Below are 288,358 nucleotides of genomic sequence, written 5' to 3'. Positions count from 1 at the left end.
AGAGATAAGTGTTTCTGGTGCTGCCTTGCAGGAGAGTATAATTAAAAGTTCTGCTGCAGTTACCAACTACTAGTGAAAAGGGCATTTCTGTGTTGCTGCTTCTTGGTAAGTCCCATTTTAAAGACAAATACAGGTCTGACCATTTCTGTTTCAGGAGGATCCACAGCTGAGACTCATCAGTCTAGCAACAACCTTGACATCATGTTTGAATATATAACCTTTCCTCTCCCCAAGTAACTTATCTCTCACTAAGAAAAGACTTTCAGAGAGAAATAAACAAGTGTCTGCCTGTATGAACCAGTAAAGGGAAAATATAATGAAAAATGAACCTGTATTATTTAAACAGTGTGACATGACAAACTGCAAGTGCTGCTCACACCTAGCCCTCTGAGAGCAGCTTGCTTTGTTGATAAGCTTTGATTGAACCTGAACCTTTAGTTGCTGAACCTGGGTTTGTGAATATATTACATTTTGCAATGACACAATAGATACTACAATCCTCCAGATTCTCTTCAGACCACTTGTTGCAATGAAATCATACAAATATCTGAACACAAATTTGGAGGTGAGTTGGGCATCAAAGTTATGTGTGATCTGACTCTCAGTCCTCTGGGAATATTCAAGTTTGGTGCAGAGGCTGAGGAAGTTAAATCACCCTAGTACCTAGCAAGACTGTGTGTATGTGGGTCGGGGTCTGTAGCATGACATCCAGGGTAACAGCTGCAGACCAGTTCTTCAGGTTGCGTGACCTGGGAGTGGTGCAGGTTAGTTAACTAAATGAGGTTAAGGAAGCTCATCATTGGCTATGTGCTATGCTCTAACCCTTTCTGCAGTGCAAACAGGGTGCACAGCTATTTTTGTACATTCTAAGAATCTCTGTAGGTTATGGGCCTAGCGTCCTACAGCAAAGAGATAACTGCCATTCAGACCCAGATTTCCATGTTGTTATCAGATTGAGATGCTGTTGGTAAATAACAGATGTCACAAATAGCCAAGGTAGTCATGTGTGCTTGGTCTGATTTGTTGGAGGAGCAAGAGTTGGCAGCATCCTTCTTGATAGTTCGAAAAGAACAGCACTCTCCAGAAGAGGCAGAAGTCTGCAAAACAAACATACAGTTACAAAACGAACATAAGCCTAATGTAACATGGGAATTCTTAATCTATTTAGCTGTTCTCATCGACATAATTGTACTTACTCTGGGGGGTCTCGACCTCACATTCAGTTTAATAACATAAGCTTGGGAATAATAGCAATGCAGTGCTTCAGACGTGGCACAAGCTCTGTACATTTTGTACATTTAAACAGATCTATTATCTTCTCTGTGGCTGAAACATCAAGAAAGGAAGAGGGAGAGTAAGTGTGCTGTACAACCTGCATCTAAATTTTGAATGCATCTGATGTGGTTTTTCCCTTTTTCAAATTTTCCACAACTGCATCTTGCCCTACCTTAGCAGGGTTAGTAAAGCAAGTGCTGGTAAATAAGATTGTAAAGTAGGCACCAAAAGAATGTTCTCTAGCTGTTGGGGAAGAATATTGGAACATTAACCAAAATAGGGCAGGGAATGTAGCGTTGTTTTATGGGAAAATAGGAAAGACAGCAGGGAAAAACAATAGAAGGAAAAAAGAGAAAGTCAAATAACTTATTTTTCACAGAAGTATCTTTTCTATATAAAGACAACAAGAGGAAAAAAGAGGAAGAATTTAAAAAAACACAACAAAAAAAAAAAAAACCAACTCAAACCTGAAACAAAACAAAAAAAACCCCAAATCCTGACAAACTATTTAAAAAGCAGCAATAGGAGACTTAACAGGGGAAGAAGAGAAAAGGAATAAAGAAACAGGGCCAAGGAAGAAAATGAGATAGTAATCTCTTTCCAAGGGTCAAGTATATCCTTCTAGCAGTTAGCATGGGTAGAATTTTGCTTCTGCTTTTTGCTTCTGAGTGCTTCTGTAAAGCAAATAGCTAACCAGGCACCAGGCTGTTTAGATGAGTTGATTGTCATTTGAGCAATGGGTATTATCCTTTTTCCTGGGCAAAAACTCTTCATATGCATGATCAGGCTATGGCTGTGTTAAGGACATGGAGAAAAGAGACAATCTGAGATAATTTATTAGTACAGTCTTATTTTTTGTATATTTTAGAAGACATATTGCAGTAAGCATTGCAAAGACTACTGAGGCAAACTAGAGCAAAAGGCAAGTTCAAAAAGCTGTTTTATTGATTGAAGGGCTTGATGATGAAGGGCATGAAGAGGGATTGGAATTTGTACAACTCTGTTAACAGTCTGGCTGCATTCTTTCGTCAGTATTTTTATTGACTTGCACTTCCATAAAAACAGTGATACTTCAAGCTGTTGTCTGAAGTCTGGGTATACCTTGCTGAGCTACTGAGACAGAATCACAGCTGTTAGCAAGGGCTGCATGAGTGTTACATTTAAACTAGAACAAAAGAGTCGTGATCATACTTTTCTCACTCTGAAGTACAACTGTTTCCATGCCTTTTAAGTTTTGAATACGAGTACTTCACACATCAGAAGAGCCATCATGAAATTTATTATCCCTGGCTTTGAAATAATTTATTGTTGTTTAGACATTCTTCTCTTTTACCATTTTATCTTTTCTCAGGCTAGGAACAGAGAACTAGGAGTCAGGCTTCCTGATTTTGATATGTGCAGTTTTGCAAGCAAAGATTGACCTACTGTCTATACCAGCTAACGTTAGACTGGTAGTGACTATCTGTTGTGATGACATGTAGCTGCAGAGGACATAGGACTTGTATAATTAGTTTAGTGGTGATTCAGAATCTGGGAACAAGAATTTTTTATGTCCATCATTGTCAGAATAATGACGGGCAGAAATTCAGTCTTACTATAAGGCAGCTGCAAAAAGGATTATTATGGGTTTCAGTTAAATAGTGCAAAGTATGAACTGAGTAATGGCTGTCAGTTTTTCACTGATTTAATATCTGTCTGATCAGACAGAGATCCATTCAGACAGATTTATTTACTTTTAGTTACTCTTTGGAAAGAAACATGATTTATTAATAAGTTGTAACTAGCTATTGCTTTAATGTGTTTGCTTCCAAAGGTTTCTAACTGGGGTTCTGAAAACACACGGGGACCTTAAAACTTGCAGAATATAATAGGAATGCTGAAAAAGAGTTGGCATTGAGAGTAAGGAGATGTGAGCAAGGAAAGATAATCATACTGCTGGAAACTGGCCACCCAAGAAGATCTGGCAGAGAAAGGAAAATATTAATAGCATTATTAATCTGCTGAGTTTTACTGCCAGTAAAATCAGTAGAGAAAGCAAGATCAAGGAGAAGAAGTTATGAGGCAGCAACATAAATAATGTAGCAAATTTACAGTTGTCAGAGGTATTATGTTTGTGGTTCCTCTTACCAAATTGTGAGTACACACAGGGACAGCAGCTATGCCAAATGTCCACATATTGCCATTTGCAGTGGGATAAAGGGCATAAAACCATTTAAACTTAGTATGCTTTTCCTGTGTAGTCAGTCCTCTATGATTATTTATTACAACTATCAGAAGCCATATTTGATGGGTTTGAAGGGGAGGAGTTTGAATGCTGAGTTAATGGAATGCTTTTCTCTTACTCTGCAGAGTTCCAGTACCATGGCACTGGGCTTTTGTCACTTCTTGTGTAGTTTTCCAAAAGTCAAAAGCTGTTTTCCTGAGATTCTAGATAGATTTTTCAATCATACAGTTCCTGTAATTTCAGAGTGTCCCTACCCATTGAGACTATTTGCAAAAAGGTTGGGTTACAGTTCAAATAATTTCTAAAAAACCCACTTTTTTCATATCCAGCACCACTCATGGCAGTGCCACAGCAGGCAATGGAAGTCTCCATTGTCCTTTCTGCATGTATTCACATCAGTGCTTTGGCAGAAGCATGTTAAGCTTTAATTAAGGGGTATGTTTTATTTCTGATGTATAAAGAAACTTCAGCTCTAAGTCTGTGGTTTCTAGTTAAGGTTCATGTTTATTTACCAGTTTTCAATGAACAGTTTTCTTTTATTCTCTGTTTTATTTTGTTGTTCTTGCCCTGCTAACACTCTCTGTGACTTCACAGCTAAATAGGCATCAGTATACATTTTTCAGTATATGCTTTTCAGCATTAAAGAACAGTCTGTAAGAGCATTCAGCTACACAGGTCTCTCTGAAAATGACATGACTTTTTCCTTTTTTTTTAATGTTCGGTTTGTACCATCAATTTAAAGGGTGAAAGCAGGAGAATGTGTTTGCTAGATATGCTGCATCTGCATAAGAATCAGTTCTACCTCTTCTATTCTGTTTGTTCCTGGTCAGGAGATTAGGTTTGCACAGCTGGAAGACTGAAGACAATGATAGGTCAGACAATTTAGAAAAACTTGACTAAAAAAGGGAATTGCTGTGAAACACCTTTGCCTGACATCAGATAAGATAAATACCTTTTTAAAAATACAGAACATGTTTGATGTGAGCAGTTTCTAGCAGTCCCTCTTCCTAACACAAAGCATGATGAACTCAAGTGCAATTAAATCCAGAGACTGATGTATCCAGTAAAAACACAGTTTTTCTGGGATATAGCCCAGGTTATTCCACATTACATGGTCTAGGAGAAGAGAAAGAAAGAAGATTTTCACACATTGGCGATTTCAGATCCTACTATAGATATGGTAGAGCTCCTATACATGGGTTAAGGAGGGATGCATATTCCCAGACGAAAGGCTCATGTAAAGACAGTATCTGTGACAACAACTTCAACACAGAAGATTGTAATACAAAATCGTATTTGTGGGGAAATACAAATGCATATATTTGTTAAAGAAACAGATGAGACCTATCAACAAAGTCACATGTAGCTAGACTTTCCTAGGAATAATTTGTTTGGATAAATGTAATAAAACCAGATTATCAGGAAAATTGAATCATAGTACATTAGCTGTCAGAGAACCATCATTAGCTTTTTGATTCCCCAGAAGTAGAGGAGGACACAGTGCTCTCCTCTATTGCTTCAGCTTCTTTCCTCTTAGTACAAATCTGTTGTTTAGTTTGAAAATTCACATCTGTTTTATACAAACTACAAGAGCATTTTAAACGTTAGCTATAAATGCTGTTAAGACATCCTTTGCTGCTCACAGTATGGTTTATAATTGGGATCACGTACTCCCTTCTCGAATCAGGAACTGGAGCCAGCATTCCCCATCTTGATCATTATCTCAGAAATCAGTGACAAACTAAGCCTCATCATCTGTGAGCTGGGCTTTGTCAAGGGTAAGACTGTTGGTCACTGGCAGTTACTACATTGGCTCAGAAGGATGAGGAATGTGCTGGAAATCCAAAGTTGCCAGCCTTTAGACAGAAGGAAAGCTGTGGCATACCAGATTTTTATTTTTTTGTTTCACTTGTCTGTATGTAAGTAACTTGTTTGTTTTCAAAATCTTTCTTACTTCCCTTTCTCCAAACTAAATTAAACCCAAGTAAGCATCCTGTTTAAAAGTAAATAAATAAACAGAAAATCTAGCAATGTAATCAGATCTCAAGTGTGTTGCTTATGCAACTTATCCAAACTGAGTCAGGATGAGAAATCCAGAGTTCTGGTGTTTTATTCTCTTAAGCTATAATTTGGGGTTTTAAAAGATTATTTTTTGGTCTTTTTTACTGTTTCAGACACCTCTGAAAATCACTGACTTTACAGACATGGTGCCTTTGGAAGTTTATTTTCTGACCTCTCCTTCTGTCTTTGGGATGTGTATCTATCCATTTGCTTTTATCTCCTGTCTGTTTCTCAGGATTACTCATAAGCTCTTGGATCTATACAGTATGTCCAGGTCATTCTACCATCCAAAAACTAAAGTTACAGCATTACAGGCTGCTGAAACAAACCTTTTAGGTTTAATTCTGAGAGAAATTTTCCATTCTGATTTAGGAAGGCACCATATTTTTCTGGTAGAGATCTTACAAGGTGGGCATTTGGTCTTCTTCAGGTCTGTCTACATAGGTTAAGCCGTTTGAGACAAATTCTCCTTGTCTGTGCGAATTCTGCTTTGGTGTTTGCATTTTGACTCTAAGTACTACTGAAATATAAAACATGTAACAGTAGGTCTCTCTAGTAAGCTCTAGATTTGATTCATAACTACCACTGAAGATATTGATTATTCCCTGTCTTAAGGAGCTATATCTTCAGTAAGCTAAAAGAGTTGAAAGAAGTTGCGCCTTACATAAGCTTTAGTATTCTGCTTCAGTGATATTTTTGAACACTGAATGTTTTGTTTGAGGCGGATGTTTGGAGTCAAAATCCAGTGGTCTTACAGAATAAAGGCTCTGTATCTGGGGCATTTGAAATGTGTGGTTGGTTTTATTTTCATTTTAATTTTTGTATGCTGCCTGTATTTACATTTTATGCCCAGATGGTTTTCTTTAACGTCTTAGTATAACTTACATGTAACATCTTGCACCAGTGTTGTTTTCTTGATTTATGTCTCCATGTTTGAATAGTTTGAAAACTTTGTTAGGGCACCTAATGGGGAAACTGCTTTTCTAACACTGTGGATGGCTGTTCTCTGTCAACAGAAAACTGGAAACTTGTGGTTTGTGTGTGAACTGTCGGACAGTATTATAGTCATGTCATGCTGGGTTTTTTTATTTCATCTTTTAAAGAAGCCTAAACCTTTATCTCAGTTTGAAAGATCCTTGCTTCTTAACACCTCTGGGATTGAGGATTAAGTAATTTATATTTTCCATAAGCAAACTAAGTAATTTATATTTCCATAAAGCAAACACGTTCTTCTCATATGATAAGATGCCATGTAAGATGCTAAGGCTTATTTGTCTAAGACGAAGGTGAAACTTATGAGCTGATGCATTTGACATGAAGTATTCATGGAAGGAAGATCCAGTGTTAGAATTAGAAAAGCTCACTGAGCAGATAAAAAACCTGCAAATGCTACTAGCTATAACCACTGTGTACACAGCATTAACTGAAAGAAAATGTTGTATGACAAAGACATATTTATAGAAAATGCAAGAACTGCTGTATAACCCAATGTGCAAGTCAAATGTCCTGCATTGTGGTAGATAATTTTGTTCTGTGACTAAAAGTACCTACTTTGAAATGGCAGGCTGACAAAAGAGGATGCATGGAAATCCATACTGTGTGAAATTGAAGTAGCAATTGAGGGGATTCTCAGCACGAAATAATGCAGGCTTCCTTCTATCTGTGTCTGGGGAGGGCCTAAGGGCTTTTGAGATTACTCAAAAGATTAAGTAGAATTGTTAATTAAATTATGCAGCTGGCACAAGGCATTGATTTCTTATCAATTTTGACTAGGCCAGGTATAAAGCAGTTTGGCTGTAATTACTAACAAGTATTTCTGCTCCACCGTTGAACAAAATGGGCTAATAACATGCACGAACAATGGAGCTTACATTTTCTCTTGAATTGTGCTGTTGCTGAAGTTCCATTTCATTCTCCTTTAGGGGAAAGAGTAGGAATACATTTTTGTATGAAGCGAAGGTGACAGAAATCAGGCAGAGTGCATTGGATTTATTATAAGTGTGTCACCTATACTGCCAAAGCCAGGGAAGCTAGTTGCATGTTGCTAACACATTGAGATCTCTTCAGGAAGGCAGGACTTCTGTGCAGCCCTAAAGGGATGAGATTTACTGAAGTAGTTATTGGTTGAACAGGAGAGTAGCCAAGTCCTGCCTGAAAATCTTTCCATATACTTTTGTATTCATCTCATACTCTCGACGTCCAGTGCTAGAGGAAAAGATTGTACTAAATCCACTGTTGGCAAAATTTGATAAGAAAATTGGTAAAGAGCAGTTTTCACTAAATCACGATTTGCAAGTAATGTTTGGTTTTGTCAGCCTGCGCTCTGCATTCAGAGTCACTTTCGCTAAAGCATACCAGAACATATCAACTCTACAAACAACCTGAAACATGATCAGATCTGTATCTCTGAGTGTCAGAGCAAGTCTCATTGTCATTGACTACACCATTTATATTTGCCAAGATCATACAACTCTGCAGACAATCACTGGTAAAGCATAATTCTTTTCTGAATTAATCTTATGACTTGATAGATTCAGTGGGAGAAATTAAGTCCTTTTAGTTTGCTAAAGGACTACTAAGAATCCACTGGTTTTAGAACTTCTTTATATTCCTGCCTTTTTTGCACCATTCTCCCACACTCCCTGGAGTTGAGTGTGTTTAATGCAGGCTTGTGGTCTGTTTTAAGTTGTGCTCTTTATGAAGTCCTTTTCTCACAAATGATGTTAATTCTCCTGACATTGCATAATTTTGATTTCTCATTTGGTGGAGGAAGGGAAAGTACCTTTGAGTACTTTTCTGTAAGTTTCAGCTTAGATGCTGCGTGCAAATGCCTCCAATATGCCACTCAGTCCTCTGGGAGACAGAGGAAGCTCTTACCTTGTTGATCTGATATCACTGTAGTGCTCTGAGGCTACTTTTGCTGCCACTGAGAGAGAAGTTTCACAAACTTACACTTCCCTATGTGTCTGGGCAATGTTCTTCCTAATTGGTGTTCATGGCTTTCCTTTATTTGCTGCTGATCTTGCCCCTATGCCCATTTCTCAGGCTATTATCTCTGTTAGTTTCAACACCTGCTCATCAGCTAATCCCCACCCCGAGACTGCTGTCTTTCAGAGCAAGACAAAGCATCAGAGGTCCCTGATGTTCTCTGCTCTAGAAATGTAACTCTTCAGCATTAACTCCCTAAGCTATGTCCATGGCTGAGTAAGAAGTCTTTCTGTCTGAATTTTGCTCTGCAGCTACATCCAGCCTCCCTGCAGCATCCCACTGCTGTTGCATTTTCATGCTTCATTTCCTGCCCTGTTCTTGCACTCCAGAATGGCACTTCCTCTCTTTGGCTGCTTGAACAAGAGAGCTGTCTTCTGGTAGAGAGCTAGAGCTATCCTTTCTCTAGTATTTTTTCCACAACGACCTGCAGCATAGCCACTTCCTTTATTACCCATCTGAATTTGGAAATAAAGAACTTCCAAATTAATGAAATCTCTACCTCAATGGGTTCTCTTGCTGCTTTTTCTTCAGTTCTCTCAAGCATGTTAATTTGGCAAAAGACTTGGTGAATTAGAGATTTTCTGAGTAGAGTGGAAATGTACTCACGCCTGAAATACTGCATTGAAACTGGTCTTCAATAATATGTTGGAAGTAGTCTGATAGCACAGCTACTCATTTAATGCTTTAATATTTTTAATTTGGTTTTAGTCACTTGTGAAAGTTCCAGGGCTTCTCAACAGAGCTTATTGGCTTAAGTCCAGTTCCACATACACTTGATTAGACTCCAAATCAGTTCACTTCAAGCCAACTTGATGTGTCTGTTCTGATCTTCCATGTTTCCAGTATTAACTCAAGAGAGTTTGGATAGAGCCAGCTTGCCTCTTGCTGAGACCAGAAACATGTAGGGATGCCCACCCAGCATGTATGGAATAAATGGAGTAGACCAGCATGTAAGTGAAGCCAAGGGAAGTGAGAACAATGGAAGTAAAAAGACATGTGGTAGTGAGCAGTCAACACGTTCCTGAAAAGCTTATGCAGAAGACACACTGCTTGCTGTGAACAGACCACTTGGGAAGAACTTGCTAACTTTCATGCTTGTTTTTGACAATGAATGTTTTATCTGTCTCTGATGAAAGCACTTTATTAAAATATAACATGCAGATTTTTAAGTAGTAGAATGTATACAGCGAAGCAAAAGAAGAGCAAGCTATAAACATATTCTGCCACTGGTGCACATTATGATTTTTTAAAGCAAAAGTTAAATAATGATTGCATGAAACCGCTGGTTTTGCCTTTAATTTTAGAAGATGTTTGAAACAAAACATGTAGCTTGCTACTGTGTTATCATTTATGAGATTATGGGGAGTAACCCAAAGATCTATTAATGAGTAGTTTAAACACATTCATTTTTTTTCTAATAAAATTATCTGACACACTTAAAATGTAAAGATTCAACATCCAGCCTGTTGGAACGTGAGTCCTCAGTCTTCCCACAAGAATGTGGAATGAATTTAACTTTTGAGGGGACAAAGATATTTAAAGCAGGACAAGCTATGTAAAGAGCTTAGGGATAGTCAACTAAATAACTTTCTGTTGACTCAAGCACTTTTTTTTATTGTCACGCAGCATGGGATCAGGGGTGGTGGAAATAATGCGTGTGAGGAAGCGTGAAGAAATGGCTCTCTCTCTTTGTATATCTTAGTGGCTTTTTTAGACTTGGCCTTACTGCAACATAGTTACTGTTGCTACAGTCCAATCTGGAATCTTTCCATCAGAAATGCTATTTTGGGTGCTGACTTCTAAATGTTTCATATCTCATTGTTCTGAAATTTGTTACATCTAAAGCTCAGGGGGCAAATAAAACCCCATTTAACTTTAGATGGATTCTTTACTATGCTAAAAAGCAGATTTGGTTTTGCTACTTTTTGGATTAGGTTTTCTATTGATTTCTGAAGCCAGAAACTTCATGGAGTAGCAGAAGAGGGTAGCAGAGTCATCTGAATGGCTCAGGTAACTTGGCCTGGGATGGGACAGGATGTGTGCTTTGTGTGTAGACAAAGGCATGTATTTATTTTTTTTAATTTGGTATTAATCTAACTTCATTTCAGCCAAGCTGAGTTAAAAGTACAGTGCTTCTGAGACTTCTGTTTGTGCAGTGTGGATACTCATATATAGATAGCCTCAAGCTAACTTGCTACCTGTTTTCTTTGTTCCACTTAATATCAGAACTACATCTTTCAAGTTTTTTGCAAGATGATTAAAGCCATAGAAATGACCATAGAGAAGTCAAGAACCTCAGCCATACCCTGATGAAACTCCTGATCACATAAGGAGAATCACGATGGGGAATAGTCAGCATGGATTCATTGCCATCTCTGATAGCATCTATGGATGAGTGGACTGCAGTGGATATTGACTGCATTAACTTTCACAAGACTTTGACATTGTCTCTTGTGGCACCCTTGTGTCCAGCTTGGGATGTCAGAGTAGACAGGTAAATGCAGAAAAAGGCTGGACTGTGGGCTTGGAGGGTACCAGTTAATAGTTGATTCTGTACCTGAAGTCCAGTTACCCATGTTGTTCCTGGCAGTCTATTTTGGATCTATATGTGTAATATCCTAGACATCCTATTTAACATCTTTTTAATGACTTGGAGAAGGAAATGGAATTGAGCTTCATTAGATTTGCTTGGCACCAATCTGGAGGCAGCAGTCAATGCACATGAGGGCAGTGACCTAGATAGCCTAAAGGAGTGGACCAACTGCAACCTGATGAAATTCAGCAAGGAAAATTAAAAGTCCTGCACCTGGAATAGACTGACCTTGTTCAGTGGATGACTGTCTGGGTAGCACCTCTTCCAAATAGGACTGGGAGCTCTGTTGGGCTAAACACAAGGCAACCATATCCTGGCCTATGTCAACAGGAGCATAACCAGTAGATTGAGGGAAGTGACTATCCTATCCCCTTTATTTAGTCCTCATTAGACTCTGTCTTGATGACTGTGTCCAGTTTTAGGTGTCCCAGTATAAGAGATATGGTAAACTTGAGAAAGTTTAGTGGAGGGCCACCAAGATGACGTGGAGCCTGTAATCAGTGAGGTGAGGCTTAGACAGTGTTCAACCTGGAGAAGAGAAGATGTCTTTGAGTTTGAATACCAGCATGCCAATAGTTCCGAGGCAGTTAGCAACTAGATGGAACCAGACTCTTTACTGAGCGGCATGTTGGGACAATGAGACACACTACTTAGAAGCTGAAACAGGAAATTCCAGCTGCATATCAAAGTGGAGGGGAATCATTCTCAAGATAATTATGCTTTGGAACAAGTTTTCAGAATGATTCCTGAACCTCAGTTCATAGAGGTTTTCAAAATCTGACTGGGCAAAGCCTTTGGGTGTTTTCCAATCTGAATGATTTAATGAAATAAAAAACATCTAAGTGAAGAAAAATAATCTAATCCACTTGTCTCCTCATGGAGAAGCTACTACCAGAACATGGATCTTGAATGTCTGTCTACTGAAAACATAGTAACATAGTTACATTTCATTTATGAATGTAGGTTTGACTTAATCACTCTATCAACTTTTATCCCTATGTAGAGATTATAGGAAGAGAAAAAACAGTCAGGAACTTAGTCACACCTCTGAATTATGATTGACTGATTTCAAGTTTAAGTGATAGCAGTCAGGATACTTTTCACAATGAGACTTTAATTTCCTTTTGTTAGCTCTGAATACAATAATAACATGAATGTGTGCAAACATTTTTTTCTGCCTTCTGTCTTTCTGTCTGGATTCTCACTTGCAGAATTTCCATGCATTTTGGGCATGAGTGCTCTGAATCTTTGTGTAGTGGTTACTAAACTAGAATGCTGGTGAGCATTGCTTCCAAAAGCAAAATACCAGCAAATGTGTGCAATTTGTGTCTACCTTAGAAACTGTCTCTTGAAAGTGTTCTCCAGCAGGCAGGGATAGGTTGTAAGACTGCTCTCCTTCTGGCCCCATTTTTTTGCAGTGTTGTTGTAATTAAACCAAGAATGGTAATCAATCTTTCTCTCTTTCTCTCTTTCTCTTTCTTTCTCTTTCTCTCTCTCTCTCTCTCTCTCTCTCTTTTTCAGCTCTCCTTACAAGGCATGTTCTTGATGAATACAAGATGGAACATCTGGTAGATTTAGCACAGAAGGGCAATGTAATTACATTTTACTAACTGATCCAGCTTGCATACATTTTTATAATGTGTTAGTCACTACTATGTGAATGAAGGTGGAGAAAATAATGGATGTAGGCATAGAGACAGTGAATGTAGGCATTGTGTCTCATTCTATTAATGACAGGGATATCTAAGAGAAGAACTGCTTGATCATGGTGCTCTGGTGACCTCCTGTCTCTATTTATTTTGAGTGGTGATTGGCAGTGTTCTACCTTTCCGTTAAATATCTCAGAGGAAGCATTTAGTAGATGTAATTGCAGTGGACCTTTCTCTCTCTGTCTGTGCACTCTTTTCAGTTCAAATCTTACTACAGGATCTCTCACTTCCCTAAAGGGAATTCTTCCTTTGAGCACTTCTAAAGAAAATCTTTGTGCCATGTTTCAGTCCAGCTTGTCTCCTGGTTATATTGGTGCATCATCACTGAATTTAATTGGACCACATTGGTGTAATTGAGAGCAGAAGATTGGTTCCTTTAATCTTTCTGCATAAGTAATCTATTTCTCCAATCAGTTTGGGTTTTGTTTTGTTGGTTTTGGTTTTTTGTTTTTTTTTTTAATCTCCTCCTTGGAATTTCTTCAAATTTGTCAACATCTTCAGGGTAAGGACGCTCTCCCAGTTCTAATAGCACCTGAATTCTTTTTGAAGCACAAGACATGTTTCTGCAGGCATGTTATTAATTATGGATATTTCCCTAACTCCACTTCTCTGACTATTGTCCAACAGTTCACATCTGCCTATCCACATCTGGTACAAATTAAAAAAAAAAAGGTTTTGTGTTTTTCATATCAAACATGTAATAATGACCATTTTGCTTAAGTCCTTATTTTTAAACCAAAGTTTGTAAATCCTTTTGATATAATCTCTTAAGCTGTATAATATTGCACCGGATGAAGTAGCTTTTTGGTGCTTTAGTTAGCCATATTTACTTTCATTCTTCTGGAAAAACAGAGATTTGATGGCTGAGACCTTTGTATCATTTCCCTTTTGAGTATTTACTCCATTTGGAACTAGCACAACCCATAACTAGAATCAACAATGTTATGCAAAACTTCTTCATAAGAGGGATGAGTTGGAATAAAAACCACTTGTGGGCAGCAGAGGCTGTAATGATGTTTTATGGTTGTCCTGCCTTCCATTTGGGGAGCTCAATGCAAACTATTTTCTGTAAGTAATGGGAATAGTAAGAGGCATTGTGCAGTTAGTGGTCGAATTATAAGAGGTGTAATTTTCCCTGTTCCTGCTTCCAGCCAAGATGCATGAACATGTATGTGCACATAGCTATCTAAATTGCTAGTTGTGCCAATCTTGTAATTGCATTTATACATACAGGTTTTGAGAATCTAGCTATCATAGCCCTTAGCCTCCCAGTGAAATATTCCTCTCTCAGACTGTGGTTTCCTAACACAGGTAGGAACAACCTTGGCTCCCTTTCCCCTATTAAGTTGCTAACCTAGGTTGCTGCCAAGGCATGCTACGGAAATTATTTTTTTCTTTTCTTTTTTTCTGCATTAACCATTTTGATTGAGAGGGGGAAGTTTCTGCAATGGCTCCTTTTTGCAGAGGAGAAAAGATTAGAGCACTTTATCTGAGGCACCCTATCTTACTCACAGCTGTGCGCTGAGACAAAATGTTTAATTTGGGAATGTACAATGAAGTGACAAGGAAGTTTTCAAGAAAATTCTGAATATTATATGTACAATAAAGAATGATAAATCCTAGAAAGATTTTTGTTTTTCATATAATCACTGGCTGTAGCTCTTTTGTTTGTAAAAAGAATAGGGAGGGCTGATGATGTGACCTTAATTTTGCCCCGTGAATACACCTGTAATGTGTGACAGGCTTTGCTTTGGAGAGGTTAAGTGTAATTCAGAAAGATACGTTGCAGCCCAAGTCTCTAAAGGCTTAGCTGCCTACATTTGTCTGGCATGATTGACATCGTCAGCAGTACGGCTGAACCAAAGGAGTGTTCAAAGACATCTGGAAAACAAAACCACAGTAGCTTATGAAACACAGCTCTCATGGCTTTCATCCAATTCTCACTTTGTTAATAGCTTAAGATTCTTTAAAAAGAATCAGAGTCTGATACATCTGAACAAACTCGCTCTGAGACACTGCCAGTCACTGCTGGAGTACACACTCTAATATTGTATCCAGTGCTGGACTTTGAATTGCTTGTTTGGTCAGTCGATGGAACAAAAACATGCTACAAATGCACATACACAAAACTTGAGATACTTAAACTTGATTATGGATTAATTGATTGACTGTATTAGAATCATCTTGTTTGGATTTGTTTCTTAAACCCTAACAATCTCTAGAGACCGATAATGATACATATATAGTGATGTTTTTATGGCCTATTACATATACACCCATGGCACAAGAATTCTTCTGACTACTTTACAAAGCACCCACAAATATGAAAATGGTTTAACTGACTCTTGCAGTTGTTCTAAAGTCAAGAATTACACAATAGGTACATTGGCTTTGTAAGAAACAAAACCACTTTTTTATATTTGTCTTCAACCTAAGAGAATGTTATATAACCAAATGGTGGTAACTTTACAGTTTCCTGGAAGACTCAGCTTTTAAGTGATGTACTTTTATGTGACATTTATCCAGTTCCACTAGGACACTTTAAGTGTGCTGTTAATTTCTCACAGTATTTTCAAGTCCAAAAAAACAATACTGACCTTTTCATCCTTGAGACTTGTGTGGAATGCTGATAGTTACTGAAAAATACAGGCCAGGAGTCTTAATCCACAGCCATAATTCCACATAAATCTTTAGGGTAAAACAAATGGTTTAACAAAGCTACTTAACTACATGAAAATGATTACAATATAAATGCTCATGAATGGGAACAAATTTGGTTGTGTAAATAAAACATAGGCAAGGTGCAAAAGCAGACATACACTGTGAGTAATGCAAAACAAGCCTACTCAGGTGCAGCTCTCTGTGAGTATCAGCAGTGCTTATACAACCACAGGAACACTCATTATTTTAGACATTGTTTTGGGGAAGCTATTGACCAACAAGAATTTATGAATCATGAATAGGACTGGAAAGAAAGTCTGCTCCAGCTCTAAATTATATTATACCTATGACAGGAAATACTTGCCTTAGCTGCTACTGAATTTCCTCAGTGATGAAGAGTTTGTCGTCTCCCTGGGGTATTTGTTGCATGCTTAGTTGCTCCTTAAATGGGAAACTTTTCTTAGTATCTAGTTTATACGCTGCAAATTGAGCCCATCATTTCATATCTACCCAATGGATTTGGAAGATAGATGATTGTGATAATCTTCCCACACTCTTTTACTGAGCCTCTCGGTGCATATTCCCTTAATTTTCTTTTCTGATAGCTAGCCAACTCCTGTTATCTTTTCTCAGAAACAAGGTATTCAAAGCATATCTCTGGAGTTGTTGGTGATCTCTGGACTTGCTCCAGTTGGTTTGCATCCCTCTCATCCACACTTGTGAACAAGTTTGGGTTAGCCAGGCAGATCAGTAATGTATCAATAATGAGATCTAATGTAAAGGTTTGGAAAATTCTTCATATCTAAAGGGGGAAGGTCTGAAAAATGTTTCTTTACGGCCTATTTGAGAAGATGTAGGTGTTTAATACACACCTTATCAGTGATCAGCATTTCTTATTAATTTACTTCCTTCAACAGAAGGAGTAAAAAGTTGATGAGATGCATTCACGTGCAAAGGAATTCCACACTTGCTCCTAGCAAAGCAATGATCCATCAGAACCGCTCCCGACTTTGAAAGATAAAGAAACAGAGATTTTTTTTTCCCCCTGTGCCTAGTGCCCTCATGTGGCTTTGATGTTCAGCTTCTTGCAGATTAAATAAATCCTTCACTGCATGGCTGACACTTTTGCTGTGTAAAAGGCAGTGAATAATTTGCCCATATATCCTTGTATGTTTTTCTGTGGATACCCATGTTTGGTCTGGGTATGCACTCTTTGAGTGCCCTAACTTAAACCAAGAACGTTTCTCACAGTCCTCACTGAGTGATGTGTGTGATTCAGACCTCACTGCTCCAAGAGCTATTGTGGCTAAAAAGAATTGTGCTAGAGTCACTACCTTCCTTACTGATAATCTTAAAAATGCCTGATGTTTTTAAGGAAGTAAAATATTTTGGAGCTTAATGTTAGGTCATATCTTTATATTGCATACTGAGTTCCTTAAACTAATATTTCTTAGATTTTTTTTTGTCCTTGCAGTTTTGACACCATTATTGGTGTAATTAATGCAATGTTGTAGCATTTTTAGAAAGGGGAAAATTATTTTTTGTGGTTCCTCCTGAAAAAGATGTTTTTTTCTTAACAAAAAAAAAAAACCGTGGAATTAGGAACTGGTGTGATAATTTGATCATTACTTTTTTTTCCTGTACCAATAAATAGATTAACATACTTTCAGGCTAAAGGTAAAGCTCTGTATGGATGACCTCAAGCCTTGCCATGTTTGTAAGACATCTGAAATCACAGGAATTTCCTGGGAATTATCATTTGTTCTATCTGTTAGCTGCTTTGGCATCTTCTTGCACAGAGAACTTTCTTTTTCTTGTGTAGCAAACCAGATTTTTCTGTGAATCTGATCTAACCTGGTTGATCCTGTGATTCTATATAAGCTTACCTGTGCATGATTAAAGTAAAAGCAAATCCAAATATCCCAGATATATTAGTCCACAAAACTCTCTGTATGATTCATGATATAAGAGCAGTAGAAGTTTAAATATAAAATTAAGCTATGATGTAGAAGTTAAATGCTTTTTAATGTTTATCAGTTTAATCAAGGATGAGGAAGGGAATAAATACACTCAGTCAAATTAAAATATCTGTTTATTCACCTAGAAACCAGTAAGTTTTGGGGCTCATGGCACATAACTTCTTTTTAAAAACGAAAACAAGCTATGCCATATAGCTTCTTTACTCTCAGTAAAATAGCTTAATTGCAGTTAAATTTAGTATTACAATAAAAGAGTAGCATTCCAGATTACATTGTTTGGAGCACAATGTGATGAATATAAGGAGAAAATCCTTGTCAGAAACTTTACCACAAGGATATATCAACAGATAACATCCATATTCTCCACCTAAAAATCAAGAATATTTAAGTAGATCTTGGGATAAAAGGCACAAAACACAAAGCAGAGCATGCTTGTGTGATTTGCCACAAAGAAGCATTGACGTTTGTGCAACATGGAAAAAGATAGGCATTTTCCCAGACACTTCCAAGATCACAAATACTTGGGGAACAGATCTTCACCTTAATGCCAGTGTATCACTTCCAGTACGAATGGCAGTAACTACAAGAAGAGAGGAGAATACAGAAGATAATGCATCCATCTCCTCCCAGGAGATCTGAGCTGATATATTGAAGGAGCTGCTGCTGTTGTATTATTAGTCATAAATAATAACACTGCAGCCTTTTAATAGCACAGCCAGCGGCAGCTAGCACTTGTGGGGGCTGTGTGGGTAAGAGTGGTGACAGTGCTGGAAACCCTCATAAACACAGGTTTACCACTCGCATTTTAATGTGTGGGGCCAGCTCCCTCTTTGCTTCAAACAAGAATTTTTCGAGACTCTGAGTCCTTGAAAGAAAATACCCTTCAGAAGACAATGCTGCCTATTGCACAGAGGAATGGCTTTTCTGGTGTTAAGGTGCTTCAGACATCCATGGTATTTTCTTCTGTAACAGACCATCAGGTGGGCCTCTTGTTAGCAGCCTGTCTGCTATATTTCTATCACAAGCCTATCTTCATCATCGCTGCTCGTGTCATCGTACTCCACTCTGGTTTGCTTCCTCATCATCTCTAAGCTTCGCTTTTTGTATGTCTTTGAAGGTGTTTCAGGGTAGGTGTTGAACTCGGGAGATCTAAGAGTAATTGGGGGCTTTTTAAAGGTAGTAGTAGCTGTTTTGTGTGGCCTTCCATAGCTATTGGACTGCTGGTGGGTTCTGTTCTTGTCTGCACTCCCCTGAAGATCAGGGGCCATCTGAGAGAAGCTTGCTTGATCTGCGTGTTCTACACTGGGTAATTTATCCCTCATGACTGGTTCAGGAAGATACTCTGCCTTTGACCCAAACAAATGTGAACATCCAGGCTGGGAACAGGGAGTGAAGTTTTCTTTTGGAGACAAAGATGTGTTTTCTTCAGTTGGAGGTTTCTCCCTTTCTGAGGCCTGGAGCACTGGGTCTAATGTAGCAAATCTTTGACTCTTGGACTGCACATTTTCCTGGCTTGATCCGAGTTGTAAGGAAAGAGAACCTGTAGTCTCTGAGTTTGTGATGTCAAATCGGTCAGCTGTGCCTGTCTTTGTAAAATCAGAAGGGCAAGACCAAAAAGATGTCATTGAGTCACCCTGAACATTTGGCTGTGACTCCCCTGGGACTGACTGATGAAGCACAAATGGTTGTGTTACTAAACAGCAGATTTCCACATCACTGCTGACTTGCTGCATGGCTGCATTAACTGTGGATGAAAAGGAATGAGCTGTCATCGATATTTCCAGAGGAGCTGTGATGTTCTGAAAAGAGAACTTTGTTCTTGTGCGTTCCCTGATTTGCCCAGATATGTCCTGTGGAAATTAATGGGGGATGGGAAAAAGGGGAGAAATCTTTTAAAATCTTCAATCCAGGGCAGTCCCATCCTTTATAAAAGTGCAAAGATAACTAAGCTGACTGCATCAGTAGAAAACATGTGCCTCTGTTATCACTCCTATCAACTGAGTAATTAGGCATAATGTTGCTCTTTATTTATACAACTGTGATTGTATTTGCACTTTCTTTTTTTTCATTTTGTCTTTCCATTACTGCAGACCAAGTGACTCATCCCTCATTTGATAAGAAAATGATTTTTTTCCTCCCAGTATGTGGGAGAGGTGTAGTAAAGGATTTAATTTTTTTCTCCCTTGGGTAGGTGACAGACCATGCTAATAACTTATGGATGATGGGGGTTAGGGAATTCAAGCTGCATTCTAGGTACTATCTAGGATGATGTTCTTGTCATTATGATATTTTAATATAAATATTACAACAATGTTTGTGCAGTGCAGGGGAAAAGGTTTGTAATGAATCTGTAAGACATTTTTGTAATGTCCAAGGTGGTGAGATATGTCTAGGAAATAAAATTACTTAAAAAAGCATCTTAAGGATTGGACTCCTAAAAAAAAAAGTGCTGATGCTATATGAAGACCAAATGACCATGCTGCACAACAGCAGTCTGGTTCAGTAGCTTTTGTTCTCAAGTGTGGCCAGAGGAGGTCTGGGCAAAAAGTGTCATTTGGATAAGCACAGAAACCTCTCCAAAGCTGTGCTGACCCTGCACACCACAGCACTGTCTGCAGCATGTGCAGCATGAGTCAGGCCCCATCAGTTATCGGTAGCACTGAAATCACAGCAACGCTGGCATCTACAAGTGAGTAAAGGAATTCAGTGTTGTCACAGGATACACATTCTTCCCCCTGCTGCCTGGCCATTACTACCCTCCCCACTCTTATAATTTCAAGCTTTCTGTCTCAGGATACTCTGGTGCTACATCTACTGACACCTCTGACATCAGTGCTGATTGATCCTCTAACAGCAAGCATGCAAAATAATCCTTTTCAATTGATGCAAGTTTGATTTTTCTTCTAAAAGAGCTAATTCTAACACTAGACAACCTTCATCATATTTTAACCCTCAAGAATACCTTTAACACATTGTAAAACAAAATCTGCAATACAAAGTCTCAAGCTTTAAAAGAGCTTAATATAATTCAAATTTAAATTAACAATATATATTTTTTCTTTAATAAAAAGGAATGCAATACCTACTTTTTTATCCATTCTGTCTTTTTGTTTAGCAGGGTTTAAATCTTCAGTATGAGAAGATATTCCTGAGTTATTCTTTCCTTCTTTTTTCCTTCTACAAAGTGGCTTGTCTGAGGTGGAACAAGATGTGTCTTTTTGCTGGTGTAGGTAAATTTCTATTGAAAAGAGGTTGAAGAAATGTTTCTTTTTATTCCCCCACATGCTAGACCTTAGTACATTTCTCAGTATATCACTGACCTGACTTTTGTTTTCACTCTTTTCTGCACATTTTTATTCTAAGCCTGATATATTTTCTCATTTAATTATATGTGTTTGGGGTGTTTTTTATTGGCCTGCAGCTCCTGCAGAATAGCAGATGTTCATATCTGCTATGAATGAACTCAAGGTATTGTTCCTGCTTCCCAAATGGTTGTGGCATAAACATCATTTGCATTAATAGTGCTAAGGAATGATGGTGGCAGTGGTCATTGAAACACAGAAAGCAAGTTAACCCACCAAACTCATTCTCACACTTCAAACATGCAACCTTGTTTCAGAAACTGGTAAAGACCCATCTTACAACTGTTTAGGCTTCTAGTGGAAGGTTGAGTTATTACCTTCTAAAATGCCCTCCCAATTGCCAGGTTCACATGTGTAAATATCCATATGAACATCAATGTGTGTTCAGTTCTGAAAAGGTGCAAGATGTTTGTAGCTTTACTCACAAAACACACTGAAGGACAAAAGAGTCATGGCAGCTCTGTGTGGAACAGGTGCAGAGCAGAGATTCTGCTGGCGTTTATTCTCTTTAAAAGTGCACATCCAATACAGTAAAAAAATATTCTAAATACTTACCTTGTACCTTTGACTGAGGGGAATGGCACTTCTTGTGCTTATTAAATCTACAGGGTGGTGATGAATAGCCCTTTTTCAAAGCATCCAGTGTTCTAGTTGGACAAGAGTGCCTCTTGCTTAGTCGGTTAATTTTCAACTGAGCATATCCATGTATGTGCCTCCCTCTGTACCTGCATCACCAATGCCATGTGAAAGGTAAACAAATACATGTGATTTAAAAGCAGCCAGGGCAGAATAAAAACATGTCATCAGATAAACTGAAGTCTAACTGCAAGATACTGCTGTTAAGGAGGCATTTGTTTATGTCAACCCAGCAACAACCACAAAAAATCAGAATTCTAGGCAAAAGATGGGTAATTATTTTGTTGTTTTTTTTCCTCAGCCTGATACAGTAAGACAAAAGTATTCAGGAATAACAGATCCTTTTTCCTATACCTGGAATTTTAAAACAACCATATTTCATAAAAGCTTGCTTTGCACAGGAATCACCTGAGACTGCCTAGTTAATGGCATTTTTCACTTCCTACATACTACCTATTCATCATCACTAATGACCAACATAAGTATTTCACTTCTTTAGAAAGCTCACACTGGTATGCTGCTGGTATGTATGGCCTGAGCTTTTAGGACCCCGTACTTAATTCAGCCTCTGTACTTATTTGATAGAGCCAAATAAATAAATTCTGAGGCCATAAGGAAAAAGGAAACAAAACTCAAACAAACATGCACCCCAAAAAAAACCCCAAATAATCAAGCAATTAACAAAACCTCCAGCAAACAACCAAAAAGCCCCAAACAAACAAAATTACCAGACCAAACAACAGCAAAACAAAACACAGAAGAAGCCAAACCAAAGGAAAACACACCTCAAAAACCAAACCAGAAATGCATCCTAGAACAATGTGACTAGACTGGATAACATAGACTGGAGTCCTCTATTTTTGTTGTTATGGTCTTCCAAAATTGCAGTACTGCTTGCCAGAGTAGACAAGGTGATTGAGTTACTGACACTGGTTTGTCACAAAGGAGTCACTCTGGTTTTAGTCAAGAAATAAAGAGGGATGTATGCACACAATATGTGTCTCTTATTAAAGCAATTCATCAGACATTTTGCTACCCCACACCTTTGAAAGATTACAGGCTAAATCTTGCACTATGAGCTCCCATGAAACATGGAGAAATTTCACTGATGGAAGGAGTGTGTCTTTGATAGTTTTATACTCAAATTCTGTCTGTTTTTTATTTAAACTGAGCAATCCTTTAAGCCACAGATTATTTTGTTAGTTTGTATTAGAATTGGACACATATTCTTCTGTATTCCCTCGTGAATGCAAGTTCAAGAAATAGACCTGAGAACAAAGGGGTATCATACACTGCTTTTAGCTGTAACAGGATTAAAAACTGAAGTATATTGGTTGCCTTCAAACAAAAGTAAATGCTGACAATTTTGACAGACAAGAATAATGCCTAAAGCATAGTGAGAGTCACTGACCAGTTGTCATCTTTCTTTGGCATATATCTCCTTTACTTAGGTATGTCTGTAAACAACATATTGATACAGTTACAGTTTACCGTTGTGAAACCACTGCAGTGTGGGAATAGCTTTCTCTGAGAGATTTAGTTTTCCCCCTGCTTTTTATAAGGTTCAATTTTGGGAATGGCTTTTTTCATTTCTCTGGACTTTTTGCACCCATTTTAGCAAAATTATGTCTGTACCTAGGGAAGCTGAAAACCATATTCCTTACCATTTTGGGGTGACTTTAATCTTCTGTTTGTGAGTCCTCTTGAGTTTATTTGCTGAGAGTTTTTCCTTTTTGCAAGCCACTTTTTTCTTCTTTTGATCTGGTATATTTTTGAAAGCACCACCAGGAGCTGCTGAGCTTGACTGTGAAGAATATTGGGGAAAAAACAAAGTACTCATTGACATTTCAGTGCATCTAAACAACAAGAGGTCCAGTACACACTGTCACTGACTCCAAGTATCTCCAAATATAATAAACTCTTGATGTTAATGGTCTGCTTACATCCTACTCTAATGAAAATATGGGGGGGGTGGGGGGAAGGAATCAAGAATCAGAATATACTCTTCTCACTAGTCAGCATTCTCAGTGAACTTCTGGGGGGAAAGAAGCTTCAACAGTTCACACTGATGTATTTTTCATGCATCAAGTGAATATGTGATTTATCTTATAAAACCTGCACTGACAAATGCCTGTGAATTTCCATAAATATATTTTTATAATTATTTTATTTTTCCAGTAAGGGGGGTGGGGGGGAAGGGGGAGTGTCAGCCAATTACATCCTCCTGAGAAAGAAAACAGGTTTATTAATATTACCTCCTGCATCTGTTCTCCTTTAGAAAAGGATGAAACCCATGTTTTTAAGCTCCTGTTTGTTAAGCCATATGCCACAGTCTTGCTAATATTTTTCATTTTGAAAATAGAAATGTCATATTTTGACAGTGAGCATTCACTGCTAGATTCCTTGTCAGATGTGTACATGGAGGAGTAAGCAGAGTCTGCATTCCCCTTCTGCTCAGCAGGCAAAGGGAGGCTTCTTGCTAAACAACACCAGGTTAATCGAGGTTCAGCATTTAGTGACGGGAAGGTGCTCTTTGTACTTGATATTGTTAAACTTCCCAAGCAGCCAGTCAGATTATTATGGGGTAGTGCTGGGAATTCTTTACAGTGGGTGGTGAGAGTGTGACAATACAAAGTGCCCAAAGAATGACAAAAATAAGTGGTGGTGTTTGCAGAGCTCTGAGAGTGCTGTGCATCCTGCAGTGTCGGTGAAACGTCCTGAAGCACACGTGGACTTCCACTCCTGTCCCATCCCACAACTGTTTGCTCTGCTTCCTTGCTAGAAGCTGTTGTCATTATCAAAGAGTCACTTCCTGAGCAAAGATGATGTAAAACCTTCCTCTCTTCTTTGATGTCAGCTGATATGAAAAGTCCATTTGTATACATAGAAGTAAAACATATTTTCCTCTTTGGGGTCTGTGCAGAGGAAGTAGTTATGCTCATCCACTTCTCTTCTGTTTGCTTTTGATAATTCAGTTTAATTTTGTCCTGTTTGTTTTTCCAAGCATCGTGTACAGTATACTGCTGCCTGAAGTTTTGATTATAAAATGTGTTATCTGCTGTGGTTAAGATACCTGTTGTTTCTGAAGCAACTGGTGAACAAAACACTGGAGTTTTCCAGTTTGCTTGTACGTTCCATTGTAGCTCCCCTTTGCAGGCCTTTTGTCTCATTTCGAATTTTAAAGGGGACCAAAGCACATCATTAGAACATGAACCAAGCAATCCACTGCTAGAAGAGCAGAGGGGGGTGGTTAAAGTGTCTGCCACAGATGTGCAAGGTGACATCTGCTGTTCTGACCTAAGCAAACTTGACAAATCAGGGCCTCTCTTGTCTTGAGGCAATTCAAGGATATATTTGGGAGAAAAAGCATTTTGTTGTGGGCTCAGAGTTAAATGACCAGATTGCAGGTGATGAATTTTAGAAGACACATCACCAGCACTGCCACCGAAAAGTGAAACTTTTGTTTCTCTTTTCACAAGACATGTTTTGACATCTCTACGTGTTACATTATGCAAGGGAAAAGAGTTGCAATCATTTCCTCTTATCTCAGGCCTTAAGCATCCCACAAATGAAGTTTCTGAGATACCTGCTGAATATGAAAGGTTGACATCACTACAGTGAAGAGCTTTTGTGGGGAGCTTAGCTGTTTTGATAAACTCTTCATACTCAGTTCCTCCAGAGGATTCTATGCTTAATTTTTGCTCCTCTGCCTTACTGGCTAATTTCACTGGTGCTGTGGAGAGACACTGAGCACTAGTGCAACAGACTCCCTCTCCTTTGTTTACTGCATTGTTTTCAGTACTGGGGCTAGGGCAGGACTTTGAAATAATGTTTTGAGTCTTATCCGCTTCAAATTTTAGCTTTTTTCTTTCTGATGGTAAATTCTGGGATTTCCCTGCAGCTTCTCTGTTGTTACAATGGACCCACAGGGGTGTCAGGGCGTGCTGGTCGGCTTCCTTATCCCTGCTATGGTTTCCTTCGTTGTTTGAAGTGCTTTTATGATCTGATTCAAATGTACTGGAATCTTTCCCAGGGCTTGGGTTTTTGCATTTGCTGCTCTGTACTGGCAAGCAGTCATCATTCCTTCTGGTAGTGTTCAACTGACACTGAGTGTTTTGAAGCTGGACCTCACACCTGCTTGGAGCTAGTACAGTGCTGTGGCCAGCTGTGTGTTTCTCTGTGTCACTGCCACTGGGGCCTAGGGAAGTTTCACTCACTACAGTGTGTGCACTGGCTGTTCCTGAACATGATGTCTGCATTTGGTGAGTTACTCTGTCTGCAGTTTCCTCTGAGGACACTTTCTGTGGAGTATGAGTACAGCTTTCTGATTTACTGGTCTGTAAAACTGTTGTCATAAGGGAGGAAAGACTGTCTCTTTCCTCAGTAATTTCAGTGGTGCTAACTGGTTCCTTTGAATCAGGAGTGAAGCTTGTGATATCTGTAATCTTATTCTCCCTCTGTTTCATTTTCTTGGCATTTTGACTGCTTTTCATTTTTTGGTAGATTTTCTTAAATGTTTCATCTCCGTACATTTGCCATTTTTCTTGGGAGAACATCTTTAATTTCCTTTGACTGTGTTTCTTATTTTTAGCACTGATTATTTCTCCAGCCCCAAGCTTTTTACTCGCTTGCAACTCCTCTGATGGAAGAGGGTGATCAGCCACATTACTTAGTGGCAAATCATCCACTGCTGTTTGTCTGACTAGAGCTCGGGGATGACTGTTAGGAAAATCCACTGAATTTGCAGCAAGATTGTTGCTAGGCAGCAAACCAGTAGATCCTGTATTTACAGACTGCTTGCTAAGAGAAAGTGGTTTTGAGCCACCTGCTTTGTCATGTCCCATCCTTGTGCCCTCCACAAATGGCAAAGAGTTGCTCCGTGTAACAGGCACAGTGTCAATTGTTGTGGAGAACTGGGTGGGGACTGAATGAAAAAACATTGGCTTGGATTTCTCTAAGAGTGCAAAGGTAGATTTTGCTGTACAAAGGGAAAGATTCTTTTTCCTATTTATATCACAAGTCCTGATGTCAAAATGGAACGAGTCTTTGTATGTGTAAGGCATTGGCAGATCAATGCTACCCTGTTTAGAAAGGACAGTTTTTCTGGGTCTGACATTGTCTAACTGAGTATCATCCACCACACTTTTGTTATGAGATATAAGCTTTGAAATGTGTTCTTCCAGCCTCTTTTTCTCTAGCATTAAGGCTGTAGCTTTGTCAGCTGCATCCAGCTTTGCACTGTTTCTGAAAGTACACCTTAAGCTGCTGAAGGCAGTTTCATTTTCCAGTTCTGTGCTGTGTTCATGGAGGCTATGCAACGGGCTGGATGATGCCATCTGTTGTTCTGTGCTGTCAGAGCGTGACAGATACCCTGAGTCAGTGCTCTCACACTTCTTCAGCTTGCAGTCAAATGGCTTATAATCCCACTGTTTCTCCAGAGAGGTTGCTTGCTGCCTTTGCAACTGAGTATGCTTATTGGCAGTTGGAGTTCTTTGCTCCTGCATCTTCTTTCTCTGGCACTGACCATTTGACAAAGCTCCTGGAGATGATAAACTTTGAGGCTCTCCTTCAGGACCCCCCTGATTAGCCTTTAAACTAAATGACTGATTGGTTGTTTCTTGATTTTCTGAAGCAAAGGGTGAATTGCTTGTTGCTGGCAATGGAAGGTCATTAAGAAGTTTATTCGTGTCTGTTCCAGCACTGGTCCCTGAACTCATGTGTTTCATCTCTATTCCCTTGTCTTCACAGGTGCTACTAAGTTGTTTGCTGCCTTGATGTGAGGTGGTGCTGTCTGTCGATTTCTCATTTTGCTCCAATCCACTGCTATTGTCAGAGTCTGAGGGCAGTCTGGTATTGTTGACGTGTGTTTGAGTTCTCTTGTGTTTATACAAATTGCTTTGAGTTTTAAATGCAATACCACAAGTGGTGCATGGGAAGGGCCTCTCTCCAGTGTGAGAGCGAATATGTTTCTCAAGGACACTAGGCTTCAAACAATCCCGCCCACAGTGTTTGCAGATATACTTGCCAGCTTTTCTTGATTTGCCTGGGCTTCCAATAGATGCATTTACACAGGAATTTGGTGATGATAAAACTGGTAAAGTGCTCACTATGTTCAGCATTAGAGTTTGTCCAAGCTGTCTCTGAAAAACTGACTGAGGCTGATCTGTGCCTTTTGAAGGAATGAGTGGGTTCAGGATGAGAGGAATGTTACTGCTGTCTAGATTTATACAGCTCCTGCCAGTCACTAACTGGGTTTGTGGTTGAAAGCATCCTGCCTGGACAGGCTGATAGAGTGGTATGGAAAGAGCTTTCAGGTACACGGGCTGGGACAGAGCTTGTTCCTGTTGAGGGATCACACTGCCTTGGCTGGCATCTGAAGAACCCTGTGCAGGCTGAAGAGGAGAGGTTGGAACTGGTTGGTCTGCTGGTGCTACTGTAAAACCAGGCTGCTTCTGTGCCTCCATTTCAAAGATTATCTGCCATATGCTCATGCATCTGTGAGGGAGGGGAAACAAAACAAGTAGGAATCTTCAGACAGAAAAAACCCACAACACTTTCAGCCACCAGACTGGAAAAGTTAGCAGTTAAGACTATAACAGATCGCATATACAGGCTTTTTACAGACAACAGTTAATCAGTTTTTTCAATTATATTGATTCATCTTTCATAAGTAGGAATTAAAGTTTGGCATGGTGTAAACAACATTGGACCTTAAACTTAAAACCTACAATAGGTACCTAAAGTATTAGAAATAAATCTGAGTATCAGATTTGCAAGTGGAGGCTCCCAGGAAATAATTTTGGTTTAATTTTCTGGAGCCATAGTCTCATTACATATTTATACCATCTCTTATTATTTAATAATTTACACTAATAAATGTTAATATGGAAACACAGAACAACTAAGGTTAGAAGGGACATCCAAACACCTCAAAAGAAAGTTAGCACTGCGGTCAGATGAGGTTGTTCAGGGTGTTGTTCAGTCTGGTTTTAAAAGCCTTTGAGGATAAAAACTGCACATCTTCTTTAGACATCCTATACAAACACAAGACATCAAGCATGGCTGCATATTATTTCTGTTTACTCAGTTTAAGTGAGCTAAGGCTAAACACACTGCAACAAGTGATGTGACATGAAAATGTGTGAGCAATATGCAACCTATCTCCTGTTTCGCAAGTGGCATTTGCATGAATATGTACAAGGCTGAAAAGACAGTATCACAGCAAAACAGGGGTAAATTAAAGCTCTTGTGTAGACCAAGTTGATTTTGTCTCATTAAAGGCAGTAGTATTGCATATTGATTATTTTTAGATGCTTTCATTGACAGAGTAAAACATTTTGTAGCACAGTTTTTGGTAAAGGTGATTGTATTCTTATGAAATCTGTCCAAACATATTCATGGGAGGTGTTGGTGCTGACTACTTATTATTTCAATGAAAAATTGTCTTGTCTTTTTCTTAGGAACAAACCAGGGAACTATTGAAACAAGCTGGTTGAAAATTATCTGTGGAAAAGCTGATGAGAGGCATCAGCATAACCTCTTGTAATTATAGCCTGAGTGAAAATTAGAAGGTGCTGAATGCTTATTCCAATTCTTGCTCAGCTGTACTCACAGCCCTGTAGCTATTGGCTGTTAGGAACAATAGTCTGTCCTTGTGCAGTCAGTCATTAAAACTCCATTTGAAATAACAGAATCATTGGCTAAATGTGAAATCTGTTGCCTTACTTCATAATCCATAGTGGTGTTGCTGTACCTTCCTTGGATCATTTTATTAGCTAGTCATTCCTGGGCAACAGTAAAAACAAATACTCTGAAATGATGTTTGCAACTTAGACCAGTTTCATCCGACACACCCTGTGTTACCGTTATTCAGAGCAAGATCTCTGTGGCACCTAGTTACTGAGGATTTTGCATATAATTCACATAAAGGAGAAATGGCAAACTCAATGTAATTGGTTTTGAGTATTCCTTGGCTACTATTAGAGCAGTTAATAAAGCAGGTGATTAAGAGCAGTTAATTAGAACTGGTAAGTGAATATAAAGTTGGATAGAGATCCAAGAGAAGTTGTTACTTCACAACTGAAAAAGACAGCCTATCACTCACATCACGTGAAAAAATGAGTGTTGTTAGGAGCTATTGCTTTGTGCTCCTCAGTCTGCACCACTCCTGGAAGTTCTGCTGCTGGCTGGCAACTTGTGTTTCACAGCCAAGGCTACTCTGCAGGTTCTCTCTGAATTGTTTTGCCTGTGGCAAGAACTAGAAAAGTGGAGCAAAACCCAGAAATGCAGTCTCAGTCAGGTGTTCTCTGACAAGAGCAAGGGCATTAGTGTCTCTGCCTTACAGACATCAACAAGACTGCTCATGAGCCACTGAAGTAACTGAGAAGTTTGCTACCAACTGCATGGAGCTCAGGGTTAGACCGCTTAGGGGAAAGCTATCAGTACCTGATGGGATCCTTTGTCTTCACCCAAATATTTTTGTGTGATAAAAATTCCAGAAAACAACTTGTAAAATGAACTGATCTGTCCACAGCAATGTGCTAGATTTTGCCTTTCCTCCTTTCTGGTGAATTTTATAAATCAAAGCCAGTTATCGAGCAGGACTTTTCTTGTCTGCTTCAGAGATTTCTACATGGAACAATCACTTACGTGGCTTCGTATGATGGGTATTGACTAGGAGAGGTGTCATGGTAGGCCTGGATAGATCAAAATAGGCTTATTTTGACTTGCCCAGACATGTTTTTCTGCTCCCCCTCCTGCTATGGGGAGAAGGAACTGCAGGAAAGAGGACAAAGACCCTGGAACCACTGAGTCTAAGGACTCTGGCTTGCCCAGACATGTTCCCCTGCTCTCCCTCCTTCTGTGATGGGGGAAGCAACCACAGGAAATGAAGACAAAAGCCCTGACTTCACCTGATATGGTCAAGCTTGGTAAAGTGCCATTTTGATTGGCCATTCTAGGTCCGTGATTGGCTACTCTATGTCCAAAGGCCCATTAGTCTCGGGCTGCATTGATAAAAAGAGATAAGCAGGTAACACAATGTGCTCTGCCATCGTATTCACTCTTGCTTGCTGCTTGCTACTGCCCACTGCAATTGTTCACAGCCTCAGTGCATCCTGAACTGCCTGGAAATTCCACCACCTCATGTTTACCAGAAACAGGTTCTAAATGCCTCCACACAATAGGCCTGCATAGCCAGAGTGACATTGTGCTGAGACTGCACATTGCAAGACATCCTGCCTACAACTGCCAACACAAGGAGTCCTGGAGACACACAGATCATCTAGAGGCCAGAGATTGTCTGTCTCCTTTCCCCAGAAGCCTGGGAAGAATCAGAAGTCTCAGTGACTGACAAGACAGTAAGAGAATTCCCTGAACGTGTTTGGGTACTGTCTGAATCTGTAGCTAGCCCCACGAGTCAGGAGACTAATATTTTGTGAGCAATTACTTAAAGCCTCTTGTAATTCACTAACTGCCTTCTGCAATAAACAGAAAGGAGCTTCCTGAGTCCATGTAGTGGATAAGCAGTATAATTAACCACAAGTGGTATATATTGACTGCAAGAACCTTCTCTTCCAGTATCATGTTTTCATTTGCCAGTTATTTCTTAGTGTTCTCATTTTGCCTGTTCCTTGTGTGCTTAAATATCCAAACCATGCACTTCAAACCTTGTAAATAAGTTTTCTGGTGAGATCTAATGTTAATAAACTGTGCTCACAGTTATTTTATATATATATATATATATATATCTTTGCCTGGATATCAAAATTAATAGAGATTATTCATTTTGCATAATTCTATCACAAGGAGAAAGAATGGTAAAACAATATGGCTAGTTAAAGGAGAAGTTATTATCTGTGTTCTGTGGTGTGATTAATACTATGGGGAAAGAGCAGAATTTTCTAAGTTGCAAAGTGAGGCTGTAGACATTTCAAGTCCATTTAAGAAGGCTCTTAAGCTATACAGTAACTTTCATATAGAGCAATTTAAACACAGCATACAATAAAAACAGCAGCAAGTGATAAAACGTGAGCCAACAATAGTCATGAACTAAGCATGCAGTAGTTTTCCAAAGATGTGAAAATAAAGAGGAGTTGAGGGGACAAAATATGCTGTAGAGACAAGACTTGAAGAAGGGTGAAGGTAGAATATCTAACAAGTACCACATTAGACAAAACGCACCAGAGTGCCTGTGCTCTCCTTTCCCTGGAGAGAAGTGTGGAAATGCAGAATTTACATTTCCAGCCCAGTCAGCCTGCTCCAGTGTCACAAAAGCTCTTTGAATACCCTCAAATGCATGCAGAGTTGATGCTGCTCAAGGCCAGGCTGTAAGTCAGTAGTGAGCAGGTGTTTTTAATCTGCATCATGTAGTACCAAAGCTCTGTGTAATGCCACTTACTCTGTTAAATTTCTGGGGCCTAAAATGCAGCGTGATTTTCTGAATCATTTATGCAGTGTTCTACCCTGAAAACAACTTAAGTGACTGAAGAAAATGTAAAGTTTTAGCTGATGCTAAACACGCTAAATGGTGGTACAGAATCTTAACGACTTTTAAGAGCTTAATAATACATTTCTGTCAGCTGTGGTAGGTTGTTGCTCTCCACAGCAAACAAGAGGTACTTTCTTCCTAAGAAGAGCTTCTGTGGCTTGTGCTCTACTGTGGTGAGTACTTTTCACATCTGTCACTTATATCCAGAGCAAGCCACCCCATTTTTTGTACATTGACCAATAGAGTTTATCTCAAACTAATTCTGCCCCAAAGCTAATTCTGGGTAGTCCTTAGCCAAAACACAAAAACTTCTGGTGTTGATCACTCCCTGGGCTCTGTTATTGAACTTCTACCTGATGTTACGGGCTGAATTTTTAACCTGTAGCATCAAACTACCAGGACAAAAACTAAACTTCATCCTAGTTAGGTAAGAAAAAAATTTCCAAAGCCAACACTAACAGCAGGACTTGCCAGTCCAAAATGTTCTAAATCAGTCTCTTAAGCTATCAAAACTGATGAATAAAATTCTATTTAAAGAGCTTGGCTTTTTTGTTCCTAGTTTTACCTTCAGGTACACGCTGTTAGTAGGCCTGTGGAACACTGAAAAGTCAAAAGTGGTTTCAGGCAACAAAGCAGTGTAGCAGAAACTGCCTTATTCTGTATATAAAGTATTTTGATAAGGGAAATGATACAAAAATTCCTTTTAAATCCAGTGCATTCCCCTATTCTATATATTTTTTCCCTGAATTAGAAATACATTTTATAAAACTTGCTTTGCTTTATCAGCCCTGCTGTAATCATCTGGGTTATCCCCTCCCTGGAAGTGTTCAGGGACAGGTTGGACAGGAGCTTGGGCAACTTAGTCTAGTGGAAGGTGTTCCTGCTCATGGCAGGGGGAGTGTTTGGAACTAGACGATCCTTAAGGTCACTTCCAACCCAAACCTTTCTATGATTCTATGATTACAAGCAAAAGACTTTTATGTTTTGCATGAGACCTGAAAATACACTTTCAAACTGCCTATCATTATTAATAAAATCATTAAATAAACATCCAACTACCTAGTTCTTGCACTTAGATGTAATTTTTTGAATCATCACTGAAAGGAGGATCATTTCTTAAAGTTTATGCAGTACTCAATCCCCTGTCTTGGTCTACAAGACATGCAGACATGACAGAGTTAGTTTATTTTTGTAGACACTTAGAAACAGCTTTTCAACATTCTGAACACACAAATACACTGAAGGCTTTGCCTTTTTAAAAAGCTTTTTGTGATCCCTACCTAAAATACCATACCAGAGAGCACACAGAAATGGAATCCTCTTTAGTCTGTAAATAATTTTAGTTCACATACCTTTTATTGAACCAGGCATTTCAGCAAAAGAAGTCTCATTTCTGTCAATACTTGATGCAAGCAAAGGGAAATGAGGACAAAGACTTGAAACAGATCAGAAGTAGGAAGTTGCCTTTTCTGTTTTTTTTTTTTAACTTTGGTGTCACAGTAACAACCTCCAGAAAACAGGAAGAGACGAAACAGAAAATAAAGTAGCATTTCAATCTCTTTGTATCTCTTTCTATCCCATATCATTATTCATGTAAGAATCTATAAGCGGAATTGGCTGGCTTCAAAATGTAGGCTTTTTGTACTCTGTCCTCAATTGTAAGATTTAGTGCAATACACTGACACAAAGGAAGAATTATTTCTTTACACCCCTGAAGGTTAATTTGCTTATAACTTTACAGTAAAGATCTCTCTTAAAATGGCTTGGAAAAAAGAACAATTGTGGAGAGAAGCCACTTGCTACGTATCAAATGCTAAACTTAACCAGTATAGGTGTTATCCACCAGCTTCTAATGGGGGTAGAAAGCAGTAACAAGGAGGGAAAATACTTGAAGAATGTTAAAAGGTGTTTATGTCATGCAAGATGTAGGGGAACAGGATAGAGGACAGTCAAGAGAAGTGAAAAGGCAATTTTCGGAGTTTAGGTTTCATTTGTGGGCTAACTTCATACAGAGTTCTCAGCTAAAGAACTCATCAGAATGCAGATGTCCAGTTAGGGGACAGATGCACTTTATGCAAGCACCTGTTTAAAATGTGGGCTGGAATGGCTGCTTCCTCCACTGCTTTTAGGCTAAGTTCCCTAAATGTGCCTTCTCTATAAAGTTACAAAATTCACGTATCTGGCCTGTGAAAATTCCTTAGGAACACTGTATCCTGGGAAATGTAGCTTTAACTCTTACCACAATGAGCATCTGCCCTATTTACGTAGCTGCAGTCTGCATCTCATAAGCTGGATAGCACTGAACCTGTAATGTTGGGATTGTCCAATGTCCACTTTAGGGCAAGCTCTTCCTTTCAGGAATACAGATAACAGACTTGCTAGATGTGTCAATGGATTCACATTCTACACAGGTTTATCAGTCTAGGAAAGTTTTGTCTGTGGTTTGGATTGCTTTTGGTTTGTTTTTGGACCCAGTTTTTAGGAAGCAGAGAAATATTTCTATATTTCTTCCTATCTTTCTTGCCTGTCATTTAGTTAAGTAAAAATAAAAACCAAACTCTTATCAGGGCCTAGTCTTGCTGCTTACAATCCCTCTAGTGTCTGTAATACTCTGAAATGCTCCCAGTAATTGGTAATGGCACTGCAAATGCTTCAAATCTGTGAATCTAGAAATCTACTTGACATTGTGAACTGCTTTACAGTGACTCATGCTTCTCATCTAGAGACTCCTTCTGTCCATATGGATAAAACTACATGCAGTAGCTAGTTACAGCTCTCCTGGGAAATACTTTCCTAAGGGAATGGATTCTCACATGTAAGTGAGAGCTGGAGGATTATTGCATGCTACAGTCAACAAATGGAGGAAAAAAAGAAGATGCACATCTTAGAATAGAATACTGGCATGAATCAAATCACAAACAGATGATGATGGGCACTTTACATAACCAGTCAAATTTAGTTTCTCTTCAGTTTTATCACATATCTGAAATCCATTGTATTTTATTCTGCTTTGAAACTTACTATTATTATTTAACATTAAGATAAAGTTACTTCAAAGAAACACTTGTTTTGCATGGTATGCTCAAACTAGTAACAACTTATATGAGCTTTTGCAGTTACTTATATGGAAAGCTCAGTAACATATAAAATCCTAAATGCTAAAGCAGCAAGCTTCTTGTCCTGAGAGGCTTAAAGAAGCAGTAATTAAACATAGCAAGTTACAACTAAAGCAAGTGACTGCATAATTGTTTGCCCCTATCACACATTCCAGGGATTAGGAGAACCTTTTCAAGCTTGTTCTAAAAATCTTGAATAAGTGACTCTGAAATCAGACTGACTCCTCATCCTATGAACCTTCCCAGTTGTATGGATGAACAGGTTGTTGTAATGGCTAGGAGTAATCTGAGCAGTACAGAAGGACCTGTATTAGTTCAATGAGAAATTCAGTGGGCTTTGTTTTCCTGTATTTATCCAATATCTTTTTGAGTGTTGCTTCCTAAGATGGAATCTTTATGCAAGATTGCTTGCATTCATTTAAGTTCAAGATATTACCCTGCTCAGAGAACCCCAGTTAACTTCAGCTGCCTCAAGACATAGCAAAATCTCTATTTTAACTATGTATAATGAAAAGGCAACTGTCAGGTACTACACAGAAGGGTGTATGTGGTGCTATATTGCACCTAGTTCATGTCTTAACCAGGATTTGAGAAGGTAAAGCCACATACCATGGGTATATATTTCTAGGTATCAAGAATCTGCAGAAAGGGCTCCTTCCCAGGTGTCTAAAGCCCTACAGCCCTCAGAGATCCCTACAGGGTTCTAGCCAAAGGTGTGATTGGGTGAAAGCAGCCGTAAGCATGTGTCCTGTACTAATAAAGAAATAGATTTCAAAGATTCTATAGACTAAATTTTAAAGTACTTTACAAACTTAAGTGAAAAGTACCTTATAGGACTGTTAGCTATCTTTCTGGTTTGTTGGTTTGGTTTTGGTTCTGTTTTTTGGGGGACTTTTGGGTTTTTTAAGGGGACAGTGATGCCGAGAAGAGCACATGCTATCTTACTGTCACTAGGAGAGACACACACAGGAGTAATAATTTCCAGTTGCTAGTCTATCACTGACAGATAGCACAAGGTGCCAGTGTTTATGAAGAACTCTTTTGACTGGCTAGACAAAACTCCCACTGAAATATTAGCATAATAAAGTAATAGCGAAGCATAAAGTCTGGAATAAATCCTGTGCGAGGACTTTAAATACTACTTGTTTAATGGAGAAGTTTATGAGCGTGCCCTAATTCTGGTGCTTTCTAGTCCTCAACTCAGACTAGCAAGGAACTGATACATTTCCTGATTAGCTCAGAAATGACTGTTAGTCTTGATTTACTTAAAAACTATTTCTGCCTTTGCTCTTTTCTCGGTCTGACTTCATACCTTGAAGGTCTCACAACAGAAGTACTGACTTCACCTTTTCACTTGTTCTTAAAGGATGTATCTGATCTTACAAAACTGCAAGTTCCACTGGCAGTGTGCAGACCACTTCATACCTCATTAACAAAGCTGAAAGCCTCAGTGCCTTGAACAATTAGCATGAAAACATGCAATTCCCTAATCTTCTAAAACCCTCTTAGTCTTTCAGTGATAATATCATCTCTTGCTCAAATTCTGACTTGGGGAACCTTGCCACTTATTAGGAAGTAATTGTTCCTGAAGTTTTACCCTGCTTCTTATGTTACAGAAGTACAAAGCATCTAGCAAACATGCTGATCAAACTTTTGAATTCTTGTGCTACATCCTGAAGAGAAATATTTTTGACACCGCACTTCCAGAATTGTGTACTATCAGCCAAATTATTTTTGTAAATGCTGTACCAGAATACAGTATGAAAACCTCTTCAGAATGTGATCCATAACCACTTTCCTTCATTCTAGAACAGCACCAACTGTTTAGAGCATTATTACACAGTTTGCTGTCTTTTTTAGTCTCCTTTTCTTGAATATCCATAAAGGAACACATTCCAAACACTTAATGAGAACATTTCTAACAAATATGTATTTTAGTGTGTTAGTAAACACTGTGTGGTCCATTTTGATCTCATCGTGCAATTTACATCAGAATACTTCTTCTTAGGCTGTTACTTTTCTCAGCTCCAGCCGTGAGAAATGCTTTCTAGTTTATTATCTGTCTTTATTTTAAATTTGCATCACTTCCATATAAAAAGAAACATGTCTAACACAACTGTTGGTTTTGTAACACTGTTGGTGGCTTCACAATGAAAAATAAATTATATATATATATATATGTTTAAATATATATTATAACTTCTGCTTCTAAACATCTAAAACCCTCAATGTATTTCCCTTCTTTTCTCCCTTCATCAAATTGTCTCCTGTGCATTTCCCTTGTTAGGAAAGAGTTAACAACCTCCAGCCAGCAGTCTGTAATCAACAGGTTGCGCTAACAGAAAAATAATAACCCTAATCCATCTTTTAAAGTTTAGGAGCCTGGGCTAAATGATAAAAACAATCTGATTAAAGCCCTCTTAGATACAGAAGTGGGGCCAAGACTAAAATGCCTTGTGTTTTAGAGAAAAAAAAATCTTTCTCATTGCTAAGTGAAAGAATCATCACATTAAAAAAAAAAACAACTTTAACATTTCTGTCTCACCATCTAGAATTTAATTACATCTCTGTCCCTACAAAATGATAACAAAACACTTGCTAACCTTTAGGTGGCCAATTCACAGGCAGGTGGAGAGGTTCAGATCTGTGGAACAGCGTTGAAAGAAAAGAAGCATCCTGTTTTCTCTTTTCAATGTCATTTTCTTCTCTGTTTTTTTAAGCATTTGAAAATTGAAGTGTGGGTGGTGGGGTGTGTGCGAAGAGAGGAGGGGGTAAAGTCAGCCCACGCCTGGTGTAGGAAGAGTTTTAATGGCCGATGCTGGTAATATGGTTTGCCTGCTACAGTGTCTGCACTACTGCAGCTCTGTGTGTGGGCGTAAAGAAATGACACGACTGGGTTTCAAACCATTACACTGAAGATTTGCAAACAGTTAAAAAAAAAAACCCCAACACATAACCCCATCAGGCACAAATGAAAAATTATTACTTTTTTTTTCTTTGTTTCTAAGCTTTATTTGCTGTTTTGTTTTTATTTTAACTTGACAGATGTAATGCAGTCAAGTTTCTTCCTCAGCATCTAAATTTAAAAAAATAAGTAAATGAAGCATTTAGGAAAGTTTTGGATTTTACATGGTGTGAAAATTTTGTTATGGTTTTTGCTATTATTTTTTAGTTAACCTACAGAGCTTGTGTTCCAAAAGGCATCCAGATTTCCACAGTAAAAATCTTCAAAGGACACCTATATACCTGTCACTGAACATGTTAAATAGTTACCCAAATCTTGGTAGCACCAAGTAGTGTGGTACAATAGAGTATCTACTCCACAACTGGCCAAGCAGGAAATCTTAGACCTTATTATTCCCTTGAATATTCCACAAGAAAACACAGGGCATTCTGGCAGCCCATTTTTGTTCAGTAGCCTATCAGTGTGTCAGATTTACTGATAAACGATCACACAGAAAAGACCTGAATGTTTGTTGTAACCACTGGGTATAAAGGAGACCAAAAGGAGTGACACAATGGGGCTATTCTCCATATCATGGGGAATGAGAGGAAAATGCTATTTAAGCTGAAATAAAATAGCTGGAAGCATTCAAGATCAGGTTGGACAAGGCTCTGAGAGATTTTATCTAGTTGAAGATGTCCCTCCCTGTTTGCTGTAGGGAGCTGGACTAGATGACCTTTGGAGGTCCTTTCCAACTCAAACCATTCTATGAGTCTATGATTGCTGTCACAAGAGAAAATAAATGCAAATGGTTCTGAATACACTGTTGTTGGGAGGGACAGCTGGAAGTTTTTTGTCAGACAAGCAAAAACACACCTTATAGACATTTTGGACCACAGAGTGAAATGGAAACAAAACAGTCTTAGAAAGGAGCTTTGAAACTTCAAGGAACCTTTATGACTTGGCTGCACCATGATAGTAAGGGAGTAGCACTTGTTGTATGCCTATCTTCCTGTAAGCGTGAGAGAAAACGTGCAGCTTGAAAATGAACATATCTGGGAGAAGGCATATGCATTCCTAAGGCTAATGGTTCTAGACTGCATTTTTTCCAAGCATTCAAATGAACTCCAAACAGGATTTCTGTGGCATCTGGTATTCTACTGACAATAAACAGCAGGGTTACTGGATACATAGGCAAAGGGGGATGGAAAAGAGAGGAGACACTGCATGATGCCCACACTGCTGTTTAGTGCACAGTATAACCGGCAGTTCTTCACCCCATCTCCTGCCACAGTGCGAGGCAAGAAGCTGAGAGGTCCCAGCCTCACACATACAGAGCTGAATTACCAAATCGGCAGAGTTCAGTGCGTGAGTAAAAACAAGAACGCTGGACTGGAAGATTTAAGATTACTAATCCCAAACTTGAACAAAGAATCTAATAAAGGTAATTAAACAATGAATCACACTCCAGAGAGCCAGAAATGATCTTCAGTTCTATATCTACCTGGTAAAACTGTCAAAGAGATGTTACTGCCAATACCCAGAGGTACAGGCTGACTTGGTATTAAGTGGGGTCTGACTACTAGCCACAGCACAAGTTTAAATTCTGCTTTCATGCATAAGCTCATAGCTGAGGTCAGCTCCAGGAACTTTTTTTCCAGAGAACTGTCTGTGCCTCAGCAGATACAGAGAAGTGCATGCTTGGAGAGAAAGAAATATGGCTCCCAGCACAGCTGCATTCGGGCAGACCGAGTGCATTGTACAGCATCACATAGACTGCAAACTGAAATTGCTTAAGTCAGTTCAGTAAAACTGATCATTTTCCCAGCATTGTAGGTTTTTTGTGTGTATAGAAATAAAAAAGACAGATTTTTGCCTTTATTACTTCATCTTTTTCTAAACTCTAAATTACTTTTTTTGCACTGTCTGCTCAGTGAAGACACTTTTTGCCCAGTTAAACACTGTGATATTAATGAGTAGTATCATTTGAATCTTTATATATATATTTATAAATATTTACAATTCTTGACACAGTTTGAAAAGGCTGAAGTAGTGACTCTGACAGGTACACAATGCTCATTTTTCCCTCAGTGTGTGATGGACAGCTGTGTGTTGTGACTCTGTAGTAGCTGTATTTCCAAAACACTGCAGTGCTCATAATTTCTGCCACAATATTGGCCACTTGGTTGCAGACAACGTATTATTTGGAATGTCTAAATGCACCTAGTTCTCCTCTGAGGACTAATCCCCCATGAAGAAAGTGTACACTGCACTCAGTTACCACAAGTAGCAGTATTTCTTTTCCGGATGTGAACTCTCACATTTGAATACACAGAAATGATGGTTGTCTGCACAACTTTTATTTGACCATTTCCACCATGGTGCTTAACATGATTTTTTTCCCTCAAAGATCACTGCTCTGTCAATTGACAGACTATTTTAAAGCAAGTATTAAAAATCTGAGTATTAAAAAAATATTCAAGCAGGAGGAAAGAAAGAATTCCAGTCAATTGGACAGCCAACTGCCTCTGTATAATCAGTACTGCATAGCATCTACTAGGATTCATAACAGCACTTTTGTCTGCTTGTCAAGACACCAGGAACCACCACTCCAAAGTGGAGTGCAAAACTCATATGTTGGTAAGGCCACTGAAAAAAAAGAAGTCCAAGAGAAAAGAGCATAAAGACAAAAATGTGCTTGAACAGCAAAAGGGAGAGACACCGCTTCACTAGAAGCAAAGACAGCTCTACTTGCCAAAGAAAAGCCAGTAGAAAGAGAAAAACTAAAACACAAGGCAAAAGTAATGGATCCCATTGGGAAAATACTCCAGAGCTGCTGAGAAAATGCAAAGGCAGTCACAAAAATGAAAAGGTTCAGCTGTCTGTGCATACTACCAAAGCATTTCACCAAGAACTGAATTTCTTCTTTAAAGTGCTTGTGTTATTTTCACACCCCAACAGCAGAGCTGTACATATAGACAATTGCCTGAAGTAGTGGGGGGCAAAAAAGGTTCTCAAACTGTCTTCCATTCAATGCCACAGACCTTTTTTCCAGACACTGATACCATCATACAAAGTTGATTTTTTATTTGGTTTGGGTTTTTACTGCTAATTAAACATAAGCAGGTCTGGTGAAGGACAATGTTATGGATTAATTCACAAGAATAGCCTACAACCCAAGGGAAAACTTAGACATCTGAGAGAATAAGCAGATGTGTGAGTCTAGCTGTGCTGCTAATGAAGAATGCTCCAATTACTCCTCCTTGCTTACGTCACCCTGAGCTGACAGTTAAAAGGTTAAAAAGTGGAGGATGTTATGGTGCCTGTTCTGCAAAATGTTTTGCAGAAGGACTATGAAGGGTCTTTCCAACTCTCTGAGGTTGCTGAAGTAACGAGCAATAGTATTGCTAGACACATCACACCACAAATATGAGTAATTACAATTATGATGCACTTAAAAGCAAAGTAGCTGTCAGAGGAGCATGCTTCAGCTCAAAATGTCAGCAAGGTTAGCTGGTTTTTACACATGCACAAACTAGAGTGCAGTCATACAAATGTTTGCATCTGTTTCTCCTTTGTCATAGAAAGAGATAAACCTCAGAACTTCCTATAGTGTTAGGAAACGTTCTAAACCACACCAGCTATACTAACTTAAATGTACTTCACAGAAAAAGAAACTAGAATTTGACAGGGTCATCGATCATTTGAACCAACTTCCAGATCAATGTCACAAACAGTAGAAGGAAGCATCAGTAACTAGAACTGCAGGACCACAGTATTCCCATCACCCTGACCCAGAGCAGTACCAGCCACAGCGGTAAACCCACATTCCACACCACTCAGCCAACTCAACCATGTATTTATTTTTTCCACAAGTTTTTAGGTAGTTGTGTTCTTCAATCAACATGTTGTCAAGAAACCCCTACATTCTTGTACCTTGGTATCCACTTCTTTATTGCTATAGACACAAAACAATTTAAGATTATAAACTAATTCATTTACTTTCCTTCCCACTATGAAAGGATGCTCTTAGTGCCTCAAACTGCATAAAGCTGAAGAGCTGAAGGAAGACCTTTTTTTCCAAGGCTCACTTCTTCCAAAATGCCTATGGGAAACTTGACAATTTTCTATTTATTATTGTTATTATTTTCATATCAATATTGTATTGTGCTGTATGCTGTCCACTGAAAAATAGCCTGTAATCTTACTGGTGCCCTCTTATTTACCACTACCACAATTCTTCTCTTATTTTCTTGCCTTTGAACAGAGTTGAGTTCCTCTGACAATTTTTTTTATTGTATGAGAGCTGCCAGGTAAACTTCAAGTGATAACAATGCACTCTTCTTGTATCCCTTTCTGTGCCATAATCTTAACTAATATTTATACAATTTTTCACTGGGAATAGAGGAACTATACATATATGTACACAGAATTTATAGTGCAGTCCAGAAAACAACTGCTTTTAACACCTGGCTGTGAAATAGTCATGTCCACTCTGCCCATGGCTTGCTGTAGAGCACACTCACTAGTCACATCCAGAATGCAAAGCATGAGGTCAGTCTCAGGGCTGGCACTTTGCTGTTTACATCTCATGCCTGTTGTCTGAAAAGTTCCTTCAGCATGCCATATACAACACTCATCTGCTCCATGCATGCCACAAACACGTTTCAGTTCTTATCACAGGCTTTAACATGCCATTTTAATCCTTACCCTCATGAAGATGATCAGTGAAGCATACAGAATGCCTCATGCTACTGCATAACTTCAAAATTAAGATGGGAAGTGGTCGTGTGAAAAGAGGACTTGTAGCTTCCTGGCAGAGTATATTATTGCACTGGACTTGTGTTTCGGTTATGTGTCATGGTAAGAGGTATTTCTGTCATTCTCTCCTTTGGGTTTCATGGAGCTGTGCTTTTATCTGTTGTCAAGGAAACACCAGGGTTTTTTTTTTTTCCTCCTTTGCTCATTAATGTCTGCATTTTTGTTTCCATAGCTACAAAGGAACCTTAGTGTTTTAAAATAGCAGTAATTGGATTACCACGAATTTTGTAATTTATTGACACCATTAATGGCTCTGATTTTCAGAGGCAGACACTGAAATTGTATCAGCAGTTTTTCAGCTATTAACATTTCTTATCTCCTTCTCCTGAAACACCAAGTACATGCTAAGAAAAGGCTTCAGCATCCAAACACTCACTGCTCCCAGACTCAGACTCTACCCAGGGTATTGTAACTTAGGTCACCTAGTTCTTAACAGGAGTGGACAATCTGTTGTTCTGTCTAAATGTTTTCTGTCCATGCTAGTAAGTTCTATGCAAAACTGTGGAGATTCAGCCTGTTTGTTCTTCTGTTAAAAGTTACCAATCATTCCTTAAATCACCACAATGAAATGTGACAGCTTTTAATAGGAAGTTTCCCTGACCATGCTTTGCTTCCAAAGTGCCATGTAATAGAGAGGTAATGAAGAGAGCTCCAATTCCACTGTACCAAATGAGCACCTGTTTGACACGAGCTGTATTCCCAAACACCGGTCCCAAAATGCCTTCACCTCAGCACATAACCTGAGATTACTGAGATTACTGAAAATAGTCTGCTTTTCAATTGTACTAGTTTTAATTTTTGCAGTCAAATATCTGGCCAATTCAGGATACAGGAGTATGTTAAGAGCACAAAGAATCGAGAGCACCAGCGTTGCTAAGAACTGCTGTTACCTAGTCAGGGGCATAACTCATGTTTTCTTCAGACAAAAACTCCTAGAGAGGCTGATCTGTGGCTGTCTGTGCCTGCACACACACTCCAACTGTGCTGAAATGGTTACTGTACTATCTTCCAACACTACTACAATTTACTTGCCTATTCCAAGTGTGTACAAAGCACCAGAAACACATATTCTATACTCTTACTCTCTCTTCCCAGTATCTCCAATTTCTCCTGTTCCCAGCAACAGCAGGGTTTGTACCTTACCCCCTAATTAGAAGGCATCTCTACTTATGGCTGCCAGGCCAAGCTGCAGGCTAACAGAGTCACTGAATTCTCTATATCCATTTACCACCAGGGGTGCCACCACTCTGGGTTTTTGCACTCTTTCTACTGAGTCCCAGTCAGTAGGACACAGACAAGTTCCACAGCCTAACTTGATTAAAATTAACCAACAGTTTAAAAGCCATAAGAAGAGGACAGACAGAAGACTAGCCTGGAGAAGAGGAGGCTCAGGGGTGATCTTATTACTGTCTACAACTACCTGAAGGGACATTGTAGCCAGGTGGGGGGTGGCCTCTTCTCCCAGGTAACCAGCAATAGAACAAGGGGACACAGTCTCAAGTTGTGCTGGGGTAGGTATAGGCTGGATGTTAGGGGAAAGTTCTTCACAGAGAGAGTGATTGGCATTGGAATGGGCTGCCCAGGGAGGTGGTAGAGGCACCGTCCCTGGAGGTCTTCAAGTAAAGACTGGATGTGGCACTTAGTGCCATGGTCTAGTTGACTGGATAGGTCTGGGTGATAGGTTGGACTGGATGATCTTGGAAGTCTCTTCTAACCTGGTTGATTCTATGATTCTATGATTCTATATCACCTACTGCTTTAGAAAAACAAACTCAAGAGAGTCACCAACCTGAGAAGTTCACAATCTAGGTGTAAGAAAAAGGTGACAAGTAGCTAGAGACAGGTAAGTGTAAACAAGGAAGTACCTTGGATCCCTTTTCATAAGGGATTTCTGTGCATCCTCAAGGCTAAGACATTCTATTACCATAGAAACAGTATCCTGTGTCATTGTGGACCTTACTGTAAATGTGTGCTGTTATGGAAACAGTCATCTTAACAGCTGTCCTCATATTGTATTTTTCAATTACTGTGTTGGTAAAAATCTGCTACCTAACCATCCTGTCAGGATTCATTTTAATGAAAAATAAGTCTCTGGAGTATTTAACAATTCAGTAAACACCTCAAGGCTGCTCCACATTAGAAATACAGCATTAGAACAAATTACAGTGCCCTTTCACTAATTAACTACCTTACCAAATCTTAGACTCTACAGAGTTCTGGGTGAAAGGATGGTCTATCTACCCCAAAAATCATGAATAAAACTACTTCAGGAAGTCTTTAAGCCATGTGTTCTGTGCAAGGACTCCTTTGCACACACCCTCTATGTGCATGCCTGCATAGAAGAACACGAGGACACGTAGTGAGAAGACTGGGGACTGAGAACTCCTAAATTTTAATCTAAAGTGAAGCATTCTTTTGTCTTAGAAAAGCCACTGAAGGCAGATCTTGAATAAGAGACATGGAAGTTGGAAGCTTGACTCCCACTAATTTTTCCCTGGGAATTGAGTCTTTAGCTGATCCTGGAGATCTGAGAAAATTTCCTCAATATTTTCCTATTTGTAACATCTGAGATAGTACTACCTACTTATTTCACTAGAGTTCTGTAGGCATAAGTATTTCTTCATTTTCTATAGCAAAGCCAGTGAAGAATCTGTGACCCAGTTTTCAGTTCTTATTCCATTTAGTGGCCATTCATCACTAAACTTGTCAGACATAAATGGCTTCCTGGCTAATGATATTGATTATATGATTTAGTACTGCAGTTCAAGACTGTAAATGCACACTTTTTGCCTTTATCTTTTTTCTCTTTATCTTTATATAAATATATATCAAAATCCTCTGTACCAAGAAGGCTGTGCCCTACCTCTTTATTCCTATTGATTATATGATTTAGTACTGCAGTTTAAGACTGTGAATGCACACTTTCTGCCTTTATCTTTTATCTCTTTATCTTTATCAGTACCAAGAAGGCTGTGCCCTACCTCTTTATTCCCACACAAAGCACTACTTATTACAGCTTCTAACGGGAACATTTCCTAACACTGGAAATCCAAAACCCCATGAGCTACAGAGAGCATTTTAACATGTATAATGAAAAAAATCCAAACATAATGAATTCATTTGTAAAATTCAAGTACCTCACTGAGCTTAAATGAAGCAGGGAAGCAAAAACTCCTCAGAAACAGGTCCATTTTGAAATGTGGCTAATTCCCCTCCCAAGGCCAGTGGTGCAATATTCTTACCATCTTTTCAATGCAGTAATGCTTGTGTTATGTCCTTCTAATTTAGCCTTGAATTTGACTCCTTAGACACTTTTTCTTTCTTAAATCCAACCACTAAAGACCACGGTTTTTAATGCAACTTAAAGATCATTAAGAAATCAGTCTATTGAATCTCCACTCCCAAGATAGGTTTCCAACTGAGAGCTCTGGGCATAGAGGCGACTGGCTGCAGCCTGAGAGTGCAGGCACAGGAATGAGGAGCTGGCAGGGTGATGCAGCTTGTAGGCCAGTGCTGAACTTGCAGGAAAACTCTCAGTTTGTGGGAAGCTTGTTGGCATTCCAGTGTTGGGATATGTAACAGGCCAGTTAAGATGTCAACACACAAAGTGATTTTTTTTCCTTCAAAATATTTACAGCCTCTCAAATTAGTAAAAAAATGTGCCAAAACCTAGACATAAGTTTATGTAAATTTAAGTCAAGTGAAAAGGAGTATCAGTTATTTCCAGCAATTGCTAGGTACTTTGACATTTTCACCTTGGAAAATCATTACAGCAAAAATAAAGTAGTAGATTCTGCAAGCTTTGTTGTCTGGGGTATGTGGCACAATTTATATTGTTCTGAAAACCACAACTGCTAAAGAGAAGAGTTTGTTCTCCAGACTGTTACCTGTGAAAAGTTCCATCTTGGCAGTGCTGGTATTCCCCATTGACTTAGTAAGTAGCCTCCATGAACTGTCAGAGCTCTCAGTGCTTTCTCATGTTATTTCTGAAGAGACAGAATAAATTGGATGTGCTTATAACAGATATAATCCCATTTTGTTCATCTTCTAAAAGTTGTGGTTTAGTGAGGCTAGCAGTTGTTCTCCTCCTCTCCTTTTATAGCCATCTTTTTCAGAAACCAGATTCTATTTATTTCAGGTTTTACAATGCATGCTAATGCTGAGAAGGTTCTCTGAGGGGCAAAAACCAAACAGCAGTTTAAAAAAGACAGCATACCATACCCTCAGTGTGGCCCTTTAAAATAAACCTCCAAGCAGATGAGGTAGGAATTACTTTTTGAAGCAAGCCTTATCTAAGTGAGCAAAGAAGAGATTCAGCATCCAAGGTTCGCCCAAGTTCTAATTCTGCAGATGATTTTTACATGGTTTTGATCACAAAGAAGGATTTGGACTCTAAAGAAGGATCTTTCTTACAGGTTTTTTAAATCTATACTTAAGTCCATGTTTAAACCCACGCAAGTCCCTTGATGAGTGCTCAGATGATTTTGAAAGTGCAGCTCTAATTTTAAGTGTATCAGCAAGGATTAAGATATATGTGACACACTGAAATACTTATTTGTAAAAGAAACAAACACTGATTTTGGAGGAACTGAATTAAATAAGTTTTATTTGCTTCTGATACTTGGTGGTCTTCAAGTTCTCTTTTTAGTGAAGCTTGTGGAGGCTTTATTTAGAGCTTGCCTTGCTTGCTGCTTTTGTTGCTAATGTATCTGGCAGCACCAGTCCCTGCTTGAGTCCATATGCTCAGGGGAGTGCTCAGCTGTTCAGGCAGTATTTGTTTTTTCAGTTCCTATGACACTCATACCACTGTACATTTGGGAGGCTCTTACTTAGAAGACACATAGTTTGCATATCTTGATTAAAAAGAAAAGCTGCTATAGCTCCTGTACTTCCCATCTTACCTTCCTTTAGACCTTGATTTTTAATAATTACTGATTTACATATTTTGTGTATTTCAAAGAGCTGCTGTATGCTCAGAATTTGTCACCAGTAGGAAGTGTCTATCCAAAGTCTTCTTAGTTCTGAGTATGAAAACCATACAGTGACACTGACCGAGAAAGTCAAACTTTTGCTGTCCTATTAATCGTGAACCTGCTGGGAGAACAATGCATATTGCATTGACTGGTACAAATACTATTTACTTGTGCAGCAAGTAGAAGCAGTCCTTATATGACTCACATTTAGAGAAAAAACAAACTGAGGCACTGTATTTGCATACTCACATTGTTTTCATCTTAAACTCTCCTCTTTGACTAATATTTTCAAATTTGTTTTTTCTTTCATACATTGGTCCCTTAGGTTGGATGAAATAACCTCATGAAAAACCCTCAGATGACAACTCGAAAAGGTAATGTATTTTCGGTGAAGCTACAAACAGGAAACTATCGCTGGCCTGATAAGATACTAGCACTTTTCAGCTGTAGGAGTGCCTCATCCCCAGAGGACCATTTCCCGGTGCAGATTTTGACATTCAGGTGAGCTGCTTCTCTTTGGATTGTAAGTTCCATCCAAACACCTCATGTCTTCAGGGTTTGGAGCTGCAAATTCCTGCTGTCAAGCACAGCTGAAAGTGTTGAGACTGAGCATTCAAAGTTGCCCTATTATTAAAGATCCAAGGACTGTAGTCCTAGACTTGAGGTCTCGTGCTCTTGGTTGCTGAGATCGGAACCTTCTGCTCCCAAAGGGGTGGTAAATGCAATCCCAGCATTAAGGATGGTATAAATAGACTTCAGTCCAGGATTTGCCTGTTCCCTGGCCCACAAAACTTTGAACAAAACCAATTTAAGGGATTGCCTTCATCATAGCATTGTGGTCAGACACAGATATAAGCTAGAGGTGTCTCAAGACTGATTTATAATTGACCTGATAATTGTCTCTGTGGTAGATAAGATGTCAGCACTGATGACTAAGTGGCCACTCTCAAGCAGTAGTTTATGTATGAAGAATTCTCAGTTTTTATTTCCAGGTTACGGTTTCTTAAAGCCATGTCAAAAGAAAGTTGATTGAGTACAATCTGCTTTATACTATTGAGTACAAACTGATTTATATACATTTTGAGTACAGAAGCAAGGTCTGGAGACCATGAGTTAGTGATTTAACATGAAATCCTGTCATCACTGGTTCTGCCTTGAAGAAACTGTCATCACTGGTTCTTCACAGCTTTGCATTAGAAAGTTGCATTCAGCAAATGTTTGATAGTATGGGATGTTTTTAGAACCAAGAGTTACCATCTTTAGAATTAAAGAAGGATCAGATGTAGGGGAGCAGCATGGTTATTTCCAAACAACACTAAACCATCAGCAAATTCAAAGTACTTTAAAATATGTGGGTTTGTCTTTAATTGCACTGTTACTGTGCTTGCTCATGAGTTGTGGGTGATAACATGTGATTATCATCTGCCTACTTCATCACATGCACATTTGTGATGCTTGCAAGAAAAAACATTATCTGGCTGGTGGCTGTCATTATGCAGAGTTGAAGAGACTGTTTCCCAGACAACAGCATAGTCATATTGCATCCATGAACTGTACACCATTGTGTATCCACACTGAATTCAAACACCCAGTGGCAGCTGCTGCTCCCACTAATGACACAGACAAGATGAAACTGTTTGCCCAGCCATAAGCAAAGTCCCTGGACTATGGAAGTCAAGAAAATTGCACTATTAAAAAAATGAAAGCTCCAAATTTGTGGTTCTAACCAGTCATACAGCACATATCTTGTTACAGATGGTGAGTCAGTTTTTAAATTGAAGCCAAATCATTCACTTAGCCAGAAGCCATTTAAGGGCCATGTACTACCTGCTGAAGAAATCCACCGCAAAACATAAGCACAAGTGCAGCTGGGCAACACAGAGCAGCATTTCACCATGGCAATGTGAGTGTGTTCAAACTAAACACCACAGACAGCAGGTGGAAGAACCAACCTTAAGATAAGCCAGCGTGCAAATGATGAGGAAATGAGATGGCAGCTGGGTGGTGCTGTGTGCATTTCATTTTTACCCTTGGTATGTTGTCAGGTGAGGGAGTAAGCTCATAACAAAAATAATTATTTGCATTCAAATGCTATAAACAGTATTAGAGCCTAATTCTCTGGGGCAAGGTCAGGCAGTATGCTTCACAACTGCACTGTGCTTTATAGAGAAAGCATTTGGCCGGTTTTGTGTATGAGGCAACAGTACTCTGAGGATGTGCAGCATTAAGCCTCTTAGGACAATTTATGGCAGAGTAATAAAAAGGATCTGAAAAATCCAATGTTTGCTCCAGAGCTAGTGCGAGACTACTAAGTGCACATTTTTAATATACCCTAACTTTAAATGTTCTGAGGCAAAGATAATATCTAGGGTTTAACTTTCTCTTTTCTTTCCTTTCTTCTTCTTATTATTTTTTTCCTGGGTGGAGGGAGGATGTTGTTGAGTATGTGAGGCATCATGTCTAGGAGTGGAATGCATAGACAACAGAGGTAACACAGCATATTTCACTGACTGTATGTGGAGTTTATTTAATCTTAAAACAGTCCTTTACTGCAGAAATCAGATACAAGTGAATAGAACAAAATGCCAGCTCGTCTTTAAAAACTATTATCAAACAAAGCATCCAAGTTGGCTGCTTCAGAAACGGTGTTTTAAAAGTACAACATTGATAGCATCAGCTCTCTATCAACCGAAAAGATTTGGGTATCTGTTTCAAATGAAAAAGCAAAATGTCCTTTAGCAGTGGATGAGGTCAGCCTCATGCTAAACAAAGATAAACATGAGATTTGCTTTATGATTACAAAGAACAAAACCTTCGGACAATGCAGTGTTCAGCTCTGCGTTTTTTCAGCTATGATTACAAGCATAAAATGTTCTGAGTGCTTCATAGCGTGGATAGTGAAGGAACACGGACGCTACTCATTTACTGCAGCAACTTCAGCTCTGCAACAGCAAGCAACAGGTCTTCACGTGGAGAACCTCACGGAAATGTAGCCCCCTCTTGTGGTTTTTCCACACAGAAGGCAAGGAACCATTCAGCTGCATTTCTGGCTATACCTGCAGCTTTCCTCTGAAATCGGTACGGTTACTGCTCCTTCATCTCCTCTTAGAGGATGACAAGTGTTCGTCTAAGGATGGAAGATGATAATCCACAAAACTTTGTGTTTGTATTTCATACACAACGTGACTGCCATTTTCACCAGAACACTGGGGATTAGGGGAAAGAGATTTGTTGCCTATAACCTGATTTTTCTTCAAACTGAGAGAGGAAGAGCCTACTTTTGAAACTCATTAGAAAACTGAAAGTATCAAAATTACTTAAAACTCCTTCTAAAGTCTGAGCAAACACTAGAGGATTTGGTAATATCCTACTTGGAGACACTGCTGTGCTTTCTTTCTAAAAAGAAGGGTATTTGCTTATTGGGAATAGTATTTGAGGTGACCTTTTCATCCAGAGCTGTATAATTACTTGCAAGGCATTAAAGAGCTGATTCTGGAAGCACCGAAGAGAGCTCTGCTATCCAGCAAAGCTTTTTCAAGAAGTGCATGCAGGAAAATACAGCAAAGCACTAACGGCTTCACAATATTAAATTGACTGCTGATGGGAGAGTGTTTATAGATGAGGTAGTCACTAGGAATTGTATAATGGAAGTCATTCAAGAGGTATGTCTGGAAAAGAAAACACTGATAACATCAGTTTGCTGCCAGTACAACTGCCAGACTGACAAAGGGAGTGAGAACTTGTTTTTTGAGCTCAAAAAAAAGAGCAAGACCTTTGAATGGTTTTCATTAATACTGCAAGTGAATACCAATATCTCGTACACATCAAACGTTTTCATTTCAGGCCAAGGAACTGGTGCAGCATTATTGCAGCGTTAGGTGTGTTTCAGAATACGATAGAGGGCAAAGTACACAACCAGATACATTTTTCTGAAGTGACTTGCTTCATTGGAATTTGAAAACTGCTGAGTGTGGTGGTAACATAAAGCAAGGTGAGCAACCAGAGCCCATGTTCTGCCCACTGCAAGGAAATGCAACAGTTAAATGCAGAACTTCCTCACTTACTCTGCACTGCAACAGTCATCTGCCATCTTACCACAGTAACATCCGGTGGTGATCCATTATGAATGCCACTGCTGATTTGCATTCAATCCATTCACAAGTGCAGCTTGAATCACTGCCATTGTCACAAAATCTGCTTCAGTTTAGAATTGCCATTTTGTACTGCAGAATGGCCTAGTTGATCTCTGGAATCAGAGCTGTGAGCCAGGATGGTGTTTGCTTTTCTCAGTGTGGCACAATACCTTCATGTTTCTGCAAAAAGTGAAAACCGTAATTGTCTAAGCCTCATGGGTTTCAGTCTGGGTGTTTGGTAGCCATTGTGGAGTGCATGAATGGTCAAGGCCTAATGCTGGAGTTAAAAGTGACTTTTGGTTTGTGAGTTGTTTCCTGGCATTAATGTTTTTCAGTTGAAAATATGGGTATTTTGTGAAGCTGCTTAAAAGGGACAACTCACACCTCCCTGTTGGCAAACATGGTGTTGAAAACACAAAGCCGTCATTTTCTGCAAGCAAATCCTTGGGATCTTAAAGCACGTCTGTGCAAAATTCCAAGAGTGACTTCAATTCTTTCTTCATCATGCTAAGGAGGATGCCCTGCCAAAATCTGTATGAAGCACATCATCATAAGGCACATTTCATGTATCAGTTGCATCTAGCAGGGTCATAAGCAAACAGCCCCTGGAAGATAGGTAAGAAGTAATCTCACCATGGGCTTCCATAAAAGCCTGTAGTCTTCTGTAGACATCCACTAGGGTCTTTAACGATGATCTTGGCAGCACCTGGGACTGGCCAGACTTAACTGAAAGAATGTTTTCTTTGATTTAAATTATTAGATAGATACTGTCAACAAACAGGGGAAAAGATACCAAATTTTACAGTAGTAAATTCTTGGCACTAAAAATGGACACAAAATTCTCAAGATGCAACACCACCGGTGTAAAGAATTCTAACGATTAGGATGTGCACCTTTTTCTTCTGCCTTTACAAATGAGGAGTCTGGTTTTCTTATTTAGAATGTTATTATTCCTTTTGAAAGTCAGGTTTATAAGTAGTTCAGTCTGTGATATCACTCGAATAGAGAAACTTGAACAAAACTCCTGTTAAAATAAACTTAAGTTTATGTGAGGGAGAACTGTTAAGATCTAGCTCCTAATCAGCACCACATGTTGGCACACACCCCTTTTTTGGATATATCCTTTTGCTTTGATTCCAGTAGTTAATGTTTCTTTTACAGAAGAAAAATGATGAGTGGCTACGGATAGGAGATGGGTATCTGCTGAACTGCCAATGTCTATTTAAGGGCCACCACCTTCCACAACTACCTACTGCATTCTGAGACCTCTCTGCTTAGCATTAACATCCTTTTCAAAATTATCCAGTTGCAAAAATGACTTAGTGGATATTAAAATTACAGTGGCTCTAGATACAAGTCACAATCTTCCAGAAGTAACTGTACCCTACAGTAGATTACTGACATGTTCCAGTGTATTGGAGTAGTGCCATGAGGTGGAAAAGTTAGAAAAATAAGATCAAGATAGGTCTCACCAGCTAAATTTTTTTCTCTTAACAGCTCTCAAGTATTTGCTACTAACTGAATCTGGTAGTTTATCACTAAATAGTAGTTTCTGTGTGTAATGGCTTCTGTATTTGATATTCAACGTAAAGAACAAGGCATGGGAATAATCTCTAAGTCAGAGTCTTCTCCCAGCCTGGCACTGCAAAATGATGCTAGGAATTTCTCTATGGGAAGTAATCTGTTTCTGGGAAATTTCCCTGTCGAGTTTTCCCAGACAGGCCATTGCTCTGCAGTTAGGAATATGTAGCAGCCACTCACTGGTTGAGATTTGTGTCTGTGAAATGCTGTCCTGCCATCTCCCTGTTTGAAAAATCACGATTTGCACACAAGTCAAGGCACTTGCAACATCGTTACCCTGAGAATTTTCGAAGAAAGTGCTTGATGATGTACCACCGAATGCATTTGGCTTTGTTTGGTGCTGTAACTGCTTTCCTACTGCTTTATGTATCTTGTAAATCACTTCTGTTTTACTCTAAGGATGAGCAAGAGAAACAGTTCAGTACAGTTAGTTGAAACCCTTCCATTCTGGAACAGGCTGCCTGTTACAGAAGGTGCTTCTTAACATAATATAATAAAAAGGCTGTTTTGTAACTGTTGGTTATAAAATAGCTTCCAGGCAGTGTCCTTACAAAACAAGTTGGCTAAGGACACCAGTGAGCTGCCCTGGGTGGGGCATTGGTATGACTGCTCATTCATCAGTTAAATAACGTCCTGTCTTTCAGTCCAGCACATGCCCCTCTGACACCAGCAAGACTCGGAGGACCTCTGCGCCCCCTCCCGACCGGCAGCCGAGTAACGCTTTATCCCGAGAAAGAGGCAGTGGGGTAGCACTGGCCCGTTTCATGCAACGCTGTAAGAGAAGGGCACCTTAAGACTGGAGCTTGTATAAAACGTGTATTAATTCCCACTTCAGCTGGTTAAGCCTTGCAAAAGCTAAGTGGTTTTGTTTATGAAATGAACATCTTATAAATACATCTGCATAACTTGAAACTTGTTCAGGTTATCAAATCATAAAGGGACTGAATCTGCAACTATTTTTGGAGTGACAGGAGGCTGGAGTGAGCCCGGTAGGAAGTGGGGAAAACATCCTATCGTGACTGGTCCAGATGCCCTATGCATTGTTGGCATAGACTGCCTCAGGAAAGGGTATTACACAGGATCCAAGAGGGTATGGTAAGTCTTTGGTGCAGCAGCTGTGGAGACTGGAGATACTGAACAGCAGACTGTCTTGCCTGAACTCAGAACAGGCTACTGCCATAGGGTGGATGAAGGCTGAAGATCAAAAGATGACAATTGCTACTAAAATGGTGCATTGATGACAATGTTGTACCAAACAACATCCTGTGGTTCCAATCCAGAAGCCAACCTATCAACTAGAGGCCCAAAGAGTACTTATGGCCTCCTCACCCTTTAGCAGTCCTAAATAGCCAATGTGAATAGAATCTAGTGAGGAGCGGAGATTAACAGTGGACCACGATGGCCTGAGCAAAGTTACACCAGCAATGGGTGCTGCTGTGCCAGACATACTAGAAGTCCAGTACCAATGGGAGTCAATGACAGCTAAGTGGTACACCACAACAGACTTTGCTGATGTGTTTTTCTCTACTCCTATAGCACCAGTGTGCAGTCCACACTTTGCTTTCACTCTGTTAACACTAGAGCAGCCTTCAGCTGAGTCAGTCCTGCTCAGTCAGACCCTGTACATCCAGTAGAAGGGGATAAAGACACCGTGGTATATTAAAAGGACGTTAGGAAAACTGTGTGGGTAAGCCCTATGGCAAGCCAAGGCAAACTCGTGCATGGGACTGCTTTCACTCAAGGGCCTGGTGGCTGGGTGACAGTACTGGATTTAGAGCGTGTTATGTAGACCGATACATAATATAAACAGTGATGACTCTAGAATCACGTTTCAAGGTAACAGTGATGATTACAGGAGCTAACTTTGAGTGGTGTCCAGCAACCTCCTGAGCTGAACCTGCAGGAGATATGCTTACTACAGCTGAGTTTCCAGTTGTCAGTAGCTACCCAGTTGCACTCTGCATCCGCGCCTCAAATCACAGGGGGTAGAACTCCAGACCTTTTGTCCTAAGGTCACCCGCCCCGCCCCGCTTGGCGGCACAAAGCAAGCAAGCCCAGGCGGCGGCAGCCGGAACGCAGGCGCTGTGAGCGCGGCGGGACAGCGTGTGGCGCCTGCGTGACTCTCACGTGTGCGTGACCTCTGACGTCGGCGCGGCGCCGCGCGGCGGTTGGAGTGCGGTGCCCCACGGCTCGGGTGCCGCTCGCTGCCGGCTGCGCAGGCGCAGCAGTTGCCGGCGGTGAGTCCTGGCCCCCGGGCGCTGTAGCGGCGGGGGTACGAGGCGAGCGTGGCGGCGGGCTCGGCCCGCTCCCTGCCCGCTGCCGCCATGAAGATCTGGACGTCGGAGCACGTTTTCGAGTAAGTGCATTGCGGGGGCAGCGTGAGGACGAGAGGCAGGGCTGGCCTCCGGTGGGTCGAGGGGGGGCTTCGCTGCCTCTAGGTCGTATGCTCCCTGGGCCGGCTTGACACCACAGCTCTGCCTCAGCTGCCGTGGCTCGCTCGCCTGCGCTGACCTTCCGCTTGGGCGTCCTTGCCGCCGCGGGGTCACGCCCCGTGGGGAGCCTCTCGCCCGGCGGCCGGGGCAGCTGCGAGCCGGTTGTGGGCCTTGGAGTCGTCCTCCTCGGGAGGGCAGCCCGGGCGGCTTCTGGAACGTGGCCACTGCTGTCTGCGGGAAGCTGCCGTCAGTGGGGGACTTCTAAGGGGACGCAGTCGGTGAAGTCGTGGAAAACGCTCACAAACCAAACCTGGAGGTAGTATTTGTGTATCGCGAGTCCGGCTGCGGTGTCGGCCGTATAAGGGTCATCTCTCTGCTGCCTCCGCCTTCGAGGTGTAAGACTGACTAAAGCGTTATGAGTAGCTTCGTGTTAACAAGGGCTCAAGTGCCCCAAGACTCCTATGCTGAGAAACGATCCGAAGGAAACACTTGTTAGTGGAAAGTCACAACTTGATAAATTAATCTCGCAGTATTACTTAACCCGAAGAAATTGCAATCTTTCAGCATTACATCACAGTAAAATCTTGCTTACCAAGTTAGAAGGCAGAAGGTAACTGAACTCGGCAAACCTGGTTCATCAGGTGTGCTGAATGCTTAAATCGCACGTACCACTGTGTAGTCCACAAAATTTCCTCTGGGGAAGGGTATCCGTAGGATACCTGGAAATTGAGCTGCTTTCAAAATAGGAATCAGTTGATGGCTTGTGTTCATTTTTAACAGAAATCTTGTTTAAAAAGATGTACAGCTTTGTGTCTTGATTCTGTTTTGGCAGTCACCCCTGGGAAATGGTAACAACAGCTGCCATGCAGAAATACCCAAATCCCATGAACCCCAGCGTGGTTGGAGTCGATGTTCTGGACAGACATGTAGACACGAGTGGGAAGTTGCACAGCCACAGGCTCCTCAGTACAGAATGGGGAATACCTTCCATTGTGAAATCCGTGCGTATGGTATTGCAGAGCTCAGAAAGGATGCTGGAGGGGATGAAAGCTGCTAAACCATATGTTGCAATAGACGTGTATCATTTCATAATTTTAGTGGCTTAAAAATAGAAGCATTTATGTTTCATGAACTCTGAACAGCAGTATACGTAGTTACCAATAGCCAAAAATTGCCTAGATCTTAGATCACTTCTATCTGAAAAATGATATCTACCTCAATGGTTTTATTTTGAGCTAAATCCTAATTTTCTTGTCTCAGTGCCTGTTCAATACAATAACCACCAGTTATGCATTTAAAGGCACTAAAACAATTGCAATTGGTTAACATTTTTTTCCATATATGTTTGCCTGTCTTCTAGCTCATTGGTACATGCAGGACAAAGACATATGTTCAAGAGCACTCTGTTGTTGACCCAGTGAAAAAAACAATGGAGCTTAAATCCAGTAATGTAAGTAGCTGTGTTTGTGCAATTGAATAATTTACAGTTCCTTGTAAATTTGAAAATCATTTGAAAATTGTTTTAGAACAATACAAGTTAAAGGTTTAAGTAATGTGTTTATAGTTGGCCAGTTCTGCTTTTCAGAGAAGAGCTATTAAGTTTTTGTAACTTGTCAGAACTGAAGCATCAGAACAGACTGCTAAGAAAAACTGCTTTTGAGAGAGCAGGAAAGAGTGTTAAAAAAAAATAAATCAAAAGCCTTTTGGTGTCCCCTGCCACCATTTCTTAGTCATGTAACATTTTGTTCTTTGTAGTGTTCCATCTGTCTGATCCCAACGAAATGTTCTTAAACACGTGGTAGAAAATGCTAAATGCAAACTCTCAGGTAAAAGAGAACTAAATAGGCAAGAGAACACTGAACTTGTAGAACAAGATGCAGAAATCTCCAACTCTAATAGTTGCAGGGAAAGTATTGTGTTTAAATCAGATATAAGCATTAGTTTTGAGTATGCACCTTTATTTACTACATTCCTTTAATATTTTTATCAAAGATTACTGTTCTCTTTTATTCTGCAGATTTCATTTACAAACCTAGTGTCAGTAGATGAGAGGCTTGTCTATAAACCCCACCCTCACAAACCAGACAAGTAAGTACTACCTCTTTGTTCACAGATTGCCCTGAAGTACTAGTGCAGACTTCAGCTCTGAAAAGCTGCATAGTTTCCCTCGAACAGAAGACGAGCTTTACATCGTCTCTGTTATTGGTTACTTGTCTAGAATGCCAATTCAGTGGATTGTCATTTTTTCTAATGACCTTGGTTCTGCAGAGTTCTACTGGGAAACATAGTGTTGTGCTATGATGGAGTCCAGGTCAGCTTCCTGGGGAGCTGTTCTGTGTCCTGTCTATAACTGAGTTCGTATACACCTGCAGTTATCAGTTCCTTATTTCTGATCTCTACGTAAGGCTGAGCATAGAACCTGCACTAGAAGTCACATTTATCCACCTTTAGTCTGTAATTCTTGAGGTTTCAATTCTGGTGTTTATTTTTGGGGGGTTGGGAGTTGTCTTTTAAGGGAAGTTCAGAGCATACTGAGTCTATACTGCTGGAATTAGTGCTAATTCTGAACGATCTTTCTCAGTACTCTAACATAAGAGGTTTTTTTTCTGTCATGACTCAGAAATGTTATATCCCTGTTGTTGACGGGGATTTCTCACTCCTGTTTTCTCAGTATTACCTTAACCCCAAATCTGTTGTTTCCACTCTCAGATTCTTGTTGCTAAAGAACTAAATAGTTGAGGGCCCCAAAGGGACACTTGGACTTAGTGGAGTCTCTTGGAGTTTAATTTATGAGCAGAAGTATAAAGCAGTTAATCACTCTGGAAGTGGATTGTGTTTATGGAGCTCAAAGTTCTGTGTTATAAAAGGAAGCTGATGAAGGATTGTACTTTTTGGGGGGGGGGAAGGGCAAGTTTCTTTCAGCAATGCATTCTTTTTAAAACTACTCAGAATAATTGTTTCCTGCTCTCCATTTCAGAACTATTCTGACACAAGAAGCAATAATATCTGTAAAAGGTGTCAGTCTCAGCAGTTACCTAGAAGGGCTAATGGCAAACACTATTTCTTCCAATGCCAATAAAGTAAGTATGACCCTTGTGTAAATGTGTGGTTCACTAGCTAAACAACAAAAACAATAAAACTATTTTACTGTTTGGGTTTGTGTCCACATAGTTCAGCTGCCCTTACTATAGAGACTGAAAGTTCAGCTTGATTAACTTTCTTTTTCTTTTTTTTCCCTTTTGTGAGTGGAGATAACAAATTGTTATTGACAGAGATCTCTGAATCTTCACTTGAAAAATAACATCTCCATTCTATCAGCAATCTGGCACTGTCACTTTTTAGCAGCCCTCTTGATGCCGTCTATTGGTTTCTGCTATTCCAAAAGGATATACATCTTAAGTAGTTAATGTGGGAGTAATCAAGTGGTGTTTTAGTTGAGAGTCTGTCCTCTGGTATTCCAAAGATGTCTTGAATTCAGTCTCAAGAATGATAAAACAATCTGGATTAAAAGCCTTCTGTGGCTCATAATATGAATATTGCTGACATAAGGAATTCTTGCATGAAGCATAAGACAATTCATGTTCCTGCAGTGCTCCAGTTATTGAGGTAAAAAACACACAGAGGCTTGTATTCCTTTCTTTTGCAGCTATTGTATCTTGACTCGTTTTCAGTAAGACAGTATTTAACCTACTCGTTACTACGATTTATACAGTGATAAACTTTTCTTTAACTGTAGGGCCGTGAAGCATTGGAATGGGTAATTAATAGACTGAATGCTGAAATTGAAGAGTTCACAGCCTCAGCAAGAGGAACCATGAGGAATTCAATGGCAGCAGCAGCATTTGTAGAGAAATAATTTTAAGTATACCTGTATTACTAATAAGGTTTAACAATCAGAAGCTTCTCTCCAAACCTAAATGCAAGTATCCTTTGTTACTTAAAGGCATACCTGCATAATTGGCCTGTTTCAAATTTAATCTGGAGAAAAGCTGAATTCATGCTAATGAGGCTGATGCACAAAGCCTAGTTAACATGTTGGTTCAGCTGAACCGAATTTCGGTTACAGATGAAGAAATTATTTTTACATATAGTTCCTGTATTTACATGAACACTAACTTCTAATGTTGGCAGACATGAAATAACCTCATTTAGCGATGAGGCTGCATATGGTGGAGGAGACTGGCATGCTTGGTTAACTTCTGTGGGATTTTTATTTCAGTGTGACTTACGGACTACCTCTTTTGGGACCAAGCCCAAAACTAAGCAGAATGGTTTGTTCCAGCATTATTCTATCTGTTAAGTTTTGATAGTTGTGTGAAACAACTTGTTTTAGTAGAAAGTTTATTACTTGATGCTTGAAATACAAAAGAATGTATGAAATAATTTTTGATAAGCTTTTTAACTTGACTGGTTGAGCTAACATGGTACTCAAATTGGTTTTCAGCCAATACAGAGAAAACATATAAAGTGTCTCTTATGTACTAAGATCTAAATTCTGCCTCTAAAACTGGTATTAATGAGCTGGGTCTGCAGTAACTTAAAATTTTATTTTGCACTTCTGTACATATTTCAGTTTCAAAATAAAGGGGTACACCAAGTGTAGGGCCTTAAATCTTGCCAGCTTCTAAGGCATCTAAGAATAGTGGGCATTCAGAATTTCAGAGAACCACTTTCAGGACTAAAAACAAAGAGGTTGGCTGAAGAGATAGTCAAACATAAGAGGAACTAATATTAAGGAATATTAACTTGGTCATGCTCCAAAAATAACCTCTTTTGTCCTTCAATTGAAACAGTGTTCTGAAGTTCCTTTACCTTTTGAACTAAACTGCTCACAATACAGGGCTCTTTAAATTAAAACCTTGAGAATAAATAGTTTTCTACACCTGATGTTTTGTTTCTTGGTACTTGCTGTAGATTCTTGGTACTGTCACCAGTCATTAGCTATGGGAATGTAAAGGTCAGACCTTGACACCCTACCTTTCATAGTACACCAGTCTGCTGGTAGTCCTGCTGACTTCAGCAGGGACTATCTGTCCCATGAGCCTCCTCAGTCTGATGGAAAAATGGAATGGCACAGCCCTGAATTAACTGGTGCTTGTACTTTGGTGCCAGCAGGGGCTTTTCCTGGAATTTTAATTCTAAACTTACAAGTAATTTCAGGCTGCTCAGTTAGCCATTAAGAACTGTAATGTCACCTGTTGCCAGCACATTTTACGTTGCATGCCATTTCTCTTCTGTCAGAATTGCCTATCGAATAGTGTCTGCTGTATAGAGAGCCAGAGCTTATTTGAAGTGGTAAACACATGGAACACAACCTTTAGTAAGATTTGTATAGGGAAAAAAAAACGTATATATGTGTGTGTATGTGTGTATATATATATATACACACATATATATAAAAAACTTCTAAAAATGTAACTATTCTAATTATTTTTCTAAAAAAACCTTTGGTTTGAGACTACCTTACTAAATTGAAATCATCAAGGTTTGTTATGCTTTTATAGGGGACTATTATAAATTAATTATCATTTCAACTTTAAAAGTGTATGTGGAACTATTCCAGCATTTCTGATTAAAAAAATGCAATGCTTGAAACTGATTTTAAAGACTTGTTTAGCCATTAGCATCACTTGGCATTTTAAAGTTGGGAGGGTTTAAGTATTTTTTTCTTGTACTAAGGACAGCTTAGTATGAACTCATAGTTTGCACTTGCACTGAGAAAACCTTACTGTGCAAGCATATGTGAAAGATCATGGTTTTCTCTCTTCTGGTTTATTTATATGCCTGCATTGCCAGTCTGTCAGGGAATATGGCTTTCTGTATGCAGCACTTTTGAAATAAAATTTTACCTGAGTTCTGTCCAGTTCCTGAAGCTTTCTCATTTATGTGGGGTTTTAACTCTAGGTGAGCAACCTAGAATGAGGAAGATGAAGAAATACTCTACAGTTATTAGCTTCTTTTTGAAATGTATATCCTAAAATGAACATTTACAGCTGCTGTGGTCTTCTTTGCTTCTTAATAACTGCCTTTCTGCATATCTGACATATTTACTAGGGACCAGATTTCGAAGTTTGCGAGACCATGTGGAAATAGAATCACAGAATGGTTTGGGTTGGAAGGAACTTGTAAAGGACATCTAGTCCAACCTCCCTGCCATGCACAGGGACACCCTCCGCTACATCAGGTTGCTCAGAGCCTGATCTTGAATGTCTCCAGAGATGAGGCCTCAACTACTTCTTGCACCATTCCACCATCCTCGTGGTAAAGAACTTGTTCTTAACATCTAATCTAAATCTCCCTTAATTTCAAACCATTGCCTCTTGTCCTATCACTGCAGGCCTTTGTAAACAGTCCCTCTCCAGCCTTCTTGTAGGTTTCCTTCAGGTACTGAAAGACTGCTGTTAGGTCTCTCTAGACTGTTCTCTTCTTTAGGCTGAACAACCTAAGCTCTCTTAGCCTTTCCTTGTGGGCCCTCGATCACCTTTGTGGCCCTACTCTGGCCCTGCTCCATAAGGCTGGGGGTCTTCAAGAAAAGACTGGATGAGGCACTCAGTGCCATGGTCTAGTTGACTGGCTAGGGCTGGGTGATAGGTTGGACTCGATGATCTTGGAGGTCTCTTCCAACCTGGTTGATTCTATGGTTCTATGATTTTCAAGGCAAGGTATTATCAGAACAGAGTTGTAGCAGAATTTCCTCTTGATCTGTTGGTCATGCTTCTTTTGATGCAGCCACGATGCCATAGACCTTCTGGGCAACAAGTGCACATTGTTGGCTCATGTCCAGCTTCTCATCCACCAGAACTACACAGTCCTTTTCTGCAGGTCTGCTTTCTATTGCTGCACCCCCAGCCTGTATGGACCACGAGGATTATTCCTACCCAGGTTCATGCCTCTGCACTAAGTCTTACTGAACCTCATGGGGTTCATCTAGGCCCACCTCTCCAGCTTGTCCAGGTCCTTCTAGCTGACATCCCACCCTTCTAGCATACCACCAGCACCACTTGGTTTGGTGTCAGCTGCAAACTTGCTGATGATGCATTTCATCCCACTGTCTACATCTGATAAAATACTAAACAGTGCTGGTCCCAGTACAGACCTGTGAAGGACATTACTTATCACTGCTCTTCATATGGACTTGGAGCCATTGACCACTACCCTCTGGATGTGACCATCCAGACAATTCCTTATCCACTGATCAGTCCACCCATCAAATCAGTATGACTCCACCTTGGCAAGTAGGATGCTGTGGGGGAACATGTCAAAGGTCTTGCAGAAGTCCTGTTACGGAATGTGGAATCTAATGTTCACTATTGCACTATTGTTAAGAGCAGAAGAACAGAATGTTTGGGTCACTGAAGTCGTGTAATAGCTTTTCTGTTTACCCCTAGTTAACTCACAAGTAGGAGACTGCACCTGAAGTAGCTTTGCTTGATGGGGAATGGTGGGGGGAGAGGCTGTGTGTATAGCCTAGTGCAGCACTTTGTGTGTGCTGTCCCATTGCAGGAGAATGAGGCAGACACCTCCCCTGTGCTCACTGCGTGTACGTACTCTGATGGCTTCTTCAGCAAGTCTGATGTTCCAGGTGGATCAACTTCACAGCTCTCTGAAGGGCTGTGTTATGGCTGGCACTGCTCCAATGAATGGAGTGCTATGGATGGGTGCACTGCAGAGGGTATGATCTGAGGCAGTGCAGAGAAGCTGTGGGGTTTGGTGGTTAGAAGGAATGGAGGAGGTGAGTATAAGAAAGAAGCCACAGGTGGAAGGACACAACTAAAGGACCAGGAAAAAAGGGAAGTGGGGAGCAAAAGGGGCAGAGGTGAAGCAGTGCAATTTGAACAATGTAATGGTGTGGTCTCTGCTACATCCCTACCTGTGTCACCTTGCCTAAAGGGATTGGTGTTGTACTTTATCTTCAGATGTAGGCTTTCACTTGAATAAAGCTTCTAACTTTGATGACAAACAGAACAGAAGTGTGCAAGCTTTAGATCCAGCTCAATAGCGTGGAGAATATTTAAGAGGGCACTGTTATTTTTTTGTTCTTGCTGATTGCTTCTGAAGTCTTTAGTAATACATCATAAGGCTTCCATGTCTTAATTATTTTGGATGGCTTTCTCATGTTCCTATGACCCTCAAGCACAGCTACTAAGGATTCCTGCCAGGCAGATGTCCTGGAAGGCAAATAGGCCTATTAGATGTCCTGGCTTGCCCTGCCTTTCTGCTGATGGGGAAAGCAAGGGTGGGAGGAAAATAAAGGCTTGGGCCATTATGTCCCCTCCCAATGTGATAAACAGGTACCCACAGGTGTTTAGGTACTTGTTTGTATCTTGGCCAAAAAAGCCTGAGCAAGCCCTGGGTTTACCTAATATGGTCAATTTTGCAAATGCCATTTTGATTGGTGAATCTGTGGCCAAAGGAGCCATTACACTCAGGCAAATAGTATAAATTGAGCTAAGTTGCAAGCAGTTGAGCTGCTTCTGCCTCACTGCTCTTGGACAATGTGTTCTGCTCTGCCTCGTGCTTCAGACCAGCTTAACCCTGATGTTTTGGCTTGAACTACCCGGTAACTTAAGTGCCTCAAGTTTCCCAGAAGGCATTTAAATGCCTCATGATATGACAAGAAGTGCTACTGACATCGTGCTCTATGCACATCTGCACGAGATCCTGCCTGCACCTCTGCAAATCTCCGTGCCCTGGGAAGATCTAGAAGCCTTTCAATGGCTGAGCAGTTCCAATACTGCCACAAAGAAGCCAGGGACTACCTTGATATTTCTACTCCAGCACAGTGAGTAGAACAGAATTTCCGTACAGCTTCAGGCTGCCTATTTGTAAGTGAGACAAAGCCATTTTGTGGCTAAACTTTTCCAAATGTTCTGATTCTCCTAAATGAATGAATTGCCCATAAGCATCATTGTGAAGATTTTCCTGACCAAATTAGAACTCAAATTTAACTAAATAGTATATAGTTGTGGGCAGGGCTTTCTGGAAATAAAATTAACTACATATTTTATAATTCCTGCCTCGTTAATTGCCCAAATTGAATCAGCCCAGGGACATGCTACAAGTCTCCAAAGCATCCTTTTAAGTTGTATCTAAAAATCCAGTTGCAGTTAATTTATAACTAGAAGTTTAAATTGCAGTATCTGCAAGCTTGAGGTCTTGACAAACCTGATGCCCTCTTCTGTTGAGACTGAATGCTTGCATCATCTGCTGGTTCTACTGCAAACACAGTGCTCCTGAATTCTCAGATATTTGTAATGATGTAGCCCATGGAAAGATTCTTGTGAAAGAAACTACTCACCTGATTTGTATCTAAAAGTAGAAACAAGGAATGCAAAATTCCTTTTCCTCGGGTTTGTTCTAAGAAAAGACCAAACTGATGGTGGGATTTTGGTGTTAATAAGGTTTTTTTTTCCTGCAATCTAGACTGTTCCTCACATTTTCATTTAAACAGGGTCAGGATGGCTAAAGCAGCACTATAATGGATTAATTATTTGATATTATCTGCAAGGCATTCTAAGAACAGATCTATAGGATTTTATTTTTTTTCAGTCTAGCTTCTATCTGCACTGTTAAAAGATTTGTGTTTGTACACCTTGCTTATTGCCTACATACTACTGTGTTCTGCAAGGTACTGCTTCTAATGATCTGAAGTAATGAAAGCAGCTACCATGAAGAAAGCAAAATCCTGAATTTACAGTGACACTGAAACAACTTGCGTCTATATGAACACTCAAATAATTCCAATTTCTTCAGTTAGTAATAGAAATGAAGCACTTTTTTTATAAGGGTTAATTTACCTGAGACGAATTTCTTCTTACTATGTGTGTCAGCACATGTTCAGTCATACAGCACTTAACTGTGAATGTAAACCAGTTGTAAAAACTTCACCACTTCCTACCACATTGTTGATCTGTTTATTCTAGTCTATACTTGCAATTAAACTGTACAGCCTAACATACTTCCAATAAATGTCATATACAGTAAACCCAAGCACCCATTATCTAATAACCACAACCTTTCAGAGGCCCCTGCACTGACAAATAATTGGTTCAAAGGAAACATCAGCATCTTGTTGAGGTTAACACTTATAGAGCTGAAGAGGGCCAGTAAAGGGACCCTTTTATGAAAGCACTGAATCATTTTAAATCCTTCCATTTCTCAAGGTGAAGCTTGTTCTTTCACTTGCACAGAATCTGCTCATTTCTTTCTCAAATAGTTTGATAGCTTTGCTTTATATGATGATTGAATTAAATTATTCCAAAGGGGAGATTATATGTTACATCTAAGCTGAGCTAATTGCTTACCTTCAGTGAGGGGAAACAGTTTTGTGTCTGTCTGCTTTCCTGGTTCCTGGCTGTGCTGCCGTACTTCTCTTATGCTGAAGCTAGTGGTCTTCACTTGCACCCTCTGTTGAGCCAAGTCAACTTGCTGAGACAAAGAAACATGAACGTGAGGTGTGATATAATCTGTTTTTCCCATGAAAGAACAGAACAAATGGAAGCAGAGTGCTAGCACACAGATGATGCTGCTTCCCTGTCTGTGAAGTGAGATGCACTTACAGCTCCTACTTATCTAGGATCCTATGCCTCCCTTGTCTTTCAAAGAAGCATAAGTGCCCATGCTGAAAACAGGCCTGAGACACTGATGTAACCTAGGTGTTTTTAAAACTTGTATTCAATATTATTATCAGCTGTGGACAGAATGTTTTACATTATCATGCTATTTTGTCATAGCACCATTTAAAAAGTAACATAGCTAACAAAAGTTACTAAACACAGTTAAAAAGGAAGTAATGCACAAGATTCTCCAAACTTGGGAGTGTACCTGAATCCTGCTCTGCAGATCCTGGGTCACTCCAGAGATTGATTATGCCAGATTTTGTAGAATAGACAGCTGGGAGCTTGGATGACACCGCAAGATTATTTTAACTTTGAATCCGTGTGTCCAAACATTAGAAATTAATGTCTTCATCTGTTTCATCAACTAACCTTCAAAATGTTTTGTAATAGGAAATGGCACAGAAGTGCAACTTTAAGGCTAGAGCTGATTTTGGAGTATGTTTTCTGCTGGTGCTCTGTGCAGCATGCCGTACTTAGACAAGAGGAGATTTACCAGGAGATGACCTGTATTGTCATCAGCATGGCATGAGTTCCAGTAGCTGCGGAACAGATTAGGGTCAGCAGCAGAGCTTTACCAGCACAGCCCAGTATGGCTTACAGAGGCAGAGAAAGGAGATAAATCCACAGCTATCAAAGGTAGGAAGTGTTATTACTAACCTGTACCTTTTATATAATAGTGACCATAATTCCATGTTTCCTGACAATGCTATTTCATAGTAAAATGTGCAGTAACTTTGCCATTTTACATCAAGACAGAAGGAATACAGTGAAAAGATGATGGAATTTATAGAAAATCATGTTGATACTGGCTTTTTATTGTATTGCAATTTGCCTTTTTATAGAATTATTTTCTCCTCTGTACAGTGCACTTGAGAAACTTGTAAGACTAAAGTCAGTCACAAGATGATAGTGTTGTTAGACAGCAAGGGGATTTTTAAAAGGGGTTAATTATTTTAATTGCGTTATTAAGAATATAGGGCAGCAAGCAAATTTATAATTCTACCACAAATTATTCAGGTAAAAATAATTCATTTATTTTGGTTTTTGATCAATAAATATTTTATTCTTGATAGAATTACAGCCATGCTGCCTGAACTCTAAAATTGTAGCTGCATTATGAATAGCAATTACGTATACTCAAGAACTACTTGGGGTCTCATTGGTACACAAACGGCTTTTTTTCAGTCTGATAATTTTTGTATTGTGCTAAATTCCCATAATGTTTGCAAAATGAGACATCATTCATGTCAGCTTCAGTACGTGTTCAATAGATACCTGCTTCAACTACGAGCTGACCTCAGTGGGAGTTCCAACCATGGTGATTATGTTAAATCCATTACACACTCATCTGGACATCAGTTGTATAATAACAAAAGCAAAGCTTCTGTGTATTCACCTGAGAAGTTGCAGCCTCCTTTATTTCTGTATCTGTCACTTTCCTGCTCCATAAAACACTTTTGTGATGACTGAAAAACTTAATGTGCATTCCTGTGCCTTCTGTCTGAAAAGACAACAGCAGGTTTCAACCACCCTCTGCTTGGCAGCACAGTCTTGAGACAAGAGAAGACAGCTGTAGATCAGCCTCCTGATCTACTCATACTATAATTAGATGCACCTTTATAAATTGAAATATAAGCTGCTCTGTTCTCTTTGTAATTAAATGTCTGTCTTATTTTAGAACTTCTCTTTAGGATATTTTTATTAATTCAAATTAACCATAAATTTAAAAATACTGTTATTTCAGTACAGGGTTTATGTCCATATAAATGTAATAGAATAAGACCTCTTTCCATCTGGAAAACAAGTAGAACTGGTGTTGCTGAAATGTGTATTTCTCAAGTCACAGAATCAACGTAGCACACTGCTGGCTTCCAAACAGAAGTCCTGCACACACGCTTCAGAGAAAGATACTGTTTTCTTTGCTATTTTTGTCAGCATCATCAGAAAGATTCACATTTTTTTAGTTAGATGTTGTGAATCATAATCCCTCATATCTTTACAACCAGAGGCCCAGTTGGACTTACTGCCATTTCAGCTGTGTATTTTTTTAAATTTCCAAAACCAGTAAGCAGCTCAGCATTTGAACACCCTATGGTACCTGGAAAAGAAGAACAAATGCATTTTCATTTCCATTCTGTTACATAAGTATTATTTTATTCTAGACCTACAGGACAGGCAGATGGCAATGCACAGAAGGGTATTCTTTGTCAGGATGTCACAGATGCTAAATGAAAGATGTGCTAAGACAGAAGTATATCTGCTACTGGATGTGTTATTTTCTACTTCTATACTCATCCTCGGTGAAGGACTAAGTCTGTAAGCTCTTATTACAGAGTTTCTCTGCAGAAAAAAAAGGAGAAACTGCTTAGAAACATAAAGATTACATGCTGTTAGTTTCAAAAGTACTATTGTTTGGGTTCATTATGTCTGATTTGTTTTGGTGTGATATTAGAGATCTTTAGTTTACAATTTCTGATTTAACACCAGTCGTGGATTTACTTGGCTTTTCAGTGTCATCTCTTCAATCTACCTGGACCTGCTTGGTCTCACTTTTTTGGCCTCCCTGGACCCCTCCAGCATCAAGACTCCAGCCTCCTTGGAACTCTTTAAAATCCCCTTTTCAGATTCGTTGGATTTATCCAGTCTGAGCTCTTCATCCTCTGTGGATTTCTCCAGTCTCACTTCTTCATCTTCTCTGGACCTTTCAAGTCTCTCATCTTCAGGCTCTACAGACTTCTCCAGTACCTCTTCAATTTCCCTAGAGCTCTCCAGTCTCACCTCATCAGACTCCTGGGAGCGCTCCAGTTTCACTTCTTCAGTTTCCCTGGATCTATCAAGTCTCACTTCATCAGGCTCTCTGGATCTCTCTAGTGACAGTTCTTCAGTCTCCTTAGATCTCTCAAGTCTCACCTCTGTGTCTTCAGATTTTTCCAGTCCCATTTCTTCACCCTCTCTAGACCTCTCCAGTCTCACTTCTTCATCCTCCCTAGAGGTTTCTAGTAACATCTCCTCAGCTTCCTTGGATTTTTCCTGTACAATCCCCCCATCCTCACTAGATATCTCAGAACACACCTCCTCAACTTCTTCAGAATCACTAGATCTTACCAATTTTAACTATTTCGTGTTCCAGGGCACCACTGAATTATCCTCATCAACCTCTGAGGATGTTTCTAATCCCATCTCTACACCCTTTCTGGATGTCTCCAATCTCACCTTACAGGATGCTCCTTCTCTCACTTCCCCAGTTTCTTTGGACACTTCTACCCCCACATCCTTAGTTTCCCCAGACCTATCCACTCTCACATTTCTGGATGTTGCTAATCGCACTGCTTCAGCTGCTCCTGATCTCTGCATCTAACCCTTTATCACTTCTCTCTGCAGCCTCTCTATACCTCTCTAAGCTTTCCTCCTTAACGTGTTCTTCCCTAAATTCTGCTTCTGAAAATTCTTATGTGATGAAAGTTTAAAAATATTTCCTGTCCTTCACAAATCTACCTTAGCATCTAAACAGCACTGGGCATGAAAACAGGTTGTACAAATCTATAATAGTGCCTTGTTTACAGTTGCATAAACACCAATATATATTCTGGAGTTTCTGTAGAGCACAATTTCCTTCACTAATTTAATTTCCAATTTGCCTCAGCATGGTACCACTGTGAAAGGTTTCATTTCTTTTAAATTAATCTCAATTTTTATCTATCAAGATCAACAAATAGTAAATAGAGCTAAATGTGCAAACAACTGCATCGAAGTTGTACATCTCCATTGAGCATTTAAATAAATGCATTGCACAAAAGTGCAAACAGGAATTTCATGTGGGTCCAGAGAGAGTAAAGGCATGGGGAGAAAACAAAACTAGGGAAAAAGGAGCCAGTGAAACACAAGAAATAGGGAGATGAATCCAAGAAGTTGCAGGGGCAAGAATAGAGGGCCATGTAGCTGGAAGAAATTTGTCCAGCTCTGCTAGCATTATTTTTTTTCTGGCAAAATTTTATGGCTAGGAATGCCCATAAAGCTAAAAAAAAAAATCTCTCACTGATAATTACTTTACTTATGAAATGTTACCATTAAAAAAAAAATTGTACCTAAAACCCCCTTTGTGTAAGTAATGCAGTTACTTGTGTTGCATCAAATACATTGCATAGGTAGTAGAGAAGGTCTTCCTTCAGTCTTTGGTGCTTTCTGCTGTCCTTTGGGACACTGGGGCTTAAAAAACAGGTATCTTGTATTTCCATAGCCTATCATTGCCACCCTTCCTGTGCTAAAAGTGCTGTCATAACGATTTTTTAATGTATTTGTTTTTTACAATTTGGGAAGCTTTCCTCCAATATGCCACGAGTGTCTCAAAATTAGGATAAATATGGTTCACACAAATAAATATATACAGAAATTAATGCATTAAATTAGATTTGCTGCTTCATTTATATTTGTTATTTCTGTGAGTAGGAAAGACTAGAATATATGGACCCCAAATTCAATAGGAGCAGTTATTTAGCAGTTATTAAAAAATTAATCACAGATTGTTGGTTCAGATGAAAAGGGCCAGCAGAACATCCACTTTCCAAAATGTCATCACAGCGAATGCTAACCATGGTCTTCTTCAGCAGAGAGATTAAGTAGGCAAATTTAGGACAGGAAATTCTTTCCATCTCACCACTCTTTCTTCCTGGTTCCTACTAATTACAGTAATAGATAATCTCTTATTATGCTATCCTGGAGAGAGACTTGGACATATCCAGTGAACGATTGCTTTTTGTTCTGGTGGATCAACACTGACATGTGGATTAATTACAATGCCTTTGGACTAATTAAGAACTGAAAATTATTATGCTTTAAAAAAGTACTGTAAGTGAAAACATCACTGTGTAGTCAGGTGAAACCACTGTGTGACTTCCAGGGATTTGCACTTCAGGAGACAGCAAAATCTGCACGAAGACAGAAGGCCTCTGCAAAGGACCAAAGTCACCATCACCCCCTCAACACCTGTGCAGCTTCTGGAAGATTCTCAAGAGTTTGTGATGTGGTTTGACTGTGGGCAGACGGAGCAGTGAGAAGCAATACACATGCTGAAATCCAAGGATTTAATAAATACCCCATCTGCAATCTCTTTAAGTCCTCACTTTTGACATGAACACTAAGTTAGAACCAAATTGATTCTTTATCAAACAGGAACCGAGTCTTCTCATAACTTTTTGCTTGTTATGTATGCAAAACTGTTTTTCCATCATGTTGTTAGATAATAATATCTTCTAGTTTGCTATGTTGTCTTTGTTTAGAGCAAATGATTGACCATATCTTAGGTGCGTGCATAAACTATCTTACATCCACAAGAATCCCCTTCCAAAGGCATCACGCCTGGCAGTGTGTAACTCTGAATATGGCACAGCTTGGTCACCAGAGATTAAAACTCCACATTGAAGAGAGTCTGTGTTTATACACATCACTGGCTGCCCATGCTTGTGAACCATTTTTCCTTTAGTCCTATCTTGAAAAAATATAAGAACTGATGTAAAGAGAGGCAATGACAACTGATTCAGCTGGGGAAAACCAAACCAAACCAACAGAAAAACCCCAACGACTTTAACCACTTCCTTAGACTCTTAGATTACATCTGGGATACTCAGAAATTAATCAATATGTAACTAAAGTAGTATATAGAAAGCCATTAGCTTCAGAGTCAGCCTTTAATTTCTGAGGATTTGGTAGTGTTTTCAGTTGGACTCGATTATCTTAAAGGTCTTTCCTTACCTAAACGACTGTACGAGTCCACGCTGTGCACTGTGTTTCTGTCAAGTTCACGCCTATGAACCACGGGAGACCACTCTCTCTCTCACACACACACACACACACACACACACAACCCCGCTCTTCGGGAACTCCGCGACAGGCCCTAGCCGGCCTTATCTGGAGGCAGAGCTGACACCTTCCAAACCTTTCCCAAACTTTCTGCAGCGGAGAACTGGGATGCACAGGTAGGTGTACTGTGGTATTGACCCTGTCCCTGCGCCAACACAACACCCCTGCCCGGCGAGCCGCCTCCCGCCGGGCCGCCGTGAGCCAAGAGTGGCCCCACCATGGCTGCGGGGACAGGGGCGCGGCGGAGGCCCCTGGGAAGGAAAGGGCGGGAGCCGTGTGTTTCACCCAGGCCTCTGATTGGCTGTTGCCAGACTGGCGGAGCCGCTGGGCAGTTGCTATTGGTGAGACTCCCTGAGGTAATTCGCATCCCAATTGGTGAGACTGTTTCTGCGTTCTGATTGGCTAGGTGCAGCGCGGGGCTCTCCCTTTCCGCTGGGCGCTGACCTTGCTTTGCCCGGCGCGGGGCCGCTGTTTGTCCTGTGTTTCTCGCAGCCGCAGCCATGGTGGCTTACTGGCGGCAGGCCGGGCTCAGGTACGCGCCTGGCCCCACAAGAAGCCTCTCACGGTGTCCTTGCGACAGCTGCAGCGGCCGGAGGCGAGGGCCCCGCAGGGAGGGCTGTCGGTGTCACGGCGGTGCCTCTGCTGGGGGCGGGGACGCTTTCGGGACGGATTCGAGCCTCACCTTCCTTCTCTCCCCCTTTCTCTCCTGTCTTTAGTTATATCCGGTATTCCCAGATCTGTGCCCAGGTCGTTAGAGCGGCCATGAAGCCTCAGTACAAAGCAGAGGCAGAGAGGGCGGCGATGGCCACTGTGAAAACGGTGAAACCCAAGAAGGAATAAGATGTAAGTAAAATGAGGGAGCTGGGGTGCGACATAGCTTTTTACACGCGGCGTGTTGCGTTCCCAGTGTGATGAATGGTGGTCCGTAGCTCCTTGGTTCTTACCGTGCTAGATGTGGAGAATCAGTTCTGGTTGTCAGGCGTAAAACGGGAACAGATCAGTGAGTAGGTTAGTGTCAGCGTATGCGGGTGTCGCTGCATCCTGATGACATGTCGCATAGGAAGCTGTTTCATCTTATTAGTTAAGTAGAAGGATGTGTACTTTGCATCAAGCCCCGCTTTCAACTATTTGGGATTCAAAGTACTTAACGGGTTTACACAAAACACCTGAGTTATCTTCCCAGGTTTCCTCTCTCTTGCTTTACCAAGCCAACAGACAGACTCCCTGGATTACAGTTCCCCTCATCAGAAGTCTTGTTTCTGTTAGGGTTATCAATTCTCTGTGAAAGATAGATAAAACCTGTACCTTTGTGACATAACGAGCAGCTGGCATCTCAGCAGCTTCTTCTGAGATTAAATACTGTGTATTTTATTATTATATGTTATATTAAATTGAGGCATACCTTGTGCATATTCTTGATTCAAATAACTTGTATTTTAAATCTCTCATAGGAGCTGATTTGTGGTGAATAACAGCAAACTGCAAAGCTGTAGGCAAGCTCAAGACTGCAATATAATGTCATCACATTAAGTGCAAAACTTGCCTCTATGTAAATGAGCACGCTAATAAATCCAATTTCTGTTAAATGAATGTGTGTAAAGTGTAGTTCCTCTTCAAACAAAGTATTGCACCTTGCAGAGATGTTTATGCTTCACTTGTATTTAAAATAGTTTTGATACAGTCTACCATTCAGTAGCAACTTGTACTTATTTTCAAGGCAAGTCTCTTGTTGGATTTCATGCTCATATTTCAGGTACATAGAGAGATTTAATTGTTTAAAACTTCTCTGCCCACTTCAATGATTAATGATTACTGTAGAAAAAAGTTTTTAAAACCTGTGTGAGCAGAGAATGTAGGCATATAATTTCAGTAATTAAAAATGCCTGTCAGCTCTCTGCTGGAAGTGGTACACTGTTGGCTTTAAAACTGTCATTGTGGAGTTCCCTGTATGGGCTTAGAACAAGACTAACTCAGAGGAAAATAATTTGATGAGACTTGCAGTTATGAAGGCAGGATATTCTACCGTGGATTTGCTGCACAGGATCCAATCTCCAAAGCTCTCTGGGATGCTGACCTGTCAACTGGGAGCTGAAGACCTAGGTAGAGAAGGAGATGCAGAAGTCCCTGGTCATCTTTTATTTTACTACTGTGTCACTTTACTCGGGGGAGAGTGTGACATGCATTTTCTGGGAAACTTAAGAGTGGAGGGTGACACTGTTGGCTTTGGACTAGGGGACAAAGCCATACTTCATCTGTGTTGGTTGAGAGAAGTGCTTGCGTGTTCCTGCTACTGTGTCTTCAAAGCAAGTACAGGGTTGTCCCCCTGCACAAGAAGAGGTGCAGCATGCTTAAAGAGCTGGCTCAAGGGCTGTTCACATGGATGCTTCAGCTTCAGAGTATAGTAAACTCTCAGATCTAAGAGTATAATAAAACAAGCTCTATTTTTTAAATGCAACTTAAAAGTAGTCCTTGCAAAAATAAACTATGACTTGTGCTTGAAATGTTTCAAGTATCAAAGTAGTTTATAGTTTGGTATATAGTTTTTATTTAAAGAGTATTATAAATACAGTGTGAAATAGATGACTCTGAATGGCAAAAAAACTTATCTTCCCTGAAGTCAAGGTATGTTTGTGATTTAGTGATTGCTGTTGAAATTATCTAACTAGCTGCAAACCATTCTATCCATTTTACTGTACTGAATGACAGGAAAATTTACAGTGGTTAGTACATGGTGGGAAAAAAGCCACACTAAAACTTATGCACAATGTTCACAACTTTGTATGCTAACATAAATCAATCTATAGTTTGAAGTCAAAACAAGCCACACGATGATAATGAATACAAGCACTGCAATAATATAAGCCAGCAATGTGATACAACTACTAGTACACTTTAAAAAGTATTAAAAATGTGCATATTCAGTCTTTTGCCCTACCATTGTTCCCTGCTCTGCAACATAAGGCACTAAACATGTCTGCAGGTCTGCATTGGCCTGTGGAGTGTGTAATAAAATGAAATCAACACTGCCTTTACAAGCCTTACAGAAGTCCATGTGTCCTAAACCAGTGGCAAGTTCACAAATGAAACACAGACTCTTTACCTGAGAATAAATAAATTGATGAGCTGATGATTGCATGTTTAGCTGTGGCTTATGTTCCTGGTCTATATACAGAGGCAGAGAGGCTGTATATTACATTCATTCTCTGATGATAATACTCTAAAAGCTTTAGAGTACATTTATAAGAAAGGCTTATGAGCCAGCTTGTCTTCATGGTGGCTCTGTTTTGGAGAGGTTCAGTGTCAACAGTTTTTCAGGAGAGTAAAGGATGGCTGCCATTCATTTCAAAAGCACTGTACTGTGGTAGTGCATACATGTTGGCCAGATGCATAGGAAAAAACTTAAGAAAGGTGCTGGTTTTGGTATGTGGATGACAGCTACTGCTTTTTCTTTAGTGAGTGTCAACAGGCTTATTCAGAAAATGTTTCTTTATTACTATTGTTTTTATGCGGCTTCCTTTTCTGGGCTGGCTTCTGCTTCTACCTCTTCATATTCCTCAACATCTGCTGTTGCATCCTGGTACTGTTGGTACTCAGACACAAGGTCATTTGTGTTACCTTCTGCTTCAGAGAATTCCATCTCATCCATTCCTTCACCAGTATACCAGTGGAGAAATGCTTTCCTTCTGAACATAGCTGAGAACTGCTCAGAAACCCTGATGAAGAGCTCCTGAATGGCTGTGTTATTGCCAATGAAGGTAGCTGCCATCTTCAGCCCTCGTGGTGGTATGTCACACACAGCCACTTTGACATTATTAGGGATCCACTCCACAAAGTAGGAACTATTCTTGGTCTGGACAGACAGCAACTGCTCATCCACTTCTCTAGTAGACATTCGGCCTCTGAAGATGCATGCCACAGTCAAGTACCGTCCACGACGAGGGTCACATGCTGCCATCATGTTGCGTGCATCGAACATCTGCTGAGTAAGCTCTGGCACTGAGAGGGCTCTGTACTGTTGACTGCCTCGAGCTGTCAGTGGAGCAAAGCCTGGCATAAAGAAATGCAGGCGAGGAAAGGGTACCATGTTAACGGCCAGCTTCCTCAGGTCTGCATTCAGCTGACCAGGAAAACGGAGTGAGGTTGTGACACCGCTCATTGTTAGGGACACTAAGTGGTTGAGGTCACCATATGTGGGATTGGTGAGCTTTAAAGTTCTGAAGCATATGTCATATAGAGCTTCATTGTCAATGCAAAAGGTTTCATCTGTGTTCTCTATTAGCTGATGGATGGAGAGGATGGCATTATATGGCTCTACGACTGTGTCAGATACTTTGGGTGAAGGCACAACGCTGAAAGTGTTCATAATCCTGTCGGGATATTCTTCTCTGATTTTGTTGATGAGGAGAGTGCCCATGCCTGAGCCTGTGCCACCACCCAGCGAATGGATGAGCTGGAATCCCTGAAGGCAGTCACAGCTCTCACACTCATTCCTGACCACATCCATAACATTTTCAATCAGTTCAGCACCTTCTGTGTAATGACCCTTAGCCCAGTTGTTTCCAGCACCTGAATTACCTGTGAACAGCAGTACAGAAAGAACAGCCACAAAATTAAGAGGAGAATTTCTAAAGGCTGCAAAGATGGGAGTCAAAAGGTGGTTTGGAGCAGTTGACTCTAGTTAGTTTGCTGACAGCATGATGTACATACCATGAATAAAATTGTCAGGTCGGAAGAGAGGGCCTATTTTGCTGGATCGTACGCTGTCCATCGTCCCAGGTTCCAGGTCCACCAAGATAGAACGGGGCACATATTTATGGGCTAGGACAAAAGAAACTCAATGTGAACAATTGCTTGTCAGAAGTCAGAGCTATGCCTAGAATCTACTCTGAAAAATCCAACCCACCTACAGTCATTTGGGGGATATTTATTTTTAATTACTTATTTTAATCTTCACGTTGGCATTGCAGATTGCTCTGCCAACACCCTAAGAGTGCTGAGTACTTACAGTAAGCCTCGTTGAAGTACACATTAATTCGCTCAAGCTGCAATGATGCACCCCCACAGTAGTTTCCAGCGATGTCAATCCCATGTTCATCACTTATCACCTCCCAGAACTGAAAAAAAAGGAAAAAAGGCTCAATACACTCTCAGATTATGGTTGGTTTTTTTCAGCACAATGTGCTCAGCACCATCTCTGCTGCACCTTTGCCTGCCTGCACAGGAAATGGGAACTGTGCCCTAAGCCTGGGGTCTTGTTCCATTTACATGCTGCATCAGAGCACTTCCTTAGTAAACTCAAGGGACAAGTTTAGTAGACCATTTGTTCTGCTTAGCTATCACCCATGCACTAAGAGGTGGAGACCCTCAATTTGTTCCCTTTATAGTAAAATAAAAGTGATGTCAAATAACACAGGTACTAGTTGGTATGAACTACATTAAAGAGGAGGTGTGGGGTGGAGTGTGGATTGGGGAGGGCTGCTCTGGGAGGCTGTCATGCACAAGTGGGGTTGTAGCATGGCAAGGCTGGCCCAGACAAATTTGTACATGAGCAATGCTTTCCAAAAACAGCTATTGGTCCTGAATAGCCTATCTTGACGTTCATATGGATGGCCTGTACTGGGGCTCTTATCTAGGGAGCAGCCACAGGAGTGTTAATGCAGACACACCCACTCACTATAATGACCAGCCTATTTTAATTGTAAAGGCCTCCTGCTTTAGCAGCATTTTGAGTGTACAAATACACCATTGTCAATGTGTGCTGTATTTAGTGTGCATGTGCACTTTTCTACAGGTCTTACTAAAAATAAGTGGTTTCCATCCCAATGCCAACAGAAAAAAACACAAACCTTTCAACTATCACTCTGGCTGCATTCAAATTATTTGAGTCTAACCTGACATTCTCTGTCCATCAACAGCTTCATGTTCTAATAAAATGAATCAAGGTGAGGTTTTTTTGGGAACATGAAATGGAGGAAGAACACAATAAAGATATACCTTGTATGTTCAAATATGTCTCATACCCAGATAACCCAAAGACTTTTTTTTTTTACAACTTCCTCCATATCAACAACGTGTATGGCCATCACACAGCTAAAAGCAATGTTGTGGTTTTTTTCACCTAGCACACACAGTCAGCAATGAGTGACTTCTCTCTAAGTAATAACAGCATTTGAATCACACCAAAATAGTCCCAATGACATGACTGCCTCTTAGGCAGGAATCTTTAACTGCATTTTGTGCCACTTGTAGAAAAACCCAGTTGGTCACTGATAGCACAGGTCATTAATAAACCCCCATATTAACAATTGCAATGTGGCAGAATTCCTGCTATATGACTGAATTAAAGTACTGGCATTACAACTTTGCAGTCCTGAAATTCCTGTCTCCTTCACTAGTCCCGGTACATTGCAGAATAGATTATTGTCCCTGGGAATATGAGTCCCAGCAGGAATACTCTGGATCACTTATAACCATCATGCCATAGTTACTGCAGATGTTTTATTTTTTTACAGTCTTAACATTAACCTTTGCATGAGGAGCAAGCCCATCTTCTGACTTTCGTGCTGAAATATTCATTGCTAATGTGCTGTGGTTCCTACCACTGACTTAACAAGTAATAGTTCCACCCAAAAGTCCCCACCTGTTAATGACATTTGACCTGCTATAACTGACAGCTTACTACTAATGACCAATATGGAAAAGTTACCTTACCTTAGAGCCAATTTGGTTCCCACACTGGCCAATCTGAAGATGCACAATTTCACGCATTTTGTGTAGCTTAGACCCGTTGGTGGCTATGACCTAACACAGGATTTCTAGTTACAGTCCCCGAAACAAGCCCTCTTTCTGCTTCTCTATCAGCTACGCCCAGCACAGTCTGCCCAAGGGGCCTTTTTATACTGGTGGGACTGTCACTCAGCCAGCAAGGGGTGTAGCCAACTCCTCAGGCTGCTCAGCAGAGCATTCCAAAGTGCCTGAGTACAGGAGCACAGGTACATTACTGAGGGGCTTAGAAAATTGTCTCATGCACCTCCTTCCAATTGATTCCAGTTCTCTATGCAACAAACTGTAATTCAGGAATACTGCTGCATGGCGCATTTGCATTACACTATTTTATATACTATATATATATACACCCACAGAAATATATATATATATATATATGGATTATAGCAAAAAATGAAGAATCTTAATTTATTACATGTGTTTCTGCCACAATTCAAAATTTACCATCATATGAGTTGTGCAAAACAATGTCCATAATAAAAATAGTAACACCTTTTGACCAGCAGCCTCCTATATTGCCAGGCAAACCTGTAGTTCACTGTCAGTGTCTAGCTGCATGGAAGAAAGGGACAGGATGCATAATAAAAAAGTACTTTTTAAAACAGAACACTGCACTGTTGGTGATAAATGTTCCTTCAGCAATGAACAGGAATCCATCTATTTCAGCTGACCTAAAAAATCTGAATTAGCTTGTGGCTAACTTGCACAGGTGCTCACTTTCTTTTCCTCTCTTTCTCTCTTTTCCTTTCCTGCCATTAAGCAGCACAGTATTTTTTATATTTATTTTCTAATACCTGAGATGTAATATTTCAGAACTTGCCAGGAAAATGCAAGAGGTCAAAAGCCAGTCCCACTGAATTACAATGTTCACTGTGTGAAATGTTTCACTGCATTAAAGGAAATGATACATGGCTGAGCAAAACATGACAGTTGTGTTGCCTGCTGATAAACAGGGCTAATATCACTGAGCAGCAGAAACCCAGAACAGACCATCCTCTGGAAACTTGTAGTAGTACACATCAGATGACTCTCAGTGCTTTGCAACTGTTCCTTTTAAGGAGAGGAAAAGGAGCTAGGAAAGCACCTTTAAATTATTCTGTATTAAAAAAAAGCAACAGTTTTTTATTCTTAAAAAAACCACCACATATGCTCTGAAGAGTTTAGTTTACCCAGTAAGACAACGTAACAGTTCTGGTCCATTGCCACAATGTAGGTATTTTCTACAATGGCAGAAGATATCTTCTACAGTTTCCTAAGACAAAATTCTGGAAAGGTTATTTGGACATTTTTGAAAGCAAATTTTATCTTATCCATGCACATTCCATATTTGTTTTTTAGCTAAAAGTAATAGCGCAGTTCTGAGTTGTACATCAGATTGCTGCATTCTGAATGGGAGCTGCCTTAACACAATGTGGCAGAGCACAACTGTCAGTAAAAAAAAACTACTGAAAATATGCAATGTATTCATCTACATTAGCAACGACTTATGAGGCTGACGTTGTTAATTTGCTGACCACAAAAATGTTGGCAAAATAACTTCAGGAATACAAATACCTGCTGAGACCATCTCATATGCAAAGGAGAAGAAAAAAAAAAGGGTGGGGAGAGGGGGAAGTGAAAGAAGTGTGCAATCCTTTAACATTGGGCTTGGCTTGCAAAGAAGAGCTGCCAGGAATCATGTACCTCCTCTGAAGCACTTCCTTGTAGTCTCAACAATTACAACACATGACACGAGGTACCTGAGGTGCTTTGTGAGGCAAAGGTGGGTTTATGACTGTTTTTCCTCTCCTTCCCAACTGCATTTTTGTGGCCCTCCAAGCCTGTCTTTGCCCCAGACGTGGTCTATGAAAAGCCTGCTTCTCGGTACATTTATCTGCAGGCCTGTCACTTCTCAGCACGGAGAAACCTCAGGCCTGTTAACTGCCTGAGCGAGCTTCCCAGGGACAGCCATTGAACATGTGCTACTGCAGATTAGCGCAGTGACCGTCACCGGGGAAAGAGGAGATGGTGGCGGAAGGGCTGACTTCAAGGGACCTTTGGCACTGTGGAGATTAGGAGCAGCCTGGCACTGGGCATGGCTGCAACCAGCCTGCCCCACAGTGTCTATTATCAGGCCATCCACTGCTTCTATTGCCCTCAGAGTGAGCCCTAGATACCAAAGCCCCAGCAATGGGTGCAAGCCGAGACCACAAACAAGGCAGGGCTTTTGGGGATATTGGTGGGGGTGGTGTTTCTATTTTTTATGGTTTGTTCTGTGGTTGTTGTTTTTTTTTAATGCCACAATACCCAACAGCAACAAACGCCATGTGCAGGGAGCCACTCTGAGATACTTCTTCTTAAGTATGGGTTGCTTGGGAGAAACTAGCTCTTCACAGTTGAAAAGGAGATTGTTAAGAAGCCTATTCAGTTTGAGATAAGCCTGGATGTAGGCCAGCAGATAATTTTAGAGAGATCTGTCGACAGCTACCAGATGAGTTGATGCTAGTCTCAAATAATCTAGCAACATCAACCTCAGGAATGATACTAAAAAGCATTGCATTCAACAGGCACTAAAGACTACCTGTTTCACCTAATTAAAGATTGCCTTCCTCTGATAGATAATCTAAAGGCAACCAGGTAGGACTGCCCACTGTAGGCTGTCATCGGCGTAAGGAACACTTATGTTCGAACAATTAGGGTTTGGTGCAGTTGGATTCAACAGCCAAGCAGTTTACTACCTTCACCACACTGCAGATTTATGACCTGGCAAAACATTACTGCCTGCAGCACATAATTTGTCTGCTAGGTAGTACCCTTGCTTGGGCCCTACTGGCACAACTGCAGCTACTGTTGAGTTTGAATCAGCTGGCAGTCAGGCGCAGCTCCTGCTCTGCTGTTCCCTTTGTCGTAGCTGTTCTCAGTGTCCTGGTCTCCCTATTCACAATGTGAAGCTAATAAATCTCCTGCCTTTTATAAAAAGTATTGAGAGCTCAGGAAGAAAAACTACGAGGGAAGAACCAGCTGTGGTTAACTCAACTTGTTCACCAAACATGAAAGCTCTAGCCAGCATATGTAAGATATACACACAGATACTTAAAACTTCTGCAGGTAAATTAGAAAATTGTTTTTACTGTTGACTGAATCACGTAGCAGATAATAAAGCAATGTCAAATGTCCCTAAAGAGCCTAAAAAATGGACACTGACTTGTATTCCTTTGTAATAAAAGGGCCTGAGAAATTCAAAATCTAGGACTAGCAAAAAACTCCAACAAAACAAAACAAAAAACCCCCAAACCCAGCCTGCCTGCTTTATGCAATCACAGTCACCGGGTGCAGTCTTACGCAATGCTCGTGTTAGGCCAAAGGTAAAGGAACAAGAACCTGCTTACACACAGGGTCTGCACCCACCCCAGACACGAGGCCTTGGATTACACATCCTGTGTGGACAGCAAGATAGGATTGTTCAATACATTGTATCACGACAATGAAAAAATGTAGTAGCTATTCAAAAGCTTTAAAAGCTTTTAAAAAACAAAACGACTTTTGGGGTGTTTTTCTCCTTTTTTTTTTTTGGGGGGGGGGGAGGAGGGAAGAGTGGGGTGAATATGATCAAAATTACTGTATTTCTGAGCATGTAAGATAGGATGGATTTAGCAATGCACACACTCTACTTACTGAGTCCAGGGAACTGGAGTTGCTTAGTCTGGAGAAAAGGAGACTGAGGGAAGCCTTTGCCCTCTACAGCTACCTGAAAGGAGGTTATAGTGAGGTGGGGGTCGGTCTCGTCACCCAGTAACAAGCATAGAACACGAGAAAATGGCCTCAAGTTGTACCAGGGGAGGTTTAGGTTGGACATAGGGAAAAACTTCTTCAACGCAAGTGTTGTCAAGCCCTGGCACAGGCTGCCCAGGGAAGAGGTGGAATTTCCATCCCAGGAGGGGTTTACAAGCCGTGAAGATGTGGCGCTAAGGGACATGGTGACCCAGCACGGTCTCTTGTAGTCGCCGTCGCTCCATGATTCTGTGATCAGGGACACGATGGTAAGCGCGGCCTGAGGAACTGAAGGGTGGCTCCGCGCCCCTCCCGCCTCAGGTGAGCAGGCGGCCCCGGGCCTTGCCCAGCCCCGGGCGCTCCGCCTGCCGCCACCGCCCAGCGTCCGCCGCCGCCCGCCCACTAGAGCTTCCCCTCTGCCTTCAAACGCCGGTGTCGCGCTGTGGTGAAAGGTGCAGCCGCTCCCAGCATGGCTCTACTGTGCCGGCGCCTTGCGTGCCTGCTGCTGCTCTGCGGCTGCCTCTGTCCTGCCGCTCTCGCCGGTCTTTACTTCAGGGAAGGGCAGCACTGCTACAAGCCGGCCCCGCGCAAGGCCCCCGGACTGAGGTGAGCTTTGTCCCTGCCGCCTCTGCTCTTATGGGGCTGCTGCCCGGCAGCGGAACGGCCCAGGCTACCTCCGCCGCCCCTGTCCAAATGGCGTCACGGAGGGGAGAGCGGGGGAAGGGTCTGGGCAGGCACAGGCGCAGCGCCAGCCAGCACGGGACGGGGAGGCTTGCAAGCCCAGCATTGCCCGATCTCGGGAGGGGCTCTCCGGGACGGCGCTGTCCCCGTTTCCCCGGAGGAGCTCGGGGGGGCGCTCCCCGGGGCTGCTCTAGCTCCCCGCTGCCTGGTGACTGCTCCCGCGGGGTCGGAGGGCTCCCGGGGCGGGGGGGTCCCGGTGCCCACCGGCGGTCACGGGAGCGGTCACGCTGCCCGCGGTCACGTGAGCCGCGCTCCCCGCCGGTGCTCATCGCCAAGCTCGGGGAAAAGCCCTCGCTTGGCCTTAGAATGCAGCGCGGGCGCTAGTTCTGCGTTCTGCCTCCGCACAGGACCTACCCCCGCCCGCACGAGTACCTGGATGTGTCTGCGCTGCCCCAGAGCTGGGACTGGCGGAACGTGAACGGCATCAACTACGCCAGCACCACTCGAAACCAGCACATCCCGCAGTACTGCGGGTCCTGTTGGGCGCACGGCAGCACCAGCGCCTTGGCAGGTACGCGGCACTTGGCCCATCTGCCGACCTGGGCACCCCCTGGCATTCAGAGATCAGTAAGCAAAGGAAGTTTATCTTCAGCCGGCAAAATAGCTGCTGTGAAGATGAGCTGACAAATTACTTCAGTGACTAACGCAGCAAAAAACCTAGGACAAGACGTCTGTGGATGAGGAGTGGCCGAGGGCACTGGGATTGTTTAGTCTAGAGAAAAGGAGGCCGAAGGGGAAACCTTATTGCTTACTACAGCCACCTCAAAGGAGGCTGGAGCTAGGTGGAGGTTCATTATTTCTCCCAAGTATCAGGCAATAAGACAAGAGGAAAGAGCCCCAAGTTGTGCCAGGGGAGGTCTAGGTTGGACATTAGGAAAAAAGTTGTCACTGAAAGGGTTGCCAGGCCATGGACAGGTTGCCCCAGCAAGTGCTGGATCCATCATCTCTGGAGGGGTTTAAAAAGCATGTCGATGTGGTGCAGAGGGGCACTGTTTAGTGGTGACCTGGCCATGGTGGATTAAATGGTTGGACTCAAAGCAAAGATCCCTTCTAACCAAAATGATTCTGTGAATACACCAGGAACAGGGAACACTTGCAAGCTGAAGGCACGGAGGTTAGGTTTCAGTAGAGAAGATTATCAGAGCAAGGTTGTCCTCGCTCTCCCAAACTGGGGGATGGGAAACGTTGGCATGGTTAAAAAGCTGTTTGCAAAAGGAGTTTGTTCAGAGTTTCTGTCAAACTATTGAGGGCCTGGAATAAGATCTGGGTTTTTTGCTCCCCTTCTTGGAGGTGATGGTAGCAGCAGATGTTGCGGTTAACTATGTCTCCTTCCCCTTTTTGCTACCTCAGCCTGCTGCACTGCATCTACAGCAGCAAAGGGCTGCTCAAGTGGTGGGTGGATAGGAGGAAATGAAAGCAGCTGCATCTTGTGGGAAGGGCTTGCAGGGTATTAGCTTCAGGAGCTAATTCAAGTGAGCTGACTACCACAGAACACAGACAAATCTGGCTTCAGCAGACAGATACCAGCCCTTTCTGTTGGGAAAAGGGAAGCAGAGATTTCCTTCAGCTGAAGCAACTTTCTCTAGGGAGAGCAAATGATTTGCATGCCACAGTAACATGCTGCAGAGGTACTGTTTAACCAGAAAGGCTGTAAGAGGATTAAGTGCACAGGAGAAAGAGAAAAGTGTGCAGAAAAGGGGAGACAATGCCGATGTAAGCAGACAGCAAGGAACCACAAAGGGACAGTTTTTAAGCAGTACAAGAATACAGACATATGAAACCTGCCAGGATGTAGTGAAGTACTAGGACAGATAAGATACAGCCATTTCTTAATTGTGCAACTGGTTACAACTGAATTGTAGATGTAGGTATTTGAATGTGTATTTTTATAGGTCTACACAGTTGATTTTAAAAAATACATTTTTTTTTAAACTGCTGTCAGTAGTTAAAGAATTTGTTCCTTCTGTTGCTCAGAGGCTAGGCTGGGATAATGCCTCCCAGATCTGTCAAGTATAGCTGACTGTTGTTAGTACTAATAGGATTACAAGTACTACAGTGGCATCAGTTAAGACTGTTAATGCACTGTGAGCAGCAGTTTATAAATACTCACTGGGAAGCTCTTCTGCCAAGTGAGCTTGTTGCTTCTGACAAAATAAGGCAGGAGGATGGCAAAGCCTGTCTGAGATGGCAGAATAACAGTGAAATGTTGACATAACAATGAAGATATGTTCTAAAAGCTTTTCCTTGCTTTAAGTTTGCAAAATGTGTCTCTCAGAGACAGAGGCCTAGGCTGCATGGGCTTATGCCTCTGCATGGATTTATGCTGTGCTCCTGTAAAAGAGGCTGGTGAGAGATGGGTTTATAATGTGCATTTGTAAACCCTTTGCTGTCAAAGCTAGGAAAACAGATCTGGAAGTTTACAGAAGCTGTGACTTGAATTAGAAGAGGTCCAGGGTAGTGTCAAGGCTTTAAACACTCTGCTCATCTGCATACTTCTGCTGAATTTTTAATGGATAAAAACTTCTGATGGAAACCCAGAATAACACAGCCTGCACACACTGGGCCTCTGTCTGCAACAGAAGCTTTTCCAAGCACAAGTACTGCTGCCTGCAAAGTTGCAGGCTCAATGAAAGACAGGTTTAACACTAATTACAAAATGGCAATGTGCAACTACCCACACATTCCACTAAAGCCCCCTAATTTCTTGTCCTTACAGATCGAATCAACATAAAGAGGAAAGGTGCATGGCCTTCTGCTTATCTCTCTGTTCAGAACGTCATTGACTGTGCTGATGCAGGATCCTGTGAGGGTGGAGACCACTCAGGTGTTTGGACGTATGCCCATGACCATGGCATCCCAGATGAGACCTGCAACAACTACCAAGCTAAGGATCAAAGTATGATGCCTATTTGCTTTGTTGTAAGATTTCATCCCAGGTTTAGCAGATCTTAATATAAATACATTTTTAAGAAGAAGTAGTGTTGTGGGTTTGCAGTGCACTGGTTCCTGCCTTTCAGTGCGGTTCCTGACAGGACAGGTTTTCTTTACAGGGCTGTATCTCTTTTTACTGTGACCAGACAGCATAGTATTAAATCATGTCCAGACAAGTTTACACAGCTCAATTGTTTTGACTTTATCTCTTAAGTTTGTGATATCTAATCTCTAATGTACTGAAATAATTACGAGTGTCACCTCCAGCTAAACAAAGGAGAAATGTAACCTTTGTCTGGTCATGTATGACCAGAATAGTTTATCTGTGGAGAAGCACACCTGAAACACTTCCTCATCAAACAACTTATGCTTATGAAGTAAAGAATAGTAACTTGTGATTGCAGGGACTTTAAGGAGAATATGAATTAGCCACTACTCTTAATACTAGCCTCAAATAATTGAAAATTAAAAAAAGCTTAGTGTGGTATAATTAATTCCCTTGAAGAAAAGTGTTATCTTGCAGTGCTAAGTATCACTTTTGTCTTGTAGAGTGTAAGAAGTTTAACCAGTGTGGAACTTGTGTTACTTTTGGAGAATGCCACGTGATAAAGAACTACACTCTCTGGAAAGTTGCTGACTATGGGTCTGTCAGTGGAAGAGAAAAAATGATGGCAGAAATTTATACTAATGGACCAATTAGGTAAAAAAATAACAAACAAAACACCAAAAAAAACATACAAACCCCAACAACAAACAAAAACATCCCACAGAAAATCAACCTTGAATGGTTGTTGAATTTATCCACTGGTGCTACTGGGATTGAAATACAGGAAACACAGACTGACTGAAGTCTGCTTCTCTAGCATACATTAGCAACTCTGCATATATTAGTTTGTTTGTAGGTAAACTGAGCTCTGAAGTCAACCAACTGGTTTCTAGGCAGGCCCCTGCCCTGATCCCCTTTTATAAAATGTTTTCTCTGCTTTATTACAGCTGTGGCATAATGGCTACTGAAAAGTTGGATGCTTACACTGGAGGACTTTACACAGAGTACAACCCTTCACCTGTGGTCAATCACATTGTATCTGTGGCTGGCTGGGGTGTAGAAAATGGCACAGAATACTGGATTGTTCGTAACTCATGGGGTGAACCCTGGGTAAGGAAACATGGGAGCAAACACATTTGCAGAGTGATTTTTTAGAAAGGTGGGGGTTTTCACTTGCAAACAGGAAGCTAGCCTGTGGACAGAAAAACTAAAACTTTCTTTGAACTAGACTAGCATTAAAAAACCAAAACTGAACTAATCTTGTCAAGGCTATTCAGCCAAAGCTACCTGAGTAATGTCAACTCATCCTAAACATTACCCTTTCATGGATATGCAGCTCTAGTTTAAGAGCAACTGTAATTCCTGTTAGCTGTAGGCAAAAATCAAGCTGAATAGATGAGTGGAATGTAAATCACCAAAGTAGATTGCCATTTTAAACAAGGTTGCCCTGTGAACCCTATGCTACACTTAACCTTGAGTGAATCCCTAGATTCATTTAAATCCTTCATATCTGGCAGACAACAGATGCAACAGTGCATATTTTCTGTAGTGATGTTTTCTAATTTACAATGAAAATTAATTCTTTACAGGGTGAAAGAGGGTGGCTGAGAATTGTGACAAGTGCATATAAAGGTGGAAAAGGAGCTGACTACAATCTTGCTATTGAAGAAGACTGTGCCTATGGAGATCCTATACTTCCTTGAGTCTGTATTGTACAACTACATCTTTATGTTAGGAACTACTTGGTTTGGAACCTTCCCAACACAACCTTTTTCTGTTTAAGAAATAGTATTCTAAAATGCTTTCATGGTTCAACACTATCAGGCAGCTCAGCAAAAGTAGCTCAGAGTAACACACACTGCCTTCACAGTAAATACAGAGCTGCCTGTAGATATATTACCTTTAAGTTGTAAATAATTACCAATAAAAAAAGTTGTCTGCCTGGATGCATACATACTGACTTAAAACACAAAACCTGTTTATATTAAATCTATTTTTAAATCACAATTTCTGTAGACTGACAAAAAACAAGACAGTATACTCAATATTGAGTTTTCTGACCGTACTGAGCAACTCTCTCAACATGATGTAAATGGAAAAAACAAAGCTAAATGTGGACATAAATTCAAAAACTTAATCTGCTGTTGTTTCATTGGCCTCCTAGTGAAACAATGCTATTAGAAGTATCACGTAACACGGTTGTTTTTAATTCAGCAGGAATTGCTTTGATCAAAACACAAAGTTTAGACACACTTTAGGTATTTAATTACTTGTCTCTGCTCAAATTCCTTGTTTTAATATGTAGATGGCTGTGCCATTTTTAAAGGGACAAAGTCTAAATTGCCACAAAACACAGCCACTTGCTAAGTGGCAAATCAGTGCCATATCGAATGTTATTAAACTGGCATTGTTAATTGCATTTAATAAATGAACTTTTACATGACCATGTGTGTTATAAGAGCTTAGTATGTTTTCAGTTGCTTTCTCTTGTTGTAGCTAACAAGCAGTCTCACATGGTAGACTAATTGCTCAAAGCTTATCCAGAATGGTACTGCTTTTACTGGACTCTTCCTTGTGACAGGGCTGGTCAGCAACAGTCTATATAGCAATTATGATGGTTCAGACTAATTCAAGGTAAACCACACTGCTTCCACAGGAGATAAAAGATACAAGCTACACCTGCCTAGATTTAAAATTATTTCCTTGGCTTTGCTTTACCAGTGCAAAATGACTCCAGAGTGTTGATAAGGATTAAAGGTGCCAAGCTACTGCAGCTGCTGTAACTAAAGTTCCCTTGAAATGTGAATATTAGACCATCATGGAGGTTTAACTAGTTAAAAAAGACTCTACATGGAAAAAAATCACAAAAGGAACTCAAGTGTTTAGAGGAAGTGATACCAAGATTGAACACAGGAAAGCAGAAGTATACATTTATCTGAAAGCTGGCAAATTTGCAATGGGTGCAGAACAAACTGCTCTTGCTACACTAAAAGGCAAGACAGTGCCTAAAAATGAAGCTCTACAAGGTGAATTGTTTCTGTAGTTTATGCCACAAAGGAAGTCTGGGGCTTTAAAAAGCCAAATGTGTGCTAATTCTACTCAAAACATGAATAGTAGGCCTCAAGTTTAAATGGTGAGAGTTGGGTGGAATGATAGTTTGTCTTCTGTTCAAAGATAGGCAAAGAAGTTCAGAACAGTTTCTGAAGAAGCAAGTTTTGCCTTTTCCAAGCTGTGCTTCAATGTGATGAAAACACTGTTATTATGCTAAGCACAGTCACTGTGGAATATGAGGGACCAACTAAGGAAAGGAAAGACGTACTTCTTATTATAAGATGACTCTATACAATTGGCTGCTGTACAAAGAGAAATCCAGCCTAGTGAACAAAAAAGAGTGGGCTCAAGGAAACTTTGAAAGAAGTCTCTGGAAAAAAACCCAACAACTTTATTTAAAGGTAAATTATAATTTTGGGTGTATCCCCCACTGTTTGGCATAAACCAGGACACAGTAGAGAAGTATAAAAACAAAGCAGTAATGAAATTTCTGCACCCATTCATATTTTTGGAGAGCAGTAGAATTCTGATGTGGTAATGAAACTTACCAGTAACATGTGATGCATCTGTTTAACAGGAAATAGATTCTGAAAGGTAACATATGTAGGATTCATCTGTTAATACAAAACTAACTTTGACTGTTACAACTCCACTTGTGTTACACAAAACAGGGTGGGTTTTTTTCATAGCAGTAAACACATAGGATATTTAGAATTCTAATATTAGAGGTGAGAGAAAGAGGCATTGTGGCTTCTCTGCAGCAGAGCTCATCACACAAACTCTTTTATGGCAAGTCACAATATCAAAACCTAGAGCACTTGAGATCTGTCTGCAAAGTTGTTTTGTAGGAACCACTTCCTCATTCTTCAGGCTTTGCAGATTACACAATCACTGATAAATTCCATGATTAGCAAAATAACATTCTGCAAAATAATTCTCTCTCCTGCTACCTCCCCAAGAATATTCAGACTTATGCTGATTTGCATCACAGAAAATCCTTCAGTATTACTCCATTTTTTGAAGTATGTTAACAGTCCTCTGATATGAAACTCAAGGTCACCATGCAAGTCAAGCAAATGCCCTTCAGCCCTTTATTCCATGTTTTCTTTGGGGATTTTTGTTGGATTTTTTGTCGGATTTTTTGTCTGCTGTGTTGCCCAGTTACAGAATCTTACTTGTGGAGAATATGGCAAAGTAGTTACTGTGTGTTCTGCATTCTTGGTATCTTCCACTGCTTAGTTCATCATAATAAAGTTAGATTTGCAATGAGCTTAAAAGGAAAAACAAAAGTGTTCAGTACATAGCTCTGATTTATCTGTTTGCATATGGATTTGTGTGTCATGTAAATAATTAGGATTTTAGGATCTGGACAGACAATATTTTAGGATAGGAGTGTTTTATGACATACTAAATCCTTTCCCATTCTTTCCTTAGAGTGATAGTTGTCAATATGCAGCATTTGTCCCAGGTTCCTCACTACTCCCCCGAGACTCTTGATTAAAGGAAAATTGCTAAACTTAGGTCCCTAAAAAGGAAGTTACCTATAAAATTACTTAGAGCCATTTCTATTTTTAGCAGTCCTCCTCCTAAACATTATTTGCGAGGTGTAACAAATACAAATGGGAGCAAGTACGAAAGGAATAAGTGTGACTTACCTATAAACTCTGTGACAGGATCATGTTCACCTTCTGTTTTAATAGTACCTGCAATACTTTCATTCTCCAAGATGGGAAGAAAAAGCTGCACAAAGTCCGATGTATATGGAGGAGCAATCACATCAAGCACCTGAAACAGCAGACAGCAATGGATTATTCTTCCAGTTTGAGAAGTAGTAGGAACAATATTTAATTTACAATACTAGTATTGACAGCATACAAACAGTTGCACTTAAGACCTGTTGTTCTTTGTACAAGTAATTACTTATGTATTTTTGGGGTTTTCTGTCCAGTACCTTACTACTTTCAGAAATCAGGAGTAAGGCCAAATCACATCCCAGTGAGTACTGATATTACATACCTTGCTCAAAATCTATCTTCTGTTCTGATTTCTGAATCTGAGCCAAGCTTATTTAATAGCCAAACACATATGACTGATACTAAATTTTATTTCTATGTAAGTAAGTAGTTTTTGTTGCTGACCTCTGTAACAAAGTATCTGATGAGAGAGATGTCTGTATCTAGCTTCTCCAGGCATTTGCGGATATAGCTGACAACAGGTAGGACGTATCCTCGACTGAGTAAGTGCACCATCCTGTCCAAGAGTGTCTTCTTCAATTCCAGCTGATGGTGTGAAAAAAGAACTAACAGATTAGAACTTCCTCTCAGAAGCTTGCAAGTGTTAGCGTTCATTCTTGTTGATTCAGTATCTGCTCTGCTACCTTTTAACCATGACCGTATCCCTACATTAAACTCTTACAACTGCTGTGACAGCAAAAGCAACTCTTGAATAAACATAACTAACAGGAAGGCATACAAATACCAAATCCTTTGACAATTACCTGCTCCATTACATCAAGCTGTGAATGTTCCGTTTCAAAGAGCTTGACAAGAAGTTGTAGAACCTGGGGATGAAGCAGCTGATGGCATGTACTGATCTGCAATCAAGAGAGGAAAGTTAGATCTTCAGAAATTCAGCTTAGAAACCGAAGCAGTCTTTATTAGACAAGTTTACATCGATGTTCAGTGCCAGATGTAAAGTCTTTTCTAAAAATATTTCACACTGTCTCTCTGATGCTGAAGTTTTCCTACCAAGTGATGATGAGCTGACAAAACCCAGTAATTAACTCTGAATAGAAACAGATTCACCCCTGTATAGTGACTGACTGCAAGTGACAGACGGTGAACCACACGTACTCCGGTTACAGCCATCAAAACTGCCCTTAGTCTTCAAAACAGCCCTTAGTCTTCAGCAAGGTTCTATATACATTTTTACCTCATCCAATAATGCCAGATGAACTGGAGTGTGATCAGTCTGCAGCTGAAAGTATCGTGGTTCTGACACTGTCCAATCTACCCACTTTAACACACCCATTGCCACCACTGGGAACCTACAGAAAAAGAAGATCACATCAGCACAGGAGCATTTACAGTTTAAAAACCCCAAGCAAAACAAAAGCTCCCAGGAAACTTGAATATAAACAAATGATGGGTTGGAGGAAATTCCTTTCAACAAAGATTCTCCCTGCTCAGCACAAAATAGGCAACAAAATTAATGTACACTTTCCATTTATTCAGTATCTGCTATTTGATACTTCTAAGGACACATCTATTGCTAGGAAAGCTTTATAAGGAAGTCAAAGTAATCTGTCATCTTCTTGCAGAGCAAAGCAAATTCTGGGACATGTTGTCAGTGAAAGCCAGAATCTGTGTCACCATGACATGGATTCCAAAGAGTAAGGCATACAGTTCTGAGAGTTGCTTTCAGATCACATCTTTATGTATTCTACAAGAAAGATGTTCCCAGAGTAGTCTATGAAGGCATTCCTCTTTAGTAGTAGTGCCTCTCCTAAATATTACTTTCCCTCCAGCTGAAGCTTGGACCAGTCTCACAGCTCACCTGATGCACTGATAGAGAGTGCTCAGTTCTGCAACCAACTCTGATGCTCCTTTGTTCTCATTGCAACACAGATTATGAACAGTTTCAATGGCTTTTGAAGTTGACTTGAGTTCATCCTTGTTTATGCTCACCCTCTTGTTCTGGAAAATTGCAAAGTTTGAATGCAAGAGTTGTGAATATAGCACATGTCTCTGGTTACCTGTAACAAGCCTAAGATTACATGAACTTTCTCCAAATTTACACTCAAATGCAAGTTTCAGAAAACTAGTTATCAACAAGCTTAAGCACAAGGATGTTTGCTTTATTCCCAAAGAATCATTTTTCTCTACTTCATAAAACTAAATTCTTTCTCCTCTGAAAAATGACACAAGATTCTAGCAGTACACAACTGCTACTGATAAACCTCAGGGGAAGCAGGGAAAGACACCAAAAACACTGAGTGCACTCAAGACTTTTATAGTACTGTTTGATCACCAGAGTCTACAATTTTTAGTCATTTCAGCTGAAGCCAGAAACATTTCATATTAAATTAAGTGAATCAAGCAGAATACTTTATTTTAAACTGAGCAGCTTTAAGATCATACTCTTTAGCACAGTCAGGTTAAAATAATCTCATTCATAGAGCTGAACATTACCTTTTTCCACATCTCTACTACACTGGCTGCATATGCCAGTATGTGAATAAATTTATGTTTGTGGTCCTGGTTGATCTTAGCACCTGGCTTAAACAATGACTGCATGAAGAGGTCCAAAAAGGCAGGTACTCGAATCTGTAGAGGAAATCAACAGTTTATTAGAGCCTGAGGATGATGAGAGGTGACTGAATATACAGTTGTTGCATCTAATATACCTTGAATGGAATGAGCTATAACACATTCCCCCTTGGGAGCAGGTTAGACAGTTTTCTGGATACACAAATGTTTGTCAGAAATTAAAAAGAAACAATCAAAGGAAACAGACTATATCATTAAAGTATCTAAATATAACCATTTCTTCCCAGAGCCCATAACAGGACAAAGCAGTAACAAAAGTGAAACATGCCATTTAGGCCTGCTTGTAACAAACTGCAAAACAGTGGATTTGTTTGGTTGGTTTGGGTTTTTTGCTTGGTTGTTTTTTAATAAAATAAGATTATTAATTTGTTGCCATCTTTATCTCTTGTTGAAGAGTTCTTTCATTTATTGAATATAAAATTTATAAAGCAAATACACATAATGCAATTAAAAAAACACACAGGACAAGAAAAATCAATATAAGAGCTAATGTAAAATAGCATAAAAGTCACAGTTTCACATTTAGACATTACTGAAAATTATAGAGGGGTGAGTCTGAGTGACAAGTTCCATTCTGGGTCAATATAATACTTAGCATATCAAGACATTGTTATTTTTGAGTGCTACAGGAACAGAAGTTTCAGAGGTCATAAAAACATAACTACTAACCAGTTCTACTGGAGGTGGGTCCATGCTGGTAAACATTTTGAACAGGACAGTGATATCTGCTGGATTCAGAGCACCTTTGGACAACATCGCACCAAGAGCCTGACATGCTCGAGGGTAGGAGGCTGCAGTACCCAATGCTAAAGTGATCTGGCTAGCATCATGGCCTCTGGATGAAGAGCAAACACACAGAACAACTTGAGATTTCTCAACTTGGACATTTCAGTTTTAGCTTCACTGAGTCAATGTGATGGCACATCCTTATGCCTTGGAACAGAACTCCTCATCTTGAGTAATTAGAGGAATAGGCCTGTATTTCTCTTCTTTATTTCTAACAATGCTCATGGAATAATTCAAATATATATTTTTTAATAGATAGAAACTTCAATTCTTTGCTCTTCTAATTTCAGGTCTCCCAGTACAGGATGCTGAGCTTTTCTGATTCTCCAGAAATTGAAGACTGCTACAAGAACTGCTCTGTTGCAGTTAAGAATTCTCCCGTTGCTGCTGAAAGGTAATCAAGAATAAGCAAAACCCAGCAGTTTACAAACCCCAGTGAATTGCATTTCACTAATAACTGCCACTTACTTCTCATGAGCATATCGCTGAACCTCCTGAGCAATCCGTCTGACAGCTGACCCTCCTTGCTCTTCTTGAGCTAATATGGACATCATAGACTGAGCAAACAGGTAAGTGTGTTCTCCATGGCACACCATCTTCTGTGAAAGCACATAGCAAAAAAATCTAACCAGTCAACAAGGAACATGCAGGTATGCTTCTATGATCAGCAAACTCAAAACCCCAGATGCCAAAAGGAAGCAGTGAAAAGCACAGTATCACAGCAGTACTAATACAACACAAGAAGAAATGGCTACATTGAGGACTTCGTCATGATGCTATTTCACAACACACAACATATGCTGGATTGATTCAGATGGCAACTTTCACACTGATGTAGATGATGAAAGGATTATTTTAATGTGCAAGGGACTGACTATACTGATATTTAGATCTTGCATCAAATACAAAAGAGAACAGCTCTACCCACACTTTTTACAATTAACTTAATAAATATAAGAAGTGTCATATAAGCAACCCAAGGAATTATTGGTCACAGGATGACCAAGAAGCTTAATTCCCTATTTTTTTAGTTCAAAAGATTTTGTAAGACTTGATGTCAAGATTCTCTACAATTCTCCAGTGATTTACATATCCTAAACTAAAAAGAAAATACTATTTTCTTTTCACATAAACAAGAAAACACCTAAAAAACCCCAACAACAGCAACAAACTTACAGCAAACTCCGGAAGGTTCTTTTCAAGGTTTTCTTCTCCTCCATCTAAAATTGTTGCCAGAGATGTACGCAGGACTCTGGAAAACACTTCTAGCTGCTGACATGCTGTTGAAACACTAGTTATTTCCCCTTGATATCCAGCATCAGATATAAGCTGTAAAAACAGAAACATCACAGAAAACTTGTATTATTTACACACACACACATATATATGTATTAGATATTCTAACAAGTCTAGAAGAAAACAAAAAGAGCACATGTGCTGTTCTGACATATGCAATTGAATATGCAATACTAGCAGACATGCACAAAATATACAAGCACGACCACAGCCAATATTTGGTGCTGGAACAGTTTGCCCTCTGGGTATATTCTCATTTATTAGATTATAATACTAACCTTCACAGTAAAATTAAGCATTAAGCAGTCAGGATGGGCTTCTGCCAACTTGTAAAAGAGATCTCTCCATGTAGTATGTGCTATCATTTGCTCAAGCCAGGCCGGAGTCTGAAAAAGATGACAGCAATAAAGAGAAATTTAAGAATAACTAGTTGTCAAGATCATTAAAAGTAAGGCTTTTGCTTCTTAGGAGTCCCATGAGTTGGTTTACAAAACTTCATTACAAATGAGGATGCATTCAAAGCTTCTAAGTACTCTAAACCTCTGACAACTCCACTGAAATACAGATGGTTTTCTGACACCACTTATTTCTTAACCAAAGAGCTTTGAAGATACAATTTCCCTTCCCCCCCATCTACTATTTAATCAGATGAAAGCTTCTATGTAGTATCCACTCATGTAGAGATAGCAATATGTATTCCAGGCACACCTCTCCTTCCTCTGTAAAGATGGAATCTGCTTTCCGAGGGTCAAAATGCTTGATAAGTAAGCTCTTTAAATGGTTTTCTACTGTCTCCTGAACTTGCAATGGCTCAACACCTGTATAGAAAGAACAAAAAACTTGGCAGGTGCAATTAAATCAAACATGGCAGCAATATCTTAATTTTTTCAATGAGAACAGGAACTACCCAGAATATCAAGACAGAGAAGATGAGAGTTAGCAGTTCTGCTATTAAGCCACACTAATACAGACAGATTTACAGATGGAGACATTCAGGATCACAGACAGGTCACACTACTCCTTTTCTTGTTCTCTTCATTGGTTACACAAACACAGTACCAGTCATGTCAGGACTGTTCCTGGCCCTGATACCAAAACACTCCCATCTTAAATATGAAAGAGATTACCAGGGTGCACAAAGCCATCTTACTACAGACTAAAGCCTGACCTTTTAATATATTGACTATCAGTAGCTTTGATAGCATACTACAAAACAGTGTGTGAAGTAGTAAAGAGTGGTCCTATGTTTCTGAGATCAGCATCTAACAGTTCTTTTAATTTGTAAGCAAAGATACCACAAGATAACGCTGAACACAGCTTATGAGAGGCCGCAGAACAACTCATAAATAGACTGGTAATACCCAATTCTTCTCCAAGAATACTGGCATCTGTATAAGAACCCTTCATCTACTGAAAGAGAATAGTAACTAGTAATAAGGTAATTGTTTTTTACAATATTAATCATATAATGCTACTAAAAAAATAAAGTATTAGTAGCACCATCTACGTAACAGCAGCCTTGCCCTTGTGCATGAAAACAGAAAGAACCTAGTTTATGCAGTCACTTCAACTGTATTATCCTTTCTAACGGTCTATGGGCATTTCAAAATGTTTATCAACAGATTATTTATTCCCTGAGCAGAATAAAGGCATTATTATAAAGAATTTAGGATATACACAGGAGGATAACTTTATGATGATCCATACAGGATCCATAACATACACATACAAGATGACAACTTGATGATGATCCACTTTCTGAGTATCACATTTCCCACCCATTCAGATATCTCTGACAAAAGACAGACTTCAGACCCAAATCATACTGTATTACATATCAAACCTGTTTGAATGAGCCACTCTGCCAGCAAATTAACAGTCTGTGCCACTGCAGTGTAGTTTTCAGAGAGGAGCTGGATAACATTCTCTGGAGAACCTCCTGCTTGGAAATACCTGATTAAAAGATTGGAAATTAACTATTAGAAAGTTGCAGTGAAAACTAAAACTCTAAATAAAGGGAAAACAATAGCATCATTTATACATTTCTGCACATGCTTCCATGCAAAGTGACAAAACTGCACTCACAGCACCAGTAACACCAAGAACATGCACTCCACTCACCTCTTTAAGGTGTTAAATATAGAGGGCTCCATTATATAGTCTGGGGTTGAGAATTTCTTCAGGCATTCTTGCTGGACTTCAGCATCGTCTTCTCCCTCTCCATCCTCATCGTCTTGCTGTTCACAAGCACAGTCAAGTCAGCCATCTCTCTCCTCCTATTTTCCCCCTATGCTCACATATTTAGGCTAATTTTGCCAAGAGAGACTCGCACACTGCAGTTCATAACAGCAAACTACCTGCTTCCCAAGCACTTCTCAGTACAAAGGACGCAAAACCAAGCACTCCAATGCAGTTGTTTTCATCTCTGCTAAGCCACTCAAGCACCAGCCCCACGGAGGGGGGCAAGCCCTTACACCCGGCGCTTTTTGCCTCAGCTAGGAGCCCAGGACACGGCTTCAGGAACGAGAGAGCTCAACAGTCCTCCGGAAGCCAGCCTGGGGCCTGGCGACGTCGCTCCGGAGCAGCTCTCCCCTCTCCGGAGCCGTGCAGAGGCAGCGCGGCTCCCCTCACAGGCCGTCTCAGGCCCGACTCTCAGCTGCCACCTCTCTCCGCACGGCCGGAACGAACCGCGCCGCGGCTAAGGCACCTGCAAGCGCTCACCGTCCCACCGTCTGCCTCGTTCCCCCACTCCACCGCACTGCCTTCGAAGTAATCGGCGTCCTCCATCGCTCCTCCCGTCCCGCCGCGGTCCGAAACAACCGCGGCGAGAGCCGGAAGCAGGCCGCGGCCGCCCCCCTGGGCGGAGCGGTGCGGAATGGCGGCGTAGGGGGTGGAGCCACCGCCTCGTGGGGCGGGGCCGGGGCGGGGCCGGGCCGGGCCGAGAGCTGGGGGGCGGCGGCGGCGGTGCCTTCGGTGCCCTGGGAGGCCAGTGCCCGGAGCCGTCACCTCTGCCACTACCGGGAGGTGAGGGTGGTCCCCTGCCCCGGGACGTGCTACAGGAGCCAGCGGAGCGCTGGCCGGCACGGGCATTACCTCACGGCTCAGCGCCGCTCCGTTGCTTGGCGATTTGTGGCCGAAACCATCTGTGAACTCCAGAGGATGAAAATTAAATACGAAAAGGTAAAAGCTGGCCCCATGGCCGTGGTTCCCGAGCAGAGGGAGGTTCGCTCAGCCCCACTTCAGGCAGTTCATCCCCGGTTAGTCACTGCTAGGGAGCGGGCGGAAAACGGCATTCAGTCAGAGGGGAACAATTAGCCAATGGCAATCAGAAATCAAACTTCCCTACCCTGCCAACCTCCCCAGCAGCGGCAATTGGACGGGAACCACAAGGGAGGAGTTACAAATGGGATGTGTTGCCCTTCCGGCTGCAGCCGAGGGGCAGCAGTTTGCTCACGCTGAGGAGGGCATTGAACAACGGCAACGAGTTGATAGTAATGACCAAATACAACGATCAAAAGTAGCAAGTAGAAAACAAAAACTAGGAAAGATAACTTTGGAGGAAGTGGCAGGATTTTTAGGACCAGATTTTAGGGATAAAGGTATAAGACCATCATCGGTGTGGCGTCGTGTGCCTGAAACTTGACAGAGAATAATATTAAATAACATCGCTGCCCCTCCCCTTCTTTTTTTTTTTTGTTTAATTAATTTGTTGTAATTTTTTTTCAGACACTTTTAGCTGGGAACAAAATTCTGAAGTTTTTAATCTAAAAAAAAAATAAAATGAATAAGCCAGCTGTAGTCCCTGTCACTGACCATTAGCATCACATGTGGCAGTTTGATTTCGAAGCAGCAGAGAGGTTTGTGCTCCCTGAGCCAAGTTCCCTGTTTATAAGACTCTTGGGCCACCTTTAACTACAAAGGACAACCTGAAACACAGGATTTTTTTTTTCTCTTGTACACGAAGCTGGATCCCCAGAGCAGTGGTTGTGCCAACCTTGGGACCTTGGCATAGCCCTTCTTGGGGGTTCTGAGAGAGTCCCAAAGGAGACACCCGAGCTGGGGTGCTGACTGAATGCAACAGGCCAAGAGGGCTTCCAGAGAAGGGAGGGTCTAGGAAGTTAGAGATGAATGAAAAGGCCATAAATGTAGAAAGAAAACTCATCATACAATATGACCTTAGGCGAAAAGATAGACATTACTGAAATGGAGACCATGTGAGGGGAACAGAGTGTCCCTTTGTCTCTTCAGATCGACTCTTGTTCTTCGGTTGTGTAAGAGTTTAACTGAGAAAGGGGAGGAGGAGGGGGTGTTCTGGGATTTGGAGGGCAGCCAAGAGCATTGCTGATTAATTATTTAAAAGATCCTTTATTCTCATTCAGTTTCTAACTGAAAAATAATGAAAAGGAATTAAATTGTCTCCCGTGCAGTCCATAAAATCACTTGGTAGGAAAGGCCAAAAAGATCTGTTCAGAAATAAGCTGTCATAGGATCTTCCAGAGCCACAGTCTTTAAGTGTGCTCACTCTACTAGTTAAAGCACTTACTGAGCTTAAAATTCCAGTATAGAAAATATACACCACCAGCTGAAACTGCAGCACAGCATGAGTTGTGCTGTCACATGTTGTCTTACAGTGGTGAAGCAACTCTTCCTGAACCATTTGCTCAGTACCTTTGTGAGCCAAGGATAATGTTCATTTTGCTCTGTGAATAGAAAGCAAAAGAGACTTTTTCAACATTAAAGGCATGGATTTGAAGCGGAGGCACAATGGACACATTCTCTACCTGTGTGAGACGACTGCCTTCAGCCAGGAAGACAGTAAGGTAACATTTTAACACTTGAGGAAGCACTAGCCATTTTTTATGAGGAAAGACCTGGGAGTGAAGTGACAGGCTGGGGCTGGAGGCCAATGGAAATATCCTTGAGAAAAAGATTTTGGCTTGTTTCCATTTAGTTAGTGGGCAATTTCCATCTCATAGACGTGAGAAAAGAATAACGTACTTGGAACAGACACTGTGATTAACCAGAACTCCTAAGAAAATACCAGACCTGAATTTAATTCATCCCAAACCAAGAAATAAAAGTATTTTCTGAGAGTCAAACAGGAAACATCTACACATATGTGCTTCATGAGCTGCATTTTTTGGTGGTTGTGGTTGTTTGCTTGTTTTGCCTGTAATGATGCAGGGTGTTAAAAGATGTAGGACAAGTTCTCTGAAGGCACAGCCTAACAGAAGGCTCAGGGAATTCAAAATTGGAAGAAAAGTGAGTACAGAACTTAATAAGACTCAGACAAAACTGGACAGGAAAACTGCAAAGCTGAGGCTTTGTGAGGCTTACAAGGAGATTCTAGTTCTTTACGGAAAGCTCAAATACATACGTCTTGTACAAGTGAAATTTGCTCTTCATCTTCTAGGTAGGATATTTGGATCTGTGGTCTGGAGAATTTCCTAGTGCTCAAAATTTATGACCTGAAATAGTACATCATAGCTTCAGTAAAGGATTTTCAGAGCAGGTAAAGGTTTTGTCTAGTGACAACAGTTGGACTCGTAGGATTGAGTGGTAATGACGCTACAAAACACAGTGCTTAGTTGAGTAGAAAAAGGGAAAAGTCCACAGCACCCACTATAGCAACACAGAGTAGTATTAGACAATAATGATACTAGTGATTTCAGTGTCTAAATTTTAAAACTAGAAGTTCTTTTGTCTTTATATACTTTTATACTTTTATTTTGATTGCAGTAACAGAAAATGAGGATATATACTTTACTGTATAAAGAACGAACAATACTCAAAGCATTTACTTTTGACTTTCCTTGAGGAGGAAACTAAGGACCTGTAACAGAGCCAGACATTCATTGAATAGCCCTTTGCAGAAGAATTTAAATACCCAAGCTTTCCCCACTTCAGGTGAGTAAAGAAGCAGCAAAGATCAAACCCAACTGTTTCAAGGTATCATTTAAACTTGGACGAAACACAAAATGTAACAGAAATTGATTTTGCAAACTAACCTTTTACAACTTAAAATGGAACCAATGTTGGTTGTCTTCTTGGCTTTAACTGTGTTCTCCCATACAGATTTCTGGTTTACAAAGTTTCAGTGAAACATTTATAAGTAAAAGCACTTAGATTTACCAGAATGTCCCTGAAAGATTTTATTATCCAGCAAATAAATGCAACATTTCCCCCGCTAAATGCATATTTGTCTACATTTTGTGTGTAAAATATTTTTTTGCATCACAAATCCCATCTAATGAGATTTTGATGAGGCAGTGAGCATGTTAAAGATAGTTTTTGGTTTTTTTTTAAATCCCAATAAATATACTATGAATGCCAGCCTTGGGGTCTGTACTGCATGTTTGAAGAAGCGGTAAAGGCATCTTGGAATGTAGCTGTGTGTGAAGAAGAGCCAGAATTTCCAGAGCCACATTTCCAGAAATGTGGGAAAAAACCTTATTTCTGTATTTTACCTTTTTTATTGTTGTTTTAAACAGAACTGAAAGTTGGTTTCAGAAAGGTTGGAAATGGCTTTTCTAAGGGAGTAAAGAATGAACCAATTACTGAATGCTCAATTTCCAGTCCCACCTAATCATCACAATCTGTCGCTTGCTTCTGGAACATGTTACTTGACTATCATTCAAGATTCCTACCTACTAATGAAATAATTCAATTTCATTTGGTTCCTCCTGAGAACAAAAGAACAATCCCAAACAGAAGAGCTGACTTCCAACATAACTATTGGCCTTTTGCTCATATTAAAGAAAACCCAAACCACCACCCTGGTATTCTCTCAATGGTAGGTAGCACTGCCCTTGCCCTCCACAAATTCTTCTGTCCTAAATTTATATTCTGTACCATTGGCCCTTTACAAATCAGCCAATACATTCAACTACAGATAATAACTTTCAAACTGAGTAGGAAATCACAGCATCAGCTTAGGCTAAGGAGTTTGGGCTGATTGATCCTTCTTTCTCAAGCAGAACCCCAAGATTAAAGATTTTTGTTTGTACCTTAAGATCCAGAATGACTGGCAAGTCTTATTCCAAACACTGAACACACTTTGCTAGATAACCAATGAGTATTTTCAGACAAAAGGCTCCTGACATCGTGTCATTCCAGCCTTCTCCAAACATGAACTTAGAAGTTGGAACTATATGCTGTAGACTGCTTAAAGGCAATCTCACAATGCCCAAATTAGTTTTCAAGATGAACCTACACTGGAAACATTTGCTTGCTTCAAAGCGAGTTCCATTTGATTTGCATACTGATAATTAAACTTCACTGCATACAGTCAGTGCATGTTCTGCAGTTCCTTAGCTGGATATATCCTGTTTTTTCAGCTAAATACATCCTCTGACCTTGAACATTTGTGTGAGGATTCCAGACTAGGTCACTTATCTGGGGAATAAAGAATTTCTCCCATAAATATTTTTCAGTGTCCAATGTGATGAATTTAGGGTTCTTGTTCATACCTAGTTTTTCCAAGTTCCTTTGAACTTTCCACGATGCTGTCTCCTTAATTTTCATAGCTGCTCTACTCTCCCATCAACCATATATACTATAAGAAGGTGGGGCGTGGACAGGAGAAAGTAGCTGAATCCAAAGATGACAGTTCTTGGACCATGGTGTTGGACAGAACCAGCACTTGCAAGCTCCCCAGTTTTAAATCACAAACAGGTTAACAAGAGCCATAGTTGTGGCAGCATTAGGCTTCCAAACTGCCTTACATAGATGACCGCCCAGCAGAGTTTTGCCCTGTGGGGAACAGAACTCAAGGTTAGAACCAAAACTTCCATGAAATCTGTTGCTTCAGTTTGGCTGTTGTGCCTTCAAGCCATTAAAAAAAAAAAAAAAAAAAAAAAAAGGAAAGAAAAAAAGAGGAAAAAAAAGAGATGAAACCCACTGAGGTACATGAATCATCACACACACACTTCAGCAAAGACAGGCTGTTTGCTGTGGATCCAGCTTCATACAAGTTTAAAGTACCTTTCATCAGCACTTTGAGGTCTTAATACAGACACGTATTTGGTTCTATCATCCAAACCCTTCCTTTTACTTTTTAAGGAAGCTCTTCTGATTCTGCCAACAGAAAACTGATGGAGTGAAAAAGCAGAATGGGCCCCCTTTTCAAACAGCCTCATGGTCACAAGCTTGAGGCAGTAACTCATAACCCTTTTGCAGGAGGTCCTTCTCTGCTTGAACCCTGCTGGCACTCCAGCATTCTGGTTGCAGGAAGGATGCAAGTCAAAGTTGGTATCAAATACTGTAAAGCTATAAATAGAAACACTGTACTTCACTACAGATAATGCACCCAAAGTCCACAGCCTAAACACATGAATTTGCATAACAGAACAACAGAACTGAATTACCATCATTACTGCCTCTGTCCTTAGCTTGTTCTTTCTCCAAACTTCAACAGCAGTATATTAGCAAAAACAAAGTATTAGCCAACTCATTTAGTACCAGGGTAAAGTGAAGACATATTCACATTTAATGTTGAATTTCTTTACATTTTTCTACTTGTACCTCAGCCTTAGAAATCATGTTATGTTACAGAAAACCACTAACAACTGAAGTTTTTCTCTCAAAAATGTATTCTGTCTGTATTTGGGATGTCTAAAGACTGTATTCTATCCTGTTACTAAAACAAAGATTTCTGAGGCAGACTTCCTAAGTGGAACAAACAAACGAACAAAATCAACCCCAGCCCCACAAACAAACAAAAAACAAACAAAAAACCACCCCCACAAAAAAAACCCCAAGACCAAGCAACCAATCAAAAACCCCAAAACAACCCAAAACCCAACAAAAAACATGGGAAAACTTGTAAATTCTGGTTTGGTGGGATTATTTTCTTTTTCTTAAAATGACCTGTGACATATTTGGTCAGTTACTCCTTATTGCAGAGGTATCAGTAAGCACTTGCTCTTAACTTAGAGAACTCCCTGGGTTTTAACACAGAACGAGACTAAGCTTATAGAACCCAGAAGTTAGGGAAAAAAAACCACCTTATTATTCTTATGTTTAACACAGTAAGAGATTAATTTGTCTCCCCACCTCCTCCCAAGTTGCTTTTCCAAGACTTCTGCTTTAAACTGCACCCATTTTGCTCAGCTCAGGACATGAAAAGTAGACAGGGTAAAAAGCAGTTTTAACTTTTAATAAGATGAGAATCAGGGTTGAAAACAATTAATAATGAAGCCAGTACTCAGGCTGATTTTTTAGCAATCTCTGCAATACAGTGAAGTACTCTGAAGCAGTTTACCTACTGAGTAACTGAAACACACCCACTCACAGTATTTACACTATCTGGTTATGACCAGAATTAAAATATGTTCCCTACTGGAATTTCTATCTTGTCAGTCACCAGATTTTTCAGTGTAACGGCTTTCATCAGCAGAGGCTCAGAAATCCCCCTTTGTAGCTTATTTTATTTACAAAGACACTTCAAAGTTTGTCACAGAACAGAAAGACTTTTTCTCCGGGGATGAATTTCCAGAAGTATCAAGCTGAGGAAGAAGGGTACAGTTTGGGGTTTTGACTACCAATAGATGTTTGCTTGCAGATAGTTTTACTGTTAGAACAATGCAACATGTATTTTAGGGATGAGGACCTGTTCCTGTATGAGATTTCCACTGATACTACCATCTATGGCCCTGATCCTGCTTCTCAACAGCTAGTAGGAATTTTGTCACCTATTTCCATGGAATAGGTCTTCCAAATGCCAGCATTGTTAAAAATATACATAGCATATTAGATACAGTTAAGGAAAGATGAGAACTTGCTCTCTTCCAAAATAAATTACCTAACTTAGAACAGCTTCATCAATCTTGGACATTTGTATAGCACCAATCACCAACAGTATTGTCACTAAGGCACTGGACTGGTACTCAGCTGTCATGGGGTCTGTGTCCATTACCTGTGGTCAGCTTCCTGTGTAATAATGTTTCTGCTTCTTGTTTTTCCTGGTACATAACTTTTGACATCTGAAAACAGGATAGAATACAAAGCATCCTACATCATTTACAGGAATATTGCGCCACAACTCATTACACGATTCTAAAGTGATGAATATTCATATTTCTGTGCATAGATTTACTGCTAAATGATCCTGCAGGTATCAATTATGTGCAACACCCTGGAATAGAATTAGCTTCAGTTCCTCTGGGGTTAATGACACAGCTAAGTTAAATCCTATCTTCAATGCCATGACTCAAAATAGTTTTTAGATAAATGAAGATAAGCCCTCAGGGCTCCTGTCTACAACAACTGATCCAGCATGCCTTCATACGCTTTTGCATCAAAGCCTGCTCCTAACAACTTGCAGAGCTCCAGTTGCAGCCTCTAAGAGAGCAGTTTTTGATGCTTTCAGAAGCAGCTGAATCTTCTTCTAATCAGTAGCGAATTTACCTCTCCACACTATTAAAAACAAAACCAAAACCCAACCCCTTCGGTTTTCTCTATTCTGCTGCATCACACTGGCTACTGGAAAGAAGTTACTGCAAATGCACAGTAGCTGATTTTGAAATGACAACATCTCTACAATTTATTATTATTTTTACAAAATACCCAAAATGATCAGACCATATTGTAGGTTACTGGCTTGCCAAAGGTTATGTTTTAAAATCAAAACCAGTTCTGAATTACAGAAGTGCCAAAACCCATCCTGAATCAGGTTTGTTGGTTTTGTTATTTGTTTGTTTTTTTTTAAACCACCACAACCCCCCTCCAACAAAACAATTGTATAACTTAAAACAGAAACAAGAGTTTGTGTTGGAAATGGTTTAAAAACCAACCCACCAAATCATGCTTCAGTAGAAGCCCTGTACAGCAAATATTTAGCTGAGGACAATTTAATGCCAAGATATAGATCCTCTATGGGTTTATAATGGAAATACTGACACAACCTCAGCTATAGTGATGCAAATGTGCCCTAAAACACTGTATTTGCTTTTATTAGTAAAAGTGGTAGTGTTTACATTTGCAGGTATCTTACACTTCAGCATCATGATGAATACTGAGTAGAATGAGTTAAGTTTTGGCTGTAAGGTCAGAAGTTTCCAAACAAATGAATGAGACAGAAGTGAAAGTCCTCAATCATGAAAACAAGAAGTTCAAATAAATAAATAAAACAAAACTAGGAAATATGGGTAACCTTTAAGTTGGAATGGTTCAATTAACTGCAAATTATGGCCACTAAATTAGAGACAGAAGAAAACACAGTTACTTATTAAATAGCAAGCATTAAAGCTTTATGTTTTGTTTTTGTATTAAGAAAAAAAAAAAAAGAAAGCTTAAAAATAAGACTTGCATTTACCAGGCCACCAAACTGCATGGACTAATAAAGAGACTAACAAAGGCAATACTGAGACATTAAGACCACACACACTCCATACTTGTGCAACTTGACCATATTCAAAACAATTGCCTTTTTCTTCAGGAAAAACGAAACAGAACAAAACAAACAAGCATCCCCTAAACATTTCTTTTCATATAAAGCTTTAGATTTCTTAAACTGCTATCTTATATCCTTGTTATTATGCAGCTTTCTCACTGTCAGAGGAAGAAGCTTTTTTTTTTCTTTTTAATGGAGGTGCTTTGTTTCTCTCAGATGAGAGATTACATTCCTCACTCCATTACAGCTTTTCTCCATTTATAAATTTGGTCTTTACACCAACTCCTCCTAGGCTTAAAAAGTTAAGGGTTGGCACTAAAATAAAGATTTTGGCTCCTGTAACTAAAATTAAGGCTCACAATGGATTTTCTTTCCACTATATGTGTCCCATTTTTACCTAGTGGAAACACCAGCCCTTAACCTACAGGCACTGGATACATTCTTGAATTGTAGGGGGCTATTTTCAGTCGTGTTCTCTGCAGTTCTACAAAGTTCTGGTGGCAACTTTCTAAACCTGTGAACAGGAAAGAGCATTTTAAAAAGGTGAGTAGCAAATGCAGCTAAAAATTTTATCCCATTTAGTGTCATCAGGAAGACCACTACTAATTTGGAACAAAGAGAGATGAGACAGTAACTCCATCACATCCCTGCTCTTTAAGTGGGAACAGGGGAGGTGATTTCATTTTTAAGTTTAGCCACAAACGCAATGCAAACTCAGAATTCTGAACAGTTGTGGTTCTTAGTATTAAAAAGGCATCTGATACCTGAAGCAAATCTAGCTGCACAGACATCACTGACCACACCCTAATTGTAATTTAAACTGGACCTCTTCCCAAAAAACAAAGTTAACACAGTCTCTTGGGTGGAGGGAAGCTAGTGTGAAAGGCAAAGAGGCAAGTATTTTGGTGTTTTTCTTTCTTTTGTTTTCCTTTTAAAGTCACTGCCGTAAGATCCAGATCAGTTTAGGGGTGTGGATGAAGGGTGAACAGGGGTGTTTGAGTAATATAGGCTAACACTGTTCTAGATGTGTTATTACAGCTGTAATTTCCGACTCTGTACAAATTGTACATGTAGGTTTTAGACACATGAAAAAGTAACACACTCACAGAGACATAAAACACCTAGGTATAAAATATAAAGCAGTGTAGTAGTTACTAAAATTACATGCTCTCTTATTGCTACAGTGATTTTTGCTCTTTTTCTTTTTACTGTACCACATGTTGTTCTAAGCATATAATTTGCATAAATTATTCAAGTTTAAGAAAAATCCACACATCTTCACTTTAAGCTACTTATATAGTTAATATAAAACAAAAAGGTTCTAAAGTATCTCTTTATTAAAAGAGAAATAAAAATGTCATTTGAAACTGGAATTCAGTGGCCAAATCCAAGGGCAGTGCACACCTTGTCATCCTGGTAGTAGTTTGCCCACGCAGCGTCAGTGGAGGTTGGTGGGTATTTGGCCCAGTCTAGAGATGGTCACCAGACCTGCTTGATGCCCTATGTGTCTGTTATTGTTCTGGTTTTGTCTTTAGCAAAAAGGACTATGAATGACCAAAGACTAACATTTATAATTTGTAGCAAAATTTGGTTTATGTAGAAACAAGCCATGTTTTGCATTTGGATAGAGATTTAAATGAATTAAAGCTAAAAATTAAAAAGCATGATGCTGCAACATCTGGTCACTTGTTGAAGACCTCACTTTTAAAGTGGTTAAGTTTGCACAATTTGTACTTTTTTTTTTTCCTTTTTTTTTTCCTTTTTTTCTTTTTTTTTTTTTTTTTTTTACTAAACAGTATTTTTCCTTCTTTTATAAACCAGAAAAACTAAACTACAGATAAATTTTCCCTACCTTGAGCTAATGCTGCAGATAGGGTTGACAAAGCTGTACAGCGCAATCAAACATACTTACATCTTAGCTCATTGTACAGGTACAGCCATAATCAAGGCACAAAGATCTTCTACAAGGGTTTTTTTTTTTCAATAAAGTTGTACAAAATAATACATTTTACAGTCTGTACAAGAATAATAATCCAGCAGTAAAATAAAAAATGAGGGGAGGGAAGAAGAAAAAGAAGGGAAAGACTGTGAGGACTACAGTCCAGATAATGATTTTTATAGCAGACAGGATCATCAGTGGACAAACTGAAAACAGTGTGTGGTTAACTCTTTCTGCAATCACAGGCCATACGCAGTTCAATTCATAGATGTCCATGGTTGTCTTTAGACCACCAAGACTGGTTTTAAAAATACCCTTCTGAAAGGTAGCAGTTGGTTTTTGCACTGTCTAGCTCTGCTGTAGAACTGTCAGTATTTTCGTTCAAAGCCACATTACAGTCAGAGAACCAAACCCAAGTGTCTGTCTTCAAACTTGGTCTGTGACTCGGCACCTTCTTTAGTCTGATGCAGTGAACGATACAGAGTGGAGATCCTGGGCTACATGATTATGCCCACAACAGTGCTAAATTACCTACAGTTTTCTCTCCCCAACTTTTGTTTTATGTTTGTTTTTTTTTTTTATCCTAAATTCTTTCAGGTGCTCCACATTCAGGGCTTTCAATTATTTTTTTCCCCCCTCTTTTTTGTTAATAACAGTGTTAGGGAATCCTCATGGAAATGGCCTTTTACGTGTTAGGGGCCACCTCAAACTGTCCGAGGGGTACAGAAGCAAGCTTAGAAGTGCTGCTATTGTCCAGCAAGGAGAAAAAAGTTGAGGGGTGCAAATCAATGGGAGATTCAAACAGTTCTCTTCCACCCTATGTGGACAAGGGTGGGGTTTTTCTTTTTTTTTTTTCTCATAAGGAATAAGGAGTCCAAAACACAGAAAAAATGCTCTCCATCACAACAACTCGTATTGGCGAAGGTGCATGCGCTGTATAATGTCCCGACAGTCATTGAAAACCCTCCGGATGTTCTCTGTATCCACTGCACATGTGAAGTGAGGATAGCAATAGTGCCTTCCATCTCCACTTGCTGTGCTGATTCTCTGTTAAAGGTAAGAGAGAGGGATACTGGGTTAAAATAAAACTGACTGAGGAAGAAACCCCATGTTCTCAAAGCTCAGATGAATGAAGGTTAGGATACGCATGTGTGAGTTGCGTTTTCAAAAGGGGCAACTAAGTGGCGAAATACCCAGAGTCTTTCACTTTCTCACCTAAACCATGGCATGTGAAATGATCAGAATTACACGGTGAGAAGGTCACCACACACCAACTGCAGGTTTTAAAGAGAACTCAAGAAAAGTGCTGTTATTTGTATGCAGCTGTGGTCAATTGAGCCACACAACTCCTAGTCAATATATCCATAAAAGAAGTGAAATTTTGCTCCTTTCACAAGGTTTTTATCCCTGCTTACAGAACTTACGAAAAAACCCACTCCAAATTCTATTTTTCTTCATTTTAAAATGAGTCCACATTTTGATTGCTACGTTTACCACTATAGGGAACTGCAATAACATTTTGAAACCATTTCTGACCAGTAATGGGAAAGATAAAGTGAGAGGAACATTAATATTTTACACATGGTGTATATCCTGATTAGTCTTCATCTCTAGAAATAATGATTTGAATAAAAATCTGGTCTCACTAATAACAGCAGGACTTCATTCATTACCCTGTCTGAGGTTTCTTAATTTTCAACATTTCTTTTGCTATGTGATTACACAGTGTCAACAAACAAATATCCAAAGGGCAGCTAACAAACAGCAGTAAAGCTCTTGAATGTAACAGTGGTTTATGCAGTGTGGATGTTAAATGTAAACAGCAGAAGAAGTAGCAGTGCAATAGTAGAAGGTAAGAGCTTGTATTTGAAAAGAATCATGTAAGAAATACTGAAAGAAAGGAAATACTTACAAGAAACTCGTCTCTAATAAAATACTTGGCCCTTGTAACTCTAGGATCTTCACCAGGCTCTGGAGTTGCTGATGAACAATAAAGTAAGCATCTCGTTACAACTAATGTTTTTTGTGACAGTGCCTAAAACCTGTAACTTGTTCTGTTTTCAGCTCACATATAACAGAAACATGTTTTGCAGAACTGCTTAGAAGACAAAGCATAGCATTACTTAGAACAAAAAGACTGCAGGAGAGTGAAGGAACATTACAGTGGCCGTAGTCCAGGCTTTTGGCAGGTTAGAGAAATGACCACAGATATGACTGGGGGACTCCAGGGAACACCTTTGTGACAAGCTGTACTGTGGTCTGCATCAAAGTAACAGATTTTGGCATGATAACATTAGTAAGATAGTAACTGTATAAATTCTAGGATCCTCTCATTACTAATACATAGAATTTACATTATAATTTAGCTGAAAGACAATGACATCTACTTCAGATATTTCAAGTCTTAGTTGAAATTACCAAAACTATCATTGATGTGATGTATGAAGACATTACAAATGGCTAACACAAATTAAAAACCTTACCATCATCTGGTGTAGTGTAGCGAGCAAATTCCGGGAAGTAGTCTTCAATTTTAGATTTCCCTGCTAAAACTTTCTCTGCTAGCAAGTCTTGTTTATTCAGGAAAAGAATTACTGAAATGGTCCGTAGCCACCTGTAGAAAATAGACACCAAACACTCTGCTAAGATCATGCAGCAAAAAACTCTGTCTTAATCCAGCTTGGGAGACAGCAGTGCATGACATACTGCAATGGTTTTGAAAGGTTCCTTTTACATTTGAATCCAATTGTGCAATTCCAGGTGTACACATCCTGAGCTGGGTGTGGGCTTCTAACATGGGCAATGAAAGCTGCCCGCTTTCTCCTGCTAATTCAAATGCATCACACAGGTGAACATAGCCACTTTTTAGTGTGCTACTCCCTCCCTGATGTAAGCGCTCCGGTATCAATATGGCAACCACCCATCTGTACCTCTCAAGAGTTTCCCTCCATCAGCCATGTAGCAGACATTAATGTAATGTCCTGACAGTAGCTGATCAAAGACTAGTTTGGACTGTGTGAGGAGGAAACAACAAAGGCTATGCTAAGGTTGGAGGTTAACCCAAATGGTCAGTGAAGCACGACACGGCTGCTCACCCATTTCCCCCCACAAAGGGGAAGACGAAAGGAAGAATTAAATAAAATCTGGAGATTAAGATAAAAAAATTTCTAAGTTATAATTGTTTTAAAAAATGAAAGAATATAGAAGAGAACAAACCAAACCAAGTGATGCCATCATTCACCACCTCCTGTGGGAAGATCAATACCCAGCAAATGGCTAAACTCTCTCTTTTCTCTTTCATTGCTGAGCATGACTTTACTTAGTATTGGATACCTATTTGATTAGTTTGAGTCACCTGCCTGCTTGTGTCCCCTCCCAGTTTATTCTGCACCCCCAGTCTACTTACTGGGGAGAAAGAGTGAAGGCTTTCATGCTCCCCAAACATCGCTCAGCAACAGCTACAACATTAGTGTGTTACCAGTATTGTTTCAGTCAAAATCTAAACCATGGCATCTTATGAGCTGCTATGAAGAAAATTAACCCAGTACACAACCCTTGAATATAGTGTAAGACAGGTTATCAATTTATGTAGTAGGAACAATGAAGCTTCAATTCACAGACCTGTTGTTCCAGATACTCTTGAAGAGGTTTAGTGCTTCTTGAAGCCGATTGGTCTGATTGTCCTCTCGTATAACCATGTTGTAGCTACTGCTCGCCACCACAAATATGATAGCAGTCACATCTAAATCAAGAAATACCCAGTAGTTAATACCAAACCAGAGAAAATATCCATGAATCCCAAAATTCAGTAAAAATCTGCCAGACTTTCAAGCTTCACGAAGACAACAGACTGGAATGCTCCTGCTGACAGCTTTCTAAGTACCAGAAACAAAAAGAAAGGAAAGAAACTACTAAATCTAGGAAAGGCAGGAACAGACAGAACAACAGAAAACACGGAAAAGGAAGAAACAGAAGCAAGAGGAAAAAAAAAGGATAAATGGCACTGTCTGTGTGAATATGAATAGCACACTGCTGTGAATCCATGGTTTATTTTCTAGTCCTGTAGTGCACTGTGCAGCTCAGAAGCTACTCTCTTCTTCTTGGGAGATATTCCCAGGATTACAGAATCCAGATCTCTGTTTCTGTGTGTCTGTGCTGCTCTAGACCCCTTGCACTGAGTTGCAGCCTCATTTACCTAACAGGCCAACAGTAGAAGAGATGAGTCAGGTCATAAGGGAACAGGAAGAGGAAGGAGCAGAGGTAAAACCCAAACAAATCTGTTATTAATAGCACAGAAGAAAATATTGCACAGTAGTTCCACATGTCTATAAAGGGTTTAGGTTATACACTGACACTAATCGTAGTGAAACACAATGGATTCTAAGCTGCCTTCTACTTTATCTGTTCTGTAGAATCTCATTACAGCTTCTCTACAAAAGGACAGACCTTTGCATAGCCTCACAAATATTTTGTCCCAAGAACAAGAGAGACAAAACATTTTCACCAACTTTAGCTTCAAAACAACCTGCGTAGAGAAAGGTTTTGCATCTAGATGGAGATACAGAGTGAAACAAACGGCTGTGGTGAAGGTACATGCAACATCTCAGAACTACTCATTTAAATTGCATGGGAGTTAAGAATATAAACACCTGAACTGGACTGATGGGGTCATTAATGCTAAGATTCCAGATGTCCCACAGTGCCTGTGGTCTTACCTGTATTTTGGCTGATGCTACCTCAGCATTCCAAAGAATCCAGCTTATATGCAGGTTACTTAAACAAGGCCATTTGGCTCTATGTTTCCTGCCCCTCAGGACTGTTTTTCTAGAACTTATATTAATACACACAGATTCCTAGAAAAGTGCCAATTTATAAACTATCATGAACTTTTTTGGCAAGCACATTTTGGGGCTACAGTACACAGTGCTGTAGCGCATCACACACCCTGTGTGACTCCATGGCTAACAAGATTGATGCTCCCTACAACGTCACACTGCATTTTTGTACAGTGCTGGCTTGGCATGAAGCACTTTTAACATAGCAATGTGGCTGCAATTATGTACAAAAAGATGATATTCTCTTTTTATGCATATATTAATTTTCCTGTAATCATGTATTTTGTACAGACACAAACATATGTAAACCATCTTCAAGTGGAAGACCGATTATAATTGGGAATTTAACAACCACATAGAGGGCAAACAACGCATGAACCCACTGCTAAAAAAACCTAGTTAAACAAAAATAGGAAAGCCAAAGAAAATGGACAAACTACATTAAGTTGTCAAACATAATTGCCTTCCACCTACATTCTCCATAAAGATACTCTAGGCAGCAAGAGAAGCTCATGTGTCAAGAAATACTCCATCCTGTCTGACTGTTCAGGTAATTCCTTATCAAGCTACATGGAAAGAAGATAGCTTTCATGCAGTGTGAAAATTAAGAATGAGCATTAATTTTTTACAGAGAGCTATTTTATAAAGCAAACATAGATTCTAATCATACCATTAAAACACTGGATCCATTTTCGGCGTTCATCTCTTTGTCCTCCAACATCAAACATACTAAGGAAAAAAAAATCCAGTCAGAATACATTTTGAGTTTTTATTCCCCAAACACAAACAGAAAATGTAAGAAATTTCAGGAAGAAATAGAAGCTGAAATGAATCAAGGATTAAGAGAACCTGAACAGGTTGGAGGCAAGAATTTCTGGCATATGTACATTGCAGATTTGTTTTCACTCTCACAAGCCAAGACATTAAGAAACATCCTACAACAAAGTCATCTGTTGAAACAAGTATCACAAATCTAAAGTCAACAAGACCAGACTAAAACTTAGCAATTTTTGTTTGGGTCAAGCAATCTTTCTCACCTAAGGCAGTAAAGAGAACATTCTGTTACTCAGATATGTACCAATTTTTGGTCAAATGTGTCACTGTAGATACATGCAATGAATTAAATATACAGAAAAGGCATTAGTAAAAATAGATTTAAAATGTTGTGGTTTTCATGGTTTAAAACAAAAAGCAGAAAATGGTACATCAATTTAATTTTCCTTAAAGCCAGACTACTACATATAAAAAACTATACTAAAATACAAGTTTTCTATTACACATCAACTAAAGAAATACAGTACCCTCAATGACTGTGTGGTAGACTAGTCTCTGGTTTGCCCTGACATTTGTCTGCACTGTACTATAAAAAAAAAAAGAGGATACTTACTGAAAGTTTACTTTATCCACCTGAAACTTGGTTTCAAAAATTCCTGATGTCAAAACTCTGCATCTGAGAAGATCCTAGAGCATAAAGGAGAAGTCATTCAACATGGTACTTGATAATTCTTCATATATGCAGCAAGAGAAATAAAATGCTGTTACCCTGAGAGTGCTGACAATGTATGTGCTGTACTGCAAACCCAGAGACCAGGGCACTGGGAACCTGCAGTTGTGGTTCTGATCTTGAACATGTGTGCACGCATGGGTGTGAGCAACTTTCAAAGTATTTTCACAAGCCGGTTTTAATGGCAAGCTTGGAATTAGAGGAAACTTTTACAGGCCACTTAAAGCAGGGAGTGATAACAGCACAGACCCATCCCTGGAGAATGCTAGGTGTTGGAAGGGACCTCCAGAGGTCATCAAGTTCAGTGACTAGATAATGCATTCACAGATTTCAGTGGGATTGTGGCACACAGCAGGATCTTTACCACCAGATAATTCCCAGCCTCAAATGATCTCTCTCCTATCTGTTCACTGCTTGGCTATTAGATGAAGTGTCTAAGAGTCAGAATATTCTAGTTTTCCCTTGAAATAACCAAGAGCTCAACCACTTAAGCCTTATAAAACTTGGGCTCTTCAAAACTAAAAATTGGAATTTCCTGTGCAGAAAAAACTGATCATCAGAAGTTGTAAGCCACACACAACTGCAACTGCCACAAGGGCCACAAAATACTATTAAACCCAGGCAGTACTGGCTTTTATATGCCTTGCATTGCAAAGCTGTGACAGCCACATATGGTGCCTAGTAGTTAATGGATCCAGAAGAACCTAATTTGCATCTGCTGCAGACTGAGTATGCTGCCTAAATATAACTAACTACAAAATACCACTCTGAATTCAACTACAGGTTTTGTAATTTAAGACTTACACGTTTTTGTGTCTAAGCAGCATACAAATTTGCAGCACATACTCTTCCTCCCAATATAAAACTGATATAAAACTGATAACACAGAATCACAGAATGTTTGGGTTGGAAGGGATCTTTAAAGGTCATTTAGTCCAATCCCACTGCAGTGCACAGACACATCCCCAGGTAGATCAGGTTGCTCAGAGATCCATCAAGTCTGACCCTGAATGTCTCCAGAGATGGGGTCTCCACCACATCTCCAGACAATCCACTCCAATGTTTCACCACCCTCATAGTAAAGAATTTGATCCTAATGTCCAATCTACATCTACCCTGCTCTAGTTTAAAACCACTGCCTTTCATCCTGTTGCTACATGCAGTCCCTTCCTAGCTTTCTTGTAGGCCCCGTTCAGGTACTAGAAGGCTGCTTACAGAGTCTCCTCAGAGCTTTATCTTCTCCAGCCTGAACAATCCAAATTCTCCCTGACTGTCTTCATAGAAGTGCTCTAGCCTTCTGATAATTTTTGTGGCACTCCTCTGCACACACACCCTCAGGTCCATGTCTGTCTCCCTCAGAGGGCCCTACAGTTGGACACAGTACTAGTGAGGTCTTGCTGGAGTAGAGTTGAAGGATATAACTGCATCTCAATCTGCTGGCCACACTCCTTTTGATGCAGCCTAGGATGCCATCAGCCTTCTGGGCTGCAAGGACATACTGCTGGCTCATGACTAGCTTTCTTTCCACCCCAAGTCCTTTTCCACAGAGCTGTCATATCCTCACCTAGCCTCTATTAATAACAATGATTGTCCTGACCCAGGTTCAAGACCTGCACCCAGTTCCCTCTGGATGACACCTTGTCTCACTCAGCTTGGTGGCAGCTGCAAACTTGCTGAGGGTGTTCTCAATCCCACTGTTCACAATATTGATGAACATACTGAACAGCACTGGTCCCAGTATGGACCCCTGAGGGACATCACTAGTCACCTATCTCCATCTGGGCATCCAGTTGTTGGTCATTACCCTCTGGATGCAACCATCTAGCCAATTTCTTATATTCTGAACAGTCCATCCATTGAATCCATAACTCTTCACCTTAGAGAAAAGGATGTTGTGCAAGACTGTGTTAAAGGCCTTGCAGAAGTCCAGATAGATCACACTGGATAGATCCACTGACGCAGTCGCTGCATTGTAGAAAGCCACTAGATTGGTCAGGCAGGACTTGCCCTTAGCAAAGTCTTTCTTGAGTCAAACTTATGCTTAATTACATGATTTAGGGGCAAAATGTTAGAGCTATATATGTGATTTTGGTTTAAGGATTTGGTCCTGAAGAGATGCTCACATTGTCTGTAACAAAGTGAAAACTACAACTCCTATTCTGATAAAAAAGTAAAATCTAACAAGGTTATTTTTACAAACCCTGGTTTACAGTGGGGGTCAGTGGAGCAGAGGAGACACCAACTAACTCTGCATCTAAGAAAGTGCATGATGGTTACTCAGCAAGAAGGACAAACATGTTAAATTACTCATTCCAATGGGTATTTGAGTTTTAGTGCCTCAAAAGCATGTTCTAAGTACGGAATCTAGGCAGGTTTTCATTTTGCACTACATTTACATGTATAAACATCACGTCCATCCAAACAACAAAGTAATGTAAAGTGTGTGGTCCTTAGAAAACCACTGAGATAACTTTCCTTACCTGGTCAGATGGTGTATACTCATTTTGTTTGACTATGTCAATCTTGTCTAGAAAACTGGGGAGAGAAAAGAAAAAGAGTAAGTTTTCCTCTCAAATCAGAAAACCTATCAAACACTTTAGTATCCACCAGGTTCTCAGGTAACCATGTGTATTTTAATGGACTCTGACTCACAAAATGCTGAATACACTCAAAATGCCCCGCATACATGCAGTAGCACGTCAAGCCTGCATTTCTCAGCAGCTCCCAGCAGAGGGCCAAATCCACAGTTTCATTAATCAGGGTCTGGTCATCTCATTCCAGCCCCCTCCCACTCAGCTCCCTCCGTTAACAAACGTACCATCAGTTAAAGTAATTTATTTATAGAAATTGTACAATATCATCTGCTACTTCTTACAGTAAACCAAGCACTGAAATGGCCTGTGTATAATTTTCCTGAAAGATGAATATTAAAAAAAAAATAAAAATCATCACTGTAACAATGAAAAAATTAACCCCTTAATTTTAAGTGCAGTTAAGTGAGAGGGAGTACTGATTTTTCTGTCAATTCTTGGTACCAGTTTTTCAGTGTACTTTCTGAAAAAGAAGCATTAGTAAGCCAGATGGGTATAAAAGGAGATGTATGTTATTCAAATTCTTTAGGCACTACTTAAAGACAATAACCAGCCATATTTAAAATACATTTACTAATTAACCACAACCTCCTAAATACCTTCCACTACAACTCAAAGAGCAACAAATCTCTACGAATCAATCTGTTAACTGTTCTACTGCAGTGATACTATGAGACTCAGATACGCAGCAAACCAGCAAGTTCAGGGTGCAGATGTTATGCTGTCCTCACCTCACACTGTCGAAGAGCACGCAGGCAGCAGGGCTACCCTGTGCTCAGACATCTTCCATCAGTATTACTAAAAGATCTAGCAAGGTGTCTGCAGCACTTAACTTTACCCATAACATTAACGATCAATCACAGTCTTAAAACCAATATGCTTAAAGTTTCCTTTTAAATTCCTTGCATGAATTCTTCATGAAGCAGAAATGACAAAGAAACGGTGAGTTTTGCCTTCGGCTCCCTACACAGGGAGGTACACTTCAAGTGTGCTAACTACGGCCGCAGGCGAGAATTTAAAGGGGAGGAAGAGGTTTCCACATCCCAGATTCATAAATCAGAAACCAAACCCCTAGTAAAACCAACAAGGGTCACAGACCTCAGTTTTAGTCCCTGCATCCCTATCCCTAATGAAGAGCAGGGAAAGGAAGAAAAAAATATTTTACGTTTTAACAGTGGCTTCAGTTTAAAGCCTTTTTCACCAGGAACTAGATGGCCATCTTGCTTCAGAGATAAACGAAAAGTAACTTCTGTTTAGTCTGAGCTACAGAATTTAAAACATGTTAAAACCTATCTTAGTAAACATGCTGCTAAAAACATGAGACAAAGTGCAGAGATCAATTTCCACCATGGAAGCCGAAGCAGAGACAGAGACACAAGGATAAAATCGTTGACAAAATGTGTAGTGCAATTTGCAAGCTGGATTTTTATTTCATTTCTACCAGGCTTCTAAGTAATTTTTATGTTTTGGTTGTCACATTATATTCTTTCCTAAGAACACAGTTTCAGAACCATGTGGCAATTCCACAAATTGGGGGATGCTTTAAAAACACTCAGAACACAACAGCTTCATAAAGTTTTTAAGGTGTTACTAACAATGACCCTGACTTTCTGCATGGGATTTATCTAAGTGTAACATTCTCTGCAAGGTTCCACAAGAGGTGCATTTTTGGATTTTTATTTTTTTTTGGTGGTGTTGTTTTGAAACACTCTGCTAATCAGCTTAATGGATTTTGGAAACTGACAATTAAAAAATAACAAGAAGATATTGCTAAAACCTGGAACTGAAAGCACAAACCTCTTACTGTTGTTTATGCAGACTATTTTTAGGCCTATGATTTCCTTGAAAAACATCAGCCACATAGGAGCAGCAGTACTGTACTTGAGAGGAATTCCAATAGCAATGTTCATGCCAGGTAAAACAAGGTCGAATGGAATAAACCTTTCTTCTTCCCCCCAGAACAAGTTCCAGCATTCACTAACATCTGATATTTGTAACAACAATACTCATTCAAGTCCTTCACTCTGATAGTTAGCAGAAATCCTACCCTGCTTCCGGAGACGTTTTAGGGAAAATGGAGCAAAGTAGTATGTTAAACGAAGATTTCCTCCTCTGTGTGTTGCCTTTTTCTAAGTCTGCTCTAGCAACTTTAGAAAGGGCAAAACCTTTAAAGATCACTTCGATTTTTTGCACAAATGTAAAGAAAACATGTACATTCTTTCAGCTGGTCTCTAAGGGGAAAAGAGCAGCAAAATCGCAATCTAGTCTGGTACACCTAAAATAAGGAGCAACAGTGGGAGCATGAGAGTTCAGAAAAGATCAATATGCTCTGTTCAGAGAATTCTAAGACAATGTCAGTCAAGATCAAATAATTTATCCAGTAAATTAAACTAATAATCAAGCTGGGGGAGAACAAAGCTTAATTAAAAATAAAAACAAATTCACCATCATTAGTTTCTAATTTTAATCCTTGTTATGCTCTACCCAAAACACAAGCGAGGCCCCTTCAGTACTACCTTGAGTGCTGAGCTCACCGCTGTTATAGACTGTTCTAAGTACACTGGAGATATGCCCATCTACTATGTCAGCAATGAATTTCACTGGGAGAAAGAAAAGTGACCTTGGTGAAATAATTCAAATAAAACTGTCAAACCACAAAACCAGATTTTGTACTCAGGCAAGTCTTACACCAAGTTACAGTTGGGTTTTTTCTTCTGTAAAATTTTCCCAGAGATTATACGTGAAAGCTATTTTCCAGAAAGCAAATCATTCATTCAGCATTGCTGCCAATTCTCACTTAGGACCAGATTCTGAACATAACTAAATAAAAGGACCAGTGATTGCTCTGCAAAATGCTGTCATTCAGTCTAAGGCACCTGGTATTAAAATGAAATGTATTAAAAATTCAGAATGATCTAGAATTAAAAAAAAAAAACAAAAAAAAAAAACAACAAAACCCAACCACTTTATTTTTGGGGTTCTCTTCCTCAGCTTGAGGAAGTAAAAACATGCAAAATGTTTTAAATGTTTCTTTGTGAACTCAAGTGTATTTTATTTTAAGGGCTGCACTCAGGAGATAGACTTCACAAAGAGAGATGTGCAGAAGCTCTCCTTAACTCCTGCAAGTCAAAGAAATTAAGTCACACATGTATTCCCATTTCTTTCCAAGCTTTTAATAAGCCTATTACATCAAGCCCATGTGAATTTTTAGATCAAGATGTATGCCATATACTGGTTTATCCTCGAGTTTTTTCCATACAGAAAGAGTTTTCTTCCTGTATGCAGTGAATTTCTAGAATGAACAATGCTGCTGCCAGACTTAGAACTTGTTTTCCCCCACTGAAAAGGTGTACAAAACGTTAAACTTTCCGCCTCAAGAAACAACATAACTTCATTGCTTTGGGAAGAATAGGGAGGAGGAAAATCAGTCTGCCTTTCCTTCAGCATTTCCTGACAGCTTTTTCAATAAATAGTAACTTGAAATTTTATTCTTTGTGACCTGACAAAATGCTTGGCAGACAAGGATTATTATTTTTTGCTCTGTGAAGGAGAGCTTTTGTTTTCAGTCTAGAACAACACTGGCAAAACCTCTTCAAACTGACAACACACCTATATTTGAAGAGCTTTATTTCTAACAGGAGGTTGTGATTTTTTTTGTTGTCAATTCATAAACTGAATCTGTACACAACATGTTTGTCTTAAAGACACATTAAGATCTCATCTTTAATGTCAGTATGGCACTGCATATTGAGAATGCAAAACTACAATCCTAGCTAAATACAACATATGTTTATAACTTAGAACCTTCAACAGCAGCACTTGAACTTTGTATTTGTGAAGTTTCTTACCTCTGAAAGTATCAAAGTATTTTATGGACAGTAAATCATACCCACAACCACTCCTGCCTGCCTTTCTTCATGCTGCATTTCTTGCCTCTACCATTGCATCCTGAAATGGACACCTTATACTAACCCTATTTTAAAAGGGAGACACATGGAGTAAGTCAATTGCCTGCAGTCCTTTGCATCGGTGGAAATGGATTTTTTTTTTCCTCCAAGTCATGTGTTTTTATGAAGATATTACTAAGAATTAACCAGAATATTACTAAGAATTATTATGCTCTTCCTAAGAATTAAAATTTTATTTACCTCAATCACCTCTAAGCCAGTTTTTACAATTCAAGTGTCTACATCCAGAAATAAATTAGTATTTCTTTAGTGCAAATGCCCAGCAGATTATTTATCTATCTACACCCTATTAGGAATAGAAAACTAACTAATATAAAAACAACTCAAAGCTCCTTAAAAAGTTTTAAGATTAAATTGAACTCAACATGAAGTGTTTATAAAGAAGAGTGGATTTTTTTTTTTTTTTTTTTATTTCCCAGAACAGATCATGGTTTGCTTCTACTTTACTCTCATTTTAGTCCTTGGCATAATCCTTTATGTTATCCACCAACAGTTTTCTAAAAGCTAAAGTTAACTGTTTAATGACTTTTTTCTGTAGCTATTTTCTCTATGCTGAAGCTGGAGCCAGATGAATAGTACACAGAGATACTACGTGCTCTTTGTACAGAGTATCTGGCTGGGAAATACATGAATTACTGTAAAACTTTCAACACAGCTTAAAAACATGTTAATGCAGAGGAGTCTTCCCAACCCCTGAAAAGCCAGATCTGTGACAGTGTCAAAACCATGGCTTCCAATGGCCGACCGCGCACTGACAACCACTCCTGGGCACAGAGGCTATTTTCAGCTGGAAGCACACACGTGCACATCGACTGTCCTGCAGTCCGTCCGCTTCTGCTGCTCTTGGGAGCAAGCAGGGTATTTGAGGTAGGGGGGAAATCCTATTCCTTAAACTGGTGATAAAGATTGCTTTTACATTTCAACTCGTCTATTTAGCAAGAGAAGCAGAAAAGCAGGCAAAGTTACAGAAATGATGCAAATAAAATGAGCAAACAATTCAATTTGCCAGCACTTCTGGGTGTCCTGCAAACACAGACAGTATATGAAATAGCACTTAGCATATTTTAGATCAAAATGAAACTAAATATTACAATTAGGGCACAGCTCTTTTTCTGTCTAAATAGAACTAGACAAAGAAGAAAAAAATCATTCAAAATCTTTGCAGTTACTTAACTTCACAAAGAAAATTAAGGGGGAAAAAAAGCCTTTAGAGACAGGCACAAAGGACAGTATTGTAACAAGTATTACTAGTATCACTGTGAGAGCACTGTATCGCATGTAAAAACATCTCACATAAGATGTTCCTGTAATGAAATTCTGCATATTAGCTCTCACACATAAGGACCCCATTCAAAAACAGATTTCTATTGGAAATGAACTTTAAAACGCAATGTAAGACTTGAACAGAAGGAGACCAAAATACAACTCTTTAGAAAGCCTTCCCAAGAAACTGCAAATACTTCTTGTGTTTCCAAAGTCAAGTCAAACACTCATTGTGATTTCCTTATTGAAAGAGCAGATCGCGCAAAAAAACTTTAAGAGTCTAAAGCCCAACATTTAATTAGAGATAGTATTAATGCACAGATATCCCAGAAGAGTGACTTTGAGAGCGGTTCCAGCTGTAATTACAGAAGAACCCCACAGCATTCCAGCCACTTGGAGGCGGAGGGGCACCATGGGTCTAATTTTGAAGCAAATAATGAGAAAGCTGAAAAGTATGACTCCATATATTTGGAATCATCTTGCGGTAATCAAGGTTATAGTTCCTTATATGGTGTGGAGAACATGAAGCACACACAAAAAATAGAATATTAAAACTATGGGATATAAAGAACTGCAACTATTGCAATGCCCCCCCCCCTCCCCAACATAGACCTCCAACCAGCCAGCAAAGCCCCCCTTAACTTCTGCACCGCCATGAAATACAAACTTTGCCCTAAAAACAAGGCTGGTTATGTACCAGGCTTCCTAAACTGTGTAATTAAAAAACCCTAATCTGCTGGGAAGCATGAATGAATTTTAGACAAATCCAGCAGAAAGGCAAATCATCCCTTCAAAAAATGCTAGTGACCAAAAAGAGAAATGGGGAAAAGGGAGGAGAAAAAGAGAAATCTATTTAAAGAGGTTGTAGTTGTCTTTTTTTTTTCTCTGCCTGTCTAAAGTTAGTCTGGCTTAGAGGATGCACTAACTTTCCCAATCAGTTTTACATTACAGCACAAGTCCAGAAATAGCTCCCAGCCGCCTTGGCCTCTAGCACGGTTGCCATGACAATGGAACCACAGTGCTATAAATAGCTCATCAGCACCAAATCTTGTGAGACACATCTGGAATGGGGCCAGCCCAGCCCCAGCCTGACAAATAAAAATAGGCACAGGCAGTTTCAAAGGCTGGAAAGGTACAATGCAGCTCGGCTTGTGTGAAGCAGCGGGCAGAGAAACGGTTTTGATTGCTTATTAGCACGAGATTTATTTGATAGGAGATTGAGAGAATTATAAAAGTTACTTTACTGCATACTAAACAGTCTTTCTCTAAGGTCTGTTTTTCTTTCTTTCCCCGTAGTTTGAAACAAGCCCATGTGGCTTTTGAAACTGTATCAATGCAGTCTTTTGCCCAGGAGACCATTAAAATAAAGGAAAATCAGAAGAAAACAGGTCTTCAAAACTTCCCCCTCTAACTATTTCTGTATTTCTTTGGCACGAGTGTACTTAAATACTCCTGTGAGTCTGACAAGGCATGCTGCAGGGAATCCTGCCCAGGCGGGAGTTCTTTGTTCCAGGTAAAATCATTCCCAGGCTGCTTAGTGCCTCCAGGAGCTTGGTACGAGAGGTGGTTCTGCAGGCCCTCTCCAGGCTGCAGTGATGGCTGCTCTCCTCCCCACTGGCACTGTCACTCTGAAATACAGTCCCTCAGCAGAGACAAAAGTAGGGTCGTGGGCTCTGCTGTGGTTACAAACCAGCTGTGTCTGCAACTCGGGCCAGACCTGAGCCTTCAGAGGTAGAACGCAGAATCAGTATTGTCACAGTATAAAGCCAGCCCACTTTCCAACGGCTCTGCTTGACAGAAGTGCCTTTTGAGCATGCATTTTCTTTTGCTTAGTGGGTGAGAAAATGTCATATTTTTAGCACACACTCTTGATCAACCCATTCAATTACATCCAAATTATCCGTGTGGGAATAGAATGTTATGTCAAAAATGTTATTCAGTGTATTTGTCAATATTACCCAACAGAAGGCATTTGTATAATCAGGAGATTCAATATTTTCTACAGCACATGAAAGCAACAGTTGAGGAATCAGACTGAAGTTGTAAGACTTCACTATTTTGCAGATACTGGAGATAGCAGTCAGTGTGGTCTAACACAGAGAACACCACTCCTCAAATATAAAATCTTAGTTGCTCTATCAAAAACCCATAGAGACTACAGATGGCAATCAAACCCCTCCAACTATTATGAGCATTAAGCCACAGCAAAATATCTTCCGTATGCCATAAAGGCACTGTGCATGCGCTTCACACAAACTGCACCATCAGCCCACAGGATTCCTTTAGGTCCCTACATGGATATTTTCATTTCTAAAAATTGTAGAGTAACTTCCATCCAGGCTTCAAGCTGTATGTAAAATTTCCTCCCCTTCCCCCTTCCGTTTACCACATTCAGCTTGCTCATTTGCTATCTGAACAATGTGTGCTTCAGGAAGCAGCAGTTTGCACAAAGTATTTTGGAAAATGTACTTTATAACAGTGCAGAGCAAGACACTCCAAGTTAGTTTAAGAGCCTATAATCAATTGCAAGTTTTGATTTAAATTATATTTTAAAAAAACTATATTGTTTTCTCTTCCTCAAGAAAGCAGTTCATGAATATTATGAGATAGCTCTTTCTGGGTCACACAATGAACAAACTTTCTGGTTTAGTCTGGTAGACAGATGAGAGTGGAAGGGCTGTAGAATGGAAACACTGTAAGGTAACTCAAACCTGGCCAATACTCCACAGCATCCCCAAGATGCTTGTCAGATCCCTTCTGACATTAACTCTTCACCTGGACACAATGCTGTGTATGGATCCCTCTTGCTCCAGCAATGGCTTTGGAGAGAGACCCCCTCAGGCAGATTGTTTGTGCTCCTTTGCCCACCTGACCAGGGGCACACTTTATCCTGAACATGACAGCCATCTGCCCTACTCAATTACTGGCTTTCAAAATCAAACCTGTCCTGCAGTTTCCCTGCAGGGGACACAGCCCTCAAACACTCGACTGCACCAGCTGCCTTCACTCCTGCTCTGCAAACTTGTACAAATGTGTTTTCACACTCTCACAACCGCCAAAACAGACAGATTAAAACAGCTCTCTACTGCATGCCTCCGAGGCTCACTCTGCAATACAAGCCTGTATATGTCAAATAACTTCAGTGCAGCCCCTTACCCCACCCCACAAAGTCACTCTGCCATGCCAGGAAAAATGTAAGCTGATTCAAGGCCGAGGTTGGGTATAGAAATGAAAGATAACGATATAGATGAGATCACTGTGTGGTGATCTGATGCTAGGGCAGGCCTGGGGTGGGAACATGATGTGAGTGAGTGGGGAGAAATATGGTGCAATCCCTATTAACTTTTCATTTCCTTTTTTGGGGTTTGTTTCTTTTCAGTAGACTGTGAAATAAGACAAAAATCATGGAAGAAGGTGAAGCAAGGAAATGTTCATTTAACAAGACTTCTCACTGCACTTTGCATTCTGCTCCTCCAACCTTCCACCCTGACTTTTGGTGGGCCAAGCATAAAAACAGACACAAATTTAACACTAATGCTCCTGCCTCCTGTGAAACTATCAACTCTACCGCTTTATCTATGGGATGTTACCTTTTCTCTACACTTTAAAGAAATTTTGTTTGCCTGCCTTCATTTTTACTTATCCTTATTAACAAGTCAACATTCAAAATAGAACAAGAAGTGAACTTATCAGAAGGCATCTCTAAACAAGTAACTTCTTGTTGGAAGGGGAATAAAAGGCAAGTGAGACACTGGGCACGGACAGGGGAGTGGAAACTGAGTGTGGTGAATGAGAGCTGATGTGACAGCCTGCACTCCCAGCTTGTTCTGACTTACCTGCTGCAATTTCTGTCTTTCCTGATGCTTGAAATGGTTTTAACCTCCTCTGACCCTCAAAGACTGCCATGTTGAAAAATCCAGCTCCTTCAAGTTCAGTATCTTTTTTCAGTTATTGCAGCAAGAGCTCCACACACTAAAGACTACAAACTTCATTGTATACACAGAATGAAAAGCTGACCTAATTGTAAGATAATAACCAACTGCTGCCATAGTCTTTATTATCCATAAAACCATCAAGCTGGACCAGTGAGAACTCAAGTACGATTTGGTAAGTATACGTCCCCTACCATAGGCTGCTCTTGAGCAATTAAACCAGGTGAATCTAATGAGATCTCCTTCCATTGTGTTTCAACAGAGGATTTTTTATGAACCTTGTCCTCATGGTCTTTAGCTCCCTCTCCAGTGCCATTAAATTAATAGAATTCCTTTCAGTTGATACATACAATTTTTTTATTGCATTATTTGGGCAACATTATTTACATTGCTAATAAATAAAATTAAAGTCACGCTAATGTTTTTTAAGTGTTTCAGAAAAGCTTATTCCCTCAGCAAGTGGGACAAAAAGAAAACCCACAGGCAGAACATGGAAAAAGAACAAAACTAATCAACAATCCACCAAACTGCTAGAGCTGAAGTAGGACCAAAACTCTACTTATAGCCACAAAATTCTTTCAAAGCATTACTTAGTAGTATTTGCATCATGTCTGTCAGATGATAAAAGAATTAATAAACTAGCACTTCATACTTGTTTCTATAATTTGAAGAAACAGAGCTGTCTGTAAAGATGAACAGATCAAAGATTCAGGCAGTTCCCACATCTTATAGCTTCTGTGGGCCTTGTATAACCTAAACCCCAAACCCTGAGATTACAGAACCAGGCAGTTCCCCATCTACTGTCTGAAAAACAGGCAACATAATTTTTAATAGAAATTTCAGAGCCAGGGGTAGGTGGAGCTGACATGTTCTCACGTGACAGAAAAGGAATTTTGATCCCAGGACTGAGTTTCCGCAGGAACTAGGGAAGCAGTGATAGCTGGGGAAGGAATTAGGCCCCAGATGAGCCCAAAACAATAGCAGGACAAATTGCTCCTGGGTTTTGAGCAGAGTGGTAGGGAGGACTTCACTGCCTTGTTTAAACAGACTTGTACAACTTTCAGATGTATTTAGCATGCATGGATATAAATTTAGTACTGGAATTTTGCCTGTTTTGGCACCATACTATCAAGATTTTTGTTAGTATTTTAGGGAATTAGATTCTTTTGCCAAAAGGCACTAATTTTGGCTGTTACCCTGCTCACAGGATGCTCACATGTTTCATTTGTTTTATGACAGCATCATACACGAAGCTTGCTGGAGGCACTCAGGGCTGGACCGGCACAGTGTTTTCACAGTACTACCTGTCAATACCTGTTTGGGAGCTGACACTTTAAACAACTCACAGCAGCTTGCATTTCAGATCTTGCTTTTCTTAAGGCATGCTCCCCTCCTCCCCTTGTTTTTTAATGTGGTCTTTTGCTTGGGAAAACAGCAGGCCTCTGCAAAAGGAGGCACACAACCTGGCATCTAGTATTAAAAGCATCTGTAAAGAGCACACCTCTTGTTCTTAAGTGAATTATAATATAAAGCTTTTTTTTTTCTTGAAAGCATTTGCTTGATTGTTCAATTTAATACCAGGCATACTTAGAAAAAATACTTTAAAAACAAAACACGTGACATGGAGCTACAGTAGCAATTTTACACTGTTAATTTACAGGAGTACAGTGACACTCATCTCTGGCTACTGTGAAAAGCACTGTCTGCACATATCTGTTCCCGTTTTCTTTTGCCATACAATAAAATGAAGAAGTCAAATTGAAGTGTTTGTCTCTCATTAGTACACATTACATTCCGGCAGATAAAAGGAGGAAGAAACCAAGCTTGAAGCCAAATTCAAAGGCAAACAATAAAGGTGACCATACTCCTTCTGTGGGAAAGCCATTCACAGGGAGTGACCACACTTCTGAAAAAAGCACAGTCCTCTTTTATTCTCATAGAAATTTAAAACCTCAAACAAAAAGTACTGTCAATCATCCAGACTCATGATTTTGCTTTTTGCTGAGACTTTTGCTGCTCTTAAAAGGAAACTATAACACAGACCATCCACCTTCCTGTACTCACTCACACATTGTTTCTGGTAACATCAATACACAATCTCTATGGAATATTTCCCCAAAATGCATTTGAGTTGTTAGTGCTTTTAAGCTTACAATTAAAATGGATACCTCACAGAATATTGTGGCTTTACAAAGGCTTATTAACAGTACTGACTGAGCAAGTGATACACTTTAGAATCTTTCAAATAAAGTGTTTTGGCACTTTCTCCTCTCTTCTCCATTGACCTGCTAACTTGATTCACCTTATTCTGAAGCACAATCTTAGTCATTATAAAAATATGAACTCCTTTAAAGCTCATCTCTCAAATCGGAAGGCTGACTACAAGAGACCTTAAAAACAGCATTAAAAGCTCTAATCATTCAAGTCTCTCTAAAACAGACAGTAGGATATCCCTTATATTGGCCAAAGATATTTTAACATTTGCAAATTTATATTTTAATGTGGACCTTTCTAAGCTGCTTGCTTTTAATATTAAAGTCACAGAGAATTTAGAATGAAACATGCATAGGAAAAGTAAAATCCCTGACAAGGTACAGCCTCAGCCTGTTTCCTTTCTCAGCCAAGAGTCACGTCTGCTGCTTTCAGCACAGAGACATTTGCCATCACAGTTCCCTGACTCACAGCTGCACAGTCAGGTGCTGCAAAACACGGAACTGAGACTGGAGTGAGTGTGCAGAGATGTGTGGGGAGGATGGATGTGCATGAGTGAGTAAGCTGTTAGGTGAGTGCACAGGGAAAACAAGGTGAAGGGAAATTTTGGAAGGACTTTAAAAATCCCTTACTCTCTGTTTTGAAACAATGTCACAATAAGGAAGTGCAGCTGCTTTGGGTAGAATTAGCTCTTTTGATCTAGCTGTATTGACTCTATTAGTTACACAAAAGTGTTGTAATTATCTACACAAATATATTAATCATAGGACAAATTATTTCAGCATTGCAACTTCAAAAACTCTCAGCAGCAGAATGAGTATCTCTGTTTTGAAATGGAACCTTATACTAAGGAGAGTGTAAGGTTCAAGAGAGTTTAAGATTCAGGAGGTATTAAAGGTGGCATATATGCGCTGCCCTTACAGCCTTACTATCCTCACTGTCCTACTTGTCAGCAAACTTTACACACAGGCCAAGACTGAGGAAGCCTAGGCAGGGAGTCTTCTCCCACAGTGCCATCCTTCGTTTCTGAGCTGGGTCTGTGTGCTTCCAAGGAGCGCCAGAGCCTTGACTACATGTCACTTTTTTTCTGAGATTGAAGAGAACCACTGAACTGAGGTATACCATACAAAACTCTGCTAAATTCAAATGACTGCCATATTCTCCAGAAATCTTAACTTTAGCTCCCATATCCTCAGGGGATGCAGGGAAAGAGAAAGGTCAGAAGAAAAATTCTGTATTTGGTTTGTGAACCAAATACAAAATGGTGTGGGTGAACACCACCTATGCAGGTAGTGTGAAACAAACACTCTGGGAGGTGGAAAAGAATTTAATTTCAGTGGGCATCAATTCTGAAACTCCAGTGATGCTGGTTCATACTTTTTAAAATTATTATTACACTGAAAAGAAAGTCAAAACTATGAATAACAACTCATTTTTTCACAACAAGTGGGTGGACTTCTCACCTCCCTCCAGCTGGGCAGAAGGCAATCTGAGGGAAAGAAAAGCCAAACTGAAGAGGCAAGGGGTGTATTCAAGCTCCAGAAAACTTCCAAATTGCACTGGGTGACTAAAACCTGATAGATTACAGTAGAGGACACACATATCTTGACCACTAGTTTGTCTGCAGAGGGCAGTGTCTCATGTTTGCATTTCAAATGGCTGAAACCCTAAACCTAAATTATTTATTAACAGATTAAAAATGTCCTCTTCAACATGAAAGGAACATTTAAACAGTCTCAGGAAAAGAACTGAACTAAACCATACACTACAAATCACAGGTAAGATTGCTACAGTGAGAAAGATGAGGAGGGGGTCTAAGAAAGTATTTATCTCCCCCAAACAATGTGTACTCTCACATCACCATATATTAAGGGGTTACAAACCCAGATGGTTCAAATATGTACCTAAAACTAGGTGGGCATCTGGCATTCAGAGTCCACAGATCTGGTAATAAAGGTGCATTCCAAAGCCGTGCCAGGGAGCAGAGGCACACAGCAGCTCTGGTAGAATGACGGGCACCCAGCTGTAGCCTGTACTGGCTCACCTATTGCTCTGATACCTGTAGCTAGAAACTATGTGATTGAATGGTGCCAAAGACAATTCCAGGATTTCCATTTGTTCAGCACTGCTATAATTAGAGCTTCCGGCTCACACTGAGAACAGCAGCAAAGACTGCAAGGTGGAAGAGACTCAGATCAGACAGAGCAAATACAGAGAAGTCTGAAGAGAGTTCAGTGGTTCTGGTGAAAAGGTGGTGTGTTCTTACATTGCTTACACCTATCAGGTGCTTATACATACCCAGCCTATAAACACTATAACCAGGTGTGAAACACAGCTTTTATCACACTACAGCATTTTAACCCCGTTTCCTCTACTTAGCAGCAAATTATTAGATTCACTACAAAAAAGGGTGCCTCAGGACAGCAACTGATCTATTACACAGAAATTAAGAATATGCAAGCACCATATATAGCCATTCTCTGTTTTCTTCTACATTTTCCAGCCTAAGACATTTTTGCAGCATCCTGAACACACTAGCTTCCCTGAATTGACTCTGATGCTCAAAACCAGTGACAGGTGCAGAGCTCTCAACATGGCACTTTTCCCTCACCCCATCTCACCCACGTTTAGATCCTACAGTTTCAGTTTGTAATCTACAGTTATCTTCTTTGTATAAATACACATGCACAGGAAGTCCAAGGAACAGACTGCCAACAAGCAGAGGAAAAAATTAAAACATATCTGATGCTAATAAACCATGCCTAAATTATACGCTGCATCTAAATACAGGTTTTAAGGGCACACTGTTGGAGTACTTCTGCAGACAAGTAGATCTTTAATTTTAACTAAAACCCAGAAAATTCCCCCCTTTGAACAAACCCACTTCCATTTCAGAGACCTGTATTTTATTAACACGTCTTAAAATTTTCTGTTTTATTGCTCTAGACAATAGAACAAGGAAGAAAAGATAAAAAGAAAAGGCTGATACAATTTACATTCAGATCACTGACTTTCTTGATTGTGGCTCTGAACACCAAGTCTTTAAGAAGGAAAAAGCCATCCAAGGCCCACACTGCTCTGAAGCAAAACTTCCTCCTGTTGCCTACACTAATTTTTATCAGTGTAAGTTGCAGTTGTTTAGTGGAGTTAGTCAAAAGGTATCCCAAGGAAGAAAACAAAAAACCTTCAACTAACATCAGAATTGAAAAGTGGAACTTTTCTAATATATAACTGATTTCTAAGCAAGCACCCAGAGAAACTATGGGTACATCTACCAAGACTTATATGTGCCTAACTCTATAGAGTAAAAATATCATTTGGCTTTCTGCATGTCCAGCATTAATCTCTTACGATGCTTTGTGGTATGGATGTTAGAATTAAACATGAAACAGCTCACAATTGAAGAGAGACACAATTCAAACGTGGATACGTTAACTTGATTTGCCCTGCAATCCATGTACATACAAAAGTAGCATGCACTCTACAGACTCTGCTAATCTCACTTTTCTTTCAAAACCACACTGTGTTTCATAGAACCTAAACATGGTAATTGTCACTTTATCACACAATCTATACTGTGATTTCAATTATGCACAACAAAGGGACTGCTCATGAGAACTGAACCGAGAGGGTAAATTGCACCCCTCCCTAATAATAGTAACAAACCTGTGCCCATAAATGCTTGTTTGGTTTTGAAAGGTATTTGCTGAATTATTACAAGCATGTCTTCCAGACTGGTGAAAGAAGGAAAGTGTACTGGGTGTGGCACTAATCTTTCATTTGTAAGACTTGTCTTGAGGGAAATCAGTTTCATATTCTTTACAGCCACATGACTTTGTCAGAAAACCACAGCGCACAATTTCAGCATAATTAGGAGGACCTGCTTAAATACAGCCCAGAAGAAAGCTCCAAGGGAAGCAAACACACTTCACATCATTAGGGAAAGTCAGAGCTGAAATGGAGGTAACAGCCTCTGCACGCAGCAGCAGAAATCCTACCTATTTTTAGTTCACAATTCCAATATGAAAACAGCTGGGAGTCTAAAGAAATTATCTTGGTGACAAATTTAATGGACTGAACACTAAAGTTACTATTTCAAAATAAAATTCCTAATTATCTTTCAAAACAAGAAGCAATTAAGCAGCATTGGAACTACAGCTTCCCAAGCGTCTGTTAAGGCTTGGTTCCAATCAGATTGAAACTGGGAAATGGCTCAACACCTTTCTGATCCTAAAAATTGGTTGAGGGCCAGGCCTGCGGTTTGGTTGATGGATTTTTTTTCTTTTTTATGTGTGTGCACGTTGGAGTTTTTTTTAAGTTTAATGAAAGTAGCTCTGCTTTGACCTGTCCAGTCCTGTCTTGCCCTGTTTTTCCCTGTCTGTTCCCCAGTCACCCTCCGTAAGAGCAGGGAATGCCTCTGCACAGTTGCACAACTTGCAACCTGCCTTCATGAGGAGAAGCTGGAGAGGAAAACAGAAATGGAGCTTGTAATGTCTGAAGAGAGCTGGTGATATGATAAATGATAACAAACTGCTTGGATCTTAGAGCAGGTAAGCTTCATGATGGAGAGGTGGACAGTGCTCTAGAGTACTCCAGAGGCATGTTTATGCAGCATGGATCTCACCTAGCAAAGAACTCTGAGAAAGCACAGAGGAATTCACCACAGGGAGCATTTTGATATTTGCAAATTTACTGAACAAGCCACAAATCACAATAAAGTGAGTTACAATCTCACACATTCTTCTCCAAATAGCTCTTTAAATCTGAGATTTTAATTACTGGTTCCCTTGATAACACACTGTGACAATAATGAGTATGTTATACTCACATAAGACTGTTCTGCACTTCACAGATACCATATGCCTTATGTTTGAAACAAACTTGTAACAATAGGGGTAGAGAAGTTGAGTTAACATTGAAAATACACAGATAACACACTGCTATCATATCAATATTTTCATGTGACATAGCAGGATTCTGGAATGCACATCCAAGGAATATATCATCTATACTATTAAGACAGGAGAAGACTTCTAAATCTACCCTCTCAATCCTTCCACAAAACCAAAAATCATGTTAAGATTCTTGATGCCATTGCAATACTTTTTGGCAAAAGTACCAATAACGTCCTTCACTCATCTCATTTAATTTAAAATCTCACACTGTCTAAAATCATCCAAGGGGTTCTGCAGATACGAACTTTCTTTTGGAAGAAGATGTACACAGATGTACAAACAGGTAATTGTTTCACCCAAGCCTGGCCCTTGATGACAAAACGTGGATTCTAAATCAGTCCAGCTCTTCGGAACAGAGGTGAACAATGGATCCTTCAGCAAAAATGGTGAAGAGAGGCCATTCAGGCTGAACCAAGAGAAGTGAGACTGTACCTCTTAGCTACAAAATCTGCTCTTTATGTCACACATACTGATAAGCAGGTTAATGAAAAGACCAAAAACAACAAATCAAGCAAGACTGGCTCACTCTTGAGACTCAGTCTGATGAAAGAATACACAGAGAGCAGACACCATCTTTGTGAAGCTACGTAAGAAGATTGTCTTGCCAGATACAAAGCTTTGAGGCGCCTAACTTTTCCACACTGTCCCTGATTTCATAATATCATAAATAGGTAATTAAAATCCAACTGAGATGTCTTAGCAAAAGTTGTGAACAGTGTGTTTCAGATACGGTCTCCAGCAACTTTGCAAGTATTACCAACACTGGAGCTAACAAAATTTGCAGGGATTTTGCATGTATATAGCTGTTTTCACTTATTTATTTAAATTACTTGTGCTTCATAAGGGTTTTGGAAGTCTTTTTATTGTAAAAACATGAATTTCTCAACAAAGGCCACATGGCACATCCTGGCCACCTGAACTGGGCTGGCTGGGGCTCCCATCAGCCCCACACTCCCTTGGCAGACCCTCCTGCAGGACCCAAGGCTCTTTCCCTCCCCCAGCTGCAACAGCCTTGCTAAAAATAACCCTCTGCTGGCTTTTACTGTGCTGCAGTTTACATAAACCCTTTGGGGGAAGGGGAATCTTGCAGAGCACCCAATGCACATCACAGCCTTCACAGAAAATTTACTGGGCAGCCAATATGTTTCAAGTGTAAATTACCATCCAGACACTGAACCCCCTCACTTGCATAATGAATACACTTCAGTTTAGCTTTAATAGGATATCCTTCTTTGAGACTTAATTACAAGTACAGTTAACTCAGTACTATATTTAACTGCAACAACTGATTTTAGCACCTTTCAGCTACAAAATTTATGTATACTATACTACAGAGTAGTCAGTTCAAAAATGGTATTTCAAATCACAAAACTTCTCACTGACATCCTGCCTACAATGTAGTTCTCAGTCAGATGTAAAATTAGCTAGTGATTTCTTTAAGACTTAGTCACATATATTAAGAAGTACTTAAAAAATACTACAGTGCAGCTTCAATTTGATAAAACTTGTTCACCTAACATAAGCTTAGCCTATTTTTCTGTGTTCAGCCTGCTTCCTGAAGTAAGGGTTTTATGACCATGTTCTCTGCATGCAAGCACATGGTCTCAATAAACTTTTGAGCCTGCTGGTAAATTTATAGCAAAGGTACTGCAGAGACATCTTTGTCAAGGGTCTCTCAGAAATAATAAATTCAGCAATACTTGTGAACACAGACAAAAGAAATGTAAAATCTAAGTTCCTAGCAAAGGCTTGGGTATATCCTCAAACAGTGGAGCTCACAGAAGAGGAAAAGAAGGGACAGAACATATGAGTCAGTAGCATTGAGTGCTCCCTCTCCCTGGGACTGGCAGTGATGTATGTGCAGCATTTCAGCCTAGGGAATAATTGAGAATCGAACCTGCTGCTTTCAGATTGTACCAGTAAATGTAGTGGCCTCATTTCATCTTTGTATCAGAAATTTTCTGTTGCCTCTGATCTTTCAGAACACTGTTGCTTCTAATGCTCTTTGCAAAGCAAATCTTTAATGAGGTTTTACAGTATCTTCTTAGGTCTTATCTTGATAAAACTATTTTCCTAATTGTTGTCTTCTAATCATGAAATGTTCCTTTCCACAAGCCATACAGCTTGAGTGACCACAATTCTCAGAAAAAACAACCTAGGAGCTGTTGCACTTGCTGACAGCAAATCATCAGAAATGGCAGATATAAAGGATAAGCAAAAAGTTCCAGCAGCTACTCATCCACATATGGGTCGCACCTGCTCCAAGTTCACTGCCATCAGAGCAGGTCCTTTCAGCAAGCCACTTCTGCTGGAGTAGCATTTACCTGGGCTTCCACTGCAGCAGCCAGACCCGATGGGTACCCCTACACCAGCACCCTGCAGCAAGACCAGTATCAGCCATCCTGGCATTCCTGCCACCAAACCCATCCGGGGAATACCAATCTGGCTGTTACACAGGTAATGCAAAAGGGATGCAATCACCACCACACTCTTTCTATTCCTCAAGCATTTATTTATAGCTTGCCCCGTATTTTTTGCCTGCAGATCTTCCTCCTTCAGGAAGGATCCCTAGAGAAGACAGCTCCAGCCTGTATAGAAGTCTTTTATTCTGCTTGTTTCTGTATCACACTGAACTGTTTGTTCAAATCGCAGCTCAAAACAAACCTCATTCAGGGCTTTTTCGGTTTGCACAAAGGGAGGTTGCAAAATCAAGGGAGGAAAGGGTGAGTGAAAATTAATTGTCAGGAACTAGCAGAAGTTTTAACAGTTGCTTTGATTGATTCTCCACTTGACAGCAATGGTTTCTACATCACTATGGTGTTCCAAGACCACTATACCGTTAATTCTGATGCTAACAATTCAAGACATTTGCTCTGTTTTTTAAATAGTTATGGAGATTTAATAGTAAAATAGAGCACTGTTTAAAAAATTCATAGGTTAACCCCTAGGGGTATGACAACCTTACAGAGCTCACACAAATGCAACTCCCCCCTCTTATTTTAAATTCTCATCCCAGCTAATTCAAATATACAGACTGTTACCTGCCTTCACAAACCACAGAGGATTTAAGGATACCTGACACAATCTATTTCGCTGTCTCAAATTTACTCTAAGTTTGGAGAAGTAAGATTAAGGAAGTTTCACCTGCAGTAAGTAATTATTTTTAGGGTGAATTGGTTGCAATTTTCCTACCATTTAAAAGTACATTATGTGCTTAGTGAAAAAAAACAACCAAAATACAGAAAAAAGGGCAATACTAGCTGCAACAGCCTCAGATGGTGAAAGCAACCAGAGAATCTTGAGCTTTCAGCAGTAATGCAGCATTGTCGATTGTCTTTCTGAACATATCAAACCATGTCAAATGTTGGGCCTCCCTTGTGGTAAATGCACCGACTGTGTGTTTATCAGCTTTGCAACAGCACCCTGGTACGGTGTTTACTACAACAGTGAGATCCCCTCACTCCAGGAATGTATGGCATCACTTGCGGATGAAAGGCTGCTCAGCATCACACCAAGGAAATCTGTGCACTCAGTGATATTTGTGAAACCTGCTGTTAATGAATTAACTCCCAGCAGGAGAAACTCTGTCTGCTTTAAGAGAGTTCCTATAAGGATGAATCCAGGCTATTGAATTTTTCTTAATCTTTACAATCATGAAAGAAAAATAAAATTGTGTAGTAATGCTGTGTTAGCAGCAGTGGTCAATGATCTTGTGTAACAGTGCAACATGCTGATTTCTTTGTCAGGTCTATAACAACACCAATTAATCACTCAAACTGGACTGTTTACTGAGTCAGGGTTTTGAATGCACACACAAATTTTTGTTTACTAATATATTATTTATGTGGAAATTACTAATCATTTCAATTATATAAAAAAATATTTATTATGTCTTAAAACTTAACAAGTGACCAAAATAATCAACCCTACACATCTCCTTGATTAAAGCTGGAAACATTGCTTTTCAAGGAGGAAAGAATGGGGAAACTATTGCCATTAAAATGAAGAAATTCATAGAAGTTTAATTAATAGGAAATGACTTGTATTCCATCTCTTGCTGCACTGCATTTCCAGTCTTCCTCTTCACCCACAAAACAACTGCAGTTGTGTCTGAATTTAAGCAAACCACACTGACACAAGAAAAAAGCAGAAATGTGGACAGGTATCAGAAATATGCCGACTAAGAATTTCCAGATATTGCTGAACCAAAAAGACCTGGAAGTAGTTACAGAAATGTGCACATGATGCTTGCTTTAAAAAAAGGCCTAGACTAATTTATTTTATCTTTTTGAATTAGCAAAGTCAGGTCTCAAGCATATTTTGTCTTTTATATATGTAATTCATTGGTTAAAATGTCTAAAAGATTATTATGCCTGCATCACCAAATGATTTATCAAAAGTCAGTGTGCTGTTTTTATCACTAGTAACAAGGAACCTGTTATTCTCTTTAGTAAATTATTTTAAACTCTGTGTTAATTAACTCTGAGTACAGGCAAATGATCAAGAATTTGGGCTGAGTAACTTTGCAGCATTCTAAACTGCAGACAAATACTTTTAGTACAGAATTATCTTAAGAAGTTGCAGCATTCTTAGGTTTATACAGTAGTAGTTACTCATACATTCATATTCTTTAATAACTGCAACTTTGGGTTTAAAGCAGATTACTGAAATGAGTTCTGAGCAAACTAGTGGCTGCACTCAATGCAGTATTCTGCACAGCTAACTGCAATGTCAATATCCTTGTTCTTGAGTCCTATCTTTGTGACTGTCTTTATGTGTATTTGCCATTCAAAATGAAACTTATCTGTCACAGAAAAACAGCAACCTACTGAACGAATCATGTGGGTGTCTACTTAGATCACAGATAAAACATACTCTTTTATGGATAGATTTTATATAAATAAAAGGTTAACAATACGTGTCTAAGTCTCAAAAATCCTCCTGTGTGCATAACTTACATGTGAATTTGTTACTGAAACCAAGAAATACCTGTTGTATGAGCAAATGTTCCATCTGCATGTGAAAGTAAATTAACAAATTAAGAAATGAACACCCATTTCCACCTCATCAGGCATCCTTGAACACTTGTAATATGGTTTATGTTTATCCTTAACTCTTGCAGTCCTTGGTTGAAGGACTGGATCAAGAAATTGGGGAAAAAGTTCCAACCCGTCTTTTTCACGCTCTTTAGATTAGGTCAGCCCTGCTTCCACTTGAAGGCCAAGCCTTAATATTTACAACTAGTCACAAACAGGACTAGTGCCACATGCAGCCAAAGGCCAAAAAAGAACACACGCATTAAAAGATGTGCGGAACAAATGAGAAACAAATGCAGCAAATGAATGAAGATGATGGGTGTGAGGGTTACAAGTGGCAGTGTGAGTTGAAGGGGAGGCAGAAATTGGATTCCTGGAGCAAAGGATTAAACTATTTTGCAATAATTCAGAATGATGTGGTGGGCATCAACACACCCCTGCAAAGCCTGCAGTGTGACTAAAGTACTCACATTTTGGATTTGTAAAGGTCCTTCTGCCATTATGGCTCATCGCTTTTAGTAGTTTCACTTATCAGTGCTCCAAATTTCTAAGACTTAAGCAGGCTATTCCAGGACACTTTTTGTTTTATCTTGCTTCATAATGGGATGCAATTTATTTTGAAGACAGAAGTCTATCTGGGGTTGAGTGTAGCTTGAAATTCTGAATTTATGATTAGCTATGACAACAGTGGGAACATGTGTTGGATTCATAAACCATTTACTGGCTAAATTTAGGTAATCTGGTTTTCACAGCGCTTGCCAGCAGGCACATCGCTGCTACTGACAGTCAGCAAGGAAGGGCAGGAACAGTGATCAGTTTGGTGTAATTCAGCCTCTTATATATTTGGATTCATTTTGTTGGTAGTGACTCCACTGAAGTCATGCAAAGACAGGAGTTTACTGTGCCTCCCATCATTTACAGCAAACTATTTCTGCACCTAATACCACACCAGACTGCAGAGAAAATACAATCTGTGCTGTATTTTTTTTGCAATTGAAATTTAACCTTGTTTAAAACATGGTTCTCTATTCCCTCGGGCTGAAGAAAAGTACAAGAAAGATTCTAACTCAGCTATCTCGAAGTGCTGTAGAATAAAGTAAGGTTGGTTTTATAATCAAAACTAAGGATTAGAAAGATGATCTGAGTCTATTCTGTGGCTTGCCAAAGAATTCACACAGCAGTAGGCAAACTCACCAGTTTTAGATCAGCAAAAGGGGATGTGAATACTATCCTTCCTCATGGGAATGTTTTACAATATAATTGTTACTGTCTGTAAGAAGCTCCAGTATGCCAGGAATACAGGCCAGGGAAATTCCTGTCCTGCTTAACGTGAGCACACAGACTGCGCTTGCAGAGCTGGAGGGGACAAGAGCAACTGATCTGCCAAATTCAGAGTGGAAAGAAAGTAGAGAGTAAAAATAATATGAAACTGGACTAACAGTAGTAGCACTGACACATCAGCTCCTATTTAAAAAGGTGAGACTTTCAGCAAGCTCACTTTACTACACATTTCATGAAGGGAACTTTGTCATGAAGTCCAATCAACATGAAAGAAAATCATTAACTACTCAGATCTGAGCTCTTAATTGCTCTCTACAAGTCAGCAAAACTAGAAATAAAACACACCATAAATCTCAATAAAAATATAAAACATTTACAACCCATAACAAATTATAAATGTAAAAAAACAGCATGTCCACATCTGCTGATCCTTTCACATCCCTGCACAGCAGTCGGCTAATAGCTGCACTCCCCTCCTTTCTTTGATAAGTATTTGAAAAACAAACATCTTAAAAAATACTCCTCATAAAACTCTTCTGGAGCAGCCTGGCCCAGTTTCAAGCGATCAGAGTGGCTCTGCCGGGGCTGAAGTTCGAGAAACGTGACTCTGCACCTAGTCCAGTCACCTCCCCGAAATGGCAGGCGGCAAGAGAAAAGCCGGCTCAGGCAGCAGCAGGAAATAGCGTGAGAATGGGCTCCCTCATGGTACTTCCAGCCCTTCCTGATAGCGCAGGGTGTGAAATGAGCTGCAAAGGCTGTCTCTCACATTATTTCCTTTTCCACCCCAGCCAAAACCAGGAAGCACCAGCTAGGAGACATGGAGAGAAAGCATAACGTAAAATGAAGCACAAACTCAAACGGGTGGTCAAAGGGCCTAATTAAGAGAGGCGGGGGGAGGAGGTGGATCAAAGATCTGTGGGCACAGTTTACTATTAGTGAGTTTAGAAAAAACACTAAGAGGTCTGTGTATCCACACTTTGCTTTCCACCTGCCACATAACTAATCCAATGGCCACTGACACTGAAGCAATTTTCTTCAAGACATCTGCAGACTTCGGGTCAAATGTTACAGGATGGTTCCGGCGTCCTTCATGCCACAAAGAGCACATTTGTGTGGGAGGGATCCTACCTACTGCGACTACTCTTCTGTGTGTTTGTGAGGCTCCTCATATGAAAACAGAGGTAGAACTATTAGCAGTTAGAGAACTTCAAAGGGATCATGTTTCTTTATATTTGACAGGAGGCATAGATTTGACAAACAGGTCTTGGCACATTACAGTGGAAATGGCTCCTATATTCTTCTTATTAAGTAATATATTCTAAAAAAATGCAACTCTGTGCCTTCAGGGAAGAAATATAAAGGATGGTAAATCATTTATTTATCACCATTGAGGTTTTCTATATCCAAGGCACTTCTGCATTCTTCTGTTTATTATTAGCCAGGAGCAGTATCACATGGCAGCTTCAGCACAAACATTTGTTTTCTTCTGTATACATCCCCACAAGATGCAAGAGCATCGATATTTGGTCTCCTCTTAGAAACTGCTCCCTTCTCAAAGATAAAACACACTCCTCTTGGATAGAAAATGGTGACAACCTCTCAGATCATATTGTTCTAAAAGCAGAATTGAAATTAAATACTTGGCTAAACCCAGTTAATAAAAGGGAAACGGTCTCCTCTACTTTCTCTGCCTCTCAAGACTGTAAAATACGCCTGGGCAGGAAGTACAGTAAAGCTCACGATGAGCAGAGGCAGCTACTCTTTCAAAACGAACAGGGTTCCTCTTTAGTGACATTTTCATTTTCATTTAGTGAGTGAGTCAGAGGACAAGGGGCAGGACAGCAGAAGGGCTCACCTGCAGATGAGGACAGTGGTCAGGCCTTTCAGCTTCACACCTCTAAAGATCCCAACTACAGTTTAAATCAAAAGTCAGGACAGCACCTGTGGGTTTTAGTAAAGCTGTCTCTTCTGAGCTAATGCAACCAGGAACTTGGTGGAGCAATGATAAAGCCAGGTATTAATGTTAACTTCTTATGGAGAGACATGGAAAAACTGTGGCAAGTCAGTAGGAAGTGTTGTAGATTAAGTTATTGCTCAGAAGCAGATGCCAGGTACCATTGCCAGACTCTCTAAATACCTACGTTCACGTTAATCAAGATGCAATGTTAGATTGAGAATTTTGTTTGCTCCCACTTTCCTGGGAGAGGACACGAGGCACAAAGTGGGTCCTCCCTGCCCTGCTTTATGAATCTAGGCCCCGCAAGAGTACAGCATCTTTCTTTTCAAGATACTCCAGCATCCTAAAGCTATGCCATACAGTCCTTAACTGACAGGATCTTCTGCTGGCCTATAGATAAACTACCTACACGGCAACCAGTTTTCATCCATGAAAAGCTGAGCTGTCAAAGCAGCAATATTGAACAGAAAGGAACTAGGTAAAGTCATTATGGCCTTCCCAGTACTTTACTGCCACCATCACACCATCAACAAAAGATGGAAACAGGCAGAGGGAAGGACTCATGCCAGTTCCCAAAGAACAGCAGGCAGGATGCCGGGTGCTGCTGCAACCTGCTGCCTGAACAGCTGCAACACAAGTAGACCATAAGGCCTGTAAAATGTACCTTGCAGACAGGCAGTACAGACCAGTCTCTAAACTCAAGACCCCTTGAAGAAGCTGCACAGACATCTCTAGCAGGTCTGGCAGAAAAAGAAATTATTCGCATTTTGATATTAACATTTCTGAAAGACAAACAAAGCCTTCTAAGATACTCACTCCTTACTGCTCCCAGAGGCCCCGCAAGAGTATAGCATCTCATTTACACAGAAATAATGTAATATGCTTTACAATCAAATTGAATAATAGAATTATGAAATATTTTTAGGAGGCAGCAGCAACAGTACTTCAGAAAAAAAAAATTAGCTGTAACTTGTCAGCAAGGTACAAGGTTTATTTTCAGCTCAACAGTCCATGATGTAGAATTAAGCATTCCACTAGATGGAGCAGGATGGTAAAACCATCATAAAGGCCATTCCCTTGCTGCCCCATGAATGAGTCCATGTCTAGCAATCAGGGATGATAAGAACTTCTGTGCACGCAGAGCAGGACAAAACGTGATCCTCTTCCAAAATAGGGCAACACAAAACCTCCCTAGTGCTTAACAGTATTTACTTCTTCCTGTCACAGTAGCTGACTATTAACAAACACTGACCAGAAACAAACAGAAAACTAAACACTACCAGAAACAAAACTATTTTTCTCCCACTTCTATCAGCTTTAAACCAGGAAGCCAAAATTTACTGGATAGCTGTCAGAAAATTAAAATCCTGCAATGTTTTTTATTTTGTAGCAACTGAACTTGCAAAAAGATCCACACCAAATGGTCAAACATTAGTCACTTCTGCAAAAGACACATCAAACAAATTCACACTGGAAACAATGGCAAAACTTCAAAGAGGCTCCTAAAGACCTGGAGCTGTGCAAGTCATAGTAAAATTATCTCCCTGGTCTCTTTTCAAACAGAGCTAATTGTCAATTTACCTGTACATCTACCTAAACCTTACACATTTGGTTTCACCAAATGTTTTCTAAGAGATGAAGTAATAGGCAAACTGCACCATCCTGTGAAATGAGAAACCTGCATTTCCTTGACCATTAAACCTTATTTTAGCTTCTCTATAAAAAGTAAAGAGAACATAAACTAACAAAGAACCCTTTTAACCATTAATATTCCAGGTTTAAGTCCTGCAGTTCTTGAGTATGTACAACAGAAATGACACAGATGGTCACAATTATTACAGACATCTTGCCATAAAACAATTCTAAACCATATTATTTTGCTGTAATACGCAATATGTGATAACTGCAAACATGGAGCGGTCTCTAATTATCACAGTGGCATAAACAGCAAAAGAGAATCACACTCAGACATGTGCATGAAGGCACACTAGCAGAAGTATCGGGGACTGATCACAGGCTGCTGCCCATGATTGTTGCTGCCATCTCTTGCTTTCAGAGAAACAAACTACACTAAACAAAAGCTATAAACATGGGCATGTTTCACACCAACTTACTTCCCCAACTCAATACAACTTGCTGCACTATTTGAAGCTGTCATTTGGAAAAGAACTGGTCTAAGTGGAAGAAGCACGAAATCTAACCTTTAAGACAGTGTAACTGTCCACTGCCTAAAGGTCCCTGCCTGTATTAAGACCGTTTGGAAGCATTTGCAAGGTTTTCAGTACAGATATCACTGTCTAACTTAACACTGTTTTCCTCCGCCTCTCTGAAGAGGCTATTACCAAGACTTGACCGCACAGCATACATTTCCTTCCCAAGGCAAGGAAAAGTAAGCATCAGGACGATCCGAATCACTGTTACTAACATTCAGTTACAATGTTTATATGTAGCAGTCAGTACAGAGCAAAACAGAAGCAATACTCACTACTGTGCACAATCAATCAGTTGATATTCATTAGATCTCTCATAGCAGGCTTTCACACCTTCGTCTTGCCAAAGTGTTTTCGTATGTTCATAAAACTCCTGAAAGAATAAAACCAGTATTAGCAAAATGGATCATGTATGAAGAGAGATGGAAATGGGTAACATTGGACTCTTCTCCCACGTAACTAGCAGTAGGATGGGAAGAAATGACCCCAAGTTGTGTCAGGCCACATCTAGGAAACACCTTTTTTACTGAAAGAACAGTCAAGCATTGGAAAAGACTTTCCAGGGAAGTGGGAGTCACCATCCCTGGAGGCTTTCAACTGAAACAATCCAATGATTCTATCTTGGTACTGCACTAACGAACAGTAACCAGTAGCATATTAACTAAAACTTCAAACATTTTTCAGAGCCTAACTGCAAGCTCATCTGGCTTTCTTAGGTGTTTTGAGTTCAACATTCTGTAACACTTCAAGAATTGCTCCTCAATTGTTTTGATTGAGTTCAGCTATATATTTTAAAACTTGTTAGCTTTTCTTTAGTTATGACTCATTTTTTACTTTTAATAATGAATACTATTAGGTAATATTTGTTAATTCACAACTCCACTGCATTTTCTATTTATTTGGCTGACAGGATTATTTTTTTCTTCAGTGAAACACTACTTCAGCAATTCTTACTTAAAAGGTAACAAATTGTTAAGTTTTACTTCACTTCCAGGTTAGTGAGGGTCTTTGGGAACTATACAGACATCTGTACTTTGCTTATCTCAACGTATTTGCAGAATTTGTTCTCTTACAGTGTAAAAAGGTATCAATACAATGACACAAAGCTAGATCGTGTTTTGTGTTAACCTTAAAAAAACAAGACACAAAAGCACACAGCCAAGACTTCAGGGCTTCCATTATGCTGAACCTGGAACAGAAGCACAAAACACAACCAGTAACCTGTTCTTTTTTGTATATAAAAGATGCCTTTGGCTCCAACAGAGGTGTGTGAAGACATAACTGTGTGTCTGGCTGTTGGTATCAGAACTCTGAAGAGACCCAGAAAGAACAGAAGCAGCCCACTGACTTAAATACACACACTACTGTGGGCACGACTTTTATCAACAAGCATGGACTCACCATGACTCTCTGAACTTGGGAAGTGTTTTGGACTAAATATTTTTATTTTAAGTGGCTCAGATAACTCACTCTAAATCAGCTTTTCTGCATCCAGGACAGGACATGATCTTTTAAAAAGTTGCTTTATATATATCCGATTTATCCCTTGACTCCTCCTGCTTTAAGTGGAAGTATTTTAAAGAAAAATAATATAGAATAATTGAATATTTTAAGTAGCCACTTTACTGCTTCAAGGTTCTTCCATTAACTTAAACTTTGGAATCACTCCCTCTCTTGGGCTATCAGGCTCTCACGTTCTTTTACTATCAATTTAGTACAAAGACAGGGGTCACAGCCAAATGTGACTTTCAAGGTCTCACTTGAAAAAAAAAATTAAAAAGTAATTTTCCCACCAGAATGTTAACACACCTAAACTGTACCAGCACAGAATAGACTTTAAGTGGTACCTTACAGATACAGAACAGTGTCTTAGAAGTAAATTTAATGATGTAGATTTTCAGATCATCCTCTTTTTAGCAGGTATGAAACTCATATGTGATTACATGATCATGGGATTTTGATCATCAACCATTGAAAGAGCTGCACACACAAACTATAGAGTAAATGCACACTATGCATCTAAAAAACTGTCTATGGTAAAATGTTCCAGTGTCTTCTAAAAAGACTACAAAGTTTATATGTAGTAGTCGATGTATCTTTTCAGTTTGTTCCCCCCTGAGCAAAAAGACCAGTTAAATTTCTTCCTTTTACTTGATTTTTAGTATTTGTACATTGTACAACCATTTGCTGTGAAGCACTGTAAAAGATGACACAAAATTTTAATTCCGGCCAGCACTTTCCTTTCTCCCACTCCTGGAATTATGCTCATTGGATACTTCCATTTTGAAGGGTTTAATTTTTTTTGCAGTTGAAGGACTGTCAATTACCTTCAATCTCCCACTATATCACAGCATAGTGAGGAAAGTCGAAAAGGAATAGGAAGAAAAAGGACAGAACGGTAATTATCTTGAATCTCACCATATTTGAATAGAATTCACATCAGGGTGGCTCTATATATTTATTTTTCAAAGTAATAATAGTCTAATACAGAAAAATTTATGACTTGCTCAACTAACTACTACAGAGGTGAGAAAAAGAAAAATGGAATTGAAAATCCTTTGAGATTTTTTTTGCTCAGCAGCAGCTGATTCAAATGAATGCATATCATTTACATTTCTCACCTAATCAAGGTATCTTACACCAGACTTCAGTTAATTATTTGGCAACATATAATTCTAAAATAGCCATCTACTTCAGCATCTGCCAAGTCAACCATCTCCAAATATACCCCCAAACACTCACTTGATCCTCCATTACAGTATATGAGTAATTAGCAAATTTTACAGAAAATGCAGTAAAACAGAATTTCTTCATCTGCTACAAAGGTACAGTTAACCATGAAGACAAGCAGTGCCTTAAGAAATGGAAAGTTGCAGCACAGTAAAACTCTGTCTCAGTTTTGTGTGCAGAAATCCTTCCTCCTTAACTGTTCCTCACTATAACTATGACATTCTGGCAGAGAACTGATTAAAGCAATTACTTCAAACAATTTTCAAACTCCATCATACCTTGTGAAGTAACCTTTGGAGCAGTTTCTGCAATCTGACTCTTAAAGTGGGATGAAAAGTAAATCCAGTTCCCAGCCCTAGCATAAACACATTGATAATAAAAAGCCTAGGATTTAGTTTAACAGAACAATTAAATATTGTTCAGAAGAGTCCTCCCTATACTTTGAGGGCAGTCCTTAACTTCTAAAAGATGTGGATTACAGTAACAGGATAACAATCAGTGTTTGTTCTTTGTTAGGCCAAATTAGCAATAAAATACTTAATATTGCCCTTATGCCTGTCTTACTAATCTGAACTATAACCAGCAATACTTATGCAATCTTTCCAATATGGTTATTAAATTCTTTTTCCATCCCACAAGGACAGTTAAGCCACATTCTTTGAACTTTTTACTGGCATTTCAAAATGCATAATAATGAGTAATAGATTATTATACCGAGACACTGGAGGATTTTGAAGGTGTTTTTTTTTTCCATCTTCTTTTATTGTTCGATTTAGTAGATTTTGTTTTTAAAACTGAGCTACATGATTTATGACAGCCAAATATGAAGGCTTTTTATTAATAAACAACCTTCTTTTTTAAGCCACATCAACCATATCCTCACACATTTGAGGACTAATGCTGACTCAGCTTGCACAACTCTAAATTAGAAAGGTGTCCACCAAAGAAAAGCCAGAACCAGGCTTGTAGAGTTCCACCTTTGCTTTATTAAGAAGTCTACATATATTAGTGACTGATTTTTGAATTAAGACATAGTAGCTAGCTGCAAAAAAATAACAGATTCTCCCTCCTCCCTAATACACCTACACTAACCACAATTCTGAAATAATATTTAAGAAAAAGACTAACATAAGAAATCCTCAGCATCCCATTTGAGTCATGGAATGTAGCCTGGGGCTGCTCTCTGGGAAGGCAAGTAAAACCACAAGATTTGTTATGTATTTAGGTAAAACTGGGGCTTTAGAGGCCTCTAGAAAAAAATCAAGTTAGCAGTAGGGTTGGTTGGTTTTTTTGGAGTTAAATAGCTATAATTTGTATGAGATCTCTAAAAATAATTAGTTAGGAAACAAATTAACTAAAAGTAGCAGGCAAGTTTCCTGGAAAGAAATAGCCAGAAAACTAGTCCTTACATGTCTGGTTCTTGTTTCCACAACACTGATTCATTTGCTGGCACATTCTAATATAACAGACTCTACAGCAGCATCAACACAGGTTTCTCTTGTACTATAAAATGGAACTCCTAACAAAACAGCTAAAATAAACAATAATACTAAATAACAATTTGCGTTGAGATGACATCCCACAATAAACAAGATTTAAATGCTAGGTTCCAAATGATACACATGGTATTTGTTAAGTACAGTCATATTATCCATTCTTGCCCTATGCCTATTTGAAACTGAAAAAAGAAAAGTGTTTGATATTTTCCACTTAAAAAAAAAGAAATGCTGCAGTTAAACAATACACACCCAGGATCCTGTTTAAGCTGTATAGCTGAAGCTGTGCAAAGCAACAAAAGTCAACAGAAGTGATGACAGCATGGCATCACCAAGGAAGGTGAGAAGTGATCTCTTCCTAAGTTTTATGTCAAGATTGCAGCATTTACCATGAGACCAGACTTTACACTTTTCAGAGCACTACCATGACCCTAAAAAGGGAGAAATTCTTCAGTAGAACACACAAGGATGGCAGCTTTAACACAAATCTGAACAGAACAAACAAGGCTTGACTTTGAATGTGTTCAGGCGGGGCAGAGGCATAGTTGGAATTCTGAGCACAATCCCTAACTTAAAGGCTATGTTTCTGTGAAACTATCAAAAACTCTGAGAAAAGCCAGTGAGTAAACTTCTGGTCTTACTTAGTTAACTGAAGTAGCAAAGACCATGACCTGCTGATGGTGAGGACCTCACCTCTCATCACACTGTAATAGCATGGTACTTAAAAAGCCCTAGAAATGTATTTCTGTTATGTTTTATTTATTAGATGATAGTTCCTTCACTTGCTCAAAGCCTCCCAATACAACCAGTCAATAGGCAACACCTGTAAATTGCTTGTATTCACCTACAGGAACCTACGCAGACCTCTAGAGAAACAACCCATCAGCCGAAATGATCACATGAAAGAGGTGCTTGGAAAAGACCACTTTGTTTCAGAAAGAGCTGACTGACAGTTCTGGATTAGAAAAGGGGCAATGCAGAATCTAAGCAAGTTTAAAACCTACTTGCATTAGAAGATTCCAGCAAATTATGTAAGTGATGGCAGGTAAACAGTGAGTTTAAGACTCAAATCAGAGAAACTGTTAAAGAACTTGGAGGTTGAGCACTTCGGTTGTTCAAAATAATAATTCTCAAGACATAAATTCCAGCCTGGGAAAAAAATAAAGGAACCAGTATCAGCTTTTCAGAGGCATTCTAAAAGGATAAAATATGAGTAGAAAATGAGAGAGAAGAACTGGACATACAGTCTGCAAGGTTTTGTTCCCTCCAGATATATAAATACTCAAGAGACTTAAAAAAAATGCTTATGAAGCAATGTTTTATAGATATTAGGATGTTGGCAGGGACCAACATTAGCACAGTTCTTGCCACTACAACACCATGTGCACAGGAACCTTAGCATGGACATGCAACATTACCTTTTCTTTGTGAAATACAATCTAGGGTGGATCTGTCATTAGAACAGTTTATTTACTAATTCCAGCAGAAGCAAATGCCACTGTAAAAATCCCTTGCCTACCGAAAGGTGTGTACGACCATTACACAATGTTGTGGTTAGAACTGGGATTCAGTTCCTGGGCAAAGTTCACTGTCCCATGGAGTTGCACATTTCATAATAAGAGTTTCAAATAGGTCATCCGCTTACAAACCTAATGATTAAAGGTCAAACCAAACCAACTCCTAACTGTAAAATTGTCTCTTGGAGGACATTTGCTTCCTGATGTGTTCAACTTGTAAAAATAACATTGACCACTGGTTTCAAACCGCTCTACAAACCTACTCTGCACATGAACTTTGTTTTCATGACTGTCCAGCACTTCTGCTGCATTCCACTAAAACTGCATCAGAACATGAACCACATGGTCACTGGACGGCTGAGCAGCACAGTGTATTCCAAGGCAAACTGCACAAGTTGATTTTCTCCTTCCAGGATAGGTAAATACACAACACATAGATTTCTTTTTCATTGTTCATATCCAAAATTATGTGATTACTACTGACTGTAAAGGTCACGCAGAGAAGGAAATTGATGGCATCTTTTCATTCTCCCTGTGTTGGGGCAGGGATACTAGAAAGTGTTAAATTTGTCAAATCAGACAGTTTAATAAGCCACTTACTTGAATAGGGAAACATCTGCATTCCTAATGGTGTGAACAAGTGTTAATTATTGCTTGCTATTTTAGGGAGAATATGTCGATGATATCACAAAGGAAACACATACCTACAAATAGTTGAAGATATTCTCCAGTTACTGGCACGTGTCCAGAGCTGACTACAAAACTCTTTGGGAGAGGCCAGAGTACTCAGCACTTCCCATAATTGAGTCAGAAATATTTTCAGCAAGGATTCACACCTCATTATCAATAGTTTTTCATGCTCAGAAAAGAAGAACAATGCTGGAATATGTTTAGCTTAGGGTGTCTTCATAACTGGATGTGGTGGCAAAGAACGGACAATGGGAAAGGGAATTTTATATAAGGTGCTCCCACGAAGTTTGAACTTTTATTTTTCTCCTTGGTTAAAGAGTTTCAAAACACCACAGTATTTGAGAAATGTACCAACACACCATTCCATATCCATGATCTACAAAGTGCCTTTGTTAAAAGGCCTTGCAGCAAAGCATCAGACTACTTCCTTTTTATTTCTCCTTTCACAAGAACCTTAATCGCCACAGAAGCTTAATCTGCAGACACTAGAACACGACTCAGATTTAATCCTTTCACACAACTCCTATTTGAAGCATATCATGTTCATTAGGGAGAAGCACTCACTTCTGGCAAAAGCACTAAGGTGGAAGTTGGCAGATGTAGACTCCATTTTGTCAAGATTCCTCTGCAATTTTATACAGAGCAATCACGTTTCTCTGCTTCTTCAGAGTATGCTCACACATGGAAAGAGGGCAATTCACGCCTTAGTTTTTACTGGACCACTAAAGAAATGTCCTGTACACTCCAAAGGCAAACTGAAGTTCCTGACAACATGCTTGTTCTCTGACCATCAGGACTCTAACAGAACAGATGCCACCTTTAACAGCTTCAGTCTGCTACAGGCGAAACAGGTCTGTGGCAAGATCAAAACTCAGAGTCACACACAGCACACATATACAAGCAAATACCTGTTCATCCTCACATATTCATTCCCACGCGACCTCTTGCCAACTTCCATTCGAGTTTGACAAGGGAAAAGGTCTATGCTTGTGGATCTCTCTCAAGATTTAGGACCTGACATGTTTTTTAAATTCCATCGTAACTTCACACACTTCATAACACTCCCTTCTACCGTAAAGTTCATAACACTCCCTGTTGCTCTGCTCCATGTAAGAGTCTCCCTGTCGGGAAGTCACAAATGGCTGCTTGTGGAAAAGTAACTTCGCACAACTCAGCCATGCCACAGTATTTGGTACTGGAATAAAGAAAAACAGCTTTAAATTTAGAACTGAAGGATATGTAAAAAGAGCAGAGTATTCCACAGAATCAAAATATAAAATAGATCACAACATTTATCACTTTTTTCTTTTTAGCTTTTTTACTTTCATGCTCATCCAAGTTCATCCTATACTCTGATGACATGATGTAAATTAAAATACCAAAGTCATGTTTAGAAGCATGTTTACCATCACATTTCCAAGTCTTTGTACATCATAGTATGTCCCAAGGCACTTTTAATTGTACACTCAAAAAACATGTCCAGAGGGTAATCAGTACATTTATGTATTGCTTAGTCTGCATACAGCCCTTCAGAAACTCTTCTCAACTCACTGCATTACCAGATGGGCTCACTGGTAAAATTTTATTTCATAGAATCAACCAGGTTGGAAGAGATCTCCAAGATCATCCAGGCCAACCTATTACCCAGCCCTAGTCAATCAACCAGACCATGGCACTAAGTGCCTCATCCAGTCTTTACTTGAAGACCTCCAGGGACGGTGCCTCCACCACCTCCCTGGGCAGCCCATTCCAATGCCAATCACTCTCCCTGTGAAGAACTTCCTCCTAACATTCAGCCTAGACCTCCCCTGGCACAATTTGAAACTGTGTCCCCTTGTTCTGTTGCTGGTTGCCTGGGAGAAGAGACCAACTCCACCTGGCTACAATCTCCCTTCAGGTAGTTGTAGACAGCAATGAGCTCACCCCTGAGCCTTCTCTTCAGGTTAAACTACCCCAGCTCCCTCAGCTGTTCCTCACTGGGCTTGTGCTCCAGGCTCCTCACTAGCTTCATCACCCTCCTGGCTCATGTTCAGCTACTATCTACTACCAGCACACCCAGGTCCCTTTCTGCTCCACTGCTCTCCAGCCACTCTGTTCCCAGCCTGCTTGGCATTGTTGTGGACGAAGTGTAGAACCCTGCACTTAGCATTGTTAAATCTCATCCCACTGCCTGTCACCCATCTAGCCTGTCAAGGTCCCTCTTCAGTGCCCTTCTACCCTCCACACGTTGACACCTGCTCCTAACTTGGTGTCACCTGTAAACTTACTGATGGACTCAATTCCCTTGTTTGGAACATCAGTAACAGGATTGGGCTCAGCACTGGTCCCTGTGGCACACCTCTAGTGACTGGCTGCAGCACCATTCACTACCACTCTCTTGGCCCAGCCTTCCAGCCAGTTCTTGACCATATCAAAGTCAATCTGTCCAAGCCAAAAGATGCCAGCTCTGCCAGAAGCTTATTGTGGCAGACTGTGTCAAAGACTTTGCTGAAGTCTGCGTAGACTACATCGACAGCCTTCCCCGCATTCACCATCTATGCACACACCAGTACTTTGTGATAATCTCTTACTGTGATTAAAACCAGAAAATGCTGAAGAATTTCTATATTCAATTTATGCCTATATCCTGTTTAATTCAACTGACAGCTCTTCTATTTAAACAGAAATTGAATTAATCTGTTCTTGTTCTTTAAGATTGCTCTGAGGAAAACTAAGATCTATCAAGAGAAATACAGTCACAATTTCTTCAAATGAATTTCTAAACATGAACTTATGAACTTATAAATACAGAGGGAATTTACTGGATAAAAAGCACAAGTGAAAAATAAAGCATTGGCATTTATTTTAAATGCTAAACAAATCAATAATAAAGCAAAGCACTGGGTGTTTTTTGGTACTATAAAACAACTGCACTACAGAAAAACTGTGTAGATAATGTCAATGTCTGGATTCTAGATGCTCCAATTTAAGGAGATATTTTAGGGGCTTTCAACAGAACTGCATAAACACCTCAGTGAAAGCACTGCAGAATCCAAAAGGCACATTCCTTTAATTTTCTAGCCCAAGACAGCCTCACCTCATATGCATAGTATGTTTTATTTTATTGCATATAAACTGAAGCACAAGAAGTAATAGTATCCTCATTTTCTCTGCAGTTAGATACTGCTGTTTCTGCCAATAAATCTGGATTACCAGAGGGTGGGACAAAAGTTGTTCCTACCGATGTTGCCATATTTAAAAATCAAATCAGGTATAGCAAGAAATACTTCAGCAAACAAATCAAGAGACTAATCACTGTATAGAATACCAATGCTAATTAGCAAAGCTGCTTAGCTCTTACACTTCATCCCATTTCTGTTCATGGAAGTCAGAAGGGAGACTGACTTTTTTCCCTTCTTGTTTAAATACAGATGTACTCATGATTTAGCCTATATTTAAAGTCAAGGCACTGTAATATTACTGTTCTTTTTAAAGACTGGCCTAAATATGTAATTTTACTAAATACAGGCTTAACAGTTTATGAAATTCCTCCTACTGACAGATGCTGTTAGTTGATAGCTTTTTCCTTTCTTCAGTAAAATGAATTCTCAAGCTTCTTCCTAAAAACTAAAGCTTGGAAAGAAACTCTAACCCAAGGTAAAAACTAGGGGACTTAACCTATATTTGAGGAAAACAGACAAATCAATGAAAGCATGCAACTTTCACCAAGTTAAAATATGAACTGCAGACATAAATTATCAAAATCAAACCTACTGCAAAATACTTAAATTGGTATTTCTCAAACGTCACACTTAGTAGTTGGCATCCATGAAATATATTAATGCCTGATATGCAGTCTGTGCTACTTTTTCAAAACAGATGACTATTGTATAAATGGATATAAGCAAATTTTCTTTTTTCCAGTTTTAATATGAAATTAACCTATTTTTAACATCTGAATGGTATAGCAAACTAAATAGACCACAGCAATTAATTTTTCTACAGGATGCTACAAATAGTTTTTTCACTTCATAAAAGCCCAGGTTCCCAGTCAGTGCTTTGATTTCTGGAAAACTTTAGCAGTCAAAACACACAGAGCACAAATAGTTTTTACTTCAATAGCTTTACACTTAGATGTAAAAAAGAAAGAACTTCCCATACTAAAGCTTATTACTTAAAGCATGCACAGTTTCTAATTAGATATTTTATTTAAAATACTATAGATTAAAAAGAAAAATCAAGTTCTTCCCTGGAAATAAAAAAAAAAACCCTTTGCAGAAGAGCTGAAGACTTTATTTTGTGAACCAGAAGAATGAGAACCAGTAAAGCGCAAGGTGTTGAAAAGCTGTTTGCACTGAAATCACCTCCCAGCTGCTAAGGGGCACAGACACCTCAAGCCACAGCATTCACAACCTGGGCTGCCACAGCCTCTCCACCATGCACTACGGGCAGATGCTCCCAAGCACAGCTACATGGGCCACATGGGAGTACCAGGGTATCCCTGCACATCCCAAAGCTCTTCATTCCTGGTAAAAATTACTGCGACAACTGCATCACAAAAGGTGCCCATCAGAAATCTGCTTGGGAACTTAAAGGCTGAGTTTTGCAATAGTATTTGCTTTTACTTAGCAAAGCCTAGTCAGCAAATAAGTGAGATACTGCTTTATGCTTACACTCAATGTATTTTCATTCAAAGTATTCATTGTGTTAACATAATATTTCTTAATAAAATGCACAGCCTAAGTAAAACTTAGGATCCTAGAATCGATCAGGGTTGGAAGGGACCACAAGGAACTTAAGATACTGCACACTGAAGCTGAAAAGGAAAAACAATAAGAAAAAAATGTCGCTTTCATTAAACAGGTTGGCAATATCAGAACTTGCTAGCTATTGATTCATGATAATAAAATATTCATATCAGGCACCTATCCACATGGACAAAACCCAGAGGTTTCAGGAGATTCATTTGCAAATCATTACTAGTTCTGCTTGTTTTAATTATGAGAAACAGAAATTTCAGTGGCTGCCTGCCTTTGAGTCTCTATACTAAGAGAAGGCTTCAAAAGAACTCTTTAATTAATCTGTACTCACGAATTTATTTCTGTTATTAAAAGATAGGAAAACCAGCTTTATTTAAGTCCTGTTAAACTCTGATTAGGCAAGCTCAATTGGATTACCTAGCAGTCCACTTAGAGGGAGCTGTGCTGTGTAGATAAGATAACGGGGACTTAAAAAAGAGTAAGTAAAGATTATTTCAGGGATCTAGAACCACATTATGTTTACAAAACCATCTGTAATATTCCCCATTCCTTTTTGCTAACACATTAACATTTTTGAGTCAAAAACACTTCACAAATTCACATCATCTACCAATTTGGCACCTGAAGATGCACCTCCAAGACACGTGTACTGTCACTGTTTTACAGATAACAACGTAGATAGAGCATTTAAAAAATAACTATTTTTTTAAAACTATATAGGACATCAACATGACTTGCTCAAATCCACAGGGAATCTGGACTAGAATAAGCAAGAACCTCAGTTTTTCTGGCTGCAACAACTAGTCAAATTGCATACAGTATTACCCAGACACCCAAAAAATCAGGCTTTAATTCCCATCTTCCCACAAGTATACACAGAGAAAACATTTTGTCTGCTTCCACACCCGAAAATCTGATACCTGAGATAGCCTCATGGGAAATGCCCCCATTAGACTGATTACATTTGCTATTACACTACAAAGTTAGTGATGCTGCCAAACCAGAATAGCTCTCTTCTTCCTCCATCATGTATCTATCATGCATATCAGGGTGACTATCTATAGGGACAGATCATTTTCCACAGTTGCCTACATAATAAAGGAACACTTTTGGCAGCAAAGAGAACCCACTTCACATCTTTTCTTACTGTGTATTCTCATTATCTTCTTGAAAACTTTGGTGTCAAAGCCATTTTAAGGACCTCACACCTCACCTCTGACCCCAGTGCACATTAACATATCACACAATTTGTGCGACACTGCCTAAGGGCCATGCCATTTGTAAACCAGCCCTTAAAACTGATCCCTGTAAAAATAACCTCCCCAAAAAAGAACAGAGGAGTAAGGGTTACCACGGTTATTTTTAACCTGGATCTGTTCAATAGTCTGATTTACGCTGGGGACCCAGTGGAGGTTTTTTTGGTGCAAGTGAGGGTGGCACATCATGGCGTGGAGGAGAAGGAAGGAATGGCTGTGGGCAGAGGAGATGCTAAGTTAGCTTTGAGGCTGAAGCCAGTATGTGGTAGAGCTGAGCCTCAAGGACATCACTTAGAAACCATAATAAAACTATTCAGCAACATGGTAGTGGGAGATTCAAAATAGCTACAATGGAGCAGTGTATTAAAAAATAAACAGGGACCAAAAAACCTGCAGGCAATTTCACCAACACCCTAAAAAGATCACATCTCTTCTAATGATGAATTTTCCTAGATCTAAAGAGTCACAGGCTGGAATCATTCCCCAGTTATTCTGCATTTCAAAAGCTAATATTCTGATTTTGCTACTTTTTGAATATGATCTTTCTGAAGCTATTGCAGTCTTTTCAAGAGTCATCTTCCTCAGCTGAGTCCAGATCAATTAAAAATAGGCAGCTGTAAATATTGTTCTGCTATTTTGAATATTTCGCTTAAACCAGGGAATTATAAAGGGACTGTGACCCTAAATAAAAGCTTGTTTTGGCAACTTGGTTCAAATTGGTTCATCATAGAAAGACAAATGTTCACAGAACAAGAGCATTTCCTTTTGTTTGCTGGGAGAGTGAGCAAAAAAAGGCCACTGTTCTTAGCTGGTACTGGAAATGAAGAAAATTTGGAACCACAGAGTTATTAAGCTTGGAAAAGGCTTCCAAGATCACTGAGTCCAACCCCAACCCAGTTACCACGACCACTACCTATATCCTGAAGGACTACATGCTTCTTGAACACCTCCAGGAATGGAGAGACTTCACCACCTCCCTGGGCAGCCTGTTCCGATGCCTAACCACTCTCTCAGTATTGTCCAATCTAAACCTTCCCTGGCACAACTTAAACCCATTTCCTCTTGTCCTATCACTAGTTACTTGGGAGAAGAGAACAATACCAGCCTCACTCCTTTCAGGTAGGTGTAGAGAGCACTAAGATCTCTCCTTAGCCTTCTCTTCTCTAGACTAATAACCCCTGATCCCTCATCTTCTCCTTGTATGCCATGCCCTTCAAACCCCTCACCTCATTGCTCTTCTCTGGACACACTCCAGGACCTCGATGTCTTTTCTATACTGTGGCACCCATAACTAAACACAGCACCCAAGCTGTGGCCTCACCAGGTCCGAGTACAGTAGCACAATCATCTCCCTACTCCAGCTAGACACACTGGTTTTGATACAAGCCAGGATGCTGTCAGCTGCCTTAGCCATCTGGACACACTCATGTTCAGCCAGCCATCCACCAACACCCCCAGATCCTTTTCCATCAGGCTCCCACTCTTCCCCAAGCCTGTTGCATTGCTTGGGGTTGTTGTGACCAAAGTGGGTGGGGTGGGAGGCATGGTGTGGGCAGTGTGGTGAGGTGGGTGACATGGTGGGGTGGAGGGTTGGTGCACTGTGGGCAGTGTAAGGCTGTAGAGGGGCATAGCATGTGGTTGGTGACAAGAGGTGGTAGGTTTTTTATTTTTAATTCAAACTAATATTCTCTACAGAAAATGTCACAAACTGCAAAGCAGACAGATGGAAGCAGACTAAGAAAAGAGTATCAGAATACTAAATTCCATGAGTCCTAGTTATGTAGGGCCAGACCCCTGTAACCATCATCACACTGTCAGTCTTCTACATGGTTCCTTTACTACACTCTGCTGTGCACATTACACTGAACCTTGTTAGGAAATCTGAGTTCTAGTTCCACGTGTACTTATAAACACAGAGTTTGGGGTGTTAAACTTTAAACTTTCTTTAAAATACTCCTTCATGTAAAGAAAGATGAGGCCTCGTTTTAAAGAAGATCTCCTGTAGTTGGAGAAGACATGACACAGACCTAGAGCTAATTCAGTGCATTGCCTTCTAGAGACCTTGCTGAATTAATGTTTAGGAAAAGATGAATGAGCATTCAAAGGGAAGCAAAATGGCCTTGTGTTCTAAAAGAGTATGGTAAATACTCTGAGCTCTCAAAGATCTGTCCTTGCTACATGAGTGTTCCTGCTCCCCATCTTTATGTCCTTCCTATGGCAGAGAAGAGCAGCATCAAATGCTATACTGAGGAAAGTTATGTGTTCATAACATCAGAATTACAGCTCCCCATGAAAACAATAGAGAAAACTAAGTTCTACAACTCTAAACAGACAGCATTACATACAGGTAACATTGCTAAAAATCCCTCTCCCTTCTGCATTAGTATATTAAGTAGGAAATGCTTTAGCTGCTAGTTCTCTCAATAGAGTACTGTAGGAGAGAGCAGCTAGTCAGGATTTCCTTAGATATAAAGCATAACTAGCATAAGGCTATCTTTGCCACTTGCAGAAAATTATCTTTTCTTGCAAGTAGTTTTAATTAATCTGTAACAATGTAAAAATTCTATTTATAGAGGTACCCAAGGATCATGTATTTCCAATACTATGCAATGAGAGTCGTCATCTAGGGACGTTTGAGATCTTAACTTGATTTAAAATATGCAGGTACAGTTTTTCAGGTACCCAACAACTATAACCTATATTCATACAAACTCAGAAATAGATTATCTTATATAGTCACTGGGATCTGAGGGAGACAATAATATTCCTTCAAAATTAGTGGCTAAAGTATATCCAGTTAGAAACCTCAGCCCATACAAACATTTACGTATCAAATAGCTCATCATTCCAACAAAGTTAGCCACTGGTCCAAATTATGCTTGTGTCTAAACCTCTGTAAACTTAGGGCTTAAAAACTTAAGCCAGCACTTTTGTTCAGAGCAGAAAAACTAGTTTTATTGGTGCACTGTTACTCCTGAAGTTGTGAGTCATTCAACTCAAAGACTATTCACTAGACCTGAAATTATTTTTGGACCTGGTAAGCATTGGTATTGCTTTAGATGTGAAGGATTTGCTACCATGTATCCTTTACATATTACATAAATTAGTGGTATCATACACAGATGGCTTATTCACTTACCAACACACAATCTCCTCCTTAGGAGAATAAATTAATAAAAGATTACTGCATCCATATTGAATGGAAGAAAAAAAAATGGCTTCTCAGATCAGATGAGAGAAGGAAAATCAAGTATTTCAGTACAAGGTAGGTCACAGGAACATGTTACAGCATTGTTACAGATCACAACCTGAACTATCACAAAACAATGGGCAGCAGGAGGGCATGAAGCCAGTTCCAGAGAACACAGGGTGGAGTAAGGATCCACTCTCTTTTTGCTCGAATATTCTCCTAAAACTATCTTCAAAGAATGATTTTTCATTTGTTCTGCTAGCAGGACAGATCATCTATGAAGGGATCAAATATTCCTATGAATAACACTGATAAGCATCAACATTAAGGAGGTGACAAGTTAAAAAAAACAACCAACAAATCAGTAAAATTCTCTATTTCTTTAACATGAAATTACACTTTCTAAAACAGAGAAAAACCATACATAACCCCTTCCACAAACCTGTCTATGCCTGCTGAACTTTGAAAATGACTGAAATTGAAGACTACACCACCAGTGCTTCCAACTACTTGCTAATAGCACAAAACTTCTGCATGCTACACAAAGTATGCGGGTTTGTTTGTTTGTTTCTTGTAATAAAGGCTGAGCAAAGCAGAGAAATTCCCAGAAGCAGCAACAGTTACAAAAAGGTAATTGTCATTAGTTTCACAGACTGGTTTGTTCAATAATGTTTACAAACCAGAGTTACGAAAACCTTGCTGTGGTGAAAGTTATTCCACATCTCCCTACCGTTAGCACTTGCACTTTCCTTTCAAGCATACAGGATTGACTATGGCTGGATACAATATTCTGGTGTAAATGGATCATGATTTTCATACTACCTCATTGTGATTTCCACCCTCACCCCTATGAAACAAACAGTGCAGACAGAGCATACAAGCTTTGGAACACTCCTGTATTACCGCAAGTACATCACAGTAATTAATTAAAAATATCTTCTGTGTTTAAGAGTTCAGTGTTTGCAAATTCTTTTAATGGGCTTCTGCTACTACCTTGTTGAGACATTAGAAATTAAACACAGTGAATGGGCATGAAGTTATACTATCAACCAAACGAATTATACTTTCTGCTTTTACTCTGGGACTGCTGGCATTTTGAATGATTAACTAGGACTGGGGGGGTTGGGGCAAGGACACAGTGTGTGAAGCCTTGCAGAAAGTCTGGCTGACACAGCTGACACAGAACATGCCTCAATCAGCAAGAAAACTACTACTCTTCTAAAACAGAGAAATATAGCATCACCAAATGCCAGTTAATCATCATCACACTGCTATGTCTATCTTCACTCCTTCTGGGCAAGGCAATTCCAAACAATATCCAAACTTTACAGTCAACACTGTCCATGTTAACTCTAGTTCAGAAGAGCACAAGAAAACAGACAAGAGTCTGTGTTCATAAAGGATGAGCTTAAATATTCTAGCAGTGTTGTCATACACCTTATTTGATTAGCACTGACCAAAGACACCTACAATAGTCATTACCAAAGAGCAGCTCAATTTTTGGCGTAAATATTTACTACAGTGTAGTGAAATATAATCATCTACAAAAAAATGCATGACCACAACTAATCTGACTTCGATACTTACAGGTGGGAAATCAAAGTCTATCTGGTTCGCTAAATTTAAGATGTAGTCGATTCGAAATTGGTTCTCTGGATTGGCTAGTTCAACTGGAGGTGCCAAATTGCCCATTGCTGTCACTATTGTCTGCAAAGAAACAAAAATAAAACATTGCAGATAGTGTATAAATAGCTACCCTTGAATAATTACAAATAGCTCAGAAGTTTACCTCTATAGCTTCTTTAATGTTGTTTTTAATATCCTGGATTTTCATTTTCTTCTCCCTGTAATACAGAAATACATTATTAAATATAGAAGCAGAATATTTTTTGAAACAAAAGATTAACCCGAAAATATTCTATCAAAATTGTATTGTCACATTTGGCTGAAGTTCTCCCAGTCACTGAATATCACAAGACTTAAGTATCTCATAACTTCTCTACTTAAAAAGTAAACATCTATTTGCATCCAAACCCCAGTATCCAATTATGCTTAAATAGAAACTGACTCCAGTCTTAGACTGGGACTAAGACATTCTACAAAACCATTTTGATTCATTTGAATGCAAAACATTAGAGAGATGTGAAAGTTATTCAGAAAAGCATAAACTGGAAACAGAGAAGAATAAAAAAAAGAAGAAAAGTGTAAGTCATTAGAAGTGGAAATCAATGAAAGAAGTCTAAAGAATCTCAAAATATGAGAAAATTGAAACACAAAAATTATGTCATAGCTGAAAAAGTTAGACCAGAGAACTCAACCTGACATTCAAACTAACAGTTTGGGCATAAAAAAAAATTGAAGAACTTATCCAAGTAAGTAACCTCACCTTTAAATGACAAGCAGAAAAGCAGGCTAGAAAACCACTTGAAATGTTCTCTATAAAATTATCATTTGGGATTAACTGCAGACAAATTAGAAAGTTTAACAGGCTCAAGCTAGCAGGAGTGCAAACCATTGCCTCTGCTGCATTTGTATTGTATGTCAAACCTGACAATAGCTATTTTCAACACTAAACAGTGCAATGAAGTGAAATGCATGATTAAACAACTGGCATAACCAGAAATTAGCATCCTAAAGGTATTATTGGTATTGAATCTGTGAATTGTTACTTAACTGCAATGCACTATGACAGAATTTGTACATTATTAATTTCTTGTTATACATAGCATAAAATTACTACTTTGAGGTAAACCAAGTTAGCTGTGTAATTACTGAAGAAACCCAACTAAACTAAGTGACCTTCAAATCTTCCTTAAAACTGTTTGAACAGAAAGCTTTCATTAGCTGAATATTCATACCAACTATTTCTTTTTTCTTTTTTACATTTTGAAAACTAACATTTTCCAGCACAGTTTCCCAGAGACATTAAACTACCAATGGTGCTTGGGGTTTTTTTTTACCCTTTTAGAAGGTAGTGTTCACACTGTCAGCTTACAGATCAGAGCCTGAAAACCTCATTTGGAGTTAATTAAATACTCAAATTGCAAAGGGATTTTTATCACTTTTTCCTTTCTATAATTGCCCACAACCAAAGTGAAACCAAAATCATCTTCACCAATCAAGAATGCAGGAGGGGAAAAAAAAAAAAAAAAGGTTCTGCTTAAATAACAAAGCAGATGCAGACATTCAGGAGTGGTGGGAATTTGGGCCTCAGATGAAAGAGTAAAGCAACTTCTGTGAAAGACGGGGTCAATGAAAACATCACTGTGCCAGCTGTGTCTTATATGCTGCATTCTATACAGACACATGAAAGATCTTTACTGCAGTTCTGAAAGCATGACTGCAATTCAAAAGCTTCTCCTAGAGAATAGCAGATAGCAGCATCAATCACCACACCCAAGATGACTTAGATGTGTAGAGAACATGTCTGAAGCAGCAGTAGGACCATAATGAACAGAAACATCATTGCTTCTAAAGTTCAGCCTCTCATCACCACACACATTCTCAAAAGTCTGGGGAAGGGTGAGGAAAATCTGTAAAGCTTGATGCAGAAAGAAGAGTAAATGACCAATCATCAGACGTAAATTCTTGTTTTCCCTAGACCTGTGGATATGCCTATAGACCACATTATTCCTGAAGACTACCAGTTTTTTTTGATTTAGGATTTTGGCATTGCTAATGAGAAAAAGGCAATGAGCCAAGAACGGCCAAAAGTACTAAAGTAAGGAAAATAAATAAGATAGGAAAAGAGAGGAAAAATAGAGACCTTTGCACCCTCCTCCTTCCCTTCTTCAATACTTTCTATCATCCAGGGTCTTAAACTCTCCATTCCACAAACCCTGACTTATGGTAAAGATACAAATGCTGTATTTTTCACTTACACACTGCTGCAAAAACATCAAGTTGGTTTTAAAAAAATTACGTTCTTTTACTAACAAAAAAAAGTGAATAATGTTACGAAAGCAGGAAATGTTTATCGATGACAGTGTAAGCAATTTGTCTAGCTTGATTCTGCTGTCAATTCTCAGCAGGGTCCTGAACTTGATGAACATGTATCCAGATCTCGATACATTGAGATAAAAAGGGCAATCGATACACTGAAACTTAAGCAAGACACCTATATTTTTGAAGGATTAAGAAATACTGTTAAGTCCTTTTGGTTTGTTTTGGAACATAATTACAGAGACAGGAGTTAAGAATGTCTTGTGTTTTGTTTTTGTTGAAGCAAAGTGTAGTTATATTCTCTCTCCTGAAACACTCATGGGGTAACCATCTCAGACCATCGGCTAAGTGCACAGTTACCCGACTCTTCCACATATCACACAACAGAACACATTCTTTTTACTCCAGGTTTAGGTCAAACTTTCACATTTACACCTCTTACACTGATCCTCATGCTACCAGCAGCACTTCAAACTGATAATGGATATGGAGTGATGTAAAACTCCAGCAATTAACAAACCACTTGTTAACCATCATCATCTTTACAACAAGGATACTCATAGTTCCTATTTCTGGTTTTGTTGCCATGGCCCTATAGCATGCCCAGTAAACAAGGAATCTTATTACACAGCAATGAATGTATCATGTAATTTTGTGCTTTGTAATGTTTACTAAGCATAAATTTTCCATGACAATGAGATACTTTACTCTTCTGGAACTCAGCACATTCATCAATCACTGATCCAACAGCTTACACACAACTGGAAATGCATTTCGTTCAAGGACTGATGAAGTGTGGTAAGCAAAAGCTAAGCAACCTCTCTGCTGTCCCTTTGCTCTGCCAGAAATGTTTTCTGAGAAATTTCAGCCAGGTTTCACCACAGATTTCCAAATGTAACTGAAGTTCATTTTCCCAATGACAAAGACTGAATATTTAACTCAGAAAGAGATTTTTGCTTTTTACTTTCTTATTCCTAGGTTTTGGCACCGTGACCGAAACTACAAGATGCTAAAAGAGCTGGGCTCCCAAAATGTTTTCCTCTGGGACAGACTCAGTGAATTGGGAATGGCACCATGCTATCTTGGCTAAGGAATGACAGATGTCTCTGTAGGCCTGTTCTGTATCTTTAGATGCCATGAGTTAATAAGGTCATATTTTTAATCTTGTTTAAAACTTTTGCTTAGGCTGTGCAGGGTAGGCCAAACAAAGAATTAAACTCAATTAGTTGAGGATTATAAGAAAAAATCTCAAATCCTGCTGTTTTCAATATTTAAATGGGCCAAAGCAAAGCAGCACATAGGTTTCAGGAAAACTAATAAAGTCTATTTTAGGTACTATGAAAAAGGATGCCATTTTAATTCAAGTAACATGAAATCAGAATGACACAGAAGGTCAGGAAAATCAAATATTCCTTGAAAACTGACCTAATCAGTATTTAGTAAAGCACTTCTCCACCTGTGGCTCAGCTTTACTATTAAAATAGCAACATTTTTAGTCAGACTTTATCAAATCTTATTCAATGAACACATAACCAAATACCTTATCAGAAAGCAAAGTAATTTAATTTTAATGTTCATTTCTGGTTTACATTCCAGGTAATATAAATAACTAGTACCTGGAATTCAGAAAACATAAATTTAAGTTTAGGAAAGAACATTCCAGAGAACCAAGGACTTGGCTCACTCGGTATGAACATCTCATCGGTAGAAGAAAAACATTCAGTGCTGAAATGACCAGTCAACCCAAAACATGTTAAAGAAATAAAAAGAAAAGCAATAATGCTGCGACTTCTTTATGTCATTTCTCTGAATTTCTGAAAGGAAGCAAGTTTGAAATGCTTGGTCACCACTGACCAGTTAAGAAGCCAAATGCCTCGCTGCAATGCTCTATTCAACAGGAAGAGTTCAGGAAAGAGAGAAAATACACAGAAAAAAAGGACTGATTTAACGATGAGAAATCAGTAGGTGTCTTCCAACCCTGAAAATGAAACATGTAGAGTGTAAAGCAACAAGATTTTTTCCCTACAGAAGAAAAGATGTCACGATAATACAGCACTATCATTTTAAGATACATCAATTACATAAGCTAGTAGGGAAATCCTCCCTGTATCTTTCCTAAATCCCCTGAGATTGTACAGGAATCTCTGCACTTCAAATGCAGGAGTATTTTAGGAACCAAACATTAGGTGTGTCATAAAGAACACTGAAGAGGTGAATTTAATGCGGTGGGATGCATTATTTGAATGGAAGTAAAAAGTCTTTGATCAAACAATAGGCAATAGAAGAAGGCTTTTGATGAGGGTAAATTATGATTGCCAATTAATGCCACTGTGAATGTGGCCTATAAAAAGAGCATATCCTGGAACATAAAAGACTTACAACGCGAGTACAAAATACTGGAACATTCTTTGCCTATTACATACATAAATGCTGGCTTTTATGTCTGAAAAATGTCATTTTCTTCCTGAATCTGTCTTCTAACACATGATTTCCTATGTGTAAACTTAGCATTACAAATAAAGGTTTTCCGTTTTATAGTGTGTATGTTATTCTACCTGTCTTGAACCCTGAAGAATATGTAACAGCACGGGCAGAGCACAACATGCAATGCAAGGACACCTATTTAAAATGACAGACTTTGTATTATGTAATAATCCCTCAAAACCATCTTAAAAGGTTCTTTATTAGTTATGGTCTCAATTTTTGTAGTTCTCAGTAGCCGTTGCAAATAAAAATGCAAAAAGATGCTCTTTAAACTTGCATTGCAAAATGTACATGCCTGCAGAGTATATACAGATCATTTTAATAAGGCATGTTAAAATGCAGTCACATAATGTTCATACAGAGCATTGGCCTTTGTCTTTACAAGGTTGTAAACAGCCTGGCTTCCATCACCTTCAGTGATCAGGGTAACACATAAATTACTTTTATTTCTTTAGCACTGTCAAACTTCTCTCACTCTTGAACTTGCTGACATAACAACTCTATCTAGTGAAAAGCTTCCCTTGCTCATGCAAAGTACTGCCAGTTAAGTGAATCAATTTGCAAGGATAAGAGCCAGAATAAAAGTCTTACAAAACAGTTAATTTGCCTCTGGCTTTTTATAGGAGAAAATTACATTGGTTTGTTTGAATATAGGTGCACCCTGGTTTGCTTTCAGGTATTACCAACAAATGTAACCACACAGTAAAGTAGCCACAGGCTGTCCTTTTTCTGCTCAACTTCAAAAGTCCATGGCAAACACACATTGAGAGCAAGTTAATATACTAACTCTGAAACACAATTAAGTTCTTCAACAGACAGTCACACACTTCATAGGCACATGAGCTTTAAACTTTGCTACTCATGTAAATACAGTGTTTCTGATTCAGTGAAACACGCTCATGGATTTCATAAATGTCCATAAAGTCTGCATTAAATTTGTTTACTGCACCTTATGGAAGTTAGCAAACATGCGAACAGCATTACCTGTCAATCCACCTCATAAAAATAGAGCAGTGCAGTCAAGATCTCGGACACAAGGCCACAAGCAAGTAAATTCAATTATTAAGATTTTGCTACCAATCTACAATACTGAAATTCTGTGGTACATTATGATTCAACAGTAAGATAAATTTGGTTTAGCAGCTTGAGTTATTTCTAACAATACACGACAATTATCTCAAAATATACAGCAAACAGGGCACAGGCCAAGTTAGAGGCACTTGAAAAAGGGGGAAAATAGGTGCCTAGAGAATTCAGAGTGAGGCCAAACTAATTAATCTTAGACTTGGGACAGAGTACCAGTTTTGCTGACAGAACTGTTAAAATGCAACCGCAAAACCCATTGAATCTCTTTTGCAACTCAAACTCCCCATTTATATCAAACCACAGAGACACCTTAGCAATTCTGCCAACTTCAAATACATTTTCTATTTCGCAATGGATGAGCAGACATTGTACCACAGGGTAGGACCTACTACGCATCAGCCACACTGCAGTAACTCTGTACAGCTTCCAACAGGAAATACAATTTAGTTGTGTCCTCATTTGCAGCAGAACTGAAAGAGATTTTCTAATCACATTAATACTTTGTTCTTGATAAAGAAGTTACCCATAGGCACAGCTAGCTGACCAAATACAATTTAAAGCACTCCACACAGTCGATGGATGACGTACCAAACACCTCACTGAAAGTAACAAACCATTCTTGCTGCTGGATGAAGAAATGTAGTTTCCCCTCTCTAGTACTATTGCTCTTCCTCTTACATCAGCTTCCCCACCACCAAATCTACTGTTTTCAAGGTGCTTGGTTTTATTTCTGAGATTCTGGGTAACAACTAATTGTAGCATCCAGCTATGAAACAGTATTTTTTAATGCAAAGAAATAAGAGAGAATAGCTACAAGGACAGACTGATAAGTTTCTCTGCAAATAGCACCTTCTTGAAAAAAAGAAACAAACAAGAAAAAGACAACAAAAACCAACAAACCAATAAAGCAATACAATAAAACAAAACCCAGTAGACTGATTTTGTCACAATATACTTTGTTTTAAAGACATGGTTAAAAATTACATTCCACAGATTTAACTGTGACCTAAATCATCTGGGAAAACTTAGTTCAATTATGCCCTGAAGCACAATCACTTTCACACAAATACATGATGTAATATATAGAACAGACAACATGTACAGGGCGCTCACAAGTTCCCCTTTAAATACTGGAAAAAGCACTATAAACTGTTTTAATGTTGCTTGTTTTAATACATGACAATATTTATCTCTAGGAGTTAGGTGAATATCTTATTGTGTGGCCATAAATAGATGAATGTATGATAAGAAAAGTAAATGCAAAGAGATACCTTCTATTTACAGAATGACACAATCATTCCCTAAGTTTTAAAGGCCAGAAATACAAATTACTGGAGCACTAACAAAAAGTACATCACAGCCCTGTGAAAGCAGAGATTATGTTATTTTGGATCATAATTTACACTGAAGTGTTAGGGGATAGCAGTATCACTTATTTCTTATCTTAGGGAACAGAACCACCATGAAATTACTTTAAAAATGCTACAAAAGGCATCCCTAAATATAAACCTCATTAACTCTATTTTGAGGCTTATTTTACTGTGCTCATTGTGACCAGGTGTAAAGGTTAAAGGGTAACTTTTTTTCTGTCTCCATGACTATCTGATTTGAGAACTGGTTGTGAGTAGGGTTTGGCACCTGATGAGGCTCAAGAAGCCAGGAGGGTTCAAGGGCTGGACACACACCTGCTGACTCTGTCCCAAATGCTGCTCCATACAGCAGGAACAGTCTACACACAGAGCACCCTGTCATACCTTCTGCCCAGCTGGATGTGACTTGGGGATGTTATTCTGTTTCTAATCCACCTTAGGGCTCTCCTTTGGCTTTGCAAATTCCTCCTTAAAACCAGTTTAACTGGTTTACAATTCCTTTATAACTGTAAGTAGCACAAAGAGACCATCACAGACTCAGTATTAAGAAGCATAATTCTGCTTATGCTGCTTCATTTACCTCAGCTAATTAACTAGCAATAGTTTAGGTAAAGGAACAAAAACAGAAGTTCACAAAGAGCTCTGTGATCTATGATGTTGACAAAGGCCCTTTTAATTTAGACCATGCAATTAAACACCTTTGCAAATTACAAACTGGGTCTCTAGTTCTTCAGGCATACACACCAAGCATAGCACATCAGTTTCATTTTCATGCTCTAAGTACAGGTAATTTAAGCATACTAAAATAAAAGGTGGTCTCCAAAGTTTAGCATTCTCTCTAGATACTAGATAAAATAATTAACAAGGCTAGAGTCTTCAGACAATGCTATGGGATCTTTTTCTGGAACAGAAGGAATCTCCCAGAAACAGGGGGAATAGGAGGATTTGAGTCAAACTTGCTGAATCATTTTGCTTTGAACAACTCACTGTTTTGACACAATCGTTTCCAACCTCTGTCATGAAGCACAAAGACCTATTTATTTATGTACTCTGAAGATGGTCACTATTAACACAGAAAAAAAGTATTAAAAAAAAGAAACACCCACTTTACCATCACCTTTTGAAGCACTTAAGTCGCACTGTGCCACAGCATTGAAATACTGCACATGGCTCCTCTCAGGACACACTCTATGCTGTTTAAAGTTGTCTGCTTGTACAGCCATTCCTCATGGCAGATCCAGTCTACTAGGGTCTCCTAAGTTACTCACCTGGGTCTATTGATCTCTTCAAGCCCAGAAAAAATACTCTTGTGCAAGTACATACTGACTGTGCACTGCAATATACATGGATCAACAGCACCTTCTCTAAAACCAGGGTATTTGCTGTGCTGTTCATCACTTTATCCTTGGTATTACAGAGGCTTGACTTTAAAACACTGGCAGGTAATGACAGCATTACTGGGGGTCTTGTTCTTAATCTTAGTTTTCAGACACTTTCAAAGCATTACCTAAACTTTGAAACACTGATTTGATGAGGACTGTATGAGTTTCATTTGTTCTGTCACTGTTTTGTAAATATCACATTCTAGTAATTTCTTCCATCAGGATGGTGTACATGAAGCTTTCCAAAGAGGGCAACCACATCCCAGAGCTCTTCAGGGATCTGTGTACAAAAATGAGAGGAATAGCTCCTATAATAGATAATGACTGCTACTTAAAATTAAAAAAAGAATGTGGCTGGGTAAGTGCCAATATTAAATGTAAAGAAACCCTAAAATAAAAATGGCTGAAACACTGGATGCCAAGTATACACACAGACCAGACTAAGCAGGATGCAGCATGGTAGAGAAAACAGTAATGAAATGGGTGGAAGATGATCAGCGCTGAAAATCTCCTGAATTTTTTAGTGATGATGATCTCCACTATCATCTCAAACACTTAAGGCATGTGATAATATAGACAGGTGATGTGGAAGGTGCTTGCCTCAAACAGTGGAAAGAGCCAAGGACTTTAATCCAAACCCCTATATATTATCAGCTAAGACACAGATGACCAAAGGACCTTAGTTGAGTATTGTGTCCAGTTCTGGACTCCTCAATTCAAGAGAGATGTTCAGATACTGGAACGTGTCCAGAAAAGGGTGACGAAGCTGGTGAGAGGTCTGTGAGAAGAGGCTGAGGGAGCTGGTGTTGTTTAGCCTGGAGAAGAGGAGCCTCAGGGGTGACCTCATTGCTCTCTACAACTACCTGAAGGGAGGCTGTAGCCAGGTGGAGGTTGGTCTCTTCTCTCAGGCAACCAGCAACAGAACAAAGGGACACAGTCTCAAGTTGTGCCAGGGGAGGTATAGGCTGGATGTTAAGAGGAAGTTCTTCACAGGGAGAGTGATTGGCATTGGAATGGGCTGCCCAGGGAGGTGGCAGAGTTGTCATCTCTGGAGGTGTTGAAGCAAAGCCTGGATGAGGCACTTAGTGTTGGACAGGGCTGGGTGATTGGTTGGAGTAGATGATCATGGAGGTCTCTTCCAACCTGGTTTATTCTATGATTCTAAGGACAAAAGCGTTAAGAGAAACAAGAAAAGGGATTGCTCAAATTCATGCAATGTGATGTCCTGCAAGAAACCAGGTAAATTCTAGAAAGCATTTCTTCAAGCACTCACTGTAAATTTTGTCTGTATTCAGACAAAATATACATTCATTCTCACTCCACATTGCAATTCTCTTCATTCAATATGACCAAAGATCACCAAAACAATGTGGTAAAAGTTTTCCAGTTTTACTGAAAGCACCTGAAAGATCTATTTTCCCCACTTACTGGGGGACATACACTTTAGCTGTTAAAACCCACGCTATTAAGGTTTGCTAACCAATTACTATTTTCAAATGCACACGTGCTCAAATACACTTACAGTCAAATTTAAGTGCAATTTGATGACAGAAATTCTTACAGGTATATCTGATCAGGATTAATACAAAGTGCCACTGAATCATCTGATCAGTAACAGTTAACAAGAATCTGGGAAGTTACCCGTTTCAAATTGATGGTTTGGGTTTGTGACTTAGGACAAAAAATTCAAAACATGCATTTCAGAAAAAACATTCACTCAACTATCACTTCACATTTAGAACTTAACTCCAGTTAGCAATCAAAGAATGAACAAAGAAGGCTTTGCCTTCACTGGGAAATGACCTGCAACATGACTGCATTTCCCTGGAAATTTTGCTTTTGCTTCAACTCAAAACAATTATGTAATATACTTTGCTGTTTTCCCCCAATTAATTTTTCTAATCTCAATTAAATTCTCAATGATCCAAATCCTTACATTTTACAAATGCTGCAGGATTTAGTACTGACCTAAGTTAAGAATGACAGTCTGTCAAGGAAAGCAGCTAAAGCAGTGAATGCAAATTTCCAGCATCCAAAACCAGGAAGGACAACTTGGAAAAGAACACAGGAGCTGTGTATCGAACCATGCCACTATCACCAAAACCTGGCATTAGATTCAATGCAATGTCTACCACATGTTTGTTAGAGAAATGTTTGACTGCTTTCTCTGAATCAGCTATCTTCTTTACAGCTCCAAATCTGGATTTTTTTGGCACTGACACAGTACATACCAAGAAAGACTGATCCAGAGTTATCTCCAAGGATAAAGAGCTGTCAGGAACACGCAACATTAGTTCTAAACCTTAAAGAATTGTTTAAACGCTGACAAAATCAGCATTCTGAGCACAAACTGGAACAGTCCCTAATGATCTCAGCTTCAGGGAAGTCCATAGTTGCTTTCAACAGTGCTCTCCATTATTTCAACAGTGATTTCCATTATGTACTTTATTAAAATCTAGATTTCACCAGAAAGCTAGTTTTGTGAAAACCATCATAGATGTTACATTTCCATGTAAACAACTGGCACAACATTCCCCCCAGAATCTCCAGAAGATGCTCTCGTGAGATTTGTCAAGTACTGATGGATCTCAAGAGTTGGAGTTGTGTATTTATATTTGCAGACAGTGTACAAATTTACTATGACTGTGCACGTAAACTGCATTTTCAGAACACAGAACAACTAAATATCGAAACAAGCAAATTTGAAAATCTGTCCCTTAAAGATCCAGGCCAGTGCCCAGAGAGGCAGGTGTAAGACAACACACAACAAAGCAAGGTGCTGACAACTTTGGCTCTAATCCATCAAAGCACTTAAGCACATGTTTAATTTTAAGCACATGAGTAATTCTATCAACTTTAATAGGTCTACTCATGGTTTAAGTACTGCAATGGATGTGGGCCAGAATGTGCAGAACCTTTAAGAACGCTACATGGCCTATGTTACATGACATAAAACCAGCATTCTTCCACTGAACAATTAAGTTATAAAAGCTTTGGAAGCAAAGTTCTCCATAAGTTGAACACAGATCTTTTAATGTAAACACAGAGATCCAAGTTATTTTGCAGTCTTTGAAGATAAAATGTGATGCAAGTTCTCATGTGCAAGACATCCACATATCTTGAGTCTGCCTTTCTCTTCCTGACAGCTCTGGGTTATGGCCACCTACGCCCATCACATTTTGCTTTGAGATGGGTGAACACAGTTAAGCAGTCTTACACGTTAAAAACCCAAAGACTTAGCTACTACTTTCCTTACACTTTCTATGATGGTACTAGATGCATTTTGAAAACATTAGTGTTACAGCCTTTCAAACATAAGCTTGCCTGTACAGACACCAGTGTAACACAGCTTCTCCTGTAACTGGATTAAGAATTCAGTAACTCCTCTGTAGCATTAATTATTTTGGATATGCAAAGCTGTACACGTGCCTCTTTCGTATGCATATAATACCTGGTAATTTCAGGTGCCAAGTGAAAACATAATTTCATTGAAATATTTTATACAGTAAATGTTAACAATGTTATAAAACCCCAATGCAATAAAAGAAATCACCTGCTCTGCAAATTTCTAGCTAGGACACCCTCTGTAAATCAGAGGTCACTTACTTTATCTCTAAACCACTCACTAGAAAATTCTGGATCTTGTTTTATCTGAACAGGGCTCCAAAAACTGTTACCAAGTTTCAGAAAACAGTTTTCTAAAAAAGGAAAAGAATGGAACAATTTGAAAAATCCTTTACAGACATTTTCCAGGAGATCAAATCAGCCTCACTAAACAGTAACACACGAGAATCATCTTGTTTTATCCCTGCACTCATAATGGAAGTAGGAAAAGCTGCAGAAAAATTTCAGTTATATAGCCTTATTGTCCCAAATGTACAGTGAATTTTAACAGCTTCTAATATAGTATCAAGTAATATCTGCTTTGAAACAAACAATGGAGAAGTCATCAAAGTCAATTAAATGATCCTTGTATCCAGGGACCAACTCTTCCCCATACCAAAGTAATGTTACAGTTTCTGCCTGCTCAATACCAAATCCCCAGTCAGTAACAAATGCAGAAGGAGGAATGGATGGGTAGCTGGGAAACAAATCTCTTCTGCCAAACATGTAAAGAATTCCAAACTACTACTTCACCTCAGAGTGAGATAAAACTGAAGCTGATTATTATTTGTCTTTCCTTTCCCATGGTATCACATAAGCATACCATATGGCATAAAACCTAAGCAGATAGGTTACTTGTTCTACTTTTTTTGCAGTGTAAGTAAGAGGAACTGAAAACTTCAGGTGCTGAGAAAAAGACCGCTCAAGACCACCACTTGAGTGTCTTTCTTGATTCTATGCTGTTTCAGACCTTTACACTAAAATGTATTTCCTCCCTGACTGTTACCACTCAAAATCTGCTCTGACTATTCCTAATAGAATCTACAATTAACACAGTTACTTCATTCCTTGATTTGTCAACAAGTATGATTGAGAACAAATGTTTGTGTAGGTTTGGAGTTTGATATTTGTTTCTTTTTTACATTTTATTTCTTCTGGCTTTTTGGTGCAGGGGCATTTTGGTTTTATTTGTTTGCATTTTTTTTATGGTTTCATTTGTTTGTTTTGTTTTTCCCCTTGTGGTGAAAATGCACTGTAGCAAACATAAAAATAAAAAGCTTTTGTGTGAATTATGTTTTCTGAGGTATCTTCAGCAAGGGAATTATATACTACTATTTATTAGAGGAGTGTTTTTTTTTTTAATTAAGTACACTACTATGGGGCTTTAAAAATCTCCTAAATACAAATTTAAAAAAAGAAAACAGACAAACATAACTAACTACCACCCCTTTGAGTCAATGTCACTGCAGAATCTTTCATTTCTTCCAGAATTCTCAGTTTATTAAAACAGCACGCCTAGCATGGTACATCAAACAATCTATAGTGCTATTACTGTTAACATTTAACAGCTTTTGAAGTAATCACCATCAATTTTATTATTTTAGTATAGTAAATGAGTTTGTTTTTTAGTGCTTCTGTTTCACCTGTGTACATCAGTCGGAGCAGCACTGTGTGAAAGCACAAGTTTCTTACCCTTGTAGATGAGGGAATGTAGCCAAAATGACTAAGTCTCAAAAAGGCATTTCAGAATAACTGACAGAAGTAACCTTTACTCTAAAAAAACATTTAGAAGCCAAAATGTAAACCAAAACTAAAATCAACCACACACACCACACCTCCTAAAAAAACTACACAGTATTACTCTTCTCTAAGGAAATTCCTCAGCATCACACTCAAGTCTCAGTTTCAGATGAACATGCCCAATGTCTTTACCACTTTTTTAAAACAAGAAATGTACTTCATCTTGTGAATTTCAAAGTGTCCTCATTGTTTCCAGCAACATATTGGTTTATCAGGTCTCTATTATTCTAGATTCAAACACAGGCACCTTTTGATTCTGTTCCAAACTTGAATTCAAAGCAGTTTCTTTATTCAGGACGGGTTTAAAAATATTTTGTCCTAAAGTGGGAACCATTGTTAAATGAGCTTCTCTTACATCTAGCACAGTCAGTAAGCAGGTAATCCTCAATAGAGCAAGCCTACCAACATACAGTGGAAACAAAACACCTAGCAGTTACTCCTAAACACAGAGGTTTATTCTTACAGCACACATGTAGCTTCACAGATTAACACTCAAACTCGTTTATAAAGGACAGGTTTGTTAATGCCAGTCACACAATTTCTTGTTCATTTCTACATAGCAAGAGGCAACTGTATCACGATACAGGACAGTAAGAATGAAAACAAGCCAAAAAATCAGTACAAGTTACTTCCCTTAGAAGAGTATTTGTATCAAAAAATCAAAACTCCCACGTATGGAGTTCCAAGTAACCTGACTGTGCAGCTATTTATACTGCATCTCCCATATCACTCATGTTACTACTACATTTTTACTGAGACAAGACGGTGCCAAAACCCAAGGCTGCACGAGACATGGACTGCATTGCTTACCATAGCTGGGAAGTGCTCAGACCAGCTATGACGATGCAATACTGCTGTGGGGACTGAACAAGACTCACAATGGGGAACTCAGTAAGGAAAATATTGTGTTGTTCTGAAAAAAATAAAAAAACCATCAGCAAAAGCTTGTTGGTCTAAACCAACACCTGCTTTTCCTTTGGAAAGGTGCCTCCACTTCACAGGGTGACATTCAGCCCTCTGCAGTCAGCAACTGCAACACAGAACCTGCTCTGACACCTCCCCTAACCTCACTGGAGAGAGCTTTCCCCTAGGGAACAGAAGACTTTACCCTCTAGATTAGCATGTTCTAACCCTAAAGCTCTAAGGTACAAACAATGGCTCAGTTACAGCAAAGGGTCATTCATATCAAGGTAAGGCTGCCCTAAACATAAAAAACCCTCCACACACACAAAAAAAAAAAACAGTTACAGTTTATAAATGCTACGTGAACAACCAAAGTATTCAAGTATCCTATGCAGCTCTTTGGCTCTTTGTTCCTCCAAACTCCCCCCTTTCCATCTGGGAAGAGAAAGGAGAGGAACCACAAGGTGCTGCCAACATGGGGATACCTGCACATGGCAGCTGAGAGCCTCTGGATGAGAACTATTTTGCTGACAAGAAGGTGAATCATTTCATGAGAACCAACCTTTCCCATATAATTAATTAAAAGCCAAATAAAACATGGTCTTCTACCTCGAGTTGGTAAGATTATGTTTTGCTTTCCACCTGGACTGGAAGGTAAAGTTAAAAACTGAATAAAAATCCAATACTTAACTCCTGATATCAAGATATTTTTTTCTGAAAGCAGGCTGGCAAGAGGTATGGCCCAAAGTTTGACATGCATCAGGCAACAGCTATGTTTAGATTATTACACTGACTTCTATAATTATATTTAGTATGATACAACATCTTCTCATTTCTTTCCCAGTGATTAAATGTTTTGCACTATCAGAAGATGATGTAAGAAAAATATTTGGAAATAAACATCAAATATTACCAGGCACCACCAAAAAAATCCTAACTTCCTTACAAGCACAGCTACAGTCATCATGACATTAAATCCAGTAGTGAAATTCTTCAGCCACTGGCAGGGCATACGGTTTCAGGCAACAAGTTCTCCTACATATTCTTCTTGTTGGCCTGACTTTAGAAGACACCGTCAACTAAAAGACATCAAAAATACTTATTTCATTTCTAGCCACCCAGGGCTCTGTTTATAGAAAAGGTGGAGCCAATTTATTGGAAGTTAACATTTCTGTAATACTAATTCATAAATAATTTTGCTCTGGATTAAATCAGTTTGCTGAAAACTACTACAAGTTAAGTGATAAAATGTTTTAGCAAACAAATCTCATACATTTAAACAAAATAAGAATTAAAAAAAAAATCTTCCTTCAATACAGAGATGTAGAAGTTAATCTGAAAACACAATGTGCATTTGTCTTACCTAAATAGTTTACTTCACATTAGGTCCATTCACTTAAACTGTATAGTAACAGAAAAATGCTGTCACAATTCAGTGTTACAGTTCTCTGTGTTACAGAAGCTATTTTTAGTTACAAAAGCTTAAGTGAATACAGCACACAACCGTGAGTTTTAGGCACAATTAGAACCAACTCTTGAACTTCTCCTGAGTTAGCCAGAAACAGATGGGTAGACACAAAAAAACCTCTCTTCTCAGCTTCTCGTCTCATGTGCTTTACAGAAATCTGTTTCTGTGCCAGGCAGTTGAATCTCACACCAGATAGTACTTTCTAAGCAATTTTTTTTAAGTTGGCAGAGTAGCTCTTCCACGAGTTTCCTTTTATGCAGATTACTCCCCAACAAACACCAAGAGGCTGAGTCTTCACTTCTTGAGGAGTTATTTATACACAAGCTGAGCACAAAGTAGATACAGAGCATCTATAACATGATTCACCACCTACTTAGCTCCTGCTTGTGCAAACCTAAGCCTGAACATATGAGGTATAAACAGAAGACTTGAATAACTGCTAAGGTTAGCAAATAGGTTGCTGAAAAGAAACACCAACAAAATGAAGGTCTTTCTCATTTAAAGTGTCAAGATTAAAGCCCTCAACATTTCAGGTAAAACAGAAATAGGTGTGAGTTTTTTGAAATCTGCTTAGGAAATGCTGTTTCTAAAACTGAAGAATATTCCCCACAGGCCACAACCTACCATGACACTGGACTTCAGGGAATTCCACTTTAATACCCGGAGGGTTCATTTAACCAATAAGGTACCATTTAGAACCAGGAAGGTTCATTAACATTTTGACCAAACATTCCAGATCCTTAGTAGCACTTTCTCAAATGCAACACAAATTAACTGGAAAAAACTCCAAACAGGTCTTACTGGAAGACACAATGGATGCAGAATAAACTTTCACTTTACTAAACTCAACACCTACATATATTTGGACTCAACCAGTTAAGAAGAATGACCTTTTACTGGCCTTGACATTGGAAATTAATTATACCTGAATAAGCACATTACCATTTCCCCTGATAAAAGGGAAGTTATACTGTTGTAATTTAAGTCAATTATTAGGCACTACTATTACGTCCTGTCCCCAACCTGACGTTTCTGAACGGCAACAGAAAGTAGAAGATACACAGTTCACACCAACAATGTATAATAAACTGTAGTGATAGTATGAGAGGCACTGGCTTTAAGCTGGAGAAGGGGAGACTTAGACTTGATATTAGGAAGAAATTCTTTATAGTGAGGATGGTGAAATACTGGAACAGGCTGCCCAGGAAGGTTGTGAATGCCCCTTGGACAGGCTGTATGAGGTCTTGAATGACCAATGGCAGAAGGTTTGGAACTAGATGATCTTTAAGGTCCATTCCAACCCAAATTATTCTGTGAATCTATGAATAAAGACTGTTAGGCTGGAAGTTATGTGAGAAATAATTTACTGATACTTGACACATCAGTTAGAATATATAGCACTCTGCTATAATGACAACACATGGTCCTACAAATATTAATAGTATTGTCTAAATGAGAAACTTATACACAGATGAAGAAAATAATCTCAAAGAGTGTGTATATGGCTGTAAGTTTTAACACTGAAAATTACTTTGGCAGTATTGCTTGGGCACAATTTTTGATCCAATCAGCTGTTACCTTGGCTGCAACAAAAACAGATCAGAAGCACTGGAAAGCTGGAGATCCCTTGGCTCTAACTGAATACAGTAGACTTCAGCGGTGTCCCAGCTAGTGCAGAGGTTATTAACCAGGCAGCACAACTTATTTACAAGATTAGCAATCTAATCTGGACAATATAACAAAAAAAGAAATTTTAAATCAAAAGGAAAAAGAGGATTGTTTGGATTCTTTAATAGGGCTAATAATTGAATAAACAGAAAAACATACTGAATGTGACTTCAAAACTTGTTATGAATCTTGCTTCAGGGAGCTCCTAAAGTGCCACTAGCAAAACCTGGCAAGAGACCTGAAGAGGAACCCCTGTGAATCTTTCTCTTACACTCTTTCTCTAATCCTCCACAACTGCCATTTCTGGCACATGATACTGCAAACCATTGGTCTAATCCAGCAAGGCATGGAATCTTAGAAATTCCCTGCCTGGAAATTTCAGCAAACCAAGATGCCACTATGTTACAGAGAATGTGTGCTTAGGACTACAAATTTGAATTAAAAAAATAAAAATAATGTAGTGAATCATCAGTATCTGTAAAATGCTAAATTATTTATCACCTATACAAACCAGATTACATTTAAACAAGAGAAGCTGCTTCTCAGACAAGGGGTAAAACACAAGGTGGAAAGGGAGAAGAGAGAGAATACGAGAAAATATAAAACCTGTCTTCTCTCTTCCTCCTCTCTTAAAAACAACCATAATTTAGAAATATAACAACTTGTCTCATTAAAGATCCAAAACATTTTTACTCCCCTTGTACCTTTATATACCTGACCACTCAAAGGGGTCCCCCACAGCAATTTACTCAACGTCACCAAACTTACCAAGAGCACCCCCTATAACTCAGCTGCTGTAGCAGCTCAGCACAGCTCATCAGAGCAGCTCTCTCAACCAGTAGAGCTCACCAGTGCAGCTCTTTCACCCAGTCATCTCCAGCTGCAGTTCTCAGCTCTGTTTACAGCTTTTTGGAACAGCGGTTCTCGAACTTTCTTGTCCCTCCCTATTTCTGTTACAAGAATTATCTAGACTGCCCCTGGAGGGTAGGCACACTGTTAGAAAGCTGCTGAACACAGTGGGAAGACACAGCTTAGGAGAGCTAGGGCTGTTCTGGGAAAGCCGTGGGTCAGAGGGAAGGCTGAGTGAGGAGGCTCATCATGTGTCCCACATAGAGGCATGAGGATGGACACCTGGCAGACTGTGCTCCTTCCAAATACATTCCCATCAACTATGAGGAAAAAGGGAAGAACATACCCACTTGAGTAATCACTAACACACAGCAAGAAAGATTTTCCTCTGAAACGTTTAACATACAGAATTACAAAATCTCTTTCTCCACAAAAAGTTCAACAGAAAGAGAAACCAAGTTCACTCCCACAAGCTACAAGAGGATATTTTCAACACATGCAAACAATATGCAGATATGCCCTATGAATCTACTACCTGGAAATCAGATAACAACAGACCTACCTAGAACATAATGAGATTCACTGGCACCTCCTCATGTCCTTTTATGCAGGAATTAAGCAAGACTTTTCAGGAGTTTAGACCTCCTATAGAACACAGCACAACCACCTGCATATGCTGTGTGTTCTAAATATATTAATGATTTTTTTAAGTCATGTATTTTAGTAGGTTATTAACAGTTTGTATTGGCAGAGGAAAGCTACTTTTTTCTAAAAAGGTAAATCATGCAAACCAAGTCAAAAACATTTTTATGAGTAGGTATTTTATAACAGACTGTACTAACATCAGCCAGTCAATCCTCAACCTTTCCTATGGGATAGATTAAGTATTAAAGTACATCCAAGGTGTGGCATCATATCAGTTTACCCTTAGCAGCAGTTACACTTAAGAGTGAATTCTCTATCAGCTTCATCATTTGAAACCAGAATCCTGTAACAATGCTGAATGTTATCAATTGATTCTGAAGGAGAAAAATTCCAGTGGCAAACTTAATAGGTAGCTACACAACTCCAGACTGTTAAGTCACCGTTGGAAAAAAAAATATTAAAATAATCATTTTCACACTACATGACAATTATGCAATCTACAAAGTACAAAAATAACGAAAGCCTTCTGTCTCAAGCACCATGCCTTAGAGAACACTTCAATTTGTCTGACCTTACTACACATTTTACATTCCTGCATTAGCAATCAATAAAAAAGGAGAAGGGAGAGACTAAGTAACTGGGTAATCATTTCACCTTGGGCAATCAACATTCATATTCAGCATTAATATTCAGGAAATGCCCCAAGTCTCAATCACTAATGATTAAGTATCACCACACCCTGGAATATTTTACTACGTATCTGTATTGACATCATGAGATCCAAACTTCAAACGTAATTGCTTGCTGTTTTAAAGATGTTCTTGGAATTAAGGGACGCTGGCTACAGCAACATATGTAAACTCCACCTCTGTACTCAACAACAGACAACGGAATTAAAATGCTGTAGTCTCAACTTCCAACTCCTCAGCAGTTTGAGGATATATTACGACATTTTAAAATACAATCACCTTCTAGCCTTGAGAATTCTAGTAAAGGGTTGGACTTGATCTGTGAGGTCTCTTCCAACCTTGCTGATACTGTGATACTGTGAATTTAGACAATTTAAACTTTAAACTAAGAGGAACTCCTGGCATTTACTGAGAAGCAACACTTCATTATTTCACCTCACTTAGTCTAATACATCCCCTATATAACTTTACAAAGTATTTAGAACTACACTTCTGGACTCGCACAATTCAGCTTTCAGTGAGCACTGATTCCCAGAAAAATTTATATGTGCTTAAAAACTCCCCTCAACACACAGCATGGCACAGGAGTTTCATGTCACAATGCACTGATGGCTGCTTCAGCAGACAACTGCACAAAGAACAAATGCTTTACACCACGAGCTAAGGGAGGTCCAAAAGGCAGGCAGCTGGTGAGTACCTGCAGGCCCTTCATGGCTGCTCCAGCACTAGCTCAGATGCTGCCCCTGTACACAAGAGGTGGGCCTAGACCCACACATCTAACTGCGCTCAAAACCAGCTAACCTCAATAACACATAAATGGTTGTTGAGTCCTTAACAGATGTGAAGAGGTCCAGCAACAGGCTGTTTCTGAATGGAGATTTAACCTGTCCTCCCAGCAGTGACAGAAGCACATGGTGAGAGATGATGCACTGCATCTGTCAAGTCCCTTCACGTGCACCACCTGCGACAGGTCTTGCAAGTCACCTTCCAGGAAATATTCACTCATTAAATTTCTTTATAGAATTAGAGGTTAAGCCCAGAGATGTTCAAAACCAATTAAATTGTAGACACTTTTATAATGCTTCCAAATGAAGCTTAAAAAACGTCAAACAAGTAGAGCTTTCAACTTTTAAATGTTTGCCAACTTCTGCAATATTGTTTTTGAAAGAACTGTAGAAAAATCTGAAATAAACCACGTGTTTAATTTTGCAAAAAAGACATTTATTTTTGTGAGAAAGAGGTTTTTAAATGATAGAAGCTGAACAAAAAGAGAAAGGCAACAAGCTGACTGCACACTAGCAAACTGGATGACACATTTGCTTGAAAATCTGAAGTTTAAGGCCCTGTAGCCAACGTTGAACGCCACAACTACTATACAGAGGGTTAAGGCACAATATGTAGCAGTTAATTGTCATAGATAACAATAGTTAGACTTCAATAAATTGGTAGAAGGATTACAGTGCAGTTTTATTACTGTCGCCAACACTTTTACTGATGTACTAATTACCTTTTTTATAGCATACAGCTCTTGAGCAACTAGTTTATAATATTTACTCTTAAAACTGGGTATATAGAGAATACATATATATATATATAAAAGGGCAACTAAGTTTACATGACAATATTGATGCAGCAGCTTACACATTACATATATATATATAGTAACTACACACATCTTGCATGTACAAACATACTTACAAGCCTAGAGGCAAAGGACAGTTGCCAAAACGCACACATTTTATGCACTAGGAAAAAAAAAAAGCATGAACTAGGACTGGTCTTTTTCCTCCCAGAAGATAAGGATAAAAATGTCATAGCTACAAAAATGTTTTGTATACACATCACGCAGACAGACTACTTTTCTACCTCTAAATTGCCTCTATTAGCTGCAGTATGTCAAAAGAAATTTTAGTCCAACACAAATAAACCTTAGATGTTGAACATGGTAAAATACTCTTTAACTTTGGTATGTTTTTGCATTACGTTTTAACCATTTCCAAGTTAGTTCTTTTGTATGCCTTCATTAATTCAATTTATCCTTAAACCTAGAGTTATTTAATATTGTTTTTCAGTCCTCACTTTAAAAGCAACAAGTAACCTACCAACAATTGACTTAACTTCACCACAGCTATGGCTGGTGAATAACATACTGACCGTCTCACACACAGAGCAAAACACTCATCTCGAGCATGCTCTCCTTTAGAGCTGTGATTCAGACAATGAACGTAACATATAGACTGTAATTCAAAATGCATATGTTCTCTTAGTAATGGCTTTAAAGTATCATATTACCTTTCAAGCATTCAATGTTCCTGCAGAAGCAGGAAAGCAGGAAGTTGCCTTATAATGATAAGCTGTGAAACTGCACACCAAGTCTTTGGGTTTTGTGTTTATCTGCATCACACAGAAAATGTCTCCTGTATCATCCTGGGTTTTTTTTCATTTTATCCTAAACAATAGCAAAAATATCCACGTGGATATCCAGTGTGTAAACACAGACTTAGCATAAACACTGCATCTGAAAACCACCTTGTCTGAAGCATGTCTGACACGCGTATGTATCCTCCACAGATACCAAATGCGTAATTCAAATCGCATCCTAGAGTGTGCATACTGAACAGGAGACTTCACCTATGACCATTTATGACCCATATGCAGTACATCCCTTTTTTCAGTCCCTCATCCAGAAGTGAAATAAGCAGGCTTTTACAATCACCACCTTCAGAAAAAAAAAAGTGGGAAGGAAAGCATAAAATTATGACTGGGACCAACAGTCATCCAAAACAAAACTTGTGGGACAACTTAACAGCATACGTGGCAAGTGCTCACAGTGTTAGAATCTGCTTTAAGTACAATGCATTAGAACTATTTACTGCTTTTAAGGAGTAACTTACAGAATTCAAAATGGCAACAGTGTCCTAAAATTAAAATGGTGTATCAAATTAAGGTGATCGTAATTCAGATACTTAGAATCATAGAATCAACCAAGTTGAAGGAGACCTCCAAGATCATCCAGTCCAACCTAGCACCCAGTCCTAGCCAATCAACTGGACAGTGGCACTAAGTGACTCAGACAGTCTTCTCTCAAACACCTCCAGGGATGGTGACTCCACCACCTCCCTGGGCAGCCCATTCCAATGGCAAATCACTCTCTCTGGGAGAGACACAACTTGAGACTGTGTCCCCTTGCTCTGTTGCTGGTTGCCTGGGAGAAGAGACCAACCACCACCTGGCTACAGCCTTCTTTCAAGTAGTTGCAGAGAGTGGTGAGGTCACCCCAAGCTTCCTCTTCTCCAGCCTGCACACCCCCAGCTCCCTCAGCCTCTTCTCACAGGATTGTGCTCCAGGCCCCTCCCCAGCTTCACTGCCCTTCTCTGGACACGTTCCAGTACCTCAATATCTCTCTTGAACTGAGGAGCCTAGAACTGGACATAGGACTCAAGGTTTGGCCTGACCAGTGCTGAGTACAGAGGAAGAACAACCTCCCTTGTCCCACTGGCCACACTATTCCTGATCCAGACCAGGATGCCACTGGCTTTCCTGCCCACCTGGGCACACTGCTGGCTCATGTTCGGCCTGCTATCTACCAGTACCCCCAGAACTCTTTCTGCCTGGCTGCTCTCCAGCCACTCTGTCCCCAGCCTGTAGCACTGCTTGTGGTTGCTGTGGCCAAAGTGTAGAACCCTGCACTTAGCCTTGTTAAATCTCGTCCCATCGGCTTTTCTATCTTGTGTCCTCAATAATGTGGCTTTAGTCAGTCTATGTGTAGTACATGTTTTTGAACATAAATGAAGCTATCACAGAAATGTAACAATGGCAAAGCAGAATCATTTTCCCAAAGCAGATTGTTTTCATTACTATACCCTTTGCTACCGTAGTTCACTTGCTGCTCAGATAACATTTCACAGAAGAGACAGAACATAAAAATAAGACCTATTTATTGCTTTTTAAGTATTACAGCATTATCAAGTAATAAAGGACCCACACACAATCGATCACAATTCTAAGACTGGAAGGCCTTCCACCACAGGTGATAAATATTTTAATGAAACTCAACAGACTGCAGGTGCATCAGCATGAAATGAATAGACAGTGATGGCTATACATCAGCAAACAAACACAAATCTCCCAAAAATCTTCCATTCAATCTGTAGTCCAACCAGAAACACAGAAAGTCAATACAGGTCAGTGAAAGAAATACATATACTAAACTAACTCCTGCCCTCTTGGGACTAAATCTTGCCCTCTGCTCTGTGAAGCATAAACATAATTGTGCTTCACTTGCTGAAAGGAAAAAACAGTCCTTATTTAATAACCTTGCAATTGCTTGATTAGTGTTTGGAAAATAAAAAGCACTACTTAAGTGCTAAATATTGCCAGCTTTTTCAGAACATCAGCTCCAAACTTGCCACTCACCATTTCCTTCTCACATAACTCTTTTCATTCATGTCATCAAAATGCATCATCTTATTTTCAGCCACAACTACTCACTTTTTTTTTAAATGCTGCTGGATGTGCAGAACTACTGTTGAGGTTGCTTGGCAACTAGTGAGACATATCAGAAAGAGAAATAAGGGCCAGAATGAATGGAATTGAAGAGAACTATATTTGGCTTCATTAAGAGATACTAATGCACTCAAACCATACCTATTTGAATTACCTACACTAAGGCAAAATTTTGCTGTTTCTTTCAAAATACAGACATCCATAATCATACAGACCCACTAAATCCATTAAGCTACTGCCTCAGGCACATGTGTCTGCCTGTAGAGAACAGACTTCAGAATCTGAGCTTTTATCTGGGTTAGCAGTTTAGTATAGCAAGGAACAATCTGGTAACACAGACACTGAACAAGTATTTTGCAGGATGTTTGGCCAGAGAGGACTGTGGAATACTTCCATTAGCTCCCTCATATACTTTAGCATTCAGCTGAAATTTCAAATTAAATCATTTTTCCTGAAGGTCATAATTTCAATGAGATTGAGTACCCAAGATTCCTGCAATGGCAGAGACTGATTAGAAGTCTGACCTAATAATTAACGGAGGTCAAAAAAGCCATATTTGGGAGAAGAGGGAAATATGCCTAACAGTTCCTAGTGAGAGAGTTTCTTATCTCAAGCTCCTCAACTAACTTCATCTGGATCATGTGAATAAGAATCCACCAGTCTGGCACAAAACAGAATCTTCTAACACCACCTCAGATCCTGATGCTCCAAAAGGAAATTAAAACAGTGACAAAACACAACTGGCAAACCACATGGAGTGAAAAATAAAAAAACAAATCCTAAGTCAATCCCCAGCTTTTCCACCTCTCCAACAACTGCAAACACAGGACTTCAAAGTTTCAAGACTTCAAATGCCAACATAAAATTTCACATATCATAATCGTGTTCAGGGTAATAAAAGTAAAAATAAAAGGCCACAGATGCAAAGGAAATGGGTAATTTGCAGCACATGAAGCAGGCTTTGTGTTTCCCAGGGCCAGAGTGGCCACCACAAGCATGCAGAATTCCACCAGGAAAGCTCTATCTCCAAGAGATGGATTGAAATATGGCGTAAAAATAAACCTGTCCTTCCCTGAGAGAGATCAAATGAGGCTTCCTCATCCCAAACAGAGAATCCTTAATGCTAAGGAAGTGAATCTCAAGCTTGGATTCATTTTTCTCACATAGCACTATCTCTACACAGCAATGAAATAACATTTGAACACCCTCCTACTGAATCTTGTCCAGCTCCTGTGATCTTTCTTTTACATTCTTACCAGTAATTCTACATCCTTCATGAAGTGAACACAACAGCACATGATATACTATTTTAGCAATGCTGGAAGTCCATTTTAACATTCTGGGTTTTTTCATGCATCCAAGACTATGTTTTGTTTGGTTTGCCATTAAAAAAAAAAAAAACAAAACTGACTTTCAAGTCCTTTTACACTCTGAGAGATACAATACACATTCTAACTCTGGTGAGACTGTCTTCCATTCAGCTATTAAAACTTCTGAAATACAACACTTCAAAGGCATACTTCAGATTACTCTAAGAGAAAGTTACCTGACCTTCCCCATATTAACTTCATGGTCAGTTTGCAGAGGGGTTCAGACCAAATTGAGCCAGCAATCTAAGGAATGATTTTATATACGTTGTCACTACTACACTGAAAGTTTTCCAAGACGTGGTCCTATTCAATGTCTCTATTATCCACTGCACTGAAAGCTCTATCAGTAAGATAACTTTTACATTCTTATAATATACACAGTTAATTTCACACAGTGCAATATATTACTTCAAACAACAAAATAGTTGATTCTATCCACCAGATCTGTAATCTTTCCAAGAAGGCACAGGTTCAGTCAACAAATCTCACTATAAGCAAAGTTAAGCTGATCTTTAATGACCTTCTTCCCATACACTCCTGTTGCATTAAAATGTCCATGTCTGACAGCAAGCATGTGGGCAATCTCTTATTTTAAGCAATTCTTAGAAAAAGAGGAACAATTCCATTATAAAGCAATAAACATTAGCATTTCCCATCATTTCTCACATAGTTCCTTTGGGATTCCTGTCCATTATTTATTGAAAATATCCATATTGTAACAGATGATCCCAGTATTTCTGTCTGTATCTGCTTACATATGGTAGGTGTTAAAAAACATACTCTGATTAATAGGTTCCTATTAAATATTACTTATGGACATCACCTAGGACTATCACTTCTGCCTACTTCCCCTTCTCCCTCTCCTTTTGGGCAACTCTTTTTGTTTTTCCAAAGTATGAATAAAATTGTGAGGGAAAAAAGTCAGTCAGTATATTGTCTATATTACTTCAAATGCTTTTTTTTCCTGCCTCTATGTGATTGTGCAAATTACACAGAAACACTTTAATAAACTCATTTGTCTTATTTTTTCTCACTTTGTTCTAGCCACTTCTCTCCCAGTGGTGCCAAAAAGATATCGAGGTAAAAGAATACTACGAAGTTCTTCAGTGGTAAACATATGATTGCATAAGATGAATTACATAAAATAAGGACTGTCCAATTAAGTGAAGGCAAAACACAGAGGCAGTACAAGTATCCCAAATTCCCAGGGGGGTGATGAAATTAAGATTCCAGTGACACAGTTCCCTCCCATTTTCTATTTGAAAATCTAAAAGGCAAAATAATTACATTTGCAGTTTTTGAGTGTCTTATGTGTAAGTTATGGAACATATTTTCATCTACTGTGTTCGGCATATGCAGAATGTGCTCCTATGAGTAACTGTTTTGAAACACCATTAATCATTTTTACATACCAAAAGTAAAAGCTTGCATCTAATTTACAGGCATCTATTTTAGCATGCCTTAAAACCCAGGACTGTAAATTCAGTAACTTCATATGGTACAGAAAATTAGCAACAAAAAAACCCCAAACAACCCCAACAAAGCTAATCTTCCTGAAAGTTGTACAACATGATGGCTGCAAAATAAATTGAGACTAAGTATCAAAAAAAAAGAAAAATTCTTATTGCCATCGACCTCTGCAAATGTTTTGTTAAATATTTAGAAGTGTAGAAAGTGCAGGTCAGGATAGCAGAACTAGGGCTGCTCTTCCTGACCCAGTATACTAAGAGTACTTTGGGCCAGAGTATTATTAGCTTTCCTGAGAACCCTGAGTACAGAGTTGAGTCCTTTTCCTTTCAGTTTTCCCACTTGTCTAAATGGAAAAAAAAAATCTCAGCTTTGTATTGTGCTTACAGGCTTTTTCTCCACGAGTAATGCAGTGTTGTGATTATATTCTCATTTCAGGCCATCCCCTCAAAAACAGTATTTAATACAAGCTCCTTAGTAAATGGTCATATCCTTAAATTTATCTTCTCTTTATTTTTTTAAAAAGTTAGTATAATTTTAAGTTTTCATCTTAAGTGTTCTTAAACTGTTAAGAGTAACAGAATACATGAAGCTGTAACAATGGTTGTTATGCAATTAAACTAAAATTAATGACAACAATTAGTGTGATATTTCCACAGTAACGTCATATTAAATATAATTCGGCTAGCATATTTAAGTTATTTAAACTATCAGGGTTAAAACAAGTATCATGCATGGTTTTCTGAAGTTACTGTGTCTCATTTTTAATAGATAAAAATAAAAAGCAAGGAACATGAGCAAGGCATGCCTTCTCATCACAAACTTCAGGAAGAAACTTACTCCACGGATACCCATTTCCTCGCAATATTTTCTAATTCATATGAACATATATGTTACACAGATAGCTGTATTGGCAAAACAATTAAAATGTCTTAACTTGAAGGAAACAAAAGAGTCACTATGCACAAAGCCCCACAGACAAGAAGAGAGTATTTAAGTCACAATGATTAAGGCAGCAGCAGTAAATCCCCGGGCTCACTGCGAAGTTGCCGTTCAAGGCTAAATGTAACATCTACTGGGACCGCACTGAACCTCAGAAGGAAATACTGCACACCTCTGCCTGATTCATTAGCTCACCCTCCACTCTTGGGAGGCTACAAAGGTCCAGCTGGGAGAGTTTATTATTTTCTGCTGCTCTAACTAAAAAGACAAGTGAGCACAATTATTAAATATTCCTTTGGAGAATAGAGTCAACACCAGGTACCTAATTGAGAAGGTCACAAAGCTTTCTCATATTACCATAATAGTAAACACCTCAAAAAGAGAGTATCAAGACGTTTCACTACTACATTCCTCAAAGAGCAGATAATTTCGCCCCTTAGCTGTCAAAACCACACCTCAATGTATTGCTGTTTCTAAGTAAGCTCAGCTGTAAACAATTCTAATGAACTGCACGTTGTAGCAGTAACTATTACAGCCTGATGAAGCTACACTTGCACTGCATCGTAAAGAGTCTCACATATACCAGGAACTCAAGATTCAACTATCAAGCTAAAATGGATGAGGTATTGACATCAGGATTGAAGTTACATTAAACAAAACAAAACAACCTCGTTGTGAAAATCCCTTTATTTCAATGAAAGAGCTTTGTGTGGTCAAGATTAAATTGAAACAATTCTGTATCTCAGGTCTTCATGACAAATGGGATATGGGCAACTCAAATCACAGAACAGTGAAGGTTGGAAGAGACCTTTGGAAATCATCTTGTCCAACCCCTCTGCTAAAGCAGGGTCACCTACAACAGGCTGCACAGGATTGCAATGCCCAGGTGGGAACTGAAAGTCTCCAGAGAAGGAGACTCCACAGCCTCTCTGGGAAGCCTGTTTCAGTGCTCTGTCACCCTCATAGAACAGATGTTTTTCCTTGAGTTTACCTGGAACCTCCTGTGTTCCAGTTTGTGTCACTGACCCTTGTGCTATCACTGGACACCACTAAAAAGAGTCTGGCCCCATCTTCTTGCCCCCCGTTATTTAGATAACTTACAAACACTTGATATATCTAAAAATAGAAATAAATCTGCCTATTGGATTCTACTTCAAAGGATTAACTATGCTTGCCTTGATCTAGGAGACACTGAGGAAGGATGCTTACAAAACTGGTGCAAGAATAGTATTTTTCATTAAAAAAAAAAAAAAAAAAATCCTTCAGAGTCCCACAAAAGCTGCTCCTGCTGCCCAAGAGAAGAGAAACAAAAGGACTCATCTTTGCCCTATCCCACAGAGACTGTAACAATGCAGGAAGCCCAGCATCCTAAGAAACAGGAATAAGACAGAACACTCACATCTAGAGTGCTAGAAGGAGCTGAGAAACATTTATTAATAATAAATTACATCTTATGCAATAAACACAGATGGTTTAACATTATGGAACTGAAAAAATTCCCTGGCCACAGATAAAACCTAGCTATGTAATGAAGTAAGGGGAACATTCAAGGATTGCAGAAATGTGAGGGTGTCATTTCAGTACCAAAAAAGTAACTTTCCATGAGCTTAGAATGATAAGAAGTATTCCATTCACACACAAAGTAATTCAAGCATCCATCTGGATAACTTGGTAAAACCATTTTTTACTGGGAAAATCAGAGTACTACCCAGTCTGTCCATCCAAAACACAGAGGACAAGAAGAAATCCAGTGAGATACTATACTGACTCTGTAACACTGGCTAGAGAAAGGACAATCACTAAGCAGGCCTAATTCCTGAGAAGAGTGGGAAGAACTTAAGACACTGATTAAAAAAAAATAGAAATAGATTTTAAAAATACAACTGTGTAACAAATGTTAAAGTTATCTAAAGTTTCTTGAGGCTATTTAATAGTTTGTGATTTACTAAGTAACTAGTTACATAGAATGACAGATCTATGCTAGCAGATGTTTACTTAAGAAGGAGAAAAACACATCACTTCCACTTTAATTCATGAATGTGCAGAGTGAAAACATTTCAAAAAATTTTCAGAGTAAATTGAGGGAAAGGACTTTTAAAAAAATCTTGTTTCTCTCACTGTCTCCCAAATACTGTTGTCCAACCAAATATGAAGGAGGGGTTACTGCTGCAGAGATTAATTTCCAGAAATAAAAACTAGAGACCAAGAAGAAAAAGAAAAAATAGTGCTTCAAAGAGGGAAAGCAGGAAGAGTTCACACAAATCTGCAGCAACCACAGCACATGCTGACTTTGTCCAGGTAGCAGAAGATGCAGAGAAAAGGAAGATAAAGGACAGGATGATCCAAGAGGATTTAGGAATCCATGCTGAAAGGAACATCAGGGCCACCAACCAGTATGAGGACTGCATCGTCTGGAGGAAACAGGAGATACTTGGGGGAGGAACTGCAGATGCAGTAAAGGACTAGGAGAGAAGATCTGGGAGACACAGAACATGTTACAGAAATCACTTAGCCACCCACAGACCAGTTTATTTTCCGTTTTGAAAGTCAAAACAAAACCTGCAAATTTTCTAGAATAGGATTTAATATGTCTTTACCAAAACTAAGGGGTAAAATTCCACAAAACCCCTTCTAGACCCATTCACAATGTTCTCCACTTAAGCCTTAAACTCTCTTCTCTCTTTTGCTTCTCAGATTACATCACTCATGCTTATTTCATTATTCATAGTTATTGCCCTCCAAGCTCTTTAGAACTTGAACTAGAAGTCTTTCCACGAGGCCAGTAGTTGTCTATGCATACTTAAAAAGCTTTTGTGAAACTTAAACCTCAAAACAAATAAAACTACTGTCGTATTTTCAGCTAGTCCCTTCACATGCCAAATCATGTCTGCAACATATGCAGCTGTACCATTTTTTTCTGGTTTTGTTTGTTTGTTTGGAGTTTTGGTGTGTTTTTTTTTTTTTTCTTATTTGTTTGTTTTGGTTGGTTAGTTGAGTTTTGGTTTTGATTTTGTTTTTAAATGAGAAACCTGAAATATTGAACTGAAATACCAGCGTCAAGTTGCAAGACCAGGAACAATAACTCAGATGACAGAGAGCTCTCAATGTGCAAGAACGTTCAACTGGCAGTTTAAATACTACTTTGCTAGAAGTTAACATTTCCCACCAGATAGCAAATGTAGGTGATATGCATGCTCTGCTATGAGCAACACGTTTAGGTGCAATTATGAAGAAACTTTAATGTTCAATTCTCACTTCCCTTCTATTACCTAAGTAAGAGTTTCTTGAAAAAGCAAATGCACAAACCAGGCAGCTGAAAATAAAACATGTTGTAAAAATGAAAGTCTATTCTTTCTTTCAATACAGTGCTGTCATCTTCCCATTTACAGTTAGTCTGAGCCTACCAGGACCACCTAAAATCACATAGAACTGGACAGCTTTTTAAACTTCTAGATTTATGTCAGTTTTCTGTAGTACTCCCTAAATAACATTATTTCACAAACCTAAAGGGAAAACAAACAAACAAACCCAAAGTATTTTGTTTCACTTGCACGTGGAAATATTTTCGTGGCTTGATTTCAGAATGCCTCTGAGCAAAGTAGTTATTCCATTAACTATCAGAATATGTTCATATTCTTTGCCAAATAAGGCCCAGTATAGGTATTACACACAAGTAGAATTCTCCGAAAACTGATGTTACAGTATTTAAACCAATGCCTGAGTACTAGATTTAAACACAAAACATTTGCACATATTCCTAATGGAGAATGCCTCATATCTCAGGGCAAGACACCACAAGAAACCTGAAAACTCTATAAACTGTTAAACTTTTTCCCCTTTATAATGAAATATTAATGTTGCTTTACTGAATTTAGGTTTACTTTTTCACAGAATGGAATTTTCCCCATTTGTAGGAAAAAACGCATTTCCAAAGAAAAGCTAATTTCAAGCACAGAAACAAAATATCAATTAAAGAATTTGTTTGCTTAGGTTGTTTAACATCACCAGATACTACTTCCCATTTCTTTCAAGTTGATGGAATTTGTACTTGTAAAAGTTTATGCAAAACAATAGTTTATACAAGCTATATGCAATATCCAATTCTTAATCATAGTATCCATTCACTATTGGTATATTCTTGTCTTTTGACAGAACTCAATTACACAACTGTGTTGGTTCTTAGGACAAGACCTAAAAAAGACTGAAACACATATCCTGCTCCACTCCCCACCTACACCTTTGCTTTATATTCTTAAGCACAAATCTTGATCAAAACCTGCAACTATTTTTTTTCAGCTGAAATGGAACCTTTCAGTCTTGAACAGATAAATACACACAGAATTTCCAGTACAGTAACACCTCCTCTGTGCCACGGAACAGGAGCTGAGTTTAAAAACAGAACAGAACAAACCAAAAACCCAACAAAGCACGAAACAAAGCTCTGTGTCTTAAATCTGCAGAAGCCTCCTGGTATACATTGTGGAGCAAGGAAATAAAGGAGTGGAGGGGAGTGAAATCAGACACACCAAGTCCTATTCCCTTCAACTTTTAACGTTACTCAAATGCCAGGAAGAAATTATTTTTTTGCCAGTAGAGTAAAACACAATAAAGGCAGTTTGTTGCTTGGCAAGGAACAGATGTGACCAATCTGAAAACATGATAGTGGTACACAAATCTAAAGAATTGTGAAAACAGAGCAATACGTTTTGTGCATATCAATTAGCATTAGCCATTAGGAGAGAAGTCATTGTTTTAAAGAACTTAGTTATAACTATTACACATTTTCCTTCCTCACAATATTAACTTCCCTTCTGTAAAAATCATACACATAAAAAGACCAAAGTTTGAAATCAAAACACAGCATCAGATAGAAGAGTAAAGTTACCAAGACAGAAGTCATATCAGTCACAACAGAGACTGACACTGACCAAAGTGACTAGATAACATCATTTACTGGTTTATGTGAAATAATGGTGGTACTGCAATTCAACTTTGCGTGTGCGAGATACATAGAGGTTAGAAAGCATCAGTGACTCCTTTTCCCTTCCTCACACACGTCTAAATCTAGGTAAGAAAAAAGTCCCAAACCTGCAAGGGGGTGTCTCGGCTTTAATTTTCACAATAAAAGAAAAATAATTTTTAAAAGTACAAATGCAAGCATTTCTGTCATCTAAGTCTTGAAAACAAAGCTATTCCATTCTGTTGTAATTGTTAACAGACCTGATAAATATACAAGCGTCTATTCAACACTTCAACATACTTATTTAAGAAATAGGGTCATCGTTACACAAAATCATGTGGGAAACTGAGGCTTGAGAAGTGTTATCTGAAATTCCCTATAACCTTGAGGCTTCCCAAATCATAAATACTACCCAAGCTTACTAATCACAAAGGCACATTCCCCTTATTTGTCAATCTTCATATTTCTGCTAGTCCAAGTTTTTCCCATGACACTTCAAAACTGTCTATCACCCTTGCTAATTTCCCACTTTCTAAAACGGTGCACGACAATATCCCTCTCCTTAGAGCCTGTGAGCCTACGCCAAAGTGATCATGGGGGAAAGAGAACTTTAAAAAGAAGTCAGTAAAGGCCATCATCTTAGAAGTTAAGAACCCCAGCCTCATCATTACACAAAAAGTGGGCTTTTTTCCCCTTTCAATTATACGTTTACGTTAATTGTTCCAACTATATTCCTTACTCCTAGTGTCCTCCCTTTCCCATTTTTAATCCTTTCTGACTCATAAAGATTGGCGTCTGAACTTCTGCACAGTCAAGTGATTTCTATCTCTACTTTATCACTGGATGCTCACAGAATGCAGTATGCAACAGCAGAGACCAAATCCTGAATATACTTATGAAAAGACAGTTGAAGTGTTGAGGAGAGAAGGAAGTAAAGGAAGGGAAGTCACAGGCTTCCTGCTATTACAAGCCAAATTTAAACATTACAAGAGGCTCTGTTGTTGACAGTACTGCAAAGAGTAGAAATGTGGTTGATATAGAGTCTTCATTACGCTTAAAAGGCAGTTCTTCCATGTTAACGATGCAGAACACTGGAAGAATACAGAGGAAGCCATGTTCCCATTATTCATAAAATTGCTGTAGGAAGGTATCAGTTGATAGCACAGTCCAACAGAAGTCTTCCTGCAAGAGCTTGAAGTGGGCTAAGCCCTTCCAAAAACTCCATGTGCTGTGGACCATGCCTTGCTTCTCCAATGTTCTACTCCATGTACTAATGCCACAGTGGCGTTACTTCCCATACACCACACCTTTGCAAGGGGAACAAATAAAGAAACGTGTATTTCTGTATCCAGCTCCACTGCCGATTATAAAAGACACATTGAAAAAAAACAAGCAGTCTTCACTGTAGTTAACTTGGCTAGAATTTTAACCACCTTCCAATTCACCTTAGCCTTGTTAACTATTAAACACATTAATTACCTGGAACACTCGATTCCATACAGGTCCTCAAATTAATTAGCTGAAGAGATCAAGGATTGGAGTCCCAGAGGAGTATCGTCTAGTTTTGTAAAACTACATAGATTTCACCTTGTGAAATGCTACAACGAGTCACCTAAATGCACGTGTCAACTTGTGTCTTCAGCTGTTTAGGGGCAGAATCCTAAAACCCAAGCAGAAAATCTGCACACTCAGGGAAGGAAGCTAATGCATGTAACACTGGCTATCCTGTTAACTCACAAATTAAAAAGAGTATTTGAATAACACAGAATAAAAACTTTTGATGCCCTTGTTCATAGCACATTAGACATCTCTCATAACAGGTATCACTATTTGGCTTCAACTAGCAACTATCACAGAACAACCAAATCAAAGGCAAACAAGTTTTGGACAGGACTTTAAACTGGATTTCTTTAAAGTCACATGAATAAACCACACCAACAGAAACAATTCAGAAGTACAGTTATGTACATGGACACTAACATTAAAAACATGTCCTCCAGCGTATCACCATTTTCACAAGCTCTCTGCTGTTATTGACCACATCAGCTCTGGTGCTGTATGCAAACACTCTGTGTTCTATAGTGACTGATGAGAACATTTAGAGAAGTAATGTTTTGCTTTTCTACGCTTCCAAAAAAACTCCATACAATCTCTCTCATTAGCTGACCCCTGAATCACTTTCCCACAAGTAGGGAAAAAAATGATTAATTGGGCAAAAAGGACAGCAGTGAAAGCAGAAAAACATAGAAACCAGCTAGTTACTTTGAAGAAAATACAACTCACCTGAAGAGTAATGCATAACTTGAAAGTATTTCAAACCACTGAAAATCATCTTTTTACCTTCTGTAAAGTCTATGTTATCACCCGTTATCCACCCATGGCTCCCACGCTGGGGTATGCAATGTGATTGGCAGCAGGGCTGTGCTGGCATAGGACTGAGGTAATCCAAATCCCTTGCTATGAGAAGGCCAAATTTGCTACATTGCCCTGAAGTCCAGCTGCACACTCAACTCAGCCCCAAACTACAACACTGAAGTGAAATATTTGAGGAACACTCCACTGCTGCAAATCACCAGCTCTGCAGGCTTTGTGTAACAGGGCTCCCACTTTTACACAAATTCGGGTATGCAGCTTGCCAGTGTGTATGTATTTGTATGTATGTACTACATCTATACATGTAATACACCACTCTGTTACACAGCAGCAGCTCTTAAAAGCATCTGTACGCTTAGACAACTTAGAACTACATTGGTTAAATGGACTGATACTTTTTAAAGGTGCCAGGGGTCCCTGAATTCCAGTTTCTTGATTCATTTTCCACTTAGCACCTAATTTTGAGAGTTGCTACATCAGAATCAACTCAGACAATTTAAGTTACCCAAGTCCTTTAAGAGATCTTTATTAACAAAAGCAGCCAGCGGCCAAAATAATGGAGACAACCCAGCAGTAGCAGGATGTACAACTGGGCACTTAAAAAAAGGATAAAGAAAATACTCCTCATAAAGAGGAACTAAAAACATGTACAAGTATTGTCCATGATCCTTGGTTAAACTTTAAGCTTGGACGTTCTTACTAAAGAATTAACTACTGAAAGACCAGTGAAAGCTTCCCATAAAGGCAGGATTCACAAAAAAAAAAGATACTCCTAGAAGCTAGAGAATGCCAGTACAAAACTACTGTTTGAAAATGAGAAAGACAAAACCAGTAATATAATCTAAATAAAACTAAACACAGAAAATAAGCCTAAGTGTCCAGCATCTTAATTCGACTAGAGGAAACTGAGTAGATTTTGGTATACAAACATACACATGACACTTACAAGTGTAAACTAACATGCAGAAGAATCTCCTCCTACTCCCTAGCAAGGTTAGATGAAAAGTTAACAAACAAATCTTTCTCAGATAAAAAAAAAAGAAAGAATAGATTAAAAAAAATCAATTTTCCCCATCTTAATGCCATTTCACTCCTCATAAATATAAAACAACTGAAGAGATTTTGAGTGTAAACAAGAAAAGCTTTTAGGAACATAATTTAACACAAAGACCTGCACAAGCAAACACCACAAAGAGAGAAGAAAATCTGACCTATTATGCCCAAAATTCACAGCACAGTCTCATTTTGTGAAGATACAGAAAGAAAAGCCTTACTTGCTCTAAAGAAAGAAAATTGCATTCATTTTGCACAGTAACAGGAGGTATGTTTCAGCAGTATGAACCAATGTGCTACAGCAGAGGTAAATCAGTGTCAGCCATGTTGTGAAAAGAAATTGCAGTTAAAAATAAAAACACCATAAAACTTAATCAAATCAGTCATACTGAACCTTGATATAATTTTTTTATACCATCAGCTGTTACTTACTACTAGTGCATAACTTCAGATTAATGTCTATTAATTTAATCTAAAAATACACATCCAAATTCTATAAATTGTGAGACAGTATCAAGAAGAAAATAAACCAAGATAGAAAACAACAGCAATGACTACTATGCAACACACTGACAGAAGATAAAGTGAAAAAGCAAAGGCACTTACTCAGCATTAAATCCATTCACATGCAAGATCCTCATCTGTTTGACTATTGTGCTTTTACCGGATTCACCAGCACCTAGAAAATGAAAGTAAATTAATTTCAGAAGGAAGCATGAGTGATGAAGGCACTCATTTTTTTTCTTCAGGGTAAAAATCAAGAAAGTTGGTTTTCTCAGTGCAAGAGCGAAAAGTGAAAGAAAAAGAAATAATTGCCACTGGAAACTTCACTTGTAGCTAAAAATAAATGCCCAGCTCAAGTCATGTGTCAGATCTGAATCTTGGATCTTTTCACTGTCCATTTTTTCCAGTGACAACGTTAAAAGCAGATTGCAGGGTCTGGAAGGAAAAAGGACAACTTCAACATTTTCTAAAGAACGAGGCAGGGAATACCAAATTCTTCTTGTCTTGTCACTACTGCATGATGGAGAGAAAGACTGGCAAGTCCATAACAAAATGAAACATTCTTGCTAGGTTTTTGAGTTTGGCTGTATTTATCATCATCCAGTCAAAAGACTGCAAATTAAATCACTACAATTAAAATATATGGATACTCATATATGAAAAACAAAGGCATCCCTTTAAGTCCCCACCTACAAAGCTACAGAAAACTCCTTCTCATAATTTATGTCTTATATGAAAGCTCCCATCCTCACTACATGTTCCAAATCAATCATATATATAATGAGACACAGACCATCTTTCATGGCTGCATGCTCAAAAAAGCACAGTCCCCAGCCCCTGCAGCTCTCCTCTGATTCCCTTATATACCTGCAATACAAAAAAAAAAACCACTCCACTTTACTCCAGTTTCCATATGTAGTTGTATGCTATTTCTGCACTGCTGCATGGGTGCCAGTGCACCGGGCAACCCATATGCCTATAGTACCCATTTTTCCATGCCTGCTGAAAAGACTTGAACAGCAGCATTTAGTTGAGCTGCTCCATGCTGCCAGATCAGTAGTCTTCTATATAAAGCACACACATTTTTGCAAGAGTAGTATCATAATCTGGCAAAATTCAGAAAGATTCCCCTTTGCATCTCCTGGCTACTTGTTTATTCCTCTCATTAGATTATGTCTCTACAGAAAACATGTCTGTGGTAGAATGGGCAGAGAGGTGCAGTTTGTACTTAGAGGATTCCAGGTCTCTGCTAGGACATACTGACAGCACAAGCCTCCATTTTGAACTTTGTGTTCAAAACTCTATTTTAACAGTTCTATTTCAAAGTTCATTTTCTGACAAATGCGTTGCCCTCTGTCTTCTCCCTTCCTTTCCTTTTCCCTCATGAATTGCTAATAGTCCTGGTCTTCTCTCTATAAAACCTGCTTGCTTGTTTTGCCACCTAAATACCAAAGCATTACTCCTTTTTCCTCTCCTTAGTCACGTTTTGTAAGAAACTACAGAGTCTACAACTCTTTCTGAAAGCACCATTCCTCCCATAAACGACCTTTTTGTAACATAGCGCTCTGTCTTTTCAGGCATATTGCACATGCAATAAAAACAGGTGGCAAAATTAGCTAAGAAAGATTAACTTGGTGTAAGATATAAACTGGATCCTCTTCACAACTAAGAATTGGGAATAGCACTGTGCTATAGTGGTATTTCCATTCAAAGTTATTAATAACAACATTTTGGTTCTAATGCTACATGACATCTTGTATCTATAAGCATTGGGAGTCAAAATCTTCACTTAGGCCAAAGGGAGATGGTTGCTGCATTTGCTGCAAATGCATAGTCTGGTACTGACATACCTGCATTCTCTGGATCAGATACAACACCAATTAGCCAAAATGAAGCATTACCTCTAAATTTCTGAGTAAGTCTATTTCTATATTGTGTCACTCATTAAGGTCCTATTCTTACCAACAATTATGCATACATTTAACTTCACCATCAAGGAGAGTTCCATTAAGTTCAATGAGATTGCTCCTGGCAGAAGGGACAAGCATGCATGTGGAGTGGTGGGGCCTACAAAAGCAGCACAAACATGTCACAATACGTAGCAGCTCTTCCTTGTTGGTGTTTGAAGATAAAGTAAAAATGCTTAAGAAGACTTTCAAAGTACATTTTTTTATTTCACAGGTTTTGTAAAATAAACATAACATAAGGTTGTGAACTTTTTTCTTTTTCACTAGTGAGTTCAGATTATAGACTGTCCACAACTCATGACAGCTACTGTCCAGAACTGCAACAGCTGAGCTATCACTTTAAAGCACACGCACACAGATGACTGCACAGCCATAGCTTAAACACCCTCAAATTTTTATTTACAAGTATCTAAACTATTTTTCAGCAATCAAAACTAAAGAAAACAGAAAATTCAAGCAAGCCCATCACATTTGTTTTCTGAAATTCTGCTTCTTATTAAAGCAACCCATCCAATGACAAATGGGTTCTATCCCATCTATGCAATGTTCACCCTAAAATCTGGAAGTTCAACACATTCCCCAAGAGCTGAAGTCCAGATTATCCTGTTAAAAGATTTGTGCTGGAGCCCTGGTTGACTCCTCTGTGCTGCAGGTGCTGCTACAGTCCTCAGTCATTCTCCCACAATGTTAAGCCTCTTTTCTCAAATTAGTATTTGAAAGATTTTACCAGTAAGAGCACACTTTCAAATGCACATCCTTCAATTTTTTTTCCACTTACAGCTGTTTCACACCAGAACTGAGTCAGCTCACTGAGGCCTAGCCTGTGCTCCATGCTAAACCCCTGCATAACGTGCACAAGCGGCCTCTCGGCGTGACCAAAACAACCGAGATCTCCTAACTGCATCTTATTTTAAACCACTGCTTTAACAATTTTTGAAATAACGAGTCTGACAAACACATTCTTGTTCTCTCCAATAACAGTATTTGGACTTCCCCTTCCTTGAAGCCAAACCCTGTACTCCTAAGCGTATGTCCTGAAAAACGTGACACAGGCAGGTAACCTAAACTGCTGAAATAACAACCTGAATCCAAGCTACAAATCTTCCCCTCTCTCCAGACGCGTGATACCTTAATTTAATGGTGCGACAGAATGAAGGCTAAGAAGCCCGCCGGGGCACGGAGAACGTACCCGCGACCCGCCCGCTGCCAACCCGGCCCTGCCGCTGTTACCCCTGCCACAGGCACGCCGCTCACTCGTCCCCAACGCCGGCCGCCGTGCTTCCCTCCGGACCGACATCCTCCCTCCGTTTCCCCCAAACGATTCCTCGACTTCCTCCCTTCCTCTCCCTCCTCTCTCTCCCCGGCCTGGCAAGCACGTTCCGCTGCACCCTGGTTTCAGACTCCGGCGAGGGAAGCGCCTCGGGCCGCCGAGCCCCGGCTGCCCCCGCCGCCCGGCCCCCAGCTCCTGCCAGGCCGTGGTGACCAGCTTTCCCCGCGGCAGCTGCTCGCCGCTCCACACACCCGCGGCAGGCCCGCGGCCCCTGTCAGCGCCCTGCCCTGTTTATCTCCCAGGTTCCCTCTCGGGCCCGACGCTCCCGCGCCCCTCGCCGGCAGCCAGCCCGGCATCCCCGGCCACCTCCTCACGCTCTCGGCCTCCAGGCCCGCTCCCCGCCCCAACCTGCGTGCCCACTCTTCTCCGGCCGCAGGGCGCTGCCCCTGCGGGCGGAAAGCGGCCCCGAGCTGCAGCTTCGTACCTGCGGGGCCTGCCCCCGACCCCCCGCCCACCGCACCCCGGGTGGTGCTCGAGATTTCCCTAAAGCCGCCAGGCCGAGGAGCCCAGCAGGCTCCTACGGACCGCACCGGTCTCCTCAACACCCCCGGGCCCTCCACCCCGGACGCTAGCAAATCCCCGTTACTCCAGCGGGAGTGGGATCGCTGACCGCCCCCCCCCCCCCCCCGGAACGTGTGGGCCCCTACTGCTCCGCTCCCCCCGGGCCCCACCTCTCCCTCGGGCCTCCCCGTGCCCGGGAGGGGACCGGTGCACGGCTTCGGCGCACCCCCCACCCTCCCCGCCGCCCTCCCCTCAGCGGGGAGGGGACGGCCACCAGCCCCCGGCCTGCCGCCCCAGCGCCCTACTGCTCGCGGCCCCCTTACCCAGCAGGAGGAGCCGGTGCGTGGCCCTATAGACCTGCTTGTCCTTCTGCAGCTGCTTCTCGATCTTCTTGTTGGCCTCCCGCTGCGCCTTCTCCTCGTTGCGCTGATCCTCCGTCTTGCTGTTCCCTAAACAGCCCATCTTGGGGAGGGGGAGGCAGGGGACGCGGGGCGAGGGGACGGGAGGCGGCCGGGGCTGCCGGGGGGGGGGAGGCACTCTCCCGGGCTCCCTTCTTCTTCTTCTTCCTCCTCCTCCTCCTCCTCCTCCCCCCGCTACTCGCTGCTGTGGCGGCGACTGCCCAGAGACAGAGACATGGAGAGAGCCGAGCCCGAAGCCAGCCAAGGGGGGGCCGATGGCGATGACTTTGCTGCTGCTCCGCCGGGCCTCCTCCCCGGCAGCTGCAGCTGCTTCTCCTCCCCCGCCCCCCCGCTCAGCCCCGCGCCGATCCCCTCAGCGCACCTTTCCCGGGGGGGGTGGCGGCTGGGCGCGATGCGGAGTGATCCGCGGGGATCTCCGCGGACCCGCCGGGCCGCCGGCTCCTCTAGAGGGAACAGAAATGCCCCCCCTTCGGCGTCGCACGCACAGGAACAAATCCAGCTTCAGTGACACCCCCCAAAAAAAAAAAAAATCCTCTTTAGATCCAAAGGCACGGGCTCCGGGCACGGAAACCTCCCCAAATCCTCGGCGGGGAGGATAGGGAAACGTCTCTTCGTCGCCTCTCCCCCGCGCCTACGGGCAGAAGCGTTGAGGGGGTCACGCCAGCCGCGGCTCCCGGCGGAGGTCGGGTCCCCTTCCCTTGCTGTCCGCCGCTGCTCCTCGCCCTCTGACCGCCGCGGGTCCTTCCTCCCTCACCGAGGCGGGGGGATCCAATCCAAGCCCCCTTCCTTTTTTTTTCTTTCCTTTTTTTTTTTTAAATCCCTCTCCTGGCTGCTGTTTTTTCACATCAGGTTTCCAGGCGGCTGAATCCTCTCGGCTTCTCCAGCGAGCGGGGAAGGAAAAAATAATTTTCAAAACCCTGTTGGGTCTCTCCCCCTGAGCGAAACCTGTCCCTCAAGGGAGATTTCTTTCCCCGTCTTATTTATCCTGCTCTCTCCCGCATTTCTTTTCCTTTTTTTCTTTTCTTTTTTTTTTTTTTTTCCTCTTCTCTCTCTTTCTTTCCTTTTTTTTTTCCCCACCCCCCCACCTTCTCCCTATTGAACTGCACCGAGGCGGCGGAGCGGCGGGGTGGGGCAAGCAGGCCCACACTGAACCCTGGGAGCGGGGCCGCTCACATGACAGCCCGCGTCAGCCCGCCCCGCCGGCGGCGCCTTCTTCGAACCTGCCCCGTCGCCGCTCCCGCCCCACTCCGCACCGGCGGCTGCTGCCGCGCAGGGAGCCCGGGGACGGATCGGGAGGAGCACCACCCCAGTCCCCTCGAACGGTCAGCTATGGGATGCTGCAGTCGCTCCGGTAGCGAGTGGCCCTCAGGAAGCGCTTTTCGGGACGAAAGCGGCCCAGAAAATATTTGCAGGAATTGAGGGTTAGATTAATAGAATTCTAAATTAATTTTAACGGAGGCGTGCCCGGGAGCTTTACACTACACATGGATATAATTACCGCAAAGGTTACTGCACTAAATAATATATACATTTTCTCAAGATGAACTCTGAATGTCTGCCTACTGACCTACAGGACGGTCCTGGAGGGGCTGTTGAACATGAATTACTTTTTACCATGGCAGGTACTTCTGGGCAAGCATTTCCTGAGCTGAGCACCTCCCTTGCACCCACCTCGCACTCATGCAGTGAGTGCTTCTTCAGGGCTGCAGCCAGGGACAGGGTGGGACAGGGAGAAACAAGCCACAAACTCGTACTGGGTGGACCTAGAAGGTACAACTTAGAAGCAGCTGCATGCACTGTGTCTGCTTTCGCCAGCTCTGTAGCTTCATTTTGTTTTCTAAACTATTTTGAAATCTCAGCACGTAGTAGCTTTCGTGCAAGCTCACCAGCCACCTCAAGAAAACAAAGATTGTCACTTTGCTCTTTTGAAACAACCAATTTCCTGAAATACATGGGTAGCTTTTCTCTGCTCCCCTGCAACGAGTGCAACGGGCTTTACCACACATAAATTATTTATTCTCATTTGCAAAATTCAATTATCTGCCCCACTATTCCCATGAATGCACCTTCTTACGTCACCCGGTTACTATATTTAGAACCACCTACAGTAAAATAATTATGTGAACAGAGCAAACAACCAGAAGGTCACAGTTAGTGTCATCAGATACATCTGTTTAGCTGCCCTTGCTGAGAGGTGAACCTCAGCAGGAACAGGGAAGACCACCACCACCAAATCTTGGTCTTTGAGGAGTTACTGGTGCTTTCTGTCTGTCCTTAAATGCCACAGCTTTGGGGTACACAGAACCTAAGAGATCTGGAGTCAGTGGAGAGACTTACTGACCTCTTGAGGTGCTGGTTTAGGCCTAGGCAGTTTTAAAAGGTCTTGTGAAAGGCTTGGCTCAGAAATGCCTAGATTCTTCTGAAACAAAGACTGTATTTTAAAACTTATTTTTACATGTCTTTTATTTGTGTTGTTTCTATGTAATTCAAATACATTTTACCTGTGGCATTTACAAGGCATGAAAGACTTAATAAAGCAGAATTCAGACTGAAGAGTATAAAACCTCTTAGCACTTTTATGGTCACAGGTATGAAGAGAATGCTGAAATGCCAGCAGGGAAAATTCACTCCAGTCTCCAGGCTTTGCTTCCCTCCATGTCCCTGTTCTGGGTGGAATAATGGAATAGAGCCCATGCCAGGCTCCAAACATGAAGAAATATACAAAGACAATAAAAAGTATTGCTTGGAGATATACAAAAGGCTTAAAACCTTGGTGATCAGTGTGTGGTGTTAAGTGTAGGGAAAGGGGAGTGGTAAGTATGCCAAAGCATCCACAACAAGGGAGTCACTGCTGTGTAAATGCCCTTGTCCAGCAGCACACACTCATCCCTGTCCCAGTCGCAAACTGGGATGGGCTCAGCAAGGTTAATTTCTAACAGCCATCAGCCAGCATGCTGAGCACTGGAATTGCTGCCTGCCTGGTATATACATCCTGTGCCTCTGTCTCTAGGTTGAGCAAAGCAAGAGGTAGTTGAAAAGAGAAAACACACTCAGCTAATTGACCAAACTCCCAGTTAAAACAGAACTAGGAATTAGCTCATTGTGTTATAAGTGTTATTAAAGCATGAAAGTATCAAAAGCTATGGAAAACAAAGAGAACAATCCCAAACTGTTAAGTCTATCAGCAATCACAGACTTTAAAAAGTACAGAAAAACACAAGACATAAGGCAGCAACCCTACTTGACAAATCCACTGAACTGCCATGATTTTTTTCTAGTGCTGATTCGATTATGGAGCACTGTCTGAAGAGTGACTATACCAACATGTTAGTTGTTCTATTTTTTTTATTTGTTAAAACAACATAAAGCTACTCATATGTCTTTAGAGTAAGCCTTGTTTCTTATTGGAACCAGTTGCCTTAGCTTCCATCTTGCACAAGTCTATGAACTCCATTTTACAGAACTCCTGCCATGAGAAGGCTAAGCGCAGGCAAAAATCTGACCCCTACTCACCATAAAATTAAAGATCACTTCCAAAGAACCCACAGTTTAAGGAACAAAAAAAGGCAAAGATAAAATAGCTATATATATGTACCATATACCTCTGTGATAAAAGTCTATTTGAGAGTTGAAAATACTCAAAAGAGTGTTGAAGGACCTTGCTAAATTTTAAGCAGAAATGTGCAAGACATGACACATTAGCAAGAAATGACACATTAGAAAGAGATATTATAAGAGTGGAAGAGACACGTGGAAGAGACATTAGAAAACTTAGGTCTAATGATTCAGTTCTGCACTACTTAAATTAATGGGAGATATGAGTTTACACACAGAAGATTGTGAGCACTGCAAACTTAACAGGTGAAATTAAAATTCATTACAATTTCTTCTGTGTCTGAATATAACAGCCAACAGCCTCAGATTCATTTTATTTTCTGTAAAGAAAACGAAAAAACTCTGTGACATCAACATGCATTTTCGAGAAGGATTTCATTACAGCATGGAGGGACTGGCTGTTTGAAACATTACTCTACAGTTTCAGTTCTCAAACCAGAAGCAACCTCACAAGGAGAGTCAGCAGGATAATTCCAAGTGAATAACATTTTAATGGAATATCTACATGGGACAAGCATTGTAAAGTTTCATGTATCTACATTCCATTCAATTCCACTTGGTAACTTATTGGGTTTTTTAATTGGCCTGACTTCTATTCCAATGAAAGCCATCAGATGTTTTAATTTTATTGTTTTTTGGGGGAAAGAGGAATTTCAGTGCAATTATTTCCTCCATTCTCTCTCCAAAGCTTTTGCCCCAAAACATACTGTTTGGTGCCTGAAACTAAGGAGAGATCTGTAACAATAGCTCGATCATGTAAATAAACACATACTCTGCTCAATTGAGTAGTCCTACCAAAGGGCATAATTTATGCAGAATTTACTTCTCCCAGCTAGGACAAGTATTTGAGCTTCATTTACAAATTGTTAGAAAGATTTACATATAGAATAGAAGCTGACCATCTAACAGTACAAGCTGTTGAAACGTACATGGCCCCGAAGCTGCCCTGTAGATAGAAACTTCTGTCCTCTTAAGATTTACATATAATACCTATAGATGTCACAACTCAGAAGAACCTCAAGAAAAATACTATATATTTTGTATCTTTTTTAACAAAGTAGGTTTTGAGCTTCTGAGACACATACTTAATATTGTTCCATTCTTTTATCTTTTGAAGAGCAAGCATGAATGGATGAAACTTTCTGCTTACAATTCAGATGTTCATCTCTTTTACTCTCAATCAATCAGAGCTGGGCTCTGAGTTCACTCAAGTTACTCTTGTTTTTTACAGGTGATTTTGAGACCCAGATCAGGATGTCTATCTTACACTATAGATGCCTCCAAACCATTCAGGTGACAAATGCCCTTATTTCCTATTGCAAACAATTCACATTTGTTAGGAAGTTGAAGGTACAGAGCACTCTGAATCCCTCAGCCTCCAGAAAAACAAAAAAGGTTAATTAGTTTTCAGATGGGACAGTTGTACCGTTCCTTACAGGCTCAAGCTGTCCACAGTGAACATGACCTCATAAACTCTTGGCTGTGAACTATGGGGGTGGAGCTGTGACCAAACCAATGCGTTCATTTGGAAGGGAAGACACAGGCGACATCACGCTTCAGCATCCCTTAGCAACCCGACTGAAATGGCATTGCAGCGTTTGAGAAGGTTGTCAGCCTTCCTTGCCCCTGGAATTGCCCTTATTTCAGTTCCTACCATGCCTGAGGACACACAGCAGAGAACACAAAATTCGTAGGCAGAAAGTAAAAGCGATAGTGGTGATCTAACTGTACAATTTCCTTTGTTTCTGTTTATAGGAAATAGCCTATTTTCAGCAAGTCTTTTTCATCGGAGGATACAGAGCTCAATTAATCTGAGGAACAGATGAAACAAATGGTTCTTATAGCAACGTCTTTATCTCTGATTTACTTTAGACTCTTTCCACTTGAAAACTAGACTGTAAACTTTGTAACATTCCTCTTGATGATATCAGGATGGACTGAAAGACAGCTAGGCTCACACGAAAACATCAGAAAAATACTGTCCGATTTAAAGCTGTTAAGGAGTGGTTCAGTGAACAACAAATGATGGGTCACTTCACTAGACTTGAAAATGCAGTTCCAACTATGCATCTTAGTTACCTCCTTTCCCTGTAAGACTGTTCCACTCTTGAGAGTCGGGGTGAGAGCTGCTGTCAAGGTAAACTCTCAAGGGAAATATAGCTTAATATTTTTTCACTGAGAATCTACAATTTCCCCCCTGCTGAATGTATGCTACTGTAGGATAATGTCTATACTCTGATTTCTTAAGAAAAAAAAGCCCTTCTTCCCGATGTTGTGCTTCACTTGAAATTTATTATCTTTGTAAGAAATGTTATAGGTGCCTTTTTTTATTTTCCTGCTAAGGTTTTCAAAGGATTTAAAGTACTAGGAAAAAATAAACAGTGAGTGAACTCCTATTAGAAAGGTGCAGAATAAGGTCCCCCTGAGTGTAGCACCTTTGAAGATTAAAATCTTACACAGAAATAAGAAGTAGCTATGAAGAAGCCCATATTACCCAATGCCTCATTTTACTCTCCTGCAAATTCACAGAGGCATGGCTGAGCAGTTCGAAGACTCTTCTGAAAGTAGGGATTACATCTAGGACAGATTGACACTTTCATTAAAGGGCATTTGTTACAGCACACGGTATATTTTTGTGTATTGATACCTCTCTTGTTTGAACCCTGTTAAAATTTTTACCTTTAGAAATGCAGAACTGTGAGCCTTCAACCAAAGCCACAGAAGTGACAGGTAGTTGCATAACAAAAGTATCAATCTCAGGGTATTTAATCCCCACTAAACGTAGTCTTTTAATTAGTAACAGATAAGGAATAATCAAGGTTCTGATTTAGACTTAGATCAGTGAGTTTTTTTCATTGGCTTTGAACACTATGAAGGCTTCTATGGCCTCTTGCAATGACTCAGGTCTGCTTCTAATGCTTTCCTTAGATGGAGGCATCCTCCACAAGCTATCATCTGGTGAAATCCTTTGGACTCTCGGAAGAACGAAACTTGGTGATAAAAAAGGAGACGGTTTCAAAGTCTCTAAATTACCCTTTGACCTACTGCACAAGGAAGCCTTGAGTAATCTCAAGCCCGTTTAAAGGAGAAACAAACAAATTAAAGCCAAACAATAATTGAAAAGGGAAAAACAATGCAAACAGATTGAGACTGGAGCAAGAATCCAATATGGGGTTTCTTTCAGCTGTTTCCTTCATGGTGGATAGAACAAAAATCACTTTAAAAGGTAAACAAGGTAGGAAATGAAGCCATTATCAATAAAATCCAGGAAGGGCAAAACAAGGTCATCAAGTAAAACGAACAGATTTGTCTGTCATGTAGGCAAGAGGAAGGCTGTCCAAATGCAAAGAAACAAGTACTGTCAGGAAGAAATGAATGCACCACTAATGTATTCAATAAAGAACAAACTGAAAACACTTAGGTACAGATACTCCAAAACAAACAGAATGAAAAAGGAGATACTTCCCTCTCTGGCAAGGAAGAATTTTTCCATACAGAAATTATAAACTTGAGAGGGAGTTTTGTTTTGTTTTTAAATAAAAAGAAGCCCAAAGTCTACTAATAGAATTAACCAAGATGTTCCTTTAAACCAAAGATGAAAAAAAAAAAGCTTGCCTGCCTCCTTTCACTTTGAGGCTTTTCCTCAGAAATGTTAAAAGACACTTTAAGGAACTCATGGAATTATGGAAATTACAGACTGAATAAGAGCTTTTCACCTAGCAGCTTTTCTTACTTTCTTGCATTTCCTTTCCCCAATATCCTTTCTCAATACTCATGCATTCTGCACTTTATTAAAAAACCCTCTTATGTAAGCGAAGCGAAGCAGCATCACATCCGAGCTCCACACATAACACACATGGAATGCTGATTACAAACAAAATCTGGAATGAGTCTTTTCTCAGATTTAATTTCAATATTTGTCAACATTCACTACAGACCTACCCCTAAAGGCAAACTTTTGTACAAAGAATTCTTCTGCTTTAATCCTTGTTACATTTGGGTCACAAAACTCACGGAGGCAGTAGTAGCAGAGGCTGTGTTTTCTAACTCCTACGTTACAGTCGGCTTCTGCAACGAAGCATGTAACTCCCAAGGCTTTCTCCTGCTTAGGAGGTCAGCAGAGAAGAAGAGGCTTCTTCTGGCTTCACCTCCCCAGCACACCAGGCAGACAAGCAGTTCAGCACCGGCTGTAGTTCCCGCTGGAGCAGGGTGGGAGCTAGGGCTGAGCATAGCTTAGGCTCAGCTTGACCCAGCCTGCTCTCCAGCAGCACGGTGAGCTGCTGTCCCTCTGCACTAACGTTATTTATTACTGACACTGCATTCTCATTTTATGGTGCAGAACAGGAAGGAGAATAAGAGGATTGTTAAAATAGTTCTTGCTAAGTTGTCACACAGGTTTTAATGTGCTGTAAACATTCCTCTCCTTCTTTTACATTGTTTTAAATAGAACTATGTTCAGGCTTTCATGCTCAAAATAACTTTACGTTTTAGTGCTAGCAAACCACAATATTCTCAATACCAGGAGCTGTTATTAGGGACAATCTACAAGGAAAACAGAACTGTGATTTTGCTTCTCTGTCTCTGCATTGCTAAAAGGCCTAAAAGCTTTTCCTTTCAGAAAGGGTATTTGCACCTACCTTTTTCTTCAGATGGAAAAGCATTAAGCATAGATGCTAAAATTACATACAGACACAACTATAGCATAAGGGGCTTTGGTACCAGTTTTCCTGGAATATGTCTGTCTGGCAAACTAACAACATTACTTAAGTAATACTTCTTGATGTTAAATTAGATTACCATGCACACCCTAGGGCAACTGCAGAATGTAGACCCCTTCCCCAGTGTTCCAAATAAGTCTTTCTGGTGGGCTTGGGTTTTTTTTTATGTCTTTGGTTATACAAATGCATAGAAACCAGTCAGTTATCTCCAAGTGTGTGCAAAGGTCTATCTCAGACAAAGCCAGGAAAGACATCCTTTGCCAGTGCTGTGGGCACTAGGCAGGAACAGGGTTCTGAACCAAGCTCCATCCCAGGCTGGGTCAGAACCTGTGGTCCAATACTTGGATTTTGCCTCTGCCAACATTAAAATCAGCAGAGTCGAAAGATTATCTCATCCTAAGGAACCAGCCCGGGTGGATACTCAGGCCTGGCAGAATGCTCACAAAACATCAGTAGAGGTTGACCATAAGCCAGCGGTGTGCTCTTGTGGCCTTCTTGAGGCCGACACCATTCTAGGGTGTATTAGAAGCAGTGTGGCTAGTAGGTTGAGAGAGGTTCTCCTCCCCCTCTACTCTGCCCTAGTGAGGCCACATCTGGAATACTGTGTCCAGTTCTTGGCCCCTCAACTCAAAAAGGACCTCAGGGAACTGCTTGAAAGAGTCCAGTGCAGAGCCACAAAAATAATGATTAAGGCAATAGAACATCTTCCTTACGAGGAGAGACTGAGGGAGCTGGGGCTCTTTAGCTTGGACAGAAGGAGACTGAGGGGTGACCTCAGTCATGTTTATAAATACGCAAAGGGTGAATATCAAGAGGATGGAACCAGGCTCTGCTCAGTGATGCCCAATGACAGAACAAGGGGCAATGGAAGCTGAGGCACAGGAAGTTCCATGGAAACATGAGAAAACATTTTTTTTTCGTGGTGAGGGTGACAGAACATTGAAACAGGATGCCCAGGGAGGGTTGTGGAGTCTCCCTCTCTGGAGATACTCAAAACCCACTCAGATGCATTCCACTGTGAGCTGCTCTATGTGATCCTGCTCTGGCAGGGGGGCGGTTGGACTGGATGATCTTTTGAGGTCTCTTCCAGGCCCTAACCTTCTATGATTCTGTGAGAAGAAATGAGCAAGAGGGGACCAGGATCCAGGAAATCAGATCTACTGCTCATAGTTTGATCCAGTACAGACACTGATCGGTGCATGACCTTGGACAAGCTGCTTCCCCTTTCTGTGCCTCTTTTTCCAACTATCTTTTATCAGCCTTTTTCATATAGGTTGTAAGCCATTTATTTCTTGCATGTCTGCACAGTATCGAGAACGGAGGGGCTCTGATCTCACTGGTGACCTTTAAGCCCTTCTGCTACGTGTTTCATCATAAAATAATTATTCAAAAAGGAAGCATTTTTTTTTCAATAGTCTGTCTTCCTTTTCTTAACACTTCTTTAACTCAGCCATTCTCAGCAGCATCAGATGAAAAAATAGGCTCTGTTGAAGATTTAACACTATTATTCTTAGATGAAAACGCTAAGAATGCTGCAGTATTCTGTTGAGTCTTTCTCCCACGGGCCCTGCAGCAAACCCAGGGAAAGCTGGAATCAGCATGCTTGCTACATTCAGAGCTCCAGACAACGATAGTTTTTAGTTTGAAAATAGAAGGGGAAGAAAACAAAAAGGAAGAAAAAAAAGCTTGCACACTTCTCAATCTTTCTTTGTACACCACAAAGCACCAAACAGGGAAGAAACCCAGTGCTGTGTTCTTTTGCAGGTCACCTCCAGGTTTGCTTTATGCTCTCTGGTGTTACAATACCAAATTTGTTTTTCCATTGCTCTGTGCAAGCTCTCTCGTGTAAGAATGACCTATTCGCTTCTGAAGCAATCGGCTTTTTACAGCTTAGTCTATGCTATGTAAACAGAGAGCAAGTGGCATGGTTGAGCCCCTGGTTCTCGGAGTCGAAGAGCACACCCAACCCTGGGGACCTGAACCAGCCCTGGGAGCTGCTGCTGGCTTCCCAGCTGTCAGCCCCCAGAAACTGAGTTCCCTACAAGCCCGATGTGAATGAGGAAGGCAGCGCTGGGTTTGGAGAGCCCCTCTCCCCTCTGCTAAGTGGGATCATAGCTGTGGCAGTAGAAGGGCTTTGCTGGCTTCTGATCAGCCAAGGATCCAGGGATACTGCGATACTGCAAGGGGCTACAGATTCAACAGCATTTACTCTGATGTCACCACTACTGCCTCCTTCAAGCTGCAGCTTCTCTGCTGCCCAATAAACAAGAAGAGTGACCACTAATGCACCCTGCCTCAGCCACACCTCTGGAGTGATGACACGGAGACACCTGCTCCCCACTGCTTGACTTGTGCTGCAGGGCATCTGGAAGGTGCTGAGCTCCTTCTGGCACTGGCAATCCCAGGCTGAAGGCAGGGCCCTCGTGCATGGCTGCATTTCACACCCTATATATAAAATACACAGCTGTACATTTGTTCTGAAAAAATCTTTCTATGAGTTGGTGTTACTGAGGGATATAGACACCAATTCCATGCACGTGAGAATTAAAGATGATTTGTCCAAGGAACTACTTCCAGAGGAAGTGCTGGGCAGCCACATTATTTGTTTTGTTTAAAATGATTTTGGGCTCAGTAATGTCTCTTTATCAAAACTACACCTGTGCTGAGCATGCACAGTGCTGGGTGTTGTGAAGCATACAGGAAGGGTTTGACTTAATTTATCTATTATGAATATCGCAGTGCTGTAAGAAGAATCTTGGCTGACAGCATGAAATAAAGCCAAACTTTCAGAGGATATTTTGGGGGCCTGAAGTTCCTGTGCTGCCTTTTTAGTTTCAGTCTTCAATCCTGTATTCCTAATCCTCTGTTCTATCTGCACCATCTCATGAATGGAGGTGTGTATTACTATAGAGCTGAGCAAGTACCTCATAACATTTGCCATTAATATTCATTCGAATGAAAAATGGAGTTTGAGTTTCCTGGGTTTGCTTTCCTCGAGTGAGGAAACTAGTGAAGGAGTTTATAAATTCACAGTTCTTGCAGGCAGAAGGAACCACAGCAATTGTGACACATCAAAAATAACTCTCCATGAAAATCATAACCCTTTTTAGTCTGCGAACATCACTTTGGTGATAAGGTTTGTTACGATGTATTTGGTATCACACCCTTCATGAAGGATCAAAGCACTCATGTTACTGGAGAGACAGCATACTCAGCTGAATGATGATGGCCACATAGCAGAGACAGAGCTACCAGCACTGACCATCTCCTCAGCTTTAAGCCAAGAAAGAAGAAAAATTAATTCTGTCTTGGAGGAAGAAAGGAGACTGGAAAGAATGGATTTCAGACTCCCTATGAAAGGGACTGCATCAGCTCACACTGGCCAAGTTAATCAGAGAGAAGGCATGAAGAGCTGGTGTGCACAGTGACACAATCTGCAAGATCAAACTGTGGAGCAGAGCTTTGCAAGAATGCTTTCAGCGGGATGCATATGCTTAGTACTGTTTAAGAGTAAAGTTTAAAAGGCTAAGAAACTCCTTGCCTGAGGATGAATAAAGAAATACCCATTACCAGAGAGCTGAAATTGAGATTACACCGAGAGAATGTGAAGCATGGAAGCAGTACTTTCACTGGCTAAGAAAATGAACTGTAGGATCTCCTGTCCCAGAGAGTGTCCTATGGAAGGTCGCTTTATAGCAGCATCAATGCCAAATCTGAAAGGAGGAGCAAACTACTCAAGTAGGAGGTGGTAGAAGCACATACTTTGACTGGCTGGATCCAAACACTCCAAACTAGTCTGCAGGCAGGGAAAAAGTTGGGGCAAGACATGCCAGTAATAATCTACCATGACTTGAGACCTCCTGCCCTAGTAACAATTATGCAATGGTTACAGTGTCTCCATACCTCAGTAAGAAACCTTTTTATTGCATCAAGTTCTCATGTCTAGACAGATATACATCACGAATGAATCACTAGCTTTGAAGACCCAAGCTGAAGAGCACTCCATGGTGTAAGCCACTATCTGGACACATCAACTTGTATGGAACAATTTTCTACAGACAGTTCTTTCAGTACACTACCCTAGGGGTTTGCTGGCTGTGAGAAACTCTTGGTTTTCCAGTAGTAACCTGAAAGGGCTATGAAAGAAAGCAATATAGACTTATCAAGGAAACCTCTTAATCATTGATACCTAAGCCTTACAAAAAAAACTAAACACACTCAAAAAGCCTCCCAAATGTAGAGACAATGACAACACACAAGCAAGGAACAAACAACTTTGAATTCACCTTTTAGCCTGATTATGCCATTTCTAGCAGCAATGAGTCTTCCCCTGCTCTCTCCAGAAAGTTTTGCTTCTTTGCAAGAAAGTGTTTCTTCCTTAAATAATTCGAACCCCTCTTCTGCCCCTTTTCTTTGGTTTCAAAGGTTGTTGCATTCCCTCCCCAAATTGTTCATCAGCTTCCCTGCAAAATGGTCACTGCTGCACAAAATTCTGTTCCTGAGTTATTCTGAAAGATTCCCTGTTTTCTCATATGCCCTCTTGGAGGTGCTCCTCTCCCTGGCAAGTACATAGGGAATCTCCAGCATGGGCATACATTTTAATTCAGCACAGACATTACAACACAGGGTATAGGATTTGGTTAAGGTTAAGGTGTTCTCAAAAACTGCATTCTCAAAGCCACAGTTTGACTCATATATGCCCCCAAACAATCATACATTAGCAATTATAATGATCTTTAATTAAAAAAAAAAGAAATATGTTGCTGTTCTTACAGATAAGTATCTATAGAAATACTTGTATAAGTGCCATGAATGTCTATTTTTCAAACTGCATTTCAGTGAGGGAATATTTAACTATCTTACCTACATTACTTGAGTCCTACTCTAAAATGAACCTCTTTGAAGTTTTCTTATTAAAAAAGCTTTTAAAATGAAGCACTTTGAATTATTTTTCTATGAACCATATAATCTTCTTAAGTTGTAGAAAAGTTAACTTCAGCTCAGGTGATGCCACATGGAAAAAGGTGAATTAAAACAAAGCAGTAGATTCATGCGTCTTGCCCTGCAGTTTCCCTGAATGTAACATCTAACTCTTGATTGTTGTCATTTTTTTATGGTAAAGCTTTCTCAGTGTTCCTAGCCAAGAGAATTTGGCTTTTACATTGGAAAGTTTGTTATACAAACGTCACTCTCATTTATATTCTCAGTTACAACAACATCATTAATGCAGCTGATTCCTAAAAAATCTTGTATTTAGCAACCCACCCTAGCTCTGGTACTGCATAATATAAACCTGCCTAACGTAGAGCATTACACCTTTTTTGAACCAGAAGTAGAAGCTAACTTCACACACTGCACTTGATATGAACGTCAGTTGTCAGAGTGTTGTATTTCCAGAGAGCAATGATCACCTAACTGCATTTTGCAGCTGCACACAAACTATTTTGTAGAGCGTAGTTATCAAACGCTTAGTACAGACAGACTCAAGAAATGACACTGGGTTGCAGCTTGCATCCTAAGGTCCCACAAGATGAGAATTTGGGTTTGAATGCCACAGCACTGAAATGTAACTTCAGAGATTCCATTGCTGTCAAAAACAGAACCCAAAAACCATGTCCTCCTGGTTTTTAATCCTGTTCAAGCCCCTGGAAGCAGGTTCAGATCTGTGAACTAACAGATCTGGCCTCTTGCCACATGCCCAATTAAGATGCCATATTTAGCTCCTGATTCCCTAATACTCAGTCATTTAACCTGTTCCCTCCAGCTCTTTCATCGAGTTCCAGCACACTATTAACCAACATGGTTTTCATCCTCCTGTTTCTTCCATTTCTGTTAGGCGTTGTACATACAATTCCTGCTGCTTCCCATGGCGCTGGGAAAAGGGACTCTTAACTTGTGCTCCCTCTACTGCCTGACGGCTTTGCAGCAGCGCAGCAACACCGAGGCAACGGCGAAGTCTTCTCGGCAGGAAGGTCTGTTGCTGCAACGTGGAAAGTTACTCTGGTACACTTAAGAAAATGCACGCTGAGAATAGTAGGGTCCTATACAGATAGAGCTTGTATCCAGAACTCCATCTCGCCTAGTGTGAAATGCGGGAACCTCAAGAAGCAACTACAGCAGCCAGGGCAGCCAAGCAGCCACAGCTCCCAGCAAAAGCAATGTAAGCCACAAATATTTGGGGTCCTCCCTCCCTTTAAAGGCCAGGCCATTTAAATTCTGGGGTTGAGAGCAGACAAGTCCTCAATGCGAGAACAGGAAGTTGAGTTCCAAGTTCTGACCCAGGGATTTGTGCTGTGCTTAGCTAGACCAAGGGCTTTTGCTTGACGTGGCCACTCACTCCGTATTGATGGTGGCAAACGCATCTTCGTGTTTTACCCTGGCACTCAGCGGCCATAAAGTGGTGGCAGAAGGAGACACTGGAATCCAGGGACCCTTCTATGACTCTTTTTCATGAACATGGATGTCTCTCCCTGCTTTTTGCAAGTCAGATGAAAGCGCTGAAGATAACAAGAAGCTCTTCCTAAGGCCTATGAAGTGTGGAACAGGGAATGAACCTTGGAGTCAGAACCATTTACAGACTGAACAGTGAAGCACCACAGCTACTTACTGCTGGAGAGCTAGATTGCTGGAGTACTTCCTCTGTGTTCTAATGCAGCTCACACAGGGGAGATCAGCAAAGAGTATCCTCTCAGTACAGTAAGAAACATCAGCTGAACAAACAATATCATATATCTGTTTTGGGGATTTTTTCCAAAATTATCTGACCAAAGGGCCACTGTGGACATGCAGAACAAACTATAAGCACAGATATCATTGGTCCACTTGTCCAACATCCTAGATGAGCAGGCTATCAATGCCAGACGAATGCATTACACTGAGCTCTTCCTGAAGGTACCTTAAGGCCACCTTCAGGTGGTACAGTACACGAAGACCACCTTCATATTTACATGTAATGCCATAACAAGGCAACATCTGTGAAGAAAATGAAACAAATCCCAAAGCTGCCAAGCACTGAAACCTCTTCTCAGTATTCTTGAAGGACCTCTTTGGTGGCTTGCAAGTAAAGCAAAGAGCCTCTGGGGAAGTACAGCAAAGACTGCTGTTAGAGAGCAAAGAATACAAACAGATAGGACATCTGAACATCACTATGCAGCTTTGATTTCTTGCCATTCCATATGGGAAGCGGGTCAGTCTGCAAAGTTTAGCTGCAATTTTCCTGTCACACGGTCCTTAACACTGCTACCGAACTTGCTGTCTCTGGGAAGAAGCTTGTTGCAGAATTGCTTGTGCAAGGTTAGGTTCCAAATGAAGACAGAGGTTTGAGATGTCTCTGTGTCTATTGACAATTATATTTTCAGGGATAAGAGTATGAAGAAGGGCTGTGGACAGCAAAGCACCTAAACAATTATTTTCAGTCCTTAAAGGCATGGAGTACTTTGTCCCTCTGCTCTCTGGATCACTCCGTGCCTACAGTCCACGTGCTGGATCTCTCCTCATGAGTGATTCAGCAGCAAAGAATATTTACTGTTATTTAACAATGCAGTGGTCTACAGACTTGACTTCTGACTGAAAAGAGAAGATACTGAGTGTAAAACTTTGAAAGAAATGATTAAGAGATTATGCTTTGCTTTTAAAAAAGGAAGTATTTTGGTTTTAAGAGACAAGCATATGAGAATAAAATGAGTCAAGTGGAAGATACCATCAAGCTGTCTTTATAAATGACAGCTTTGATTTATTACTTTCAGAAATACTTAATTAACATTTAGGATATTATGGATTAAGTGAAAGGTTTACACTAGATTCTGTCTGAAATGTCTGAAAAATAAGCCTTTAAGTCTTTGTTTATGTTGGCAAATAACCTGGCTGAATATAAAAGCCAAAAGTATGATTGACTACCTCACATATTTTACAACTGTTACACTAAATAGGTATTTCAGAATTGACATCCTTACAGAAGATTCCTTAAATAGACTTTCTTCCAGGGCTTAAAACAAACATACTTTAGGACATATTTCCTGGTTTGTTACTGTATTTAACTATACTTTAAGACTTAAATCTACTTTTCCTTAAAGATCCAAAAAATTAACATTAAGAGCATGGTGATCACAGAAATCTATTTTGTTTGGTTTAATGCACTGAAATTATTTAATGGATACCCACAAATCATTATAAAAATCAAAGCAATTATTATGAACATATTCTTAGTATGAGTATATCTAGCCCTTAGCACAAAAGGCATGCCTGCATATTGCCCAGAATGGATAACTTCTGCAAGTAGGACTCCAATAATAATTAAATCTCAGTTCATTGATTAGTTGTGCCTGTTACTTTCTTCTGCCTGCTATTAGATACTGAAAAAGATGACATTAATATTAATCTTTCTCTGCCTCCTCGAGCATCATGTGGGGCAAATTCACAACCCAAATTAATGCAAAAGCATGCAAACTGATTTGTTTGTAGTGTTTAATATGCATCACCAATTTTCAGCATTGATCAGCAGCTTTCACACTCCCTGTGGTTAGAATTGCATATCAAATCTGGCACTGTGAGGATGAGAAAACTTGAAAAAAAAACAACCTGTTATAGGCTACTGTACTGGGGTTTACCAAGTTTCTAGGTGAGCAAAACAACTGTCTCACCACTGCTTTTTCACTTTCGGCCTTGCTGCCAGTTGATAGCAGACACCCTCTGAAGTCCTTCACAGGGGCTCTGCAACAGCTTTGTAACTTTGTCATTTCTTAGCAAGAACATTCATCTTACCATCCAACAGTCCAGCTACACTTTTCATTTACAGGTGGAAAATAAAGCCTGTTCACACAGTGAAGGAATAAAGATACAGTCTTATAAGCCCTTGGCAGTGAAAGGTATCTCCCCTCAGCCCTTGTTTTCAGAGGTGAGGCTCTGGTGCGGCAAAACTAGAGACAGAGAACTCAGCAGTATCCTGCAGGAGACCGTTACTGCAACAAACTTCAGAACTGTAATTTAATCAGAAGTCACTCACAGCTTCTACTCCAATTTTATACACTTGAACGTACTTAGAGTTCTGAAGTTCAGCCTTGTTAAACAATCTTATGTGGTTTTTTTCTACAATGTGTGGTGATAGAACTTCATACACCTATACTGGGAAGGAACCAAATAAAGTTGATAGGATGCCTGGGTTGGGGAATCATTTTCAAAAGCACCTGCAGAAAAGATTTCAAAAGGTGCAGGAAGATCTCCAAAGGGCTTCAAGCTGGAACTATTTGCTGTATCTTCAACAGTGTTTGAAAAGCAATCCCATTAGGAACTTTGCTGTAATTTTAAGCAACCAAATACTTCTAAGTACTCCATGTTAGACAACTTAGAACCTACATTTTCTTTTTGAAAGATGATGTAAGTGAGTCAGAAGTGTAAGACTGTAGTTGCACCAGTTGTTGCAGGAATAGGAGTTTCAACTCCCCAAGTCACAATGGCCATCAGCTGAGTAGGGCTGCTGATGTTCCAGCATGGTTTTTTGAAGTTGTAATTCAGGCTTTTCAGCTCTCTGCCTGTATTCAAAGAGGGGAGGCTGACTGCGGCTGTTCCTCCTCCTGTTTGTGTACTTCCAACAAGCAAATACTCAGGAAGATATTTAATTGGGAAGATCACATGCTATGCAAGTACAATATTAACGCACAGCTAGTGCTAACGCTGTATATTTAATGTATCTAAACAGAAGAATACCTGCCAGCAGACACAGCAATCTCATTATTTCAAAGTACTATTTCTCAACATTCACTGATTGCAGTTGGTATCCTGTTTATTCAGCTTTTCACTGCCTTTTTTATACCTAGAAGTAACATTTTAACCCAAGTCTCTGAGCAGTAGGCTGCGCCTTCCTTTTCACATACAACAGCTACAAATGCTCTAGCTAATGTAGTACAGAATACATCTTGTGACACATGGGGATATTTTTGCATTTGTCAGGACACAAATCTAACAAAAATGACATATATATGAATATAGCTGAGCTTGAAACAAGGATTTACCCGCAACTGTAAGCATACTGAGTCTATCTGGAGATGATCTGGTGCTCCCTCAACCATCCAGGGAGGACACACCAATGCTCATGTGCAGACCAGACATATGTATGTAACTCTACAGAAATCTGCTTTATTCACAAGTTGTAGCTGTGATCTCACATGATAATGTTCTTCTTGTGGTCCTCATCATTTTCAGAATAAAGAATCTAAAATGAGTTGCAAGACCTGTGAGCATTCACTGTAAATCAACAAACTGGATGTATAAATTTAGCCTACACAATATCCAGCCAAAAATCTCACAAACTGCTCTGAACTTTTTTTTTTCCCCTTTCTTTTTCTTTTTGCCAGCTATCATTTGCAAAGCTGCCATCTTCTGCTTTCTTGCAAATTCATGGTTTCCAGGGGGTGCTTGTTTCTGCTGCCTTCTCAGATTACAATTTCTTTTGTGTTAATTAAGCTGAAAAATTGAAAGAATGTCGCTGACTCTACAAAGAACACAAAACAGGCTTGCTTGAAAAGCTAAAAATAGATTGTTCTGTTCAGAAGACAGACGACTCAGTCTTCAAACTATTTGCACAATGCGAATTAATTGCAGATGGCCAATTCATTTATTTAGATCTCTGTGACAGAAATGAAAGTGCTACTGCAACTGATTACATGCATAAAGCTCCTTTCAGGTAGTTGAGTCTAGTAAAGAATCAGGAGCTAGCATATTGGTTTTTTTCTGGAAGTCAATTTGTCAGAAGTTTTTGTGATCTGATTCTCTCTCTCTAGCCTCCCACCCTCTCTCCCAACAGCTCAGATTTAAGATGTGCGACTGATGTGCACACACTAAACGTTACAACGGCCTGCTCACATTTACTTCTAGCATTCACAGTGTATGTTGTAAATCAGTTACATGCCTGTGATTAAAATTACATGTTATGATGTAAATCTCGAAACAAAACCCACCCAGATTACTTAACTTACTTTAAATTAATGCCATTTTGTCTGTTTTATGCTCCAGCATTTGTTTTAAATGGTATTTTCATTTTTCCTTTTTTAAGTCTTTCTTGTTCAAAGCAAAAGAAAGTTAAATTTAAAAAAAACAAACAATGCTTTTGATTTAATGGGAGAGAATTCAGGAAACTCTAAATGAAAGCTAATACTCTGTCCTGGCTTTTACTGTTAGGTAAACGGGAGGTTTCCAAAAATACCATCCCATTAGACTAAGGCCTATAAACTGTAGCTGTGAAATAAGAATATCATTGAACTAGATAAATTGTTTGGGATGCAGAATGCTCTGTACTAGAACTTAACAGCAGATCCTGAACAGCGTGAGGCCTCCTTTGTGCTAGAAAACTAGAAACGTTGTCATTTGGGAGTCTAAATAATGCCAAGAAAAAGAAACTAAATATCCGAGACCTTTTTCTCCAACTTCAGTGTCTCTCCTTTGCAGTTTTACTACTTTACAGTCTCTAAATTCTTGTTTGCAGTCTTGCTGACTTGAAAAATGTGCAAAAGTTGATCCACAACAGGTCTGAGCTAACAGAGCTGTAAGAAAACCTCCCAAGAAGTTTCAGGTGCTATGGTATCTGGCATGCTGATAGGATCACAGATACTACATTTTTCTGTTACTTTTTTTACATAACATACTGTTGCTGTCTGCATTTCAAAGTATTTATATCACGTCTTAAAGTCTTAATTTAAATCAAGGTTGATGTTTTCTAAAGGCACTAAGCCTTATAAGCCAAAACATAAATCTTGATGCAGAATTGAATTAAATTTTCTGCCTAGACAAAGGATGGTAACTTCCCACAAAGTTACTTAAGCTCATTGGTTATCATAGATCTAAAAGGGGACAGGCATAATCCTCTACCCTATATTTTAAGCTATATTCCTTTGCTGAAAGTTTATCCAAACTCCTACCACAGTCAAGGGAAGCAAAGTGTTTTCAAGCAACACAAAACAGGCTATGCAGTCAGGCTATAACATTTTCCTTCTGCTTTTATGGACTATGAGAAAAAAAAAAGTTTAAAAGAGACCTACAAACTCCCTAACAAGAAAGAAATCTTTTCCCAAGGAGAGAAGCTTTACAGGATGCCTCTCAAAGATGACTTCCATCCTAAATGCCCCAAAATGTTTTCTTGTATTTCCTGGGAATATAGGTGATACCGAGGTGAAGCAGAGGACAATAAAGCTGTGCAACAGCAAAGGTCACCTACCTACAACTACATCTATATAAACTGGTTGAGATATCCAATCAGTTCACTCCAGGAATAGATTTGCCATGGCTAGGGTGATGGGGAGGGGGACACTCACAATGTTGCTATACATGACCTGCTCCCACTCGCGTAACAAAGTTACACAAAGCCTCTCCTAATAATGAGAGGCTTGAACAAGAAAACAACAAAGCTCCTGATTATTTTTTTTTAAATTTATCCACAGTGGATCCTTTTTTTTATTTATACTCTGTGGTGGGGCAGACTCCATAGGGATCATGTCCTTACATAGGCACATCTACCTCCTCTCAAAAGAGAAACATCTTTGTTTACTTATACTATTTTTGTTAGACCTAGTTTTTGCTGGTTCTAAAGAGTTTTGCCTTGCTTGTATAGTAAATGCCAACATCTTTGAGAGAAGCACCACCTTGGAGCGCTCACAGAGTGTCTTGGTAGAATTACACACGCATTTGTTTGTTTTTTCCACTGCTTGCTGAAGGGAATCACGTCTGCCAAGGTGTTTCCAATAAATAAAATGTTTTCAAAGCATTTTATATGAAAGATAAAGGCAGGAGAAGTGAAAAATTTTCACAACAGGACCAGAGGAGGTCTGTAAATTAAACCAGTACGTGCATCAAACATTTGGGCTGCAAAGGAGTGTTAGACTCAAACAGTGCAGTCAAGAGCTGGGTTTCTCCTTGGTGCTTTCTAGCCCTGGTATGATTTGCAGAACTTCCAGCATAACAGACACAGTACTCTATGCAGAGCTGGAAGAATATTGTTTACAGACACTGATAGAGCTTAGCATAAAAGAAATAACCATAGCACTGGCCCTTAGGGCGATTTCACTTTGGGTGCACATGCTCCATTGAAGACCAGGCTAAGAGGTTTGAAAGCTCAAGACAATACACAAAATGCAGGAAAATGCACATGGAATACTCCCCAAATACACACAAACTGTCTACCCTGAAAGTAAATACCCATGAGATGAACCACTTTGTCTCTACTGCGGTAAGATAAAAGTAAAAAAGCAAGGAAAGTAAATTAATTGTCAGGTTAATATTCTGTAGGGTACTATGGGAACACATTTTTCTGATTGCAAAGGCTGTTATGTCTTTGTAACAGCAAGAAGAGTGGCTGTCTGTAATTTATTGATTTCTTGCCATCACAAGAAGGGACAGCTTGCCTGTAAACCAACAGCTCAGAAGAACACTGAAGTCACTTTTTTTATCAGTGACATCTTCATGATAAAGCCAGAAAATTATTTTTCTGTTGAAGTAACATTTAATGGATAAAGATGAAAATTCAGTGTCCATGTTGTCATTCTGATGCTCTGGGGTGGGAGAGAAGAAGAGAAAGCAAGAGAGAGAATACTTAAATAGTGCCTAAGCACTTTTCCCCAAATTTGTGATTTTAGGCTAGCAGGACTTCTAGTACACTTTAGCACTTTGGCTGCATCTTCTTCAATAAATTTCCAACATGAAGAAGTGCTAGAACTTAGCATCTCCTCAGCTGGCAGCACAAATAGGAGAATTTGGCTCAACACTCCTTCTCTGTCCAGATCTGTCCCATATTGGCTTACTGAAGCATCTCTGTGACTCCTGAAGGAGAATCAAGTCAGAGATTTCACACTAGTTCTTGCATATCTACAGGCCCTGTTCTAGCAGAAATGTGTCTCTCTGGATGTAATCAGAGCTTCAGCAAAAGCCTGTCTTTTAAACCAGGATGACAGAAATCAGGAAAACCCAAACCACCAAACATTGTTTTTACAGACTGAAAGAAGTCTTAAATACTGAAAATTAAGATATCCCTCTGTTGCTCAGGTTGACTTAGGAGGTGCAGCATTTATCTTTTCTGAAGCTGCTTTCTTATTTTTATTTCCCCATCAGGTTGCATGAAAAGAACACTTTCATTTTGTTGAAAATCCAAACCATCAAACAAATATCAACATGGTTAAACTAAAATAAATCCATCCTCCTATACATATCTAAACAAATCAATGTACTGTTACGTTTTGAAATGGTATAAGACAAATTTCTCTGCCTCCATAATTCAAACCCAGCCTTTACCAATTACTTCAAGCTTTTCCCCAGATGAGACACATCTCCTTTGGCTCAACATTTCACATGAGAATTTTCAACCCAGAATGAGTTTCTTCCACAGCCAAAATTGGAAATGAGAGATTAAAATCACTCTAATGATAGGTACTGGGTTATGCCTTTCAACTATGGATCCGTGCCCATATCTCTATAATTGTGACAATATTTTTCCAAGCAGAGTATCGTGTTGTATGTAACACTGAAACTTCCTGGTCTCTACTCCTTCTCTGCTGTATGGTTACCATCTTATTTTTATAAGCATTCCATTCTGGGGCTGGCCCTTCAGCTTTGGCAGAGCCAGGCAGCTTCTGCTTTAAAACGGCTATTTTGCAACTAGCTGCTGCTTGCTGCATCTTTCTTTTCCAGCCAGCAAGTACCTGCAATGTTTTCCTCTGCAGCTGCTGAGAAAATGGCACAGGATATGTGGTGGGAATAACCAGCAGTGAGCTGGACCATGCAAGGAATTGCCAGGGTGGGTTTCATTCCTGTTTTGTTTTTTTTTTTTTTTGGGAATGGCTGCAAAATGGCTAATTTTAAACAAACTAATTAAAAAAAAAAAAAGTTGATTCACATCCTGCTCATGCTGGCACTTGTGTTGCTGGACTAGTTAGGCTTGCAACAAAGAACAGTTTTCATTGCCACCCCAAAAATCAATGGATGAACACCAGGGGAGCCACGAACAGCATTACTGGGTACTTCTAAACATTTGCTGGCTCAAAAATAGTGGTCAGCAGCAAACTTTGTTTAATATTTTAAGCAAAATAACTACTGTATGGTTTAATTTTACTTGGGCTGCTCTGTAGTGAGAATCTAGCCCGTCACAAATAATAATTAATGTTCTATTTTTTCCTTAAAAGCAAATAAAAAAACCAAAAGGAGTGCATTTAGAGCACCCAAAATTCTAAGCAGTGCCTGGAGGGGAGGTCCACTCATTCCAGGCTGCCAGGGCAGGAGTCTTGTTCACATAACTCACAGGACAGAGCAGCTACCTTGTCCTAGAGGTAGACATGGTTGTTTCCTTCCCATATTTCTCAGCCTTTCAATTGCTGTAGTTAAGAGTCACACACACACAGGTGAACACCAACCAAGAGAAAAATTCACCCATGGTTCCACTCCCACAACAGGCTCCTGATAGACCCAGGAGCCCTCAGGTCATTTTTGGCCGATCCTTATTCCAGATCAGACATCTGCATCAAGGCATTAAGTACATCATGGATTTTAAGCAGAAGTTACTCGCTGCTCTGGCAGGCAGTAATTAGATTACAAGAATTACAGAAATGACAGGCTGGTTGTCTACTCGCCGCATGGGCAGCCTGCAGTGGCTTGGATAAGAGTAAAGCACTCGGATTAGCATAGGGATGAGCTCAGTGCAAATCCAAGTAATACCAAAATAATACGTATTAATAAATAATGCCTCTCAGCCAGCGCAATTACTGTTGCAGTGCTCATCTGTACACTCCTCTACTGACTATCTCACTAAGTTCCCAGCGCAAACTATCCTATATATAAGGCCCTCTGGTCGTTGGCTTTTCTAGACCACCTCAGCATCACTCCTTCCTCCATGATGCATCTCTGCTTCACACTTCTGCTAGAAAATCCTAAATAGGTGGGGAAAGGCTGGGACTCTGCCTACGCAGAGGCTGCAAACACACTTTGCAGCAGCAACCACGACAGCGTTCCAGATGCTGGTATACAAATGAACATAACAAGCATTCATTTTGCTTGTAAAATCCACATATTCAGCACTGCCACAACACACAGTTTTAAAAATCAGAGCAGCTTTCCCATATAAGGGAAAGCTGACCCACTACTGTTGTGCCAGCATCAGCTTGCTCCCTGGGCAGTGCAAGGAGAGGAGCTGGAGCCTTCTGAACCCTGCCTGCCACTTTAGCTGAGCTCACTCAGCAAGGTGCTCCCTTCAGTGGTCTGAGGTGCAAGAAGGCTGTACCCACAATATTCCTGTGCAGGATTCACTCGCCAGCTTGACTGAATTCATAACAGTAAAGTTAACCAATTTTTCCAATCCTTCTGTCTCAAGTTGCAGTTGTACATCCATTGCTTCTGCGCCTAAAGCAGGGTTGACAGTGAAGTCTATGCATCTACATCATCCCGAGGACTTGGGTTTTACTCCCTTCAGAGGCCTATTGGGCTTGGGAGCTCTGCTGGAGCCCCCAGCATTGGGTGGAGGGACCTCGTTGGGCCAAGTTTTAATGTCCATGCGTGATGGAGACAACCCTGAGAGTGGCTGCTTGTGGAACTACTGCTAACAGACGTCTCCCTCGGGCTGCCCGAAACCATTCGAGCAAGCACGTTGCTGCAGAGCTGGTGGCTGCGGAGCCCCCGCGGAGGGCAAAGACCAGGATCAGGGGCTCCCTCTGAACCGCTGGCAGCAGCCGTCAGTGCTTTTTGGGAATATTCCATTGTTTTGAATGTATAGAAAGCAGAAAGAAACCAGTGCCAGCGACCGCGGCGGCGCGGCCAGGGCCACCGCCTGCAGCTGCAAAGCTCTCCCCGGGCACAGTTTCTGCCGTAGGTTTAGTAACGCGCACTGCGTTCAGTACTTTTGACTCAATCAAACTGCTCACAAAATCCTGATGCCGGGTAACTGTACGAGCAGCAGTGTGTATTTATAAACTCCCTACAAAAAAAAAAAAAAAAAGCAGGATGAGCAGGGCTGGGAATATCCAGCTGCAGCTCTGGTTATGCCAGACAGCTGCTCTGTCAAAACTGCTGGGAGAAACCTCACTTCCTTGCAGGGGATGCCCTTTGATACTCGGCAGGAGTCTGTTTTGGCAGCTATATGCTGCCTAAGGGAGAGACCTTTGAGAGGCGATTTCTTTAAAGATATCAGTGTTATGTGCTGGATACCTGGCTGTGCACTTCTGACAGTGAGGGATTTGCAGAGGGAAAAATAAACCAACCCAAACCACCCATAAACAAAAAAACACGAACCGCAAAACGACTAAGAGAAAAAGAAAATGCTGGGCAAGGACTATTAATCACATCTTATTAATCACCATTAGTCACGATCTCATACTACATATCATTTTTCTTTAAGTTGTTAAATAAAGTAATTCAGTCACACATGACTTTCAAGCTTCCTGACACCCATTTTATATTCTGTGGATTTCAGACCTGCCCCAGGGGAGCCAGAGTTGGGGGCTGCCCTGCGGGAAGGAGACCCACCGGCAGCTACCCCATCAGCTGTGCAGCAGGGGTTACAGCCTGGTGCTAGTGAGCACGAGTGAGAACTTCAACAATTAAAAGTAGTAACTCAGCATCACAGACCCAGCACAGTCTGACAGAAGACATTAAAGTTGTAGTGGTAATCTCTCTCGGTTTTGGAAACAAACTCTTTAGGTAACTGAAAGTCTTGCATCACTTTAGGAAATGTTAATTGCATCAGTGGTTTTATCGTAGTAAGTTTCTTTTTTCCCTTTCCAGTTTTCTAAAGCCTTAGGAGTATTTAAAAGGGAATCCTTCCCAGCTATGCAAAGCGCAAGTCAATACTCTGAGTTTTTTTGCCAAGCCTCCTTTTCCCTACATTTCTCACTCCAGAAAGTATGATTAAAATAACAATTAAATAAAGGACAAGAAGACCAGAGTTTAGCAGGTCTAGTATTGTCAGATAGTTACAGATAATCAAAAACATTGCTAAAGTAGTCATACATTTCCTCATTCAATGTGGCATCCTGATTAATGTGCCCCCTTTTCATAAAGAGCAGTTCAAATGTCTTCTGCTGCTATTGCGCACAGGAATGAGAAATGCAGGAGCTGGGAAAGTGCAAGCAGATCTCCAGTGAGCTCAGGGAGAGGCTGCTCCAGTGAGCTGTGAGTCTCCTGCTTGGAGCCACTGTTTGGTGGGCTTTACTATCTGAATTGTGCCAAGTTAAGTTCCTGTTCTCTTAACGACCCTTAGCATTTTCCTTGTTTTAATTAACTAACTTTCTGTAAGGGAGTGGGGGGGAAGACCAAAACAAACCAAACTAAGGAACAGTAACAAACGTCACAATTAGCATTTCCCTAATTGCACTTCTATTATTTAGAAATGCCATGTTTCAGCTTCTCAAAATATCAGTTTTCCTTGTGCTCATTTTGTAATATCTAGGTAAGTGCTGAAAAAATCTATTTTCCTTGAGATTTAGGATTGTAATTTTTGTTTTCTTAGTTAAACCTCAAATTAATTGGTACTACTTTCTCTGATCATTTAAGATTTCTAAATTTCTAATCATGGTCACTCCTACCAAATTCCCTTTACTTTTCCTTTAAATACAGATGCTGTGTTTGCATGCTCAGTGCTACAGTTCACAATTCACATTGAGGACAAAACTGCCTCTTTTAGCACTGAGCCAGCATAAATGTACAGAATAATCTGCAAATACCTGTAAAGCAGTTTCATGCATCTCCATGCCTTTTAGCACTGAGTTTGTAGCAACACACTGAGAAAATTAAATAGAGCAACCTGAAAATCATGTGATACTATTTACATGAAAAACTAAACCATCTCTAAATTCACTAAAAAGCTACATCCAAATGAAGAAAAATATTCACTATATCTATTTTAGTAACCTGTGGATAAATAGGTAAAAATGAGAAATAAACATATAATTCAACAATTTAAATTAACACATTTTATTTATGCCACCTGGTACTCAATAGTTTCAATGTAAGGGGAGGGGGGACAGGTTCCAAGGGAAAACATAAGTAGCAAAAGGCTTCAACACCCTCCTTTATGTCCTTACTCTGATAACATGCAATAAGAAAAGCACACCAGGAAAAATGGTAATTACCCTTCTTTTCTTTTCTTTTTAAGGAGATTTTTGGCTTTGCAGTTATTGTCTTAACTTTTTCTAACTAAATATAATTCTGTTAAGTTTTTAGAGAGCAGTACTGAATTCCCTACCATGCATCCAAAAACTTGACTTTTGTAAAAATGATTCTGAACAAACAAGGACTGCAAGAGCTCAGCTCTGACTTCCCAGAGATATTCTCTCTTTACATTGTCCAATAATTATTGATATCTTACATATTCTCAAAACTCTGTAAGTATATTCTACGTATCAAACAAATACACTTTATCTAACATTTTAATAATATAAGTTATCCCTTTCAAATAAGATAAGCTATGTAAGTATCAGAATCTAAAGTGCATTAATATTTTTTATTGCTTCAGAGAGTAGTAAAAATACCCATGTGTGTTTAAGCACTTACTGTGCATGTTTGCACTCTGTGAGCAATATCCTTACCATCATACCATTGGCAGGAGGGTGGTTAATTTTTATTACTTACAAACAACAATTGCAGGATTGATTTATTTAAAGCTCAGGCAAATGCAAAAATACATTTGTGGAATTTTGTTATCTAAACCAACATAATCCTATGAGTTAATCTTAGCTGGCTGTTATCAATTAGCAACATGAAGAGACATGCCACCTGCATTCTCAAAACATAACAAAATGTCAAAGCAGTTAATGAACAGGCACAGAATGACTTGAAGGCAGTGCTAAACAGCAGCTAACAAGTTAGCAGAGTGATATGCAAGAAATGCATGAATTTCAGATGCTGTGAGTAGACACATTTATACTAGTAGTGAGAAAATTCCTTCACTTTTCTAACTTTCACTCCTGTATCACAAATGCAATCTGGAACTGGGTACATATAAATAATTCAACAATCCATTAACACAGTCAGAAACAAGAAATCACTAACAAATGCCTTGGAATCAAAACATTTTTTACCTATGCTAAATGATAAAAATAATAGCCTTCCAAAAAACTGTATCTTGTGTTCACTCATCCTAAACTCCCAAAACATAAGATTTATCATCTCCATTTAATTTCTGTATAGGCTCCCAAGGGATTAATTTCAACTACATTTGAGCTCCTTTCTCCCAGTTCTGACTTAATAAATTATGGAGGGCAACAAATACTAAGTATGTAAAAAGGTAACAATTTAAAAATTACAATTCCTGGAAAAAAAAAAAAAAGCTCTTTAAGTGTTAAATTCCCTAAAGAATAGAAATGGGCAAGATGTATTTCAGACATCTGACTATTAGTCAACTATTGTTAAAGTGATCCAATTATTAAATAGTTGAGAATTATTTATTTTACTTATATAAACTATCCCTTTTTGCTGGGTCTGGAATAAATTAACACATCCACATGTTTCTTTACTTACTATGCCAAGAAGAATGACTAATATTTTTCTATAATAATATTTTGATAAGAAAATGAATGTTCAGTTTAGATTCATAACAGGAGTTTCTGCATCATTTTTATGTGCTGAATCAAATATGAAATGATCACATTAGAAGGATTTGAACAACCTAATTTAAAAACAAAACAGCTTTGCTCAAATACAAAAAGTTGGGGTTTTTTTTTAGCTACTCTATCAAATGAAAGCATATTTGTGCTATCAAAAAGTATACTGGTTAAAGGTTTTAGACAAGCTTCATATGAAATAGATTTAATCATCACAACTAATTTAAAATGATCTCTGGAAACAGGCTGTGGAATGTCCAATCCTCAAAAAAACCCAAACGAAACAAAACACACACCCCAACCCCAAAAAACTAAACAAAAAAAAGACCCAAAGCAATTAAATGCTCAGGGCTTAACTTGCTAAATACAATTGAGGACATTTGCCTCCTTTCTCACTTTGCCAGATAAAATGCCCTCCCCTTCACCTCCAGCCATGGCAGACGCACTTCCAACCACCCTGGAGGCTAACACTGGACCTGAAAAAAGGTTGAGACATCAACCTGCATTTCAAACTAATCATTTCCAGATGCATCAGTAATGTCTCGATACAGAAACTCACATAATCTCATTTATCATGTTTGTTTTTCATGTTTATTAGCTGAGGAGCACACAAACAGGGTTGCACGGGCAGGGCAGGGCAGGGCAGGTCATTCAGTGCAGCTCTGCTCAGGGTGCAGGGTAGGCTGGGCACAAAGCATGGGGCTGTACCAGGTCCAGCTGCCAGCACTGCCAGGACACTTCCTCCATCCGAAGCCAGTAAAGATAAGTAATGGTAGAGAAGACATTACAAAATGCACTCCTGAAACACCTTGTGTCTTTAACCTGGGCAATAAAAAGCCAGGTGGAAAGTTTCAGCTGCTTAGTTTAAAAACAAACAAACAAACGAACCCAAAGCCAAAAAACACCAAAAAAACTAAAACAAACCAAAAAAACCAACCACCTGTTATTGCCTCTGAACTACAGAACCTTCTGTGCGTCCCTACCCTGTGGTGGGGCAGCTCCAGGAACCAGGTCTGCCTGCCTGTCACAATAATTGTTTCTGCCTCAGTTATCTAGTCCAGTCAAAACAAGCCAAGTTTAGAGCCAAAGCTGCAGAAGGATCTCTCAGGATATTTCTGCAAGCTCTCCTAAGCAGCTTCCCTGTACCCTTGCCCATCTCACGCCAGCAGAATCTCTTCCTCCCTGACTTCCTCCCAGGGCCACCATCACACCCAGAGCCCTCACCACCTTCAACCCCACCGAAAGAAGGCACCAAACAACCCTTTGCCTCACAGAATAAGCTAGCCAAGGTCTCTCCATCGTCCCACAGTACCCTGGAGCAAAGCCTACACCTTCTCATCATCAGAGAGCCCCGGTGCTCCCCAACACCCTGGGCTGGCCACTGCCCTTCAGCCACAGCTGTGGACATCTGTGGGGGCTTTATCATCCTTCTGTGCTTGCTGCTGCCAGGGCGGAGGGTCTGGAGCTGGACAGCCAGACACAAATCTGCACTCCAAGAAGCAACAAAAGGGTCTTAAAAAGCAAGATAAGTGCACCACCATTAAAAAACAAACGAAACAAAAAAACCACCAATCCCATTAAAAAAACCCAAACAAACAAAAAAAAAAAAAAAAACAAAACGACAACAACCAAACAAAAAAAAAATCACACCAAAAAAAAAAAAAAAAAAAAAACCCACCACCAAGAAGGTGAAACAGAATGGGAAAAGGGAGAAACAACCCCAAGGACTTTGAACTGCTCTGTCCCAGGACTATGTGACAGGCTTAGCAAAAGAGGAATTTGTTCCCTCTCTCTGGCACAAAGTTTCAGCAGACAAACAAACAAACAAACAAAAAAATCCATTAAAAAGTCAAAAAGTAACCAAAGCTCATCCTCTGCAGTATGCAGGGTACTGCTTTCATGTTTTCTGTCTGCAGAAGGGTTTGCTTTGAGATTTCTTGCAGGAGAAGGAGCAGAGCGCAGGGCAGATCAGAAGGGAAAAGTTCCCAAGAGGGTTTCAGAAGTTACTGCACATTTATTTCACCAGATGCTATTTTTAACCCTCCTGTTACTATTTTTGCCCATGTCAGTGTTTTCCATTTGCTGAACTCTATCCTCACGCAGGCAGGGCTCTGCTCCTACCCATCACCCCCAACTCCCTCCGCCGGTGCCCCCGCCGCGGCCCCCGCTGCTCGCCCTGCTTCCCCCTCCAGCGCTTGCACTGTATGTCAGGCTGCACTTTCGGATCTCTTTAAACAGCCTCCAAAAAAGCCTGCTCTCCCTCCCGCCCCTCCTTTGTATGGAGAGAGAAAGAGAGAGAGAGAAATACATTATATACATCTACAAGTTTCAGGCGGTGCAAAGTCCAAAGGCGATCACCCAGCAGATCTGCTGCTCTACCTTCATTCCTCTCTAAACACATTCCTGCCAACGGGGAGGGAAAGGGGGAAAAAAAAGGCAAAAGCAAACAAACGCCACTGTTGCTAAGTTTTGCACTTTATACCCTTTTATATTTACAATCCTCTCTTGGCTAAAAATAGCAACACATGATCCATTTATAACTGGCCGGACATGCCCCGAAGCCGCTGGCGGGGCCCTGGCCGATGAAAGGAGCTCTTTGCGTTCCTTCTACCTGAGCTCATCTCCCGCTTAAAGGGCTCAGACAGCTCTGCTCCCACAAAGCACACATTGAAACACTGCTGCTGCCAGGGGAGAGCAGGATAAAGGACAGGAGGGGGAAAAAAGAGAAAGAGAAAAGGCAGTAACCCATGTGGGCTGCCCCATGCCATTCTTGGCACGCTTGACAGATGTACAATTAGGGAGGCGGCAGGGAAACGGAGGTGGTCGGGGACTGGCAGGCAGCCCCAGGCAGGGCAGGACCTCTCCTGGCATACAACAAAGAGGGGGCTCCAAAGGCAGTTCCAGCTCGGCTCCATATGTGATCAACACATGAATTCATCCTGGAATCATAGAATCATTTAGGTTGGAAAAGACCTATGGGATCATCAAGTCCAAACATTAACCCTACTCTATCAAGTCCACCACTAAGCTGTATGGCCAAACATCACATCTACACAGCTTTTAAACACATCCAGGGATGGTGACTCAACCACTTCCCTGGACAGCCTGCTTCAGTGTCTGAAAACCCTCTCAGTGAATTTGTTTTTTCGTAACAACCAGCCTAAACCTTCCCTGGTGCAGCGTGGGGCCGTAAGGAGGGGTGGGAGCAAATGCAAACCCAGTGCCAGGGGCAGGTCTGAAGGTTGCTCTGGAAGCGACTTTAGAGGTGCACACAGAGGTGGACACTGGAAATGAACCTAGATGTGGCTTTAGAGGTGGCTCTAGAAATTATGCTGGAAACAGCTTCTTGTTTGACTCCAGACAATTCTAGGCATGGGTTTGGGGTTTGAGGATGGAGAGGGTCTGGAGCTGGCTCAAAGGCGATGTCAGAGGCAGCAATAGGAGTTGGTCTGCAAGTGGCACCACAACTGGCAGACACAAATACACAGTGTTATCTGCAGTAATTATTCACACAGGAGATTTTACCAGTGTGGGATTTATTCATTTGCTAACACCTTCTGAATCTGATGGTAAAAATTTCCATTAGCACCTGTGCAGGACTCAGGAACTGCATGTGCAGCAGAACAAGCTGCAAGACTAAAACAAAGTCCCAAGGGCATGGCCCAGCACTCGGTTCAGTGGAAGCCACACCTTCCTGTTTTAGGAAAGGTGCCACAATAATGCCACCTCCCATCTAACAGCAACACACTTTGGTGTTTTAAAATTTCCTCTCTTGGAAGCACAGGTTTCTTTGCCTCACTCTCTTACTACTGAAACAAAGAATCCTGGTTGAGGGGCAGCATGACAGCTTAGGCATCACTGAGTAGCAGCAACAAAAAGCTACACTAGCAGACAACAGCGTTTTAGTGCAGTTAATCACAAATGTGCAATTCCCAGTCACTTAGAAATAAGGGGTCAAATTCTCCCAAAGTTATGAGACTTTAAAGGAAAATATACCTTCCAGTTACAAGTCTTTTGGGTACACTTGAAATATTTCTCAGTACTCTTGAGAGCTAGAAAATGTGGTTTGTTTGGACCAACAGCAGAATTTCAGTGCCAGTGCTCCATGGATTGTAGCCGAGGAAAAAAGTACTAACTGTGATGGGATCCAGAGGAAAAAAAATACTGTAACAGTTGGCAACTGCATTACCTACATTTATTCCTTCTAACAGCCCCATTTCAGTTGCTTTTCTGATATTCTTCTTGATTTTGGCTTCTCAGTGGGAAGTCACATCACCTCATGTCTTGTTTGCAGAAGATTCTGCAGGCTGCATTTTCCCTCTATAGCTCTGCCACATATACACTTACTTCCCTCCCTTTGTTTATACAGGAACAAAAAGTGTCTATGTGTAGCAGTGCCTTTCCAGAACTTCACATATCACCAAAACAGACATGCAGCAAGCTGGTCAGACTTTTCTTAGAGTTGTGCTCATCATATGCACTAGAAGATTTTTATTATGAGATACAGACTTAGAATCATAGAATCATAGAATCATAGAATCAACCAGGTTGGAAGAGACCTCCAAGATCACCGAGTCCAACCTATCACCCAGCCCTAGCCAGTCAACTAGACCATGGCACTGAGTGCCTCATTCAGTCTTTTCTTGAAGACCCCCAGGGACGGTGCCTCCACCACCTCCCTGGGCAGCCCATTCCAATGCCAATCACTCTCTCTGTGAAGAACTTCTTCCTAACATCCAGCCTAGACCTACCCTGGCACAACTTGAGACTGTGTCCCCTTGTTTTATTGCTGGTTACCTGGGAGAAGAGGCCAACCCCCACCTGGCTACAATGCCCCTTCAGGTAGTTGTAGACAGTAATAAGATCACCCCTGAGCCTCCTCTTCTCCAGGCTAAACAGGCCCAGTTCCCTCAACCTCTCCTCATAGGATTTGTGTTCCAGGCCCCTCACTAGCTTCGTTGCCCTTCTCTGGACATGTTCCAGCACTTCTACTAGTTTCCACCAGCTTTTAGCTGTCTGCTAGTGCTGTGCTAACCACCTGCCATGATCTGACATTAGCAAAAAAAGTGTCACTTTTGAGCTGCTTTCAGAAAAACTAGAAGCAAATCACTGAAGAACATATCTTGAAAGTCACTAACATGAGGAGAATGCAGCAGTGGTTTGCACATGACTTTGTAGGGGGGAGATGCTTTAAAGCAGAGAATTGGAAACTTCATTGCCACATAGCTATCAGTGTTGTAACTGTCTCTGTGTGTGCAAGAAATCCAGATTATCCCTTTTAATCTCTTCATTCAGTGGCTGCAGAATGCCAGTTGATCAAGCATTCAGAAGGTACAGGAAAATGCAAGCATCCCTGGACAAAACTGTCACAAAAACCTTATCCTGTAGTAGTTGCTGTGCAAAATATTTGTCAGAGCAAGACAGAACTCAGCCCAAGGCCTGTACAGCCTGAATTTGCCACAGAAGCATGTGCTCCCCGGGCTTCAAAAGCAGAAGCAGGACGAAGTACAGCTTCACCCATGCTAGGAATGAATGCTGGTGTACAGCAATTGGTATTATTAAGATGAAGTATAGCTCAAGGCACTTTTTTCCCCCACCTCCAGCTGAGCTGCAAATAATAACCCATTGCTGACATAAAAACGAGAGTGAAAACCATAGCCAGAGGACAGTGCTGGCCATACCCAGAGCTGGAGAGGCACAGCCCCAGCTGCCCTGGGCAGGCTGACTGGTTTCCCTAATCTCCCCTGTACCCTCCACTGTACCTACAGACAAGTTTTACCCCAGAAGATGCAGCTGGGACAGGCAGCTACAAAACGCAACAAGCTTTTCTAGTGCTGACATCTGTCCTTCAAACACGTCTAGAAAGGGTTATTTTGGCAGGGAGCACTCTGAGACAGTAGGTCCTTATCCCAGCTGTGTAGGCTCCTGGGTCACAGCCTCCCTGGTATTCCTGCACTCCTTGTTTTGCAAAGTCAGCTCCCTCATCGTCCCCTCCTGCCAGGAGCTCCTCTCACTCCCAGCCCACTTCTCAGATTAAGCCCTGGGTAAATCTCTACTTTCAACTGCTTCCCAGCCACGCAGGCTTGCAAATCTGCTCAGTCCTTTCTGCTGCCCCTTCACTTCCCCGGCTCTTCCCCATTTTCACTCTCTCCTTTTCTTATCCTGAAAATCTGAAACCCACCCTCAGTCCTTGCAGCTTTAGCCCCCTCTTCTGTTAGCAAAACCAAACTCTCTGGTCATGTTCCTCTTGGAGGTCTGCCACGTATTCACTAAGTGGCACTTTTCCCACCTCCCCCCCTCCCCAGTGTTTCAGAGTGCGATGGCAGAGCAAGTACAAAGGGTACACAGAAAGTTGTCCCTGCAATACTGCAACACAGGGTGTGAAGTTAGCGAGTGTCCTCTGCAGCAAAACTGCATGGCACAAGTGATCCTGGGCTACTGGATCTCCAGATGGCCACTGACCTTTATGTTTGTTTATTTTAAAGATGTCTCACTATTTTATTTTTCTCATGAGTCAAACAACTGAATGATTTCTACATTTTCTTCCCTCTGACCTCTTATTTTCTCTCTGTTTTGTTCTAGAAATGCTCATTCAAGACTCAAATACTAAGAGTGGGTATGGCCCAAATGTTGCAATTCTTCATTCCACAGATTGCTATCACTATTGCAATTGCTATTCCCTCTGGATGCGGAGAAACCCACACGAAAGGACACTAGAAAATACACATTTGAATAGTATATGCAAGGAATATAAAACAGAGGCTTTGAAGTACCCTATCTATACAAAAATACTCCTCAAGAATTAGGAGGAAAGGGCATTGTTTTTACCAGGGAGCATTGTAAGTGACGCCTTCTGTTCTCAGCGGTGCCTCAAACGTTCATTTTGTGGATACAGGTAATTACTGGGTGCTGTCACTGCATTATTCCCATGGAATCATTCTCTCAGGCTAAATTCGCTTCTCCAGACACACCAGTATCACTCATCGATTCTGCCTTTGAACACATCTGACCTGACCTGCTTTGATCATACATGCTGGGAGACAAGAGGCGGAGAGTTTTAGCAGGAGGGAATTCTAGAGAATGGAGGAAATCAGAGCCAGCTTTGTTGGACGGCTGAAACAGATGCTGCGCTTTTGGGAGTGACTGTGGCTTTACTGCTCAGGAGTTGAAGAGCAGGCTTGCAAACTGGCTCCCTCCAGCAGCTACCTCAAGGGCTGTAACTCTGCCGGGAAAACAACAGTCCAGGGGCTACAGGCTCCTTACACAACCATCATGATGCAAGTATGTTTTAGGATGGTGTAAGATCTCTAGCAGACCATCACAGATTTATACAGCTATAGTTATGTCCATACAATGTATACCATTAGAAGTAGTGTAATGATCCACAGCCTACCAGATATGGTTATCCCAGTATCAAATGAACACCAGATCTAAATCCAGACAAATTCTTCACTAAGCTTATGAGTTATACCAGAATAAAATATGTTCTGTTATCTCAACAACCTAAATTTAAAAAGGGCCATGGGAGCTGAAGGGCAGTTTATAAAACTATGCACTGGGCTCTGCTGGCACCAAACATCCCAAACTACAAACTGGCATTCTGCAGGACCTGGCTCATCACTGACCTGAAAGCTCCCCTGCCCAGGACTCCTTCAAACATTATTTCCAACCAAACTGCTTCTGTCAACACCTTCTTTACCACAGAGCAATTAAAAAAGAAACTGCAAAACCAGCACACTTCCCTTCATGCTGTTATTCAATAGTCTCACAGATTTGTGTGAGCATTCAAAATTACACCAGAATAATGCATGTGCTCTTGGTGGACTGACCAGGCTAAAGAACCAAGCTCCAGCCAACAAACCCCCCAGTGTCCTATGGGACAGACACCATCAGACCTTTAAGTGTCGCAGCACTTGAGGGCGCTGCTGCAATAAAATTAACTCACCCTAAAAGTCTCTACTTGGCGTTATTATGAATTAAAGTCTTCTGTTAAAACATCAGTGACCCCTGTTGACATTTACTTACACTGTTGCTGTTACTCAGTGGCCCCACTATTTTGGTAAACAACGAGCAGAAGCTAGGACTAACATTTAACTTTCAAGGTTGGCACCTAGTTATCCTTTCAAATCTCTGCACAAATTGATAAAAGTGGCAGGAGGACAAGAAAACAGTTTAATTCAGGATTATTTTTTTCCAGTGTAATGTATTTGCTCTGGGTGAAAGGAGAAGTTGTTAGAAATCATATCTGTTCATGGAATTAAAAACAAGAAAGATTGGGGTTGAAGACGCAAGCACCACTTTCTCTTAAAGGAGATCATGAGTCGCTGTTGACCTTTATGGGCAGACTGATGACACTGTTTTGCTCTATTTTCCCTGGCCTTTAACAGCATCCTCCCTGCAAAGGCTTCTTGGTCCTCATAAATAAACTCATATCCCTCCTTCACTTTCTACCTGCTGCATGCTCCACTGTATCCTTCAGTCTTGCTGGAGACAGGTCCTGTAGGATGCTGAGGAGCAGTGTGGGATGCTCAATGCCAGATCCAAAATCCACCCATAAGAGTGATTTTTTTCTTCAGATTCCACCCCAAGTCTACATTTACCTCCAGTGTGGTGTCATGGACACCTACAGTCCCCATGGGTTATGGTAATTTTTCTGCTTTTTCTGAATTAATGCAAGTCATCTCCCCCTTTTTTCCCTGCTCTGGTGTGAAATAAACTGGACACAAAGCAGTCTTTTTTTGACTTAAGCTATAGCTTGCCAGCCTGAGAAGACTCTGCTCAGAAGTTCTGTCAGTGCCACGTTGCATTTGATAACATCATTTCTTTTAATGACAGGGCTTCCTCATTTTGTTATTTTTCTTGGGTTTGAACGGTATGGTCAATATCTTTCAGTGCAGTAGTTTATTAATTATATGGCTTTCTCAAAATCTATTCAGGGAAGAAAATGAAGAATTTAACATTTGAATTTATGGATACTGCTGCTGAGCAGAGAAAGAGTAAAGGGAACAGTGACGACTGAAAAGAGCTTTCACACCATTTCTTATATTCCTGCAGCACTGTGTCTCCTCATTGTTTTATTCAACAGTTGTCTGTCCTTAAGAATTTAATATTTAAAATGTCCTTGGCTGCATTTCAGAAAATGCTTGACCTTAATTTAGGGAAAGCAGAAATATCTTAAAGCAACTGTGTTGGACAACACATCCTAAAATACAGACTGTTTTGACAAAGGCTAGAAACAACTAACTACAGCATCAGTCCCATAAAAATACATTAGTGCAAGGACTGCTGCTTACATGGCCAAAATCATCTGCAAGTGTAAAAACGCAGAGACAAAGTCAGTAAAGGGAGTCAAAGAAAAATGCACTAAAATCCATGTTTGTCAAGAAAAAATAACACACCAAAAAAAAATAGAGCACAAAGTAACTGGGTACCTTGTCTACAAATGAACGAATCCTTTCTTTTACACTGTTCTGTAGTTAGTTAAGAGTTTTGCTTAGAAAAAAAAAAAGTAATAACAAACACTGCATGGCCAATTTTAACAGTTCTTCTGGTTGTGACATGATACTGATCTCTGTGTTCATAGCTGGAAACCAGAGCAGCACATCTGACCCCTGAGTTTTGGCTTGCTGAAGCTCCTGAGATGGCTGAACTCGACTGGAGAGGGTGGGCAGACCGGCAGGCGAGCTGCTCCCTGCCATCACTTACCTACCAAAGGATCTCCATTTGGCAGCACTGAAAATCTTTCGATCCCAGATCTTTTCCTACAGAACCAGCACAGCTGGAATCTGCCGTTAACAGCCAGCACAGTAATTTGCTGAGCTTCAGACTTTGCATTTTACCAAGACACACAAAACACTTACACATCTCCTAAGTTCAAACCTTCTAGGAGCAATTCCAGTAAGATGCTTCATGTTTCCTGTTCCATGAAAACAAAACAAATCTCATCTGTAACTGACCTCGACAGATACAGAGAACATTTGGCACCTATTAAAGCCCCTTTAAGATGAGACCCTCTGAAATGTAAACGTGAGCTTTATGCCACATTTAGTTCACGGGAAACAGGACTATGGTAGCTTCAGTCAGTTATTTTCCATTGAAAAGTTATCTTAAAATATGTCCAGAACTAACTTCTTAAATGTTTATTGAGCAATTCAGAGCTTCCCATTTCATCCTACACTTCTGCTTTTATGCAGGCAAACTCTAAGAAGAAATACTTGATGAAGAGATCTGCACAGCACTACTGCTGCTCATCTGTCTGGTCCAGATATATGTACAGGAGACAGTAGGAGGCATAAACCCCCAACATTTAATTAACTTTTACACTGAGAATTATTCCCACTCATAACTTACAAGATCATTAAAACCTCTTTCAGACCACATCCAGGAAGCAGAGACAAAGCCAGGAACTATCAACAGCAAGAAGCTGTGCCTTAGTTGACACAAGAGCTTCTGTCATTACATCTACAACCCACTGAAGTGTCAACAAACAAATCCTTAAAGAACAGGAGGAGAAAATTTATTGGAGGTTTTAGAGGTCTGAGAACACCACTCCCACTTGAGAAATGGAAAGATCCAGCTTGGAAAGAGGGTCAGCCGGCATTTGGCTCGCCCATACTAATTAAAACCCACGTATTTGGCTGTTAACTGGAGTTAACCCAAGGAAAAGCTTCTTCCCCTAAGACTGTCCTCACTGCTGTGATCAGTTACTGTGTGTGAGGGTCTCTCCAGGAACTCACTGTGCTGAGACATTTTGATTTCCATAAGCATCTGGGTCAGATGTAACATAATTCTTTCCTGGAGGGAATTTTGGGAAGCGCTGGAAAAGTGCTGCTTCCCCAAGTAACAGAAGCAGGATCTTCTTTGTGCACAGTGGGGTGCAAATGGAGGATAAAGCTATAATGACCAAGACACGCACTCTTCTTGCAACATCTTCACAAGAGAGCTCAACCGAACCTAACTACCCCCAAAGATGTAAGAAATGGATGCACTCCCAGCTCTGTTCCCACGGAGAGCTGGCAGGGATCCCTCCCACCCCACAGGCACAGCGTTAGCACTCTGGCTACACAAAAATTCCACTTTCTCTCCTGGAACACAATAGCTCCAACAGCATCTCGGGCTTCCAGCATGAAAGGATGAGCCATTTTCGTGCTCCAGCACAAAATGCTCAACTCCAAGTGCACAAGCACAAAGAGCTATTCTTGCTCACAATCAGGTCTTGCCCAGTGTGTTTGCTGTCACCACTCTCGAGCTGGAACTCTACCCTGTACCAGGCTGTTCACCGAAACACAGCCTGTAAATCATCAGCTGGCTGATAGCTGCCCATCCTCAAAAGCACTGCTGTGGTGGTGTTAGTGGCAAGGCTTGGAGGGGGTTCAGGGCCATTCATTTGGTGAAGTTTTTAACAATTGGAACAGCTCTTCTGGTTTTGGCATTAAAAAAACCCTGCCTAGCAGAGGGAACACCTGAGTGTACTGATGGCTCAAGACAGATGTGCCAGCATAGACACAGTGATGCAAGAAGAATAAGGGACTAACTGCAAAATCTCCACCTCAGAAACAGTAACCTCAAAAAACTTAGAGCAAAGGCTTAATTTAATAGTGAGCTACTGACCTTGCCAATGATTTTAGGCGAATGCCCATTCAGAAGCCTTGTAATTATTCTGAAAAAAAACATTAAATCCAACTATTTAGAAGCTGAAAACTAAATAAGAGCTTTCCAGTAGTCAAAATAAAGTTTTTCCATTGTGTGGATTAGCAAAGAGTAATTTGACATAATTAAAAAATCACTTATTTAATGGAAATTGTTCTAAATAATAAAGCTTATTTATTTTTATTAATAAAAATAGTTTGAAGCCTGGGGAAAAAAAAAAAAAAAAGGCAAACAAGCTGCACAACAAACCACAGAGCAACTACATCTAGGCACTGTACTGACTGTCAGTGGCACAAAATCAATTCCAACTTTTCCTGCAGTCACCAACACTTACAGGTTCCTGGCATTCCAGGCTGGCACTATTCTTGCCACTCAGGCAAAACCATCTGTACTGAGAACTGTATCCTTACTCTGTGTGGGGTTCCCTTAGTCTCCAGGTTCTTTAAGGGACAGCTTTGCCTGGTGTTAAGCATAGTGAAAACAACCACAGCCATTTGCCTTTTGGGTTACTGAGTGCTTTCCATTCTGAACTAACCTTAACAAGTATTGTCAAACATTTTCCAGGGTCCCATGGATGAACTCCCAATCCCCAAGTGGAAGACAACAACCAAGTTTAATCTGTTGTAACTGTTAACAAAACTATGAGTTAGGATTATATAGAACTATACAACTCATCTTTGTTAAAAGTGGTTAGGTGTTTTGTTTAAAAACCCAACACTCCCTTCCCCCCCCCCCCCCCCCCCCCCCCCGAGTTTCTTGTTCTCTGCTGTTCCATTTGGCCCTCTCTCATATTTCAGGTAACAACTTCCCTGCTATTGCAGGGTGTTGAAATCCAGTCCCTTAATCACTTCCCTACTCATTCTTAGAAACACTGAGATTTTGAGGCTTCTTCATTTATTTTTTGTCCATAGGAGTTTAAATCTGTAAGAAGATGCCTGTGATCCTAAGGTTTGTAATATATACTAGTGGGGGTTTGATTATTTATTGCATTTCCCATGTTTGTCATGGAGTGTTACTGACAAAGGAGAACTCAAACAAATGCTCTTGAGAGTCCACTTATGACTGGCTGAAGCAGCCACTGCTGAAGAGTTCATATATTAGTCCACAGCATGGCTAAAACTTCCTTCAAGGAAATTTCAAGTGAATAACTGACTCTGTTGGACTTGGAAGCAAGTTGTCCAAATTAAAACTGCATTCTCAGATGATTATTTTTAAAATTATAGGAAGTTAACTACAAGTTTCTGAGTGGCAAAGAGCTGGACCTTCTGCTTTCAATGCAAATAAATAATTCACCTGTCTCAAGATGCATTTGCTATAGTTGAACCCGTACAGAAATCACAGAAACGTTCCAGTTGGAAAGGATCCCCGGGATCATAAAGTCCAATCATTATCCCTACTCTACAAAGCTCACCCTTAAACCATATCCTCAAGCGCCACATCCAAATGACTTTTAAACACATTCAGGGCTGGTGACTCAACTACCTCCTTGGGCAGCCCATTCCAATGCCTGGCCACTCCTTCTATGAAAAAATGTTTCCTAATGTCCAATCTAAACCTACCCAGTTGCAGCTTGAGGCCATTCCCTCTTATTCTATCACTATTTACCTGTGAGAAGAAACCAGCAGAAGCCTCTCCACAACTCTCAGCCTGCGTGAAAATTTTGTTCTATGTGAAAAACATGCCAGAGAACATCCATATTTTCCATCTGATTCTGAAGATGGAGCTTTGAAACACTAACACAGTGCTCTAGCTTGCTTGTCTTGACTCTGAAAATACATTTGAAGAAAAAAAAACCCTGTTTCTGGAAGCCCAGACAAAGTTGGGCTTGAAATCTCTCAGTGGAATTAGATTCTCGTTCAAGCAATACCACATAGCTTGGAAGCCACAGAAAACATCTATTAAGACTGTTGCTAATTTAGAGAAAAAATGACCCCATCTGGAACAGGCTCTGCAATGCTGTTCATTGCACCACAAGAAAAATATTATTGTACTGCAGTGTGTGAAGCTTTGTAATGAAGATGATGCCAGGTCCAAAGAATTTAACTTACAAAGAAAGGTTGAGGTTAAGGTCTTGCTGTTGCTGCAAAAGATTAAGTCCTAAAAGAAGTTTAACGTGAAGGAAGGGGTGGAAAAAGATGACTTGAACTAACAGCTAGCAAACGTTTTTCCTCTGTAACAGTAAAAACTTCCAACTCCAAGAGGGTATCTTCCAATAATGAAATTTGAGGTTAAGTAAATTAAGAGACCTTAGGACACATGATTTCAAACATGAAGATATATAAGCATAGTGAGACCATTATTAGAGCAGATTGCTTAAATAATGCTCAATGAAGGACTCCAAAAAGAACTGAGAAGAAACTGTATCCAGGAGTTAGAAACTTCAGTGCTTTAAACCATGGAGAGGATGAGTCAACTATTTGTCACAACTGCTCAGAGTAAGGACATACCATAGAATCATAGAATCAACCAGGTTGGAAGAGACTTCCAAGTTCATCCAGTCCAACCTAGCACCCAGCCCTAGCCAGTCAACTAGACCATGGCACCAAGTGCCCCATCCAGTCTTTTCTTGAACACCTCCAGGGACAGTGCCTCCACCACCTCCCTGGGCAGCCCATTCCAATGCCAATCACTCTCTCTGTGAAGAACTTCCTCCTAACATCCAGCCTAGACCTCCCCCGGCACAACTTGGGACTGTGTCCCCTTGTTCTGTTGCTGTCTGTCTGGGAGAAGAGACCAACCCCACCTGGCTACAGCCTCCCTTCAGGTAGTTGTAGACAGCAATGAGGTCACCCCTGAGCCTCCTCTTCTCTAGGCTAAACAACCTCAGCTCCCTCAGCCTCTCTAACAAAACTACCTGATGGGAAACCTGGCAGTGTTGGGTTAATGGTGGGACTCAATCTTTAAAGGTCTCTTCCAATCCAAACAATTCTTTGTTTCTATGTAACAAAAGAGGGGGTTGCATTGGGTATTTGCTCCCACATCAGTATTGAGTCTTGGCTGGCTCTGGCCATGTGTGGAAAGACAGTTACCAAGAAAAACTTCATGGAAGTGAGATGTACCAATGAATTCAGCAGTGTCCATGATCAGAAAACAGTTGTGTGAGACACAAAGGGTCTGATGTATAGTTTAAGGCATCAGACAAAAAATTAGGCACATACTTGTTTTAGCTGAGTTAGTACTGAGAGAAGACAACAACAAACCCAAAAGAGACAAGAAATTCACTAGGTGCCAGTTTTGTACTGATGACAGCAGGAGGGAAGGGAACAAGCTCTGAATGAAGCAGCTGTAAAATGGGCTGAGAGTCCAGAGGGAAGCAGCTAAAGAAAAAGAGGTTCTTATAGGACTTTTGCTAAAATCAAAGGTCTATAAACCACCCTGTCAGTGGTAGGGGTTCAGAAATGCTAACCTATTTTTCTGCCAGATCTGACATCCTGCGGCTGTGGAAAGTGAGTAGCAGGCAAACCAACTGGGACAACAAGATGGAGTAGAGAAGGAAAACTGGAATCCCCAATTCCAGTTTCACATACAGTTATTCCAGTGGTACTCTTAAGAAAGAAGTGATCTGTGCTGGGTGAGATCAGTTGGGATACCATGCCAAGCCTCTTGTGGAGTAATCCAGATTTCACCCAAATCAAACCACAAGCAGTTGTGCGGGACTACAAACATCTGTTTTCAAGAGGTGTCCAGATCATTAGCAGCCAATTCTACATCTCTGTTACATTCCCTGCCATATGCTGGGGGATAATCTCAGCAACCAACAGGGATTTTCATCTCAAATCCTAACAAATCTGCTCTGCAAGGCTTCATCATTTTTCTTGTCTCCCTTATTAGATAATACCTCTCAGCTGCTGCTCTGCTCTTTCCATGCCTTGTGGCTATTCTCTCACAACACCCAAAGGCTCCTAGAACCTACCTAGCAAAAAAATGACATTTTCTTCATGTCACCCAGAAAAAAATTCCTTTCCTTGCCAAGGGTAAACACAGAATTTACCTCCTGGATATACTCAATCTCAGGCTGCCCCCTGCCTAGCTAGTGCTGCTAGCTGCAAGAGGTCAAAGGCAGGAAAGTCACACACATTAGGCAGGGCTCTAAAACATTTTGTCTGTCACTGGTGGGAGCAGTCTTCTGCTCGACTGAGCTTCTGGTTATGGCTACATGTCTGCACACCAGTACATAAAAGAACAAAGGGGTTTATAAGCAACTTCATTAACTGAACATCAGAGATATTTAGGGTACTTTGCTTGACAAAATTCAAGGTTCCTACACTGAAAACTGTGATGGCACTTTTGTGGCCTTACAAACACGTGTATACACAAACAGAATTTGATCTTTGGCATTAAACAACAATAACAACAAAACTGGAGGTGACTGCAGACAAGACAGACTGCTCTGGAGCCTGAACTGGCTCCCTTTTTGAGGATCAGTTACATTATCCAACTCAGTGGCATCACTTCCCTGCACAAGAGAGTGGAGTATCTCCTTCAAGCTTTGGCCTCTTTGTTCCCTAGCAAGGAGTTATCTGTGCTGGACTTTCTGACAGGCTTACCAGTTCCTTCAGCCCCAGGGGCATCTCCTGAATGCCATCTAGGAGGAGGAGCAGTTGTCAACGAGAGCTACTGCTGTTTTCACCTCACACACTCCATCCTCCAGATGAATGATGGCAGTGGACTTGAAACAATCCTGAATGAACTGTGGCAGGCCAACCTCAGGGTGGGGAGAGTTGTGAGGGTTTAGTGTTTCTGTCTCCTTGCCAGCACTCAAAGAAGCAAACAGCATCCTGAGAAGTTCCTGCAATCCCTTAGCTTCCACCAAAGCCATGAGTGCTTCTGCTGCTGGCAAGGCGGGATGTGCGGACAGGGTATTTTTATCTCCACTTCATTTCCGTCCCTGTCAATCCAAAACAAATTTCAACTAGAGGTGGGAAAGATGGCTTATGATGAGAAAAGGATTCCCTGGCTTGATTTGTGTCTCACCACTGGATATGTGCCACTGTGGTGGCACAGCTGCATCAGTCCTGGATTCCCAGCTTCCAGTAACCCTTCCAGACTAAAATAGAAGACCTACTGCTTGATTTTTAGCAGCTGAAGAGCAGCAGTAAGCCACATAAGTATTATGTAAAGTGATCTTTTTCTAAGTATATGATTGTTGTGCACAGAAGAAGTGAATTTAATTACAAACAACTGGAAGTTTTTAACAGGCTGGTTTGCCCCCTACTCCCTTTCTAAAAACTAAGGTTTGATAGCAGCTTTTGGGTTTCATTGCAAGTCTTCTAAGTATTTCCTTGGAAAGACTTTACACTTGGTCCCAGGCAAGAAGTCAAAATCAACATTTGAAAAGCATGCCCTGCATAATTTCCAGGATTCAGCAGCATTAAGGTATACTTATGGAGGCCAGGAGGAGAACTGCTTCTTGTGCTTTTTGACTTTGTGCATAAAGCTGGTCTTCAGACAAGGAAGTTTATATTCCAAATAATATTTTTAACTACATGTGGTCAAGTACATAACTTATCAGGCCTTTCCTCATCCCTCTCCCAAAATAAGCCTCAGTGGTAAATATCTCTGCAGTACTTACTTTTTGCTTAGAACTCTACTAGGAGCAATCGATTCTCAAGCCTAATACAGAATTATTTGATAGTAGAAAAAAGTTTTAAGTTAGCATTTTCTTAAACTTCTCTATACAGTAAAACTTCAGTCTGGGTGCAACAGTGATCCTCAGGCTACACTGGCTGTTTCTGTTCCAAAGTGGATTACACAGGATTTAATGATGTGTTGCCATTACTCTGTTCGAGGATGGAGTGATGTCCCTCTGCTGATGGGACAGCAGCACACAAGTGACTCAGTGTCCCCACTCCAGATGGGACAGCTGACACTGCCCTTATTCCTGTGAATTATCCCACTGAAATCACCAGGATTGCTGGGGACTTTGCAAGACTGAAGCTCCTGGCTTATTCCAAAGGCCAAGATTGACATGTATCTCATCTATCCAGTAATCAAACAAGTTAAAAGCAGTGCACACGGTGCTTTTCAATATGCATCCTTAAGGACTCTCCACCCAAATGTTCTGGCAATTTTAGGGCAAAAACAGTCAAGGAATATTTTCTCTGTGAATTTCTGAAGTGCTTTAAAAGAAAAAAAGTCTGCAATATCCCTCACCGTGAGAAGGACATTGAGTTGCTGGAGCACGCCCGGAGCAGGGCAAAGCTGGTGAAGGGCCAGGGGTACAAGTCTTACAAGGAGTGGCTGAGAGGACTGAGGTTGTTTAGTCTCCCCTGTGTCCTCTCTTTGCATGACCTTATTGCTCTCTACAAGTCCCTGAAAGGAGGCTGGATTGAGATGGGCGTTGGCCTCTTCTCCCTATCAACGAGCCATGGAATGAGTGGAAATGGCCTCAAGTTGCACCAGGGGAGGTCGAGGTTGGATATTAGAAAAAAATTCTTTGGTGAAAGGGTGGTCAGGCATTGGAACAGGCTTCACAGGGAGGTGGTGGGGTGAATATCCCTGGAGATGTTAAAAAAAAGCATATAGACAATGCACTTCAGGACAGGCTGTAAGGGCCATGATGGTGTCATGTTGATCACTGGTTTCAATGATCTTTTCCAACCCAAATTATTCTAGGCTCTGCAAATCGATACTTGTGTCCCTCACCACCTAAACCCAGAGAATGCAACAGGCAAGAGACTAAACTGCACAAAAGCTGAGAGAAATGACAGCACAAGCAGTGCTAAGGAATCAGGCTTACAGAATAAAGTATTTTTCCAGTTCTTGCAGTCTAGAAAGTATTTGTTATATGATTTTAATTAGCAGAGAAAATTTGGGTCTAACAAACTGTGACTTTCCTGTGTGGAGATAAGACAAGGAAAGCATCAAGAGAGTGCTTTATGCATATGTTTCTGCTGAGCAGACATTTTTTTGCTGATATTTATAACAAACCAAGATCTGAATGCAGATTTTCAGCTCACAATTACATGTCCTGCTTCTCGGTGTCTCTGTTGCCTCCTCTTGTGAAGTCTCAGACCCACAAATCCCTCAGCGCTCCAGAAACCCTCCTGGCTAACCAACAATCTTGAGAATTCAACACACAAGAAAAACAACCAGGAAAAATGAAAACCCAAACAAATACAGCCCACGAACTAAACACTGTGCTCAGTGCGGGGTGGGGAAGGGAAGAGGCTGTGGTGCAATGTGTGATGAGGCTGTCACCAAGAGAAGCACAAACGCTACCAGGTGCTCTTTTCCCCCTCATTTCCGCAGCAGCATCTCCCTGTCACAGCCGCGGGTTAGATTCAGCCCAGGGGAACCGGAGCCACTCTGGGGAGCACCACCGGGCAGTCATGATCTGTAACAGCTTGGGGAAGGACAGACAAGCAAGACAGCTGCTGATTTCCAGTACAGGCTGTTCCTGTGCTGCAGGCTACAGGAACTCAAAACCTGTTTGCCACTTCCACCAAGAAGCCAGGTGAGCTCAGGAACTCTGAGAGAGGCAGGAACAGGAGAGCACAGCTGCCGCTGTCCCAGGCAAACTGACACAAGCAAAATCAGAGCCAGAAAGAACTAAAGCAGTCGCCTTGCTTTGGTGCTTGAAACGTCTCTGGTGAGAAGCTAACTCTGAGCATGTCTTCCTTGGAGATGGCAGCTGCGCTCTCCGGCGGCACACAAGTGAGCAGACTAGGGCAGGCCTCAGGGCACTCACATACAGTAGTTAAACCTGTGGCTACTCCTCAACCAACCCACAAGCATGAGCCTACCTGTCACACTGCTTCATGATCCCTTTCCTTAGGAAAAGGAAGGTGAAGGTGCAGCCCATTCAGTCTCAACAGGGATGAAGGCAAGAGTCTGAGGTATTTTGTGTTTGCCTTGCCAGTGACAGGATGCTTAAGGTAACAGCAGCAATGTAGTTACTGCCAGGGATGCAGGGTTGGGATTGCAGCACTGTGCAGGACAGCCCAGGAGGATCCAGCTCAGAAGGTCACGTATGATATCGTGCTTTAAAATGAAAGTGTATGCCATGAAAACAACACACGAAAGCACTTTTCCAGTCACATGGGCAGAAGTCCATCTTACACATAAATTACCTTCACCTGACAGGGGAAGCTGCAGTGGACGTGTTCAGAACAGCTCCACTGGCGCTGCTGCAAATGCCGTCCCCACGCAAGGCCTGCACAGGAGATGGGCGATGGGTGAGGGGTGGGCCCTTCTTTGATTTGTTTGTCTACTGAACCTGATGTACTTCCTTGAGGTCAAGGTCATCAAGTGGCAGCAGCACTGCTATGCACAAAGAAACCTGCGTGAAGCTGTGCTGGGCTAGAAGCATGTGGATTTAGCTTCTGAAAACAGAACTGAATACACTGAGAGCCTAGTGCCAAGCTTAGCCTCATGGGATGAACACATACCAAGGAACAGGAGGTACCAGGATGGTTTTGTTGGTGTTGTCTATATTTTCTATATGTAAATCCTTCCTTGTTAGAAGAGTTAGTTGTGCTTAGGACGGAGAGAAGAAGGAATAGTCCTTCAGTTGGAGAAACCCACACTCCAACTCCTCCTCCAGCCTGGAATAAGAATAACTAAGTTTTATCATGATTTTCAGCACTGCCCACCTCTTCCAAGACACTGCAGCAGACACAGGAGAAGTGGCTGAACAGAGCTAGACTGTAGATTGCAAAACTGCCTCTTGTTTCTTGTTAGGAAGCACTCCATCCTCCTCAGCATCCACTTCCTTCCCTGGGCCAAATAAATAGTAGCAATTTTCTGACATCTGCTTAACACCCTCTCCCTGCCTACCCATCACACATTCCTCATTGCAGAGATATTCATTAAGCTGTTTATTGGGTTTTTTTTCTCCTTTTAGTGACATGCAAGTCTTATAAAATGCTGGTCAGACAGATACTGTGGATTTTCTTAGCAGAGGGAGCACATTAGAGGAAGAAAACTTTGGCAAGCTATTTATAAAAACATACAGTGGCTTGTTCCTCAAATGCTTCACTGACTGGGGAACAATGAGATAAGTTATGGAGTTCAAATTCCCTTCTTGAGACACATGTGTCAGGTCCAAATATCTAAAATGCTATGGATTAACATGCCTGGTAACCAGGTTTTCTTAGGACAGGTTATCTGAGCTGTTCTCACTTCAGGGAATTTCCAAGCAGTTTTGTTGCCACTTTTAATTACAGCAGTTAGAAGGAAATGCAATGAAATAATGCAATTTGTGAATAAATACACTCTCAAGTTTAAGGGAGCCAGGAAAAAACTGTGTGTACTCAGAACTAACTATGCTTTTCAAGTTTTTTCCTCAAAGAATGTGAGCATGCCTTATGGGGAAGTATGGATACCCATAGCACAAAATGGCCATAAAGAAACTACCCACATGTCTGTTGGGATGATTATTCATCCTTTTTTTTCCTGACACCACAGGTTTTGGTCAAGCTAGGATTGACAGCTGTGCACAAATGGAGCTCCAGAAGCTGATGAATCATCTGCATGAGACTCTTTAAGGACAGAGAGCATGGGAAAGGAACCAACATTGTGTGCAAAAGTGGCTCAGCTTTCCATGTAAGAAGCTCACCTTTACATGTAAGAAGACTTCCAGCACCAGCCAATCCTGCCTGAGCTGCCCCATGTGCCTTTTAATGCACACAATAAAAGAAACACAGCTTCAACATGTACAGTAGAGATAAGTGCTGAGAAACTGGACAGAATTTGGACATTTCTGTAGGCAGCTCCAGAAACCTCACAAGTGTCTTGTGAATCAGACAGAAGGAGTTTGCCTGTACTTGATTACAGCAGTAAAGTTTAAACTACAAATAATATTAAGGTGCTTGGGTCTCCTCTCTCCCTGTTTCTTTAATTTCTGTTTATCTCCAAAGTATTTTTTCTGTTAAGAGGCACCAGATCAGGTTCAGTTCTCTTTCTTGTTTCTTCATTGATGGTCCTTTCCGCCAGCTAATCCCAACCATGACACTGCCAGGTCTAGAGAAACCTTTGCATGAAAGACAGTTGAATTTGAGATGTCCCAGAACAGAAAGGAGAAGATAGCTGCACAGAAGCAATCAAGACATTTTGCCTGCTCTGGAAACAGATGGTGCTGACCAAGTAACTGGATGAAAAGCTTCTGCCAGTCTTATTGCACTTAAACTAGCAGCAGTTCAAGCCTACCATGGCAGCCACTAGTTAAAAAAATAGAACTGCATGGCTGAGACCTAAGAATCACCATTGAACTGATGTCATGCTCAGCAGGCAACCTCTTTGTAACCCCAAATAAAGGCAAAAATTACAGATTTTTGCAAGTTTGCATTTCCCTTTCAAGTCAAGCCACCTATTCAGACCTGAAAACCCTCTTTACAGATCTCTTCCCCTTCCCAAAGAAAAACAGCTGCTCCAGTAACCAACTTTTTACTCCAGTCAACTAATGTGCTAAGTCTAACTTCCAGGCAAGAAACATGGTGGCTTCCCTCACTACTTGAGACGCCAATAAGTGCCACAGCCATGCTTTCTACATGTGAAAAGAAAAAGCTGGTACCTTCCTTCAGAATAAGAGAGATGGAACAAACAGTTAAAAAGCAACAGGCAAAAAGAGCACCACTGGGATGGAGTTTTATCTTTAAAAAAAGAAGGTCTTTGACAACACTGAAATTAGGCCTATAGCTACACATGAATGCAGCCTCTCTAAAGTGAGGGATAATTATTATCCCACCAGGCATTTAGTAAGTACAAATAGAGACTGCCACTAACACAGAGACTGTATGTATGCTGGGGAAGGGCAGAGGTGATGTACATCCATGCTGCTGTGTGACCACACAGCCACGGTTGGTCCAAGAGATCAGGGGACTCCCTAGATTCCTCACCCCCTTCCCACAAAAATTCTTGCTTACATATGCACAGAGCATCCCTTCAGCATGAACTGACACTTCAGAAGCAATAATTCTGCAGTTTGGATCTCTATACAGAGAGCATTGTCCTAGCACCAATGCAATATGCCATGCAGTAGCAGCCCTTCATCATAAGTAGCCCTTTTATAGCAGTGCTGCTGTAGGTTTCCTGACACCTTCCTTTGCCAGACCATTTGAAGCAGCTCAGACTTTGCCAAATTTCAAATATGCTGGCTGAAAGCTCTCCACACCATGTGTCTGTCTGAGGCTAACCAAAACAAAGAAAAAAAAGCAAACCAGGGCATGATGAGTGGCTTGCCTGTTTCTTTTCTGTGGAACTGTAAAATGAGAGCAGAAGAGAAGCTATCTTGCAACATGATCTAAAGAATATAGATGCCAGCGCTGAAAAGCTGAAGCCAGCACTGATTAGATACTGGGTAAAGCCTCGTTAAAGTCTGCAAAGCTTTCCAGGTGTTTTTGTTCAGGCTTTACATGCTCCAGCCCAAGATGATCTGTTTACCAACTGAAGAGGCAGCACACTATGCTACAGAGTACATTTTGTATATAGCAGTGGGAACTGAGTAGGACTTGAGTTGCAGAGGCTCTTCATGGTAAAGGAAAACCTGCAATTATCATACCACCTCCTGGTGTCCACAGGAGGATCATCATGTCTGCACTGGAAAGTACTAGGCAGATGGAAACCACAGAGATTCCCATGTCCAAGTGTACTCATGGTGTCTGGTAGTTACTGGGAGCTCCACTGGAAAATATTGTAGTTCCTCCACCACTAATGACAATGCCTTTGGAGAACAACTGGGTACCGCTGCCCTGCGAGCTGCTGCTGTCGTGTGCAGGGGGCAGGCTGCTCGGCAGAGCAGCTCCTTCTGAAGCACTTCATTGAAAGCAGCCCCTAGGATTGAGCCCAGGACTTTTTGAATTTTTCCCATTCCTGTTTTTCTAAAAGGGGAAGTTAATTACCAGCTTGGTGTAAGATGTTCAGTGTCAAAAATCTGGTTCTCAAGAATTTGGAAGTGCCAAGATAAAGGTTCCCACTGCATTTTTAGTATTTTCTGTTCTGTGTGTCTTTTACACAACCTTCTAATAAGGGTGATGAGCTTTTCTGCCTTCTCTTTCAGATCGTAACGCATGGGGCACAAAGCCCAAATTGGTGGCAAGTGAATGAAACTATTGCCAGCAGGGACAAGCTCCTGTGAGATGCTATTTCATCAAGTGCTTCATCACATGCCTGTCTTTATTACAGGGTGTCCTCCCCTTCCCACCCGCCTGATCCTCAAGAGAAGCAACGCCAGGATAACCACCCCCTGTAAGCAAGTAAGATAGGGAATCACGTCAAAAGAAAGGATATCTTGTGGGATTTGCCATCAAATGCTGCCCTGGAGAACCTGACCAGCTTTGTTCTGCTCTGCAGCACACTTCTTCCATAGCCATCTGTGCCTCTTGCTCTCTGGGCTGCACTTCAGAGTATCTAGAACTTGGGCTGCAAAGTGCTAAGTGTTCACAACCATGCTGTACACACGAGGTGTTAAAAAAAAAGTTGAGTACTATGGGGAAAAAATGAGCATTAGACAAAGACCAGGCATCTCAGATCAGTGGTAGCTTCAGGCAATTTTAGCTTTAGTCTTTGGTGGCATTTCCCTCTCCAGCATCCACTAAAGGAGAATGATGCCACCTCATTTCACAGCAGCGCCATGCACTGACATTTATGAAGCATTCAGTCCCTGCAGTAATCAGCACTACAGAAAAGCCCATGAGGAGTTCAACAGTTCTTTATTCAGAACAGTGTATGGATGGTGTGTCGTAAATAGGGCACAGGGTGACACATTGTATGAGGAGGATAAGAATATTGAATAGCTGCTCATTCACTGCACAACATCCATCTTGTGCCCTGAATGAAGTACCAGCCCTGAGGAAAAAAAACACAATGTAAAGCATACAAGACAGTCTTTAATTACATGGTATGGAGGGGCTTACCAAGCAGTGTGCACAGAGAGAGTGACTGTGGTTAGTCTTCATGGTGACATTTCCTAGCTTTTGAAAGTATGTTTTCCTTCCCCTATACTATGTTCCCTCTATAAAAACTTCAAATTTGCATGCCCTGTATTCATATTTGTACCAATACAAATATTTCCGTTAGAAGCCTTTTCACTTAAGCACTGCTGTAGGTAAGATTCAGAATGGCTATTATTTAATATAGTATAGTTTAATAAAAATAGCTGACAAGTGCATCTATCCATCTTGGTACACTGATATCCACATTTCCTTTTCGATACAGGAATAAGCTACAAGTACTTTTTGTACAGGTGAGTGTTCAGCCTGAGAGAGTGAAAAAACTAAGCAGACAAAGATTTGCAAAGCACAGAGAGGAGATCAGCCCAAATTCACTCACTCAGAGCAAACCAGATTGCAGAAGCGGAAGGTAGGTCACGGTAAAGTAATACATACACCAGTAGAGCTGAGCAACAGCTTTGGACAGAATGGGATTTTGCTGGAAAATACTAACTTCACGACAACATTAAAACCCCTCAGACAGGAAAACAATTGTTGCTTCCATGTATTTGTTGTAAGATTACAATCCAACTTAAGTTGTGCTTAGAAGTCTTTTAAAAACAGATAGAAGATGACTCACATTATGGTCACTAGTTAGAAAGCACACAGGACGGAATTGTTTGTTGGCAAAGTTTAAGATCCTTTCCTCCTTAAGCAGATGCTTAGCATTTCAGAGCCAGGATAGTTCTCAAACAGAAAACAATCACCATGCACTGAAGAAGAAGAAAAAAATTATCCTCCAATACCCAGTAGCAACCCTGAACTCATATTACATTGCCAGCATAACAATGATTGTAATCTCCAAGTTGTGACTTGTACAGTACTTTAAACAAAATCCAATGAGATTACATCTCACTGTGCATTTTCCTATCACAAAAACAAAGGGAAAAACAACTCTCCTGCAATTAAAAAGTCAGATTATTGCTTCAAAAATGAAGCAGATGTGAGATCTTCACTCTATTGAAAAATCAGAGAAGTTTCAAGAATTGGGAATTCACTTTATACACCTCTGGTGATGAAAAAGGACTGAAAAAAAAATCATGAAAGAGATCTCAGATCAAGTAACAGGGTGTACAAGTATCTACTGAGTAACTACAGCCATGCACTGCACACCCCTGAGCACTCCAATGAAGCAACTTCTTCCGAAAAAGTGCTAAAGGGAACTAATCTGACTGATACTCTAACAGGCCAGAGCTTACAGCTGTGAGATCCGTTACATAGACACCACACCATCAGAACACAGGTTTGTGCAGACATTTGTGCCTCTCGTCACTGGCTGCATTCCATGCAGCCAAGCACGTGCTAGAAACACTCTAGATTTGCAGCCCAGCTTTGGAACACTTGAAAGCATATGAACTATTGCAGCTGTATGTTAAATGTCAGCTAGACTTGGGGACAGACCAGACCTCAAGCATCAGTGAAGTTTTCATTTAAATTCTATTACTCTCAATAGGAAAGAGCAGCCACCTGTGTGCCCTTTGCTGTCCACATCAGGGATACACACGGAGAGGAGCACACCGGCCTAAAACATTGTGAGCACAAGTTAGGAACCATGTGTACCTACTGCAGCTTTTGTCACTGAGCCTTTAGCCCCAAGGGAGTTGACCCCCCTGACTCTGCACTCCTTCAGTCTTTTATTTCCCCTATCTTAACTCTATTCCTTCGAAGAAGATTCAGCTGCAGCTTTATATGCCAGCTGGATGCTCCTGCTGCCGTTGTTCAGTGTTACTGTCCTCCTGCATTGTTTGCACATGCCATCCGTAACCATCAAGAAGTCTCATCACAGAACACTCAGTTATGGCAGCAATATCTGTAGATGTACATAAAGTACAATCAAATATACTCCAAACTTCTTATTAGAAACAAAATTCAGAGTGAGAATGGGATATGGGGGAAAAGCAGCAAGGGAAGGAATCTAACAGGAAAAGTGACAGTCCTTGTATGAAAAGCAGGGAAATAGGTCTCCTAGGCATCCCCAAGTTATAAGAGGGCCAAAAGGGGACTTCCTGCTATTCAAGTCCAGGCTGAAATATAATAAACCACTGCCAGCATAACACTGACTCATATCCATCAGATTTATAAATCAGTATTTCGACAAAGAACATTCTCTCTGTTGGCTTCACCATGGATGACTTCAAAGTGCTAAGATATGTTGTTTAACCCACTCAACATTCAATGTAATTTCTGCAAAAAACAGTTTTGTGGTGCAACATGTCAGAAGCAATATTGAAAAACAGGCATCTGAAATATTTGTCTACTGCAAATACAGAAGCCTGCCAGATAGCCTGCACGAGTTAAATCTTGCAGACTGATATCCAAATTTTTTTCCCATAATTATTTAATCTATAAAGAAAAAAAAAACCCAACAACTTTCACAGCTCTTCCTTCAAGCACTTCTTTGCCACGGAACAAACTCAAAACACACTTTGCAAGAAACCCCAACCCACAACTGTAATATACTACAGTGCAGTCTGTGCTTGAAAGGGAAGTCACATTGGTTAGAGGTGTGATTCCTTACTAGCACAGGCACAGCATACAGGCTTCAGTCTTTACACAAGTGTTGCTCAACTCTCATCTCATAAGAAGAAAGTACACCTTTATCAACAGACTTCCATCACTATAGCTACGACCACATCAGAAGAAGCTGTACTTCTAGTAAAAAAAAAACAACCTTTTATCACTAAGACTCAGAAAACTATGTCCAATATTGTTTTCTAAAGCTCCTTAAAGTTCAGCTCCTCAATTACAGGCTACAAACACACAGAGAAAAGATCAGGACCACATCTTGCGATGTATCACATGGGGTACCAGGCACACCTCAGGGAGTAGGAGCCTCTGAAGTTATTTGTGGACATTTGAAAATATTCCCTGTGACTGCGAGATGTTCAGAGTCTCTCAATCCACTTGTGCATGACAGTCTGTGTGGGCAGCAGGAACACTTCCAACCTCCTTTGACTTACCTGAGAGCAAATAAACTACTGTCTATAACCGTTTGCACTGGGTGATACACCGCACAGCTTACACATCATACAACACAAGCAGACAAAGAGAAGGTGTCTTCCCAAAGGGCTCCCCTAGGGAAGGGAGCCCAGTGCCACATCTCCTGCCTGAGCGCCTTGGCAGAGCCCAGAGGCAGAGAGGCTGCCCCACGCAGTCAGCAGGTGCTGGTGCAAGGCAGCGGTGAACTAAACAAGGCTCAGAGGCAGGAACTTCCCCAGGGTGTATTCTGGGAGTCGTAGAAGGCAACCGCAAAAAAATAAGGTGAGCCTTTCGCCTCAGAGAAAAGTCTCGCTCTAAATTCCACCAACAATCAGCCGCAGGAGGGACGGGACGGGACCCGCAGACACAGCGCCTCTGGGGGGACCAAGCAGGTACCTCTACGGGGGATGGATGAGAAGAGCTGTCGCGTCCCCCCGACTAGCTACAAGCACCGCCACAGCCGCACCCCTGACCAACCCGGCCCCCATCCGAGCCCCTGCAGAAGCGAGCCGCGGGAGCGCGGTCCCACCGGTCCCCACCCCAGAGCCGGTCACCCCGCACCCGGCGGCGGCAGAGCCCGAGGCGCGGCCATGCAAGTGAGCGCCCCGCCCCCGCCGCCCACTCCGCCAGCACGGGGCCGCCGGGCACCGGCACCGACCGCGGCTTCCGGGCCGCCCCGCACCTGCCGGCCCGTGACGCGCCGCGCCCACCCTGGCTCACCCAGCAGCAGCAGCCGGTGCGTCTGCTTGTACTCCCGCTTCTCCGCCTTCAGCGTCTTATCGATGCTCTTGCTCCGCTTCTTGTCCGCCCGCTCCTTGGCCATCAGGTCCTGCCGCAGCCGGTGCCGCACCTGAGGGTCCCCGTGTTCCCCCACCGCCGCGCAGGCGGGGATGTCTGCCTCGCCGCCGCGACTACCGTAGGGCGCGGAGGGGTGCGCGGCGGCCAGGCGGGAACGCAGGCTGTAGCACAGCCCCATGGTACCGGAGCTGCCGGCCCTTACCGAGCCGCGGGCATGCTCTCCGCCGGGCCAGGCGGGGCAAGGCGGTGGCGCCCAGCGGCCTCTTAAAGTGTCCCCGCTCCGCCGGGGCTGCGGAGAGCGGTGTCCCGTCCCGCCCCTCCCCTCAGCCGGTCCCCCGCGCCGCGGCCCGCGGCCACACGTGATGCGGACAGTTTACCGTATTCTCTGGAAAGCGGCCCCCGCCGCAGCCTCCCGCTGTTGGCGGGGCGACGTGGGGCGGGGTGGGAGGAGAGAGACACGGCCACTGGCACCTCTCCTGCCCCCGCGGGGTGAAGATGCCGGTATCCCGCTGCGCGCCGGGGTCTGGTGAGGCTCCGCCGGCTCCCCCTCTTCGATTCTGCCCTGCGGAGAAGCCACCGGCTTGCTCATCCCTGCTGACGCGGCACGGGAGAGTCGTCGGTCAGCAGTTCCCATCTCCAGCACCCGAAACCGTTGTAACCATGGTTGGTTTCATACCGCACCCCGGCCTCGGTGAGGATATCGCCCCAAAGACGAGTCCAAGTCAGGATCTGAGGTGATATCCCAGCCTCTGGGATGTGGTGGGAATGCTGCGGTGAGAGGGAAGAGCCCTGGTCCCTGGCAGAGCTCGTGTCCACTTTGAGCACCGCTGCAGAGCTCCTTCATCAAACACCCCAGCCCCCTGGAAGTAAGGATGTGCCACTGAGACACGAACCATTTTCATGCCCCAGTTCTTCACCGCTTCCTGCCAGACACCTGTTTGACAGCGGCTTCGTGTTATTTTCTACTAATGCCATCATCCAGTGGAGAAGGTAATGATGGAGCTGTCTCTCTCCCCCCGTCCTCTGGTGGCACCACATCTGCTGCTTACAACTTCACCTCCTCAGCTGCCACTGGTTTACCTGGCTCAGGGAGATGATGCTCGTTGTGGTAATGTTCCCTCTCTGGCAGCACGCTCTGTGCACAATACTGCCAACTTTGTCATACTGGGTTTTATACTCATCTCCGGCCAGCTCTGAACATTCACTCACACTATGACTAATGCTCTCTGGGGCCTGGCCACACATCCTGCACTCTAGAGTTGGAGCTTTCCAACCAGCATTCTGTGCCGTAGCCTTTCTTCTGCAAACAGCCCGCATGGTTCTCACTGAAATCTCATTTTCTCCTTTTGGTGTGTTCTCACAAGCTAGATGTCTTCTTAATACAAACTTATCTTTCAAAAGCTCCTGCAAGTCTGTGTCAGCAGAAGGACAGATCTGCTTAAATGGGCTGTGGTGACCCTCTTCCCTCTAACCACCCAAAAGGCTGAGCAGATCATATCTTATATGAAACCTTGGAAGGTTTCTGTTCCTGACTCAGCAAGACAGCTTTGACAGGGTGGGAGCTGCCCTGCAGGAATGACAGAGCTGAGCACAGAGGTCACTGGTAACCTGGTAAGCTAGCCAGCTTGCTTTTTTGTACCTTTTTCCACCCCTTGTCATGGGATGTGGCCTTACATCAACCCATTTTACTCTCTCCTGAAGCAGAGGAGGAACAGCATCCCAGGTCCAGCCTCTCTGCTGGAAGGCAGCAGCAAAGAGCATGGTCCTGGCTGACAGCTCCAGCATTTCAGTGAGGCTCACCCAACACCCTGTGCTGCAGGAGGGAGCTCTGGCTTCTCTGCAAACTGGCTCGCTGTCATCCTGTTCCCAGAGTGATTCCAGGAACAGTCAGTGATGGCAAGTGGGGATGCCAGAACAAAGTTCAGGAAACATGGTTAAATGGTCTGTGAGTTTGTGCTCAGGCAGACACAGGAGCAATCATTCACAGTGGAAACATGCCCAGAAGACTTCCATCAATTCTGCAAGGAGGCACTCTCTGTGTGTGTCGCTCATAGGAAGGATGTTTGTTATTTCAACAAGTTTATTTCTATTTAACTTTTGGCCAGGTCTGGTAGCTGATGGCCAAGTTCTTACTTCTTCACTCCTATAAGTTATCCTGTGGAAGGTGAGTGGTCTCCTTCTGGCAAAAGATACCACCTGACCAAAGGGAGTGAACATCTCCTCCTTCCCCTTTATCGTGTTGCCTATGTACCATTCAAGGCACCTAATCAATATGCTGCTGCCTGGCTGTCACAGAAATTAGTAAGCATGCAAACTAAATCACTGTACAGCAGCCAAATTCACTTCACACATCTGTATAAGCCCAAGCGTCAGCAGCGTTTGCTGCGTGTTGCAGGAATTAATCCATCTCACATCAGGCTGGAGATGCCCACATGACTCACTCTGTCTCCACTGCTGTAATGCCTGTTCCTTTGGGACTGAGAGTTTGTTCTTCTGATGAACACACCCCTGAGAATGTAGTATACTGAGAAAATGGAAAGGTCAGCCTAGATGATTATTAGTAATGGTTTTCTTTTTCATCCTGTGCTTTTTCAGAGAGGCACTGGAACAAGGGGAAGCTCATACTTAGAGCCAGGACAGCTCTCTGAAGCATACTTGGCGATGGGGATCTGTCAAAGTGCCACCTGCATGAGAGCTGTGTAGAAAACAAATCCAAGCAAACCCAAAAGGTGAAATAAAAAACTAGAATGCAGCATGCAGTGTATGAATCTGTTCTTCTGGCTCTGAAGGTTGGCAAGCAGAGTTTTTTCTGCTGGTGTGATCCACAACAAAACAAGTTTAACAACAGTCCATCTTGGTTTCTTTACTTTGAAAGCTTTTCCTTGTTGTATTATTAATTTGTCTTCACTGCATTATTCTTTTACTGCTTTGTATATAAGTTAAAGGTACATTTAGTATTAAAACTAAATGTAATGAATCAGTCCCATCCAAAATTTCAAGATGGTGTGATCTTTCCTATAGTTCATCGGCTCTCAAATGGGCTAGGATTGGAGGATTGTGCAGTTGAAAGGCTCAGTGGGTTGAAAGAAGATGAACTGATGGATATATTAAAATGCATCCAGAAATTGTCTGTCAAAAAAAGGAAAAAAAAGTGGATTTGGGAAGACAGGGATTGATTCTGTTAACAGTGTATCAGAAACAGCACGTCCTATATAGAGTGATGGATGTGTGATTTGTGGAATCAAACTGTTATGTTACAGTGCCAAAACAAATTGCTTGCTGACAAGGTGGACACTTAGACTGTAGCTGAAAAGGCTGCTGTTCAGGCTGTGCAGTATAAGAAAAGAAGGGGATGAGTTAGTCACGTGAAAAGAAGGGGATGAGTGAGTCGCATGAAAGTGAAGTGTTCTAAAGCAAAAGATTCAAGAGTAACTCAGTCTACAGCAGCTCCTCTGGAGTCTTGATGGGACTTCACATCTGCTTGTGGAGGGCCCTCTGTGAGTGTATCAGTTGTTCTAGGGAAGAAGGAGGATTTGGAACTGTATTCTGACTAGTATCCTTGGCACAATAAATAGGAATAAAGTAACAGTCAATCTCAGTGCATAGAATCATAGAATCAACCAGGTTGCAAGAGGCCTCCAAGGTCATCCAGTCCAACCTATCACCCAACCCTAGCCAGTCAACTAGACCATGGCACTAAGTGCCTCATCCAGGCTTTTCTTGAACACCTCCAGAGACAGTGACTCCACCACCTCCCCGAGCAGCCCATGCCAATGGCAAATCAAGTTGTCATGCAGTGACTGGTGATACCACAAAGAGTTTCAACTGTTTTGGAAAAAAAACAGTCCTTACAAACAGTAAGAACCTTAATTGACACTGAAGTGGAAGCCTCCCTGCTGTATGGGAATCCTAGGAAATATAAAGGTTTGAGGCAGACCCATTAACACGAAAACAGATAACTGAATACTGGAGTAATTAGTAGACAATATATAAATTGTAAGATCAAGAGTGAAGAAGGAAAAGAAAAATAAGTCTTGAAATATAGCAAACTGTTAATATTCTGATAATGCAAACTGTAAATAATGTGAATAATATTAAGAAATACATTAACATCAGACTGGAATGTGTGAATGATGCTAAGTTTGAGTTGATAATTCCTGGTAGCACTCAACGGGATTAAGAATGCAAATCTATGTGGTAGTTTGGATGGTTTGGGGTTTTTTTGTTGTTGATGGTGGTGTTTATGTTATTATTGATTCTGTGTTATTATTTTGATTGTTCTTTTACTGAGTTTTATCTAAGTAAAAGATAAGTTTGTTTTTTCTAACTTGGTGTATGTGTCTCTTGTGCTGACCCTGCCAATTTGCAATACAAGTGCAGAGGACAAGAACTGCAAAGCACACCAAGCCTGTCTTTACTGCAACTGCTGTCCTTTCCCAGCCTCAGAGTCCATGACAAAGACTGACAGCTTTTCTGAAAGCCTACAGAGTTTCAAAGACAGCAGAGGAAGTTACCTTGAAGATCAAACCATTTTCTCTTATATATGAGCATGGTTCATCTGCTTTGTACTTGGAGCATTTTTGCTGTGGAACAGATGCAGGCTTCAAAATCAGGCTAAGTGGGTTTCACAAAATGCAGTTGAAGAAGGGCTGGTCATGCCAACAGACATGGCACTCTGTCTGTGTGTGACAAACTGCACAGCTCATGCCAACATGTTCAGCTTCATTTGAACTCCTTAAGCAGCAAACATCAGAAGAGGCAAATGTCCGCACATATTGAACCACGAGCTTGTACAGCCCAGCTGCCTTCTGGGACCAGTACCAGTCAAGGTGGAGTTTTTCTCATCAGGGACAAAAGGCTCTAAGAAGGCTTTGTGAGATGCTGAGTCTGGAGCAGTACATGGCTGTACACTTTGTGACTCCCCCACCCCTCTAGCAGCTAAGCAGAGTGGGGATGACTTCAGATCCTGCCTCTTCCAGACTCTCAGCAAGAAGGGAAGGGAACAGAGTTGTTCCCTCCCTAAGCACTGAGATGTAGATCTCTCTATATTTTTATTTGTTACTACCATCTGCAATAGAGGGGAAAAAAATTGAGAGGTTAAAAATCAGAATAGGCCATCTGGGGATGCAAAAAATACTGAGGAAGACAGGCAATAACTGTGAGACTGCAGCATTTAAAGAAGAGGCATAGACACATAAGCAAAAAAACTTGGACCAACACTAGGAAATATGTCAGCAAATGAAATGCAAATGAGTAAAATTTGCATTTATTTGTATCCTGGGAGAGAAAGTAATTGATTGAACTCAGACTCCCTTGCCCCTATTACTGTAAGTGATCTTTACATGTAATGTTCACTTCTTGTGGAAACACTGATGTGTCAGACATGCTCATGAGCTTCTGGCGCTGCCCTCCCACAGGCAGCCCTCTCTCTAGTGCAGTCACTTGCACTCAGCTTTTCCAGCGTAGGTGGCTGTAGCCTAGAACCTCTGTTAAAGGCATCCCAAGTAAAGAAGTAAACTTCTCAAGCAAGCTTATGATTGCTGTTCACAGTCTAGCTGGAGTAACAAAGACTGCTTAACACCTCTGAAAAAATAAATTGTGCCACTCAGTTGCAAACAATGCTCTTAGGGCATAAGGAGAGGAACCCATATTTGTGGAGTTTGCTCAGTGTCTATATGGTTAAGCACCCGCTACAGACTGCAAGTGTTTTCCACTAATTTTAGATGAAGCAGGTTCTAGCTGGTCTCTGCTTTTGGTCCTTTGCTTCAGGTCAACACCTATTTTGCTGTTATTTCAATTTCCTACATTGAAGTCTAGGTTTAAAAGGGTGACTAAGCACCTAATCTCAGTCTTGGATTTGTAAATCCTTTTTAAAGTACCAATCTAAACTGTTACAATTTGATTCTTTCAGTAAGTGTGAAAGCCAAGAGTTGCTGATACCTATGACCACAAAGCCACCATCTGTGCCCTTGTCACCTCTCTTCAAAGCAAGTTCATCTGTAAAATAAGCATCATGATACACAGATAAAGCATGATGGGTAGAATTAGCTACATTTGAATTTTATTTCAGACCTAAAGTGACAAAATATATTAGTGCTTCTGGTCATGAGAAAGTGTTCTGAAAATGTGGTAAACAAATCTGCACAGCAGGCTTTCAGGATGCTGGCTGAGCAAAGCCACCTTCATCTAGGAAGATATTCAAGTCTCTTCTGTGTATAAAGAGGGCAAAGTCTTTATGTGGGGAGACCAGTCCATAAGGCTATATATAACTTTGGGGAGCACAACAGCCTGCTCTAAATGTCAGTGCTGACTGATACCCTTCCAGTCCACTTTGGTTCCCATAAGCTGCAGAGTATGAAGTTGTAGACTCCAGAAGCAAAGCTGTGCACTTCACTGTGCATAGCATGTAACTGGATAGAAAAGCTTCCAACTAGTAATAGCCTGATGCATTTTATGCAGGTATTAATTATCCCAGAGCAATTTCTATGAGATCTTTCATCACCTCATCCAGCATTTGTTTTCTCTCTGCTCCTGAGAACAAAGTAAGTGACAAAAGACTGGCCATGGCAAGAAGAGCACACAGATATGACAGTGTGACTTGGATATCCATACCTGCATTATGGCTTCAAACTGACATTGTGAATATAAAGTGGCTTCTGCTTCCTCTCACCAGATTTCTGAAGGCATTGATGTAAGTGTTTTGTAGTAGTAACAATAGCCCTGAGTTCTGAGAAGATGGACTGCTCCCTGGCAGATAGGCTGTGTTGGGCACTGAACCACCCAAACTCCAAAGTACAAACTTTTCACTCTCTCAGATAGAATAAAACTTGCTGCATATCCCTCTAACTATCCGTATAGTTGATTTGTGCCATGACTGTTTTGGTTTTCAGCATCATGCCACAGATTTCCTGTAGGAATAAATTGTAAATTTCCTTCCATTCAGAAATCACTTAAGCAGATGACCAACCTAATTCCACTGATTTTCCTGGGCTTGATACATGTATCTAGCATTAACCTGCTCTGTAAGAGGTACCCCAAGTTGGGCTAGAAAGCCACTGGGATTGCACTTTTGAAAACGCCAAAAAAATGTTTTGATAAAGCAGTTTATTTCAATTTCTTAACTGCTTTTCCTACACCCTGCAGACACTTCCTGCTTCCTCACCATTCCTCTCCAGCAGATAAAGGGACACATTTGTTTTTAAGATCATTGTGGCACCTTTAGCAAGCTGAGGGTTGTCATGGGACTCCCTGCATAAACAGAGCAGGTTTTCAAGGATAATACACAGCATAAGTGATCCGTCTTGTTCTGTCAACAAAAGTCTCTGTGTTTATAAGGACCCTTGAATCTGTTTTCAAAAATACTTGGGTGAGTATTTTTAGCTGCTAGAGCCTCTCCAACCTCCCCAAACACACCGACACTGTTCTCTGCACCATTCTCCTCCTTCTCCCAGACATGCTGCAGTCCTCTGATGGTGAAACTCCCACCCAGGGATGTTTCTGCAGAAGCAGAACCCTAAGCAGCAACACGGCCTCTTGTGGTTCAGGCTGCACTGACATCTGTTGGCTCTTATCAACCAAGGTAGATAAAACCAAACCTGGCTGGTTTTGTACATTGAGACAACGCTCGCAGGCAGAAACAACCAGGCAAGCAGTCCAGCAGTAACAGTGCCTTATCCAGGAGTGATAAGTACTGCACAGACAGTACTGTCCAGTGGGCAGGATAAGGTGAGATTGGAAGCTCAGGGTCTCCTATACAGCTGGCAACAACCTAGGTTCCCTGTGAAACGAAATTCCCACTGATTGTCCTTCCCGTTCTGTGGCTCTCCTTGTAACCTGAAATAGCATAAGTTGCCTTTCTGAAGGAGAAGATTCAAGCCAGCCTGAAGAAGCTTTGTGCTTCACTGCAGGCATGTTGTTAAATCTCTGTGACTAATTAAACCAGTAGGGCATGGATACTCATTTCTGAATCAGTGTCTGAAAAGATCACACAACCTTTTTTTTGGGAAAAAAACCCACAACTAAGAACTGAGCAAAGCATTTCACTTGAACTAGCAAGTCTTACTCAGATGTACAACTTTGAAAATATAACTGTGTATTCAGAGTCATAAGCAAAGAACTACTGGAGTTTAGCCAGCACCTTGCCTGGGTTAAAGCTCTCTCCTACAAATACGGTACTCAAGTCAGTGCTCTTATTCACAGCATTAACACATGACTTAGCTGAAGTGGGTAACAGTGATAGCCACTTTTCTGTTAGGCTTAGTGATGAGTTACAAGCCTCTGGTTTTGAAGTGACTAATGCTCCAAGTGTGGCAAGTCCAAGTCTGACTGCGCAGCCCAAGGGATTTTCTGAGAAACGCTGTGCAAACAGTGCCTGGCTGAGATGGCACTGATGTGACCGCAGCACTTTGTCAGTGAAGGAACAAACAAGTTTGCATGGAGGTGTTGTGAGCATGAGAGGAATTTACATGGGAGAGGACGCTTAGAATACTATGAGGAGCAGACTTGACAGAGATGGAGACTGTCATTAATTTCCTTTTCTGAGTGAAGATAAATCCATAAAGCCTTTCCCCCGCTATTCCTCACAACTATTTGTTAAGTGCTTGGGTCAACAGCATTTACTTTCAGCCTTGCAAAGTATAATCTCATTTTTAAAAGTCAAATCTGCCCTTTGATTTTAAAGACAGTTCATACTATTCAGGTTTTGAAGTAATTTAAAGCAGAATAAGTTTATTTTACAGCTTTATAAATCTCTCCTGGTTGGCTTCGGTGTAAGCAGGTTGTTAAATTCTCCCAGTAAGCATTTCATAATTTCCCTAAATGCTGCAATTTAATATTTCCCATGCAAGCTCTTAGCCAGACTGAATCTGCCTGCTAGACTTTGGTATCCTCATGCAGCATTAAAAAAAAAGAAAATGGCAGACAAACAAGGGATCTTGTACCAAACGTAAAATGTTCCAAACATAAAAGCATTGCTGGACATGCAGGACAGGGAAAGTGAAGAAGGCTGGTATCTCAACTACTGGCAACCTGGCAGCTTTGCCACTGAAAAAATCTGTGCCAAATCACACAAGAGCCAAGATAAAGAGTTGGAGCTGCCAGGACCAAGGGGCTGAGGGAACCCAGGGCTCTCAGAAAGGTACTGCAGCAGCATGCTTCAAAGAGATGAGAAACAACAGCCCTGCAGTCTTTAAGCTCCCACTTGCACTTTTTCTTTATAGATTGCATTGCTGCACACCTGCCTCTTGCCTGCAGCTGTAGCCATAATTCTGGTTGCTTGTGCCCTGCTTCCAGGACAAGACACCAATGGGGATTGGGAGGGGAGCAGTCCCCAGAGCACAACCACATCACCTGCTTTGCACCATACTCTATTGCTTGGCCCTGGCTCTGGGAGCACTGTCAGAGTGTCCCCAGACACAGACGACACAGGCCTTTTGGTCAATCAGTTACAGCAGTAAAGTGATGGATTCTGCTCCTCTCTCTGCAGCAGTGCACTTTTCAGCATTAGTTAATGAAATCTGAAACTGCAGCACAGGCTGCAGAAGAAAGGGAGCAGACTGTTCTCTCAGGGGGCAGTGATGTGCATACGGGGTGGGTTTTGATGTTTTCCTCTGCTACATCACTGTGGAATGATTGTAACTGGAAGGAGAGTGGCCCATGGTTGGAAAGCTCATCCTTCCAACAGCATGAAGCTGTCCCCGCCGCAGAGCCCGAGTCCTCTAGATGTCACCACTGCGACGGGCTGCAGGTGCCTGGTTCTGCAGTGAGGCAGCCCGGAAAGCGTCCACCAAGAACAAAGGCAGAGCCACTGCTTTGGAGATGGCCAGCTTTGGAGCCGTTTTCAAGGTGCTAATGAGAAGCCAGTGTGTTAACACCAGCCTCCTTAAAAGCTAAACAAACAAACAAACAAACAAAAAAAAAAAAACGACTTAATTTCCCTTTCACCATTTCTGCTGTTGTTACATCCCTTCTCACAGCTGATGCCTGATCAATCCAGGTATCTGTGTGTTCTCCTGTCCTGCTAATGCTGCTGTGCTCAGGTTGTAGACACACAAAAGGAGAATGATCAGTGGCTTACAATCTTTCCTCTTCTGGCCCAACAACAAGCCATAGAAAAATACAAGGTTCCTTCTCATCCTCCTGACAAGATGTATTTTGCTGTTATCTCACTAAGGGCCATATTTTTCAACCTTCCAATGGTTTCCATAGGGTAAAAATTGGTTAACTGCTTGCCTGGACAGAGCTTAACCATGTCTGATTGCAATATCAAAGCAGAAAACTTGTGTTTGTTGGGACAGATAGCTACCCTCAGTTGGGACAGATAGCTGCCCTGCACTCAGCAGTGTGCTGAGCTGAAGACCTGAAGCATTCAATGAACCAAATGGAAGGATCCGAGTGAAAGAGCCTCTCATTTACAAACCCCCATTGATAATTCTTCCTGCTGTTATTGCTACTGAAGAAAAACAAACAAGAAAATGGAACAATTAAGACAATGGAGTCTTTTCATGCTAAGAAACCGCTTCATCTGGCAAAAGTGACATCAAGGAGCGTTCTGCTTTACACTGTCAGCAATGCCCACAGAAGCTACAAGAAAGACAAAATCTATCATTTTTCTGGATGTGAAAGCAAGTACTGCTAAAGGATTATTTTTTCAGAACTGCAAGCCAAAACTTTTCTATTCTACATTGAGAAAGGTTTTTTTTTACCAGCACTAAACCTATATTATTAATTCAGCCATTTTGAGTACAGTTAGACAAGAAAATAAGGCTGTAAAAAGCAATTCATTTTCTCCAGAGTTAGTGTTTTCCAGGAAAAAAAAACAACCCTTAGGGCTTTTTTAAGAGGAATTTTTTTTTCTGTTTCTTAAGAAGTTTGTTCTGAATTTTTCTGCCACATCTCAGTGATGCTAGGACATACTCTGGATGTATGAAAAATTACACCTTGCTGAGAACTTATGCAACTTCCAAGTTCACAGGGCTTGTGCCTTCCTTATGTTTCCCTATTTCCCACTTTTCTATAGCCACAAAAATCACTGTAGCATTTTTCTTCTCTGATCGAGAACCTTTAGTCTGTTTCCACAGATTAAACAAAGTAATTTGTACTATTGCATTCAGATAGCTATTACATGCAGCTGGAGGGGAGGCATGGTCAGCTGTCCTGCACCCTACACTGAGGTGGAAGTGTCAGAGCATCCTTGTCACAAGCTTTCTGTGCAAAAGCATGCTGTGCTTTGATGCAGCCACGAGTTTTATACTTGCCAAAGAAAGGATGATTAATAAAGACCTATGTGCTCTGAAATCAAGAGCTGCTCACCAGCCTGACATGTGGAAAGCTGCACACAGGGATGTTCTGAACGCAGCGATGCTCTCTGTGCAGTGGTGGGGTGCTGAGCTGGCCTCTGAAGAGCATGCAGGTCCCACCGGTGCGTCTCAGAGTGTTTTGTACTAATGCTGAGTTGTTTTTAAGGTTCCTTTCCCTTCTACAGTGTATATATCCCTCACAAGTTAGCTTGCTTTTGGATAGAATGAAATCTGTGATGGTATTTAGAAGTGCACATTACAGCTTGTTGATTAGAGAGTGAGTCTGAAAACACTGCTCCTGCTGTGGCACAGCCCTGTGTCCTAAACAGGCCAGCCACGTATAGCAACCCTGCTGAGGACAAGGCAGATGGGGAAGAGAAAAGCAAGGCAGAGCAGTGCATTGGCTTTCACTAGTTTCTAGAAACTACTTTATAAGAAAGAGAAAACATTTCTATTTTGGATTGTAACATCTTCTTGTAATTTTAACCATTCCTTTGTTTTTATCAGACAAGAGACTTTGGTTTCTGTTCCATTTAAAAATGTGCTTTTCCATGGGATGATGTCAGTCATATCTTAACTGGCAATTGTCACTGGACAGCAAGGAAATTTTGAAGAGCTTCATTCATTTTTGATGATGATCCCATTATGAAATAATTCCTTCTTCAGCCAGTACCAGAGGTGGTATTTGTTGTCTTTCCAACATTTTAGGTGCAGAATGCAATGCTGTCATTTCACCTTCAAATATCACAGAGAGGTCTGCAGGACTCAGAGCAGAAAGAATTTGGAAATTAAATATGTAAACAGATGAGCATTTGTAGCCTGCAGCATGTCCTTCCTTAACTGACTCACTCGTGCTAAGGACTTGAGAAAGACTTGTTCCTCTACAGGACTGACACTTCACAGAGACAATCTCCCTTTGAACAGGTTGTGTAATTAAGGCACAGTCCTTGAACTCATTCCCATTCTTTTGTGGGAGCAGCCGGCAGCTGCCCAGAGCTGGAGAAGCCCTGGGAAGCAATGTGGTTCAGGGCACAGTCTGGCCACCTGCATTATTTCAACTGAACATATGCATCCATTTGCCAACTAGTACAAACATGTTACAGCTTTCTGGCTAGTCTCTGGGATGGGAGTGCTGCTTCACCCTGTGATTAATTCCTTAAAGCTAACAATAATGTAAAAGGAGACTGCACACAAGTACCAGCCTCAAAACAGTTTGTAATTGCCTTTCTGGCAGATTACTGTAAAGGGCTCTGTATTTTGAGAGCTGCAGGGTTCATTCACAGATAAATTTCACAATGAGAAGCAGAGACCCACCACATGCTCTGTGTTGGATAGCTACTACAAAATCATTAGCCAAAGATTAATGGAAAATCCACAGATCTATGTCAGCTCTCACAGTTTAAGTAATAAACAGTTTCAGTAAATAATTAATAGAGAGGATTTGCTGAGCGAAGCAGCAGTACCATCATTACAATGTCAGCTTTGCAGTGTTCTGCCTTGCTAGCTAATCCTCCCTCAACTATTGCTAAGGATATCAACCCAGGTGAAGAACTGTGCTGATGTACCTCCACTATTTCCAGATCTCAAGTTAGATTGGTCAAAGTTGGGTTGTTGTCTTCATGCACCACTGATCCACCTGAGCTCAGAGTTTGAGCTTCAAACTGCAGCTGACACAAACAGCTTTTGCTCTGTTGAAGTGGACATAGCAATATGGCATGAATAGGTAGAAATCTGGAACATTTGGTACTGTAGCTATTCATCAGAAGCTTGTGAATTAATTCTGGGACATAATCATGGACATAAACAGCTGTTTTCTGTCTCACCCCAAACGCTTGTGCCTATGTATCAAGGCCTTTCTTTGGAATGAACTTTCTGGTAGATGATCCAGGCAGCTGCATTTTGCCTCTGTGGTTCTTGGGTTGCTGCTTGAATTTTCTTAGAAGTCTCTTCACTTGGCCTGTTAAGCATTTAAGGATGCATTGTACACAGACTGTCTGTGCTAAAGTAAAAATATAGTTTTGAACATTAATGAGAAAAAAATTGAAAATAAGGGTTTTGTTTGGTTGGTTGGTTTTGGTTTTGTTTTATAAATTGAAGAACAATTCTGTTCTGACTAATTATTTGCATCTGGAAAGAAACCAAGCAAAGAAATTCTGATCTGGAAAGAATGATCTAACAGCCACATTTCAGAATACTTGTTCAGCAATAAAGAGTTTGAGCTAAAGTGACACAGAAGGGATCAATAGTTCCCATTTCAGAGAAACTGAGGATTATTGGACAGAAAACAAATCCCAGCATTTGGTTTGATGATTAGAAATGTATACAGTAAAAGTACCTGAAAAGCTATCGATTGACACAGTTTGTGCTTTCCACTTGAGAGAACTAAAGGGCAAGAAACCAGAAGCACTCACTGTAAGGTTGCTCCCCATTTTTAAGCAGCGTAAACAATTGCTGCTGACCCATCTTTTGTGGAAGCCTTATGGTTTGCTACACCAAGTGTGGAAGGAGGGTGACAATCATGGAGAATAATTTAGTTTCTGAGCTGATTTTTGAATAGTTTTACCATTTGCCTTTATAGCAAGCAAGGTATTTTGTTCATGGCTAGAATAATGCAGCCAGGTGATAGGAAGAAAGGACAAAATTCATTCCTAAAGTAAGCACACTAAGTTGAATATAGATGAAGCAGGATTGAAATTGAACTATGTTTCTAAAGATGAGAAGAAAAACTAATTTAGAAATACGACCTGTAAGAGCTGCACTTGCTTAAGAAAACTCCGTCATCATTGGAAAGAAATGGCATGGTCTGGAAAAAAAAAAAAAGGAACTGGGCAGATCTGGAAAGAGAGGAATAGATGCAAGGCAGCCTCAGAAGCACTCCAGTGGTCTCTGACATATTTATTCATCAGAACCTTGGAAGATGTTCCTTTTTTTCTCCGAAGAATTATCTTACAGATAACAACTTCAGAGAAAAAAAAGAAGGAGGGAGAGAATGATGATGGTTTGGAAAGGAAGAGCTGCTATAAAAACGTCATGCCGCTGGCAGAGGGACATGAGTTGCACTTCACCTTAACCAGCAGCTGAATTTCTTTTTTCCTACAAGATTTCTTCTCTCAAAACAGCCTTACGCACAAACCGCGCAGGGTTAAAACGTTAGCGTCTCACGTATAACTTCATTTATCTGCTGAAACTTTAGCATTCATACTCCTCTTCTACGTGAGTGCAACTTAGCGTGGAAGGTCTCTTGGAAAAGGAGAATAACTTTTTCCATTGTTCTATTAAGATAAATGATACAAACTTACTTTAAGGTCTAATAGCCTAAGTCTTAATTATCCAATATGAACTTGTTTTCCCGTGGTTATTATTTTTGGAAACATGTTTTTGAAGAATAATCTGTACTTGGTTATTCTTTAGATTTAAAGAAAACAGCACCTTAGTAAACTGTGCAAGTAATAGTGCAACTTTGTACATGAAACAATTGGACAGCATGAATATATGACCTAATTTATGTGCGCTGCTTTTTTTGGCACAACTCACTAGTCACTGGAAGTAGCACCCTGTGACTGCGTTATTAGCTTGGCAGTACCTAGTGCACTGAGGAGGTAGCTGAAATATACACTTCTCTGTTTCATTTATAATCCAAACTCTTTATGGGCTCACACTTTGAAAGGAAAAATTATCAATAAAAATGTGTTGTGTTAGAAAATGTGCCAGTGCTTCTTTTATTTCAAACTGGCATTTTGTCAATTTTCTATCTGAAGAAACAGGATTAGTACTTCAGGGATTCTCATGTGCTACTGATTAAATTCAAATACAAGTTCTGATCATTAACGATTCGTAGCTCAATTCAACTTTCATTGCTTAGGCAAGAGCCGCTCTGATTTCAACAAACGATGGTTTGCATTTTGGGGTAGAAGAAAACCCAGGAAAAAAGTGCTTCTCTTTAAGAATGCAAACCAAACCCTCTCACATTGCCTTTGTCAAACTTTACTCAGACCTTCTTATTAACAGAATTTTTTAGAAGTTGTTTGCATTTGTATCAGCCTTTTACCACCACCAAACCTTTTACCCTCATATTATCAGAGCAATTCCCCCTCAGAATTCACCATCAATCTACATTTCCAGTTTGAACATGACCTAAAGATTGGGCACCCTAAATCATCAAATGCATTCCAATCCCTCTAAAGCTTCAGGTTTTCTATGTTGCTTACTGAGTTTTCATTCCTACTGACACACTGGACAGTTAGAAGATGGCATCGCTCCCACTTGTAACTGGAAGCTGATGTGAAGAGCTTGCTCTAGGCCACACAGTCTGTGTCATTGCGAGGAGCTGATACATCTCAGGCTAGAACTGTCAATACTTGGTCACTCTACTCTTTCCTTATTATTGCTGTCACCTGCAAACTGCAAGCATTCCAGGGAAAGGGTCTAGGACATTCTGATTATGACAATTAAGAGGGGGAAAAAAAACCCTAAATCCATTAATATTTCTAATTAAAGCTAAACCGTTAAAGTTACAATCAAAACTAAGTAGTAGAGAAGTCAGCTTCATGCTGAAGGCTGTCTCACAAAGGCGTGGTATGGCTTATGGAAAGACAGAGAGGAGAGATAGTTTTGATATAAAAGAGCTAATTTCCAATGTCAGCAGCCTTGCTGAATAGATGTCAGATTTCTTTTACCTCCATTATCCCTCTGAATTAAAATAATATCTTCTTTCATAGCTATATCATTCTATACAACAGACTTCACTGCCTAACTCATCATGCTGCTGATTTTCCCATGATTTCCAAGACCTACAGCTGACACAGTTAAAGGTTGAAGATCCCTGCCAAATTCTTGATGAGTGATACTGTACCATTACACATTAGTTACTAAGCCACCCAGTTAAGCAGTGTGCAGTGGACCTGTATAAACAGATTTTCTCCTGTGTTCTTACAGGCCTTCTCAATACGGTGTCCAAAAAGTCCAGCTCTGGCTGTCACCATTACTTTGTTAGCTTGTGCATTTTTCTTCAACCACTGTGTCTGCAGGTGACGACAAATGGGAGACTTTCCTTTCCACAACAAACACCAGGATCTTCTGGTGTGGTTTTATCTGAACTGTGCTTGAGAAGGGAGTATGCTTGTGGTTGCCCTAGGGTTAGTGTATCAAGGTTATGCAGCCTGTTAAATCCTTGGAGCAAGGTATGTGCTCCATCATATGCTTTGCTTTATACAATACATATTTTTCAGATTCAGCAGTTTTCTTAAGATCCCAACGGCATTTTGGATTGCTTCCCCCTGTCAGCTGCCTAACGCTGAGGGCAATTTTTATGGCCATTGGTTACTCAAAAGTAAAACCCTCAGAAACTCATTTATTGAAGGAAAGGCCATCACTGATAGCCTTGTTCCAACCACCCCTAAGTTAAATGAGGATACTGATCCCTCTTTTTCATCTGAAGGCTCAGTGACATCTCTAATTGCTACTGAATCTGGTTCTGTAACAATTTAAACACAGATTGCAGTCCCACTGCACTCTCAGAGTTGCTGTTAGAGAGATGAATGCATCATTCTGACTGTAGATAACACCAGAGAGCTCTTCAGAGGTTTCTTAAAACTACTTGAATCAAAACCAGGTTCTGTTTCAGTCTTTTTCTTGTGACAAAAGGACCTGCACACTTTCCTGACCAAAGCCAATGGCAAATTAACTGGGATGTGTCAGAGCAAAAATGCACTTGGGTTAAGGTTTGTTTGCAGCACCTTTAGGAGCTGAAGAAACAGTTTTAAAGAAAAGTTAATTTGTCTAGTTCATTGTGCAGCCTAAGTGATTTCCTGGAAGAGGTTCTCCCACCCCAGCTGTGAATGCCCAATACAGCCTTTAGAGACTCAGATGCACCTCAAGACCTTTGTGGGGACTCTTGTATACTGTTCTGCATGTCACCATATCCAGACTGGACGACATTTTCTGTAACAAGAAAGTGCATCAAAGACATTTTGATCCTTGTTTAGCAATCACTTGGTTTTCACATTACTATTCCCACTGGTGTTTGCTTCCTGCTTGTTATGGGGCCATTAATAGAAAAACACTTTAGGGGTGTTGGCAAACCTGCACTGCTACTCTCAGCTAGTAACTGATACTGGGTGGTGTGTAGCTGTGTTACAGGAATATGATATCTTAGTGTGATATTTAATGCAGAAGTGGAGACAATAAGCCTTAGTACGATCAGCTGAGAACAGAAGTCTGGAGTAGGATAATGGTCTATGGCTGACTGAGAATGAATCAACACAAATGTATCCAGAGAAACTGAGTTATTGTTACTCCTCTTCTGATTTTCCCCTCCACCCATTTGAGTTTCTTAACAAACAAGTCCAATATTCAGAAAACTAACACCTTGATGGTGTTCCAGCTTCCTGTACTGGTGCACTAGAAACCTCTGTGGGGAGATGAGGTTCCACTTACGATATTCTTGTGTTTCAATTTCAGGCAGCTCATTTTGCAGGTGGAAGCTGGCAGGATGCTCCCTTTTTGTCACATGTGCACAGCATTTCCTGCACAGCAAAGTACACAGCCCTTCTTTATCAGGTACAATACCATAAGAGTGGTGATTACATAACTGTGACGCAGACAGTTACCAGCCAATCCTGCCTTAAAATGAAGATGGTTGTAAATTCACAGCTGTGTTGTAAATTCACAGCTATGGGGTGCATGGAACCATGAAGGCAGATTGCACATCATTTGTGGAGCAGTACTGGTCAGCCATAACATGCTGTAAGAGGGATTTATGGCCTCTAGTGTTAGCAACACAAGCAAGCACAATTCTTTCTTAAGGCTGGGGAAAAAGCAGAAAGAGAAACACATCTGGTTTCATGGGTTGTACTATACCTGTTGACTCTTCAACTATTGCTAGTCAATATACTATTGAAAGAGGAAGCTGCAGTGCCAGGAGAGCTCTAAAAGTAAAGCTCCATTTGCAAGAGCATGAAAATAAAGCATGCACATCTAGAGAAGAGAAGGCTGAGGGGGCATCTTACTAATGCTTATAAATAAGGGGTGGGTGTCTGGAGGATGGGGCAAATAATTTTTCAGTGGTGTAATAGGTGTAAAATTGAAGACAGTAATTTCCATCTAAACATAAGGAGGAACTTCTTTACTTTGAGAATGGTAGAGCACTGAAACAGGCTGCCCAGAGAAGTAGTGGAATCTTCGCCTCTGGAGTCATTCAAAACCTGCCTGGACACATTCCTGTGCAACCTGCTCTGTGTGAACCTGCTCTGGCAGCAGGGTGAGACTAGATGATCTCCAGAGGTCTCTTCCAACCCCTATCATTCTCTAATTCTGTGCCTCTGTGGTCTGGTCAGTTAAGTGTATTTAACCTGACTTTGCAACACATCGACTTGGTATAATTTGTATGACATCTGCAGATAATTTTAATGTCCCTCCCAGTGTCCCATCTGCTTCTTGCTGAAATAGGATAATAACTGCATTTGGAGCAGAAAAGGAATGGCTTGAAGACCACATACCCAAACTCTAAGTATGCTGGAGACCATGACCAGAAGGGCCAAGAAAGCTGTTTAAAAGCACTCTAACCTCTAGTTATCTAAAGGACTATTTGTCCTACTTCATTCCTTACAGATATGCCACGTGGGGCTTTTGGATGCCCACTTGTTCTGTGCAGACATGCAATGTTTTTACCTGGGAGCTGACTAATCCTTAATTTTGCTTTGGCACAAGGCAAACAAAAGGGATAACAGAGGACACAGAAGCCTGTTGAAATTTAAACAGCAGCATTTCTCCCACTGCGTGTTTCTGTTGTTCTACAAGTTTGGAGCATCACACTTTACAGCTGTTTGACTTTTGTTCTGCACTTTGGTCTTGCATCACTGGGATGGCTCGTGACCAGAGGCGTTATGCCTTGCGTAGTTCCCCATTCCTTCCTGCTTATGGGAACATCCTGCTTGTCCTAAGTTTCTTTGCTGGGCTAAATATCTCCCCAGAGGAATTCTTCCCTACAATCCCACAATCGGTTCTCATCAGCTTTGGCTTAAAACCATACTGACTACCTTCATGCCAAGAGGCACGCTTGGCAGGAATTCCACATTTTCTCATTCCCTAGCCAGGTAAGCTAGCCTTGGAAAGAAAAATAAAGCTGTATTTTTATTTGTGTGCTGTATTGTTCTCTCCCTCAGCCTGCAACAGCCAAGACCACATTAGGAACGATAAAGGAACAAACCAAAGTTACTTGGCAAAGGCTTTCACGAAATAGAGGCACGGTTTGGCGATTGTGTTTTCAGCCTCCGAGGGCAGGCCACACGCAAACTCCAGTTCTTCTTGTTAAAGCCTGAGAGCTGCTTCCAGGCCTACCACTTTATCGTAGCACAAGAATTTGGCTTTGTGAGAAAGCCTGGAGTGGTGAATGGCCAGTCTTGGAGTCTGCACAGCACAACACCACAGCGTAGGCAACACTTTGTCATTTGATTTGTTGAAGCCACTTCAGTGTGGGATGTGGATCGTGTTCTCCAGCCAAGTTAAACTTTCATCTGCCTATGCCAACTTAATTACCTGTCAGAGAAAACAGACATTTGTTGGTACTGAAGTGCAGCAATTAGTGATAATGCTCAGACCTCTGAATATTCTGTGTGACACTGACACAAAGCAACAGCTCCTGCCTTTGTGACCTGATCTCCCCAGTTTACACACACATAAGATACAGCCACTGGGACAGCTCTCTCTAAAGCGTGCTACTTTTTGCACTTGTTTAGATGATGTGCAAGGATTTAGATCTCTATCAATTACGGAACACAGAAAGATGTGGCTTGTGTACCTCTATGAGTTCTGTGGGGAAAAAAAAGGTGCAAGAATATCTTATTGCATTCACAGTCTGACTGTTGCTAAGGCAACACGAGATTGAGAGACATGCGATGGATAAACAAGTATTTCTCCAAGGAGCAACATTGAAAGAGAAGAGTGAGGGAGCAACACAAGTTCATCCTAACGTGATTCTCTGACCTTTTCCTTGGCAATACTGTTAAGTGTTTAGTTGTGATAAACTAAATCTGGATTCCATTACCAACATACTCTAAGGATAGTTTTACTAAGTATCAGTTGTGCAAACATGAGCGCTTGATTTCTGCAGACAGCTACCTGGCTCCTCCGTGCAGCTGCACATGTGCTTCTGCAAACAGCTCAGCCGAGTGCTTGCTTCAACGCTGGAATGAGAACAGACTTCTTGGATATCACAAACTTTGTAATGGCATGTGGGAAAGAGACGTGTTGTACATTCATGCTCACAGTAGAGCCCTTCCAGCCATCTGGGGAGCAACACAGAATATTGTAGGGACCATACATGGCTCCTAAGGCAGAAGTTTCTGCTGCAAAATATATACCTGTTTCTATCGGTTGTTCAGCCCTCTCAGGGTGCTGTTTCAAGTAAGTGTATTTTGGGCAAATGAGTGGGGACCTGCCCCTTATAACAGAAGAGAGCACATTACATGCATTCAGGAGCTGAAACTGCTTTATGGAATTGCCAATCTCGCCTGCATTTTTGGCCTCTGTTGCTAGGTGACAATGTTAAGGCAAGATAAGTCACCTACAAGAGAGACATCTGCAGCCATAGACAGGGATAATTATAGAAAAGGTGTCAGGACGTTGCAGTGATAGCATCATGCCCAACAGATCTGTTTTCTTACTACAGAAGGGGACGAAACACAAAATCTTCATTTGGAAATCCTTGGCTTTCTGCTTCAGGGAGTGCTGCTTAAATGCTGAAGCTCTTTCTGTGCTGCCATGTTTGCAGTTCTCAGCTGTGTATGAGGTACTCTATGCTGTGCTCTTTTGGTTCTGTGTGGCTCAGCACCATGTAAAATGAAAAAAAATAAAATCAAAATATCCTTTAGAGTGGAATTTCAGATGGAGTAAACTATCACATCTCTCTGGAATTTGCTAAGAAAAAAGGTTTCTTCAGCTCAATGTATACCTCTGTGCCAGCTTGAATGAGCTGCTGCACAAATCTGCACTGTGCTATGCTCCTGCTGATCCTACAGACTGGTGCAGGGGGTGCTGGGATCATGATGGCTGTTTTACTCTGTCTCAAGGTAGGAGCCATGTTTTAATAACCCAAAGATTCCTGGAACCACGTCATAGGATGTTCAAGCAGTATCAAGCTCTGCTGCATATCAGGTGGCATTTACCAAGAGGAGGAAGTCCTTGCAGTATTAGGCACTGCCTTTGGAGTGGGCTTTTTTGTTGTTGTTATTTGTGGGGTTTATTTGTTTTTAACAGTTGCACTAACTTTAATTCTACTATTTTGTTTGGTTATGCCTTTCAAGGGGAGCTGGAACATGTTTTCTACTTGGATAGAAATTATTCAAAAGACTTCTGGTTCAGTCAGTAGGCAGACTTCTTGTCTTCATGGGATAAAAAGGCTGTGAAAGGTTTTTTAAACAACAATCCTGTTTAGATCTTTGTGGCAGCAAATGAAACTATTTTCTGAGCTCTCTTAGTTCCCTTTGCTTTTGTCTCTCTCTCCTATGATCCTTATTACACAACTCCCAAAACATTAGTCCTTGAAATTGCCACTGGCCCAATCTCTTTAGTTACTGTTGTTACTGTGAAACTATGAGGAGACTCTTCCCACCTCATGATACCACATGTGTTCCAGGCTAGGAACAGGCTATGGGTCATCCAGTTCTCTCTCAGCTCCTGTTCCCAAAAAGAGTGCCAGGAAGTGGTAAATGCAGTATGATGCCTAGCAGAACAAAACACAGAACAGCATTTTGGATGCTCTGAGATGTGATTGCCCTCCCCTCTCTCAGTTCCTCTTGCTTATCACATTTTGGTCTTCTTTACATTCTGCACTAGTCTTGAGGACCCATGCAAATATCTGGGGGGCCAGTGCAATAGAGATGAAAGCATATTGCCATCAGCTTGTCTCCTGGCTTCAAAACCAGCTACCACCACCCATGACAGGGACTGCATTTGAGAGCATTACTCAGGAGCAGTTGGAGCATGGGTTACTCAGCTGTGGCAGTGATCTCAGCTATAGTTTTTATGAATTTGGATTGGAGGTGAGGAAATAAGCAGAGGAGAAGCATCCTTGGGAAGTGGGCGTCAAGCTTCAGTTTGCCATGGCATGGAAATAACTGCAGTAAACTCAGGTAAACATAGGCCAAGTTCTCTGATGCCATAAGGCATACAAACCAACAGTGACATGTAAATGCTATCTCTTCCCTAGCAGTCTCAGACGCTGCAGGTGCACATTGTGCTCCGGGGGTAGCACCACAAAGCAGGAGGCAGATTACAGTATCAGCACTTCACCAGCTCTCAAGGACCATCAACCACTTGTACAGAAAACCATAATTTTACTTTTAATGGTTCACTCTGTAAATTACAGCATTGCTTTCTGACTTCTACAAGCACAGGTGTCGCTAAGAGAGCAACGTTTTGCCCGCATTTATACAAGTAAACTCCAAGTAGAGATACTCTTATCCCAAGAAACTTTTTCTTTTCTTCCTAAGTGTTTCTTAAAATTGTTCTCAAGCTGCACCAGCCAAGACAGGATAATTTTCAAATGACAGTACACTGTAACCAACAAAACATCTCTTCTTGTCTGCTTGCTTCGATGTTCTTGCAGACACACCTCACTGCTGCCATCAGTATCATACAGCACAATATAGAATCACAGAATCAGCCAGGTTGGAAGAGACTTCCAAGATCATCCAGTCCAACTTATCACCCAGACTTGTCCAACCAACTAGACCATAGCACTAAGTGCCTCAGACAGACTTTTCTTGAACACTTCCAGGGACAGTGACTCCACCACCTCCCTGGGCAGCCCATTCCAATGGGAAATCACTCTCATTCCTGTATGCTATTCTGCCTACATTGGGCAACTTGTCTGCTGTGGCACCAGAGGAGAAGAGCAGTGGCTAAAGCATGGCCAAGATATTGTTGTTTCCTGGCCACTATTGTGGCCTTCCAGTATTTGCTGTATCTTGGTCCCTCTCCTGCTCTCTGCAAGTGTTTGTGCAGTGTGGCTACAAACAAAAGTGAATCACCTACATGCTATTGCACTCCCAACAACTTTATGGCCACTATTAAAAGGTCTCTTTGCACTCCATATTCTGCCAGATGCACAGGGTACACTGTGTGTTTTGGGGACCTGCAACTCAAGTGTATAAAAGTAATGATCACTGTTAGAGGTCATTCTTTCATCTAAAGCTTCTATTTCTCTCCACAAAGCAAAGTGAAGAGTGCAGAAGGTGACAGCCACTGCAATGAAATATTTAAAACAAGGAAGAATGAAAGGGGAAGGGATAACCTCGAGCTCAGCAAATGGCAGAGTTCAGCTGCTGCTAACAAATGACAAGAAGAGACCAGAAAGCATTTTGGAACAGACCCTTATGAGCTCCTACTATTAAATCCCCAAACCACCAGTTGCTAAGCACTGAACCACATGCAGAGCATGCAGCTGTAAACATCCATCTTCCATTACAAAGCTCCTGCTGACTTTTCCCAGGGCTGAAATCAACTCTGGTAGAATCTCCTATCCCTTGTCATTGGCAGAAGAGCATCATGAAGGTAGGTGCATGTTTTTATGGGTAGCCACTCTAGCTCTGTACATCCCATCAGATGTGTCTTGCTTTAGAGAAACATCTGGGTTCCTACATCACAAATGTAGTACCAACAGCTGAAGCTAAACTGCGACATACTTTGACTCCTCTGTCTGTCCAGATGACTTTCAACTTCTGCTTTCTGCCTCCCTCCAGTGGCAAGTACTCGAGGGCCAGAGTAGGGCTTGCCTGGGAACATGGGCAGGAGGCGTAATTTAGATCTACTTGTCCTCAGCCGCTACGGTCTTGTGCCAAAGTCGTGCACTGCGGGTATGAGCCAGGGAGCTGTTACAAGCGGAGGGGCAGGAGCTTTTGATACTGACTGAGGACATCACAGTAGAGAAAGGCAGGACTGACTCAGAGATTGCTGCTCTGCACAGCAGATACTACCACTGACTTCTTTTTCTTTCGTTCCTCTCTCAGAACTGTTTTTTAGGCTAGCATTACCCATGTTTTGTGCTTTCATGTGGATTTCTTTCATTTATTCTTATTAATTTACCCCACCACTTAATTTTCTAAAGGAATCAAGAACTGACTGCAATTTACTCGAGTCATTACCTCACATTTGACTAAGCTATATCTTAAACATACAGTCTTAATCTGAAGAAATAAGGAGACATTCCCATTTATCCTGACAAATTGCTCTATCATATAATGACTTTTCTCCTCTCAAATAAAGTAACTCATGGTTGTCAAGTTCTTCTCCCAGCAGCAATCCTAGTATTAACTCTCCATTAGAAAGCCCACATCATATGCAGTTTAGAAACTACCATTTAGTCATGTGATGCCACAGTATCAGAAAATGGGCTACTAAAATATCCCCCAGGATACATCAAAACTATATATTACACACAAATTTTGAGCATTTCTAGGTGTAGTCCATGCTGCATGGAAAATTCCCAAACAGCACTTTTCTTGTTATGATGTATCTACAAGGAGTAGATACAAATATTTATGAAATTTAAGTCATACTTCTAGCGCTGTCTTGGGATCACAGTTCTGCAGTTCTGAGAAGAGGAGGGCTTTGGCAAGAGAATTGTCACAATTACAAGTGTATTTATACCTTCAGAAAACAACAACATTCACAATAGGAAAACCCACCTGTTCTGTGAGGGCTGCAGGGGAAGATGTGCCTGACAGCAGACAAAATTCCCTCTCTTTTGTCCTTCTGACATCAGCAATTTCACTGGCATGAAGTCTGCGACCTCAGAAGAGCTCTGTGCTCACTAAGGTGATGTTTCTCTGCTAGAAGACACCTGTCTATTCTGTCTGAAGGGATTGTGTCTTCCTTCTGTTTTGCAGGCAAGAGAAAATGCCTCAGTGATCAGGTTGAGGCCATCTGTACATCAAGACTTCAGCTGATACCAGAGCTGCACTGGTGCAAGTGGCTCACAGACACACTGCACAAGGGACCGACCCCTGTACTTTGTCACAAGCTCTCCTGGCACTAAGACACTACATTCTGTAGATATACAAGTGTGAAAGCCTTACAATAAACAGAACCCAACAAGAGTCCTCTGCTGGAGATGCCACTCTGCAGGTGAAAAGAAGAAAAAGTAGAACTCAGGTAGTGACAGGACTAGGGGCAATGGAGCAAAGCTGGAGGTGGGTAGATTCAGACTGGACGTGAGGAAGAAGTTCTTCAGCATGAGAGTGGTGAGAGCCTGGAAGGGGTTGCCCAGGGAGGTGCTGGAAATCTCATCCCTGGAGGTGTTTAAGGCCAGGCTGGATGAGGCTCTGGCCAGCCTGATCTAGTGTGAGGTGCCCCTGCTCATGGCAGGGGGGTTGGAACTAGATGATCCTTGTGGTCCCTTCCAACCCTGACTGATTCTATGATTAACTTCCTCTGAAAACAGAGAAGCATGCCAGGTCTAGACCTGCGTTATGATGCTGAACTGTGGCCCAGGGGTAACAGGGATATTCTGGCCCTTGCTCATGTGTCTGGGAACTACAACTCCATTTCTTGGTGGAGCAGCATTAGAGATGCCAGGTGGACTTCTCATGTTCTGATTTCACAATTAGGACTGTGTGAAGCATGCTCAATGTCTTTCTGGGTGAACAAAGATTGATCAAACATTTTGAGCTATCTGCAGCAGAATCGCACAGATGTTTCCTTGCAGAAACTTTAAGCAGAATACCAAACGTTTCAGCACCACATACAAAGCTGGTCTGGAGCCAAGCCTTTATGATATTGTTTTGTGTTTGCCTATAGTATCGCATGTGCCTGTCCAATCTGCTTCCTGTGTTGGGTATTAGATCTTGGGATGGAGAGTTTCCAGATACTAGCTAGGTCCAAAGCAAGCTGTGCTCTGCAAACATAAAAACAATAATATCTGAAGTAGTATAAATAGTTAGATGAATAATTGTCTATCTATTATTTCCTGGCTTACAAGATTCCATGTGTTCGTAGGAGGGGGGCAATTTAAAAGACACATGCTAAATTCCTGCTGGCTGAAGATAAGAAGGGTTTTGTTACTCTCACAGCTTTTACATTTTAAATGTTAAAGTAATAGCCAACAAAGTATGCATTTAAGACCAGACCCCATCCTTTTTGGTATTCATACAATGAGATTTGCATTAGGGTTGTGAGCTTGTCCACTGTTAAGTCTGATGAAGACAAAGGGAATGCTGGCTTGCTCTCACCAGCAGGACTTCAGACAGATGTGGAAAGTTAGTTGAAAAAGAAGCACACTGGTTGGATACTCAGTCTTCTGAGAAGGAGTGTGATGATCAGATGGGAAAGAAGGTTGTGTGTGTGAACATGAATGCCCATAACAAATGGCTGGTATTTTAAACATCAGACCTACAGCCAGCCTCCCTGGCTTTAGTCTTAACTTTACATTGTTTGGAAAACTACTTCCATATTTGCAACCTTGATTTAGTTGTTAGGGCTGCTTCAATAGGAAATTAAAAATATTGCTAATAAAATGGGGGGAGGGGGGGAAATATTTGACTAACTGGAAGGGAAAACCTCACCTTCTCAGACTACCAATAAATAAACAAATTAACATTTCTGATTTCTTAACTAATTTCTAAATCAAGTTAATTTTCTGGTAATTTCTATAATTCTGAAGTCACAGACTCTGTGACATGAGGTTGTCACAAGAACAGTGTTTGCAAGACTCTGAATTCTGATAAACTACACACCTAATCTAGTGCAGTTATTGCCTTAGGTCTGTGTTCAGCCAGTAGGACAAAACTAATCCAAATACCATAGAAGAAATGTGACAGCTTACAGCAAATCAGTAGTGCTGTGACCCCACTAGAGGAAGGGCAGCGTCTCCAAGATGCAGACAAACTATCAGAA

At 40.6% G+C, this 288,358-nt stretch overlaps 7 protein-coding genes and 1 long non-coding RNA gene across 15 annotated transcripts; 3 read left to right on the top strand and 5 right to left on the bottom strand.

Moving 5' to 3' along the window:
* Positions 1-17,582: 17,582 nt before the first annotated feature.
* On the bottom strand, positions 17,583-42,853 carry ZNF831 (zinc finger protein 831). Of its 2 annotated transcripts, none has more exons than XM_064167923.1 (6): positions 42,748-42,853; positions 23,744-27,983; positions 23,153-23,292; positions 21,408-21,577; positions 20,577-20,728; positions 17,583-19,340 (listed from the first exon to the last, which is right to left on the bottom strand). In XM_064167923.1, the coding sequence occupies exons 2-6, from the start codon at positions 27,977-27,979 to the stop codon at positions 18,498-18,500; spliced, it is 5,541 nt and encodes a 1,846-aa protein (XP_064023993.1). In that variant the 5' UTR covers positions 27,980-27,983; positions 42,748-42,853; the 3' UTR covers positions 17,583-18,497. The 2 variants fall into 2 exon arrangements, with proteins under 2 accessions (XP_064023993.1, XP_064023992.1); XM_064167922.1 differs by lacking the exon at positions 42,748-42,853 and adding an exon at positions 37,697-37,915.
* Positions 42,854-55,701: 12,848 nt separating this feature from the next.
* Positions 55,702-61,840, top strand: PRELID3B (PRELI domain containing 3B). The gene is given in 7 exon segments (XM_064167936.1): positions 55,702-55,901; positions 56,810-56,978; positions 57,338-57,427; positions 57,995-58,065; positions 58,955-59,057; positions 59,714-59,780; positions 59,783-61,840. Coding segments are annotated over 7 exon segments (684 nt in total). The 5' UTR covers positions 55,702-55,869; the 3' UTR covers positions 59,935-61,840.
* Positions 61,841-66,295: 4,455 nt separating this feature from the next.
* On the bottom strand, positions 66,296-72,741 carry LOC135188495 (uncharacterized). Its single transcript, XR_010307724.1, has 3 exons — positions 72,345-72,741; positions 68,621-68,694; positions 66,296-66,405 (listed from the first exon to the last, which is right to left on the bottom strand). It is a non-coding gene; the product is annotated as an uncharacterized LOC135188495 (long non-coding RNA).
* Positions 72,742-72,859: 118 nt separating this feature from the next.
* Positions 72,860-74,038, top strand: ATP5F1E (ATP synthase F1 subunit epsilon). Its single transcript, XM_064167937.1, has 3 exons — positions 72,860-72,984; positions 73,169-73,295; positions 73,904-74,038. Exons 1-2 carry the CDS (start codon positions 72,953-72,955, stop codon positions 73,290-73,292), a joined length of 156 nt encoding a protein of 51 aa, XP_064024007.1. The 5' UTR covers positions 72,860-72,952; the 3' UTR covers positions 73,293-73,295; positions 73,904-74,038.
* A 935-nt stretch (positions 74,039-74,973) lies between these two features.
* TUBB1 (tubulin beta 1 class VI) lies at positions 74,974-82,942 on the bottom strand. 3 transcript variants are annotated; one of them, XM_064167929.1, is made up of 4 exons: positions 82,893-82,942; positions 77,458-77,566; positions 77,160-77,270; positions 74,974-77,027 (listed from the first exon to the last, which is right to left on the bottom strand). In XM_064167929.1, exons 3-4 carry the CDS (start codon positions 77,218-77,220, stop codon positions 75,955-75,957), a joined length of 1,134 nt encoding a protein of 377 aa, XP_064023999.1. In that variant the 5' UTR covers positions 77,221-77,270; positions 77,458-77,566; positions 82,893-82,942; the 3' UTR covers positions 74,974-75,954. The 3 variants fall into 3 exon arrangements, with proteins under 3 accessions (XP_064023999.1, XP_064024001.1, XP_064023998.1); XM_064167931.1 differs by lacking the exon at positions 82,893-82,942 and adding an exon at positions 80,408-80,442; XM_064167928.1 differs by lacking the exon at positions 82,893-82,942 and adding an exon at positions 79,164-80,307.
* A 431-nt stretch (positions 82,943-83,373) lies between these two features.
* CTSZ (cathepsin Z) lies at positions 83,374-89,149 on the top strand. Its single transcript, XM_064167935.1, has 6 exons — positions 83,374-83,594; positions 84,077-84,240; positions 86,446-86,625; positions 87,210-87,360; positions 87,654-87,816; positions 88,296-89,149. The coding sequence occupies exons 1-6, from the start codon at positions 83,458-83,460 to the stop codon at positions 88,407-88,409; spliced, it is 909 nt and encodes a 302-aa protein (XP_064024005.1). The 5' UTR covers positions 83,374-83,457; the 3' UTR covers positions 88,410-89,149.
* Positions 89,150-90,126: 977 nt separating this feature from the next.
* On the bottom strand, positions 90,127-99,023 carry NELFCD (negative elongation factor complex member C/D). 3 transcript variants are annotated; one of them, XM_064167926.1, is made up of 15 exons: positions 98,875-99,023; positions 98,289-98,404; positions 98,011-98,120; positions 96,876-96,985; positions 96,446-96,553; positions 96,048-96,200; positions 95,340-95,470; positions 94,755-94,920; positions 93,948-94,082; positions 93,313-93,452; positions 92,689-92,803; positions 92,255-92,350; positions 91,896-92,036; positions 91,413-91,542; positions 90,127-91,027 (listed from the first exon to the last, which is right to left on the bottom strand). In XM_064167926.1, the coding sequence occupies exons 2-15, from the start codon at positions 98,318-98,320 to the stop codon at positions 90,993-90,995; spliced, it is 1,602 nt and encodes a 533-aa protein (XP_064023996.1). In that variant the 5' UTR covers positions 98,321-98,404; positions 98,875-99,023; the 3' UTR covers positions 90,127-90,992. The 3 variants fall into 3 exon arrangements, with proteins under 3 accessions (XP_064023996.1, XP_064023995.1, XP_064023994.1); XM_064167925.1 differs by having other exon boundaries at positions 98,889-99,023; XM_064167924.1 differs by lacking the exon at positions 90,127-91,027 and having other exon boundaries at positions 91,047-91,542; positions 98,889-99,023.
* Positions 99,024-105,303: 6,280 nt separating this feature from the next.
* Positions 105,304-261,546, bottom strand: GNAS (GNAS complex locus). Of its 3 annotated transcripts, none has more exons than XM_064167932.1 (12): positions 261,093-261,546; positions 199,807-199,879; positions 162,649-162,703; positions 162,447-162,566; positions 145,517-145,614; positions 118,318-118,372; positions 115,721-115,794; positions 115,004-115,062; positions 113,120-113,240; positions 111,982-112,112; positions 111,411-111,478; positions 105,304-110,545 (listed from the first exon to the last, which is right to left on the bottom strand). In XM_064167932.1, the coding sequence occupies exons 1-12, from the start codon at positions 261,346-261,348 to the stop codon at positions 110,399-110,401; spliced, it is 1,257 nt and encodes a 418-aa protein (XP_064024002.1). In that variant the 5' UTR covers positions 261,349-261,546; the 3' UTR covers positions 105,304-110,398. The 3 variants fall into 3 exon arrangements, with proteins under 3 accessions (XP_064024002.1, XP_064024003.1, XP_064024004.1); XM_064167933.1 differs by lacking the exon at positions 261,093-261,546 and adding an exon at positions 203,826-205,429; XM_064167934.1 differs by lacking the exon at positions 261,093-261,546 and adding an exon at positions 202,902-203,385.
* Positions 261,547-288,358: the final 26,812 nt, after the last annotated feature.

The sequence above is a fragment of the Pogoniulus pusillus genome, chromosome 29 (genome assembly GCF_015220805.1).
Source record: "Pogoniulus pusillus isolate bPogPus1 chromosome 29, bPogPus1.pri, whole genome shotgun sequence".
In the NCBI taxonomy this organism is placed as follows: Eukaryota; Metazoa; Chordata; class Aves; order Piciformes; family Lybiidae; genus Pogoniulus; species Pogoniulus pusillus.
This window is presented reverse-complemented; position numbering and strand designations above follow the sequence as displayed.

Coding starts and splice junctions, on each gene's coding strand:
- ZNF831 (XM_064167923.1), bottom strand. CDS start 27,979: ATGAGCATATGGCAGATAATCTTTGAAATGGAGGCACAGAAGCAGCCT. Junction 23,293..23,743: donor AAGGAGAACAGATGCAGGAG/GTAATATTAATA, acceptor TATTCTTCACAG/TCAAGCTCAGCAGCTCCTGG. Junction 21,578..23,152: donor ATTAAAGTCACCCCAAAATG/GTAAGGAATATG, acceptor TTGGTGATGCAG/GTACAGAGGGAGGCACATAC.
- ATP5F1E (XM_064167937.1), top strand. CDS start 72,953: ATGGTGGCTTACTGGCGGCAGGCCGGGCTCAG. Junction 72,985..73,168: donor TGGCGGCAGGCCGGGCTCAG/GTACGCGCCTGG, acceptor TCCTGTCTTTAG/TTATATCCGGTATTCCCAGA.
- TUBB1 (XM_064167928.1), bottom strand. CDS start 79,220: ATGCGTGAAATTGTGCATCTTCAGATTGGCCAGTGTGGGAACCAAATT. Junction 77,567..79,163: donor GGAACCAAATTGGCTCTAAG/GTAAGGTAACTT, acceptor CTTTTTTTTCAG/TTCTGGGAGGTGATAAGTGA. Junction 77,028..77,159: donor ACCTGACAATTTTATTCATG/GTATGTACATCA, acceptor TGCTGTTCACAG/GTAATTCAGGTGCTGGAAAC.
- CTSZ (XM_064167935.1), top strand. CDS start 83,458: ATGGCTCTACTGTGCCGGCGCCTTGCGTGCCTGCTGCTGCTCTGCGGC. Junction 84,241..86,445: donor CAGCACCAGCGCCTTGGCAG/GTACGCGGCACT, acceptor TTGTCCTTACAG/ATCGAATCAACATAAAGAGG. Junction 86,626..87,209: donor CTACCAAGCTAAGGATCAAA/GTATGATGCCTA, acceptor TTTGTCTTGTAG/AGTGTAAGAAGTTTAACCAG.
- NELFCD (XM_064167924.1), bottom strand. CDS start 98,954: ATGGAGGACGCCGATTACTTCGAAGGCAGTGCGGTGGAGTGGGGGAAC. Junction 96,554..96,875: donor TCTTTACAGAGGAAGGAGAG/GTGTGCCTGGAA, acceptor CATCTTTTTCAG/ACTCCGGCCTGGCTTGAGCA. Junction 91,543..91,895: donor TCAGATACTTTGTTACAGAG/GTCAGCAACAAA, acceptor CTGCTGTTTCAG/GTGCTTGATGTGATTGCTCC.
- GNAS (XM_064167932.1), bottom strand. CDS start 261,348: ATGGGGCTGTGCTACAGCCTGCGTTCCCGCCTGGCCGCCGCGCACCCC. Junction 162,567..162,648: donor ACATTAAAGAAGCTATAGAG/GTAAACTTCTGA, acceptor GTTTCTTTGCAG/ACAATAGTGACAGCAATGGG. Junction 115,795..118,317: donor AGTATACACCATCTGACCAG/GTAAGGAAAGTT, acceptor TTTATGCTCTAG/GATCTTCTCAGATGCAGAGT.